The following is a 288,358-nucleotide window of genomic DNA, read 5'->3' on the forward strand; positions in this document are numbered from 1 at the left end:
CATGAAGATATTTTGTAAATTTCCTACCTTAAATATATAAAAAAAATATTTTTGTGAGTGAATGCAGCACAATCGTGAATAAATGGACAACTTTAAAGGAGATTTTCTCAATGTTTCGATGTTTTTGCACCCTCAGATTCCAGATTTTCAAATAGTTGTATCTCGACCAAATATCGTCCTATCCTAACAAACCATACATCAATGGAAAGATTATGTATTCAGCTTTCAGATGATCTATACATCTATATATATATATATAAAAAAAATACCCATAAGACTGGTTTTGTGGTCCAGGGTCACATTTAAGTACTACAGTACTTCAGTAATTTAATTATGTTGAATCCCCTGTGTACATTAAAAGTGCAATACAAAGAACTGTATTTGAGTTCAGTTTGTTGAGTATAAAAATAGTATATATAACAGGAATATATTACAGGAAATGTGTTTCGAGTTTGCTGTGCGGTGAGTTGCAGGAAGGCAGACAACGAAGATGATTAGTTCCAATACAAAGTTTTAATTACTATCCAGAAGCCAGGCAAACAGGCTAAGCAACACAAACTTACACATAACAGTGATCGGACAAGGGGTGGAGGAACAGGTACAACTTATAAAGCAAGCACCAACGAGATAATGAAGGATACACAGCTGATCTAGATGAGCTCATAATGACAGTGAACATAGTAACGGAAATGCGAAAACACAAGGAAAACAGGAACTGAAGAAATATAAACTAAGGCCATATTTACACATAGCCGGGTATTTAGAGAAACAAATATTTCCCCCCCTCCGTTTTCAATAATAGCATTGTGCACCCAACAACGTTTTTAACGCCGTCGAGCGCCATCATAACTATGCCAAACCTATGGGTGGCAGTGTAGGGAGAAGGATAAAGCCATGCAAGCCAATCAGAATCCACAGAATCGACAGCAACGAATAACACGAGCGACTCCCTAGGGTGCTCACATGCCGTTAAACATTTTCTGCCGCATAATGTGACGTTTGAGAATCTAAAACCCCGTTTCTCCCAGGTGACATGGCAACACATAACCGGCGTTATCAGAAATCTCCACTTTGGCCAGAGTTTTTAGAAAAAATCGTTTTCTGTGATAAAAACGGGGTTTTTGTGTATTTATGAGAGGCCAAACCGCAGGGAAATATCTGCGTCTTTCCTTCGTGTAAACGGGGCCTAAAAGTCCATGAACTAAACAGAACATACCTTAACCACACTTTGAATATCAGGAATTGTTTAATTTATTTATTTCTATAGCACTTTGCAACTATGGTTGCAATAATCAAAGATGGGGCATCTAATGAACCAACAGAGTCAACTTCCAATGTCTCTGGAACCCCACCACAGGACCTGTCTGACCTGGACGAGCCCCCCGCGCAACCTAAATTGCAACGAATTCCATTCACAGTAATATCGGGAAAACCGTGATGTTTTTCTTCTTGATTGTATGAGAGATTCGGCATGTTGGAATACAGTACATGCAGTGATGCGGTTTTCTGTAAGCCCTGCAGGCACTTTCCTGAGCAAAGTGAAGCAAAATTTACGGAAGAGGGATTTAAAGATTGGAAACACCTGAGCCAGGCCTGTTTGAAGCATCAGGGCAGCAAAGGACACCTGCATTCACAAGCTAAACTGGCCACTTACAGACAAAGTCAACAGCCCGATGGCAAAGTAAACGCATCTTTTGTGGAGGGAAAATGGGAACACATTAAAGTTGTGCTTGATATTGTACTTTTTTTGTGCCGAGCAAGATATCTCATAGCGTGGTCACAGAGAAAGTGAGGAAGCATTAAACAGGGGAATTTTGTTGGAATTGTTCCGTCTGCTTTCAAACCACGATCAGGAAATTCAAAAGGGCTTTGACCAGCTGCCTAAAAATGCGACGATGACAAGCTCAGATATTCAGAGTGATTTACTTGAGTCTGCCGCTTCCTTGCTGCTGCGCAAGAGAAGAACAGAGTTGCATGCGACACCGAACACATATTATGCCATTATGGCAGACGAGTGTAAAGATCTCGTGAAAAGAGAGCTTGTTGCAGTTTGCATTTGATACTTGCATGAAGGACTTGTGAAAGAAAGGTCCATTGGATTTTTGGATACATATGACATGACAGCTGATGTGATTTCAGAGAAAATATTTAAAGTGTTAGCACCACTTATCCTGGACCCTAAATTGTGCGTGGGATTTTGTTTTGCCTGCGCCTCTGTGACGTCAGGTGCAAAAGGTGGAGTGCAGGTCACCCTTAAACATACTATTCCTCATGGTGTTTATGTACATTGTTGTTCACATCGCCTCATTCTTGTTCTCAGCAGTGCTGCAAAAGCATCTAGACACGTGAATACATTCTTTGAAACACTGAATTCTGTTCATGGCTTCATGACTGGAAGCAGCCGTCATGCACGATTTATGGAAATTCAAAAGGAGTTGAATCCAGAGCGGCAGTGCTTGGAGTTAGAGCGGTCCGTGGACACTAGATGGGACTCAGTGACCAAGATCTTGACACTACTCGATGCGATCCTAGAAACATTTGCCGAGTATTCCGATACTAGCCATGGTCTAACTAAACTAGAAACTGACTCTCTTTTGTAACAGATGCAAACAAAGAAGTTCTTGTTTCTTCTAGTAACATTTGGAAACATTTTTGAGATGAGCGATTTTGCAACAAAAGGTTTACAATCACCAGCTGTATCCATCACAAACTGCATTCATTTAATTGAGGGACTGAAATCAAATTTAAAAGTGTTCAGGGATAACACAAAGCCTGATTTTGTGCTGAAATTAACACAAGACCTGATGGGAAAACAAGACATACACAAATGTGACATCACTGCCTCTTGAGAAAGGAAACTTCCAGCTAGACTGTCTGCCTCTGTAGTCACAAGCTCTCTTGGAAAAGGTGGCAACATTAAAAGTGATGAAGATCTGAGTCATCTGTGGAATGAGGTGTTGGATCGACAAATCATGGAGCTGAACAGCCGTTTCCATGACGACCCCTATGGCTTCATGCGTGCTGCTGTTGGCTGTTTACCTGGTGCCAACACTTTTGGAGACATTGACTCACTAACAGTTGCATACAAACATAGCATAGACATTGGTGATGCTGAGCTTGCAGTGTTCATGCAGCAACTAAAAACGGAAGGCGGATGCTGGACAGGGCTTCACATCACTTATGGACGTATTGGATAACAGTCCTGAGGTTTTGGATAACAAAATGATACGAGCACTGATTACTCTGCCAATAACATCATGCAGTTTTGAAAGACTGTTCTCCACTACAAACCGCATAAAAACATGTCTACGGTCCTCAATGCTTACTGGATGCCTAAACAATTGATCTCTTCTCTCATTTGAACTGACAGAGACACTTGATTACGATGAGATCATCTCCGTTTTTAATCAAAAACCCCGTCGTCTCAGACTAATATTGTAGGAGCGGAGGAGTGGAGGACATGTAAAGGGAGGTAGATGTAAAAAATATAAAAATGTTCTCAATATTTTTAGTAAAGAAAATCTAACAATAATTCATAAAGGCTAATATTTATAGGCCTACTTGACAGAAAATATGACTGTTATTTTGTTTGTTACAGTGTATATGTGCATATATTGTTATTCGCTATGTTATTTGCTGTTATGGAACGTTATGCTGCATTGTGTGTATATATATATATATATATATATATATATATATATATATATATATATATATATATATATATATATATTATTTTTTTTTTTTTTTTTTTGTGATTTGGCCTGTTTTTTGAAGGCCCACCCACTTTAACTTTTCTGGCCTCGCCCCTGGTTACGCCTACTAGTTACGCCTCCCGTGAAGAAACAACCGTGGATGTCACTGACTAAAACAATCTTTTGAAGTAAATTATTTTATGTTTAATGAATGCAATGTTTGTAAGGCTAACTTATTTTGCTTTCGAATCTTATGAAGTATGAAATAACAGCTAAGTAAAACATAAAATAAATTATATAATCAGATTAATACACTGTAAAACCCGATAAGTTCAGTAGACTCCATTTTTGTAAGGCAAGGCAAGGCAAGTTTATTTATATATATATAGCACATTTGATACACTATGGCAATTCAAAGTGCTTTACATAGAGAGGAATAAAAATAATCACAAAACAAAAGCAAGGAAAATTCAAACAGTTATTCAAAAGCTTTACATAGAAAGGAATTATAATAATCACACTATAGCAATTCATAGAGCTTTGCATAGAAAATAGACACAAAATAAAAGCAGGGGAAATTAAAACAGTTATAAAAGGAATTAAAAGAGATAAATGATACAGTTATAAAATGAATTGGAGTAAAATGAATTAAAATAGTAAATAAACTTCTCATCTGGCAAAACACCGGTGTATCTTATTTTGACTCTGAGATTTCCCCATGACGGTCAGTATTCTTCTGTGGATTTTCATATACCGTGGATTATCTGAGCCCACCAGATTAGTAATCTGTACTAGTCACCAGTGTTCCCTTGATAATCCGTACCAGACTAGTAATCTGTACTAGTCACCACAGTGTTCCCTTGACCGTCATGAGTCAATCCCTCTCAAACTCCACCACAATACCCTTCACAAAACACTGGTTATCTCAGTGCCATTTGAGTTCAGTTTAGAATCAAAAGGAAGAATACAGTAGTTTAGAGTCAAAAGAGGAAAGCAGAGCTAAAATACAGTGTAATCAGTCGGACGAACAGTGGCACAGTGCTCATTCAGTAAATGCACAGCTAAACAGAAGTGTTTTGAGTCTGGATTTGAATGTGACTACTGTAGGAGCACATCTGATCTCCTCTGGAAGCTGGTTCCAGCATAATAGCTAAAAGCGGAATCACCATGCTTAGAATGAACCCTTGGTATTTCTAGCTGATATGATCCTAATAATCTGAGTGATCTGTTGGGTTTATATTCAGTGAGCATATCTGCAATGTATTGAGGTCGTCGGCCATTGAGTGATTTATATACCAGTAATAATACTTTAAAATCAATCCTAAATTTAACTGGGAGCCAGTGTAAAGACCTGAGGACTGGTGTGATATGTTCATATTTTCTTGTTCTGCTCAGAATCCTGGCGGCAGCGTTCTGTATGAGCTGCAACTGTCTTATGGCCTTTTTGGGAAGGCCAGTGAGAAGTCCATTTCAATAATCCACCCTGCTGATGATGAAAGCATGCACAAGTTTTTCTAAGTCTTGTCTGGAAACAAAGCATCTAATTCTTGCAATATTTTTGATTGTATTTTTTAGGCGGAAGTAGCGGTCCTGCTGCTGGGTTGTTGCCCTCCTACGGCCTCCTCCACGTCTCCTGATGTACTGGCCTGTCTCCTGGTAGCGCCTCCATGCTCTGGACACTACGCTGACAGACACAGCAAACCTTCTAGCCACAGCTCGCATTGATGTGCCATCCTGGATGAACTGCACTACCTGAGCCACTTGTGTGGGTTGTAGACTCCGTCTCATGCTACCACTAGAGTGAAAGCACCGCCAGCATTCAAAAGTGACCAAAACATCAGCCAGGAAGCATAGGGACTGAGAAGTGGTCTGTGGTCACCACCTGCAGAACCACTCCTTTATTGGGGGTGTCTTGCTAATTGCCTATAATTTCAACCTGTTGTCTATTCCATTTGCACAACAGCATTTGAAATTGATTGTCAATCAGTGTTGCTTCCTAAGTGGACAGTTTGATTTCACATAAGTGTGATTGACTTGGAGTTGCATTGTGTTGTTTAAGTGTTCCCTTTATTTTTTTGAGCAGTGTATATATATATACCCTCTATTGTTATACAATTACTGAAGCATACCTGAAGATCTTGCACATGTGACCTTGAAATGGCATTGTTTTTCTCTGTACCACAAAATGTACACATCTGTGTATATGGCAACAACCTGCGCATGAAGTGAACTGAAATGAATTATACTATGTTTTTAACATTCACAGAGCAATATAACAAATCTCATGAGACAATTGCATATCTGCAAAGACCATTGAATAGTCAGTTACTTACATTCTGAGTTTCTGCTGCAATTTGAGCAAGACAACAGTTCACAGCCTTTAAATAAATGACACAGACTTTAATATACAAAAACAAAAATGTGATGAGTACATTGTGAATGTGAGTTTAGTTATATTATATGAACTGTGTGCAGAGTCATGTACTGAGTTCCTTATAAATCATTGTAAAGCAAACATAAGAACATTGTAAGCACACTTACATTATCATTTAACCAAGGCATGTTCTTGTTTGGGTCTTCCTCTTAAAGAGAAGGGCAAACACTTCTCAAGTCCACAATATACAGTGTTGCATATGCTGAAAATCTGTGAATTATTTGTCTCTCTCTCTCCTCCAGGCAATGTAAAGTTGTTTCAGCTTGTCCTGTACAATTATTCAAATTCTCAGTGTTAAGCATGATAATATGGTAACATATCACACTGAAGTTGGCTGATTTAAAATGAACATTTATTTAAAATAAAAGTTCTTCTTTTGGCAAAATTACATTTCCTTAATAGCCTAAACAGAGGCTTTTCTCCCTTCAAACTTAAATTGTCAATGTTTCATTACATCACTGTTTGAAAACACAAATTTTTTGTACCTTTATAAAGGGCATTTTTCCACTAATTTTATTAAATGTTTGCTCCATCTTTCATTTCAAATTCTCAAATTTGATCAATATATTCAATTAAAATAATAAGACACTAGGCTGTTACCAATCAAATTAAATAATTAACATAGAAAAATTATAACTGTATTAAATTAGATTATTTTAAATATTTTTGAATATACAATAAAGGAATGTTGAAAAGAATGATACTTTATGAAATTTACGATATGATACTTTAGGAATTTAGGCGACCGTCTTAATGAGCGAGTCATTGAGTCATTCATTCAAACGATTCATTCAAACGGCTGATTTATTCAGAATGAGGCAGTTTATGAATGGGTAATTGAATCTTTGACTCAACCGATTCGTTCAAAACGCTGAATCGTTCAGTAATGCAACAAGTGTTGCTGTGAGATGCGCGATGGTTCTGCATTGATCTTTGTTTGGAACTATTTTCGCTGTTGAAACAGAACAAAAATAGTCATTGCGTCTAAAATGTAAGTGACTTAATTTTAACTATTTGTTTATTTGAACTGTTATGAAATCAGTCTCGGTTTCAATCTTGATGGCATTCAGGAAAAAAGTTACTTCTATAGCCTTACACACAGCAATATAAACAACATCTCTGCATGCTCTCTTCACGTCTTCCTTGTAAAATAATAATAATAAGTAAACGAACATCAAAATGAAACGCCACTTACCAGCAGCCGCAGATTTGAAGATATCCTCTGGTAGTGCGCATAGCCGCGCAAAATTAAAAAAAAATGTGCGTGCAGCGTGAGGAATCGTCCCGGATGAGTTAGTCAGGTGAAAGGTCATCATGTGGGTAATTTTATTTACGGCTAAATTATTATTAATTAATTTTACTAATAGTTAGATTGGGCAGGCATCCACAAAAGGGCCTTTAATTACAAAAAAAGGAGAGGAAATTTTGCCTTGACCAAAGGGCACTTTGGGCACCAAGGGGCAAAGGGGCAGGTGCTCAAGCACCCAACGCCCCCCCTCTGCACGTGCCTGCACCACACCATGGGTGCACCCAAGATACAGAACCCCTCCTGTGGGGGGAAAAAAATGGGGAAAATGCAGATCAATTGCTAATTTCATGTAATATGTTTTCACAAGGAGTTATATAGTTTGGCAGTCAAATGTAAAACATTAATGTATTATTTTACAGTAACTGGCAGTCAATAATGTCTATGAATCATTATTAATCAGGGCAAAATGGTTCTGATAGATGGAGGTAACATTCGTGCTTTTGTCTTCTGTGGGACTTTTAGTATGCTGTATGCTAGTATGATAGTTTTTATTAAACTGCTCAACTTAGATACGTTTTTTTCTTCCTGCTTCCCTTAATGGCCGTGTTTTTAATCTCCAGATGTCAAAAAAAATAACGTATTGTCCATTCTGTACCATGCTTGTAATTGGCTAGATTTTTATCTTACCTCCTGCTTTGTGAAGCTTCACAAACATTTTTGGATATATATCCTTGTACAATAGAAGTTCCTCAAGCATTTTAATGAGGTCAGACTGTGATCCGCTTGCTGAAATGCCTAGAGCATTGCATGCCATTGTAAGATCTTCTCTTAGAGGCTAATAATGATGGGGAAAACAAAACAAATTCTGTCCTCATCAAATTCCTCATCCGTCCTCTTTGTCCACAATCTGTCTTTCTGGGAGAGGCCTTTCAAAATCTCAGTCTTTGGTATGACACCAGATATTCTGGAGTATTGTCCAATCCATGGTGTAAAGGCAGAATATGTCAGGGAGCTAGAAAATGGGTTTTGAGATGACCCTGAGAGAGGGAGGAAGGGAGGGAGTGAGTGGGTGAGTGAGTGAGTGAGTGACTGAGTAAGTAGGGAGAAGGGAGGAAGGAAGGACGTATGGGATGGAGGGAAGGAAGGAAGGAACTGTAAATCAAATTTAAAGCAAGTAGGCATAATGTTTAAGAAGTATATTAAACAGCTTACCTTCACAAAGTCTTGTTGCAATTATCTCCTTCTCAAGGTTTTCCCATCTAGCTGAAGCGTTCACCTGTGTGTCCTGTGAAGTGGTGTTTGTCAGGTCTGGTTGTCTCATGAGATGCACTACTGTACACAGAAAGAGTTAGTATTTTAAGAGCAGACATTGGAAACTGTTGTTGCCAACTTTTGAGGGTAAAGCAGCTTTTTCATGAACGGGTACACTGAATTCCTACCTGGTAAGTCAAAGGCCACTTTCCAGTAGTCAAAATAGGAGGATGGTGGCCACAGCGATAACAGAAGTAATTGTAGGTGTAGCTCCTCAAAGTAGAGAAGTGGTAAAAAGCTTTCCTTATTGTGTTGTGTGGAATGTACACTTTACTGTGTTCCCCCAATGTACGCAAAAAAACGTCTGACAGCAATGTGGTTCTGTTTTCAGGTAAAGACAAATTTACATTGTAGTTGAGACAATATGTAAGATAATGTTCAGGTAAATATTAAACCCAGTTGCCAGTTTTAGACTTACAGAAAGACCTGTTGTCAAAAGTGAGCACAAAGGGATTGTAAAGACATTGTAAAGCACAAAGAATCATATTCTTGGAATCTGACTGGGGTTCCACAAACAGGGCATTTCTTTGTGTACACTGCAACTCCTGAACAAAATATACATAAATAAATAATATATATAATTATATAGGCTACAACAACAATATGTTTCCACTCCAACTCACAAAGTGTGACAAATACCTCTGTGCACAGAAAACAAAGCATAAAAGGTAGCGTGCTTTGTCTGCAGTATTGCTTCACTGAGGTCAGGGTAACATGGTCTTGGGCAGTAAGGGCATTGGGTCTCTTTAGGCACAAAGCTTTCAGGTATTGACATTTCCTTTAATGTTAAGTCTTGTGGAAGATTTTCAGGAATTCTCTTGCACCTAAAAAAAAACTGAAAAAAAGTAGTCTGTCATTTTTAATCACTTCTGATGTGGTCTCATTTGATGGATATGATTCATCATCCCTCTCTAGTTCTTTCTCCTCAAGGTCCTCTATTTCTTCAGGATTTGCATGTGGATGATCTCTCAGTAATAATAGACGCTCCTGGAATACCCACCACACGCATACGTGTCTGTGGACACAACTCAGTCTGTGTTTACTGCCCCCACATTGACAGTGCCTTCTTCCAGACATTGTGTCGAATGTCACAATGGTTCGCCCAAGCTGACACCAGTTGTCTTTGAGGTTAGTAAATACTGTAAAGTAAATGTAAGTCTGTGGCAGGCCATATTCCCCTCAAAAAAATAGGGAAGACACAAAATAACCTCCTCTTCACTGGCCCTAATCTCAGAGGTTTTGTGCTCGTGCACGGCTGCACGCGAAGTCAGAGCTGAAGAAGAAGCTGGCTCAAAACCTCACAACACCCTCCCCCTGTCGGTGATTGGTTGGAACACTATTTGTTTTGGTTTTGAGTGTTTGGCTAAACCATTTGTTTTTGTGTGCAGATCTCAGAGCCTAGGCTGCCTACAGAGACGCGTTTTTTTTGACGGCATGCTTATGGGACGGGCAGCTAGCGGATCGTTAGGAAAGATTAGATGAATGTGATAAAAATATTTTTGGGCCTGAAATCACTGATACCACCTTTAAGGTCTTCAGGATCACTTGAAAATTAAAGGCAGGTGTGTTTGATTAGGGTTGGAGATGAATTGTGCAGGACAGTCGATCAGCAGGAGCAGGACTGGGCACCCCTGCCCTTGAGGCATGTTTCCACTAGTGCCTCTGAACTCCATAAAGGGGTTGAGGAAGCCCATGATGGCACTGTACTTCCAAGGCTTAGCATGATCAGCTGCTGAGCCACTTTTTCTATTTTTGGTTTTATTTAATTCCCTCCTGTATATATCACAGAGGTTTTTCCATTTTTTTTTTCATTCTTCAACTAACAATAAAAAAAGATGTATGAGCACACACACAAATATTACTTTTATGAAAATGTATAACAAAGTATGATCAGATGCAATGAGTAAGCGTAGAATAGGTCTATAGTTTATTCTGTAATATATCGCAATACAATATAAGATCTGTATATACATATATAACATACAGTATATTTCATATAATACATATATAATATTAATATACTGTATCCATCAGTATACAGTACATTAATATAGTATTAATATCTAGTATAAATTTCAATAGTATATACATTATACAGTACATGATATACAGGTGTAAATGGAGAGTGTAAACAGCACTAAAATATTAGCAAGGCTACTATAGTACGTTTAGGTTTTGTTTACTGTCTCTCAAGTAACACATTGTCAAAACAAATTATTTAATGGTTAATTTTACAGGCTATTCAATAACTTATACCTACTTGGAATCCCCGCAATCTCTGAAACTCCTTTCCACGCATCATTCTTTTTATATATGTCCCTGTACGTGGGCAGAGACATGTCATATAAAATTGGTAAATTGCTAACCACAAGGATACATTTTTCCTCCATCTTTCCGTCAATGCACTGCAGGCCCAGGGGCAGGGGCTGAGCGGAGAAGGATCACGCGCGCTCCACTATTATTGGTTGCCGCTCCCGAAAGTTGCCTTATTGTGCTTTCCGAGTATTGTGTAGTATTGTGATTACTTTTTAAAACAACGGGACACATCCAGCACGGACAGTGACCGGAGTGAGGGATATGAAGCACCTGTCTGAGAAAGTAACGAAACAGTTTGTTCAATTTCAAATGCAAATGGAAAGTTTGTGCAGTTTGTGCAGTTTTTGTGCAAGAATCCCTCAGCCTTTTAATATTGGCATTAAATAATTACTGACTACGTTTACAAGCTGTCAATATTCGGGTTATGGTCGGGTTAAGGTCACTATTCGGGTTTCTGAAACATTGGGAATAACCCGTTTACATGCGTGAGCAGAGAGAGTTACTCCTGTATACATGGAATTTGAAATCAATTGGCAATATCCCGATGTAAACGGCAACGCACGGTTAGCATAAATAGCATAAATACTATGTGCATAAAATTAACAAAAAACAAGAGACGTCTTTTTTACGCATCATCATGAGGAGACCGCAAAATATCAATAGACACTGCCTTACACTGACGTTACTTTACATTAATTTGACCTTTATTTTACTTATTTATCAGGGACAGTGCATGTTAGGCAGCAGTTGTGGTACTAATGAGTAGCATTACTATTTATTATAACAATTGACCTTAGTTACGTTGCTATTTTGCTCAGATAAGGCGAGCTAACCTACCTTGGTCGTCAGGTAACTGCTCCTGTTCGTCCTCAAAGCCGACATCTACCCCGCTGTTTTCGGCAGAAGTGATGGGCCTATTCCCCAAAATCTCATCCATTATGTCGAACTGGGGGAAAAAAGACGGGTCGGACCTGCTAGTACCGTTTTGTTTCTTCGCATTGTAGTATGCCTTTTTCAGCGTCTTCCAGCGGTACTTGATTTGGTCTGGCGTCCGTACAAACCCTGCTTCGCGCAACTTTTCGGTCACCTTCTTGTAAATCTCACTATCTCGGTACTTTCTGCCATCAGCAAAAGACATTATATTCATGGTTTTCACCACACTAATAAAGAAATTGGTTTCCTCCTCGCTCCAAAAGTGTGGTGCTGTGCTGCGTCTCGCCATGTTTACCTCTACTTCTTGTTTACTTCCGGTATACTGCACGCGGGGTTTTGTATGCGCCAAGATTCCTTGCGAATAGAACATGTGCAGAACACAAATCAATGTTCCTTTTGATGGGGATATGCCGATACGTGTTTACATGACCAAATATTCGGGTTAGAAAAGGGGTACCCCAGGGATCATATTCGGGTTTTTAAAAAGCGGAATATGAGCACATTCGGGTTTTGCCGGTGTTTATATATAGTCCCTTACTGAAAAAGGTGTGACTGCAGAGAAAAGGGGTAAGTAGAAGAAGGATGTTAAAAGCAACATATTCCTACCCTGGTAATCCAGAGTTCTCGCGAGAGCACAAGTTGAATTTGATTAATGATGATGCTCATTAAATATGCCCCTCAATCTGGGCTGCACCAATCACATCGGGTTATCTGATATAGGCGGGCAAGAGGCGAGCTAAACAGATGACGACAGCGCTGTGATGTCAAAGTCATTAGTAAACATTGCAAGATGGCTATGGATGAACACCAGTTGTTTGAAACAGCTTTGGCCGCTACAATGAACGAGTTAGACTTGCAAGAAGGGCGTGTTTGCTGTTTTGCCGACCGGATACGGTAAGAGTATAGTAATCTACCAGTTAGCTCTGCTGGTAGCTAAGCGTATGGGGCTTGTTGTGATTGGTCGTAGTGTTATCCAATTGCGTGCAGTGAGATTTTCAAATGCATGCTTGGTGCCGCCCCTCGAGCTGGGCGATTTTCATTAGTCGATGCCAGACCATTAATCTTTTAGATTTAGGTCTGGATTTCCAGGCTAACATATACCAAGGTCAGAAAGTAATACAGAGGTCACTTGCAAAGTTAGGTTAAAGATACAAAGAGGGATTCAAGCAAATGGCATCAATAACAAGGTATAATTTACAGACTGTGAGCTGAAGAGTAATATTCAGAGAAAAAAACAGAGAGGGAGTGGATGCTTGATGGATGTCTTGAGGAAGAGCCACAATACTAAAAGACCTGATGGTTCCCATGGTTACCAAACTATTGAAACTGACTGAATATGGCACAGCCCTACCTAAGATATTTTTCACCAGTCCACTCCCTATATAATATGTTTGTTTTTGTTTTTTTTTTCACAAATGTATGACTTTTGGAAGTGCAATTTGATTACCATTTGCAGTTTTAATAAAGTAAGAAGAGCTAACCTTCTATGTCATTTTTACTCTTCAAAGTGTACGCTTGCAGGTGTGGATTATAATGAATTTACTGTTAGGCCCATAAATAATATTAAGGATAATTTAAAAAAAAATATATATATAATTATCTAACATCTGACTAATTAAAAATTTACCTCAAAACATAAAATTCTAAATGGGGAATATCTACAGACCTATAGCATTAAAAAATAATTGTCAGAACGTCGTCTCTCATTTGCTGAATGTCACGCAACAACGTTGCTACAGCCCTGTCACGTCTTAAAATTCTACGTTGTTACAATGTTGCGAGCACGTAGACAGCAACGTTGTCATAGCAGAAATGCAACGTGCCATAGATGTTGCCACAACGTAAATGTGTTTGCTGGGCCTATCGCTCCGAGACTGTAAGCTTGATCACGAACAGTTGGTACCAGAGCTGCCAACTCTCACGCACAGAAAAATCGCGAAGCAAAGAGGACTCGGAGACCGACAGACTAGACAGGGCAGGTTACATATGATATAAAATAATAATCTTAGCTCTCAGATTCTGTCAATTTTATTACGAAATTCAAACAATACCGTTTTGGCGCTTGTAAATGTGACGTGACAGATCCCTAGCGGCATGTGACCCGATCATCTCTACTAGCTAATAGTAAATAAACACGAATGAACACTGTTGAAAGAAACAGTACAACTTACTGAAATGTATATTCCTCATATCGATCAATCAGTGTTTTTCATCTGCGGAAAGGAGTCAATAAAACAGCTGGAGAACAATTATGTCACATAACATTTACCTCAGGAAAGCCATTTAATGACCATAATATAGGCTATAGCACGTTATTGGCTAGAAAAAAAAAGAGCTATAGAGCTATATTACATATTTATTATATTTTTACTTATATCATTAAGTAAAGTTGTTGTTATAATAAAAAACGCATTATATTTTATTTATATATAGTTATTTTTAACCTTAAATAATACTACCAGCTGATAGGGCTCTCTGTATGAAAAATTAACGCCTGTCTTGTGTACCTAATATTTATCCAAATGAGTCAATATTAAATAAAATCTCAAGAATTGAATTGAAATCGTGAAATTTGTGTCAAGCAATAATAAAAAAAACATAGCTTACCAGAAATTGTACCATATAAACATTGTAACATGTTGTCACTAAACCTAATAAAATTCAATTTAGTTACTAAAATGTTTTGACAATACACTTGTTGTGATGCAAGATTATTTTTTTTACAACAATACACAAGTAAGTGTATATCCAACAATGGATTTGGAAAAGAGAAAGACAAGTCTGTGTCCTTTTATCTGAGGAGACATCACACATCTTCCACTTAAAAATCAATAGAAGTTACCCTAAGAGTTGAGGCTCATTCTTAAGTATGCAGCATCCAGTTCAGCCTGCAATTTAAGAATGTTTGTTAAGATTTACTGCAAGTTTTGTAAACTTAATATCCAATATACTGCTAAATTCATGTCTGTGTATTAGTCTTAACCTAATCTTAGATGAAGTTCCTGAAAGCGGCTAGTTTTTGCATAGAAATAAAACATAGACTGCATAAAATCACATTCACCAGGGGTGCGTTTCCCCAAAAGCATTGTAAGTCAAAGTTGATCGTAGAAACATTTGCCTCCAATGTTCTCAACAATCAACTTAGCTCACATTCAAAACGTAGTACTGCGTTTACAGGAAAAAATGCCATCTAACATTAACATCATTGCCCTGCTTTGACGTTAAAATTACACTAAAGCAGTGACTAAAATGCCATTCAAAAGCACCAGGAAAATGCCGTAAAAAACAAACAAACAGCGTTTCCCAACGTTTAAAACATTTCCTCATCATGATATTCTTACAACATTCAAAAAGCAAATAAGAAATGTTCACAGATGTTTTAATTTACTAACAAGTTGTTCCATCACGTTTGCTCCGGTCGTGTACACTCATGGTAAATATAGCTAAAAACCTACATCAACCCCAAACCTTACCCTAAACCTACCCTTCCATTAAATTAAAATTGACTGTAGAGTCTCATACTTAAAGAAACTGAATCAGACATTTGTATTAATAAACATGTTTATTTAAACAAACACAACCAATACAAATCTTTATAAAACTTTGCAAAATGTAAAGTGCAGTAAATGATCATAAAAATTGTAAATAGTTAATTTAAATAAAAAATTGTACATAAAAAGAAACAACCAAAAATACTGTGGTGATTTATTTGCAATCATTTTTGCGCCTGTGCCTCCATTACGGCCACCATGAGTCCAAGCAGAGAATGTGTGTCCGCTCTAATGTCCCGCCGCAAGGCATCGTCCATTTCTTTACTGTGCTGCAAGAACCTCTCATCTGCCCTTTCCAAATATTGCACCAGTTCTGAAGTACTGTCTCTCTTCCTTTTTCCTGTGTACAACAATAATAGCAGATGACAGATCATCAATGTCTTGTCATAGCATTGCAAATAACTGTTTTCTGCAGGGAATTACGCTAATGCATCTGCTACATGATTGAATATTATTTGTGACAGGTATATACTACTATGTTATATTTCATTATACTACATATAGCATCATACTACATCACTATCACTTCATATTTTGCTCATGTCCCATAATAGATCATCCACATTATATTGTATATAGCAGTGGTTCTCAACTCCATTCCTCGGGACCCGTTGCTCTGCACATTTTGTATGTCTCTCTCTTATCTGACACACTCAGTTCAGTTCATGGAGTCTCTCCTGACGAGCTGATGATCTGATTCAGGTGTGTTAAAAAATGGAGACATACAAAATGTGCAGAGCAGCGGGTCCCGAGGACTGGAGTTGAGAACCTCTGGTATATAGCAAGTTAATGTCAGACTGACTTTATATTCTATTTTAAACTTCTGTTTTTTCAAGACTTTTGCTTTGTTTTAGGTAGTGTAATCAAATTTAATTAATGTTACATATCAAAGCATTTTGTATTGATGTTCATTAAGTTAAATAAATAAATAAAAAACATTATTTCAGTACCTGATAGTAATAGATACAGTATATATATATATACTCATCTCAATGTTTGCATAGTGTATGGTGTGACCATTTGCACACCAAGTCTTACCCCGTTCTGAAGATGCATCTCCAGAGCTGCTACACGACGGCGCGGGAGAGCTGCAGCCTAGCGGTGGCGGTAACTCAACGTTGTCATCACCGTCGTTGATGGCAGGCAATTCTATAAACAAAAACAAGAAGACAGTGCTTAAAAAAAGATTTTTGTCCACTACACTTTATACACTGTTCTGTGATACTTTATACAATGAAATCACAGATAATACAATCCTAGCTAGCAACATTTGCAAACACTGATGTGAGAAATTAGTACCTCGCTAAACAGCTAAGAAACACATAACTGGGAACAAGTAAAATAATGTAAAAACAGAACTTCCCATGATCAGTGCAGCTTTGCTGCAGCAAATCATCCACCATTGACTCCAGCATTATTTTTGCCGAGTTCAGTGCCCCGGTCACCTGGCATGCCGAGGACAGAGTCGAGAACGTCGAAATGTGGGTGTAACGGGTGTTATATTTATTTATTAATTAATTTCACTCAGAATCTCTCCCTGTGTCATTATAATGTGTTATATTTCTTTCATTATTTTGTATTCTGGAATTATTCTTTTAATTTTTCATTTAATTTATTCTTCTAATATTGATTTCTATTGACTGAGATGTCATATTTCTATGGTTAGATGGTCATTTTCCAGTATTGTTCAATATGGTGCGTGGTTCCTTTAAGACTTGTGTTCCGGTTCCGGTTGCTCTCCTCAGTTCGCGCCGCGGTAAATGCGACTGAAGACAGAAAGGTGAGTTGTACTGATGCTCCGTCTAAAAAGTTTAATATGAGTTTTCTTTATTTTGATACAACATGTAATTTTGTTCTAAAATGCACTTTAATCGTATTCAAACGTTTATGAAGTTTGTGTGAATGATGTGATGAGTTAGTTATCATTAAGCATGAGTGTGCAGCTCTGTAGGCTAAAATAATGCCTTTCACTGACAGGCTGAATTGAGAGAGAAGGCCACAGATTCGAGCTTGTTCTTAAAATTATTTTTATTCATGCAGGTATGTTTTCTTTCATTCTTATGTTAATATTGCAGGTATGTTTTCTTTCATTCTTATGTTAATATTGTTTTGAGTTTATGTAAAATGCCTTATTTTTTTATGAAATCTGTTGAACAAACACGATTTGATTATATGAGAAACTGAAATACATGTTTATAAAGATGTCAAAAGTGTAAAATGTTTCAGTTCGTGGTAAATGCGACTGAAGAGAGGCTGAATTGTGAGAGAAGGCCACAGACTCGAGCTTGTTCTTAAAATTCTTTTTAATCATGCAGAATAAAATCTGGCCTGAGAAATTTCTGCTGCCCAGTCTCGTTCATCGACCAACACAACACAGAGCTAAACGAAGACCGGTCACATGTGCGACCATTGCCGCTTCGACCGAGGTCCTTTTTTTGGTCCCTGTACTCCTTCTTTAAGTTTTTTAAAGGGGGGGTGAAATGCTCATTTTCACTCAATCTCCTGTTAATCTTGAGTACCTATAGAGTAGTATTGCATCCTTCATATCTCCAAAAAGTCTTTAGTTTTATTATATTTATAAAAGAAAGATAGGCTGTACCGAGTCTTTCCGGAAAAAAACGAGCGGCTGGAGGCGGGCCGTGTGGGCGAAGCTAAAGCTGTGCTAACGCGCCGAGCTAACAACACACAGAGACATTTGAAGCAGTTTTACTCACCGCCCGGTTCCAACGTACGACCGCGAACCTTTATCATTGTGACTGCTCGATCCTTAAGCATTAGACGATCTGCAAATCCGTCGATCTGGCTTTGTTTATAAAACAAGCATCGTCGAAATGCAGGGAACAAATAGTCTTGCACAACCTCCGTTGATGCTCTGAAAAAACAAACTCCACTGGTCCCATAACGCCGGGTTCTTTGGGAATCTTTGCAGGGTTGTCTTGCCCTGGCAACCAAAAACCCACTTCTTTGGTGACATTGACTTCCAAACGCCGAGCAGGGCGCTTTGATGAGGTACTGCTTTCGCTCTCTCTCGCTCTGGTCTACGGTTGCGCGCGCGCTCGCGTCCTTCCGGAGAAGTGCCCTTAGGACCCGTATAAGGAAATTCCGCTACATCTGACGTCACACATGCCCATACTCGAAAAAAACTTTCCGAAACTTGTGACAAACCGGAAGGAGCATTTTTGGAACAGAAATACTCCTTCAAACGTACAATTTAATTTTTTAAACTTTGTCCATGTTTAGCATGGGAATCCAACTCTTTAACAGTGTAAAAAACTCAGGATGCATGAAATAGCATTTCACCCCCCCCTTTAAGTTTGTTGCTAATCTATTCGACGTTCACGTCGAACCACGCTGCAGACATCTCTCGCTGAATTTGCTGCAAAACCGGTTTCGTCCGTGAAGCCCTATCTAATTTACTCTGGACTTCTGCAGAGGACCAAAGTGCAAGAAAGCAGCTTGTTTCCTCCTCCGACCACTGTGGTTTTTGCTTAATTGCGTCCATCGTGTTTAGCTGCTAATTCAAAAACAGCGGTCACAAGTTTCTGTTCGTCTTGTTGGTCATGGTAACCCGGTTCTTACTTCTAGACCAGCAATGATTTGGTGCTACTTACGAAGCACTTTTCCTGGTTCAGAGCTGGTGCTTTGGGTGGCAAAAAACAAAGAACCGATTTGAAATTAGGCTCTGGCTCTGAACCAGCACCAGCACCGCCTTGGTGGAAAAGGGGTATCGGTAGCGGTGTTCAGTTCGAATCAGAGTCGCACAATAATGCCTACAGAGGTCGGATCTGGACGTCCATGACAAAAAGTTTAAATTAAAAGTGTAAAACCGATCTATATTTAGTCAAGGTTGGCTAAACGTATACCTTAAACTTCAAATAAAGACACCACTGTATTCATTCTTGAAGGGAACTTTTGGCTGTATGGCGATAAGATTGACTGTTTAGGACATACTGCCTTGAACTTGAGCATGTGAGAACAGAATGACGCATCTGGTGTAGTTCAGCAGCCTCTATATTTTACTACACGTTACGGACAGTGTATTTTACTCTCAGTGAGAAGTTAAAATGCAATGGATATGTTGACAGGAACAAAATCACAGAGAAAATATATTGACATATATTTAGATCTATTTGAGGGCTAATAATTATTCTAGGGGGCATAAAGCCTCTCTAAAATAGGTCAAGTGACATCCCTGGTATTTAGTGGATTAGATTGATCATCAGTTCCACACACACAGAGGTATAGATATACTTCAACGATCAAAAAAAAAAAAAAAAACACTGGTATCAGCCGTTATCCAGTATTTGGGGTATCATAATCGGATCAGTTTTAAATAAATGGTATTGGTGCATCCTTACTTTAGACTTGTCAGTTAACGTTAAAGTTCGTAGTTCTGCTTATCGTTCCATTGTTTTACATCAGTTTGAAACACTGATGACTCATTATCAGCTAAATCTGCAAATAAAACACAGTGTAAATGGTGTAGATATAGCCTCATTCAACCAAACAGATTGCAATTTTGACCAAGAACAATCTGGCCAACATGGAAAAGCAGCTAATCACAGTTCATTTTGTTTTGAGAAGACTTTTAGCAACAGGCACAAGTATACAAACCAAAGTACTGGCATTGACCAAAAGTAATTCTGATTAGTAAACAGACGTAACATTAAGAAGCAGATGTATTGCTTGTGCTTCAAATATATAGTTCAGTAGTTCTGAAATGCAAATGTCCTCTGCAGGTTGTCACTAACACAATATAAGTATAAAAGTCGCCAGACTCATCATTTCTAAAATGGGAGAAAGGCATTTTGAAAAATGTAAGCTTAGACTTTGAGGGAAGACTCTCATAGTTTGATTAGCAAACAGTATGATGCAAGCCACTGGAAAAGTACAAGCTGTGCAAATGCTAATATTGCCAAAAGCCTGAATTTAACCTACATTATTGTAGCCTGTTTCAATCAAGTGTTCACTACGAAGACATTGCCAAGCTACTCTGACACTTACAGCTGTTCCAGGGTAAGATGAGCAAAAATAAAAGCACACTTTTCCAGATTTATTTATGTATACTGTGAATCAAATCAGATATTTATTATGCCTGTGTTGGACAAACATTTACTTCTTATAAAGGTATCCCTCTTCAGATAATCTATCAAGCTGATTCTCCTTTTATACATTCAATCCTGTATGTTGAAATCAGTTAGTTGTTTTACAGTAATTCCCAGTGCTTGGAACGTGAATTATTGTGAAAGGTACATTTCCACCCGTGAACAAATGAGAGAGATTTATTCGTTGTTGAGGTTTGCACTAACTCAGTATAGACTCTGTGCTACAAATCTGTTTCAGTTCATCATCTAACAAAGTAAATGATAAGCCACTCACACAATCACATTAAAAAATGTAAAATACATTTCCATGGTAACCAGTTTTCCTATGTCCTGATTTCCCATTGCGTGTGTATGTGTGTGTGTGTGTGGGAGGGGGAGCACTGGGGCAGAGAGAGAGAGCGAGAGAGAGCGAGAAATGGGGGCGGGCGAGTGCGAGAGATGAGGCAATATGTGATGGTAAAAGACCACATTCACTGTTATAGATCACAGTACCAGTGTAACAGGTATTACAAACTGTACTGCATTACACTGGTCATCTGCGCATCGAGTCTTTGACTGGCATTGGAGAATAAATGGGCTGGGTTTTGACAGAATTTCATGTTTAGTAGCCTGAGAAGTATCAGTAGGGATTTAAAAGTGTCATTTTTGGACTTTTTTTTTTTTTTTTTTAAGGATTTCACGATTTTTGACAAGACAGAAATGGCAATTTTTCCAACAGGCCACTCATAAGAAAAGGATACAATGCTTTGAAAAAGACTTCTGATAAACCGGACTGTTTTTTTTTTTTTTTTTTTTCACAAAAAAGTTTCTTTACGGAGTGCAGCAGGCAGAACTGAGCAAACCTCGTGCCAAATTCTTCAAGCTGATTTGCCATTAGATGAATGGAGTAAAGCTGGGATCTTCTATGAAAACTGGGATTGATTATTCCAGATCTTGAAACATGGCTCAGCCTGAAGACATGCCTACGGAGATGAGCGCTGAGGCGAAGGCAGAGAGCGAGTCCGCAGGGGCGATAAAACGGGCTCGGACCATGGCTCTCTACAACCCCATCCCAGCCAAACACAACTGTCTCACCGTCAACAGGTCTCTCTTTATCTTCGCTGAGAATAACTGCATAAGAAAATATGCAAAGAGGATTATAGAGTGGCCATATCCTTTAACAAGCTTTTCTACTTTTACCAATGATAGAATGACAAATTGCATGCAATTATCACAGATTTGCTTACCTGTGTTTTCTTTACTTGATGTTTTTGATAGAAGTTGGCTTTCATTTTACTGTCAATTGTTGGGGGAAATAATTTCAGAAATATTTAGTAAAGCTAGAAAGAAAACAAATAATTAATAATAATCTGCTGGCGAAACGGCAAGTTTTGTATTAAAAGGCGAAATCAGTTTTTTGTAGAGTAAGACTGTCATCTCATATTTCACTGGTTTGCATCTCTACCATTAAGATATTTCAGACTTTGTGACGCTAGACACTCTTTCTAGGGTGTAACAGTGTAATATAAAACTGTTGCCATAGTTCATAGTCAGAGCTGCTTGAGATTTATGTATCTAAGTTTAGTAATACATGTTCAAGAGTTGGTACGTAATCACTTAATTAAAACTGGTTTTAAAATAGGTTTTAATTGCCTTCCATCACACCAGATCAAGATCAATTTAGCCAATATGAGATTAATACAATGAGTTCAATAGAAAGCATGTGGAGGCTTTTCTCACATGTAATCTCACACGTGTCTCCTCTAGAGTCATATTTGCCAAGACACTAAAGCCTGCAATCAAAAGGTAGACAATTCAATATAGACGCACACATTTCAACGCACGCAACTCATTCTTCCTAAATCAAATAACCCTCTACCTGTAAATGTGGAAAACGGATCTCAAAACGTCCAAGAAATACAGATCTTATGTGCTTGAATATGTCTTGTCTTTGTCATGGATTGGATGTATTCATGTCCAATAACAACACTATTCAACAAGACCTACTGACTAACCAAGACTAGTTAACCAATGACAAAACACACCTAAATACAATTCAATGCCAATTCAATGTCTTTGTCATGGATTGGATGTCTTCATGTCCAATAACAACACTATTCAACAAGACCTACGGACTAAGCAAGACTAGTTAACCAATGACAAAACACACCTAAATACAATTTAATGCCAAAGAACAGAACTTCAAAATAAAGACATGACAACTAGTACAACAAAAATTCAATAGTATGAAAGCATCAACCAAACTCAGAGATCTTCCCGAGGGGAAGATCGGCCAAAAGATTGCATAACATCCTAAACTTTATACAACTAATTAATTGCAATTAAGACTCAATAATGGCTCAGTGCTAGAGGATGATAACAGCTGTAATCTGGGTTTGTTGCCACTGGGCTGTGACAATAATGCTAAAGTGGACCTGATCACAGGTTTCTGACCTTGTGGCTGTGGTGGACCTGTGATGTTGGATTGTGGTTGACTTGTATAGTGATCTTGTGGTGGTGCTGGATAGGGATCCCTACTGGTTGGAGAAACTGACTCTGCATGGCCAGGAGAGGTACACTTGGGAACAAGGCTTGGTGTGGCTGATGGAGAAGCATGGGTGGACATGGTAGGAGCATGAGAATAGGTGGGTGTTGCAGGCATTGGAGCCAAGGCTGCTCTTACTTCACTTGAGACAAGAGCCGTGACATGGATCCCAGGGACATGACCAGCCTCAGGGAACTCATAAATGTCCTGGAGAACAGAGAATGCAGTGGACTCTGGACTGGCAGCCATAACATGACTCGGGACATGGGTGGTCTCTATGACAGGGAACTAAATAACTAAGTCCAGAGACTGCCATAAACTCTGGAGGGGTATGCTGCAGAAATACGAAGCTCCTGGTTTGAGACAGGGGGTGTGAGTTCCTTCTGATGGTTTGTGGGAGATGTGAGCACCTTGGGTAATGGTAGTACACAGGTTTGGTCTTATATGGACATGACCTCATCTGTAGCAGATATGGGTGCTGATTCAGGTTCATGGCAGGCATGAGTATGGACTCTGTGGCTGTGAACGTGAGGTGAGAAAGCTGGCATATTTGGGCAAAACTAAGAGGGAAAAAGTGATCACCATCCACCACTCCCACAGTACATGGTATGGAAGCTTGTTTCCACCAGAGAATAACAAAAAAATAGGTAATTGCGACTTTTTATCTCACAATTCTGACTTTTTTTCTCATTGCGAAATATAAACTCACAATTGCGAGAAATAAACTTATAATTCAGACTTTTTTTCTGGCGATAGCGAGTTTATATCTCTCAATTCTGACTTTATAACTCTCAATTGCAACTTTATATCACGCACTTCTGAGATGTAAACTTGCAATTCTGAGGAAGATTTTTTTTTCTTACAATTGGACTTATAACTCGCAATTGCCAGTTTATATCTCACAATTATGAGATAAGATGTCAGAATTGCGAGATAAACTCACAATCGCATGTTATAAAGTCAGAATTGCGAGATATAAACTCGCAATCGCATGTTATAAAGTCAGAATCACAAGATTATATCTCGCAATTCTGAGTTTATATCTCGCAATTGTGACTTTGACAAGCAATTGCGACTTTATATCTCACAAGATGTAAACTCGCAATTGTGAGATAAAAAGTAAATTATCTTTTAAAATGTTTTATTCTGTGGTGGAAACAAGCTTCCATAACATGGTGAACCACTCAGCCACAAAGCAAAATGAACATATCCCGGAAGATTCCAACTGATGTTGCCTGAAATTGGACTGGCATATTTAATGTTTTTGAGAAAATCATAAATGCTGAATCAATGTTGAATGTGAAATGAAATGTCTGGTGAGTGGCGCTAAAAGGGTAATGCTCTATCGCTTTTGAAAAGAATTTACTGCCAACACTAAACCTAACTAATAGTGTTAACAAAAGCAAACGTGATGTAAAAACGCAATTGTCAGAGATCAGCCAGGCTCCACCATCACACAATCACTGAGATCATTATCACCTGAGTATTAAACTTCAGATGTATCATCGCTTACCTTCTGCGCTTCATTGGAAAAGTATCTTCGTCTGCCGGAGACTCCAGTGTTTCCCTGTTCGTCGTCATCTTCGTTTTCTTCGTCGTGCCAGCAAATACTCACCTCTCTTCCCATACTGGTGTGTGCTTCATCATCCACGCTCTCATCTACCACCATAACAGAAAGGACAGTCAGTATCTCCGGTTCTTCATCCTTCATTGACATTCATCCACAACAGTTCCCGCTACCGCTATTCTCTTAACATTTATTACAACTGTTTCTCATCTCAACCATCTTGTTTGGAGTGTCTGTTTCGTTACAGCAATGACATTTTAGCAAGTACATTGTTGTGTCAGGTGAACTACCAAGTTTATTATGTCAGAAAAGCCATACTTGCGGAGATGGTTATGTGATGCAAACTGTATTAGTTTACAAATCAGGCACTATGGTCATAACTTAGTACAATGAAAAATAGGGTTTGCTTGTTGGGTTCAGAGTTGATGGTCGTGTATTCTTTAATGGAGCAGAATTACATAAAGTTGGAATCCATGTACATAATAAGTGCAATGTTCAACACAATGACAACTCCGTTAGGTCCTCTAGAAAGAGCATGTTCTGACTGTGAATAAAGACTTTTCTCCAGGCTATAGTCAGAATGGCATAAAGATTGTAACAAAGCCTCAGATATGGGAAAATAAATGGCAAATGTCTTTTCCTAGCAATGTAAGACACTATATTAATATTACACTTAAATCCAAGCCATTCTGTAAAGTATTACTGTTTGTCCAGCATGTTATAGTCTGCATGTATTGGTGTCTGTATTTAAATTTTTTATGTTATATCTTTGTTTATTTTTTACAGTGAAGGATCAAGTGAATATATAGGCTACAATTTTCATATAACAGCCAATTATCCAAGGAAGAAACAGACATGTGGGTATGAGAAAATTATACGGTTAATTAGACTTGCTGACTACTATTTTTCCTCTGCTAATAGTAGTAACTTGTCACCCTGATTTAATTCTGGTTGCTTGTTCATCTATAAGCCCATCCTCTCAGTGTACTATATCATGGCTTTCATTACTTGTACTTTTCAACTCAATCAACCACTATGTCACACAATAAACAATATATTTCATGTTTCCTAAAAATCCTCTAACTTTGATTATATTCACAAGTGTCAGCTACCAATCCAATCAGCAGAGATTGGTCACGGCACGTTCTTACAAGGATTGCACCCGTTTTCCACACTTGAGCCTGAAAATACATTACAAGCAGCATTTGAGATAATGTTTGAATGTTTCTCAGGTGAGCAAAACTCAGCCAACCCTCCCTGGAGGAGGTTAAGTGTTGAATGCTGGTTGCCATGGCAATCCTCGCTGCTAGAGAGATGCCAAAAATAAAAAAGCTGAAGATTCGAAGTTAGTGCACCTGATTGAATTGACATTACTATGCGTATTATTTTATAATGCCATTTCTGTGTTGTGTGTGTGGCTGTGTTATAGCTTCCAAGTATTTGATCTCTCTTGCAACCATCTTTTTATCTGAAAAGAATGGTGAAATTTGGTGCTCTGGTTGCTCAGAAAGTATTAGCACAGATTTTCTCTACAAGCTGCATGATTTGAGGTATCATTCATGTCCGTAGCACAGTCAGTGCAGGCTTACTGACTTACTGTAAGTTCTAAATTGTTCATATCACTAAATATGATCAACAGGAAAAGTGATGTTTGCCCCAGCACACACACACAACTCAAACCATTCTTTGTTCGCTTTTGAAGCGGGCTTATTTGGTGATGATGTCATTGGGCTCATGAATCTGGCCATTGAGGATTACCCTTTGATCACCCCCTCAAACAAGCTTTAGAGAACATGAATGGATTTGGATTTCCATTAATTTGGATTTGCAGTGAAATGCTCATTAAGTGTAAAAAAAATAGCAATGGATATTCTCACATGAGTTAGCATTTTATTTTCTCTCCCACCATATGCATTAAAAAAAATCTCAGCTTTTTTTTTTTTCTTTTTGTTCTGGCCATGTGGCAATTTAATGGTCATTCAAATTTCATAGTTTACAAGAATCAATGAAAAAGTAATTTTGTAAATCCTTTTTGACCTCTGCCAAGCACATGCATTTTAAAAATAGTCTTTTTTTTTCTGAAATACTGGAAACCGTTTACAAGAACAATATTAGGTCATCGCTTCACCCAGTTCGTAAGAATAAAAGGAAAAAGTTTTTAAACTTAAAAAGGCTCATTATTATGTCAGCACCAGTTTTGCAATAAAAAAAGAATTATATACATTTATATAAAATAGAATACTTAAATGTCAGACTGTCGTGGCTGTTTGCAGCAGAGAAACAAAGGAGCAGGATCTAATAGCAGCAATCTTTAGTTTATTAACAAACTCAAAATAACAAAAATAATAAAATACTCTGACGTCACAGAAATCTCAAAATCACGAAGAGAACTACCACCACACAAAGACCAAATTGAAACAAAGACTAACAGAAAACATGATCAATAAATACCAACAAAAACAAAGGGAGGAAATGAGAAACAGGTGGATCACATTAATCAAACAATGAATAACCCAGTCCCACTTTATATTAAGTGTCCTTAACTACTATGTACTGACATTTAAATTAATAATTTGATTCAATCCACTTATTGCGTACATGCATGTTTTTACTTTGTACACTGTTGACCTTCCCTTACACCTCAACCCACACTTAAACCTACCCATACCACCAAACCTATCCCTAAAATGATCCGTATCCCACCTAAATAACAGAAAAAGTGTTTTGCAATACAATATGAACACAATTTTTTTTGATGTAAGTACAGTACAGAGTCATTTAAGTGATAGTTCCCCGAAAAATGAAAATGTACTCATTTAAAACTTTAAAAACTAGAACTAGATCTGAGGAGATGAAGACCCAGGTGGGAAAAGAGGAAAAGGGTGGATCGCATCAATCGAACAATGAATAACCATAGTAACAAATGCAAACAAAGGAAACAGAACAGGAAACAATGATACAAGAAAAAGAAAAAAACATCACTCAAACACAGTCAAAAGGTGAAATAATGTGACACTCTGCACACCTACTCTGCAGTAAACACAGAGATGTTAGTCCCGTCTTTATCAGTACATGATAAGAATTGTAACTCAGAACATTGTAGAAAAAAGAGATTTAGTGTTTAACATTTTTGCAAGGTTTTGCTAGGGAGTTTTCTTACAATTCTGAGTGATCTATGGATATTGTCTGTATTGTTTTGATCCCATGGCTGGTCTCTGTCCATTTAGTTCCTAGCAACTGGAGGTTTTGGAGTTATCTTCTATGTTGGCTTGTGTTTTGGATGTGACGAGTTTGGATATCTCTAGACTGCTTTGTTTTCTGCCTGGTATGTTACTCATAATTCTGCAAATGCAATCTCAGCTGTTACACACTCTTTTTTGTCCAATCTGACAACTCCATTTGACATTTCTGTTGTATACTGTTTTTGTTCCAAAGAAACATTAATGTGAAATCCTTTGGAAGATCATTTTATGATCTGAGACTATAGCCGCGTTTCCACCGAAATTACCCAGAACAATTTGTCCCAGGAACTTTTTTTGCCCCAGACCGGTTGCTTTCTGCGTTTACACCGTGGTCTAAAGTACCGGGAAGGTAAACTGCGCGCAACTGCTCCTCCCAGTCTGCGACGGACAGTAATCAGTTTTGAGCGCCACATTTATAATAAGTATGGAGGAGATTCAAACTGTGCTGCAGTTATGTATTGGTTTACTGACGAGGTAATTAACAAAACAAAATAGACGAGCACTGATACTAAAGCGTGTTCAGAAAGCTCGTATGCGTATAAAATTAGACAACGTATGTTATTGTGAGATGCCATGGGACGAACGCACAAAAATTTCCTCTTTCGCAAATACGCTTAAAAAAAGCCTGAACCCTGTCTATCAATCATAAATAGTGAGAGTCTTGTAAATAGTTGTTTGTTACTAACTTCAAAGCGCTATTTCAATCCTGTTATAGTAAATTTGTAATATGGTTTGGACTGCCTTGCAATAGATGACAATGTGTAAACATAATGACTTAATAATAAAAGCTGTGGCAGAAAAGAGACGAGCACTGATAAAGCGTGTTCAGTAAGCTCGTAATGCTATAGTTAGATATAAAATTTGTATGTTATCAGCTATTGCGGACATTGACCGTGAGATGGTTGGGACGAACGCGCAGAAAGTTTCCACTTCCACAAATGCCCTTAATAAAGCCTGAAACTCGTCGCCACTCCACCAGTTTTTTTTATTAAATTCCATATTTGCAGACAGACAACTCTTACTGGATGAAGCCACGACACGAACCGCAATAGATTTTTTAAAAAGGGAGGTTAAAAATAAATAAAATGCTGCGTGGAGTTATCCAACCAAAATGCGGCGTGAACACAACCAATCAGCTTGTGCAGCGCACAAGTCCCACCCCTGAAAGTTCCTGAACTTTGAAAAAGTACTACCTCATGAGCAGGGACTATCGGAGGGGGAAATATTTACCCGGAACTTCATTTAGACACTGGTTCCTGCGGTGTAAACACATCGAGTACCAGCGCAAAGTTCCTAGTTCCTGGGGAAAGTTCCTGCGGTGGAAACGCGGCTTATAAGACAGACTGGTGCAAGCTAAACCAAACGCAGGACTCTAAAACATATTTTTATCACTTAGAGATTTGCATTTAGGGTTATGTTTGGCCCAAGAAGTTCAGTGACCCAAACTATATGGCAAAAAATGATGGAATGGCTTGAAAAAATAATTTTACTATGGCCTCAAAAAGTTTTAAGACCTGAAAATTGTGTTTGACACTGTTGGACCAAAGTTTATTGAAGTATCAGTATTATCTTCCAAGTTTTGGTTTAACTGTTCTCATAATGATGACTCACACTTGTTTCCTACACTTCTACAATATAACTACCGGGCAGTTTCAGATGGTGCTTACAAAATTGTTCGTATTTATCCTGCTGTAGTATTTCCTTCGGATATGTTTGCTGTGTTTCATGGATGCACAATGATTTTCAGTGACAATCCAGTTTACAGTTTACATCATTCTTTCTGCAATCCAACTGTAAAGTCAAAACTAACATTCTCTCATTTCCTTACTTATCAATACAACTTTAGATTGGGCAACCAGGCTTTAAGAATCTGAGAAATATGTACTAAATTATTTCAGCTAAAACAAGGAATGATATCTGCAGCTGAAGTTAGGACAGTACTGAAATGGTTTAAATATCACTCTCTACTGTTAGAGCTTGCTTGAGAAATGAATTAAAATATACAAACTTATCAATATCCAGCACTAGAAAAAGTAATGTCAATAATTAAGGCATATTTTACTTGCTTTAAAGGGTGGCCTATATTTTAAAAACATTGTAGCTTCTGATCTACTCTTCTACAAGGAAGACATCTTACTGTATGTTCATCTGGTCTTCCAGTGGTCATGTCAGAATCAACTGAAAGCAGAGATCATGTTGTTTTCCACATTGACAGGTTCCCAAGGCATTCTGGTGGATGCAGCCAGCAAAGCTAAAGAAAGAGATTCTAGACTCTCAGTGTTGCCAGAATATAATTGGGAGGTTTACTCACTTAAATTGCATTCCTGAGCCATGCACTCTAAAAGAAATCCAGGGGATCTATTACCTCAACTTAAATACATTCATGGTTGCAAGTTAAAAATTCAGAATTATTGATTTGTTTAAACATTTTAAGTTTAAGTTAGGTTTTGATGAATTCTCTTGACATAATAATGTTGATCATCACATCAACGTAATATTGGCTGTAATTTTAACTCAAATTTGTTCATTAATTGATTCTTTGGTTACAATTTAATTTAAGGCGACATAGTAATGTTAATTAACTACATGTACTTACCATGGAGTTATGTTTAGGGTTAGTGTTTGGCTTAGGGTTAGTTACTTATAATGATGCATAATGTACTGTTATTACTATACTCATGTAAATACGTAACCTTAAAATAAAGTGTTACCAATTTTCTTTTTTAAATTAAGTTGTAGTAACTTTGAAAATTGGGCATTGTAGTTGCATCCTTTGCATAGACTGAGTATAAGAAGAGTAAATGTAGAAATCAAGTGTTTTTTATATGTTTTAATGTGTTTAATGCTGTTATGTTTGACTTTTAGAAGAGTTAATGTTGTTGAGGTTTTTGTGGTTAGTGATTATCATTGTGCTGAAGAGTAATGTTGGTGGCTAGGTTGTGGTTGGCTATTTCAAAGAATACATGACTTTATGCTATAACGGTAGTGACAAGTAATATCTTACCTATTCATTACATTTACATGCTAAATAAGTGAAAATTAACATGTGGTTTTCTATATGTTTGTTTTTACTGAAATGCATAAAAAGAGTTGGTTCCAATGCCACCACTCAAGTAGTTGGAACAACTTAGTTTCTAAATAATGTACTGTAGCATTATGCTACAATGCTACTTAATGTAATATGTTGGTTGAACATAATTGCATTAAAAGTTGTCATATCTCAGAATATTGATGCAAGCTGTTGGATGATATTCATTCATTCATTCATTCATTCATTCATTCATTCATTCATTCATTCATTATCAAAATATTTTTAGAGTGTGGCAGACTACCAACGATCAATTTCAATCTATAATCATTTGTAGACATGTTGGGTTCAAGTTGACTAGTTGTGGATAAATCACTACAAAGCTAGTCAAGGCTGACAGGAGCTAAAGCAAGACAATGCAGCCACTGTGAATATGTCAATGAAGACATGCATGCTTCTCACCTGCATCATCCACTCAAACACTCCATTACTGCAGCACTGAGCCATTTATATTAGGTCAACTACTTTACTGGATGACAAGTCAACTAATAAGAATGATTAGTCATGCATTTAATCAAACAAGTCCATATGCTACTGATGCATACAGTAGGGTCATTCCATGTCAAATCACCAAATATTTTACGGAAGAAAACAAAGATAAATGAAAATGAGTAAAATTAAACAATTCATTTGAAAAGTTGATTGAGAATTAGAATCTAAAGGGATATTAAGATATCTTTAATACTTTTAAAGAGTTACAGTGCTATGCATAAGTTTAGACACCCATGCTAAAGTTGACTAAAAAGAGGAATAAAAAATCATCTTTTGGAAATTGAACTTAATGCCTTAATTTAAAAAAAAAAATAGGAAAAATCCAACCTTTAAGGACACCAATTTTCTTTGTGAATGAATAATGTATCGTAAATAAATAAATGTTCTTCCTTAAAATACAGGGTGCAAGAAATTAAAATATTAAAATAGCCCCACATCATCACATAGCCTTCACCATACCTAGAGATTGGCATGGAGTACTTTCCATAAGATCATCTCTCAATGCAAATCAAACTAGCTATTAGGCTAACTGAAATAAAACCATGCCAATCTCTAGGTATGGTGAAGGCTATGTGATGATGTGGGGCTATTTTAATTCCAAAGGCCAAGGGAACTTTATCAGGATGCATAGTATCCTAAAAAAATAATAAATAAAAATACTTAAAAATAAAAATCTGCCTGCCTCTATGGGAATTTAACATAGGGGTGTCCAAACTTATGCACCCTGTATTTTAAGGAAGAACATTTATTTATTTACGATACATTATTCATTCACAAAGAAAATTAGTGTCCTTAAAGGTTGGATTTTTCCTAATTTTTTAAATTAAGGCATTAAGTTCAGTTTCCAAAAGATGATTTTTTATTCCTCTTTTTAGTCAACTTTAGTATGGGTGTCTAAACTTATGCATAGCACTGTACATGCACGCAAACTTTGGCAAAAGAATATATATGGCACTCAGGCAGGTATATTCTATGCAATTGTGTTGATAGAAAAAAATTAGATACATTTCTAGTTTCAACCCTATTTGTTGTTCTTTTTTTTTTTTTTTTTTTTTTTTCTAATTGCAGAAATACATACAGAAATTTTACAAAATACACATATAGACCAAAAAAAAAAAAAAACACAGATAAACAACACTATAAGAATATATAAAACAAAGAATAAAACAAAGATTGCTTAAGTCAATAGATTTAACTAATGGACCTACCAATTTCTGTGTAAAAAATAAAATAATGATGGCATCTTTCTAAAGTCATTTTTACCCCCCTGTAATTTGGCTCCAGATCTCAGGTAAAATTTGTCATTTTAAAAACTCTCTACAGAGTAGTAAATATGCATCCATGATATTTAATTAGGGTTGGGTATTGGTTGGGTTTTATCCGATACCAGTACCTACTCGGTATTTTTCAAACGGTTCCGGTGCTTAAACGGTTCTTGAAACGGTACTTAAGAAAACTAAACTGCACACACTTTATCAAAAAAAAATAATACCTCTGTGTGTGTGTGTGTGTGTGTGTGTGTGTGTGTGTGTGTGTGTGTGTGTGCGTGTGTGTGTGTGTGCGTGTGTGTGTGTGTGTGCGTGTGTGTGTGTGTGCGTGTGTGTGTGTGTGATTTTCTGAAAAAGATTTTCTGATTAAATGAAAAATTGTGCCCTTTAAAAGGCTACTGATGTAGCACAAAACACTTGAGTTAAGATCAAAATTTTGTCTTCTCATATTAAGACTTTTACAGAACAGAGAAATATCTGACACTGAGCAGAAATATTTAACACACACAGTATAGCCTCATATAAATATACTTGATATTGATATACTTCATACTTGATATGCAAGATTTGCAGTTGGCATTAAAATGCTAGACTTACCCGAAGAGGAACACTGGCAGCTGAACTTGAACTTTAGTCAAGCGTGTCAGAGGTTTTGGGTTCTAATCCGCATTTGTAGTTTTTTTTTTGTTTTTGTTTTTTTAAACCGATTATGCTCATCAGTGGTTGTATATCAAGCAGTGACACTTTGTGTCCATTATATTTTGAGATTTCACCAGAACGAATAGATATGAGGCGCCATCTAGGGCTTAAATCAAACTTCATTCACGCACATAAACCCTTGCATACACGTATACTAGGTAGTCACACATACATGTATACTGCTGAATGCTCAAACTAATGCATATGAAATGCACAACTTCTAAAGTCGCTCACGCACACACACGCAAACTCTATAAACTCAACACACTAGATGCGCGGAACTCTCCGCGCACATACTCATCTGAGACGCGAGCACACACACACACACACACACACACTCACACAAACTCTCCGCGCATATACTCATCTGAGACGCGAGCACACACACACAAACTCTCCGCGCACATAATCATATAGACGGCGCCTCATAAATAGATCGATCTCCGCAACGTATTGAAGCGCGCGTCCGAGTGAAGAAAAGTGCGGTGTGCGCTAGCCACGAGAAAACACTGTATCCGCGCCACTGATCGCAGCGGCAACGAGCACTTTGATCACTTGATTTAAAAAAACACATTTCAGCGCTAGATCGTCTCTTATTTAACAAACGAACTAAATGAATGCTTTGCTGGTTAACTGGAGATGTTTTATTATTGGATCATTCGTGCCGCGAGATGTTTTATAGGGGGCGGTAAAAAAACGTCAGGCACCGAAATCAGGCACCGAAAGTTTCGTTCTTATTCGGTCTGGTTACTACCGTTTACGTCGGAACCGGTTACCTATTGGAACCGGGTTTCGGTACCCAACCCTATATTTAATATTTTGGCTTTCTTCTTCATTTAAGTATTTCTTTCACCAGGCAAAAAATTATCAAAATCAAATTTTTTAGCCGGGGACCTTGAGTTGACACGGAATGACTCATAACCATTTATGTGTATACAGTGTATGTTCCTACTGAAGAGAAAAGGGAATTAATACAGGTATGCAGGATTTTTGGATGTGTTGAGTAGTAAGTACAGAGACTGTGAGTCTTGAAGAGAGGAGTCTTCATTGTTTAGATGCGAGCTGGAATGTTTAAATTTAATAGTTCTAATTTTGTTAGAAATTAAGTGTGTTATTTCCTCTGATATAATATTTGCCTTGACTTTTATGCCATTACTCCATTTGAGTATATGATCCTGGCCACCATCATAGCCAACTGTATTGTTTTATCCCTGGAGCAACATCTTCCTGGTGAGGACAAGACACCCATGTCCAAAAGGCTGGTAAGCATTAAAAGCATAAATATACCCTAGAGAAACATAACTGAACCTTCAAAACGTTTGCTACTACTTATAATTTAAATTATTTGACTCCCAGAGTCCAAAATAAACCTCATTCTTTTACTCAGAAGCTAATGTCAACCAACAGCAATTCCTAATGAACATGGCAACCAACTTAACTGTGCAACAATACAAATCTTTAATTACATCACCACAGCACATACACTTTCTAGTTTTTCAACTGTACTTATAGTTTCCCTGGGCTGGGTTAGGAGAGTATGTCCCTATAAAAGAAACTTGTTTACAATACTAACTCTGAAAATTAAATCTGATCATTTGTTTTGTTTAATTATTTCTATCTGTTTCTTTATCATTGGGTCCATTAGGAGAAGACAGAGCCTTATTTCATTGGGATCTTCTGTTTTGAGGCTGGTATCAAGCTGGTGGCACTTGGTTTTGTTTTTCACAAGGGTTCCTATCTCAGAAATGGCTGGAATGTAATGGACTTCATTGTTGTGCTAAGTGGGTAAGTGATGTTTTTTTTTTTTCTCAATACTTCACAGTTATGAATAGTTTGAGATAACAGGTGAGAGCTTTACAACTATAGAAAGGATGGCTTCCATTAAACTTTCATAAAAAAAATCTGATAGGACTGTAAAGAGATAGTAGGTAACTGCCCTAAGACTTCTACCATGTGTAATATTGGATAGGTGTGCACAATCATCCGAAATAAAAACAGGAAAAAGCAGGAGGACTCTCCCATGGAGGTGTGCTGCTTTATACTACACTTTAAACATACAGTTGCTAACTTCCCTAAGCATTTCTTCATGGGGCATTTTGAGAGCTCATTCCTCTTACTTAAATGGGTGAGGGAAGTTTCAGCTGATCTTAACATCATCAATTCTGACTGAGGGACCTATTCATATACCAGGCATATTCTCAGAATCGAACTGAATCAAACTTTAGCTCTGAGCTCAGGATGCTAGACACACATCCAAAGTAGCACAGCACCAAATGAGCTAATAAGCATGTCCAGATGGGTTATTAAACCAAAGAACCATTTTGAAATGAACAAATAAAAAATAACCGAATGAGCCAGTTCTGTCAAAGTTGGTTATCCTGGTTCTTTTTGAGTCGGATATGACCAAAAATCTGACTTTCAACTTTGCCTGTAGGTTTGATTCAATCATTCCAAACAGTTATTTTGTTCAGTAACCCATCTGGACATGCTTATTGGCTCATTTGGTGCTGCTTCAGATGCGTGTGTTGCGTCATCAACCCGGAACTAGAGTCCGATTCAGTTAGATTCTGAACCGGCTCGACCATTTAAAGGCTTAATAACTACTCCATATCCCAAAATGCCATATCCCAAAGCCGATTCGAAAGAGCGCTGTTCGCCAGCAGCAGGAGCCATCTTCTTTGTTTTCAAGTAGTAGGGAATTCATACGGAACCCTCACAACGTCATAATGTTAAGCCCATCCACCGACTCTATACACAATGTGATTGGTCTGACTAGAGTTTGTTTTTTCCAGCTCAAAAGCCAACGGAGAGTTGCTAGACGACCCTGGCTGCAAAATAAAATTTGCTGCCGCTTGGGTGCGTCTAGATTTCTAGGCTAACATGTTTGTGTATTTTTTAAACATTTTCTCAACAGCCCAAGCATACACATAGGTTTATAGAGAAGTGCATAAAAAGATTCATATAAAAAATAACTGTATATAATAAATCAGCACCATAGAAGTGTGATCAAGGGCTTAGGGCATTCCATTTAAACTCATTGCACAGGCTTTGTCAGTAGTGGGCACTCGTGCAACGTAAGCCTTCACAGTTGTGCATTGCATCCACTACATTAGAGTACAAAATACATTACACAAGTTAGTAGATGCAAGGATGCCAAAAGACTCAATAGCTTATACTGAATGTTTGTCTGATGAGGATATGGTGAAATCAACTACTCACATACATTACATGCATTTAATAATTAGGATGGAATTATTTACGGGAAACTGTAGAATCCAAACAAACAATAAGTACCGATTATTATGATTGTGAAGACCAAATGTATATGCATACAAATATACAAACAGAATACATCTCATTTGATTAACAACTGATTATATTGACACCATCACACCAGGACAAATAAGCAAAATTCATTAATTCAACATAATATATGCTAGATATGGGTGAAGGGATGAGGCGAGAACTCAAGACGCAGAGCATGGGCTTTTATTTGTAGTTAAAACTGGCCCCATGAGGTACACTGAACAAAGGATAGAAACAATCACACGACAACACAAAACCAACACACCAACATGACCACACAGGACAGACACACACCAAGATGGCAAGAGGGGTCAATTTACAGAGACAATGAGTGGAGGGAGAGAGGGGAGCCAAGCCAGTGTCGGCGGGACGGTCCAGGAAGTCTTTGAAAGGTCTGGAGACCAGGCAGATGATCAGGGAGGGACCGGAGGGTTGCACCAGGGAGGCTCCGACGGGTTTAGAGACCCGACTGAGGGCCAGAGCAGAGCCAGGGGAGTGGACCAGGGGGGCTCTGGTGGATCTGGAGACCCAGCTGAGGGCCAGAGCAGAGCCAGGGGGGTGGACCAGGGGGCTCTGGTGGGTCTGGAGACTCGGCTGAGGGCCAGAGCAGAGCCAGGGGAATGGACCAGGGGGGCTCTGGTGGGTCTGGAGACCCAGCTGAGGGCCAGAGCAGAGCCGGGGGGTGGACCAGGGGGCTCTGGTGGGTCTGGAGACTCGGCTGAGGGCCAGAGCAGAGCCAGGGGAATTGACCAGGGGGCTCTGGTGGGTCTGGAGACTCGGCTGAGGGCCAGAGCAGAGCCAGGGGAATGGATCAGGGGGGCTCTGGTGGGTCTGGAGACCCAGCTGAGGGCCAGAGCAGAGCCAAGGAGGTGGACCGGGGGGGGTCTGGAGTCCTGGCTTAGAGGGCCAGGATGGTGCAGGGAGCTTGGATGGAGCTGGAAGAGCAGGGGGATTGGGTGGCTCTGGCACGACCTCTGTGGCCGTGACAAGGAGAGTGGCCAACTCAGGGGAGGCAGGAGTGAGGGGAGCCAATAGGGAAGTCTGTGCAGCCCAGACACACATTAACTGCGGAGGCATAAAGGGAGAGGACGGCCTCCTCGATCGGGCAGGGGTGGCTAGGATGGCCTCCGTGGCTCTGACAGGAAAAAGGGGGCTGCTCTGGGATGGCCTCCATGGCATATGGCTCTGTTACCTCCAGGACAACCAGACTTGAGACCGCAGACTTGGGAGCTCTGGGACTACCGGACTAGGTGAGATGGAGGAAACCTTGTTCCTCTTCCACTGAGGCGATGTGGGAGCGACACACCTTGAGTCACGGGCACCTCGAGAGAAACTAAAAGATAATAAAAGAGTTGTTCCTTTTCATTTCCCTAAAAAAAAATTCTAACCAGTTTGAACTGCAACACACTATTTTTGCACCAACTTCTTGCAGCAAAGAAAATTTTTTTTTTTTTTTTTTTTTTTAAATAGGCAGTCTATTTAACTCTATTAAAAGTCCTCCAAAAACGATCACTGGAGAAGCATCCACTAAAAAAATAATAAAAATGATAAAATAACATTTTATTCAAATACATAACTACATTTGAATGGCTGTCAATTGTGTAGTTAATGTCTGTGCTAGCCAGCAAAACCTTGACCCCCTGTTGTCAAGGTAATGTGGGTGTCTACAACAAGAAATGATTTTGCACCATAGATTTTAATCCATTTAATAGATGAAAATATGACAAATCATGCCAGGTCTTTTTTTCACATTTTAATAGAAGTTCTTAAAAGGTGGGAAATGGTCTGACATTGATTTTAACACACATCACATCAATGAAAGGTGTAATTTCTTTCTGGTTGTATAGACTTAGTACAGTGCATCGACTGGGCCTAATTCATAAAACATGAGCAGACCATATTTCTGTATAAATTTTTCTTAAATCCAGTCTTACTAATTATTAAGTTAAATGCAAAATGAGTTTACAGATAAATTAGTTTTTGTTTGTTTTATGAATGAGGCCAATCTTGTTTTTGATATCTGAATGCTCATAGCAACTGTTCTTAGTTTTGTGTGGAAAGATCCACATAACTGTATATTTGTATACACCCTTATTAGAATTTCAGATTTTTCTCTTGAAATGCCAGTTTTTCTCTTAAAATTCTGCTACATATCTGACACACTTTTGGCTCCAACATTCCTGACCTCTTTAAAAACAGTGAAAGTAAGTCAGACTTAAAAGAAAACTACATGTGTCATTTCACTCATCTGGGAACTGAAACAAGGCCAGTAGGCCATTGCTTGTGGCTTTCATTTCATCTGAAATTAATGATTAGCTGCAAGTGAATCTGCTGGGACAGAGCCAATTTGATTTTTTTTTTTTTTATTCACAGGTCCGCTGGGAACATATGGAGAAACTTTGCATTAGACATGATAAAACAAATATGTGTATCATAATGTTGAACTGACAGCTCACTGCTGTACCTTTCCTGCAGCAGCTCACGAGTCCTCCGCTATTTTCCATATGCGTTTTGTCCATAGCAATGGGTTATTCTCTACTGTAAAGCGACGTTGCTGGCTGGTGGTATTTAAGCACAGTGCGCAGATGTGACTAATCGATAATCAGATTTGTTGTTGATTATTTTCATTATCGATAACAGTCCGCAAGAACCAATTAGGTTCATTCTTTTTTGTTACGTAGCAACTGAATTCAGCTGAACATCAACCGAAATGCATTATTTACCTGTCATCACTGTAAAGCTGCTTTGAAACAATCTGTATTGTATAAAGCGCTATATAAATAAAGATGCTGTTTCAGCTTCAGCAAGAACCAATGAGTTTCATTCTTGTGTTTCACAGCACATTTAAGCTTCAGCAAGAACCAATGAGGTTCATTCTCGTGTTAAGCAGCGCGTTTGAGCTTCAGCAAGAACCAATGAGGTTCAGTCTCGTGTTACGCAGCACATTTGAGCTTCAGCAAGAACCAATGAGGTTCATTCTTGTGTTGCGCAGCATGTTTGAGCTTCAGCAAGAACCAATGAGGTTCATTCTTGTGTTGCGCAGCACGCTTGAGCTTCAGCAAGAACCAATGAGGTTCATTCTTGTGTTACACAGCGTGTTTGAGCTTCAGCAAGAACCAATGAGGTTCAGTCTCGTGTTACGCAGCACATTTGAGCTTCAGCAAGAACCAATGAGGTTCATTCTTGTGTTGCGCAGCATGTTTGAGCTTCAGCAAGAACCAATGAGGTTCATTCTTGTGTTACACAGCGTGTTTGAGCTTCAGCAAGAACCAATGAGGTTCATTCTTGTGTTGCGCAGCACGTTTGAGCTTCAGCAAGAACCAATGAGGTTCATTCTTGTGTTACACAGCGTGTTTGAGCTTCAGCAAGAACCAATGAGGTTCAGTCTCATGTTGCGCAGCACGTTTGAGCTTCAGCAAGATCCAATGAGGTTCATTCTTGTGTTACACAGCGTGTTTGAGCTTCAGCAAGAACCAATGAAATTCATTCTCATGTTGCGCAGCACGTTTGAGCTTCAGCAAGAACCAATGAGGTTCATTCTTGTGTTACACAGCGTGTTTGAGCTTCAGCAAGAACCAATGAGGTTCAGTCTCGTGTTACGCAGCATGTTTGAGCTTCAGCAAGAACCAATGAGGTTCATTCTTGTGTTGCGCAGCATGTTTGAGCTTCAGCAAGAACCAATGAGGTTCATTCTTGTGTTGCGCAGCATGTTTGAGCTTCAGCAAGAACCAATGAGGTTCATTCTTGTGTTGCGCAGCACGCTTGAGCTTCAGCAAGAACCAATGAGGTTCATTCTTGTGTTACACAGCGTGTTTGAGCTTCAGCAAGAACCAATGAGGTTCAGTCTCGTGTTACGCAGCACATTTGAGCTTCAGCAAGAACCAATGAGGTTCATTCTTGTGTTGCGCAGCATGTTTGAGCTTCAGCAAGAACCAATGAGGTTCATTCTTGTGTTACACAGCGTGTTTGAGCTTCAGCAAGAACCAATGAGGTTCATTCTTGTGTTGCGCAGCACGTTTGAGCTTCAGCAAGATCCAATGAGGTTCATTCTTGTGTTACACAGCGTGTTTGAGCTTCAGCAAGAACCAATGAGGTTCATTCTTGTGTTGCGCAGCATGTTTGAGCTTCAGCAAGAACCAATGAGGTTCATTCTTGTGTTGCGCAGCATGTTTGAGCTTCAGCAAGAACCAATGAGGTTCATTCTTGTGTTGCGCAGCACGTTTGAGCTTCAGCAAGATCCAATGAGGTTCATTCTTGTGTTACACAGCGTGTTTGAGCTTCAGCAAGAACCAATGAGGTTCATTCTTGTGTTGCGCAGCACGTTTGAGCTTCAGCAAGATCCAATGAGGTTCATTCTTGTGTTACACAGCGTGTTTGAGCTTCAGCAAGAACCAATGAGGTTCATTCTTGTGTTGCGCAGCATGTTTGAGCTTCAGCAAGAACCAATGAGGTTCATTCTTGTGTTACACAGCGTGTTTGAGCTTCAGCAAGAACCAATGAGGTTCATTCTTGTGTTGCGCAGCATGTTTGAGCTTCAGCAAGAACCAATGAGGTTCATTCTTGTGTTACACAGCGTGTTTGAGCTTCAGCAAGAACCAATGAGGTTCATTCTTGTGTTGCGCAGCACGTTTGAGCTTCAGCAAGATCCAATGAGGTTCATTCTCTTGTTACGCAGCACGTTTGAGCTTCAGCAAGAACCAATGAGGTTCATTCTTGTGTTGCGCAGCACATTTGAGCTTCAGCAAGAACCAATGAGGTTCATTCTCTTGTTACGCAGCACGTTTGAGCTTCAGCAAGAACCAATGAGGTTCATTCTTGTGTTGCGCAGCACGTTTGAGCTTCAGCAAGATCCAATGAGGTTCATTCTTGTGTTACACAGCGTGTTTGAGCTTCAGCAAGAACCAATGAGGTTCATTCTTGTGTTGCGCAGCATGTTTGAGCTTCAGCAAGAACCAATGAGATTCATTCTTGTGTTGCGCAGCACGTTTGAGCTTCAGCAAGAACCAATGAGGTTCAGTCTCGTGTTACGCAGCACATTTGAGCTTCAGCAAGAACCAATGAAATTCATTCTCATGTTGCGCAGCACGTTTGAGCTTCAGCAAGAACCAATGAGGTTCATTCTCGTGTTACACAGCACATTTGAGCTTCAGCAAGAACCAATGAAATTCATTCTCATGTTGCGCAGCACGTTTGAGCTTCAGCAAGAACCAATGAGGTTCATTCTTGTGTTACACAGTGTGTTTGAGCTTCAGCAAGAACCAATGAGGTTCATTCTTGTGTTACACAGCGTGTTTGAGCTTCAGCAAGAACCAATGAGGTTCATTCTTGTGTTGCGCAGCATGTTTGAGCTTCAGCAAGAACCAATGAGGTTCATTCTTGTGTTACACAGCGTGTTTGAGCTTCAGCAAGAACCAATGAGGTTCATTCTTGTGTTGCGCAGCACGTTTGAGCTTCAGCAAGATCCAATGAGGTTCATTCTTGTGTTACACAGCGTGTTTGAGCTTCAGCAAGAACCAATGAGGTTCATTCTTGTGTTGCGCAGCATGTTTGAGCTTCAGCAAGAACCAATGAGATTCATTCTTGTGTTGCGCAGCACGTTTGAGCTTCAGCAAGAACCAATGAGATTCAGTCTCGTGTTACGCAGCACATTTGAGCTTCAGCAAGAACCAGTGAGGTTCATTCTCATGTTGCGCAGCACGTTTGAGCTTCAGCAAGAACCAGTGAGGTTCATTCTTGTGTTACACAGCGTGTTTGAGCTTCAGCAAGAACCAATGAGGTTCATTCTTGTGTTGCGCAGCATGTTTGAGCTTCAGCAAGAACCAATGAGGTTCATTCTTGTGTTACACAGCGTGTTTGAGCTTCAGCAAGAACCAATGAGGTTCATTCTTGTGTTGCGCAGCATGTTTGAGCTTCAGCAAGATCCAATGAGGTTCATTCTTGTGTTACACAGCGTGTTTGAGCTTCAGCAAGAACCAATGAGGTTCATTCTTGTGTTACGCAGCACGTTTGAGCTTCAGCAAGAACCAATGAGGTTCATTCTCGTGTTACGCAGCACGTTTGAGCTTCAGCAAGAACCAATGAGGTTCATTCTCGTGTTACGCAGCACGTTTGAGCTTCAGCAAGAACCAATGAGGTTCATTCTTGTGTTACACAGTGTGTTTGAGCTTCAGCAAGAACCAGTGAGGTTCATTCTTGTGTTACGCAGCACGTTTGAGCTTCAGCAAGAACCAATGAGATTCATTCTTGTGTTGCGCAGCACGTTTGAGCTTCAGCAAGAACCAATGAGGTTCATTCTTGTGTTACGCAGCACATTTGAGCTTCAGCAAGAACCAATGAGGTTCATTCTTGTGTTACACAGCGTGTTTGAGCTTCAGCAAGAACCAATGAGGTTCATTCTTGTGTTACGCAGCACGTTTGAGCTTCAGCAAGAACCAATGAGGTTCATTCTTGTGTTACGCAGCACGTTTGAGCTTCAGCAAGAACCAATGAGGTTCATTCTTGTGTTACACAGCGTGTTTGAGCTTCAGCAAGAACCAATGAGGTTCATTCTTGTGTTACGCAGCACGTTTGAGCTTCAGCAAGAACCAATGAGGTTCATTCTTGTGTTGCGCAGCACGTTTGAGCTTCAGCAAGAACCAATGAGGTTCATTCTTGTGTTACGCAGCACATTTGAGCTTCAGCAAGAACCAATGAAATTCATTCTCATGTTGCGCAGCACGTTTGAGCTTCAGCAAGAACCAATGAGGTTCATTCTTGTGTTGCGCAGCATGTTTGAGCTTCAGCAAGAACCAATGAGGTTCATTCTTGTGTTACACAGCGTGTTTGAGCTTCAGCAAGAACCAATGAGGTTCATTCTTGTGTTACGCAGCACGTTTGAGCTTCAGCAAGAACCAATGAGGTTCATTCTCGTGTTACACAGCACGTTTGAGCTTCAGCAAGAACCAATGAGGTTCATTCTTGTGTTACGCAGCACGTTTGAGCTTCAGCAAGAACCAATGAGGTTCATTCTTGTGTGTTACGCAGCACGTTTGTTCTCGTCAAGCAGGTTTCTGTTTATGATTGCTGATCAATATGTGAATAAAGCCTAAATTCAATCTGTTATATTTTCTAAATATTTGGACTAAATCGCTCAGTTCACATGGATTAGAACTTTTTGAAGCATCAAAGTGTTAGTTGCGTGGACTGTCAATTGAGGGACAGAAATCTCTCTGATTTGATTAAAAATATCTTCATCTGTGTTTTGAAGATGAACGAAAGTCTTACGGGTTTGTAATGACATGAAGGTGAGTAAATGATGACAGAATTTTCATTTTTGGGTGAACTAACTATTTAAGGTTCCCCATCTTCCCCTGTATCTTGAGGATGTGGACAACAAAGTTGCATGAGCATACAGTGCGATCAGATGTTCAGAACACGGCATAGACTCGGCATGAAGCCTTTTCTTTCATAGTGTGTGAAAGATGAAGCATTTGCTGCAGATATGCTGATGATTCACCACTAAGTGTTGATAATGTTATTCCTCCATCTTCCTCCATCCCCTCCCCCTTCACTGCCTCTCAGAGCTCAGTTCAGTGTTGTGTGTAGGTGTTCATGTGTGGGTGAGCCCATATTCATTTCATGTTTGCATTTCAGCTTTTTCACTGGCAGGTACAAAGAAGCCAAATTGTGAAATAATTAATATTGTTTGGTCATGTTACACTGATTGATAGAAATGTAAGCCATGAAACAAAGGTACAAACATAATTGCTTATTATGACATGTGCAAAACACATTGTTAAACAAATCTTGTGTTAAAGAAGTTATCATACACTACAGTCAATTTGTGAAATGTTGTTAAATCTAAAGACACAGGTTATTCTTAAACATACTGTTCTATTTTTTAATTCCCAATATGCTTTAAACATAGTACACAGCCTACTGTAAATTCTCCATTGATTAATCAGGAAGCATTGCATAAGTTCTTTTGAATCACAGATTGAAAGCTCTTGTAAGAAACCGCTGTATATAAAAATGGATAATGAAACCGGCTCCTCTCTGTTCCTGTGGCAGATATGAAGGATTTGTTGATTCAAATCATGATGTATAATAGTACGGACGTGGTGCAGTTCTGGAGGCTACAGAAAGATTCACAACCTTGAATTTTCACACCATTTACACCCCCGAGCAATGCTTTCATCCACTCACCCACTCACTCGCTCCATGGCTCGCTCTCTTTCTGACGCTCGCTTTTTCCTCTTTCCTCTTCCCTCTTCCATACTGTCATTATTATTCTCTTATTCAAATTTATCCTAGAGCTCATGACTTTAAGTTCCTCCTGAATATTAACAATGGTCTTAGTGCGCACAGATATTTTTGTCAAGTGTATTCATCACTGTGACATTTCTGGGAAGTGCACACACTGCTAAAACAGCTTTCACTAAGGTTCATACCGCATGCCATAGTTAGTGCCCACTTCCCATTTCTTTTGTCAGGTTGTTCACACCTTTGAAATGTTGCACATATCAGGATGAACAGGTGAAACTCCTGACCTGAACTGACCTGCCTCAACTAATTTAAGAATATCATTTAATCTTAACACTTTTTTTCTATTAGAAATTCATTAACATCAATGAATGCATTTGGTAATGCATTTTGACAGCATTTACTAATTAATTCATGTTGCAACACATGTATGTTAATGAATGTCAATTATACCTAATGCATTAACCTTGATAAACCTTGTTGCAAAGTCTTATTTATTAAATCACATTTTGTTTTTATATTAAAAAAATATATATAAATAAGTAGCACTTTATTTTACAGTTCTGTTCCGCATGCACATACTATATACTTATCAACGTAATTATGATAACTGGGTAATAACTAGGTAGTAACCGTGAACCCCTAAACCTAACCTTGACCCATGTAGTTACCTTATATTACCAGTACTTCTTTGGGGTACATCTGAACTGCTGTTATCACTGTGTAGAGAATCACAACACTCACAGAAATTCACCTTGAAGGATTTTATGATTCAAGGGTAAATCAAGCATGCAGTTTTGACAAATGTAATGTTAGATGTGAAAACTATTACATAAATTATGCCATTTATTTCTGTGGATTTTTTAGTTATTTTTTTGCTTTAGGCCACATTTAACAGCTGTTTAGATGAAACCTTATTTCCCTTTTTCTTTGTGTGTGTGTTTTTTTCCCTCAGGATTCTGGCCACTGCTGGTTCTCATATGAATATTCCTGTGGATTTGAGAACCCTTAGGGCTGTGCGTGTGTTAAGACCCCTCAAACTAGTTTCGGGAATCCCCAGTAAGTTACTCATCCTATTCCCACTGCATATAATAATCAAAATAAAGGCAGTTTAAACCTGCTCCTGAAGGGCCGCTGTCCTGCAGAGTTTAGCTCTAACTTGCCTCAACACACCTGTCCGGAAGTTTCTAGTATACCTAGTAAGACGTTGATTAGCTGGTTCAGGTGTGTTTAGTTGGAGTTGGAGCTGAACTTTGCTGGACAGTGGCCCTCCAGGAGCAAAAGCAATGTCATCTTGTTACTATAAACACATATGAAACACAATAGTTGGTATTAAAAGTAAAACCACTTATTGGCAAGAAGTACTTTGTACTAATCCATTTTAATTCCACCAGGTTTACAGATAGTTCTGAAGTCCATTATGAAAGCGATGGTGCCACTGCTGCAAATCGGTCTTCTGCTCTTCTTTGCCATCCTGATGTTCGCTATCATCGGTCTGGAGTTTTACAGTGGGAAATTACACCACACTTGCCTGCCCTATCCAGATATACTCGGTAAGGAGAATCTTTTTGGTATTTAACTCAAGTGAAACAGGAGTGCTGGACAGTTGTAATATGGCAAACACAAGACATCTGTCATGCATGTAATTTGAAATCTTTGATCTTGGGTGCTCAGTTCTGCAGAAAGGTTTAAATGGTGCGATTGGTGCGATCAAGTCCTCCTGGGAAGTTTGTTTTTACGAGTTTGTAATTGGTAATCACAATGTCAAGTGTGTTCAAGTCACTTTGGTCGAAGCAAGATGGCTATGTACCTTTTTTTCTTGTTTACAAAAAATTCAGTAAAATGAAAACTACTTCTAAACTACTTCTAAAAAATGAAGAAGCGCATCAGGTGTGTTTTTGCTTTTTTCTATGTTTTTATTCAACTTTTGAAGGTGCTGTACATTGAATCTGAATATATAGTGTGTATACACAATATATTTTTTATCTAATTAATTGCATGATATGACGACTAATTAATCTAATTAGCTGTATTTAATCACACATGAATATTGGCTGAGAAATTAACCCAAAAAAGATCAAAGACAATGTACAACATTTTGTTATTATTATTATTATAATTACTATCATTTATGATTGAACATAAGCCTATCACTTATGCGAGAGTGATATTATACAATTCTATATATGAGAGAAGTCTTTCATGTATTACAGAGGTTCAGAGGTGGCCAGATATTTGCAGGCTAAGGAAGACAGTTTAACATGGGCCCCTGTATGAGTTGTGGAGGACACTTAATTATCCATCTCAATACTGCGCTCAGCTCTGTCGTGATGTAGAGCATTGCCAAGCTCATTTTCCTCCTCTGATTCTGTGGCCATGTCTGCATTAATCCAGAAAGATTTAAAACGGCGTTTCGTTTCAAAATGCTCTCCGTCCACACTAACGTTTTCGAGCGTTTTATAAAAGTTTCTCATCCACACTGAAACGTCAGAAAACGCCAAATTAACCATGCGTAAAACCTCATAAAAGCTCAGTGAGATGATACAGACGGAACAGACATATTAAAGTTCTCATGCTATTCTTCTGGCAGGATCATTTTATGTAGCTAAATATCTCAGCATTCACTGAAGCGTCCAGGTCGCACTCACTCACCATTATATGTTTGGTCTAAAACGCTAAAACTGCTCTCATGTCAGCAATTGCGAGTACATTTAAATAATCTTTGCAGGACTGTGATATGAAGAGTGTGCAAAGTAACATATCTTTAACAACAGTGTGAAAGTGAATAGCACATAACAGGCACAATAGCAGTATTAACATACATATCTATCAGTTCAATATGACCAAACATGTGTCATCAACGTTTTCAAATACCTCCGTTTTCACAGTCCACACTACAACATGAAAATTACGTTTTCAAATGTATCCAGTTTGTCTGTGTTTTCAAAAAGCTCAATTTTCGCAGGAGGATAAACTCTGTCTCAGTGTGAACGGAAGGCCAAAACGGAGAGAAAAGGTGTGAGCAAGACCTGAGTCTGACCCCAGCAGGAGGACTCTCCTCTTCTTTGCTGGCTCATGTTCTTTACGGGGTTGTGGATGGGCCTAAAAACTAACTTTTTACCACACCTGCCAATGTCTGGTGACATACCTGCCATAAATATTTTTTACCAGCTATACTGAAACTGTTTTTGCTAAATAAGGCAGTAAAATGACACCAAATTTTAAATACTAGTGAAAATTCACAATTTTCACCTACAGAATTTTTTTAATAAAGTAATCGAATGTAAAATAAAACCGCATAGTCGTGTTAAAAAAATAAGTACAATGTACTTCATATTGTGTTCATATTGTATTGCAGAACATTTGTGCTGCTATTGAGGTGTGATACGGATAAGGTTAGGGGCAGGTTTGGTGGATTGGGAAGGTTTAAGTGTGGGTTAAAAGGTAAGGGAAGGTCGACAGTGTAATTATAGATGTATTTACAGAAATTAATTACAGCTGTAAACGCAGGTATTTTTAAAAATCAAAAACTTATTGTGTATGTTCACAATAAGTTCATTGAATCAAACGGTTAATTTAAATATTAGTACATAGTAGTTAAAGACACATAAAGAAGTTAAAGACCATTCACTGTATAAATTAAACATAGATTAATCCTTAAAAAAGTTATTCAGTCAAGAGCAGTGAGTGATTTTCTCTTTGTCATTTGTTGTTTGATTAACATTAACGACAAGGCAGCAAAAGGATTATTAGGCTGTTGTCACTTTAAGACCTGCACAGATCCAATATACTGTAACAGTACACAAGCATTTTCTTTCTCTACTATTTATGTTCACTTAAAGGCACAGTATGTAAGTTTCGCCTCTAGAGGTCGCTTATTCAAAACCAAGGCGTTGCTTGATGTCACCGTGAATGAGTGTGGAATCATGGGAATTGTTGTCTTCACCTCCACAGCTGACGGAAAGAAATCCCACAGACTCATGTTCATGGATGAGCGAATGCATTAAAGTTTTATTAACGTTACGGTGGTATGAAGCAGGGTGGGCCGAGAACTGTGGGAACGAATGCTAATGAGAGAGACCTGCGATACACACCAGCCTCCAGCGGAGCTTTTATTATAATTACGCTCGGTGGATGGTAATAGACACTTGTTGCACATTGCAGTAATCTAGATTGATAGAATATCATATTAATAAAAACTGGATGGCTTGTGTTGCTAAATGGCATGCAATTCTCGTGGCAAATCAAGAAAACAAGCGATTCAAACAATAAGACTAACCGTGTTGAGCTAAAAAACAATGATTCGTTTTCTGTCGATAAATGTATCCAAACAGTTGCTCACCTGTATCATAAAGCACATAATATATAGGTATTTGTTGTTTCCGTGGTTTCTACGAAAGTAAAACTGGAAATCGAGGGTAGCGTGGATATGATGTCATTGGCAGGCGGTCCGTAACACTGGTTAAAATTGCTGATTTCTCTGAAATTAACCATCGTTGGAAACGTTTGATGTACTTGCCAACACCGATTTTTACTGCCATATGGCGAGAGTTAATTTTATGCCCTGGTTGTGGATTCTCAAGGCTGGCCCACACCTGTTCCCTCTCTCGCATTGATGGCCACTTCAAGTCCTTAAAATGTGGTTCAAGGGCTGAAGCCAGTTTCAACCATTCATTGTTCATGTCGGTGTCATTGTTCAGATCTTTGCTTTCATGTTGCATCACGCTCATCAAGATGCATTTTAAAAATTTGACAAGATAATATTGTACAATTACGATATATCATAATTGTGCAATACTATCATATTTTGTGACTTTCTATTGTAAATGAAAAATAGCTTCGGTACAGACTCTGCATTTATTGCATCTGCCATATTTTCTTCCTGACACGCCCCCAACTCGGAATCTCAAGGCTCAATGAAATATTAAAGTTTCCCACTTGTAATTACGACTTTGTAGTGGGGTTCATGTGTGTTTAACTTGTTAAAACAATCTTTCCGACGTGACTTGAACACACCACCTCTGGAAACAACTGACAACTGTGATTGGCTGAAGGCACAAGCAGAATGCCCTTCATTAGCATCTATCCTGAGCTGTGACACCAAAGGCAGCAGATAAGGACATATATAGATCTATTTCACACTCCAAAGAAGAACCAGAATGAGTACAAGATCTAATATTATTAGCAATGTTATTGCGTGAGAATACTCAGACATTTCTGAAAGGCCATCAATGGAGAAAGACGCCAGCAGAGACTAACAAGGCCATGATTAACAGTAAACTGTTTGACTGTAATTGAGGTGAAATCTAGGGTGTTGCTGCTGCAAAACTAGGCTTCCACGTCATCAAGCTCCTTGGAAGGCAGTCTCTACTTTAAGCATCCTAGGAAGGCAGCTTTCGTTTCGCACCCTTCATTCAGCGTATTTTGAAGGATGCATCAAGTGTATCCTTCGTGTCCTCAAGTCACCCACAATCATCTGAACGATTTCCAATCCATGAAAAGGAATTTACAGAAAATTAGTTGGCACTGAGCTCATCACATTTCATCATGAAATGGAAGACAAGATGAAGATGCATGTCTTCTTTGATTTCAGGGCTTTTTTTATAACAGAAAAGCTTCTATTTTTGGCAAATGTAAAGGCCGTTTTTACACCAGAAGTGCAAGTGCACTAGAGGCACTCTACAGTAGAGGGCTCCGCTCAAACAAACCTTTTGGCTGTGCATTTTTGCTTATCAGTGTGATTGAATTGGATCATCGAAGGTCAGCAGCAAAGACATTGGTTAATAACGTTTTTTTACATGAAGATTACATGAAGTTTATTTGTATTATTTAATTTATTTAATTGTTGTAGGTTTGCGTAATGTTCTGAATTTGCATTTTCACTGTTTTTATTCATTTTGAGGAATACTGAATCTGTTTTTGTGCAAGTGAGTAAATGTTCATATTTAGTCTAGAACTACAATAACCGTCATGTTCACACACAGCGCACACAACGCCTCTGCACTTACTCCTGATTTCACCGATCCTTTCCCTCTGATTCTAGGGATAAGTTATGAGTAGGGTTAGGTTTAGGGGTAGGGATACGGTTAGGACTACATTTTCGGACAGGGATGTTGTTCCAGGATCAACAAAATATGTTGACCCAGGAACGCATCTAGCTCTGCAAAATCAGGATGTGCACTGATCGCATTGTACTCTAATAGAAAGTCAGTTAATCCAAAGATTTGTAAGATCAAATATTTTTCCCAAATTAATTGTAATAGTATTTTAGTGCTGTGACCGCAGGGACGTAAACCTTTTTGGTTTTGCCATGCCATTGGACTGTCTCATTCTACCATTTAATGCTGAGGAGGACTCTTGTATAGAAGCCTGCGAAGAACTGGTCTATTAAGGGTGCTGCTTCACTAGGATGCAGCATTTGAGAAACACCCCTAAATGTAGTCTGTCATAGCAGACACTGCCCCCTTCTGACTAGGAGGATGGCATCCTACACAGTTCTAAAGCTCTAACTTTAAAGCCTGCCTTGGTGATTTTAATGTACAGTTAACTTGTTTATTTTGAACTGTAAAGCAAACGAAGTGAGCATCATTAATATAATGATTTCACCAATATATTGTGTTCAGCTACCTAATGTTTGATAAAAAATATATATGTTACCGGAAAAGTGTGAAATCCCGGTATTGTATACAATTCCTAGGCAATGTATAGAATGCCTGATGTTTTTTGGCAAAAATACATTACCTAATTCTATACATTACCTAGGCATTCTATAGAATGCCGGATTACACACTTTGCCGGTAACATATATAATACTGTTGTTTATCAAAAAGACTACAGGAGCATAACGTTTCTTCTGCAATCTTTAGATTTGCTGTATTTGTGTAGTCACTGAATGCATCTTATAATGATCCTCTCTCTGTTCTTTCAGATAATGAGACCGTGGACTCTTCTGAGGTTGAGTTTGCGTGTGGAGTGAGGAAGTGCCCTGATAAATACACCTGCATCGGCTCATGGATTGGGCCCAATGATGGCATCACTCAGTTTGATAACATTTTGTTTGCAGTGCTAACAGTATTTCAGTGCATTACCATGGAGGGATGGACTGCTGTCCTCTACAACGTGAGTTTATGCAGTTTTATAGTTAACTGATTGGATTTATGTTTACATTGATAAAATAATCAACGTTTATCTTTATGCATACTCATTAACTTATACCAACTTAACATGTGGAGCTGCAGTGCTTTCTGTATATAACAAATATGACAGGATCTTGTCTTCAACTGAATATCTTTGCTTAATGTGACTCATTTATGCAGGATTTTGCTCCTTTAAGGAGAAAACAAAGTAAATAATGTTGAAATCATGCTGTAAATGTCTATATTGCATTTATTCAAACATAATGTTTACTTTGCAAACAGCAATGATTTATTGGACTGTAAATAAAAAACAAAACAGAAATAACATACACCTAGCCATAATCTTCAGGTGATTATTTTCTACTCAGGTTTTACTTTATTTGTTGATTATTGTTATTTTTCCACAGACTAATGATGCTTTAGGACCCACATGGAATTGGGTATATTTCATTCCTCTCATCATTATCGGCTCATTTTTTGTGCTCAACCTTGTTTTGGGTGTCCTCTCTGGGTAAGAAATTCACAAATACATCCCAAAAAATTGGAATTCTATCATTATCTATTAATGCTCATGTTGTTTCAGACCTGATTTCATTTTTGCCATGAAACACAAAAGGAGAATTTGAATAATGTTTTTGTTGTTTGTACTTAAAAAAACAATTACATTGAATGAGGACTGTAACTTTCAAGCATCAAAAGGATGCAAAAGCATCCACTTATTAAATTATTCTCTTCTGGAATCGTACAGTATGTGTGTGGAACAGACCAATTTTTTTCTCGAGAACTGGATCAGTCTGATTTGTGATTGATGTTGTGAACTGGACCAAATTTGTTCATTAATCAACATCCTTATTTATTTTATGAACAATCAAATATGTACCAAGGAGAGCTATAGTGGATATCAGGATTTTTTTGTAAATACAGTCTAATTTATAGCTTCTGAATGTTTGTATAAAATGCACAAGTCATGTTAACTATTTTTATTATACTTTTTAGATATCTGTTTGGTGCTTTTCCAGTCCCATTTCATAGTAATTGCATGGAAAAATGTATTTGCGTACTACAAAAAGGAATCCAAGTAGGCCTAAATGTTGATCGATTTTTCATCATTTTGGCAACTAATCTTTATTCTTATTTATTCTTATCCAATAATTTCAGGGTTTGATATGCAAAAACGAATGATTATTAGTTTTGTAGTTTTCACTGAATGAGAGAATTATTGCCTTCTGGTGAGCCTGCAGTCGTGGGTGGGCTGAAAACCACACACTCTGGATGATTGGTTCAGTAGGGATTGATTACTGTACTCTTTGCCTCGTTCAGCCTCCACAGTGTTTCTTAGCTGTTCATGCCTTTTATAGATTGTAAAAGGTCAGAACTTATAAAGCACTTAATTGATGCCCAATCTATTGATCATTTACGGAATTATTGTGTGAATGTGTGTAATGACACTTAATTCCCTAAATATTTCTGTAGGGAATTTGCTAAAGAGAGAGAGAGAGTGGAGAACAGACGTGCCTTCATGAAGCTTAGACGACAGCAACAGGTGGAGAGAGAACTCAACGGCTACCGGGCCTGGATAGACAGAGCAGGTACAAGTCAGAAGCATGCATTCATTTACATCCAAAATATTGTTGCTTTTGCTATTCTACAACTGTTCAGACTTGGATTTATAAGAATGCTGTCAAAAAGTGGATTTGACGACTTGGTTTCTGCTTGCAAGATTCTGGTACTTTGCAATTGTACATTTTTTCTTGTTGTAATGTTAAGCAATAGAACAGTACAATGTGGAACAACTGTTGTCAGATAAATGAGTCAGGATGGATACTGGTGTCAGTTTTGTATGCTTTTTTAAGTGTTCGCATTGGTTGGTCGGTTAGTGTCTTTTCATTCATGTTGATCACTGATGTGTATTTATTCATGTTGGCAAATTTTGTTTTCTATTTCAGCAAACAGTTTGTATGTTTAACACTCATGTTTTTTTTGTTGGTTTTTTGTCATATGTTGTGTATATGTAAGGGGTGGGAAACAAGCCTGCAATACCTGGCATTGGATTCGTCAAAGCAGTTATTTATTTTAATAATTTGATTTGTGGCAACATGTTCTCACTACTCACTTCACAAATGGATGCTCGGCCAAGACCCCATTGGCATAAATGACCAAGCATCCATATGTGACGATTTGGGAGTGGGAACGTGTTGCTAAGAGAGACAGAGCTTAAAAGAGACAAAAGGCTTGTCAACAATGAATTGATTACAAAAAAAAAAGTTATCAGAGAAGTGTGGGTGAAATGTTCTGGACGAGTTGTGGTTGTATTTGATGATTTAATGTATGAGATCCGTGGAAACAAGACAACAAGTGATTTTTCGATGCCGCTGATGCAGTAGTATCTGCTAGCGGGACACCGTAGATGTGGCAGTAACGTCATTCATGATGCTTCACTGGCTAATTATTTACTAGCAAAGCTAAATGTTCAAACTTGGATGGCTATTATGCTACTAAAATATTTCCAGTACACTCTTAAAATTGCTAAGACTGCTGTGGTATTGCTTGTTTTGAATGCAATTTTATTTGTAATTTTTTGCTTTTTAAAACCATTTCAGCCAGGCTAGCAAAGTTTCATGTCTTTACCCAGGTTCAGTGACAGACTGTGCTCTGATTGTGTACTACACCTACACCACTCTTTTCACATTTCACCCTGCCACCCACCACCTGAACACAACATTCAGGTGAACATGAGTGTGTGAAGCTGCTCATTCTCCCACGCAGTGAAGGGTCAACCAAAAGGTGACACTGACTCACTGACTGGAGTGTTTGTGTATGTGCCTGTCTGTGCTCAGAATAGTTGATGCTTCTACAGTACAGCAGATCACTTTTAAGAGGCCTACAAATTGTCTTATTCTTTCACAAAGCAAACTGAATTGACCAATAATCGATTTTATTATGTTAATTTCATGTTAATAAGTTATATTGACTCTCTCTCTCTCTCTCTCTCTCTCTCTCTCTCTCTCTCTCTTAAAGAGGAAGTAATGCTCGCAGAAGAAAACAAGAATTCTGGGAGGTCAGCGTTAGATGGTATGAATTACATTTTAACAGAGCTGCACAGAAACAAATGTGTTGTCTTGTGGATGGAGAGTTTGGTTTTTAAACCAGTTTTAAACCCAAAAAATCTACTTTGAAAGCTCAGATTAAAAGACTGCTGTTATTGATTAAATGTGATATTAATAATCATACATTTATATCTCGTGGAAGATTCTAGCCCAAAATAATCTTTCTTGTGACTTCTCTGCAGAGCCTCAATAAAAATAAGTAATACCTATTTTCAGACAGTAATAATTGGGAATGGAGATGTGTTCACTGGTTAAAAATGTATTTTTGCAATTGGAAGGCTAATGGCAGCCACAATAAATGCTTCCAGACACTTAACAACATATTTTTTATTTACTTGGATCGCTATACCTTCATGATAAGAAACATAAAGCCAACAAATGGTGTCATTTAACCCTTTTAATTTTAGTTTTGAAACGGGCCACTAGCAAGAAAAATGCGAGGCGTCGAGGACCAGGGGAGGAGAAATATTCTGAAATCTCTACAGTTGGTAAGTAAAAAATAAATGTCATCTCTTTTTTTCATCTCGTTTTGCCTTTTGTAATCAGCTTTTATGTTTGAGGTACCAATCAGAATTTATCTGTCTGAAGGGAAGGAAACAACTATAATTAACACACATTCCATAAATTCATCTCCATTTTTCAGGCTTTTGACATACCACCATTGATATTCTGATAGAAAACAAACAGCAAATTTCAAATGACATTGATTCTGTGAGACTATGGATTTCTTTTCTCTTTTGCGTGTCAGGTGGGCCCCGACCAAGGGTTGGTATACGAACAGCAAGGCGAGGTCCTGCTGCTTACATGCGGCGCAAGGAACGCATGTTGCGAATCTCTATTCGTCGCATGGTTAAAACCGACAGCTTCTATTGGATAGTCCTCAGTCTGGTTGGTCTCAACACCATCTGTGTTTCCATCGTTCATCACAATCAACCGGAATGGCTCACTGTTATTCAATGTAAGTGTCTATTTCCCCCTAAAACTGTAACTAATACTGCTTCTACTAAAAGTAATAATAATAGTCCTGATAAAGTTCCTGAGACTGTGTAGGCAATTTTACTAACTTTATTACTCAGTATTGCTGATCAAATATCTTAAGTCTAATAATCTTAATTATTCTTATATTTGCACCAGGTTAGCATGAGAGGACATAAATAATAATTCATCAAAATATATTTTTTTTCAAGTTATGACCTCCCAAATAGTAATGGGGTATTTTCACTCATGTTTATACAGCTTTACAGCTCTATACAAAGTTCGTAAATTGACTTTATGGACTGGATTTTCCCACTAGTTGATCAGCTACACAGCAATGGGCTCACAAATTCGGCTATGTTTAAATATCCTTTGAAATGTATTTGGTTGACAACATCCCCAACTTCAGACAGGAATGCCTGCTTTCCCTTTGGACCAAAACAAATTGTCTTGTAAAAACGAAGGGGGTATGTGTATGCGTCCAACAAAGTTCAATCTACAAACTGCAACCCCTCTGAATCTTTGCAACACATCTGAATCAGCAGAATATTTATCAGTTAGGTGTCAAACTACTGCTGAGAAAGTTAACAGTGGCTGTCATCATTGCTTGCTACAGCCCCTCGAATGCAAAAGCACAGGACAGTATTTCCCAGTCCTGGAGCACCCTTAACACTGCACATTTAGAATGCCTCTCTTATCACGCCTTACCTGACAACTAGCTCAGACAACTGGCTGTGCTGTAGCACCTAGGCTGTTTTTGTGTGTGTGTGTGTGTGTGTGTGTGTGTGTTATAGCTTTTAAAAGTGTACTCCATTGACCATGAGCTTGAATGGGTACATTTTCAAGGGATGTACCCATACAGCATCCATACTCCTCCTGACCCGGAGAGGACAGTGAGGGCTTTGCTCTGGACAGTTTGGTTTCTGTTCGAAAGGAATAAGGATCACAAAAGTAGAGAAGTTCATGATGTGTCTGCTGTTCTTGAAGGATGAGGAAAAGAAGTGTTACCACCAAGGGGACCCAACAATTAAAGCAATACATTTAGGCACATAAGCATAGGATAAGCACAGGTTTCAAATATTTAGGCTGCACATGCCACCACGCCCCCTGCTGAAGCTGAAATTTACATCATAAGAACTTTGCGTGAGACATAGCAGCAAGCAGAAAACCAGAGCATTTTCTTGGATTAAAAGTTCAGTAAACTATCATATTCTTTTCAGTAAACTGCTACAGTATTTATCAAACACTTAAGGGGAAATCGTTTTAATAGCAGGTAAATTCAGTCACAACAGTTTCCATCAGCATGTCTCTATCCCTTCTCCAGGCATTTTTGATCATGTCTACACCAACATATGAGACCAACATTCAGCATTTCCCTGCCCCCGCCTCATGAACTTTGACCTCTCTTCTGCACTGCCCCGTTTAAGACACAAAAACAGTCATGGCATCCATCAAAATGTGGAATAGCCTCACCAGTGATTAGTGGACTTGGAGGAGTATGAATTGTTGATCATTTGTTAAATTAAAAGTTGTTAATATAACAAATTTTGTGTTTTGCTAAGTTTGCTCCTTTAGTATTTGTAGATTATTATTTCACATGTTTCTATGCTATACTGGAATACAATGATATGCATTTCATAAGTTTTAAAGGTTTTTATAAGTAAAAACATTAAATATGACCAAATAGTCAATGTTTACAGTGTTCACCCTTCTTCTTCATAACCTCTGCAGTTCACTCTGAGCCAAATTCTGTCTGATGGCTATCCATTTTTGCCTCATTAGTGCTTGGAGTTGATCACAATTTGTGGGTTTCTGCATGTCCACTCGCCTTTATAGTATTGACCACAGGTTCTCAATGCCACTGATGCAAAATGTCAATGTAATGATCTCCTAGCCACTCTTGTTGTGACATGGGGCTCCATCATGCTGAGAAATGCATGGATCATCACCAAAATGCTCCTGAGTCATTAGGAGAGGTTGCACTTGCAGGACGTCTTGATGCTATTCTTTTTTCATGGCAGTGTTTTTGAGCAGAATTGAGAAAGCCACTCCCCTGGATGAAAAGCAGCCCCACACATGGGTGGACTTGGGATATTTCACTGTCGGCCCGACACTGGACTGGTGGTAGCAGTTTCCGGACAATTAATTTGTCAGATGTCTCCAACAGTCGGAAGGGGTCTTCATCAGAGAAAGTAACTTTTCTGCTGTCCAATCCTTCCTGCAGAATTTCAGTTTGTCCTTGATGTTTTTCTCAGAGAGAAGTGGCTTCTTTGCTGCTCTTCTTGACACCTGGCTGTTGTCCAAAAGTCTTGGCCTCACTGTGTGTGTGTCACACAAGGTTGAAGGAAGAAAAGAAGATGATGATCAAGTTTCAAAAGCCTTTGATAATTCACTTCGAAGGCAATCCAAACAGGCAGGCAAACAAAACACAACCTCTAACATAGACGTGACCGGAAAAAAATTAACACTGAAAAGGCTGCAACTTAAATACGAAGCAAATAAGGGAAAAAATGACAAACACCTGTGATGATAAATGAATCTCCATGGCAACTAAAGAGTGGTGGGAAACTGAACAAAGGAATACATGTGACTAAAAATAACAAACTAAAAGACAAAACAAAACTAACTAAACAGAACCGTGACATTACGCCACCTCCCGGACGGCGCGACCTCACGGTGTGAAGAGAAGGCTTAGGAGGAGGAGGAGGAGATGGCAAAGGGATGGTAAGCATGGATGGCAGAGGGATAGTGAGAGCAGGCAGACAGACTGACCGAGAAGACCAGGGAAGAGCCAATGGATTAAGCATCCAGGGAGGAGATGACAGGAGGAATGGCCGGATGGGGACGATCACAGTGGGAATGACAGCCCACGGTGGAGCGGAGGGATGGAGGAGCCAAGGTGTTGCTGTGGCTGACGACATCCTGGTGACGTCCAACGGAGGAGGAGCCGATGGATCCCAGGGCGCAGACGGAGTGCCGATGGATTTGAGCGGCACCGATGGCACTGGAGACCTAGGTGGACGAGCGTCGGAGACAGAGTGCCCGAGGACTGAGGCTTAACCAGTGTGACGGAGGACAGAAGTGGAGCCGGAGGGAAGGAGGATCCTGCTGAAGCCTTAGGGGTGGAGACCCGAGCGCAGCGGAAGGCTTGTAAGTCCGTGGTGAAAGTTGAGTGATAACTGACCAAGGTAGAGCCGGTGGGATGAGGGAACCCGGTGGAGCCGCAAGGTCGAGGGTTTCTGGTGGAGTAGAGGGTGGGAGGAGCCAAGGCTGAGCTGACAGGTCAAAGGGTCGAGGTACAGCATAGGAATCAGAGGCAGGAAGCAGAGCCACATGATCCTCTTGCTCGGGCGAGGCTGGTGGTTGCACAACCTGAGGCTTCACGTTGCAGTAAGGCGTTCCCGGGGAAGACGAAGGGCTGCAGGCATCCCACAGAGGCGGGGCTGGAGGAAAGGGAAGCTGGATGGAATCAATGGCGGTCCATACAGGTGAACGATACAGTTTCGATGCTGTCCTGAAAAAGCAACAACGAAGAACAGACAAATTATTCAGGGTGGGAAAGGGTGGCAGGCAGTACCTTGGTGTCCCAGTCTATCAGCCTGTCCTCAGTGTCCAAATTCACCAGAATTTCCTCTGCCACAGATGTCGCTGGCTCACACCCCTGGTCAGACTCATTTGGGGCTCCGGCTGGCTCACACATCGTGGCAGGCTGAAGCTCTCTGTCTGTGGGGGGCTCAAGCGAAATATCCTCGGTCAAGGGTGGTGGTGGGCTGGGCTCTGGGTTCGGCTGCGAGACGTCTGCAAGGTGGGGCTGAACGTTGATGTTACCATCGACATCCGCTTAAACCACAGCACGGATCTCCCTGTAGCATGACGAAGCAAATATCATCGTCCAGTCCACACAAAAAACCCTCCATCAAACAGACGTTATTACAGTGGGCATGATAGCAGGTGTTGATTAATTCCTCCACGTAGTCCTCCAGGTCTCTTCCTCTCTGAAAAATACAAACAGTCTCCCCTTTCAGTATATAGACGTGAACATAGACGTGACCGGGAAAATGAACACTGAAAAAGCTGCAACTTCAGTACAAAGCAAATTAGGGAAATAATGACAATCACCTGTGATGATAAATGAATCTCCATGACAACTAAAGAGTGGCAGGAAACTGAAAAAGGAACACATGTGACTGAAAATAACAAACTAAAAGTCCATGAAAATGAAACTAACTAAACAGAACCGTGATAGCATGCAGATGAACTGGCATTATTGAGCAGCTCTGCACTGGTGGAGACATGATTCCATAGTTGACTTCTCAGGAAGAGACAGTCCTGGTGCTTACTGGACACTCTGGGACGTCCTGAACCTTCTTCATTTCAGTTGAACCTCTCTCCGTGAAGTTATTGATAATCCATTAAATGGTTCTTTCATGTGCAATATTCTTTGCAGCAATTTCTTTGCATGTGAGGCCATTTTGATGCAAAGCAATTATGGTTGCATGCCATTTTTGGAGGTAACCTTTGCTAACACAAGAACAGAATGATTGGAAGCACTTCTTCCCCCTTTTATAGCAATTGGTCTGCTTTTATAATCCAATCAGAAAGATTACTGATTACTGAATGATACTACTCATTCACACTTTCCCATGTGTTGATGAGATGATTAGTGAAATTATGTTAGCTGGTAATTTTGTGCCAGGGCAAAATACATTTTTTTGCGGTCATTTAAAATGCATCTGATCACTCTGCACAATAATCTAGGAACAAAATGAATAAACACCATAACAACTGAAACAGCAAATTTTGCAAGACATTGCTACAAACTTTTACTGCCATGACTGTAAATGTTGTTGTTCCTGCACCGTAACCCTATAACCTTACTAGAAACTATGGATAAACACTAAGGTTCTCTCTTCAACTACTTACTATATGAATATTTAGCAGTTTTCAAATCTAGTGAAGAAACAAGAAAAAAAAATCATTACTCCTGGCATCAAAAAGTTAAATGGTACATACTGTATAGACAAAGGACCAAGACCTTTTGGACAATGATGAGGAACCACTCCTCCACTGATGTGATATCACACCCCAACTGGATGTTTAATCTCATTCAACAAAACTGTGTTGGGTTTGTTTCACACAATGTCAAGACACCAATAAAATCACTTGTCTGGTTCGGCAACTATTCCACTACTAACAGAAATACATTACATTCTATGTTAAGGACTCAGCATAAACAGATCCAGCTTTCCTAAGTATTAGACATTCACTCGGTCCCCAAAGATCAAATGATCTCCAAAACACTGTTGTGCCCATATAGATAATACTTTGGGAAACACTCTGGACCAGTGGTCAGTCCATCACAAAACTAATACACACTCACACATTCATGCTCTCAATCACACCTACAGGCAATTTTAATATCTCCAATTAACAAGACCTACATGTGGGGGTAAATTCTAATGCCCAGAGAAAACCTAAGCCAACTTGTGGAAAACATTCCCGACCATTCCTGTTACCGTCTTGGTGTTATTTAGGATTGCATTTGATCAGATATATTAGACCAATGTAATTCAATTACTAATTATTGTCATTGTTTGAAATTAGGCTTTATGGAAAGTTCAGAAGATAGTAAGTAGAAAGCCTTAGGGTTAGTCTAATGCAAGTCAAATAGCCCATGGCATATGTAACTAGAGTGCAATCTGTTACCCAGAAAGAAAGAATTAGCACTGTTTAGTGCAAACTGTGGGCCAAGACTGGCTGCCCACTGAAGCTAAGCTTAGTTGAGTCTGGTTAGTATCTGGATGGGAGACCTCCTGGGAAAACTAGGTTGCTGTTGGAAGAGGTGTTAGTAAGACCAACAGGGGTGCTCAAACTGTGGTCTGTGCGGGTCTTAACACCCCAGTGTTGTGACGGGGACACTATACTGTAACAAGCACCATCCCTCGGATGAGACGTTAAACCGAGGTCCTGACTCTCTGTGGTCATTAAAAATCCTAGGATTTTCTTGCCCATTGGCCTCTGTCCATCCTCATGGCCTCCTAATCATCCCCATACACACTGATTGGCTTCATCACTCTGTCTCCTCTCCACCAGTAAGCTGGTGTGTGTGTGGTGGGCGTTCTGGCGCACTATGGCTGCCGTCGCATCATCCAGGTGGAGCTGCACATTGGTGATGGTTGAGGAGATTCCCCCCTTCTATGTAAAGCGCTTTGAGTGCTGAGAAAAGCGCTATATAAGTGTAACAAAGTATTATTTGTATTATATTATTATTCTAGTGATTCTTAAGACTTTGGTAAGATGGTTCAGGTGTGTTTAATTAGGGCTGGAGCTAAACTCTGCTGGAAGGTGGCCCTGCAGAAGCTGGAATGGACACCCCTGATCTTTGGCGGTGCTTCTCATGCCTGTCCTGTGAACCCCCCACCACTGAACACTGAATATCGGTCATATCAAATTTAAGTTTTGTGGTCTCTACTAATGAGCTGATGAGTTGAATCAAGTGTGTAAGATGAGAGAGATATATATATACAAAATGTGCAATGGTCGGGGGTCCTTGGGACAGGTTTGAGAAGCACTGTTCTGTGGTGCTCAAGTCAGCTTACATGCGGTCTGATCACAAACTCCTTGAAGCACCTTCTCCAAGGTCAATGTCTGAATGCTGCTTCCGATAAGAAAAAAAAACTCTCTTAATACTTTACAGCTTTGAAAGCACATTTATCAGGAGACAGATTTCAACTAACAGAACCACTTTAGAGCAGCATTATGTTTTCCACTGAAACTGCTGCTAATAAAATGACTACACAAAATAGACCTGTCAGACAGAAAAATGGCCACTGCCTGCTCAACATGTCAGAACTGTTCTGTGTATTGATGACGGACATTCACTTAATGGTCCCTAGTGTTTTAAGAGTTGCTGAAAATACTCCACACTGCACAACAGGGCATCCAGCACTCTGTAGCTCAAGGCAGGTTGTGTTGTCATGAGGGCGCTGTGAAGCTGTCAGTGTTCCTACATTTTTATTTCAAAAGAACAAGCGGACACTTTTTTTTTTAATTTTATGAATAGCAACAAGTAGGGATGTACCCGAGGCTGAATAATGACTTAACAACATATACTGTATCTATTTGCATTACAAATGTGCTTTAATATGATGCTTAGTGCACTGGTGTAACTAAATGTTCTACCTCTGGAATATACTTTTTAGGAGCATAAAAGAGAGAAACCATAACTAGGAGACATGCTTGTGACTGACCAGTACAGTGACTGTGACATACAGAAACAGCAGATTTTCACACAGACAGTGATTTGTAGAGAAAAACCAACCAGACATCCATCATTTTCAGTAAGAATTTACAACTCCATGTGACACTTTTGGCGATGCACAAAAATCAGTAACATGATGCAGTGGCTACCTATGAAATAGTACAATTGAGTAGAAACAATTAATTGCACCCCACCAAACAGAAAGTGCTGTGATCACTGTCACTGACAGTTTCAATGATTTTAATGGGAGCAATTTAGTTTTTTGCTCACTTACAGAGTAGGCTAATAAATGGTCCTACAGTAGGTGCTTGCCACTGAAAAGTTTTTTTTACAATTTGCAGACTACGCAGAATTCGTGTTTCTTGGACTTTTTCTTGCTGAGATGTTTCTGAAAATGTATGGCCTTGGTTTCCGTCTGTACTTCCATTCATCCTTTAACTGCTTTGATTGTGGGGTAAGTGCTTCTTTTACATGTTTTCAATCAAACCAAATAGACATGCAACCCTATGTCTGATAAATGCTGGCACTGATCGAAGCATAATGTTATGCGTTTTGTGCAGGTTATTGTAGGAAGTATTTTTGAAGTGGTTTGGGGATTCTTCAGGCCGGGAGTGTCTTTTGGCATCAGTGTCCTCAGAGCCTTACGTCTGCTACGAATCTTTAAGATAACAAAGTAAGTTTATAACATTTATCCAAGGTATCAATTCAAGGATTTTTTTGTATGATGGCCACCAGCAAATGCAAATTATGTTGTTGACATTAAACTACATAAAGGCATGAGTGGGCATATAACACAGATGTGTCTGCTGCGTATTCTCTTGACTACAAAACACACATAAAAGTGTAAAGGTAAAATAATGACAATGTAAAGAACATGTATTATGTTTTATCAGGTACTGGACATCCTTGCGGAACTTGGTGGTGTCCCTCATGAGCTCCATGAAGTCAATCATCAGTTTGCTCTTCCTCCTCTTTCTGTTTATCGTAGTCTTCGCTTTACTTGGCATGCAGCTGTTTGGTGGCAGGTGAGAAATTGATCATGGTATTAAAGCACCGACCTCTTTCAGTCATTCTTACAAACAAATATAAAACCATTCAATTACAGATACACTGTACTTAAATATGACAACAAAACATTACATTAATTTATTAAAACATTCTCTACAAAAGAATCTAAAGGGGGAAATACATTTAAATTGAGCCTCAAGACTGACCTACCTTCTCGAACAGCTCACAGTCTTCACATACATACATGCACACACACACACACACACACACGGTTTGCACCAACTAGTCATATACTCAACCAGTCCTGTCACTACATGACGCAGTGTGTGTGTGTGTGTGTTAGCTAGTCGATCAGATACCTTAATTTGAGCTTTGTTCAGTGCATGGTGGCAAGAGAAAGATCATTCCCCTTTGCACACACTTGTTTCAGAGTAACTGCGTGACATTAGGTTTAAAGTGCCCCTGCTATTTGAAAGTTTCCTAATGTTGTTTTGGAGTCTCCTACAACAGGTTTACATGCATCAAAGGTCAAAAAACTGTTTCATTTCCTCATAATATACATTTGCACATCACCACATTTTCAATAATTCTCAAATGACTCATCAGATGAATCAGTCTCTCTAAATCCCTCCTTTCCGCGAGCTACTCTGCTCTGATTGACCAGACAGCTCAGTCTGTTGTGATTGGTTTACTGTGTACAGCTCGAGCAGGACTCAGTGTTTCTCAGTGATACACTGCTTAGTTTGACGTACATTATGAGATGTTGCAACTGTAATTCCTCACCACCAGCATTAACAAGTGCATGTCCATCAACAAACCGATTATTTTACTTGTAATCATTTATTTACAAAAATAGTATTCATAGTATCATAGTATTAGTACTATCATATCATTGTACATAGTACTATCATATCATAGTATTTTTCTAATATATTGCGGTGAACACGTGGAAACTGTATCAATAACAGTGCATGTATGCAATGTATACATTAGCCAAGCTCTAGCGTGAATGACTGATGTGAATGACTGATGTAACATAAACGTTGGTAAAACAAATCTTGCTCCATGCTTAATCTTTCCTTAAAGTAGTGAGAACGACAGACAATCTGTATTAATAAACACAGTTTTAGGTAATTGTGGCCCACAAACTGATTAGCAGAAGTATTTAAGTAACACACTGATAACGTGAGTTAGCCAGTTAGCAGGAAACCTACAAAATATAAAACTCAAAACTAAGTATTTTTAGTTAAAAAAATATTAACTAGTTGTAAAAAATTTACCGTTAAATTTATAGTACTTTACTGGCAACGATTAGCCAGTAAGTTCCTGTGAATAAGTTTTACAGTAAAGGTACCGTACTGATCATTTTACTGTAGAAAAAATATTAATTAAATACTGTGATTTCAATTGCATTTACAGTGCTGGTTTATTTACTGTACAAATAAAAACAGTTAAGCACTGTTTTTTTATGTATTGTGTATATGGTAATACAGTACTATTAACAGTAGGCAACAGTTAATCACTGTAAATTCAGTTTCTCACTGTACAATTTAAATACTGTATCACTGTGATTTAATATTAGCCATCATTAATAGAATCACCCATATTCTAAAATATTTCAATTAACTGCAGACAACAAGAAAATTGTTAACAGTTATTTAAGACATTTGGTGAACAGGAACATGACAATACAGGTACAACATAAGTAAGGGAGAATGGATGACACGCCATTAGACTATCCAAAGTTAACGCACGTTCGTTCAACCTAGAAGTGAAGTGAACTTTTTGCTGTTTGCAATGACGTGACTGACCGTTGAAGTCTCTTGATCCTCATTGGATAAATTTATGAAGCCCATTTCCGCCAGTAAAAGATAAAACTTAGGTTGTAAAATAAAAATCCCATGGTAAGTCATTATGAGTTAAAAGAAAGATAAGATAAGATAAAAAAGGAAAAATACAGTAGTTTACTTTACTATTTACAGTACTATCGTGGCTAGATTGTGATTTTTTTACAGTAATGCTTTGACTACTGTGATTTCAACTGTAATGTTTAGACTACTGTGATTTTGTCATGTGGACAAGGTTTTAATGTAAACTTTCTACTGTAAAAATCATATACAGTAATGTTACTGTGAAATCTAAAGTAAATAACTGTAGATTTCACAGCCATTATTTACAGTGTATATTGAACTCCGAGATTTGAGAAGCAGTCGTCAGTAAAATAAAGGGAACACGGCAAAAGTTTAGGATTATACTGCTGAGGTATCATGGTAAAGATTTCCCTGATGTCGTGCAATGAGTGGGCGGGCAATATGCTAATGTTATGTCTTGATGTCACAACGAAACGGAGACTGTTTTAGAAACGATTCATTTCATTGACTCAGAGTCGACTCTTACTTCTGAAAGATAATAACTTTATATACGGTGCACTTTCCAATTTAAAACTTTTCAGGATGTTTTCATTCACAGCTATGTTACACACTACATGAAAGGTCATTTCCAAAAATCCATAATAGGGGCCCTTTAAATAATATACTGTAATTGACATATATTTAAAATTACAGGTAAACAGAAATAAAGCAAACCCATAGTACTTTCACTAAGTATGTTATAAGCGAAGCACACTGTATATTTATATATAGGTGATTTATGTAAGGTCAATTCTGACTCGCTGAATAATTGACTAGTAATAATGCATAGTTGTGCAAGCTCTAACATACACAAAAATAAAATGCTATTGTCTCACAAAAGCAATAGATCTGTGCTTCATGCAATGTCAAAGGGTTACATTTGCAGTCAAATGGTTCAATTATATGGATGCTTACAAGGATAAAAAAAAATACAAACACAAATGTAATTTTAGCGAAATTAGTTGAAATAGTTCTTTCTCTTCCACAGGTTCATTTTTGAAGATTACACTCCAACTAATTTTGACACGTTTCCAGCTGCCATCATGACTGTCTTTCAGGTATGACTCTTCAGATTACTATATTTTGTGTTGTTCTTCAATGGACATGAACATTTTAAATGCTTTTGATTCAAAAGGCTTATACGTATCTCATATTCAACCTAATTAGAAGCAAAGCTTTTAAACAGTTGGTAATAATATCTATATTATAGAGTTATTAAAGCCACTTTATTTTTCTTGCTCATCCCCTCATTGTGGCTGCCATTTTGAAATCATATGACCATCTGTTTCAAATTCGATTGAGGTTTACTCCTATAACATGCCGGAGAAAGCAGGCGAAGGCGAGGATCTAAAAGCATGTTTTTTTTAATAAAGTAGCACAAGGTAAATAAAGTAAAACAGAACTCAAGGAACAAAACCACGAGGATCACAGAAGCAACCATTACATGTAAAACAACTGACAAAGTAACAAGTGAAACACTAGGGATATAAATACACAAGGGCAAACAAGCTTAACAAGGTAATGAGGAAACAAGATACACATGGGGAGACATATCAACATGAAAAACTACAAAACATGGCACAAGACAGGAAATAACAAAAGTCCTAGACAGGGGAAAACAGGCTGAGATCGTGGCAACTCCAACATTTAATTGCTCTTTTTGAATTTCTTAATTCAACATAGATTCTTACTGGAGAAGACTGGAATGAGGTGATGTACAATGGGATACGCTCCCAAGGAGGAGTGCAGTATGGAATGTGGTCCTCCATCTACTTTATTGTTTTAACCTTGTTTGGGAACTGTATCCTTTTCAGTCATGACTATTTTCTATTTGAAAAAAAAAAATAGACAAAAGATGAAGGAAAACCCTCTAATTTTGTTGTTGCACATGAAAACCGTGTTGCAAGTTTGAAACATCTGTCCAAATAGAACCTAAATTCTTGACGATGCTTTGAACAGACACATTGCTCAATGTATTCTTGGCCATTGCTGTGGATAATCTAGCCAATGCACAAGAACTAACTAAGGTAAGACAATGAAACTTAACACTTTGCATAACAGTTTCCTTTTCTTTTCTTTAAAAAATGACAATAATACAATAGAAGTAAAAAATGTCAAGAAAACAAACAAAGGAGAAAAAAGGGGGAAAAATGCATGCATGCCAATTACTCAATGTAATCTACAGTTTACACATTAAAAAAATACAGAAATTAATATCTATAATATTAAGTCATGCCTTAAATGAATTCTACTATTTAGCAGGTATATCTAATTTATTAATACATGAAAATATATATTTGAAGGAAATGCAATAGCATAACCGCTTTCTAATAAACATGTAAATAATATGACACTATGAAAAGTATCCATAAAATAGTAACATATTATGTATGCTTCTCATTAGTTTATCTTTAATTATGTATCATGTATCATGCATTTAAGTAATACTAATGAAAAGTAAAACAATGTTTTTTAATGTTAGTTCATAGTGTATTGTGTTATTTTGTGTTAGGAAGAAGAGGAGGAGGAAGAAGAGTTCTTCAATCAGCGTTATAAAAGCAGAGAATTTGGCCTCTCAGAGTAAGTTTTTTGTCTTCTTTTTTTTTCTCTGACATGAGCTATTTTTCAAATTAAGGATGCAGTTTCGTATCATGTATTAAGAAGCTGGTAAGAGAAAGCCGTCAAAGTATCTAGCAAGAATTTGATGTTGACTGATGCAAATCTTATTGTGCTTCAGACATGCTTTTAAACCACTATGACACTATGCTACTATGTAATTTTTCAGACCCATCAAACACATGAACAGAAGTGTCATATATGAATGTACCATTTGTCTGTCATGTTTTTTGATCAGTATTGGTTCTGGTCAAATTTGATAGGGAAGAACACATAACCACTTAAATTGGTCAATTGGAATGACAATCATGTTCTCTTTTGTCTTTAAATCTTGATTGTTGAGGGTGTAAGAATTTAATTGTTTTTCTTTTTTTTTAATCTTGAGTTGCTAGGAAACTCAAGTGCCTTCACCACAGGGGGAGTAGTGTTTATTTTAAAGAGAAAAAAAAAATCAACATGTTATAAGAACTTGAGTGATTAGAAGCTTTAATTTAGTACAGTAGACAGTGGAGTTTAGATTCAAAAGTACATAACCCAAAATCACAGAAGTCAGTAAACGAGGAGAGGTCAAAACAAGTCCCCAAACAGCCTTTGGATTCTTTCTTTGGTTTTGCATCTGACTTTGTTCACAATGGCTTTTGGCAAGATAGTTTCATGCTCTGTTTCTTTTTCCTATGATACATCATAACCAAGACTTGGACAGCGTCGAGTATTTTAAATCAGTTTTAAATCATGCTCTTTTTCTCTTACGCTCTAATGGCATTGTGATCATAAGTTGGCATGTCAATTGCAGCATTCATTTCTGTCCTCCTACTGGATCCTCTGTGGACTGGCATCATATAAGTAGTCACATTTAGTCACATTGCTACCCAAAATTTCTGACTGCCAGAAGTCGGAGGCTGAAATTCATTGCAAGTAATGAGCATGTCATAATCCATGAGCATGGCACACTAGACAGTCTAAGACCGTTGATTTGCTTATTATAAATATTTATGTTTGCCAAAATTTGACATAAATTGTGTATAGTGTACACAAGTTTGAAAAGTAGCAGTGAGGTAAAATCCAGTTTTGATTAAAACAAAGTTCCTAGTGACATACACCTTTTAGCTAGTGTCACCACTCCACTTGAGCAGCCGTCATTTTAGTTTTTTTTCTGTTTGGGGAAAGACTATGAGAAATAAGGCATAACCTGTGGTATAACCTGTCAGTATAGCACCAAGTATAATCACAAATATAACATCAGTTACAATCACAAAAATAGCATCAATTTCAATCACAAATGAGCGCAATTGATTTGGCTGCATTGTAACTCTCTGATGACCATGCAGTAAAGATTTGCCAAGACTAAGAATCCCTGAAGGTCCTTCTCTATTTTAGGCTTTGGCTTTTGGACCTTTGAGGCATCGATTTTTTTTTAACCATGATTGTTACCTAGGAAGGTAGGATGGTTTTTAGTTTTTTCCAAAGGAAATTCTCCTGGACTTTTATAGCCTCGGACAGTGACGTCATAGGAATGCGTGCTCGTCAGAGGCTATAATTTGATGTCCCACAGGTGCATCGACAGGTCTTTTTGTCTTCAGACCTTACTGTGTGTATGTGTGTGACTAAAGCTAGTGTGTGACTCTCTCTCTGCTAGGAGTTAGTTTCACTAGGCTATGTGCACAAAATGTTCTCACTCTTTTCAACAAGTGAAAAAGGAAAAGAAAATATGAGCGATGTGTAAAGTAAACGTTGTGTGCCTCCGTGTTCACTGCCCATGCCTGAATACGACACACATCAGTTTTGCTTTGTGTGTTTGGGGGAAGAGTATGCAGCCCTTGTTTTTGAGCATGGTGAGTGCGAGCGCTGTAAAACGTTCACAGTTAAAGTGCTTTGCGTTCGCTTTGCTTATTTCAAAGGGTTAGCACCCACAATGCGATCGTGTGGCTCGCATGTCGATCTGGCTGAGAAGCGAGAGACGGGTCTGTCCCTATTGCTTACTCTCTCCAGATTGCGATGTCCTTTTGCCTGACTACCAAAGCGTGCCCCGCCGCTTCTTCAGCTCGGGCAGAGGACACTGAAACTCTTGAGTTCGCCATCTCAGAGCTTCCCTCCCGTGATGATAAAGCGCAGGGGGAACTACTCGAGTTGGTCACTCGTGCAGTGGCCAGACTACACTGGCCTTAGAAACAAGAGGCCCCCAAACGCTTAAGCGAGTTAACTCTTTTAGAAAAAATATACATTGTGTGTATTTGTGCCCTCAACGCCGACCCATTCGACTATCGCGGGTGCGAAGGCATGTGGTTATACGATGCTGCCTCAGATCAGAGAGACATTCGGGGGCATCACATTTCAGCAGCAGGTCAGCACTGCACACTATGGCTGTGTTACAGACATACCAGGCTGATCTTTTGAAAGATTTAAGCCCAGCCTTTCATCTAGACCGTGTTTACTTGTCTGGTTGACATTTGGCTGCATTTAATACTAAGGAATTAAATGATAATACTCATCTAATTTGATAAGTTAGTTGCTTGTATTAATATATTGTCTGGCCGTTCTTTGGCTACATTTAATTCTTTGGAATTAAATAGTGAAATAGCCATCTAAAACGGATTGTGAGAGCGCTGCCTCAGAGCGCTCCTCCTGTTATGATAAAACGTGTGAGAAGATACTCAAGGTGTGACTTGTGCAGTGGCCAGATTACAGCTAGACTGCCCCTTCTTGAGGATCTCCCTGGCGTTAACTCGTTCATGGGGAAAACCTTATTCTTTGCATGTCTGTGTGCCCTCAAAGTCAACTTATTCGACTATCGTGGGTGCAAGGGCGTGTGGTTATACGATGATTCCCCTAGTCCGAAGAGACACTCGCAGGCTATCTCTTCCCTGGAGCTCATATGTACTTTATTTTCTGAGAGTGTACCATGCTGAACTGCTGAAAGAAGTGCTCAAAAGCAGAGTATGGTGAGTTGCACCCCCCATCGTGGAGTCTGGGGACCGGCTCGTCGCACTTAGCAGCCTCATAATAGTAACTGCCCAGGTGGTACAATGCTGGAGTTCCTGAAAGATTGGTTTTCTGCAGGGTTATCTCCCTCCAATTTAAAAATGTATGTGGTGGCCATAGCTGCTTACCTCGCGCCTTTGGGTGGTCAATCATTGAGGAGAAACCGGTGGTGTCTCGTTTCCTCCATGGTACCTTGAGGCTGAGGCCTGAAACACACACAAGGGTACCGGCTTTGTATTTGGCCTTGGTATTAGAAGGTTTTTCTCACTCTGAAGACTGTTTCTTCTGGCTTTAACATCTCTTAAGAGAATTGACGCAGCATCTTGCTCCCTTCTCAGGGAACAACATTTACAGTCATAGCCTGAAATGTTTTTAAAATTAGATATTAGTTTACAGAAGCTTGGCTACTTTAACATAGTAGTCAGATGTGTTAAGGACAACTGTGCATCTTTTGCCAGTAGAGAAGCAATTGATGTTCTGAGATCACTAAGATGTGAAATCTTTTGAGCACCAGAGAAACACATCTAGTTGACAAATAATTATCATTTTCATTTCAAGTGCAGTTAAATTGTTTGACTAGTTTCTCTCTTCTCTAAGATGCCTGCATAATGGCACACTGTCAGAAATAGGGGTACAGTAGGAGTCCATTTCTGTCCCCCAAGGTACAATCTACACTAGCGTACCCCATAGGGCAGGGATAGGCAACTTCGGTCCTGGAGGGCCACTGTCCTGCAGAGTTTAGCTTCAGCCCTGACAAAAACTCACCTGCCTGTATCTATCTAGTAATCCTGAAAACACTGATTGCCTTGTTCAGGTGTGTTTAATTAAGTCAAGTCATCTTCATTTATATAGCGATTTTAACAATGTAGATTGTCTCAAAGCAGCTTTACAGAGATAAGCGTATAATTTAAGGTAACAGAGATTGATTCGGCTTTACAGCAGAGTTAAGTTATTTCCATCTAAAGTTAGTTTTAATTGATTTGCTTCCGTCGCAATGATCATTTGTTATTAAATTAGGGGCCGCTAAGACGACACCATTCCCTCTACACAGACTTTAAACGCGAACCTGTGAGAAACGCTGATGGCGTTCACATGCGCATTTAGAATGGGTTCTATAGTTATGTGCGTTTGAATATACGCAGGTTTGGAATTCCCTACAAGCCAAGCCTAAACAAAATACTTGTCTTTCCTTATAAATTTTGATAAGGAATTTTATTTTATTTGTTGCTTTGGGGTAGGACCGCGAGACGAATTTTCCCGACAACGCCTTATCTGTAGAGTGGTAGTGGGATCCTCCATAGGGAGAGACTAGTTGGCACTTCAGCACTGCGTTGTCATCGGTCCAGGTGAAGGGCCTTCGTCAGATCTGGATACGGCCTGGATCCGGCAGGCTGCAGGAAAACCTCGGGATAAACACAGACACTAAAATTAGCGTAGATGCCATTCTTCTCATGATGTAACGAGTACATCAGGATTTTTGGGAAGTGTTCCCGGTTCCGGCTGACCTACTATATGCAGCCTAACATTAAATTATAAAAGTCTATAATGTATTATGTGAAAGCTAGGTCAAAGAGATGTGTCTTTAATCTGGCTTTGAACTGACAGAGTGTGTCTGCTTCCCGGACAATGGTAGGAAGACTGTTCCAGAGTTTTGGTGCTAAATAGGAAAAGGATCTACCGCCAGCAGTCGATTTTGATATTCTAGGTATTATCAACTGGCCGGAATTTTGAGATCGTAATAGACGTGACGGACTATAATGCGTTAAGAGCTCGCTCAAGTACTGCGGAGCTAAACCATTCAGTGCTTTGTAAGTAATCAGCAATATTTTAAAATTGATGCGATGTTTAATAGGGAGCCAATGCAGTTTTGACAGAACTGGGCTAATATGGTCATACTTCCTGGTTCTGGTAAGAACTCGAGCTGCTGCGTTTTGAACCAGCTGTAGTTTGTTTATTAAGTGTGCAGGGCAACCACCCAGTAGAGCATTACAATAATCTAGCCTTGAGGTCATGAACGCATGAACCAATTGTTCCGCATTTGTCAATGAGAGCATATGGCGTAATTTAGATATATTTTTAAGATGGAAAAATGCAGTTTTACAGATACTAGACACGTGACTTTCAAATGAAAGATTGGTATCAAAGAGCACACCCAGGTTCCTAACCGACGACGAAGACTTAACAGAGCAGCCATCAAGTGTTAGACAGTATTCTAGATTATTACGTGAGGAAGTTTTTTGTCCAATAATTAGAAACTCTGTTTTTTCAGAATTTAGAAGTAGGAAAATACAAGTCATCCAATTTTTTATATCCGCTATGCATTCCGTTAATTTTGTGAATTGATAAGTTTCGTTAGGTTTTGAAGAAATAAAGAGCTGAGTATCATCGGCATAACAGTGAAAGCTAATGCCATGTTTCCTAATGATATCTCCTAAGGGTAGCATGTACAGAGTGAACAGCAGCGGTCCTAGTACTGAGCCTTGTGGTACGCCATACTGAACTTGTGATCGATGAGACATCTCATCATTTACTGCTACAAATTGATAACGGTCAGATAAGTATGATTTAAACCATGCTAGTGCATTTCCCGTAATGCCAACATAATGTTCTAATCTATTTAAAAGAACGTTGTGGTCGATGGTGTCAAATGCAGCACTAAGATCGAGTAACACTAATAGCGAGATACAACCACAATCGGATGATAAGAGCAAATCATTTGTGACTCTAACGAGAGCTGTTTCGGTACTATGGTACGGTCTAAATCCTGACTGGAAATCCTCGCAGATATCATTTCTTTCAAGAAAGGAACACAGTTGTGAGGATACTGCCTTTTCTAATATCTTTGACAGAAAAGGTAGATTCGAGATCGGCCTGTAATTGACTAATTCTGAAGGATCAAGTTGCGTTTTTTTAACAAGCGGTTTAATCATAGCCAGCTTAAAGTTTTTTGGTATGTATCCTAGAGACAAAGACGAATTAATGATATTAAGAAGAGGATCTATGACCTCTGGAAGTATTTCTTTCAGTAGCTTAGTCGGTATAGGGTCTAACATACATGTTGTAGATTTAGATGATTTAATGAGTTTAGTAAATTCTTCCTCTCCTATAGCAACGAATGAATCAAATTTTTCCTCAGGGAGACTACAATGCACTGCCTGATGTGATACTGTGGTAGACGGTTGCATAGTTATAATTTTGTCCCTGATATTATCAATCTTATAAGTGAAGAAGTTCATAAAGTCATTACTGCTGTGTTGCTTGGAAACTTCGGTGCTTGAAGCTTTATTTTTCGTTAGTTTAGCCACCGTTTCAAATAAATACCTAGGATTATGTTTATTTTCTTCTAATAGGGTTGAAAAATAAGCAGATCTAGCAGCTTTTAAAGCCTCTCTGTAAGTAATTGAGCTCTCTTTCCATGAAATGCGAAATACCTCTAGTTTTGTTTTCTTCCAGTTGCGCTCCATTTTTCTGGCTGCTCTCTTAAGGGCCTGAGTGTGCTCGTTGTACCACGGCGTTGGACTATTTTCTTTAATCTTCTTTAAGCGCAACGGAGCAACTGTGTCTAAAGTGCTGGAAAAGAGAGAGTTAAATGTTTCTGTTGTAATATCGAGTTCTTCTAAGCTATCTGGGATGCTGAGATGATGAAACTGATTAGGAAGATTATTAATAAAGCAATCTTTAGTAGCAGAAGTGATAGGTCTCACATATTTGTAACACGGCGTCGGCTTTGCAGCCTTGGCTAAATGGAAATTACACGAGACTAGGTAATGATCTGAGATGTCATCGCTCTGCTGCAGAATTTCAACGGCATCCACATCTATTCCGTGTGATAATATTAGATCTAGAGTATGATTACGACGATGAGTAGGTCCTGACACGTGTTGTCTAACTCCAATTGAATTTACAATGTCTTTAAATGCCAATCCCAATGCATCTTTTTCATTATCGATGTGTATATTAAAATCACCAACAATTAGTACTTTATCTGCAATCAATATTAATTCTGATAGAAAGTCCGCAAATTCTTTGATAAAGTCTGTATGGTGCCCTGGTGGCCTGTATACAGTAGCCAGCACAAATCTCAAACGTGATTTATCGTTTACACTATATATTTTTACATTAAGCACCAATGCTTCAAAAGAATTATATTTAAAACTTGATTTCTTAGTGGTTTTGAAACTATTACTATAAATTACAGCAACACCACCCCCTTTGCGTTTCAGACGAGGCTCATGTTTATAACAGTAATCTTGCGGGGTGGACTCATTTAAAGTAATGTAATCGTTTGGTTTTAGCCAGGTTTCTGTCAAACACAGCACATCTAGGTTATTATCTGAAATCATATCGTTAACAACGAGTGCTTTTGAAGTAAGCGATCGAATATTCAGCAACCCAAGCTTTAGCATTTGCTCATCTGTATTATAGCTGTTTTTTATTTGTTGAACATCAATTAAATTTTTAACCTTAGTTGGGTTCAAACGTTTTTTGGATTTCCAAATTCGGGGAACAGACACAGTCTCTATATGATGATAGCTAGGTGAAAGAGGCTCTATGTGATAGGATTTATCTGACCTTGGTGACGCGAGGCCGCTAGCAGACGGTCGGTTAAGCCGGTCTGTCTGCTTCCTGACCTGAGCCCCAGATTGTCATGTTTGAGCTCTAAGACTATGAGCCATATTACTAGAGAGAAGAGCAGCACCATCCCAGGAGGGATGAATACCATCTCTTTTCAACAGGTCAGGTTTGCCCCAAAAACTTTTCCAATTGTCTAACAATTAGGGTTAGAGCTAAACTCTGCAGGACAGTGGCCCTCCAGGACCGGAGTTGCCTATCCCTGCCATAGGGCTTATTATTGGACCTCAAGGTATATATACTGTATATACCTTTTTGAGGGTCAAAAAGCATTAAAAGGTACATATATGTACCGTTTCTTTTAAAGGTTAAGGTACAATATTGTAGCCTTGAGGTTACAGCCCCAGTGACAAGCCATTGTACCCCTAAAGGTACAATTACTGTATGTTATTTATTTTCTGAGAGTGCACATACAGCTTAAAGTTAGTTAGAGTTAAGCCAGTCCCTGTAGCTGGTTACCTGTCTAGTCTGAAGCTTGTAGGTTATGAGCAGAAATGTTAGTCGTTTTAGCTGAATAGAGTTGCTCTGGGCATAGAGAGAATAGTATGAGAGAAAGGGCGCATGAAAATCGACCTACAATTAATCTAGTTATTGCAATATTAAGACATAAAAGTGTACTTCCAAAACCACTGGATAAAACTCATCCAAAACATTGATTACAGTTTGTGCATTTCACACAAATGCGTGATGTGGCATTAATGGTACTGAAGTGCCAAAGAACCCTTTAACGTTTAACTCAACTCTGGCCCTCGAGTTTAGCTCAAACCTTTATCAAACTCACCTGTCTAATACTTTCTAGTAATCCTAAAGACCTTAATTAGCTTGTTCAGTTGAGTTTGATTCAGGTTGGAGTTAAGCTGTAGGACAGGGGACCACGGGGGTCAGAGTTTTTCTTTCCATCTATATATGAATTATGAGTTGACTTGTGTGCAGTCTGGCAATATGCAGATTGTCAAATTGTTTGGTTTGTCTTATCTACAAATACACTAATGGCTTATTTTCAATTAATCATTTATTTGATTTCATGGACAACAAAAGAATACACATAATTGTAAGTACAACTGTCTATGTATCTTTTTATCTGTTGTGTCTGCCATTATCATTGCACTGTCCATCTCATTAACACTCCGAATTACCTGCTGACATGTAGATCCTTGCACTATGTTTCTCTTATTGTTTCTTCTCTATTTATTTCATTTTTATTCAAGAATTTCCCCCTGGTTTTCTCTTGAATTCTGTTTTATTTAGCCTGAATCGATAGCCATTGTTTTTATTCTAATTTCCAGATTTTTATCACACACCCTTGTGAATTGTAATTGTGCATGCTGCAAATGATATAACTCTTGTGACTGAGATATATCATGTCCACGCAGAAGGAGACGGAGACCGTACTTGTACAGGAAGAGGGCCATCCACCGAGGACGACCATCTCCAGCAGAGGCAGAGGAGGAACCGGCTTGCAAACAAGCGGAAGAGCAGCCTGTGAATGCTTTTGCTGGCCGCCGTGAGAGACGCAAAAAGATCAACATGTCCGTCTGGGAGCAAAGGACAAACCAGCTGCGGAAACGTCGCAAGATGGCCAGTCGTGAGGTACTGTTTGGCAGTCCCACAGAGGATCAGTTGGACACTCCCGTGAGTGATCATCACCAACAGAGCTGCATGTCCCCTGAGACAAGCCCTTTACACTTGCCAGAATCACCAATGTCTGTGGGGATTCCCCTGCCAGAGCCACCCATGTCTATCACTATTCCTCTCCCTGAACCTCCAGAGTCTGAGCCGTTGCCCCTGATGGGATCGGGGCTGGAGGAGAGGCTGAGCGTTAATAACCACCATTCAAATACAGAAAGGAAGCATCGTGTGGCAAGAAAGTTTCGGGCTGCCGCCATTGCAGGGGTAGTAGAGGGTGGGCGACACAAACGGCACAGACATCGAGAGCCCAGATCAGAGAGCCGAAATGCAGAGAATCACCAGCAGTTTGGGTGCAGTGAGAAACAGGCTGAAGAGGGTGAGGGTAAAATGGAGGAAACACAGTCTAAAAACATGATGCACATGCATGAAACTGAAATGTCTGGCAAGCAAATTGAGAACCAGGAGGAATGCACAAGGTAAGAATACCATCACAGCTAATTTTATTTAGCAAGTTACTAAGTTCACATGCTAGTTTACCTTACGTCACTGTTGTCATTCTGTTACTGTTGTGCTTTGGTAAAGAACTAATAATTAATGAATTTAGAAATGTTAATGGTACAATTATACTGTAGTTGAAGGTAACTCCCAGCGTGGTTTTCTATTTGTAGAAGTTGTTCTGCAAGGCACAGAACAGAGCAAAGTTATGTGAAATTATTTTTAAAGATCAAACATTCACACCTGTACATTTGTATTTAAGCGAGTTTGTTGGAGATGTGACAGGACTTTCCCAAGCATCTGGCCTTCAGGAGCTTCCGTCTGTCTGTACTGGAGTGGAGGATCAAGCAGAAAGCCAGGAAACTCCATTTCTGAGGCACAAAGAAGACTTTACATCAGAATCTAAATACATCACAGGGGAAGTCTCAGACATTGAGAACAACGGCAGCTATCTTAACCAGGATGCGTGTATGACAGAAACCTGCATTAAAAGAGAGACGTCATCCCAGCCGTTGTTGGAAATGGCACCAATGAGTGGTATTTGAGCTGTCTGTCAATTCTTCCCTCCATCCATCCATTCTGCTTCTGTTTTTTTTATTGCATCTGTACTGTGTAGAGTATGATTCCTCTAGATTGGTCTTCTTGTAGAGTTTTTTTCTGTTATATCATACCAATTTCTAGAGTTTCAGATGCTTTGGAAATGAAGCACCAAACCAAAATAGTTTGATAGTAAACAAAAATATAATATCTTTAAAATGTTAGTAAATCAATCTAATTTTGATATTATAATATAAAACCCCTAATACGTCTAGCTTCTTAAGTGACAGGTATGCAGCAAATACTATGAAGTTTGGTTAGCATAGTCTTCAATGTTAATGTTTTCCCCTCCCGTTTGGTCACAATTTCACGATTTACCATGACTATTTAAATCCTGTCACGTGGTTACAAATGCATTTTCAATGTCTCTTAATTAAGAATAATGTCTCTTAATTAAAGATCATAGAAGCTGGGTGCATAACGATTATAAAAGAAGTATCAGAATGATGTTTAGAGTACAGCATGTCAAGCAATCTCCAAAAAGAATTTGATCTGAACTACCTATTTGCATTTAACGTTTTTACTCTGTAACTTTATCAGAACATACATGTGAGAACCATTACTATAATGCAATGTGCATTATATACAGTGCATTGAATGAAGTATGAGTTTGAAATAAGCAGTTTTCAGCAATGACGTGGCCATTGTGTTTGGTGTTTTTTCAGTAGGAAATTCTTAATGATCCAAGTGCAACAGTGAAGTAGTTCAGTGGCTGATGGTGGCTGAGTCCTGAAGGAGGGGTGGACTGCAGCCATTGATTCTGTTTGAAAAAGCGGATAATTTGCTAAAGTGAGGACAGATTCATTTATAGAGACACAGAAGTGGGTCATCAATGCCTGTGGCAATCTCAGAAAATAAAGAGCAGTTTGTCTTTAGAGTATTCTGTTCCATTGCTGTAGTAGTCTTGGTGCTGGGTGTTGTGTGAAATCTAGGTTAGTGTTCACTCCGGCAAATCTACAGTAAATCTCAATCGGATTATTTACACCTAATATATTTGTACCTAATCATCACTTAAAACAGATATTAAACATGTTACACAATGGGCTCATGTATATTTCAGCATGTGCATGCCATAAGTGAAATGATGCATCTCAGATAATCAAAATCACAAGAAATCGTGGTCAAGATCAAAACCTGAGAGATACAGAGCCTAGCAACAGAGAGTCTATAATGAGTTGTACCAAGAAAATTATAGGCACAACAGTTCAGAAATAACGTTTTATACAGTTCAATGCATGTTTAATGAAAGCCCAAACATATGTACTTTGAGACCAGCAACAAAGCTTGCCAGCTATCTGCAGTTATAGATTTGCCCTGATATAATTACCCTGGCAATTACACTCCATTCACAGGCTCAGAGCCAAAGCCACTCAGAAATCTTATTGCAGCAAATGAAATCGCTACATTTGATGAAGAACTTTTGCGAACATTAACAAAGTGTGTTCTATAAAGTATGCACGTATGTAGTATGAATACAATCCAGACACGCTACATCTGCCATGTTGGCTCTGCCGTGTGACACACACATTAGTGTTGTTGCTTCCCCGCCATTCACAACACTTCTCCTGTGGCCCCATGGGATAGTAAAATGTCCATCGGGTGCACGCTTCAGAATCTCCCAGAAAGTATTAGGTCATCCTGGTATTTCTTGTGTCTTGGTTGGTTTTTTTTTTTTTTTTTTTTTTTTTTAAATCCTGCAAATTCGGACTTACTGTGCGCTGCATTTCACATCCCTATGTAATAGGGAAGTAAACACATTTGGACGTACTGTAGGGGTGATAGGGGTTAAATCCTCAACTGTCTGGTGATTAGAAGTTTGCACAGGCTTTAAGTTGACGCCCAAACTTGCCCTCTATCTGAGATGATTTGTCCTGATCTGACCTGGCGACCGGTACTGTCAAATTTTAAGATGGAAACCAACCTGAACCCTGAAATTTCACACTCAAATAACCTGTAACCATTTAACCCTGTCAAAACTACAAAAACATTTTTGACAGAAAAAATAAATAAATAAATAAATCCCAAATAAACATTGTGAATGCACTCTTTCCACAACAACACACTAAATTGTGTCTAAAACGAAGAGATTTAATAACTAAATCATAAAGAATACACAGCAATACATTACATAGGTGTATTTATTGTAATATTATTTAAGGAACTTTTCACAAGGACATTTTTCACATGTTGTTTTTGTTAAATGTTCATGCATTTTTAAATTCATTTATCAAAATGTTTGATTTCTTTGTCAAGTGAAATATCATTTTTGAAATATCATATATATATATATATATATATATATATATATATATATATATATATATATATATATATATATATATATATATATATATATATATATATATATCACATGATATATATACATCATTATTATTATTATTTTTTTATGTTATTTGGAAACAAGTTCTGTTTATATTTATGATTTAAACCGGTTGTGAATAAAGTCCTGAAATATTTGTTTTGTTCTCTTGATTTAACCCATCACAGTCAGTTTCAAGGATGTGGAAGCCAGTCACTCAGATAAAGCTGACGATGATGATGACGATGATGATGATGATGAGAATGGAGGTGAACAGTCGACTGTCCCTAAACCTGACATACCAGACAGCATGTTCATTTTCAAAAGCACAAATCCGTAAGTGTTTACACAATCTCACACCTTGTTGTTTGTACAATATATGCATGACAAAACATGACAAATCTAACATCTAAAATCATTTTTCTTTCTGTAACTAAAGCATAAGACGGATCTGCCACTATGTGGTGACCCTGCGGTACTTTGAGATGACCATTCTCCTGGTGATTGTGGCCAGCAGTATTGCACTAGCTGCTGAGGACCCTGTGTGCGCCAGTTCAGAGAGGAATAAAGTAAACTATTGGATTTCTACATACTGAATTCTTAAGGACTTGTATAATGATTAATGTAGTGACTGAGTGTTTTGACTTTAAAGTGCCCCTATTATGCTATTTTAAATGGTCCTAATTTTGTTTTGGAGTCTCTTACAATAGGCTTACATGCATCCAAGGTGAAAAAAAATCAATATATATATAATACCTTTTTCATAATATACATTGTATCTCACCTAATTTCTCTCAGAGTCTGATTCAGATTCAGTCTCTCTAAAACCCTCCTTTCTGTGAGCCTACTCTGCTGTGATTGGTTAGCTGGCCCAGTCTGTTGTGATTGGTCAACTCTGCTCTGATTGGTCAGATGGCCCAGTCTGTTGTGATTGGTCTACTATGATCTGATTGGTCAGATGTCCAGTCTGTTATGATTGGTCTGCTCTGATTTGATTGGTCAGATGGCCCAGTCTGTTGTGATTGGTCTACTCTGCTCTGATTGATCAGATGGCTCAGTCTGTTGTGATTGGTCCACTCTGCTCTGATTGGTCAGATGGCTCAGTCTGTTGTGATTGGTCTACTCTGCCCTAATTGGTCAGATGTCCAGTCTGTTATGATTGGTCTACTCTGCTCTGATTGGTCAGATGGCCCAGTCTGTTGTGATTGGTCTACTCTGCTCTGATTGGTCAGATGGCCCAGTCTGTTGTGATTGGTCTACTCTGCTCTGATTGCTCAGATGGCCCATTCTGTTGTGATTGTTCTACTCTGCTCTGATTGGTCAGATGTCCAGTCTGTTGTGATTTGGTCTACTCTGCTCTTATTGGTCAGATGTCCAGTCCATTGTGATTGGTCTACTCTGCTCTGATTGATCAGATGACCCAGTCTGTTGTGATTGGTCTACTCTGCTTTGATTGGTCAGATGGCCCATTCTGTTGTGATTGGTCTACTCTGCCCTGATTGGTCAGATGTCCAGTCTGTTGTGATTGGTCTACTCTGCTCTGATTGGTCAGATGGCCTAGTCCATTACTCTGCTCTGATTGGTCAGATTTCCAGTCTGTTGTGATTGGTCAACTCTGCTCTGATTGGTCAGATGGCCCAGTCTGTTGTGATTGGCCTACTATTATCTGATTGGTCAGATGTCCAGTCTGTTATGATTGGTCTGCTCTGATTTGATTGGTCAGATGTCCTGTCTATTGTGATTGGTTAACTCTGCTCTGATTGGTCAGATGGCCCAGTCTGTTATGATTGGTCTACTCTGCCCTAATTGATCAGATGGCTCAGTCTGTTGTGATTGGTCTACTCTGCTCTGATTGGTCAGATGGCCCAGTCTGTTGTGATTGGTCTACTCTGCTCTGATTGCTCAGATGGCCCAGTCTGTTGTGATTGGTCTACTCTGCTCTGATTGGTCAGATGGCCCAGTCTGTTGTGATTGGTCTACTCTGCTCTGATTGCTCAGATGGCCCAGTCTGTTGTGATTGTTCTACTCTGCTCTGATTGGTCAGATGTCCAGTCTGTTGTGATTTGGTCTACTCTGCTCTTATTGGTCAGATGTCCAGTCCATTGTGATTGGTCTACTCTGCTCTGATTGATCAGATGACCCAGTCTGTTGTGATTGGTCTACTCTGCTTTGATTGGTCAGATGGCCCATTCTGTTGTGATTGGTCTACTCTGCCCTGATTGGTCAGATGTCCAGTCTGTTGTGATTGGTCTACTCTGCTCTGATTGGTCAGATGGCCTAGTCCATTACTCTGCTCTGATTGGTCAGATTTCCAGTCTGTTGTGATTGGTCAACTCTGCTCTGATTGGTCAGATGGCCCAGTCTGTTGTGATTGGCCTACTATGATCTGATTGGTCAGATGTCCAGTCTGTTATGATTGGTCTGCTCTGATTTGATTGGTCAGATGTCCTGTCTATTGTGATTGGTTAACTCTGCTCTGATTGGTCAGATGGCCCAGTCTGTTATGATTGGTCTACTCTGCCCTAATTGATCAGATGGCTCAGTCTGTTGTGATTGGTCTACTCTGCTCTGATTGGTCAGATGGCCCAGTCTGTTGTGATTGGTCTACTCTGCTCTGATTGCTCAGATGGCCCAGTCTGTTGTGATTGTTCTACTCTGCTCTGATTGGTCAGATGTCCAGTCTGTTGTGATTTGGTCTACTCTGCTCTTATTGGTCAGATGTCCAGTCCATTGTGATTGGTCTACTCTGCTCTGATTGATCAGATGACCCAGTCTGTTGTGATTGGTCTACTCTGCTTTGATTGGTCAGATGGCCCATTCTGTTGTGATTGGTTTACTCTGCCCTGATTGGTCAGATGTCCAGTCTGTTGTGATTGGTCTACTCTGCTCTGATTGGTCAGATGGCCTAGTCCATTACTCTGCTCTGATTGGTCAGATTTCCAGTCTGTTGTGATTGGTCAAGTCTGCTCTGATTGGTCAGATGGCCCAGTCTGTTGTGATTGGTCTACTCTGCCCTGATTGGTCAGATGGCCCAGTCTGTTGTGATTGGTCTACTCTGCCCTAATTGATCAGATGGCTCAGTCTGTTGTGATTGGTCTACTCTGCTCTGATTGGTCAGATGGCCCAGTCTGTTGTGATTGGTCTACTCTGCTCTGATTGCTCAGATGGCCCAGTCTGTTGTGATTGTTCTACTCTGCTTTGATTGGTCAGATGTCCAGTCTGTTGTGATTTGGTCTACTCTGCTCTTATTGGTCAGATGTCCAGTCCATTGTGATTGGTCTACTCTGCTCTGATTGATCAGATGACCCAGTCTGTTGTGATTGGTCTACTCTGCTTTGATTGGTCAGATGGCCCATTCTGTTGTGATTGGTCTACTCTGCCCTGATTGGTCAGATGTCCAGTCTGTTGTGATTGGTCTACTCTGCTCTGATTGGTCAGATGGCCTAGTCCATTACTCTGCTCTGATTGGTCAGATTTCCCGTCTGTTGTGATTGGTCAACTCTGCTCTGATTGGTCAGATGGCCCAGTCTGTTGTGATTGGTCTACTATGATCTGATTGGTCAGATGTCCAGTCTGTTATGATTGGTCTGCTCTGATTTGATTGGTCAGATGTCCTGTCTATTGTGATTGGTTAACTCTGCTCTGATTGGTCAGATGGCCCAGTCTGTTATGATTTGTCTACTCTGCCCTAATTGATCAGATGGCTCAGTCTGTTGTGATTGTTCTACTCTGCTCTGATTGGTCAGATGTCCAGTCTGTTGTGATTTGGTCTACTCTGCTCTGATTGGTCAGATGTCCAGTCCATTGTGATTGGTCTACTCTGCTCTGATTGATCAGATGACCCAGTCTGTTGTGATTGGTCTACTCTGCTTTGATTGGTCAGATGGCCCATTCTGTTGTGATTGGTCTACTCTGCTCTAATTGGTCAGATGTCCAGTCTGTTGTGATTGGTCTACTCTACTCTGATTGGTCAGATGTCCAGTCTGTTGTGATTGGTCTACTCTTCTCTGATTGGTCAGATGGCCTAGTCCATTACTCTGCTCTGATTGGTCAGATTTCCAGTCTGTTGTGATTGGTCTACTCTGCTCTGATTGGTCAGATGGCCCAGTCTGTTGTGATTGGTCTACTATGATCTGATTGGTCAGATGTCCTGTCTATTGTGATTGATCAACTCTGCTCTGATTGCTCAGATGGCCCAGTCTGTTGTGATTGGTCTACTCTGCTCTGATTGGTCAGATGGTCCAGTCTGCTCTGATTGGTCAGATATCCAGTCTGCATTCAGCCCAGAGAAAAAGTTGCAAAAAGTTTTTTAACAGAAACAGTGGTGCGTTGAGCACCCTGTTCTGATGATGCAAGAGTTGCAACTATGGCAGCTGAGAAGGCCATTCTTTGTGTTCTTTTTGAAGAATTTTTGGAGCCTGATGAAGTCGGTATAAATACGTGTTTAATACTGCAAAATACGCTTGATGTTACAGTCACTGCCCTTGCCGTCCAGAATAAAAGAGAACATCCCAATCGAGTGAAGGGATTTGTGGAAACTGTGGTTTCTAATTATTGTGATCCAACATTTGCCTCGTATTTCAGGATGAAAAGACATGTTGCTGCTGATTGGACTGACATTTTTGACACACCCACCAAACAAGAGAAAATTTATCTCAAACCCCGTTGCGCACCATTTCCAGGAAACACGTCGTTCAACCCGGAAACCGTAGCAAAACGTTGCGCACCGGTTTGAGCCATAGATATCAAATAAAGGCTAGATGGCTCGTCCGCGCTGCTGGCCAATGGAGCTCGACATCCGCACACGGCGGCCATCTTACGACAGGGTGCTCGCTCACTCATAACATGGTGCATGTACTTTTAAATAACCATAACTTGCTCAATTTTCTACCGATTTTCAAACGGTTTGGTTTGTTATAAACATCAGAGATGTAGCTATTATACTGCATACATATGAATAATTATGTTCAAAATGTTTAAGCATTCAGAATTATAGCCACGTTAATAACGTTTGTAAGAAACCAAACCGTTTGTAAATCCGTCCAGATTTCAGCGAGATAAGAGGATTTGTGTGCGTGCTGCTCACTCACCTTAATTCACAGAGCCCTGTCCTAAGATGGCCGCCGGTGATGCCGGAAGTGACTCCGCCTTGAGCCATCTAGCCTTTATATGATATCTATGGTTTGAGCTTGAACGTGCCCAGATGTCCAGTCTATTGTGATTGGTCTACTCTGTTCTGATTGGTCGGATGGCCCAGTCTGTTGTGATTGGTCTACTCTGCTCTGATTGGTCAGATGACCCAGTCTGTTGTGATTGGTCTACTCTGCTCTGTTTGGTCGTAAACGAAACGTCTTTTACCATATCTGAATCTCTGGAGGCTTCCTCGGTGCTTGATACACAATGATACGAACAGTAACGATGGAAGTGATACTGAAATTGCTGACGACTCGTTTCAGCAGTTCGAATGCGATTCTTTCTTTTAGGAGACAACAACTTTATTTGTCATACACTTTAATCTTTAAAACTTTTTTAAACCTCTACATTCACAAACAGTTATATTATACACTGCATGAAAGGTCATTTTCTAAAAAGCATAAAAGGGGCACATTAAATCAGCATGGCGATTCTTGTCTTGTCTTTTGACACAAAAATGGAAATAAAAGTTACAGCGTTGTTTACTGTGTTTGCAGGTTCTCCGTTACTTTGATTATGTTTTCACTGGCGTTTTCACATTTGAGATGATTATAAAGGTATCTGCTTTCTTACTTCAGTCATGATTTAAATAACTGTTATATTAAAGGTGGTGTAAGGAATTTTGATAACTTCATGACATGCCCTCTTCCAAAACCCAGCCCTGCAAAGACATTTCACCTAACCCGATTTCAGTAAACTGAAACTCCAAATGATTGACAGGCAGTTAGCCTTTATGATTAACTAAAAAGGTGCAGGCTTCTCCCCTAATACTTTTTCAAGTCTAGGGACAACACAGAGACAAATGTGATATGTAATTTCAATTATATATTTTTTGTATATATAGATATATAGGTAAACATACATAGAATTTTACTTATACCGAAAATTATATACAGTACTCTATATTCTCTATAATATTGTAATATGCCATTTTCTACAGATGATTGACCAGGGCCTCATTCTTCATGATGGATCATATTTCCGGGACTTGTGGAACATTCTAGACTTTATTGTGGTGGTTGGAGCTCTAATTGCCTTTGCATTGACGTAAGTATTCAAGTGATATCCATCTTCCTTGTGTGACAAGTTTTTTGCATAAATTCAGATTTCTGATGATAATATTAACCTGTAATAATTTTGCTTTAGAAACATTTGGGGCTGTACAATACAGCAAATTATCACAAATGTACATATTGTGATATGCATTTCGCAACGGCTTGCGATAACTGCATGATTTTAATATTCCAAAAAATTACAAAAAGTCCAAGTTTTAGGTTGAAGCAGACAGCAGAGAGCAGACTGGACACATGACTGTTACATTAGTGTGAAATGCTTAATGTTGTTAAATGCAATAAGTGAAGTATTCACGCACACAGAAAGCCGCCTCTCGGACAGCGAGTAATCCCTAATTCAGTTCTCTTCCACAGATTATATGGCCCAATACACACAAGTTATTAATTAATAACGGAACTGTATTCTAAAGTCTTACCGATATAGGCAAGTAGGTGAACTTCTATATTTGGATATATTAATTGTGAGTGAATGTGGTTGATTAGTCGTTTTATTTTCAGGTCTCAGTGGATAATTCTGCAAATATTCTGCCCAGATTAGGCCACTCTAGTCATTAATGACCATCAGCATCAAAGTCTTTATTTTTTACTCAAACCCGTCCATTCTTACAGTGCAGTCACATTAGCAAAAGGTTCATTTTCTACGGTTAATAGTGTAGGGATGCATTAAAATAAACAGCTTTATGTTGGTCTACTACATGACCAGTGAATCCACTGCAAAATCTTTCGCCCTCACCTGAAATTCCCATTTGCGAGGATTCTGAAATTACTGAATTTTCCCCATGAAAATTCGAAACAAAGTTAAATGTGCCCACACATTTAGGCTTCTGTTAACAACAGTACTAGACCGAGAATAGGAAGTAAAGACTGGGCTGTGGGTGTATGTGTTATTTGATAGATTGGGAAGGTTGGAGTCCAGAGGACCACACTTACTAACTTTTGTAGTTTATGCAGGCTAAACAGGTATAGTCATCATTTAATACCAAATGTTCTATGCTAATTGTAGGGTATAGTATGTAAAAAAGAGTACAGTATATGTATGATAAGCCAAAGAGTCTCTTCAATCTTTTTGTGTGCAACTTCATCAGTGGACCTCGGACAGTAGAAGAAGCTGGTGGCAACTGCACTAGTGGAGGTGGTGTGTTAAGAGATTTGGCTATATGAGATATCAACATCCAAATGCAGTCTAAACATTTCATATGCTTTCTTAATAGCAGGCCAAATCCTGTTCTATTTTTAAAGCATCTTGCGGGCTGATTCAGAGAGGGCTATGGGCCCGTGGGCTGTACTTTGGATACCCTTCATTTAAGTTCTATAAGTCCACAGTGGTTGGTTACTGCTCTTGTATGCTTGATGTTTGCTAATATATTCTATAATGGTACACATACAAATTTCACACATATATAGTTACTTTCTGATTTATGATAGCCATTTTGAAGAATATATGTGAAATATGATCTCAAATATATATTATCTTCAGTTGAATGGTGGTGTCCTAATTTAATGAGTCTAAATGGGAAACAATTTAGAGAAGTCCTAAATTCATGCTGTCCACATCAGAGATCATTTATTATGAGGTATCTTATTGATATGATCTGAAAACTGCCAAGCATTAGACATATGTAAAAAAAAAAAAAAAAAAAATTATTAGCAGATAATAAGATTTCTCACAATTTCTAAAAAATGTTAAGGGTCATTTTACCTTATATAAAAATAGCATATTTGTTTGTGTTGTTATTTAAGGAAATATTTCTGTAAAATGATATTCCAGACTTTCATAAATATGCTCTGGTTGAGCTCAGGCACTTCAGCTTGATTATTTAATGGCTTTACACACACTTGAGATATTCATGTGTTCTTTCTCTTTTAATGCTTCTCTGTTATTGTTTTGGATTGTGTCTCTGTGGCTGCCAGGAATTTAATGGGGTAACAGCAAATGCTTCTCATTTGTCTCATTGTCTGTCCATTTAAATATACATTCGGATGCCACCAGTCATTTATTTGTGTGGGTGTTTGTTTGTGTGTTAATATAGTGATGTCTGATCCATGTTTGCAAGTACTAATGAAAAAAATGTCATTCATTCTCTCAGTATATCAGCCATACATGGATATTCTTAGGTTATGCATTATGTATTACGGCTATCGATTTAACTTGTTAATTTAGTGTGATTCATTATTTAAAAACAACGTATGCAATTAATCATGACCTCTTGCGCATTAGTAAATTTCATAATAAGAAATATTCCTCCTTCATGTTTTTGAAAGAATTAGTCATTTTTCAAACACTGATTTTAAAATGGCACCATCTTATCAGTGTACTCATAGATATCATATAAAGGCTAGATGTCTCGTCCGCGCTGCTGGCCAATGGAGGTCGACGTCCTCACACGGCGGCCATCTTACGACAGGGTGCTCGCTCACTCGTAACATGGTGCATGTACTTTTAAATAACCATAACTTGCTCAATTTTCTACCGATTTTCAAACGGTTTGGTTTGTTATAAACGTCAGAGATGTAGCTATGAAACTGCATACATATGAAAAATTATACAAATGGACTTCCATATGAAAGAATTATAGCCACGGTAATGACGTTTGTAAGAAACCAAACCGTTTGTAAATCCGTCAAGATTTCACCGAGATAAGAGGATTTGTGTGCATGCTGATCACTCACCTTAATTCACAGAGCCCTGTGGTAAGATGGCCGCCGGTGATGCCGGAAGTGACTCCGCCTTAAGACATCTAGCCTTTATATGATATCTATGAGTGTTCTTAGCTTTTTGTCTGATATGTTGACGATATGTCAGTCGGCTTTTACTGACACGTAGCGGCATGGATGCAGAATAATGCAAATCTTTCAGTTACCAATTCAACTTTCAGTATCCAATTCACAGCAAACAAAGATTACTTTTTATGAGCAAAAGCATCCATTAACATAGGGTTAGCAAGATATAGTGAGTAGTATTCAGCTGGTCATGTGATCTCAACATGTTGGCGTTACTGATATGAATTTTCATAATTTTTTAGTACATTTTTTAAAAGAGCTTTTACTTATATAAAAGTTGTATTTTTGATTTGGGGACTAATATATGTGATTAATTGCAATACATTATATATAAATGTTTTATTTATTGACAGCCGTAATACTTGTTGTGTGGGCATTTTTTCTTTCTTTTTAAAAATGTTTTAAATAATAAATATTAAAATAGTTTAATATGTTTTGTTAATCACAGAAACAACAAAGGCAGAGACATAAAGACCATTAAGTCCTTGAGGGTTCTCAGAGTTCTCCGCCCTCTCAAGACCATCAAAAGACTTCCAAAGCTTAAGGTATCTGCTCTTTCACATTTTAGATATGTTTAGATCAGCATGCTTTCCATCCCTCTCCATCCCGCCTTTTTTCAGTTTGCCTACCACACTGAAATATCTGTAGGACTGGTGTTTGTTCAGATGGGGTGGGACCTCCAAAGGGTTCAGGTTAAGTCCCTCTTTTGGAGTTCCTGTCCCCCTTTGTAGATGTCCAAGCTGCAGATATATCTAGTTCAGTCATGAAACTCTAGATGGCAGACTGATAGGTCCTTTACATGCATTATGCAAGCGACCACATCATTATCGCATGGCACAAGCTGATTGGCCTCTGCTGTACCTGCAGCCAATGAGATTTCTTGCTCAGTATTTAAATAGTCTGGTCCATTGTTTGCTGTAGGCTAGTCCTGCTGTGGGCTATGCGAGTCCCTCCACCTCCCCCAGCTCCACCTGTCTGGATTTAAGCATGTCTATTTATGCAGCAGGATATCTTACATGCTCACAGCACCATGTCTATGTATCTAATGGCAGGAGAAATAATCAAGATCAGCAGAGTAGCACATCTACTCCGTCAAGAACAAATACAGTAACATTGCCATATTCAATAACATGCTAAAACTATTTCTATTCATAAGTTGTCATGGTTTAAATTACAATAAGTACATGTACTGTACCACCTTGATCTATAATTATCTATAATAAAAAATGCTATGCTGTAAGTTAAGCTAATTTTAAGTCTGTTTATTCTACAGTCTAATTTTGCTGGGGCAATAAACTAATGTTTAGTATATAGTCTATATATGTTATGTATTTCAAACACTTACACACTCTAGTCAAGAAATATTCCAAGAATATTCCTTTGAAACAGTCTCACAAAAACACATTTAATTAATTCATTCATTAGGACGCTCTGCTGTCCAAATATGAGTAATCCCTCTGTGAATAATTAAAAGTAGACTAAATATAACATGCAGCACTTGACATTTTTCATTTTAAATCAATATGCAGAGCCAGAATTATCAGAATTATCATCAGACCATTTAACTAAACCATAATTGAATTAGTGATGGGAGATCTTTGGGGATAGGGATGACAGAGACATATGAAGTTACTGGTCATGTGCACTTAATTCCCAATCTTATTTCATGAGAAAAACTATTTTACGCAGTGGCAATTTTTTTATGATAGTATTCGTCTGTGAATGTATTTATTTATTTTTTAAATAATGTAAGGTCCACCCTTAAACCAGTGGTGTGCAGTGGTGATTTGAAATGAGGTGTAACATGTTACATAATGGTGTAACATTGTCACTAATCTATCTTCAGGAGTCTTTATATGTGATGAACATTGATACAACAGTAGATCACTTGCTCAGACAGACAGTTTCCCCATATCTGATGCAAATCTCATTAGCTGTATGTAGATTAACCACATGAAATCAAAAAACAAAAAGTATTACTTGCAAATAAAAGTGCCTGCAATGCTGTGTGCAGTGTTCATCATGATACACATTATACTAATTGAATAACTCCACATAAATTCAAAGGCTTTAGGTAGACATTTGTAAAAATAAGTAAAATAAATGGTGGTGTTTATTGTTTTGTTATACTGCATGTAACTCATCATTTGTTATACCGTACATGGCAAAAAGTGGCATATGAAACTCGCCTCATTTTGTATTCCTGTTTGAAGACCTGTTGAGGAAGGGATGTGTAATATGATAATTATTTCTTCTGTTTGAATTTTTTGTGTCATGCAGGCTGTGTTCGATTGTGTGGTCACATCCCTGAAGAACGTCCTCAACATTCTCATCGTGTACAAGCTCTTCATGTTCATCTTTGCTGTCATTGCAGTGCAGCTCTTTAAGGGAAAGTTCTTTTACTGTACTGACGGCTCAATGGGCACCCAGAAAGAATGCCAGTAAGTGCAGACATATGCCATATATTTTAAGAAAGAGGGTGGACAATGTTCACAACAAGCTAATTTATGACTATTTTAGTGCAAGATATCCTTACTAACATTGTAGGTAGACTGTAGAAAAACTAACTGAAAAAAAAAAATCTTGGCTTACTGTGATAACTATTTACCAACGATTTACCTTCTATTCCCTAAATAGTTGTATGAGTGTGGGATTCAAATTATACAACACTTACACTTAATTTGGAGATGAGGCTAATATACAGTTGTAATCGAAATTCAACCCCCATTCAGGTTTATTGGCAAAATTGACAGACTTTCAGCTGTTAATTAACAAATCAAACAAAAGTAATTGAAATAGCTCAACAAATGTTTCGAGTGGTTTCCCCAAATTCAACTAAAATGCTACTTTTAATGACTTCTACAGTCTCAAAATTATTCAACCCCTTTATGGCAAGCATCTTTAGTACTTAGTAGTAGTACTATGTAGTATGCATTAGTGGATCTGTTAAAAGTCAATGGTCTCAGGGAAGGCAAGAGAGACGCGGCGTCCCGCTGCAACTTCACCTGCTGGTGACAGTGTTCCTGTAGAAAAACAAGTGATTTATACCCTTTTTAATGTCACATTTTGTAATATTTACGTTGTTTTATCCATTTTTTTTGAGGAGGCACTGCCCCCATATATATATATATATATATATATATATATATATATATATATATATATATATATATATATATATATATATATATATTACCATTAAAGGGATACTTCAGGATTTAGCATTAAGCTTTGTATTAGTAGAAAACCTGTAGTATTTTCGAATTACCATGCTTTCCACCCTCATATCCCCCTGAGACAAGAGATTTTTGTATTTTTTGTCTGGAAAAAATCCTCCGATGACGCAAAAATCGTCATTTTGCGTCATCGGAGGATTTTCTGGCCAGAGGCTAAAGACTACAGCCAGTAGATGGCGTTGTTCCGCATGTTTTCAGCCCGCCCATAGAGGGTGGGATCTCACTCACAGAATGTACACACAGTGTCAGCCCTCTTTCTTTGGAAGCTAAGCTAGCAGGCTCTTGTTCTGTGGAGAAAGCTGAATAGTAGGAGAAAGCTGAGTAGTAGGGGTTACCATCCTCTTTTTCCCGGACTTGTCCGGCCGTCGAGATCGTCCAAAATGTCCGGGATTCGGCTTTTGCGTTCTGCGGTCGCCATTCATTGTTTACATGCACACCTCTCGTTTCAATCTAACTGAATTAATTCCGATCGGTGAATCTGACTGTAGTGTTTACATGAACGCTAAACAAGTGATCGGTTGATGTGCGTTTTACCCTTGCTAAGAAAATTCCCGCTCCTCCGTGAGAGATGCGAGACCCGGCGCGTCTCAGTAATGACGCCACCGGCCTCGCGCCGTTCTCCCGCGGCCGTCAGCCTCGTCCTGCTCGCCACAGTAAACATGATGAATGGTGACTGTAGAACGCAAAAGCCGAATCCCGGACATTTTGGCCGATCTGTAAATCCCTGGCAAACTCATCACGTAGACTAGCTAGCCTTGTTGTTGTTTTCAACTGTACACTTTTACCGGTAGGCGTGGCCTCCTAAGGCAGCAAAGCAAGTGCATTCTGGGAGTTGTTGTCTTTCATCCACATAAGCCAAAAATACATTTTCTGGCTTTTCTCAGTCTAGAAAGCTCCAAATTCAAAAATTTCTTCACATTTCTTCTACTTAAATGACCTATTTTAAATACACATTCATCTTCCCAGAGGTGAAGTAACCCTTTAATGTAGTTTTAAAACCATTTCCAAACCGATAATTTGCGAACCAAGAAGACTAAAACTTTAAGATTTTTGCAGAGTAATAGTTTAAATACATAGTCTCTCTGGATTGGGAAGTTTTTATTTACAATATTTCTACAGAGTAAATCAAACTATTGTATTTCAAAAGTACAGAAAATACAGGGAAATTCTGGTAAAGCTGTACAATGGTCAGTAACTTTTCAGTTACATTTTCTTGGTTTGCTTGTTTGCCCCTGTTTTTAATTGTTTTGTGTTGTGTAGGGGCTACTACATTGACTATGCGAGGGACAGGAAGGAGGTGAAGAAGAGGGAGTGGAGGAGACACGAGTTCCACTATGATAATGTCCTCTGGGCTCTTCTTACACTCTTCACTGTGTCCACGGGAGAGGGCTGGCCACAGTAAGTCCATTTATTTATACATCGCACAGGGCTTTGTATATTGGTGATTTAATTTAAAAATTTTTTTACATCAAATCTTCACCCTCTGCATCATTTATTATAATTTAAAATCAGTAGCTCTGTTTGCCTTGCTATTAGGCTGAAACTGCTTGATGGTTTCGAGACTCTCCATAAGCATGTTAATATATCAGGTCACACTCAGTGGCTTGGAGAAGTAGGGCTGTATGAATCTCTGGATGTTTCTTACTGTACCTTACGGAGCATCAAGACTGAGCATTTGGCAACATGTGATGCAGTTTTGGTCAGCTCCCAAGATTGTTCTGCACATGGAGGAGATCTGAGAAGGATGGGGACTTTTCTGGAGAGTCCTGTCAGTGCTGGGCTATTTTGATGACTTCTCGAGTACTAGTAGCACACCTGCCAAGGAAATTTGTGTCAGTGTAGATCTAGCTCTCTATGTTTTGGTGTCAGACAGGTTGCCCTGAAAATGATCTGTTACGGTAGAGCTGGAGAATGGGGATGTACATATGAATATAGGTGAATACGGATGAGATTTGCATGAGATGCAAGATAAGTTTTTAGTTTTTAAAAGTTGTTTAGTTCTATAGTTTTATACACATATAGACAATGCCTTTCTTTATGCATGACTGTCTGCTTATTAAAGACATGATGGTGAACGAAATTACCATGTACCATATTCTATTCAAATTCATTTTAAATAAATTAATATGTTAACAAGGTTTTACTGCTCATTAAACTATCCAAAATCAGAGGACTGAAAGCCATAACAACGAAGCACTGGGCTTTGATTCCGTTGGGCTCAATTTGCCAGAGAACCTTGTGTGTGAGAGCAAATCGAATCCAAAAATGCCGGAAACGTCAGCAAATGTCAAACATGAAAGAGCTGGGCTTCTCTTCAAACATAATAGCTGTCACATTGTGAAAGCTTTGGCAGTGTTGAATGAACAAAATCCCTTAACAGTTACCAGAACTTGTCCAGAATTTTTCTGAGTAAATGTGCTGTGCAAAAGTCTTAGGTGCTTCACAAAAACATTTATTTTAAGAAAGTTATTTATGTTTTTTTTTCTTTAGTGTCGCTATTAGGAAATATCAATTGTAGATTTCCAAACATTGCAATTGCAAATATTATAAGTGAAATTTTTGGATGAACAAAAGTAGTCATAGAACAGATGGTTTGGCCCACATGGAGATATGATCTCATCATCATCAAACCAGTCCAGGGTTACATGAAGAGAATCCAAGAAGATCTGTGGCAACTTCTCCAAGATGCTTGAAAATAACCTACTTGCAAACTACAACCTGATCTCACAGGAAAGAATAACTGTTATGAGGTTATGATTTTGCACGAATTCAAATGAATGTGAATCGTACAGAAATGCATGATTATCAGAAAATAGTAAGCATGAAGGTCCACCCCTAACCCCACCTTCAAACCTACCATCACTGGGACGCAAGCAGATCATACAAAAACATACGGATGAGATTGTTAGAAATCATATAAATTATCCACCAATTCTTCAAAACATAAAATGGTTATGAATTGCCATGAGATTTTGTTGGCAAACTACTTTAAATAGAAGCAATCTCGAGGGGAACGAAGTCACCCAAGCATCTGATCGACTCAAAGCACAGTTTGCTTCTACTATGTAATTTTTTAAGATTTTGGATGTGAGTAATAGAGAACTGTAGTTGTAGCAAAGGCAAGCAAGTCCCTATCTTAATTTTTTAAGATTTATCTGTTCTTTAAATGATTTAATTCCATCATTTGATTTATGAAGTAGATTCAGAAAGCTCAGAAACATTGGCCTCCGAAAGAAACATTTCTTCAAGGTCGTGCAGTTATGAGAGCCGTGATGCTGCTAATGGTCCAATAATAAACTGTGTGTGGAGTCTGGATAAATGCTCGCATATCTGCTAAAACCTTAGCAAGTTTTGCAAGTCCCTTCTTTGAGTGGATTTCATAACAGATCTTATTTTAATACAACGATTTTCTCCAATTATGGTAATTATTGACGTGCAAATTGGTCCCTGTGATTAGCCAGCCAAATTGTTTAGTCGTGTATTATGGGTGGCTTGAAGATTTTGTGTCAGATAGCAGTTCACAGTTAACTTCTGAAGTATAGTCTGCATTTTTGACCTGTTGGAAAACATCAGTTTAGAACCAGAATGGGGCATGACATCTCTGTTTGTTACGATTCGTATGTTACAGGGTTACAGCCGAAACGAACGTACATTTAGGATCCATGGTGGAGAGATTTTTATTTAATAGCCGATGTAAAGAATCAGTGTTTGAAAAGGCAGGGAAGATAATGTGGGCTGTCATTGATTAATTCAGTTTGGGTTGAGTAGCATGTCTATGAAGAAGCAGGAAGAGATTTAATGATGCAGATTTGACTCTTTTACAGACTGTGATTTCATGTTTTGACAGTTATTAACTTTTTTATATTTAAATTTTTAAAGAAATTTTATGCACATTTATAAAACTATATTTTGTGTTACATTACCTTGGCATTACATTATAGAAAACTAGTTAAAGGGTTAGTTCACCCAAAATTGAAAATGATCCCATAATTGACTCACCCTTAAAGCCATCCTAGGTGTATATGACATTCTTATTTCAACCAAACACAATCTGAGTTATATTGAAAAATATAAAATCCAAAAATAAGAAAATAAGAGTTTTTAAAGCTCAAAAAAAGTTAATCCATCCATCATAAAAGTAATCCATATGGCTCCAGGGGATTAATAAAGGCCTTCTGAAGTGAAGTGATGTGTTTTTGTAAGAAAAATATCCATATTTATAACTTTATAAACTATAATCACTGGCTTCCGGTAATGGCCGTACGAATTCCGGTGGAAGAGTGACCTCTGACCTGACACATGACATAAGATGTAGGAGTAGTGTAAGCTTAGGTGAGAGTAGACACATCTCATGGTTCAAACAAATAGGGCTGGGTAACAAACTCAAGCTCCTCTGACATTTCTCTTTAAAAATTCTCGTTTTAGACTTCTAATTTGTATCCGGTGTTCTGTCCGTGTTCATCAATATGTTACGCGTCGGGTTATGTGTATGTTTATTTAATGAGAATGGAGCCACGATTTGGGAAAAGAGGCAACATATTCAGTAAGTAAATCAAGTCAGGTCAAGTCACCTTTATTTATATGGCGCTTTATACAATACAGCTTTATAGTGATAAACATGAAAATAATGATCAGCAATGCAAACAGAATTAAATTCTATAGTAAAACAGCTCTAAAACGTCAATAGTGCCATTTCTTTAACTGAAGGCAGTTCAGGGTAGATTAGTTTGGTTCAAGAACTGTGTACATTTTCTCAATTATGGAATTGAGTTCAATTCAGCTGATATCATCATCCAGCTCAGTTCTCATCCGATAGTGTCAGTTCAATCAAATCAATAATATTGCTGAAATTATGAATGGTAAAAGATGACTTGGCTGAATTCATTGGATGAATCCATTATTTGTTCATATCCCTGCTTTCTACAGAGTTCTTCAACACTCCGTGGATGTCACTGAAGAAGACCATGGCCCAAGCAGAGGAAACCGAATGGAGATGTCCATTTTCTACGTCGTATACTTTGTGGTTTTTCCTTTCTTTTTTGTCAACATCTTTGTTGCTCTCATCATAATCACATTCCAGGAGCAGGGTGACAAAATGATGGAGGAGTGCAACTTGGAGAAAAATGAGGTGAATATACATTCATATACAATGAATGAATGCTATATGCAGTGAGTAAAAAGCCAAATATATGACCTCAATATCCAGTAGACTGGATTATTAATCAAGCTTTTTATATATATATACTGTATATATATATATATATATATATATATATATATATATATATATATATATATATATATATATACTGTATATATATATATTTCATGTTGCTAGGTTTTATTAACTGCCATTTAGCATCATTAAATGATAGTAACACAATAATAATGAATAAACACTATAAATAAAGCTATTCTGATGAGTTTCCAATCTGCAGTACTAACCAGCATGTTCCTTCACTGCTTTCTTATCTCACTCTTTCAGCGGGCATGCATTGACTTTACTATCAGTGCAAAACCCCTAACAAGATACATGCCTCAGAACAGGCAGACCCTCCAGTACCGATTGTGGCACTTTGTGGTGTCACCATCATTCGAGTACACGGTTCTAGTCATGATTGCACTCAACACAGTAGTGCTCATGATGAAGGTATAACTTTCAAAATGCAATAACTTGGAAAGAATTATGTTAATTGAAAAAAAAAATGAAGCTATATAATTGTAATATTTTATTTGAATTTATTTTATGAAAAATGAAAAAACTTGAATGCCCATTAAATGGTCTTGAACTTGCTGAAATATCTGAAATATAATCTTTGGAGGTGTATACAGCATTTCTGATTTGATAACCTTAACACTTTTCAGTACCACTCTGCGCCAGCTGCCTACGACATTGTCCTGAAGCACCTCAACACAGCGTTCACTGTGCTGTTCTCTCTGGAATGCATCTTAAAGATCATGGCCTTTGGATTCATAGTGAGTTTAATGACATAACATTGATGTTAATGAGTGTCCTTCAAAGGAGAATACATCTATAATGTATTTAAATTGATTTACTTGTTTAATGTTTTCATTGTTTTCACTCACAGAACTATTTCCGTGATACGTGGAACATCTTTGATTTTATCACTGTGCTGGGCAGTATAACTGAAATTGTGGTAGATTTACAGGTAGGAATATTTCACATGTATGGGTCTGAATATGAATCAAATAACACTGCCATCGCTAGGGTTTCTGGGCCCCTTCTATGGTTTGTTAGCTCTGGCCCCCCTCTTTTTAACTTGTTTTCTAAAAATCATTAAAACAAGATAAATTGTCTATCAAGTAACCTTTGTCACAAGTACACAATTGCTTTCCTCTCTCTTTCGATTTAGTCCGTGAACACCATCAATATGAGTTTTCTAAAGCTTTTCCGGGCAGCTAGACTCATTAAACTGTTGAGACAAGGCTACACAATACGGATTCTGCTGTGGACGTTTGTTCAGTCCTTCAAGGTAAAATTTCTTTTGCACTAAATGGTCATGAATGGCACATACTTCTGTCCTTCATAGTCATGAAAAACCTGAAGAAAAAAAAAAACAAGCAATTTTACAAATGTTATTTCCAGGTCTGGAAAATGTATAGAAATGACCAACATTTTAGTCATAGAACTCATAGAAAAGTCATGGAAAATATATATTTCTAGTTTTGTTCAGCTCAACATCAACAACAGCTACAGTACAACAAAAATTGACTAAAAACTGTTCATCATAATGTGGATTTTTACACAATCATTTAAAGCAGTTAAATTAAAAGACAACTAGAAATCCACCCAGCTAAGAAAAAAAAAAAAATAAAAAAAAAATCCAGCTATCACAAATGACTTGAAAGGTCAAGGAACAAATTGACTGTTCAAATAGTATGCAAACTTTTTATTTTTTATTTTTTTTATAGAGCTTGTTTGCAGTTCTGTCTGTACAGAATCTGCATCTTTATGTGATTAACATTTTTAATCTCTTCTTGTTTCAGGCTCTTCCATATGTTTGCCTCCTCATTGCCATGCTTTTCTTCATTTACGCCATTATTGGCATGCAGGTACGTTTTTCATACCAATATGTATGGCAGTTGTCAAAAACTATGTAAACTTTACAAATGTCATGTCTTCCCTGTGTTTTTTGTGTCCTAAGACTCTTATTTTGAAGTTTATTTCATTTCGTAGTTCCTGTTTTCTTTGTTTCTCATCAGTCAACCCCGCAATCCCATCGACCAAAACGCATCAATAGAGGGGTCTTTAGGTCATCATCATTAATGGAGATGGAATTCCTCTTGTGCTTGAGGCGACCAAAGAGGTGCTAATAGTGAACTGTGGCAAAGTCATCGCTGCTATTGCAGTTCCTTGTGTAAATATTTGTAACATTTTAATGATCCAACAATTGTTAGTTAGACAGAGGTCTCGCTTGGTCAGCCCCATATATCGAAACCCCCTTCCTATAGGGCCATACATCAGACTTGATATGATCACTGGGTGGTGTTTAATTGGGGCGGTGGCTCCAGTCATTGGCTTAATTGCAGTGGCGTTGTCTGGGGACCAGTATTTTCCAATCTTCAACTTATAACTTATAACAACCCGCTACTATGAATACATCAAGGATGGTAATCTTATGGCCATCATCTACCATTATGTCAGGTTTTATGAAGCTCGTCTTCTTAGGTAATATTGGTTCTACCCACGTCTGGACTGCACTTTTTCTCAGCATTTTCTCTGTCTGTTTTGCTACCTGATTATGCCAGGCACATCTTGCGTCGTGGGTTACTTCACATACCTGGAGAAAATGATGTAATGTCTCCTTTGTGAGACAGGGCCTTCGACATCTTGTATCTTCAAACGTCTAATTCCTCCCTCTGGCGATCCTTGCTTTTGTGTTCAGGACACGAAGTTGAATGCCCAGTAATTGTCAGGTTTTTTGTACCAGTGATAACTTTCTTCATCCACATCTTTATTCACCAAGTCTTTTCCGTCCACAAAGACTTGCAGCTGTTTTGTCCACTATGTCTTTGCTTCCTCTGCAGTAAATACAGTTTCTTTACCAATTCTGCAGGGCAAATTGATCTTGTACAAAATTGTCTTGAAAGATGGTTGTTCAGTCAGGGCTCTTTCGATGGAATTATTACTTGAGAGGAGTTTGCCAAATCGAGTTTTCTGTAGCAACTGAATTGAGGTCCCCGAATTGTGAGTTCCCAAGCCACCAGTTTTTATTGGTGCATACAGAAAGCCCAGTGGCATGTCCTAAGGTAGACAGAATTACTTCCTCATTGCTTTTCTGATCCTTCTGTCCATCTGAGCCAGAGTGTTTCAATGGGCGTATCCCAACACTACCTCATGTGTCAGTTCCGGGACTAGAAATGGTTTGAGAATGTCTATCCGCTGGCGGGGTTTCAACAGGGCTGTCATGACTTCATTTAGCATCTTACATAAATGTATTTTTATATTTATGTAATGTGAATCTGTCTGTTTTTTTTTTTTTGTTTTGTTTTTTGTTTTTTTACTACTGTCTGTATAGTTATTTTATGTGCTGGTGAGCCAAAGACAATTTTCCACCTTGGTGGACAATAAAGATATACAATACAATACAATTCAATACAATCTGCTCCAGTTCAGTGGTTTGCTTCGGAGTGATCCTTTCCAACTAAACTCCATTCCCAGTTATTTTTGTTTGTCCAGTACCCTCATAGCTAGTATTATTCCTTCTCTGGTGGTATAGGAGTGGGGCAACAGTACCAGATGCTTCCGTCTGCCATCTTTTGTTAGATGAAATTGCAATCAGCCTGAAGTCACCTGGACTCATTGGGCACTCCACCTTCGGAAGAAAAGTCATTCTCACATTAGACAAGGTTGTAGGAAGCACTTCTGTTGCCAGAATGATGTTGAACAGTCCCGCCACAGAAGGTTGGTGCCCTTTCAACACTTTATTTGCTGTTATTCTGTCCATCCCTGCCGCTGAGTGGCCCATGGTAGGGAGTGCCTCTGTGACCTCTTCTGCCTCAACTGGGGCTACCACTTTCCATTTGGGTTCCCCAACAGTAGTTGCTGTAGATTCCTTGCCGATGGTGGTTGTCGCTTAGATTACTCCTTCGTCCCATCAATTCATCTGTCTAATCCTCAATATGCCTTCCTCCACTGAACTTGCACGATTGTGTATGTTGCATCTGTCCTCCGCAGCTTGCAAAGTTCCAAACTTTCCAAACTTTCCATTGCCTTTTCCAACATTTTCTGGGTTGTAGTCAGTAACTCCTCCACTCTTCCCTCAGTTGTAGACTCAAGACTGAAGAATCTTCAAATCCTGCTTTTATAGCATGTTCTTCCTCCATTCAGCATTTGCAAGTTCAATTAGGTGATTGGCTTCCTGTGTTGTCCACGCCTTCCTCTTCTTTTGAAGGAGTTTTATCCTTTCCTCGTTCACTTCCTCTGGGTGTTGATGATGCCTATGCATGCCCAGGCTTCTCAAGGAAGGGAAGGTTCTTCCAGTCATTGCAGGTTGTCATTGTTGAGGAGGTGGTAGTTCAGTCCAGAGTAGTCTTGTCAGCCCTTGCCACGGCTTCACTGCTGCTGCATTCCTGGATACCAGGGGGGCCAGGGTTTCCATTTCCATTAATTGTATCTGTAATCAGCAGTCAATGTGAAAACCAGGCTATTATATTGTGAGTTAAACAAGGTAATGAGACACAGCTGAAAACAATGGGCGCTGATAAGTCCAGGCAGAGAATTATGGGAGATGTAGTTTGTGAGGGAATGACAATATTCTGATGTGGAGTGCCCTCTGGTGGCTCTCAAGGGCACTCCAGCTGGTGACTGTTAAACTATTAAACTAACTGAACAGAACTGTGACACTATAATATCTTCTTCATTCTTTAGGTGTTTGGGAATATTAAATTGACTGATGAAAGCCACATTAATCAGCACAACAATTTCAAGACATTCTTTGGTGCCTTGATGCTGCTCTTTAGGTAAGATCACAAAACACTGAGAGAAAATGTATTTAAATATATTTTATTATTTTAGTACAATTGGTAAAACTTTAGTTTAGGGTCCAGTTCTCAATATTAACTAGTTGCTTATTAGCATGCATATTGTACCATATTCTACATCCCTTAACCCTACCCAATACCTAAACTTAACAACTATCTTACTAACCATTAATAAGCAGTAATTAGGAGTTTGAGGCAAAAGTCATAGTTAATAGTTAGTTAATATTGAGAATTGGACCCTAATCTAAAGTGTGACCAATAAAACACTTTTTTATTGGTGAAATTTTTTTATGATGTAGAAATTTCAATTGTAGATTAATTTAGATTGAAGATGTCATATAATGATAAATTAAGCCATTGGGGGCACAATATTATATTGTATTCTTTCTTTAGTGAAATGTAGCATTAAATATACTATGGTGCCCATATGATAAAAGCTGTAAGGTTAACTTTCATTTTAGTTCACCCCAAAATTAAAATTCTGTCATAATTTTCACAAGACTTTTCACTGAAGCTTACTAAAAAGTAACATTAAAGGGTTGTGGAAGGGTATCAAAAAATTTGAGTTCCTCTTACAAAGAACAAGACCACTTTTATGATTCTTTTTTTGTACTTTTATGGTATATTTTGTCCTTTTTAGGACAACCGTGGTCACTATAAACTGTTTTTGAACAGAATAAAAAATGCATGAAGACTCAATAATTTTCCTTGTATGTTCCGCTGAAAAAAACTTTGGAATATCAGGAGGGTGAGTAAATAAAGGCAGAATTGTCATTTTTGGGTGAACTACTCCTTTAATTGAGAGGTGTTTCAGTCTAATGTTTGGCTGACTCATTCCTGGGTAGATATATTACTTTGCTTCTTGCAGAAGTGCCACTGGAGAGTCTTGGCAAGAGATCATGCTCTCGTGTCTAGAAGGGAAGGAGTGTGAACCGGACCCTTCAATAGTACCACCTTTCACTTCTCCAGATCATGAAGGGGGCTGTGGCACTGACTTTGCCTATTTCTATTTTGTCTCCTTCATCTTTTTCAGCTCATTTTTGGTAAGAATTCATCAACATGTTGTCCAGCAGTGGCCAGTTGCATAAACTGCTTAGACTAGTCTTAAAAGTTAGTCATCTAAATTTTTTCTTCAAGACTGGTAATAAACTCAGTTACATAAAAAGGTAGATCGGTATCCTTTAAATTGGAAAAGTAAGACTGCTTACACATTGGTTAACTGCTAGTTGGTCAGACTAAGTTGTTAACTGGCCCCTGAATTCTAAAATTTAAAGGGGAAAGTGGGGTAGATTGTGCCATTGTTACTCAAGTTCAAAGTACTCCAAAATAAGGGTAAAACGAATACACCTAATGATATTTTGGGATGTCTACTATTATCTGAAATTAGAAGAAAGCAATTAGTCATAAAAGCCAACAATATTTGTAGTAAACAATGGTTTTTTAAAAAAGAGGTTATAGTAGGCTAAGTGCCTTGATTTATGGGTGCGATAAAAGTGTGTAATGTAGAACATTCAAAATGTTTCATAATTTCCTCATGTGCATCTTTCAGTCACATGAGTTCTTTCTAAATATATATTTACACAACAAAAACAAAGCACGGGTGGCTAGATTAAGGGGCGACACTTACCCACTGAAACATCTTAACATACTCTTATTCTTATTTACTTTTATGCCATAAATGTAAATTATAGCCACAGAAATAATAATGGACCCTTTCACAGACTGTGGTGATGCATTTCCACAGCTATTTTTTTTTCATGTAATGTACATCTATAACACTCTACTTTGTGTTATATTACCTTGGCATTACATTTCAGAAAACTAGTTAATGTTGCTGCATGAATGTTTCTAATTCCGCGGCTGATGGAGTGATGGCAAATCTCACTCTCTTCTGACCACCTTAATAAAACTATATTATTATCCTTTTTTTGGAAAGTTATTGAATCACTTTTTAATCTGATTTAATCTGATGGGAACGCAAAAATCATATTTGCTGTAGACCTCTGCTTTTGAGAACCCTGGAAATGTGAAAAGGGTCCATAGATATTTTAATAATAAATTACTGAATTTTTTTCACTTGGCCTACATCCAAAATTTTGCCACTTTATTTTTCCTTAGATGCTGAATCTGTTTGTGGCTGTGATTATGGACAACTTTGAGTATTTGACACGAGACTCGTCCATTCTTGGACCTCACCACCTGGACGAGTTTGTGCGCATCTGGGGGGAATATGACCGAGCAGCATGGTAAGCACAAAAAGATCACCTGTAAGTGTAACTACTGGAATACTGAAAAATTGTAATGATTGTCACTGTTCTTACTGCCATACGCATAGAGGCACATCACTAGGAACCGCTGCTCATTAACATCCACAATCATGTTCCCATTTAATTTCACTTTGGTTTATTCATTCAGATGTGACTCAATTCAGTAGTTCAACTCAAGTTTGTATGTTAGCAAATTTAACAGTAGTTGGGAATTTGCAAAGATCCTAGGTCTTCACCCTCCAAGTGTAAGTCCTGGGCAAGGAAAACTTACATAAAAAAGGATAGAACTTGCATGAAATGGACATATAGGATGAAACCTCAATGGAGGAGTGGATCTGACGTTATATTTTGGTAGATGTTCAGCTTCAATGGTTGTTTGCGACTGTAGTGACGGCTTAATTTTTTTGGAGCTTGAATCAAATTAAGTTGAATAGTTAGCAAAGAACATTTGGCTACATTTCTCACTGCTTTGGACACAGGCAGATGTTTTCAGTTTTGTGGTGGTGAAATTTGCTGAAATTCTCAGATGGGGCCTTGGATTCCTATGCGCTGCCGGAACACAAACTAAGCTGTATTGCTTTGTGCAATCAGGACTTGCTTGAGCTGTTTATTTAGACTGGCCTCAAGTGAAAATTATTACACATCAGAATGTCGATGCTTAGAAAGTCTAAAATTATATTAGGCTAATGAAAGAAGATCTTGCAGTTCTAGTTGCATCCTCCAAGACTGGAATTTAGATGGAATTTCTCAAATTTAGCAAAGCCAGTGGATGACTTTGAGCAAATAGGTGTCCCCTGTAAGTAAAGCTGAAGGCCACATCCTTCTGTTTACAGGCTTTCAAGGGAAGGATGATGTCATGTCAGATGAAAAGGCGCATTAAGGAAGACAGGGCCTCGATTGTTCAAAGAAAGGTGGGTTTGTACGTGCCTACCCTAACATCCTTATTTGTGGTGTTAGCATGTATAAAACAACGTGTATTAATGTTAGGGCTGCAACTAAGGATTTTTATTTTCCGATAATCAATGATCCTGTTGATTACTTGTTTGTTTGATTAAATGGACAAAAGAAATTGGATATTTTTATATATATTTATTTTAAATACTTTATTCGGCATCCTGCCTTATGTTTTCTTCTATGAATGTAGGCTATGCTATACAGTACATTATGTGGCAAAAGGGAAGATAAGATAACATCTCTGGTAAGAACTAGAATGTTATGCAGGAACGTGCCACTGAACTCTGTTTGACTAGATTGCAGATAGAAATCTAAACTAGCCAGTGCCTCAATCTAAACTGACCTAGTGTGCTGCGTATCTGTCTGATGGAATTTGTTTTCAGAACTTAAGCTCTGTTTACACCAAGGACGATAACTACAGCGATAAAGATTTCATTTTAAAAATCGTTCTAAAAAGAAAAGCAGAGTCCACACCACAACTGTAATAATAGTGACACAGATAAACAATATCATTGGAATCACTTTCAGAACCTTTTTTTTTTTTTCAGCTGATGAACAGTACAAACACTGACAGCCAATCAGAATCCATCCTGCTTAAAAGAGCTTGAGCATTAAAAGTGGTTTGGACATCAATACAGTGCCTTGCAAAAGTATTTGTAACCCTTAATTTGTTTCACATCAATCTACACTCCATACACCATAATGGGGGGGTTCTATCGTGTACTGTACCAAGTACCTGGTACTTTTTTTAGTACCACCTCAGTTGAGGTTCCAAGCGAGCCATACCAATACTAAATGTGACGTGTAAATACTGTAGATCGCTGCATCATTGGATTTGCATTATTTGGATTTGACGCAACTATAACGATCAGTCTATAATCCCACCCACTTTGAAGCGGAACTAAACTGCAGTGGAAAAGCAAACCGAGTCAAAGTAATGCGAGCCGAGCCATACCATGCTGTGGAAAAGCGGCCAAACTGAGCAATCAGTGGAGAAGGGTCTTGGTAAGAGTGGTGACGAAGAAGGTCACTCTGGCTGAACTCCATGATCATATACGGAGACGGGAGAAAGAAGGACAAACATCACTGCAACACTTGGAATTTGCAAAAAACACCTAAAGGACTGTGAGAACCAAGAATCTCTGGTCTGATGAACCTCAGTTACAAGTGTCATGTCTGGAGGAAACCAGGCACTGCTCATCACCTGCACAATCCCATCCCAATGGTTAAGTGTGGTGGCAGCATCATGCTGTGGGGGTGTTTTTCAGCGGCTGGGACTGGATGACTCGTCAGGGTAGACGGAAAGCTCAACAGAGCAAGGTATAGAGATAACCTTAATGAAAACCTGGTCCAGAGCATCCAGAAACTCGGATTAGGCAGAAGGTCCACCTTCCAAAAGGACTATGACCCTAAGCACACAGCTAAGACAATGCAAGAGTGGCTTATGGACAACTCTGTGAATGTCACTGAGTGGCCCGGCCAGAGCCTGGACTTGAACCTAATCAAACATCTTTGGAGAAACCTTAAAAGGGCTGTCCACCAACAGTCCCCATCCAACCTGACAGAGCTTCAGATAATCTGCCGAGAATAATGGCAAAAAATCCCCAAAAGCAGAATGCAATGCAAAGCTTGTCAGATCATAACCAAAAAGACTGTAAAGGTGCTTCAACTAAGTACTGAGTAAAGGGATGATTATGTATGACAATATTATTATTTGATTTTCTTTTAAAATAAATGTTGTGGTGTTATTTCCATCAAGAGGTCCATCAGTGGTTGGTCAAGATCTTGTATTGACAATGCAAGAGTCCAGCACTCTGCAAAGTCTCCTCCAGCACATCCGAATTGTTTTCCACAGAGCTGTTTTATAACTGAATTGAATTCATTTCAGCTTCACACAGTTATTGAACAAAACTAAATCAACACTGAACTGACCTCAGCTCTATATCAACACTATTTTCTTTTTAAGGCTGCTTTACAGCAGAATTGAACTTTGTTGACATCATTTAATCTTTATTTTCCTATTTATTCCTGCAAAGCTGCTTTGAAACAATATCTTTTGTATAAAGCACTATATAAATAAAGGTGACTTGACTTGAGACGTTCTTAGAGACGTGTTTTCAATGCAAAGCACATCAAGTATGTTTCTATCCACCTATTTTTACGAGCATTTTGTAATATTGTACATAAATTCGACGAATGCACATTAAAAAAAAAAAAACGTATGAACTCATTTAAGTCAGATACATTTTTTTTGCGCTTAAACTACAATGGAAAAACATTTAGCAAATAAATCCCTCGTTTTCCTGCCTTAACAGAGGATGTTATTGGATAACTGGACTAACCAATTTTGTGCATAAGTTAAATTCGCAACTTTGGATGGAAACATAGACACTGACAAAGGTTCAGCATGCACATCAATAAGACTTGACAAATGAATAATAAAAACATTGTTGACTGTTTTCAATATCTAGTAGATATTGATTAATCAAGTCTTGAAGACACCTGCAAAGTACAGTAGTTAACTCTAAGTTTGTGTTTACAGTCAGAGACTTGAACTTTGTTGCAGCTTGCTTACTAGCTAGTCATTGATAGGTAAAGACCGATAGCCATCCTTTTGTTGTTGTATTAGGGAGCTGAGTGTACTGATTTTGAAGAAGTTTACTTACTGAGTTCACTTTCTTATAATAGTACAGTAGGAAGAAGGAATTCACTCACTATTTTACAGTACTGTAAAACTGTAGTTATTGTAGTTTTGAACTCTATTTTTTTCCATTTGTCATTTCAGCTTATTTTTGTATTCATTACTTGTATTTTTACTTATTTTATTTTATTTTAGTATTCTTATAAGCTGCATAAATGTTTATTGATTATTGTATTTGTTTAATGATGCTAAAGGCAGTAAACATATGTATTAAGAACAGTCGTATTAATGGTAATAGAAGAGTATATGGTAGGGATGTGCCCAAAGCCAAATACTATGTTCGGAAAGGAAATGACGCATTCTATGGAGCTCCTAAAAGTACATGGTGAGGAAAAACTATATTTTAATGATTTTGCAATTCGCAATGATCACAATTAGGCACATCCCTAGTATAGGGAAATGTTTGTTCCTCTTGATATTCTGCAAAGATACAGGTGTACAAATAATAAAAAAGAGAAAGTGCTCTGAATAAGCATTAATGTTAAGAGTGTCTTTGGTTTCTATGGACATTTGTGGGATCTTTTGTGTGTGTGTGTGTGTGTGTGTGTGTGTGTGTGTGTGTGTGTGTGTGTGTGTGTGTGTGTGTGTGGAAGGCAATTAAACAGTGATAGGGTAGAAAAGTTATTTATTAATTTTAAACCTTGATAATTTGCTGCAGCTTTTGTTGTGCATTTTAGATATATGAGGTGTTTTATTGAAAAAAAAAATTGTGTATACAAATATGAATGTTCTATTGCTGTAAACATACCCCTCATATTTCACTATCATAATGATCACATTTGTGTCCATGAACTCATTTAACTTCATATGTAGCATTGGCTGAATTTAACTCATTCCTGAAGTTTTACAGTATAAGAGGAAAAATGTATGATCTGGTAATAGTAATGCTGAGCTCTTTGGCCTGAAAACAAAGTGCTGTGTTTCGCACCAAAAAACACAGCTATCACCATCCACACAGTCATTGGTTTCTTTTCAGCAAGAGGAACTGAAGAGCTTTCATAAAATGTATTGGATACAATTGCTGGTGCATTAGAGATTAGAACGGATCTCTCCAGGAGCAGGGTTGGCAACACACAGCAGTGGTGTTTTGTTCCTGAATTAATCAGTGTTTTTGAGTGAATCAGTTGAATGTATGATTCAGTGATTTACTGGTAAACACAGTTAACTTCATTCTGGAGAAATGAATGACAAACCTGTTTTTAATCATGAAATGTGTTTAATGAATATTGCTGTTTACATTTAGAATTTTAGAGGAAACAATGTACAATATTTCTTCATTCTGTAAATTAAATGTAAAACAGTTTAGTGGGAACACAAAAGTATATGTCAGAATTTTTTTTGTCATTTGCTTCCATCATTTATTTTCTGTGATTCTCACATGAATTAACTCTGCTTTATTACCCTCCAGTGGCCGTATTCACTACACTGCCATGTATGAGATGCTAACCCACATGTCTCCACCTCTTGGATTGGGAAAGAAGTGTCCTGCCAAAGTTGCCTACAAGGTAGAAAAGTTTTATCTTGACTAATGCATTGCATTGTTTAATAGTTGTAGCTGCTGAGTGCTACTGAAATACAGAGAAAAACAAATTATATTTAAGGATGCATGCAAAAAAAAAAAATAATAATAATAATAATTAAGTACCAATAATTCTTAAATATCTGAGCATTTTAAATATTTAACATTTGCAACCATGCTGTGTTGCTATTGGCAGAGACTGGTGCTGATGAATATGCCAGTTGATGAGGACATGACGGTTCACTTCACATCCACACTGATGTCTCTGATCCGCACTGCACTGGAGATAAAAATTGCTAGAGGTCAGACCTGTGAATTTATGCTTAAAAAGTATAGTATTCCCAAAAATACTAATTTTGTCATCCTTTACTCACACTCATACTATTCCACACCTGTATGGGTGCGTCTCATCCCGTTCCCTAGGTGTAAGGAACCTGTCTCACTATACACTGGTACACTGATGACTATTTCCGGCAACATGACAATACATTCGCGCTATAAAATGGCACCATTGTTATAATAGTTTTAATACATTTTTTAAATTGGAATTGTTTAATATATATATATATATATATATATATATATATATATATATATATATATATATATATATATATATATATATATATATATATATATATATATATATTAAATGTACAAATAAATTTAAGATATAAGGTCGGTAAACTAATTAACACGAAGAAAAAAAATGTAGATCAAAAATCATTTTAGAATCGGATTGTGACTTCCAGAATTGGATTTGGATCGGATCTGCCTAAAGATTCCCACTGTAGTGCTAACATTACAATGCACACTGGAAGGATTTTGCAATTGAGACTCATTGACCACTGAACTAGGGCGCTGAATGAGACGCATCTATCAAACACAAGAATATTTGAATATTTGAAGAATATCCTGGTCACTCTTTTACATAAAATGAAAGTGAAATTGCTCCAAAATGACAAAATAGCACCACAGAAGTATCAAGAAGTAATCTATCAGTGGCAAACCAGCAGGCTAGTCCGTGGAGAATGAGAGAGATGGATAAACGGTCCATGGTCGGAGCCAGGAGAACAGGCAGACTGGCAAACAGAGTTTAGAGGGGCAGGCTGGATTCAGTAGATAAAGTGAACAGACAAGGGCAGGGCGTAAAGAAAAACAAAATAATGCTGAAAAGAGAAGAGGCTGGGTTTCTTGCAGACAACAATCTGGCATAAGACAGCTAATCAGAAGAGGAATAGGGGAGAAATCCCAGCACTACGTAAGTGACCGAAGGATTTAACTTACCTGTATATTTAATGAGGATACAGTCTATGCAGGTTCTTAAAAGTTTTTCAGTAATCTATTATATTAATCTCTTATTTGAAACCATATGTTTCATATTAGGGGGCGAGGACCGGCTACAGTTGGACATGGAATTGCAGAAGGAGATAAGTTTCACCTGGCCACACCTGTCCCAAAAGACTCTGGACCTGCTGGTACCCATCAACAAAGGTGAGACTCAGATGCAAAGTGAAATAGTAATAGAAGTTGTACTCCGGGTGCGCACACACACACACACACACACACACACATATACATATACACGCACACACCTATTATTGAAATTAACACAACTATCATACACAATTGATTGACCAATGAACTGCACTCCAATTTAAACTGCACTCCAATTCATATTTTATATTGTATTTTATTCCACTGCTCAGGTAATGTTTATCGTATGAACCATTTTAGGGGTGGCCAAAATCATGATTTTAAATCAGTCAGAATTAGAAATCTACCTTCATAGAGAACCCAGGTGCATAATACAAATGGGGTCTCTTGAACTGAAGAAACTGCAGACCATCAATACCCTTCACAGAAACTAGCATCAGTAGCTGCACAGTCTTCAAGGAGAGTGTGCAAGCTAACCGACTTCAGATGGTCAAAGGGAGAGGATGCGGGGCTATAGTAAACCTAACATAAACCTAGAGCATGGATGGAGTCAGACATGCATCCAAACGTTCCTAAAGAAATCACAAAAACAAAATGGACCAAGTGACAGACAGTATAAACACAGAGTGTAATTGAGGATCTCACGTGTTCAGAGTTGTGTATTTGGTCTTTAGCTGGTATTCTCCAGATTGGGTCTTAACCATCTTGGACTACCTTTTAACTTTTGTTTGAAGGGTCTTTTTGCACTCCGCTATGTTTGTCTCCAGTAATGGAAAACGCAGCTGTGCTATATGACAGAGAACTGCATACAAGGTTACTGCTCTGCCCCCACTAAACATGATCAATTCCAGCTTTTGAAACCTTGGAGTCAGAGTCTTGAGACTTCCTTTATTTGCCAGCTGCCAATGATTTATGTGCCTTCTGATGTGCCAGCATTCTGTTTAGTTTTTAAAATGGCTGAATAATTAATGTCTGTCTGCATTTGTGCCTAGAATTACCTTCACAACATGTTACCAAACTAGGAGCAGATATACTTCCATATAGAAGAATTACATGACACCTTTCCATTTTAAAACAGTGTCATGAGCATGAAACTGGCGTATCTGCTCAAAGGTTGGTTTGGTTGATGTAAATTAATCTGTTGTACTTTCATAATGACAATTTAGAGGTGTGTGTGTATCTTCAGACACAGACATGACCGTTGGAAAGATCTATGCTTCAATGATGATCATGGATTACTTTAAGCAGAGCAAAGCTAAGAAGCTGAGGCTACAGATAGAGGCCCAGGTATGTTGACATGACATTTTTGACCAGGTATGCTGGGTTGACATTTAGACAAATTTGTATTAATCATCATCATATCATGCTTTCTTCTTTTGGTAAGTTTTTAATAAGGCGATGACAAAAGTCAAGAGGATACATTTTAGTGATTGTTAGAATACATTATTTTTCTCTAAACATATTTTGATGTTATATGTTTTGTATATTTTGTGTGTACGTAAAGGCTTTGCATTTTTTTTTATTATTTCACGTTAATATTTTTTGCTTTTCTACAGAGAAGTTCCACCCTGCCACTGATAGCTCACAGCGCAGGATCAGCCCTGTAAGTTTTGTTGGCTTTAAAGAAGTGTCATGTTTAAACTAATGTACAATTGAACCATATCAGTGTACACCAGTGGTGGGACCAGACATTTCAAAGTGAATGGACCATTTTACAATGAATGGGATAAAAAAAATTCTCACTCAAACCACTGCCTGCAGCCTGAAAAAGCAGGAACGAGAATGGGAAAACATTTTTGTTTGAACGGTTGTGAACACGTGTGGCAAACACGCCAAGAACCTCCTGAACACGCCCCCAGAACGACAATGCAGCGCGACATCTCAATCCCGCTTTTTCAGGGAACAGGGTTACAGTCAATTAACCGGAGACGTTCCTTTCAAAAGCTACTCTCAATGTTGCACTGATTTAAGTGCTATGGGAATGAGGATACCAACGTCGCCTCACTGGAAGTGTCTGGACCCCTCATGGTTGTGTAGTATGTGCGCACAAACACGAGAAAGGCCTCAGATATGAGTTTGGGATGTCAACTCAAGGACGTGTGAGCCTGAAGTAACATTAACATTCAAACTATAGAATGTAATGAATGTGTGTGGAGAGGACCCGCCTGCCGCATCACATACTTGCTGCATTTTAGCCTCTTGCTAAAGCCCTGAAGGATGCAGCCCGCCTGCTGGAATGAGCCCTAACAACCAAAGGCGAATCCTGAATGAATCAAATAGGCTTGGGTGATGGCATCCCTTACCCAATACAACAGTCTGCTTTGTGGCGGCCGCCCCCTGTTACGGCCCCCGTAACAAATGAACAGCTGCTCTGACTTAAGCCACTGGCTAGTGCGGTGGACGTAAATCTGAAGAGCATGAACTGGTCACAATAAATGGAATTTATCCAAGTCTTCTGTCCTCCAGAGGACAGAAGGCTTCAAAAATTACAAGATGCACTGTCGAAAAAGGAAGCAGGATGCCGAAACCAACAGAGCCTGCAAATCCCCAATTCTCTTTAGTGACAAGATAGCCATAAGGAAAAACATTTCTAGAGTCAGAAGCTTGGCTTGACCCTTGCTGATTCTAGTGGTTTAAAGGGGTTGTTGTCTAGCCCCTCAAGGACCACTGCTAAGTCATATGAGGAAACTCTCACTCTGACGGGTAGTCTCCTAGCTCCATGAATGAAGCAAGCAATCAGAGGGTGTTTCACCATTGAAACCCCTTCAATCAAAGCAAGGCAAGCCGAAATGGCGGCAACAAATACTCTGAGAGTAGCAGGACATATGGCTGCTGACAACTTTTCCTGCAGAAACTTCAGCACTGAAACAATCTGGCAGTGAACTGGGTCTGCATGATGTATAGTACACCACCTTTCAAAGACGTGCCACTTAAGGTTGTCCTCTCTTCTAGTGGAGGGAGCCCTAGCACTTCGAATAGTCTATATTACATCCGCTGGAAGTCCAACGTCTCTGAGCTGGTCCCCCTCAGGGGCTAAACATGAGGGTTCCAAAGCTCAGGCTGGGGATGGAATATCGTCCCCTGCACCTGAGACAAAAGATCCCTCCTGTTCGGTATCGCCCAGGGAGAGTCATTGAGGAGGGATATTATTCCCCAGAACCAAACTCTGGTCGGCCAACGAGGCGCTATCAGCAAGAGACAAGACCCTTATTGACAGACCTTGGCCAGGACTCCCGGGAGTAATCCGTGGAAATGCATAACCAAGCTGCAATATCACCCAGTAGTCCAAGACTGGTTGCCCACTGAAGCTATGCAGGGTTGAGCCTGGTTAGTACCTGGATAGGAGACCACCTGGGAAAATTAGGTTGCTGCTGAAAGAGGAGTTAGTGAGGCCAGCAGGGGGCACTCAGCCTTTAGTGACAGGGACACTATATTGTAACAAGAACAGTCCTTCAGATGAGATGTTAAACCGAAGCCCTGACTCTCTGTGCTCATTAAAAATCCAATGGCACTTCTCGTAAAGAGTAGGGGTGTAACCCCCGGTGTCCTGGGCAAATTCCCTCCATTGGCCTTTATCAATCATGGCATCCTAATAATAATCCACATCCACTGAATTGGCTAGATCACTCTCTCTCCTCTCCACCTATAGCTGGTGTGTGGTGAGCACACTGGCATCGCTGTGGCTGCCGTCGCATCATCCCCTGATACGATTGTAAAGCGCTTTGGGTGTGCAGCAGTCCATAGTAAAGCCCTATATAAATGCCTCATTCATTCATTCATTCATAAAGGTATTCCTGGGCCATGCATGGGCCATGGTGTCCAGACCCAAGTGGGGCCAGAGTCAGCGAGAAGTAAAGTGGACATTACGCTTTCCTGTGAAGCGAAGAGGTCCACCTCTGCTTCGTAAAATCTTTCCCAGATCTGACTGACTACATCGGGATGTTGCCTCTAATCCCTGAGTGTCACCTCCCGTCTGGACAGTAAATCTGCTCCCACATTTGTGCTTCCAGGAATGTGAATCATCCTGAGGGACAGGAACGTGTCCTGAGCCCAAAGCAGAACCTGCTGTGCTAGTTTGTTCAAACGGCGTGAACGCAGTCCGGCTTGGCGATTTTATTTAGCCGACTACTGTAGTGTTGTCCACCCGCACTAGGACATGGTAGCCCCTTAACTGGTGGAAGAAGTACTTCAGGGTCAGAAATACAGCCATCAATTCGAGATGACAGCTTCTGTCGTTAGCATCCTGCTACGACAACACGCACCTAGAGTGGGACCCAAGGTGAGGAACTGGGGTCTGAGCTACATAGAAAGGGTACGAAGCCCGCAGCTCGTAACAAGGTGTAGGACTGTGAAGCTTTGGGAGTGTTGATGGACTCGATCTACTCCATCCATGTTTTGATCATCGTTCTGGATGTAATCTTTGATAAAAACGAGATTTTCTCAGCTTTTTGCTCAAAATGTTTTTTTTTTTATGAAACTTACCCACATATACATATACAACAAAATATTCTGGTGGGCATGAAACTTTAGTGAAAATTATCAAAAATTATGTCATGGAAAGAGTTAAATTAATGTTTTATGCCTTCATTTGATTGCCAGAAAAATGAAAATAGATAACACAGAATTTCTGAGAAAAAATAATAATTTAATAGAAATGGAAAAAATGTTTAACTTAATAAATTGTTGTTTTTATGAATTTAATTAATTAGACATGTTTTTTTATTACTAAAATTTAATTTAACCATTAAAATGGAGTCGAAAAATTTAAACAGAAAACACAGAATTTGGTACAAATAAAATAGAATTTGAGAAAAAACAAAAAAACGTATTTCATAGGCCCCTAAACATGTAATGTTTGTTAAACTTTTAATAAATTGTATAAGTTTAAATTGTATAAGTTTCATGATTTCAATTAATTAAACATGCTTTTTGATTAATACAATTTAATATACAATTTAATATAACCATTAAAATGGAGTCCAAAAAAATTTAACTCTGAAAAAAAGGTATCCAGAATTTTGTTTTACGAAATTTGGAAAAAAATAAAACGTCAATTGGGAAAAAATAAAAAGGATTTCATAGGGCCCTATAATAGCATACTCTAAACTATACTGTTATGTGCACTGCATATTGACTTGATTATGGGTCTTTGAGGTTTCAAGCCATTAACTCACAATATTGTGTATGTATTAAAGATGTGGTTCTGTGTTGTAGGACCAGTGGAGGGTTTGTGGCTTTAAGCCCAATTTCACCACAGGAGCTGTTATTGCACCCCATGACCCAGCGCACAGACAGCAGTGAAGACTACGATGCCTCTCAGGTAAAAAAAAAAAAAAAAAAAAAGGTCTTGTCCCTTGAAATAGTTGACAGGGATACATTCTGTCATATAGTATTACAACTTGTACAAAGTAAAATACTGAACAATGAATGAATGATTTATAAACTGACGAGATATTGACTAATGTGATGCTGATTCACAGGTTGATGAATCAGGGTTGAATGGCGTGTGGGGGGAAGATCGCCCACCTGAACATGCATTCAGAACCAGACACAAGAGCTACAAAGCTGCAGGTTGGTTACTGCATTTCCCGTGTAGAGTGAGAAGACGCCGCATAACTCTAGAATACACCAGCCAACGCTTGACCAATGAGTCACCATGCAAGAGACAAGAGCTTTTAAGATGCAGGCGTGTACGTCAAGCACTGTAGGTGACGAGGAGGAAGTTCTGAGAGTGCATTCGAAAATATTATACCTCATGATATGAGCCATTTAACTTTTCTCTCGCACATACTGTATAATAGCACATTAATGAGAATACATTCAGTGTCAGATATCAAATCCGATGTGAATAACCAGAATTCATAAACCCTTGCTTTAAGTCTTATTGAGTGCTGTAGTTAGCCTGTGTGGACTATGTGATGTATAACATATATTTTGCGATTTACAGTGTCCCACTCAGACCAGACACAGTACATGGAAAAGGTGCGGGGACGACCAAAAGAACAACGGTTCTTACTGTCCCCAGATAACTCCAACTCAAAATCCCGTTCCCGCTCTCCCAGTGAGGAGCGCATACATGGGGTCACCAGACAGGTAAACAAACAGCTCAAAATGCATATTCACCTTATCTTTGATGTTTACTTGAAGGACCTTGTTATACCTTTACGACGATGTAAAGCCAGAAACATGGAGACAAGAATACAAGGAAAACCTGTGATTTCTGAGAATGTTGTAATCAACACTATGCTACAAATGCTGCCCCCTGCTGGCCAGATGAAATTAAGATAAAGCTGGTAGATGTGTTTAACTCTGATAGAAACCAGTTACCACATTTCAGAGTCAAGATCAAATCTTCCAAGACACACATCCAGACCAAAACTAGTAGGTTTTTTAGTAACTGAAATGGAGGAAAAACAGCTAAAGTTAATTTCAGATAGACTGATATACAAGAATGGCTAAACTTATGTGAACATCCTTTCATCACAATAAAATTCTACAAAATCGTGTGCAACATCGTTTCCCCTCCAGCATGACAGTATCAATGTGCACAAAGCAAGGTCCATACAGATATGATTTTCTTCAGGAGCTTTCAAACAGGCAGTTTAGTCTGAAACAGAGCACGGATCCTATGGAAAATTAGATGAATGTAATGCGAAAGCTAGTCTCTGCCTCAGACATCACACACTGTTGGTTGAACATCTGATGCGTTTGGCACACAAAATGGGAAACATTTCGGGAGTTTCGAAGTTGTCATCCAGTTAGTTGAATTCTCCAGGATTTCAAGGAGACGTGCAAGTCTTTATTTGAAGTTTGCAGCTCCATTGTTGCAGTAAACTTGCACAACATTCTTGAATGGGTCATTTATTAGATGTACACCGGTCTGTCATCGTTGGCACATCGACTTTACATTTCCATGCCCTCTAAAAATGCAGCAGAACAAAATGAACAGTAATTGGTTGCTTTACATGTCGGTCAGACATGTAAGGTCCTTGGCCAATGAAAGCTGCCATGTTAATGAAAACGGTTTGATGAACTTCATAAACTGTGAGCAAGACCCCTTTACCCAACCTCACTGATGCTCTTGTCTTTGACTAAATGGGAGCATCCAGTGCCGACCCTCCCTCTTCAAAAAGAACACAAGTTTGCATAAGTCCTCCGAACCACCAGGGGGCCCCCTTGCTCTCAAAGATGATTTCAGTAGCGCATCATTATATAATGTAAACATGACAGTAATATGCGGATTCAACTTTAGAGGAACATTTATTTTTTCCATACTGACACGTGTCTTGACATATAAGCAAACATAAGTTTAAGCAAAATTTCTCCTGCATCTTTTAAAAAAAGAGTGGTATCGTCTGCCAATTGACTAATGTTAATTTCACTGCCAGCAGTAGTGATACCTCTTAGGGCTCTGTTTAATATGTAATATGATCTGCAAGAAGTTGTGATCAAAGTAAAAATAAATATTGGGAAATAGGGCATCCCTGTCTGATACCACGACTTGAGTCTGGGTGAGGTGCCATTACGCAGCTTGATTGAACAATTTGCATTAGAATATAAAGTTTTAATGGAATTAAAAAAGAAATCACCGAAACCAACCGAATATATGAAATTATGTTCAACAGTGTCGGAGGCCTTATGGAAGTCTAAGAAAAGAATGAAACTCGTCTGGGTATATATGTGGGTAATCAACGAGGTCTAATACCAAGTGAATATTATTTTAAATGTGTCTATTACGCATTAAACCTGACTGTGTGTCATCGATAATAAAATCCAAAGTTTCCTTAATTCTAGGAATTAAAATTATATAATCATTATTAAGTAGGGAAATTGGTCACTAGTTGTCTAAAATTAAACTGTAATTAAGATAATTAGGCCTTGTGTCAATTATAGTTTTCAAATGAGTAAGACTATCTATAAAAACAGAGGATGTCTTCATTAAACCCTGAATTGTAAAGAGTGCTAAAAAAGGTTGAACAGTAATCTGCAATGTCCTTTGAGTCATGTGTTATCGTACCATTAATATTCAAAGGCAAAATTGTATTTGTTTTTGCATGGAATTTTTCTAATTGAAAGAAATATGGCGAATTCTGTTCACCTTTTTCTAACCATCTCTGTCTCGATCTAATGAAGTCCCCCTCCTTTTATAAGTATCATCTAATTGGCTTTGAAGTGTGAATAACTCAAGATATTCATTATCCGACACATTTGGAGGAGATTTATGAGTAAAAGCCGTCATTTTAGAAATTATCGTCTCCTCTTCAAGTTTTTTTAGCTTTAGATAAACTGACAAATTTTGGATATCATTTTACTTAACTGTTCTCATTACCAGTTTTGTCACGATCAACAGCTGGAGTGCCCATGATAGTCACTAGAGCGTACTTCACCCCAGACTATTGCCACATTCATGGACTCCATTACCCATAATCCATTGCTCAGTTTTTTCAAATCTTCCATGATTGTTTGCAGCTGTATCTCATTAGCCTCATTAGCTCACCCCATAATAGCCAGGTTCACTCACTCATTCAGTGCTAAGTCATTTTTTTTTTACTGCAATTCTGAGCATTCTGTCTGCTGTTCCTGTGTTCATGTTTTTTTTTTTTTTTTTTTTTTTTATTAGGGATTTTCAAATAATACAAACAACCGAGACAGAAACAATCAAACAAACATACAAACAAACAAACAAACAAACCCCAAGCGCTGCAAGTTAAATAAAATGTACAAGTGTGTGTTCATGGTTTTGATCTCTGTCTGTTCTTGGACTTACCTATTTGCCTGTGTCCCTGTGATTGTTTGGACTGCTTACTGTGTATGACCTCTTGCCTGTTTATTGGATTATGGGTAATGGAGTCCATGAATGTGGCAATAGTCTGGGGTGTTGTACCCTCTAGTGGCTATCATGAGCACTCCAGCTGTTGGTCGTGACAAGTTTAATGTGTTTTAATATAGGAAATACAAAAAAATACAGAAGTTTTTTTTCTGTAAATACATATATTTTGCTGTTTTAATGTGATATATAAATAAAAAGCTTGGAAAATAATTAATCGAAACATTACTGATTCATTTTAGCACTGACCGGGTCCCCCTCACAAAGTTTTGCTTTAATGGAAACTGAGTAAAATAACTCATTTGAATTAAGTTGCTAAAATCTCTATTATCTTGAAAATATGTTTAAACCAGGACTGTCAGTTGAATAAACATTTAAATAATGATTATTTGCATAATTTTAAGCATAAGTTTCAAGAAACCGGAATAATAGGCCTTTGTGTAATTATTAGGTTCATCAGTTTGAGTGGATGAGACTCATAATAACCTACATGTCTGTTTCGCTCACACAAACATCTGATTCTGTCACTTATTAATTATATGTATTTATTGAAAATAATAGTAATAATCCAATAATAAAACAACTTTCCTCACACTTATGTAAATGAATGGCAGTATTTCACTCATGGGTGATATTCAATAATGAAACCTCACTAGTGAAAATGCTCATATACGGGCCAGATTATATTTAGCTTTAAATGTAGTGTTGTGCACAGACTTGTCTGATGGTTAGGTTTAGGGTAAAGAAGTGAGTATAAAGTAAGCAATAGAAATATATAAAAAACGTTTTTGCAACTTTTAGTTTCCATATGCTCAATGTTAAATTCTCATTTCAAAAAGGAGTTTTGAGTTCAAAGGTTCCGTATGTGTTTGTACAAATAACTATTTGATCTCAAATAATCAAGAACATGAACTAAAACTTAAATTCATGAGAAATTATCAAATTAAATTGCATGTAGCTATTTCTATGTTTTGGTTTTGTCAGAGACCATAAGCCAATATCCAGATCTTAAGTTGAGAAACTGAGCAATAGCTATGTTTCCATCCATTAAGTTGTGAATTTAACGTGTGCAAAACTGGAATATTGCATAAAACTGAATAAAACATGCTACTGTGTGTGTTCAAGAGAATTTCTGCAAGAAAAATGTGGAAAAAAAATTAGCACTTTTTCTTCAATGCCATTCAGCATTTTTTTTATGCGATATCCCAATATTTGCATAAAAATAGGTGGATGGAAACATAGACTCAGATCCAGACTAAGACATTTTTGGAACGTCAGATCAATCAGAAAAACACTAGAAATCTACCATCTTAAGTTTGATTGTTTGATTGTGTTGATCTTACAATCTCTTAACTTGCAGTGGTCTGGCTACATCTTCAAATGTGACATAAAATTGCATCATAGTCCTAAATACTTGACATCTGATTTCTCCTCAGGGAAACAGCTCAGAAAGCCCCGTTCCCTCCACCTCAGAGTCCAGCACGCCAAGCGGCAAGCGGCGCCTGTCCCAGACTTCCACCTGCTCACGCCCTCACATCTCCTACTCACCCTTAATTTTACACACGCAACCTTCATCACAAGCTGATGATGACGACGATGACCCAACCGTCCAGCAGATGTTAGGGTGCTGTAGCACCGCTTTATGGGATGACGGCGCTGAAGACCAGGAAGGTAGAGGGAGACAACAGGAAAGCCCCCGTTTTGAAGTGGGTTCATCCGCCCGCCGATATCCTTCTGAATCCTTCCTTAACCTACAAGATGAAGAGCACAGCCCGGATTCTGCTACCCATATGGAAACTCTCACCTTTGAGGCAGCGGTGGCCACCAGCCTAGGCCGCGCGAACACGGTCAGCGCCTCGATGCGCACGAGGTCACGGGTAGGCTGGCAGGTGCCCAACGGACACTTCCGGAAGAGATTGGCACAGAGCGTATCTCTCGCTGGCGGCGAAACTCTCAGCGATGTAGACGACGACAAATACTAGATCAGTTAGTAGAACAGAGACACAACGGGACAAATGTAGATTTTGAGGAGAGGACTAAGGTGGATGCTGATCTTCACAATATTCATGCAGTGTTTTATAGATATACAAATTAAATGTGTTCAATGAAATGAGGAACAGAATATATAAAACAACCCCATGTATTTACATTTAAGGCCCAATTCAGGTATTAAGTGCTTTATTTACAGTTGGGGATAGTGAGATGATGGTTTAAAGCGCTTAAACGTTTCTTACATTTAATGTCTTTTTTTCTACAAAAAATCCATTGTTTCCAATTCATCTCTGTGCCACATTATTGAAATTCCTTAATAATGCAAATACTTTGTTTGAAGTTTAAATTCAATTTCTAAATTGAATAGGCCAGTGCAACGAAATGCAACATGACTTCCAAAGTTCAGTTCATAATATGAAGTACTCCATTTAACGAAACAATGTCAAAAACAAATGGAAAAAAAAAAATTCTTTCTTTCAAATATTGTTAAAAAGAAAATGCAAAAATATTTTACAGCTGAGGCTTTAATTATTAAATGTTGAAATTTAGTTTAGCTGAATGTCTTATAAAGGGGTTCTGAGAAAGGGGAAAGGATAAATCTGATGTCACAGTCAATTCAGGAATTGTTTTTAAAAGACAAAAGATTTCTTTGAAAAACATGTATGAATCTTTCTTTCAGGCTACTTGGAATTTGGATTTTTGTTACTGAATTTGAATGGATAAGCATCCTGATAACTGTATGTTTAAACTAATAAAATATTGTCTTTTTACCCTGTTTTAGCTATCTGCCGTTTTTAATTTTTGTTAGCATTTCTCTTATTTGAGTTTTCACCAAAGTAATCTCTTGCTAATATTATTCCCCCCCCCCAAAACCCTTTTGCAAAATTGTATTACTGGTTGATAGGCGGTGGTTGGCAAAAGCTATTTTTAGTAATCCCACTCACCATTACTCAGATATTTTACCAAATTTACCATTACCAAGCTAGCAGATGTACTGTAAAGTTGTCACTGACTTATGGGAATACACTTACTGTACATCAGTTGTACATTTGTTATTGCGGCGCTTTATGGGAATGAATGAGAGTGCACTCGATAGCATCCACTGGTTTCAGACACCACAACAGATGGCTGTTCCCTCAAATAGGGGGCGATTTCAGACACAGCCACCATCTTGTGAGCCAATCTGGGCCGTACAGCTGTTGTCATTCACATGGAGAATTTGGGCCAAACCAGTCACAATGCTGGTATTGCTGATAGAGGGGAAAGGGTTTGTTGCATTTGGTTATTTCCTGGCTGATGTGCTGCAGGAGACAGCAACATTAATCAGACTGTTCAGATGGCCTCATCCTACCAAGTGTTGTTGCTGTAATTGAGAGCTGTTTGACCAGTCATGACTACATGAAAGCCAACACTCTCCAAGAGAGTATTCTGGAAATTTTTATCACAAAGTGTATGAAAAACTCCTGGTGCTCATGCCACAACTTTTTTTTTTTAGGGCTTTGACTTTAGAGGGGGCCATTTAAAGAGACCATCTGAGACATACATGTTCAACCTGTGAGAAAAACCTTCATGCTAAATTGGATATCCAGCTTGGAGTTAAAAGGGGTCACAATGCACAAGCTGTGATGTCAGCATGTGCAATAATCAACCACGACAAGTGACCATATGACAGAACCGACAGAAACATAGTGTCGGCCCAGATCCGGTGCAAGTGGATTCCACACGGCTCAGATGTGGGCAAGATCTGGGCTGACGCTATTTTGCTGTCTGGGAGAAAACAACTCAAACTATTGTACTGCAACAAGGAGTTGAAGGTCCTCACTGAATGGTTCAGAGAGAAAATTGTTCAATCTGGAAATCCCTGGGGAATAGAGACGCTTAAAAAGGCGAGTGTCTAGTGATCTTCATGGACCTGTACCGGCCACTGCTGCTGAAGCAACCCTACAGAGATGAAATGCAAAACATTCTGGTTCAGATTCTTCTTGTTCTGCCAATCAGCTCTGCCACCTGTGAAAGAGCCTTCAGTGCCCAAAAGAGAATAAACTCAGATGTCTCTCATCCTTTCAGACACGATCCTCATTTCAACAGAAGGCCCAGAGCTTCAGTAGTATGACGCAGAGCTGTGGAGAGCTGGCTGAAGTCAAGTGGAAAGAGAAAGCCTTTTGCTAAGAAATGGTAGATTAAATCGATTTGCAACCATAAAGAATAATTCAGACAGATAAAGTATGTATTGTTTATTTTTTTATTTTTTTCAGTTGCATTGTTCTTGCATTATTGTTTTTGCAGTACAATCTCCAACCCCCACTGTGTTTAGTTACACCACTGCTGTCAATCTACAAAAAGAAATATAAAATCCCATAAGTGTAACCCATATGCTTCATGCACTCTCTCTTCCCTTTTGCTCTGCCCATTCAAATAACAAGCACCCTCAGCTTTTGTTTTTATTCAGTCCATTCAGTGCCATGTAAGGAGAAAGGGAAACATAAACTTCATTGGCTTGTGTCCACCATCTTGGAATATTCATCTAATGCCTGCTATAGACTGTGCGATTTCAGCAATCCTATAAGATCATTACAAATCACACAGTGCGACATGGTACTAATAAACTTGGGCACGACATGGATGTAGATTGTATGATGATGACACCCTATTAAATCATAGGCCATGACGCAAGTTAGTATAGAGGTGTTAGTGAGGCCAGGAGGGGGTGCTCACACTGTGATCTGTATGGGTCCTAACGCCCCAGTATAGTGATGGGGACACTATACTGTCAAAATAGCACCGTCCTTTGGATGAGACGTTAAACCGAGGTTCTGACTCTCTGTGGTCATAAAAAAATCCCAGGGTGTCTTTCAAAAGAGTAGGGGTTTAACCCCGGCATCCTGGACAAATTTGCCCATTGGCCTCTGTCCATCATGGCCTCCTAATCATCCCCATATACACTGATTGGCTTCATCACGTTCTCCTCTCCACCAGTAAGCTGGTGTGTGTGTGATGGGCGTTCTGGCGCAATATGGCTGCCGTCACATCATCCAGGTGGAGCTGCACATTGGTGGTGGTTGAGGAGATTCCCCCTTCCATGTAAAGCGCTTTGAGTACCTAGAAAAGCTCTATATAAATGTAATGAATTACAGAGGAATAAAACGTCATCATTATGAGCCTGTGTTAAACAAATAGAGCAAGATGAATTGCACTTTGGCAATAATTTTTTTATGTGCGCTGAAAAAAAAGAGGAAGCGAAAGGAGAATATGGATGTGGTCATGGCTAGGGGAAAAGAGACCAACTTGGCATGCCAATTTTGCAAATGGAGCTTGAGGTAAGTACTTTTAAGTTTTAGCGCGTATTGATCAACCATTTTATGTTGCTTTTTTAGTCAGTAGATGTCAGTGGATGTCTTTTTTCTAGTCAGTAGATGTAGGTCGTAGCAGCAAACACACTGTGAGATGATCATGTTAAATTTATGACACTGTCGAAGGCTATCTTTGGTTGCAAGACTGTGACAACAGTATTTACCGGGCATTAGACCATGCTAATAATCAATCACACCAGGGGAGGATTAATGCATAGGCTAACCTAGGCTGTAGCTTATAGGAGCCCACATGATCAGGGGGATTCTGTAATCATTCCACTGGAGGAGAGTTTGACGATCCCAAGTGCAGTTTATTCAACATAAACTAAATACTAGTGATGTGACGTTCGGCACCGAGGCTTCGAAGCTTGTATCAAAAAAACAAAACATCTCACACTGAAGCAGTGTATTGGAGCTTGATTCGTTTTTCCATAACCACGTGATCTGTGATGTCCGAAGCTTTGTTTTTACACACAGTCACGTGACTACTTCGTATTCAGAATCAGTTTCGAAAATAGCGCGAACCCCTTGAGCAGGTTTCAAGTGTCATGCCCTTCAGTAGTAGTAAATAAAAAAAGAAATAGACTTAGCCCTCACACTGTTGAACAAGTCCTGTTCCTTAATAAAAATCTTTAATTTCTTAAATTACCCACAAAATAAAATGTCAGCTCCCCAGTTCACAAGCACTTTCACTACCCAGTTCACAAGCACTTCACCATTCCACAATAATGTTATTTTATTTTGATTACACACATATATATATATATATATATATATATATGAAGAGCTCAGATGCAAAAGCCTCTAAGTGCCATCTGAAATTTTCTTCTAGAATGATCATTTTTATCAAGCTCGTATATTTAAGTTCAGTAATTTCATTTTTATGGCAATGCAAATTACCTATTAATTGTCATTAAAGGAGAACTCCGGTCAATTTTAACATTGAGCTCATTTTTTTGTACATTTGGAGTGCTGTCAATACAGAGAACAACGACAAAAATCGGTGTTGCCTACACCGAGTTATTCTATTTTTAAAATTTGCACCCTGTTGACTTCAATGGGGCAAGTACTAAACCTGCTTTTAGCCTCTTAACATCCTTGATGTGTCATTATAAGTGCACAGGTCATGTGAGTGATTCCTTCAGAGCGAACGCGAGTCAATCTCACTGCAGTAGATGTGAAAGATAGGGATAAAAATTATGTTTATTCAGCCAGCGCAAATACCTGTGTTTACATCCTGTTTTCGGTCGAAGTCCACAGTAGTCGATTGTCGAGTTCACGCGCATTGGTTTAGTACCTATGATCACGCGCGTGAACTCGACAATCGACTACTGTGGACTTCGACCGAAAACAGGATGTAAATACAGGTATTTGCGCTGGCTGAAATAACAGTCAGATTGACTCGTGTTCACTCAGAAGGAATCACTCACATGACCTGTGCACTTGTAATGACACATCAAGGATGTTAAGAGGCTAAAAGCAGGTTTAAAACTTGCCCCATTGAAGTCAACAGGGTGCAAATTTTAAAAAGAGGATAACGGTGTAGGCAACACCGATTTTTGTCATTGTTCTCTGTACTGACAGCACTCCAAATGTACAAAAAAATGAGCTCAATGTTAAAATTGACCGGAGTTCTCCTTTAAAGTGAAATTACTGAACTTAAACATACGAGCTTGATAAAAATGCTCATTTTAGAAGAAAATTTCAGATGGCACTTAGAGGCTTTTGCATCTGAGCTCTTCATATATATATTAGGACTGACGCTAAAGTTTATGTGAATAAGGCTGCATTTGTTGATCAAAGCAGATTCATAAGAATTGTTTCAGTACACTGTAATTGGTCCCATTTATTTTTATTTTATTTTTTCATATGTTTATTCATACATTGTATAAGAACTACACTAACACATTAATTATGAGGATTATTTTATTGCTTTGCGGTTTACAGAGCACAAAGTGTTTTATTACATGAAACAATCAAAAAAATGGATGGGTCTTCTGGGACAGAAAGACAGCTTTTCCACCTTTTGAATACACAATGTCGTAGTTTGCAACGTGTTGAAAAGCTTCAAGTAATGAACCATTTTACAATACAGTCGAGGAAGCCCCAGTGCTTCATTTCACCATCACTACTAAATACAGAAACAGTGGCGTGGCGTGGCACTCCACCGACAGTGGTTACACATACAATACTTGACAAGGACACATGGATACATGGACACAAGGACAAGGCAAACATGAGGGCTTAAATACACACAAGGACTAATGACTGAACAAGACACACCTGTGCACAATGAAACAATGAACTAGTGACAACATGACAACACAGAACACATGGCAGGATCACATGAGGGCCAGGGAATCACATGACAAGACATGAAACATTAACCAACAATCAAAACAACCTGTGACTGCTTCTGTTCAGGGGTTTTTGCTCAAATTTTGTGATTAATCTATTTCTGCAGTAATTGCTAGTGTAATTGGATGTAGGTTTAAAAATTACGGATGATAGATTAATGTCCCATCCCTAAATCACCCATCCCTACATCAGTTTTAGTTGTAAACTCACACCACACCTATTACCAATGCTAATACTGTTACTTAATGTCAAGGACAGGTACTCTTGATCTGACAATGCTCAACACAATTTGATCAGAGCCCTGTCAATGCTTGGTAACGTAAAGCCTTTTAACCATGCCAGAAAATACACCTACTTGAATGATTTTCAAACAGGGGGCGAGACCACATCTCTATTCATGGCTTGTAAACACTCAATTATATATTCTGAAATATAGCCCTGGTTGCACTAAGTCAGTGTTCTTATTACTTTCGTGTGACTGATCAAGCTATTATATGTAGCTATGAGTAACAAAATGCCAGAGGAATCCCAGAGCCTAGGGCCCTGTGTAGACCTTAATCCAAACCGCCCTTGCATTACAATTATTCAAATTCTCAGCATTAAGGGATGATATGGTATCATATCACACTGAAGTAGGCTGCATTTAAATAAACATTCATTTAAAGTAAAAGTTCTTCTTTGGCGTAATTGCATTTCCTTAATAGCCTAAACAAAGGCTCCATCTAAACTAAGATGTCGCTCTTTGTACCTTTATACCTCCCTTCAAACTTGAATGGGAATGTCACTGTTTCCGTCACAAGAAAACACACACACACACACACACACACACACACACACACACACACACACACAAGAAATTAAATACATTCAGCCCAAGCACAGACTGGATAGGCTATTTTTGTACATACATAGTTGTTGAAAACGTAAACGTAAAAGAATGACGCATGTTCATTGCGTTAATGTCACAGCTATGCTCACTTTCATGTCTGCTATGCTCCCGTTAGCCTGTGTTCTCATTAGTCTCCTAGGTTACTCATTTCAATCTAGTTTGTTACTATGGTTTCTCATAAGTTCTCATTCCCCTCTCCTGTGTTTATCAAATCATCCTTGTTTGCACTTATAATATATTGGCCCGTGTTTCTGTTCCCTTTGTCAGTTCTCGTTAATGTTTAAGCTGAGTTTGATCATGTTTTTCTTCTGTTAATAAAGTCAGTTTACATTAATCGTCGTCATCGTGTTCCTGCATACACCACGCTTTGCTAAAGCGTGACAGAAGAACCGACCACAAAAGATGGATTACGCAGTATTGTTTACTGCCTTAGCCTGGGAAGGACTTTCTTTGCTGGACGATTCGTATACACACTAGCCCAACGGACTGCTCAGAGTCTGCCCCGATGGAGCTGCCAACGCAAAGAGAAGCGGACGTGCCCACCATCGCACCGGAGCATGAGCCTCTTACGTCTGAACTGGCGTTTGAGCCGGTCAACGAGCCCGTGGCAGAGGAGATATTAGTGGAGTTCGAGGGAATAGAGGATTGCCTGCCCACAACCTCGCCGCAGTGAGTGAGTGCATACTGGACTGGGAGATAGATTGGTTGGTCTCACCCTCCCTCCCCTCTTCCACCACCACTTTTAGTTCCAGCCCTGTCTTCGTCGTCTCCTGCCAGCCCTATTGTTCACCCTTCACCTCCTCACTGCATCGGGGATTCACCTGGGGCATCCAATGAGCCATCCTCGACGTGACTGTATTCATTATTATATAAAGCAAAGGACATGCAATGATAGATGAAATGCCAGAAATAATGCTTTTCTCTTCTGTGTTTTTTGCAAATATATCTAATTATGATCATATTTATATAATCATTCAAATTAAATATCTAAATAACATATTTCTATAAGTACTTTTACTAATTTTTTTTAATATTCTACCCACCTCTGGTTATTTTAGGTTATTTAAAAAAATAACTACCCAGCAACATTAACCTCATTTTATAGTTGCAAAATAATAACCTAAAAACAAGCATTATGTAACATGCTGTATAAATTATTTTAGGTTATTTAAAAATAGTTTATGGTTTCAAAAAATAAAACCTAAACAGAATGTTCCTAGAATGTTATTTGGTTCTCAAAAAAAGAACCAAACGAGAACCAAATACTTAAGAGTGAGTGTGTGTGTGTACGTGTAGTTTACAAAGACACAAATGTTTGTAATGACATGGGTAATGCAAATTAAACATGGTTAACAAGGACACTTCCTGTGTCCTCGTACACCAAATAGCTTAAAAACAACGTCCTAAACTTTTAGAAGTTAAAGAAAGTTTTCTGGGTTGGGTAGGTTTAGGGGTTGGGTTAGTGTAAGGGGAAATGAATACACAGTTTACAGTATAAAAACCATTACACCTATAGATAGTCCCCATAAACATTCAAGTGTGTGTGTGTGTGTGTGTGTGTGTGTGTGTGTGTGTGTGTGTGTGTGTGTGTGTGTGTGTGTGTGTGTGTGTGTGTGTGTGTGTGTGTGTGTGTGTGTGTGCGTGTGTGTGTGTGTGTGTGTGTGTGTGTGTGTCAGAGTGAATGGAAAACCTTCTCTTTTTTATTTTAAAGAATGATATTGCTAGTGTTGAACACAATGTTTAACCCCTTGATTTCATGCAAACTAAAGTACATTTATTCATTAAATGAGTCAGGTAATTAACTTTGATCCTTTTTATTTCACATACTTTCAAAATGTGCAATCATTACATTACACAAAACTATAAAGATATCATGGATACAACAAATATTAATAAATCCCATTCAACCATAAGCTAGCCTACCCCGTACCCAATTTTGACTGTTTTTGATATATTTTGTTCACAGATTGAGTTTCAAACACCATAAAACAGATCATGAACATTCACAGACTCTGAGTGATTTCAACACAATAACATCTTTCCAGTTCTCAATGATTCACCAAACAGCTGGACCAAAAAAAAAAAAAAAAAAAGAACAAGAGTAAATTGTGGCATTTCTCAACAACACTAATTTTCTGACCTACTTTAAGCTTCCTAAAGTGTACTTTGTCAGAAAAATAAAATCAAAATCAAACTTCAAACCTTATTTTAACAAATTATCTTTGATGAAATCAGTCTGTTGGAACTAATTCCTGTTTTTGCTTTTTCTGCACATCACATTTACTCATTTGGATGACTGAGCAACTTTTTTGCATATGAAACTTTAGATTAGGAAAGTGGGCAAACCTCTTCCCACATGAAGAGCACTGTTCTCTCCAGTATGAACTCTCTTGTGAGATTTCAAGTATGATGAGGTAGAGAAACTCTTTCCACAGTGTGAGCACTTGTGCAGTTTCTCTCCAGTATGAATTCTCTGGTGCGATTTTAAAGCACTGGATGTAGTGTAGGTCTTCCCACATTCAAAGCACATATGAGGTCTCACACCAGTATGTACACGCTCATGCTGTTTTAACTTTCGCAGATGTGCAAAACTCTTTCCACACTGAGTGCATGTGAACGGTCTTTCTCCCGTGTGAACTCTCATATGTACATCCAACTTTGCTTTCACGGTGAAACTCTTTCCACACTGAGTGCATGTGAACAGATTCTCTCCAGTGTGAATTCTCATGTGTCGCTTAAGGTCTGATTTATGCGTGTAACACTTAACACACTCAGTGCAGGCGAAAGATCCTTTGACTCCAGATTTCCCAGCTTTTTTGAGTGTGAATTTCCTATTAGTCTGGGAAATGACTGTTTTTCCATCTGCAATGCGAAATAATGAGGTTTTTTAAATATACGTTGATGGTCTTCATTCACTTCAATATTGAATATTCTTTAAAGAAGGACAAATGTAAAACAAGAAGGAATGTAAGTGAATCTAGTTTCTAGATGTATTCTTTATGTATGTCATGTTCTTCTTAATGTTTCTTGTCAGTCATTAAAGAGAATGAAGGAAAACACCAACCCGTTTCTTCCTCTGTATCCTCATCTCTCATTCTGCAGTGTTCTTCCTCAAAGTCCATCTTTACAGTAATATGTCAGTAGTTTCTTCTGGAGTAATTCCTCATGCTTGCTTCTTCTCCTGTGGGAAGATGGGAATATTCCCAGCAATTAAACTCTCATGAACGGCTGTGGGAGCGGCTTCACTGACTGAAGGTGTGAATTGTGGTCGCTGTTGCTCATTTAGCAGATGATCATCACACTTACAATCTGTGAGCCTAGAATTGTTTGTATAATTCAGCTCACAGCCTGACGTCCCCCCAACCCCCTCCTCCATTAATGTTAAGAACAAAGACTTCTTTCAATTCTTCAATTACCACAGCAGTTCAGAGAGAAGCTGAAAGAATATTGCTGAGGGTTGATTGCTGTCATCAGACATCAATTAAACGTGAATGTGTGCAAACCCATACGGTTATTTTCAAATATATTTCTATATTGCTAAAACAGCCAGACACCTCTTAGAGGGCAAGAAGTCGTCCTCTGGTACCAAGCCCAGGAAGGACAGGACTTTCCTCTGATCCACATGCAGTTTCGGCCCTTCACCCATCTAATCCCTAAGGTCTTGGCCTGTGACTGCCATAAAAATTCCTCAGGACCTCAGCAGCAGTGGGTGAAACAAAAACCCTTTTCACACAGCGAGTTGATCCCGGGAAATTTGGCATAAAATTGCTTGAGTGCCTTCTGTGTGAACGCAAACACATCCCAGGATTGATGCCGGGATGAGGACCTAGTAACATTGCCGGGATCAGTCCCGGAACACGCCCTGTGTGAACAAAAGCCAGGACCAATGCCGTAAAGGGTGTGTCGTAGTGATGACGCTGAAGCTGAGATAGTTCGTCAGCTTAGTGGAACGGTATGCAGTGCGCTAGTTTATGATCGAATCAGACAAAAAATGCACGATCGTGGTTTCTCGAGAGAGAAATCGGAGATCATAAACAAACTTAGATGCTGTGGAGATATTACACGTCACATCGATGGCACGTGTCTTTACGGGATCTGTGTGAACGCACTCACAGATTCCGGAAAATCCCTGGCAGTGTGAATGAACCAGAATCAAACGATCCAGGGACAAATCCCGAGACACATTATCCGTGTATTTTCCGGAATCTCTGTGTGAAAGGGGCTAAGGAGAGACCACAATGATCCATCCAAATCCATTCATAACTATGTCTGGAAACCATAAAACGGATGCAAACTACATACAGCCATTTAATATTACTCAGAGAAATAAGTATTCTCAGTGACAGCTAATGCTACATCTTACACAAATTCAGCTGTAAATGTACAAATGAATAAATCCATGACAGTTCAATCTGTTTGGACTATTTGTTTAGAATATTGCCAAATGTATACTTGTGGTGGTTTGGAAAGTGAGAAATGCATTGGTAAAACTGTAAAGACACTTTAAAGACTTCTGTGTGCTTTATGCAAATGAGTTCCACAGGGGAACGAAGGGTGGGACACACTCACAAAGACAGATCTGCCTGATTCTGATCTTCTCTGATGAGTCCAGTTTTCAGTTTTCAGCTTTGCCCAAAACCTGGTCCTCTAATGGTTAGACAGAGATCCAGAGAGGCTTACAACCCACAGTCTCTCGCACCCACTGTGCAATTTGGAGGAGGATTGGTGGTGATCTAGTGGTTCTTCAGTAAGGCTCGAATCGGGCAGATACATCTTTGCGAAGGACGCATACCTCAAGCCACGTAAAAGATTATCCTAAAAGAAAAATTGCTGCATTATTGTGGCATAAAGTCACCCAGCAGCAATGTGACTGACTGAAAGGGAGCATGCCAAGATGCATGAAAACTGTGATTGGAAATCAGGGTTATTCCACCAAATATTGATTTCTGAACTCTTCCTAAGTTAAAACATTAGTGTTGTGTTTAAAAATGAATATAAACTTGTTTTCTTTGCATTATTCAAAGTCTGAAAACATGGCGTCTTTTTTCGTTATTTTGACCAGTTGTCATTTCCTGCAAATAAATGCTCTAATTGACTATTTTTATTTGATATTTGGAACAAATGTCAGTAGTTTGTAGAATAAATCAAAAATGTTAATTTTACTCAAATAGTTACATGTAAATAATAAATCCAATAAATAGAAACTGCTAATTTTGCAGTGGTGTCCTAATTTTTTCCAGAGCTATATCAGTATATGATTTTCTAATTTACGTTAGAGGTAATATATATCTTTCGTTTATTTGTTTGATGCATAATAAGGTTCTTCACTTTATTAGTTTCAGGGAAACAGTTTATCTTTCCATAAGATAACATAACTCTTCCATAGCCACACTCAAGCAATCTCGGTTCCCCCATCTTAGAATTCACTGCAATCCCCAAAGCTCCTCTGGACACAAAAAGCACAGCTATATTTTAAAAGGTTAGTTCACCCAAAAATGAAAAATCTTTCATTAATTTACTCGCCCTCATGTTGTTCCAAACATGTAACTTTCGTTCATCTTCGCAACAGAAATAAAGATATGTTAATGAAATATGAGAGATTTCTGTCCCTTCATTGATAGTCCACGCAACTAACACTTTGATGCTTCAAAAAGTTCATCAAGAGATAATACACTGCACGAAAAATATTTCTTAATTCAAACAGAAACTAGGTTATTTTTCTTTCTTATTTGCTTGTTTTTAAGCAAAAATCTTGTCTCATTCTTTTTTTTTTTTTTTTTAAACCAGACAACATCTTATGTCGTTTTACTTGTCTAGTACATGCAGCTTGATTTAAGAATTTTTTTTATATTTTGGACTGGAAACCAAATTTTAATTTTTCAACAAAAAAAAAAAAAAAAAAAATTCATATTCAAAAAGATGTATAATTTGTTGGAATCAGACAAAAATGACTGAGCTACACCTGTTTGAAGTCAATATAGTCAGCAAAGTAAATTTTGAGAAAAATCTACTTAAAGTTTTCTGAGGATTCCAAAACTAAATCACCTTGGATACTTGGATGTATCTTCAACAGGACTCTTTATTGAGAACGTTCTGTTTCATGCTGCAGTGAAGTCTGACTAGGGAGCTAGGCATTGTATTTTATAGGAATTCAGTGGGCAGGCCTTAAAGGTGTTCACCTTACACACAGCAGAAGTGACCACTAAAACAAAAGCATCTAAAGACAATACAGGCAACCCCCGACTGTGAAGATAATAGTACCTCAAATGACCTGGGGCCGTATGTATAAAGCCACTCAGAGTAAAATTTTAGTCTTAAGTCTGTCAAGATTCTAAGAATTACATAATTTTACTCTTAATCCTAAATTTAAGAATAAGTGTGATTCATAAAGGTTCCTAAGTGTCAAGACTAGGTCACAGCTCCTAAATTATTTAATAGTGCTGGAGAGGTCAAGATGGCAGCAGAGACAAGGCTGCGCACTTTTTAACGAAAATATGATGTATTGGAGTTAAATGATGACGGAGTTGATCATCAAGGTATTCTTTTTGTAACTAACCTTTAAGACATTTTGTAGCAATGAAATGAAAGTAATAATTACATTTTTGGCGACTATAAAAATGCAGCAGTGCACCGGTGATGACTTGAGCTCATCAGTCCACAGTATGCAGGGTCTGAAACAGCACTATTGTGACACTGACCACACCAAGCATACAGTAGTGGCCAAAAGTGATGTGCAGGTTTTTTTTTTTTTTTTTTATGACCCTACAAGTTTGCTTGAACCATCAAATTATGAGGAAAATATTTTTATATTAATATTTTTTAAATATTTAAAATCTTGAGGGAAAACACTAAACTTAGCGAAGGTATATATCTGACAAAATTATTTCAAGTCACCTTTTACAAATACAGATTGAATTTCAAAGCGGATTTACACAGCAGATCTAGAAGAAAATAGTGTCATTGTCCAGCTTAAGTAAGTTCAGTATTGATTCATTTCCATTGTAAAAATCATTAGTTATCCATACATTTATTTCTATTTATTCGCTTTGGAGAAATCAGTGATGTCATCGTCCAGCTCAGTTCAGTTCCCAAATAATAGTGTCAATGCAGGCAGATCAATCATTTTGTTGAATATTAAGAGACAAAAAAGAGCAAACTACAGCTACAGGTTTTAGAAAAACTAAAAACCTCACAGGAGAAAAAAAACCATACATTGTCTGCAACATAGTCAGTTATTAATATTTCATTGTCCTCTCTTATTTTTTCATGTGTTCATTTCTTTGTATGATAGCCTGGCTAAAAAATATGTCTGTACAATTTGGCATGTTTCATTGTGTTATCACAAATAAACAATTGACTCCAGGCACAACTACACAATACACTTACAAAATCTTTAACGCATTTTTAATACTATTTGAATAAAGGGTGAAATCTGTCAAATTTCCTTTGCCTCACGTTTGGCCACTACTGTGTTCATTGACTTTCCAATTGATCTTCAAATCTTGCTGCAAAATCAAGCCACTTTTATGAGGATTTCAGGCTTCCCTGAGTTGTTGGATCCATTGATGGATCATGTTTGCATCGTCGCTCCAACTGTAAATGAGGAGACATCTACAAATGTGTGATAATTTTGCACAATGCAAAGCATTTTTTTTTTAAATAAAATTTAATTTAGTGTCTTAAATGATTTTATTATAATTACATTAAATGATTGGTGTCATGCAGCAGTGACCTCACCCTTGCAGGCTCACTATTGGCTGATTCAGTGGTTGAGGGCATCCATTTTGGGTTGACATCATTGCAGTCCATAGTTTGCAGCACTTAAGTCCCACTTCAGTCAGCACTTAAGAATCAGTCTCATACTTTACTGAAAGTTGCTTTTCGCTTCTTTATAAAAGTCTCCTACTCTTAGAGAAGTCCTACTTTTTACTAAGAATTTTTTGTCAAAACTTAAGACTATTCTTAAGAGCATTTCTTCAACGTTTTATACATACGGGCCCTGGGGCCGTATTCACAAAACTTTTTAAGACTAAAAGTAGCTCATAACTTTGTGATTTAGGAGAAACTCTTAAAAACAATGTCAGTCCTAATTTTAGGACTCCTAAATTTTGTCTCGAGTATTTCACAAAGCATTTTAGCTCTAAAACCAGCATTAAGTGTAGTCAAGAGGACTCCTAAGTCATTAAGACCAAATCACAAACTATCCTAATGGATGTCGCCAGAAATCCGCCTCAGATATCCGCTCAAAGTCACTGAACACCACTGAGACAACAGTGATAGAGCCTTTGGGTGCGGAAACTTTCCTTCATAAATACAATAAATGTTTTGATTTATAGATTTTAATCTGTAGCAGTTGTTTTCACACTTACAACTGATCAAATTGAGTAAGTAAATATAATAAGCGTATTTGGCGTTCTGTCCAAGGGGATCGAGGGCTCCGAGTTTGTACACCTCCTCTCGAGCTGATTAGATAGACCGTCTGGACCACCTGCTCCTCCTAAACTTATAAAACATCATTTGTTGCTTGAATTCTGCAATCTCTCGAGATGCATACATTTAAGAGGCTGACTATACTGTCCTCCCTTCATGTAGAATCTTTGCGAAGTTTGACAGCAAGTTAATCTCATCCATTATAGAGTTAAGAAATGCAAGTTGAAATTCCAGCATTCATTATATCTTGATAACACAGAACTACGGTGGATCAGAGTGAAAATAAAATAAAGAAATACATATCTCCAATTAGACTCATGACTAAACATAACTTCAAATAAATGATAATTCACAGATTTACAGTAATGCCGTTGACATTAAATACATTTGCATATTAAAATAGATTATTTGTATATTTCCTAAAATATTTACGATTTGCATTGAAAAGTTTAAGATTATACGTCACATGCTTAAATTACAATATTTTTTCTAATTACTTTCCATCTTAATGTAAAAAATAGACTTCTGAGTTACCCAAAGCAAGTAGATAAAGAAAACTTACAACTATTGCTCTCCAAAAGCAAGGATTGATGAAGAGCATTCCAAGAAAACTCCCAGTCTGAGCAACACACACCAGCCATGTGCCCAGCTGCTCACTTCCTGCTATATATTAGCCACAGTTTCTTAAACGTCCACTAGATGGCAGTTTCAGGCCAAAATTAACTTATTGTGAAATGGTACAGAACACTGACAATTAGCTGAACATATACTAGTTTAATTAGTGACACTTAGCCTACATTTTAAAACCTTTATTTGAATATGGGAACATTTTTATTTTAAAATCTTAATTTGAATATGGCATCATTCCACAATATTTATATGATTAAATTGCTAAAAAGGTCTGCACTCTAAAAATAATTTATTATTGACAGGACTTTTTTCTTCTTCTCCCGTTTCTTTTTATATGGGCACAATGTTTATGAACGGCAATTCTTGCCAGATGTGTTATTGTTCCCATTATTTATGTGACGTCCCAGATGGAATCAAACTGGAGTCTATGAACTGTTTATTTGATTGTTTAAACTTGGGTTCATATGTTTTTTTCTGATTTGTAATTGGGTTGTTGACGTGACATGGCATTTTCACTGTCACACAAGTTAAAAATAAATATAATTAATTTTGTTAATTTTATAATGAATCATTTTAAATGCAGTAAATAGTTAAACATTTACATTGACCTGCTGTTATAAAAACTGCTGTGTAATTAGATTTTGGGAACCAATCAGGGAGTCAGATTTACAAATTGTATTCTTATGTTCTTTTCTTCTGGGTTAGGGTTAAGGAAAGAGGTTTAAAGACAAGGTTGTTTTGTTTGTTATTTTGGCCTAGTCAGCTCCTGAATCAAATGTCCCAAATTAAGTAAATAAATTGACCTTTGTTCAAATACCCTGCATATTTCTGAGTCTTTCATGTTGCACCTTTTTCCCCTAGATGGGGCGTAACATGAAATTGGGGGCTCGTCCATTGGCTAGATATGTTATTAGCCGAATTTATTTTGCTAGTTTATTTTTGTCTGTGTTTGTCTGGGTTTTTTTCGAAATGCGGATTTCTTTGATATAGTCATACCTCGAAATGTGCTTAAGAGTGAGATTAAAGAGGCACTGCACAAGGAACTTGTAAAGCAAAAGATCTTGCCTGGTGGTAAGAGTGTGGTCACGGGTCTCGCATGGATCCCGTTAATCCTTCTGCACCGAAAGACCAATTGTTGGCGATCCGGTTGAAAGAACTGGAAGTGGAATTAAGCCTGTTGTTACATGTCCGAGCTGTTGAGCTCGAGACAAAACGAGACATCCGGCTGAAAGAGCTGGAGCTTGAACTAAAGTTTGAGCAGGCTCAGCATCCACCTTCTGAGTTGCGGGGAAATACCCCTGTGCTGAGTCCAGTAGGCGCCTCCTCTGCTCTCCCTACAGAGTCGCATGCATTGCCGGTAAGTCATGAAATCGATATTAGTAGGCAAATTTCGTTAGTTCCTACAGTATATTTAGAGAGAGTGAAGTTGACACCTATTTCACTGTTTTTGAGCGCATCGCAGCCACATTAAAGTGACCTAGAAATATTTGGCCTTTATTGTTACAATGCAAACTTGTAGGTAAAGCGCAAGAAGTGTGTTCTGCATTGACGCTTGAGCAAAGCTTGGACTATGACGCGGTTAAAACGGCCTAGTTAAGAGCTTATGAACTAGTTCCGGAGGCTTATCGACAGAAGTTTAAAAAACATGTGAAAACCCCCAGTCAAACATTTGTTGAATATGCACGTGAGAAAATCACACTTTTTGAAAAATTGTGTGTTGCCAGTAAAATTACAACTTTTGAGCAGTTGAAAGAGCTCATTTTAATGGAAGAATTCAAAAACTGCATTTCGGAAAAGATAGTAGTTTATTTGAATGAACAAAAAGTTTTGTCCCTGTAACCGCACTGGCATTTAGTAGTACATTTAACATTAGCTCAAATGATTTATAGAGAATTTTAATAATTAATCATGAATATGATTAATATTTTGCATAATACAGTTACATTAATTTATTCGAAGTTGAAAATAGATCGATTTGTATATCTGAATAATCAATCACAACTAATTATAATTAATCATTCATATACTAATAATCCTATTTCAGATCGATAACCCTTAATGGAAATGAATGTAATCATCAAACGGTTGTTTGTCCAGCAAAACGGCCGTAAGATTAACTTAACAATTTCTCAACAAAAATTATCTCTTTCTTATAATTCAAAGAAAGCTATTTTCTGGCCATAAAAACAACTCTCCTGTTCTTATAAGATTAGGTTACTTAAAAGTAACAAATCAGCTTTGTAGCTTAAGATCGAAAACATCTCATTGACTTTAGTTATGAGCAGGCAGACAGAATCAATCAAGTATATAGAATTTTAATAATTGGACTAATACATTGAACTAAGGAATACAAAATACTACAGTTTACACAAGTAAATATGTATGTACAGGACACGTAAACAAAATACAGGACTAAACGAATAACGAAAATGAGGGAGAGGATGAAAGAGAGTTCTGACAATGAGAGAGATGAGAGAAAGTGAAACTAAACGTGCGATCAAAGAAAGATCACAGTTAGGCAAAATCACAGGCAGTAACCTTGAGAGACAACAAGAAATCAGATTCATCAAATCACAAATCAAAATACTTGCGTATGGTTCTCTTTGTATTTGCTGAAGAAGAAGAAGCTCCTTAAGAGCTGGGCGTGTTTCCTCGTGTCTTTGGGGCGAGCCCATCTCGCGCGAAGTTTAAAGGTTCACCAAACGTGAAGTTGCCAGAAACATGATTCAGAGTTCATCTCCCTTTGTGGAGGGAGAACGAATATGAAAATAAAACTTAGTAAGGAAAATAAAACTGAGTTGATGATTCCCTAGCCATGGAGCCAGGAATTTTTTCAGTGCTCGTGCACGTCCTTGAGGATGAGGAGCGCGCGCCGCGGGAGATACAAGTCTCTTTTTAGTTGAAGCTTCACTGAACGAATGCTAGAGTCTAAACAAAGACGAAAATAAAGAAAAGACTTAAGAAAATAAAAGGGAAATTCATTCACGAAAACGGTGAATGAATGCTCCCTAAACGGGAGCCATATGGGTCTTCTCGCTGATGAAGCGGGTTCGTAAAAGTGCTCACGGAGATTTCCTGAGTCGGTCTTTTATGGAAAATATGGGTTGGCGCCTCTGTTCGCACAAACAACCAATCACCTTCAGAGATTTCAGAGCGGGAAGAAGATTCTTTGTCTCTGGGGGCGACACCCACTCGAGGGAGTTATGGTGTTGTCTTAATACTCTAGTAAGATGATTCATATAGTAATAATCATATCATTGCAATCTATTATCGAGATTCAACTCCGTTAAGTCTCAAGATTTAAAATGATATAAAACATGGCATATGAAAGATTATGGGAATACACAAAGTTACATACGGTATGCATCTTACAAACATTTTAAAGTTTTGATTAATACATGATAACATTGCAGATACACAAATTTGATATGGGAAAATCAAATCCTTGTTTAAACATTTCTTAAGTGGTTATACATAAATGTAGGATTAACACTTTATTCCTACTCCTCTCCTGGAATCTCAGTTTGCTTGACATTCCATTAGGGCAATAAAAACAAAGTGGGGGGAAGGCAATTGCCAGACAATCTTGAATGCTGATTCCAGATTACACATTAGAAAACTACACCTCTATTATAAAGCAAAACTAATCACACATGCATAATGGCATTGTACTTATATGAAAATGATATTTCTAAGTTCTAATACAAAGGTGTGTGTGTGTGTGTGTGTGTGTGTGTGTGTGTGTGTGTGTGTGTGTGTGTGTGTGTGTGTGTGTGTGTGTGTGTATGCATGTATGTGTGTGGGATGACTCCTCAGTCTCCCAGGGGGTGTTGTAAAGTGTTATCCTATAACAGGAGGGGTCAGGTTACCTAGACCATGTTTCTATTTGAGAACATTACTTATGAGAAACACTTCCAAGTTACAAATGCAGAAAATCGTGACTATGGCATGAAAGGGCTACCCATGCAGGCCTTAATACATCATCTTAGGTTCTGAATCATTCTTAATTAAATGCAAGGTAAGTTGTTGTGTGATTGGAATGTCTCTGGAAAGTTTTGTTATCTCTCTGTGGTCCAGAGAGGGGAAGGGGGTTTGGAATGCAGAACTTATCCTCCAAGGTGCAATAAAGTGTTGCGAAAGACCATTTGTTGCCGACTAGCTGGAGCCAACACAACTGATTTACCTTCGGGGGTTCAGAGTGGGACAGCAAGAAGGAATGTGCGTTTGTGTTCTGATTCAATGAGCCATGATTCATAGCCAATGTTGCTACATCCCTGTCAGAGGCTGCCGTTTTTGCTGATGAGTTTGTGCTCACGCACAAAGTTTATTTTCCACCCCCACGTTCTTCAAATCACACTGTTGTAGATTGACCAATTCACCGTTCTAAAACTAAAAAAAAATCACGTCACAGTTCTAAAACTGCAGTGGCTGCTCAAAACGATCAGACTTCTGATTCTTCAATGATGTTGCGGGAATGTTTTTATTGTCATGAGCAGGGTCATTTGATTGCTGCTTGTCCTGTGCTGCAGCGGAAAAATCTGAGAAAAAGAGTAGCCTTTGTGCGTACTCACTCCTCCGATTCTTTGCTATCTATTGATCCCTTGTTTGAACCCTTTGTGTGTGAAGGAACAGTGTAATTTTCTGAATTAGACTCAGAACCCGAACTAGTACGTATTTTGCGAGATACGGGTGGCGCGCAGTCATTTATTCTGGCAAATGTGCTCCCGTTTTCTTCACAATCTAGCTGTAATTCGGATGTTTTAGTTTAGGGAATTGAACTTGGTGTGGTCAGGGTTCCCTTGCATTCTGTATATTTATGTTCTGATATTGTGACTGGTTTAGTTAAGGTGGCCGTATGTACTCAGTTACCTCTGAAAGGAATCTCTCTTATCCTTGGGAATGATTTAGCTGGAAGTAAAGTTTCTTGTCTCCCCGAGGTTACTGATGTACCTTGTGCATCAGAACATGATGTATTGACTCAGGAATTTCCCAGTGTATTCCACTCCTGTGTTGTTACTCAAGCGCAAGCTCGCAAGTTTGAAAATGAAATTGATCTCTCTAACTCGTTCATGAGTTCAAATTTCCCAGGTGTTGAGGATTCAACTGTGGATGTTTGTTCAGAGAATTTGAGCTTTGGACCTAGATTTGACTTTCCTTTTGACAGAAAACAGTTAATAGAGGCACAAAATGCTGATGATACTTTGACTTCATTTATTTCTGCTGTGATTGACATGTCTGAACTACCAGATCACGCTGTTGCTTATTTTTTAGATGACGGTGTGCTCATGCGTAAATGGAGTACTGAAAACCTGAAGCATGACTGGAGTGCTGTTTTTCAGGTAGTCCTTCCAAAATCCTACAGAGACTATGTACTGAGTGTGGCTCATGACCATGAACTTTCTGGTCATCTAGGAATTAAGAAAACTTACACTAATCTCCTGAAAAATTTTCCAGTCCACTGTGTTCCAGTATCGTCGTTCTTGCCATGATTGTCAAGTTGCTGGAAAACCGAATCAGGTTATTTCACCAGCCCCCTTAAAGCCTATTCCAGTGATGAATGAACCGTTCGAGAAGCTTGTGATTGATTGTGTTGGTCCTTTACCAAGGACTAAGTCTGGTCACCCGTACTTATTAACTTTGATGTGCTCTGCTACTAGGTTTCCAGAAGCAATTGTGAAATTCTGTACCACCTTTGGTCTGCCCAAGTTTATTCAGTCTGATCAAGGATCTAATTTCATGTCTAGAGTATTCCGTAAGGTAACGAAACAGTTGAACCTTCAACACTGCATATCCAGTGCTTATCATCCCCAGTCTCAAGGCGTGCTTGAAAGGTTTCATCAGACTCTTAAGACCATGATCAGAACTTACTGTCTCCAGCACAAGAAAGATTGAGATGAACAGGTTCCTCTTCTGTTGTTTGCTGTTCGCAATACGGTATAAGAATCACTTGGATTCAGTCCAGCCAAATTGTTTTTTGGCCATCCTCTGCTGGGACCATTAAAGGTGTTACAAGAACAATTACTCTCTGAAAATCAGTTGGTTACGCCCTCTAAGAATGTGCTAGATCATGAGTTCATTTTGTGAACGTTTACATTCAGTGTGGCAACTAGCACAACAGTCACTAGCAACCTCCCAGTCCCAAATGAAAGGCAGATACGACAAAAAGTCTGTTCAATGCTCATTCAAGGTTGGTGATCAAGTTCTTGTATTGATGCCTTTGCCTGGCTCCGCTCTCCAAGCAAAGTTTATGGGGCCGTATGTGATTGAAGAAAGATTAAGTGATATTAACTATGCAGTGCAAACTCCTGAAAGAAAGCGAAAGACTCGTATGTGCCACATAAACATGCTTAAACTGATTCTTAAACCGACCATGCCGATTCTCCAGTTTCTACTCTTGCTGTTGTAACTTCTGTGGATGTGGTTCCTTCTGGATATTCTCCCTGCATGGATGATCTTCATTTAGGAAGTGCTTGTCTTTCTGGTGCTCGTTTGCATAATTTTGAAACTCTTGTAAGTCTCAGTTCTAAACTTTCCCATTTATCTAGATCATCTCAAAATGAACTTACACATTTAATTGACAAATATTCTGCACTTTTCTCAGATGTACCTACTGTGACTAATGTGTTGAAACATGACATTGATGTTGGTGATCATCGTCCTGTTCGTGTTAATCCTGTAAAGCGTGAGGCAATGAAACAAGAAACCCAGTATCTCATTGAAAATGGTCTGGCTGTGCCAAGCTCTAGTCCATGGTGTTCTCCATGTTTGTTATTTCCAAAACCTGATGGGACATCACGTTTTTGCACTGATTACCAGAAAATTAATCAGTTAACGAAGTCAGATTCCTACCCTCTTCCCAGAATGGAGGATTGTATTGATCGCATTGGACGCGCTAAGTTTGTGACTAAATTGGACTTGCTTAAAGGGTATTGGCAGTTGCCACTTACAGAGCTTGATTCTGAGATCTCAGCCTTTGCCACAGCAGACACCTTTCTGCAATATAACATCCTAGCTTTCGGACTCAAAAACGCTCCTGCTACCTTCCAACGTTTAATGAATAAAGTCTTAGCCAATGTGAACAATTGTGAGACTTACCTCGATGATGTAGTGTGTTATAGAGGGCTGCATTGGGATTGAGTCCCGCCGGGTCCCGCGGGACCCAACGCAAATCTCGCGGGAGCGGGCGGTTTGAACTTTGCTGCGGGCGGGAATGGGCGGCTAAAAAAAACACTGCGGGATCGGGAGGTAGCCTTGCAACATGATGGAGATGTCAATAATGGCGCTTTTCCACTACACAGTACCAGCTCGGCTCGGCTCGACTCGCCTTTGTTTGGTTTTCCACTGTGTAAAAGTTGTAACTGTATCTGCTTCCAGGTACTTTTTTTCGTACCCCCTCCGGCGAGGTTCTGAGCGAGCTTAGGCGATACTAAAATGTGACGTGAAAACACGGCAGACTGCTGATTGTTCAGAGAGAAGCATCACTATTCACTGCGTCATCATTGCACGCGCAAGACAGAGTATCCTGAATAAAAAACAGCAAAAACAAAAACAAAACGATTTCCTCCATTATCCTGTGTGTATGTGTCCAGTAGGCTATGCCGGCCAGGGAAACGAAATAAACAACCCCATGAATCTCTTTAATAATAGCAATACAAATATGTGTTTTTTCCTGCGGGACGGGAGAAGACACAAAATCAATGCATCTCTATTATTGTGCGGGAATAAATTCTCAGAGTTTTGCGGGTGCGGGCGGGAGTGGACATACATATTGCGGGAGCGGAACACATACGTTGCGGGAGCGGGCGGTAATGGTCAGAAATTCGGCGGGCACGGGCTGGAGCGGGATGAAGAAAACAGTCCCGCGCAGGGCTCTAGTGTGTTACTCCGATACATGGAGTAGGGCGATTCCATGCAAATGTCAATTTCACCAGCCCCCTTAAAGCCTATTCCAGTGATGTATGAACCGTTCGAGAAGCTTGTGATTGATTGTGTTGGTCCATTACCAAGGTGAACAATTGTGAGGCTTACCTCGATGATGTAGTGTGTTACTCCGATACATGGAGTAGGGCGATTCCATGCAAATGTCAACCTTGCCATGAAAAAGTTATTATCAAAATATCAAAACCCTTTCTAAGTTGTCCATTTGGGTCTGTATTTTATTGTACTGATGTGCTGTCATGTAAATTTTAAGGAAATTTCTGTTTATTCACCTCAGATTAGCTGTGTGCACAGATACTAATTGCTTTTTCCAACAAACATATTTCACGCTTTAAAAAGAGGGATCAAAGACTCCTTTTTTATACTTTATGTTGACAGTAAGCATTTTGCAGAAAGATGGGAGCATGACTGAGATATAAATACACCCACTTTGTTATAACTGCATTGCCCTTTAAATTTATAAAGGCTATATTTAGGAAGTCACGACGCTTCAGTGCTGTGTCACGTCCGTAATGATTTAAAGAATAAGTTTATATTGTATAATAATTATTATTACAATTAATTTGGAACTTTATGTACAAAGTCAAAATATGTCCATTCTAGTTATGATTGACAATTCATTTCCCTTATTTGCTCTAAACAACCTAATTATGCGTTAGGGACGTGACTGTTACGGACGCTTCATATTAAATCATGCATGATTTGACCAGCGCATATTTGTTGAATGAATGAATGAATGAATGAATGAATTTATTTATTTATTTTGAGCAATATAATGACACATAACAAAAAAGCATTCTGATTAAATCAATACGAAAAAATAAATTCATCAACTTTACAACATAAATCGATCTATTGCTTGAAACGGAGTGGAAAGAAGTCAAACTTATTTAAACCCACCCCGGACTTTCAACATGTTCAACATGTTGTTACTGTTAAAAAACCCTGCACATATATTAAATTGATCTCTATTACTGTACATCAGAACATTTTAGAAATCAATTAATACTAGTACCATAATGTTAGCATTATTACAGTCTCTGAGAGAGAGAGAGAGAGAGAGAGAGAGAGAGAGAGAGAGAGCGAGAGAAATATGAGTGATGTGCCTTTCGTGATGACGACTCACTTTTTTTCCTGTAGAAATAGCAGCCTATGTATCAAATAGACTATTGGTCTATAGTAAACACCACATTATCAAGCAATATCATGCCCGAACTGAGTTTTGAACATGCCCAAGCTGGTTACATTTTAGCAGCATGAGAGATATGCGTGAACGGAGGCTAATCTATAACGCTGTGATTTCAGTTTAAATTTGATTAATTGTGCAGCCTTACCTTACTGATGTCTCGGATGTCTGAGATGTTTGTTGTTTCAAATACCCAACAGAGACACACAAATCGGTCTCTGTTCAAGTTTTTAAAGCATTTTCTCTGATTTTCCAGCGTCAGCCAAGTGTCGATTTCGGAACTGTCACGTCCATAACGGAAATCCGTCACGTACGTAACAATGTTTTTTCCTCAAAAATGAAAAATTAAATTAAATAAAATAAATAATTTATGTTCTATAGAGAGTCAACATTCATCCCTTCGGTTGGTATTATTTCTTTTGGCTTGTGCATTTTAATTCGCAGAATTTCTATAAAGTATGTTGTCTCCCACAAACGTACGTCTTTTTTTGTCACGTCCGTAACGCATGTGTATTTCCCTCATATTAAATATAAAATGCATGTGTAGACTGATATTTTTCTAATGTCTGCACTCCTTTATTAAGGGAGTATGGACATAAACAGACGTTTAAATATATTGGTATTAAATGCATTTTCTGAGAATTTATATTTTAAGTTTTGACTGCAAATGTCACGTCCATAACGCTGGAATTGCTCAGTAGTCATTTACAAACCCTAGAAGAAGTGTTCTCAAGGTTGCAAGCTGCTAATCTTACCCTTAATTTGGCAAAATGTGAATTCTGTCATGCCACTATCACATACTTGGGTAAGCAGGTTGGTCATGGTTCCATCCGCCCTTTAGAAGATAAAGTTCAGACCATTGTTGAGTTTCCTGTGCCCATATCTAAGAGAGAACTCAGACAGTTCCTCGGAATAGCTGGTTACTACAGAAATTTCTGTAAAAACGTTTCTGACGTTGTAAAACCTCTCACAGACAACCTTCGTAAAGTTGTGTCTTTTAACTGGAATTCTAAATGTGAACTTGCCTTTGAGTCTTTGAAAAATTTGTTATGCAATGCTCCTGTTTTAGCTGCCCCAGACTTCTCTAGACCTTTTAAACTTGAAGTGGATGCCAGTGGTACGGGGACCGGTGCTGTCCTACTGCAGGAAGATGACCAATGAATTGACCATCCAGTATGTTTCTATTAAAAAAAATGTAATCGCCATCAACTCAATTATAGTGCCATAGAAAAAGAAGCATTAGCTCTTTTGTTAGCTCTACAACATTTCGAAGTTTATGTTGGCTCCAGTTCGCAACCCATTGATATATTCACGGATCATAATCCACTAATCTTTCTGCAACGTATGTGTAACAAAAACCAGAGACTTATGCATTGGGCACTCATTTGTCAGAGCTTTAATTTGCAAATTAAGTACAAAAAAGGTGTTGACAATGTTATTGCAGACTCTTTTGTCCAGATGTCACTTGTAAACTTGTAACCATGTACCATGTTTACGCATATGTGTGGGGGTGTTACGACCCTATGGTTTGTATTTTGTTATATCTCTGTTTTGTGAGTCTCTGTGTGTGTCTGTCTAGGAACGCCATCTGATTGGTTCCTGTAAGCTGATTGATGCCTTGTCCTGATTGGTGCAGAGTACTTTAAAAGACATGTCATCACTTCCTCTACAGAGAGATCTTGTGTTTGAGCAGAGAGAATTTGTGATTTTGAGAGTGTTAAGAGTATTTTCAGAGTTTGAGAGTGTTATCAAAACAAACATCTTGTATAAACATCTTGTATATCTTTGTTGGTATATTTGACCCTTTACCTGTTTCTGACACTGATTTGGACTGCCTTTTTCAGTTTGTTTGCCTGATTGTAAATATATTGTAAATACTGATTTTTTTGGGAAAGTAGGGAGTCTGATGCCATTTTTGTATATTGTAAACTGTTTGATCTCTGTTTTTGGTTAGGGAGTCAGGTTTACAGATTGTATTCTTTTCTTTTGGGTTAGAGTTAAGGAAAGAGGTTTAAAGACAAGGTTGTTTTGTTTGTTATTTTGGCCTAGTCAGCTCCTGAATCAAAAGTCCCAAATTAAGTAAATAAATTGAACTTTGTTCAAATACCCTGAATATTTCCGAGTCTTTCATGTAGCACCCTTTTCCTCTAGACAGGGCGTAACAGTGCCACGAAGGAAACATATGATCAGGGGGTCTCGACCCAATGATGTAGCACCCACCGGGGCGTGGAAAGCCGCAATGGCCGCCACGTAGACCTTTAAAGGCACAATATGTAACTTTTTTGCTTTAAAAATAGCAAAAATCACTATATCTATGTTATATATATTTTTTAGTTGTGTACTTACATTATCCTGACTGTTTCCAACAACTTCCAAACCAGGAGAAATTTGTAATTTAATTCAAAGACATGTCACGTTTCTTTATTTTCGTTTTGTCGCCATCAATGGCGTCATATTCGCGTTGTCCCTGGTTTCCGCTCGTACTGCCATAGCAACCAGAGCCATCTGATAGTAACCAAAGCGACAGACGTGGACAAATGTGTAGTTCGCAATGTCTATTTGCACGCTGTTGTTGTTGTTTTGTTCAAACATTATGGACCATGGCAAGCAGACTTTGGATAAAAAAAGAGAACTAAAACGAGAATCAATATCAGTGCGGTGTTTTCTAAATGCAGAGAGCTCCCATAGACAGTATATAAACGAGAGCTCCACGTCCGAGACTTCGACCGCTCCTACATGTACTGTACTTTACTAAACAGGTGAGTACATTTACATAAAACTAATCAATGATAAAATGTCAGAATATGATCTGTATGTTATTCTAATGTTGATCTAGCTTACTGCTAGTCTCATACAGACAAACACATACATTTTAACACACTCAAATGCAGTTTAGTGTGCTAGTGTAATGTTAGACCAAGTGAAACAGTGCTGCGTTACCTCGCAAGTTTAATTTGTCTAATAAACTGACCTGTGAGTTGTAACTCTGCACTTGCGTGTAGTTCGGTAGAATGAAACGTCCATATTCCTTTTATATCCGCGGGAGGAGCTGATAGCTGTCTCTTAGCTATCCCGAACTGCTTTACTGTATATCACAGTCATGATAAAAGCATCTATGTATTTACTCATCCATAAACATTATTAGATCGGTCGACTTGACGTTGACGACAAGATCCATAATTCTTAGCAAATGTTGCGTCATCAATCTACGCCTTTGTTATTGTATATAGGTTAGCGACCCCTAGTGGGTCGTTTAAGGTGGATGGACATAAACCTGATGCAAAGCGATCTTGCAGAAACTCCAGTACTGTACTAACTGAACTGATGCTGGTGACAACAAAAAGTAAAAAAACTCTCCACTTTAGTGCATATAATTCCCTCCTAGCTGGAGCTCTGGAGCTTAGGATGGTCTCAACAACCTCGGTTGAGAGACCACTCTCTATTAGTTGGGCCCCACATAGTTTCCAAATCTCTGGTCGGGGGTGAAATATTGTGCCCCCTGCCTGAGACAAAAGGTCTCACCTGATCGGGATCTCCAAGGTCTCGAGGAGATGAATTAGGTCCGCAAACCAAACTCGACTCGGCCAGTGTGGTGCTACTTGCAGTAGACTTATTTCGTCCTGGCGGACTCTCTCCAGAACTCCTGGAAGCAGAGCAACAGGCGGAAATGCGTACAAACATAGCCTCGGCCACGTCTGCACCATAGCGTCCAGCCCCAGGGGGGCTGGGTGAGTGAGGGAGAACCATAGTGGACAGTGCCTCGTGTACTGAGATGCGAACAGATCCACTTCTGCTTGGCCGTAGAATTCCCATATCTACTCCACCGCCTCAGCCCCTGCCTCGACAGGGTGTCTGCTCCTATATTCTGGCACCCTGGGATATACTCTGCCCTCAGAGAGAGTATCTTCCCTAGGGACCACAGGAGGATCTGGTGCGCCAGTTTGCAGAGTGGACGCGAACGCAGACCCCCCTGTCAATTTATGTAAGAGACCACCGATGTGTTGTCTGTACGGACGAGCACATGATGGTCCCTCAGATCTGGGAGAAAATGTCTCAACGCATTGAAGACTGCCATCATCTCCAGGCAGTTTATGTGCCAAGAAAGATGATGACTCCTCCACAGACCCTGAACTGAGCGGCCTTCCATTACAGTGAGAGAAGCATCTGTCAAGATAGCAACTCGATGGCAAAGAGCTCCCAACACCGGACCCTGGGATAGGAACCAATGTTTCCTCCATATAACCAAGGTGTGGAGACACCGCCGCGTGATTGCGATCGTACAAAGTGGGTTTCTCCTCGGGGAGAACCCTCTGGCTCTGAGCCACCACTACAAGGGTCTCATGTACAGTAGGCCAAAGGTTATCACATTGGACGCTGCTGCCATGAGGCCCAACAGTTTCTCAAACTGTTTGACAGTGTGTGACTGGCCTAGCTTCAACTCTTTTGTGGCTGTGAGGATAGCAGCTACACGAACGGACGATAGTGTGGCTCGCATCGTGACTGATGGTGCCTTCACGTGCTATGGTAATTATGGTAAATACCAAAAGCCGACATGGAAAATGCACATGAACACCCCCTCATGTGGTATTTTCCACTGGGCAACTCGTAGAATATTTTGATGCACGAGTTGCCGAGATGAGATAACCTTTGACCTTTTCAAAATGGCGGAGAGCAACGCAAGAGTCGTGAATACTGTTAGCGGATAGTTTTTGTAGCCTATACAATGTTGTGTCATTAACGATTGTAATATAATGCGTTAACACTCAATTTTCAACTTCGCCGCAATTTCCTTGGTTCATATTTAATCATTTTATGTCATGGTTTATTTATTTTTTATTATTAATTATGTTTTAATCATCAGAAAGCACCACATTTACGTTTTTTTTTTTTTTTTTTTTGGTAAAGATAAAAAAGATACTCTACTGACACAGACCTTGCGGGTACTACATTACGACAACAAAAGCACTTGAACACAACACACTGGTAAATACCAGTTCACAAGTGGAAAATATCATCTTTTCCATAGCACATGAAGGCAGCATCAATCCCATACCACACCAAGGAAAGTGGTTCTCTGTAGTGGAGAAAGCACACTCTTCTTGGCATTGAGTCTATTTTGGTCAGTATTGAAATCATGATTATGTAACACGATTATTTCACATGACATGGAACGTGTTGCATTTATTAAAAGAAACCTTTAAACAATTCTTAAAAAAATCAAAATTTGAACATTTATTGTACTTTTTTGAACTATTAAAATAAATAATATAACAGATAATACTTAAGTATTTTAATAATTCCCTCAGGTCTACGACTTATAATGCGGGAAATTCCCCCGTAAACATTGATTCACTTTTGATTCACCGTATCACTTTAGCATGTAGATTGTATGAGTAGCCTAAATTAATCCACACATATTATAAAATCAAATCAATCATTTTAAAACTTTCTCCTAGATGCAATTTCCCAGACAAGTGTTTAGCGGTGCTGCGTCTTCTCTCTCTGTCTGTCTCTCAAAATGAGTTGGACAAGGCAAGTGTCGAAACTACACTCTCGCATTTAGGAGTCAGTACATGACGGAGTTGTCACTTGCACAATCGGGCCAGCATTGCATCATAATTAAAGTTGATAATTTCCACTTCTTTTTAAGTCTAATCAGTTTAAACATTCAAGCTGAGAGAGAGCGTTTGAGTCCCTGGTATGCACAATCTAGAAGTGATGTAATTTTATAAGTGCTGTCAGTTAAACGCGTTATTAATGGCGTTAACGCAAACCCATTTTAAAAGCGTACATTTTTTATCGCGAGATTAATGCTATTTTTGGCCTAGAAAACTTTGTAGTTTTTTTCACATGCTGTTGCAACACCTATTAACGTTAGAAAAACTACAACACCACAACGGATCTAGCTAGACTGGAAACAAAACAACAGGCACGCTGCATACACACACTATTTTGGGTTTGCGAGCCAGCCAAAGAGTAGTAGGCTAACGATACATTTTGAGTGGATGGCGAGCTCGAGACGCCGAAATGGATGCCAATAAGATTCTGAATGGAAAGTTTACTTTTAAAAAGTTGTCAAATGGTTCTGTAAATGCAGCCAGGTTTTGAATTTATTTTAAAATACGTACTTTTATTTTGACATGACAAAAAAAATGGAAGTAGCACCTGTAAGCTCCGTGAGCGACGCTCACAGAGACAAAAGCGCACCGGTGATGTTACCTGCTAATTTGTTTCTTTATTATTACTCCATGCTTCGTGGTGTTTGCTACAACTGTGTGTAAGTTGAAGAATCATATTTTTCTTTGACTGTGAAGATTGCTTCTGGGAAATGACTCTGCCGTTGTTTGAGAAGCAGGCTAAAGTGGTCAGTATTACTCTGTATTCTTTATTAGCATTCGCTACAGTGCTAAGCCATGCTATTTATGTAATGATTGCAATATTTGATGTTGTCTTTTATTTTGTCTACCTGAACTTTTAGTTCTACGGTGTTAATAAACATCTGTAAATGGAACCGGAGTCTCGCATCCAATCCATGTGCGGCATAGGTTCCATTGACAAGACCAAAGTGATCTGTGCGTTCTGTCGTTGTGAACTGCGCTATCATCGCAGCACGTCCAGTCTGAAATAACACTTGATGACCAAGCACACAGCTGATGCAAATTCTCTGATGCGATTGTTTGCTCCTAGTGAGAATGTTAGTGTGAAATTGAACACTACAGTATATGCCAATGTTGTTTTCAATATAAAAAAAAACATTTGCACAAAGCAAGCCGATCCATTTTTTGATGTTGATAAGAGCATTAAAATGAGAAAAGATAATGGGACAAAAAGAAATCAAGGGACATTTAGAATAGATAAAAATGTGTGATTAATTGCGAGTTAACTATGACATTAATGCAATTAATCACGATTAAATATTTTAATCGTTTGACAGCACTAAATTTTATGCTATGTTTTATTTATAAATATTATTCTGTGGTATATCAGTGAAATTTGTTATTGTTTTTCTAACATGACAGGAATGTTACCCCCTCTCTTTAAAGGTGTTGCAACTTACCAGAATAGGAGGGAAAGATATAAGGGATTGTGTCAACAAAATTCTTGACAGGTATTTTTAACAGGATCCCCACATATAGGAACATGTAACATGCATAACACAAAACACGTTACATTTCTTGTCACAGTTTGCCGGTCGACAGAGGATGTTACGTATCTAAACCAACTTATACTATACACTTTATTCACCAGACCACTGTCTGAAACAAGAAAGCTGTGGAAAAATAGGAAGAGCTCCAGAAAACTGCACTGACTGCCATTTTTATATTTCATAAAAGGGTAAATTGATCAAAAAAAATCTAAGCAAGCCTCCTCTGTCATCTGCCCATATAGAGCAGCTGGAGACGATGGAGGAGATTAAATGCTATTTAATCATCTGAAATGCAATCATGAGACCGCATAGAAACTTTACATGGAAGGTAAAGAGGAGGGGATTCGACAGGTGCATGCAGGGACAGGGAAAGTATGTCATTGGAGCTATCAAATGGTCACCTCTCTGTGTTGTTTTCTGGAATCGATTAAACAGAACCACATCTCTTTAGTCTACTCTTGGCACTCTCACCCATGCTACAGTTCCATTACCACACACATGTAATTTCTAAATGGTAAATTTGTTTCCTCAGGCTCTTTACCAACCGGCTGATGGCAAAATTTAATATGAATTGGAAAGGGAAGAAGCAGAAACTTTGCGTGTAAATGAGGGGCGTAAATGTCTCCGTTTTTCAAAATAGCTATGTACGTGTAAACGGGGCCTCAGTCACGTGTATGCTGCCATATCACCATGGGTCTGTGCAGTATTGCCACTTAATTGATATTTGACAGGAGGAATAAGGAACTTCAAACCTGGATGTTTTCACATAAAAATATTGTATGTGAACTTTCATACTGCAATGTAACACTGGTTTTCTTTACATATTTATATATTTTTTTGTTTTTGTTCAACTCTTGCAGCTGCAGTCTTGAAATGGGACAAAGAAGCCACAGAGGCTACAATCAAGCTTCATGCAGCAGAACTCCTCAAACATGCGCCGGGAAGGAAGGGAGGTGGAGGGCATACAGGGGTGTAGGAATTTTGCCTTATTTATTTCCTGTTCATATTTTGCTGAAAACAATTAAAGATAAAAAAAAAAAAGTCATTTCAAACTATTTTTTTGTTGTTGTCCTTTTTAATAGATCAGATGTCACTTATTTCAAATATGGCTACTAAAATGTATTTGCACATCTTAGACAGGTGTGAGGATAGCTTATTTATTTACAATTTTAAAGCAGTAGTTCTGCATACTGCTTTTACTATGACTAGAGTGAGTTTTATTGAATACCATGTGGTCATCCAACCTTGGAACCTGATGAAGGTTTAATGACCAAAACATGGTTTAATAAAGCTAATAGTAAGACAGGATTGAACTCTGGCCTCATTTACAATTAAAATAATACAGTTGATTTGTGACATCTGAAATCAGTTCAAGAAATGTGTCATAAAAACTTGAATGAATGTCCTTTAGACATCTGTAAGTGACGTCGTAAAAACGTTCATTAAGAACCCTGTAAAGATGTCACTTGGACGTCAATAATGAACATTTAAAAGACATTTAAAAAAGACGTCTAATGACTGTTCACTATGTACGTCAATAGTGAACGATAAAAAGACGTCTAAAAAAGACGTTGCAAAAACTTTCCTTCTGGCTCTTCAGTGGTCGTCTTATGAACGTTCACTTTTTATGTCAATTGGACGTCCATAGTTAATGTTAAAATGATGTTTAAAAAATATGTTGCAAAAACGTTCATTCTGGCTCTTCACTGGACGTCTTTTGAACGTTAATTTTTTATGTCACTTGGACGTCAAAAGTGAACGTTAAAAAGACGTCTAAAAAAAGACGTCGCAAAAACTTTCATTCTGGCTGCTCAGTGGACGTCTTCTGAACGTTCGACAAAGACATTTGAATGACGTCTTTTGGACGTGTCTTTGCTCTATCAGATGGTTTACAGAGCACATTTTATGTGTCTGTGATACAGCTGATGCAAATGTAGATCTCACCTTAAATGTCTTGTTGCAACCAAATGGGCACCGAATCCCCAGACCTGACTGAATATGGCTCTTTAAATGAGACAACAACTGTGTTAGGGTCCCACATTGAGCTTCACAAAAGTCTACATAGCCTGATGCTCTTTAGCAGACCGGTGATGTTCCCAGTGATGTCTGTATATGTGGGACTTCAATGAAGAAAACTGTGGGCAATCAGGTACACCACATCTAAATCCTGATTTAGGCACATTTCTATGCAATTTCACATGCTGCACAAAACTCAGGATCGTACTGCTCTCATTATTACAGAAGTGACAGATTAACATGTTCAACTGCAAAAATCTAAACTTCACAAGCTAATACATGCACAGCAATAAAGCATGTGCACAGCAAACTCCAATGTACTTTCTATTTAACAACTAAAGTACAAATATGAATACCATGCACCAATTTTGTACCAAACAGTTATAAAAAATGTAATAGTAATATGACAGCCCGGCCAAACTTTCATGGTGAAGAAAATATAGCCAGCTAATCGTAAATCTGTGACTGGACTCACCAAGCAAATTCGGTATCATAAAATTGGACAAATAATCTATATTATCCCTTTTGCAACGTCACAAAATAAACATAATAGTTAAGATCTTGATGATTGGTAAACGAATTATTGGATGTAACAGGATTTCACGTTTACACTAAAGCATGAATTACTGGCTACACACCTCTCTCACTCTGATTTGGGGTCCTCCTCCGGTAATCGTAGCGTGCATGAGGTGAGCGCCAAAATTGAGTTGTTATACAATCACAAAATAAATGGGCAGCTGTTTCTTCAATACCAGAAGATGAGCAAGTTTCGAGATATTTACAGATAGATGAATTAAACCTGTCGCTCATATCTTTTAAGTTGTTGCTCTTATGATAATGTCGTGGGTCACAGGATAAACTCGGTATGATCAGGCTATAAAGTACCTATTCTGTTAGCGCTCGTTAAGTAAGTACTTATTAAAATTAAGTACCTACTCAGTGAGTATGCGGTTTCGGACGCAGCCACTTGCTGATCTCTGCTCCAGTTCTGGATTGAGCTCTTCAGTGACCTGAGAGAGAGGCACCTTTTCAATGGCAGCCATGAGCATAAGTGCCTTCTACAGTATGTCTTCTTGAGCATCTTGCAGAAGGACCTTGATGAGTACAGAGAACTTTGGAATAACCAAACCATCCGACCTGTTCGTCAGTCTCGTCGTCATTCTGGTAAACCAGAAGCAATGTATCACCTGCCTCACAGGTTCGTATTTAATCCATGCAATGTGTGACCATGTTCAGTAAAAATTAGATTGCATTTTCACTTGATTAAATTTAAACAATTCCACAACATACCCCAAATGTACAAAGCAAAAATGTGGATTTTTCTGATTCAGTGTCTTTGTAGTTGAAGCAAATATAATGAGGCCATATTTGCCAACAGATGAGGGCCTCCCAGTCAAACTTTGGCTGATTTGTCATCAAATTCAAAACTATAAAAAAATGTAGGTGTCGGGTTATAATTTATTACAGCTGGGGAACTGACTTAAATAATGAGCTTTTTTTTAACCTAAGCCTTTATAGTTTTTAATATAAATATTTGTAATGAGTTTCCTCATGGTGTTTTACTTCTGACTGGCCTTAGGTTTGATGCAAGGGATTGTGGATTCCCAGTGCTACAGGAAGTCATTCAAGAGTTTGAGGACATCCTGCCACCGCAGCGCAGTCCTTGAGGTGATGGTATTCTCCAAGTTCATTTTGCAGACTTAGAGACAGTGGGCTGTCTCCACCGGTCAACTGGATAACTGCTGTTGAGAATTACATAACACTCAAAGATATGTATGGACTCTATAATCAGTTTTTGATTCTGTGATATACGATTATTTGTCTGTTACATATGCTTATGTCACCCATGCCATTTCAGTTAAGTATTTTCCCAATCTAATGGGTAGCTTGATGTGCTATTTGCAAAGAACATTCATGCAGTATGTCATGCAGGAGGTTATTGATTCTGGAGATCCTATGAGCAACGTTCACACACTATAAAGAACAGTATTTGTTATATCATCTCTATTTTACTCATCTGGATAGTATAGTGTAAACGAATTAACTGCTGACTGGGTAGACACTTGTGCAGAAGTCAGAAGACTGTATTTTTTTAATTTTGTAGAAGGCAACTCTTAAAACTCTAAACTCTTTGTTATTTCTGAATGACGTACGTCCAACAGCCTCATACATTTTAAACAACTTTATTTGTTCGCTGCATGTTTACTCCACTGTTTTTTCTGAACATCAGTGATTGAAGTTTGTGTATAACATTAAATTTTAAGTTTTGTGCCAAGAACATGCCATGAATTTCTGTACTACAAAAAACTTTTGGTCCTTGATGAAAAATGTAAAACTGTTATATTCATCAAAACTCGTCAGTATATCAGTACAATCAAAACTATTAACCTGCATTTTCCTTGAGTGGCTTGAAATGTTTAACTATAACATAAGTGCAGGTTAAAATGTACAAGTTACACAAACACGCCTGCATTTCAAATTAGTAAAGAAAAGATGGCACATTTCAATAAAACCGTAAACTCTGACCTAAACCTCGGTCTGTCAGCCAAAGATGTTTAGTTTCAAGGAAGCCCAAATCTGGGAGTTTTGCATGCCATAATCCATGGCTACTTTAAACTTTTTATAACTGGGTAAGATTGGAATTTTGATTGTATTTGAATATACATTTGCCATGGGAAAGGGTGAGCTCTTCTGAAAACTAGCTGTGGCTGTATTGCCGCAGGAGGAACTTCCTTCAGCCCAGTTCCAAACATAAGGACATCTTCCAAAGAAGGACTAGTCTCATCTTCTAGGGGGAGCAAAAGAAAATTTGTAAGACATTATTTTTAAATTAATTGTGGTAATTGCTTTTTTTTTTTTTTCTACTTTCAAATAAGTGTTGTCGTCATCTAGCAGCTGTAAAAGGGTTTGAACACAGTGCTGATGTGTTGCATGGAGGTGGTTGTTCATTTCTCCTAAACCACACATAGCTCTGACATCCCAGACATTTGCCTGGTTAATGATAAATCTGCTACAGGATGTTTTTTTAAGATTAATTGACATATAAGGATATCTTAAGGTGTTGATAGTAGTGATGCGCGGGTCAGCTTTTTTTCCAACCCGCGGGTCGCTTTTATGAAATTATTTGGCCCGCACCAGCCCACCTTTACATGCATTTTCTCTTTAGTCCAGTTGGCCTTCTAAGCCCTAATATTATGGAGCCACAAAAAGAAGAAATGTCATGGTATATTACTTAAGAATAGTTTCAACAGTATTCTTACTTAATAATGTACTTGGAAAACATAACTGGTATATCATAATGCTGTCTTAAACACTCCATTTTAATCACAATTTGACAGTAAAGAGGATGTACTGCGATGGCTTGCTGCTCAAGTTGACACCTCCAAAGAATTCAGTATCTGTGTGTCTAGAATGAACCTCTTAGAAAGAGGTATGTCACTGTGGACGCGACAAAAGCTTAGCTCCCCAATCCACACTTTAAAGGTGACATTCATGGGAGAGGTTGGAGTCGACACAGGCGCTCTCCGTAAATAATAGTGAGGATTTTTGCATCTGATACCCTTGACCACAAAACCTTTGCAATGTTAATTCATTTGTCCTGCTCAGATTGTTTGCTGTCTCCATGGAATGTTGCTGAATTATTTCTTTTTTTTAAACTATAGAAATGATAAGTGGCATAGAGACCCAGCTCTTTGAAGGAGAAAATGGTCAAGGAAAAATGCCTAAATACTCATTAAATGACCTTGACAAAGGCGCTTTCGGTAAGTGTCATTAAAGAATTGAAGTCATTAAAGAAATAGTTAATCGAACATTGTTTAGATTAGACTTACATAAGGAGTCTATAAAAACAGAAAATTCTGTAAAAACAGAAAATAAAGTAAATGCCTTTTTCTGTAGAAAACAAAGGTATTATTTGAACATTATAATAAGAATGGAAACTAAAAGATGGTAGTATCGTGCTCCAGCGCACATTCTATCAGCTGCAGTTCTGGCGCCTCAGTCCCAATACTGTAAAACTCGACGTACATTCACATCACATGTTAATGCAGCGGTAGAGTTACACTCACAGGACACTGCACTTATTCACAATCACAAAAGTCTCATTATTTGCTCCTGCTTTAAAGCTTTGCCAGGTAAACATTTCATTGGCATTCTGTTCTGGCATGATGCACTTTTTCTGAGCGCGTACTGAAGTGTGCGCGCACCAGAGCATGTGAGCGGAGTGGAGCGGTGAGAATCTCCGCTCATCGCTCACGGAACTGTTCACCCCTCCGCTCCCCCGCTCAAAGCTACATCAGGCCGCTCCGCTCATTATCGCTCAGTGCTCAACGAAGTTTGCTTCGCGCTCCACTCAAATCGCCCCCCGCTCGCTTCAAAAAAGGAAAAACATCTACATGTATATCACTTTTAGCTTAGACCACAGCCTTACCTCCTAAAGAACTAATGAGTAACAACAACATTTTTCAAATAGAAATGTTTTATTTCAAATTACAGGCCTATGTAAGAAGGAATATAGCATACACAAAAAAATAAATGGGCCTAATAATATAAATATTATTACGGACGACTCAAATTCCGGCTAAATAAAACGAACCATTAGGTCTACTTGAATGAAAAAACAAATTTGTTTGAATATTACGCTATATTTAATTTACACTTTGTTACAAGTTACCGTATTCAATTTGCTAACCTTTTGTTTTCTTCCCAGCGTGTTCGCGTAGCTCACGAGACCGAGACCGAGAGAGCTACATGGAAAAAATATGCACCAAAAAAGCCATTTTGAAATTTTGCTGTTTTCATGAATACAAAAGTTGGGTGACCCTCCCCCCTAGACTAAAAAAAAAGTTGGATGACCCTCCCCTCAAAAAAAAATAAAAAGACATAACCCAGCAAACATTTGGACGTTTAATGACCGTTGAAAAGACGTCCGACAGAGACGTCCCGTCATGGTTGAAAAATAGTTCCAAAATGGAAGTTGAACCGACGTCTTTGACGTCGTCTGGCCGTGAATTCCACGTCTCTTCTGCGCGTCCCTGGACGTGTAAAAGCGTCGTCATATGTGTTTTAATGTGTTGCTGCATAATTTAAGTGTATATATAAGCCTGCATATAAAATAATCACACACCTATTGTGTAACATCGTGAAAGGTAATCAAGGTTTACACATCTTGACAAAGGTTCTAAAAAGGTCCAAAATTGGTCCAGTCAGACCTGAACGTCAATAAAACGTTTTAATCACGTGTACATCAAAAACAATAACACATTATTTGTGGACATAAGCAAAAAAGAAGCATGTTCTGATTAAGCACATTTTATTGATCTTGAACAGCCAAAATTTCTCTTTATTTTTTTCAATGTTTAACATTTCGTGAGCTTAGAATTATAAGGTTCTACCTCCACTTTTGGTCGAAATTGAGTTTTTGACAATCTGATCCATTAGGTGTTTATTAATGCCTGTGTGGTGTTATTTTTGTAAAAAAAAATAGTTTGTTAGTAGTTATTAATAAAATAAAAAGGTTCCATCTCACAAAACATAAACCAAGTTTAAAAACTTTGATCCTCAATAAACTACAATAAACGGAGATAGAACCTTATACTTCTAAGCTCTCGATTTGTTAACCAAACTAAAATACCAATTGCAAAATACTGAATTATTATATAAAGATAGTTCACCCAAAAATGGAAATTATGTAATTTACTCACCAAATTCCAAACCTGTATGAGTTTCTTTCTTCTGCTGAACACCAAAGAAGATATTTTGAAGAATGTTTGTAACCAAGCAAATAGAGCAACCACTGACTACCATTATTGGAGAAAAAATGATTATGGTAGTTAATGGGAAGCGACATCTGCTTGGTTACAAACATTCTTCCAAACATCTTTGTGTTTAGCATAACATAGAAAGGTATACAGGTATGAAACATGAGGTTGAGTAAATGTTGACAATTTTAATTTTTGGGTGAACTATCCCTTAAACACATTGTTTGGCTCATTTGTTGTATCCACCACCCCCAGCTCTTCCTGGAGTGTGTTTCAGGTGTTCTGCCATTGCTGCATCAATTTCAGTGTCTGTAGCATGTGGGCTCCACCTCTTCACAGCATCTAAGGGAAGAGAATATATTTATTTGTAAAATAAATAAAAATTAAAAATTTGAGGTAAATGACATGCACTTATTTTCAAAATATTTTTATGGTCTTCAGCTAAATTTAAAAAAACATGGAACAAGATGAATGAATCATGAATGAAACATTAGAAAAAAGTAATCAACATGCATTACATTGTATTTTATTGTATAAAAGATGTTCTGCTTTAAAATGGTGTTAGATCAGTTGGGGGGGGCGGGGGGAACAGCATTTGTCCCCTGCCTCTTCAATACCACTGTGGTGCCCTTTAGAAAGACCCTTAACTAGGTGTAACAGTGAGAAAGTGAACAGGACATTTCTGATAAAGACAGGTGGGCTGTGATGTCCCCTGAATAGACATGTTTAGCTATTCTAAAATTACAAAATATTTTTAAAGCAGTTACTGAAAACATACATGTTCAAATCCAGCTAAACATTTCATTCTACTTCAGATAATTTACTTTCTGAAAGAAACTCTCAAAAGGCTACATTAATAATTTACAGTAATAACTTTGACTGTATCATTAAACATACTTTATACTATGGTATACTGTTATATAAGTTCAAATTAACTTTTAGCCTACTAGCTAATTTTAGCCAAACTCAGTTAGCCAATTTCAGTTGACAATGTGGGCATCATTTCTTTCGGTTCATTCATGTCAAACAAGTAAAACTCTAGCACGTGAATCTAATAATACAAAATGTACGTACCCAACAGTAGATTTCTAATAATATGGGCCTCAATTCCTCCTCTCTCCGTGGTTGTTCAAACTTCAGTGTTCCGGAGTGAGTCTATGGGGAAAACGCGTTAACATCTCGTGAGATAATCTAACCTATCGCGGGATTTGGTAATGTCGGGAGATCTTTTGTTACATCTTGGCAGCACAGTTTTGGCAATTACATCCAACTCAGACATAAATGGTGACCAGATATATTTCTGTTTTACATGTATATGCATACATTGAATAAAAAAAAAAAAACACAACGTATCAGGTAGGCTACAGGTTGAAATAATGACTAAAATGCAGAGGCTTTGCATTCACTTAACCACACTGGGAACTGTGTGATTATAATTTATTTAAACAAGATAAAGTAAATATATTTACTTTGTACACAATTCGTGTATTTCATAAAGATAATTCCTGTTTTTTTTCTGTCTTGCTTGACTAGACGTGTAAAGGACGTCAGTGGACGTGTATTCACAGCCTTGACGTGTAAAGGACGTCAGTGGACGTCTTCACAACCTCTTAAAAACTACTTGGGCAATTAAATTAATTTTTGCAGTATTAACCATGCAAGGATTAAGCACAGCTTTTGCATATTTCACAAGGATTTCATGATGGAGGGTCATGATGGACTATAAATGCACGTGTAAAAGACGTCGCCAGGTGACGTCCTCTCACCCGATACACTATATATTGAACTACACGTAGCTAAAAGTCAAAATAACAATTATACATGCAACCTCAGAGAACTGTAGACATGTACAAATGTATCTGAATGCATTTTTAGGAAATGTTCTGTGTTACATATTTTTACCGATTTATGTCGTCATACCGCGACTATTTTTGGCCAGGGACACGACGTTGCCGTCGGACCAATGTTTGCTGGGAATCCTCCCCTATCTTCACTTTTATTTCTCCGTTTCTGTTGTCTTGGCTGGCGGCGGGAGCTGCTTGGCGCGCCGCTTTCGTGACGTGTCACGTGACACTAAAGGTTTGGGGACATCACGCAAGTTATGTTGCTACGGCCTTCGTATAGTAACCTTATCAAAGAACCTAATAAAATATGAAAATTGATATTCCCTAATATTTAATATAGGCTGGAAATTGCACACAACATACATGGATTAAAACATTTTTTTAAATTAATGACCCGCCCTGCGGGGTCCGTCTCATTATGAGACGACCCGCGCATCACTAATGTGCACAACAGTGAATGCACATGATTTTCCTTCCAGACATTCCTCAAGACACTATTGCAGATACTTGTGTATATTACACTGACAGAACGTATGTAGGGTTGCATGAATGATTGCCCAACTAAAATCGGTTTCCACTTTTTGTGGTTGGAGGCTTTGTTTATACATATGTACATAAAATCGCGGGAAAGGCAGGTCAACCGGTGCTGAATTGTCGGTGTGCTCTGATCTGATAAGAGCATCTCAGCTACAGTAACTTGTTTCTGAAGTAGACTGAACTGGGCAGCAAAGTGCATAATACAATACACTTTTGCATCTTTGTGGTTGTGTCACAACACTTCCTGTGGCATCTAGATACAAAAAAAGGTTTTTGTCCTTTTGTAAATCTCTTAAGAGCTGAAGCTGTGTTGTAGTCTACATGTGTAGTGTAAATGGAAAAACTGCCACACACTGGAGGTATCGGTGCTTCAGGGGTGTAAACTGTTGGCTTAAGTCCTGTGCATCTTGCATTTTTAGACAATCCAAAAATGGATTAATATCCATTCGATTTTCCAAATTTGTTTGGCTTGAAATCTTCTGTATGACGGTAATGGGGGGACCTGATTTGAATTGCCCATTGCAAGTTTTTCCTCTTGCTGCAGCAAGGTTTTTTTTTTTTTTATGTACATGCATAGGCATGAATTCCCCAAGCAGTGTTCCCTTTTTGAGGTTTTCTCTCTCCATATTACTTGTCCGCCACCTTAAAAATGTTGCCTTCAATCAATTCTCAATTCTTCCAGACACTCTCACAGTAACTGGTACTGTGGGCACATCCTTTTGGTTTCTTACGCAAGCAAAATTTGAAAAATGCACATCCATGAAATTTGCAATGCGCCTTTCCATTCCAAAATGGAGACTGTAACACGTCTGTCCAAATCTAAATAACACGTCTGTCCACCCGTGGTTTAGATGCCTGTACCCCTGTCTTACACTGGGTTTTATCTTTGCCCACTCTTCCCTAGTCAATGTAATTGTAAATTGCAAGTGGTCCATTTTTTTTTACATGTTCATCACAAACCTTTCTTGCTGTGTCTTCATTGACATTTCCATGGTTTATTTCTTCGAGTTTGTCTTGTCCTGTTTGATGTAGATCATTGTTCCATTGCTGTATAAAGGAAAGCTTAGTGTTTTCTTTTTTTTTTTTTTGTCTGTCTTGTTGTGCAGTTTGGACAAAACCAGGGTGAAATCCCAGCAATATCCGGATGAAACCAGTCCTCACACTTACTTCACTTTAGGTGAATGATATTTTTATATATATTTCTCAAAATGGTGGCTGCACGTTTGTTAACGCAGCATATTCCCACATAAATTAACCAAAACATTTACTTCTCATTAATAACAGTTACAAATAAAATACATTTTTGGAACTATACATATTTTAAACAATTTAGAGAACTCACCAAATCCGTTTTGTCTCAAATTCACAAACGTAAATACCCAGATAGCATGTATAATCGGCCCGAGCTCGGCTGCCCCGCGGCGCCTGCGGCTCAGACTCGGCATCGGCGTGTGTTAACCGGGCTGATTGTGGCCCGCGGTTCGCTCTGGCACAAGCATTTTCGTTACGGCTGTAAAGCACTGGGCCGATTCATGTTCACCGTAACTGGTAACCCGGCTCTGCTGTATCTGGACCACTTCTGGAAATGACTCAGGTTTCAAGGATGGTTTAAATGTAGCAATAATTAACATAACAATTATTTTAAAATTGACGTAAATTCCTGACTGTAGGCTATCATACTCGTCGAATGTCGTGACTTGTCCAAAACAAAATATCTGCGGTAAATAATAATAATAATAATAATAGTGTAATTTTGCACAAAGCATTCTTTAATATTTATAACCATAGCAAAAATATTTAGTTGTCATGAAGATCATTCTTTACGTGTATTTTAAACATGCATGGGCGCGTGCTCGCACAATCACGGTGGTCGCAGTCGCGCATTCGGCTGAGTGGTGGCAACCGCAATAAGGCCAAGTCACTTGCCACCTGCAGGCAGGCATCTATACATAGCCTACAACTTTGTTAAGCTCGTTTACATAGACAGTATATAAAGCTCGTTTACCAAATGGTGGGTAACTGAAAATGCCGGCCAAAATATTTTTCTACCGGCCAACATAATTTTTAAGATGTAGACTATCCTGTGTTTACTTGGGTTGATGGGATGCGTAGCCTACATGCACAACGTCTTGTTAGCAACATTGAGTCTAAAATTCATTTTACTGGCTATTTCAAATGTTTACCAGCATTGACGGTTATACTCTGGGCGCTCGGCTCAGATGCGTTTACCAGTATGAAGCCGATTTCAACAGTTGCTGCAGCAAGCGTCATCACTGAGTGACGTGTGCACAACTTTCGGTGAGATAAAACTCAACGCCTGACTTAAAATCATCCCTTTTCGATCCTGCGCCATTACGGTGAACTTGAGGTAAGTCTTGTTCAATTTCTTTAAAAAGCATCGACATTTAACGCCGAGCATAGTTTCAATCAAGTTCCCTTATCCTATATTTAACTCTACATATTTCGAACTGTTGCTGATTAAATGTTGATTATTATCGATCCGTTTAAACTTTCACCTTTGACAGTGCTTCCCTAGATGAAACGAAAAGAAAGAATTCAGAACTCGAATTCAGTTAAGAATTATTAATTAGGACAACAACATCAAATTCTTGTCTGAGTAAAGTAGTGCAAATGGGGGTAGCAGCTAATATGAAAGCTTATGGCGCGAACGAAGCTAACATTGACTAACGTTAGCTGGGCTGTTAGCTCATATTTGCGAAACGAAAAGAAAGAATTCAGAACTCGAATTCAATTAAAAATTATTAATTAGGACAACAACATCAAATTATTGTCTGAGTAAAGTAAGCTAACGTTAGTGCAAATGGGGGTAATATGAAAGCTAATTTTATGGCGCGAACGAAGACTAGCTGGGCTGTTAGCTTATTTGTGAAACGAAAAGAAAGAATTCAGATCTCGAATTCAATTAAGAATTATTAATTAGGACAACAACATCAAATTCTTGTCTGAGTAAATTAGTGCAAATAGGGGTAATATGAAAGCTACTTTTATGGCGCGAACGAAGCTAACATTGACTAGCTGGGCTGTTAGCTCATATTTTCATATTTTCGTTCTGCTAGCTTTGCAAAGAATTATTCGCTAGGCTAGACACCATTTTTATTGAATGCAATTTACGTGAATAATATTTACGAGGAAGAAAATAAAGGGGAACAAATGTTAGCTTAGGCCAATTCATACCACACAGACAAACGCCAACAAACACGTTTTGTCCTAGTATGTGCACATTTTGATCCTGTAAGAAAATATTTATTTTACTTATGTAAATAGAGGAATGATGTGGGACTTTGGTCTGCTGAAAGCTGGGTCATTGTCTGTTGCTGAGTGAGATCGGGACTCTTATTATGAAAATGAACTGAGGACTCTTATAGAGGACCAGCTGCGCCGGCGAACTCAAAGTTGCTGGGGATTATGATTACGCTGACACGTTTGCGCCTGTTTTTACAGGTATACAACAACTTAATATGCACACGTGTCCTGTAATTCCGATGTATATGTTCATGGTGCGAATATTTTGTGTATTAATGTTCTGGGTTGTGAAGATCTATGTGCAGACCGTCCGCCATTTTGTGAACGCTGTGACATGACGTCGTGAAATGCATTTAATGGCTTTTTGCACAGGGGCCTGTAACAGATGCACTCTCGATATTTAACAATATAAAACGAGAAGAAAGTCTTGTCTGAAAGCTGCAATCTTTTACTTGTATTGGTTAAAATGAATGGATATCTCGTGTTTTTCCGTGGGTGCTCGAGTTTGTCGGTGTCTGTGAACATGGCACTTATTTTTCATAATCTGAATGCAACGGCCGAACATGACACTTATTCATAACATTCTGAATACAACGGCCAACTTTTGTTAGTGACTTTTTTTTGTTGTTGGTGTTTGCTGGCGTTTGTCTGTGCGGAGTGAATCGGCGTCTATTTGTACAAACTGAAATCGCACTAGGCTGTATATAGCTAACATTACCTTTGGCTAAATGCGGTCTGTACCTGTACCTGTAATGCGGTCTGCCTGTAGGCAGGTTTGAAAAGTTTATTAGCTACCTTAATGCCTGACTTAGTTTGCAAGTTAACTTATTTTCTAAGAATAATTAACCGTTAAGCGCCATATAGCAACATCGTGACAAGAATTATACTCAATAAAACTGCCCTTCAGAGTAACTTAACGTTAGTGTTAATCCTCTCCACCGGTTGACATACTATATATAAAAAATATAGTAAGTGAACACCTAAAAAGCTATCTCCTTGGCATTTATAAGACACCTCTGAAGTTAATTGCCAACGAACAAGTCTGACTAGCCTTCTACATGGATCTTGTACTTGCATATTTGCAATTAACTTCAGATGTGTCTGACTTATCAATGTCAAGGGGCTAACGTTTTAGGTGTGTTCACTTACTATATATATTTTTTATATACAGTACAGGCCAAAAGTTTGGACACATTACTATTTTTAATGTTTTAGAAATAAGTTTCTTCTGCTCATCAAGCCTGCATTTATTTGATCAAAAATATAGGGAAAAATTTAATATTGTGATGTATTATTACAATTTAAATTAATTGGTTTTCAATTTATTATACTTTAAATTATCATTTATTTCTGTGATGCAAAGCTGAATGTTCAGGATCATTATTCCAGTCTATCACATGATCCTTTAGAAATCATTCTAATATGAGGATTCATTATCAAAGTTGGAAACAGTTCTGCTGCTTATTTGTTTATTTATTTGTTCATAACCTGTGATACTTTTTTTAGGTTACTTTGAATAAAAAACAATTTTTTTTTAGAAAATAGAAATCTTTTGTAACAATATTATACACTACTGGTCAGTAATTTTTTTTCTTTCTTTTTTTGAAATAAATCAATACTTTTATTCAGCAAGTAGCCTATGTTAAATTGATAAAAAGTGATAGTAAAGAAGATTTATATTAGAAATTTTTTTTTTTTAATTTTGAATAAATGCAGTTCTTTTTAACCTTTTATTCATCAAATACATTAGGCAGCAGAACTGTTTCCAACACTCATAATAAATCAGAACATTAGAGTGATTTCTAAAGGATCATGTGATTGACTGGATGTCACATGTGACACTGAAGACTGGAGTGATGATCCTGAAAATTCAGCTTTGCATCACAGAAATAAATGATAATTTAAAGTATAATAAATTGAAAACCAATTATTTTAAATTGCAATAATACATCACAATATTAATTTTTTTTTCTTTATTTTTGATCAAATAAATGCAGGCTTGATGAGCAGAAGAAACTTCTTTCAAAAACATTAAAAATAGTAATGTCCAAACTTTTGGCCTGTACTGTATAAATTGCCATTTTCTTTCTATTTCCATACATGGGTGTTTGTATATGGGATGTCACAATTATAGATTTGTGTGTTAGATAATGTTGAGAACCTTGTGAACTGGTGAAATGCTTTCTTATCAAAGTAACTTACACATGTCTTGATGGACCCTACGTTATGCACTGTGTACAGTTATGCTGGTAGTGGGGTAAATGTCATAATGGTTATTGGGGTTGGGCTTGGAGTTGGATTAAAAAAGGGAAATTGTAATGCTTTAGTATAATAAGACATTATGGATGGTTTTGTACAATGCTAATCTTTTTTTCTTTTTTTCCTCAGGAAACCTTGCTTTTGATTTAAATAAACACTGCTAAGGTAAGAATGTCTGATCAAATGCATTCTTTCAAATCTAATCTGAGACGCAAGGCAGTTAAATCAGTGTGTAATTTGCTGCAAGTTATTGAGAACGACAGTAAGCTTGTTGACGATGATCTGACTAATGACCACACAGATGACCAAACTGTACATGACTTGGATGTTGTTGTAAACTGGGCCAACAGTAATGACTCGATGTGTGACTGGAACTTTGACCCTGACTGTGATGATAGAGAGGGCCCTTCTGAGCATAGACCTGACCTGGCTGATGATTTGGTCAATTGGGCTTTGGAGTTTAACATCACCATGGTTGCACTTACTGCCTTGTTGTCCATCCTAAGGCTTCACCACCCCAATTTGCCAAGAGATGGGAGGACTCTCCTCAAAACAGTCACCGACTACAAAATCCTACCTGTAGCAGGAGGTGCTTTCTTTTACTTTGGTGTATTGAATGCTATAACAGGCCTTCTTGAAAATGTGTGGATGAAACTCCCTAGCAACCATTGCCTGCAGTTACAGTTAAACTTTGATGGGCTCCCATTGTTTAAGAGTAATAACCAGCAGCTGTGGCCCATTCTAGGTTTATTGAAGGAAGTAGGTAAAGTTCCCTTCATGGTTGGTGTTTTTGGAGGGGATTGCAAACCCAAATCACTCACTGAGTACTTGAGGGACCTGGTGAGTGAGTTGAGTAGTCTTCAGTCTGGGTTTTGGTTCAAAGGAAAGCTGTTTTTTCTGCGAATCTGTTCTGTTGTGTGTGACGCTCAAGCCCGGGCTTTTGTTAAAGGCATAAAGAGTCATTCAGGCTATTCAGCTTGTGATAAATGTGTACAGATGCTAGTTTCAGGCAAATGTTGGATGAAGATCATCATGTAGCACAGTCTCCTCTGACTGGAATTGGTATCGACATGGTACTTGATTTTCCTCACGATTACATGCATTTGGTGTGTCTTGGGGTTGTACGTCGGTTGTTTGACCTGTGGTGTAGTGGGCCTTTGCCAACTCGCTTGTCTGGCCAGCTGGTTAAAGCACTATCTCAGAATCTACAGGAACTGAAGAATAACATTCCGTGCGAGTTTGCTAGAAAGCCTAGAGCTTTTGAGGAGAGAGGGAGATGGAAGGCTACGGAGCTACGACAGTTCTTGTTGTATACAGGCCCTGTCGTTCTCATAGATGTTCTGGCTGCTCCAGTCTACTACAACTTTATGCTGCTGTCGGTTGCTATTTTTATGCTGGCTAATCCTGAGGTGGATGTAGGGATATGTGACTGTGCAAAGACACTACTTGTGTCATTTGTTGAAAATTTTGGCAGACTTTATGGTGAGGGCTTTCTGGTGTACAATTTGCATGGCCTTGTTCATTTGAGCGATGATGTTAAGAGACATGGATGTCTTGATGTGATATCTGGGTTCCCTTTTGAGAATTTTCTTGGTGAGGTAAAGCGCATGGTGAGGGGGCCAAATTTCCCAGTTACCCAGATTGTCCGTCGCTTGTCTGAGCGTACTAATAACAGAAGGGTCAATGTGAAAGCTGGAACTGTATTAATGAAAGAGCATGTTGGTGGCCCCTTACCACAGGGTGTTAGAGGAATAATACAGGAGTTTAAAGAGTTGCACACGGATCAATTTTGTGTTAAAGTTACAGAGGGGGATAACTGTATTAAAATAGGTAATGACATTGGCTTGCTTCAGAATATCATCTTGCTTGAAGGTAATATGCACTTGGTGTACTATCAGTTCCATGCTGTTGAGCCATTCTACACATATCCCCTCAGTTCATCTAGCCTGGGTGTGTTTCTTCTCTCACAGTTGTCAGAGAGTTTAAAGTGTGTTAAAGTTGATGATGGCCTTCGTAAATATGTCCTCCTCCCCTTCAAAGACAAACATGTGGGAATGCCTTTGTTGCATTTACATTAGGCTTAATTGTTGTGTTGAGAGATTAAATGTAATTTTTAGAGAGATTGTTCTGGCTCGTTATTTATGCCACTAATTACCACTCAGTTAGGAAGGTTTTTCACCTAATTTGTGACTTTGCGTTTTGTGTTAGTGTTACCCCTAATTTCCACCAACTGCGGAACGGCTGCGGATCCGCTCCGGAACGGCGCCAGAGTCAATAGGTTTCCATTAACCCTTGTGCATTGTTCAAATTCACTACCCTTTCGTCATGTTCGTGGCTGAAAACAGCCACTACTTTAAACTGCTGTAAAAATGTATCAGATAAATATTTTTTTCGCATTAATCTATTAATCAACCTCAGTCCTGCTTAAAAATACTAAATGTTTAAAAAAAATTCAGGATTTTAACTTTTTAATTGCCAAATTCGTAAATGATGTCACTGATTTTGAAAAAAAAAAAAAAAAAAAAAAGACTCATTTTCAATATAAAATGTGATTGTGGACTGGATTTTTTTTTTACCTTTTATCACAGTCTTGGACATGTCAAAGATTAGAAACAACATTGGTTTTGATGCATTGTTAGTTTTTGTGCAGCATCAGATTTGAACTTTTTCTCCCTCATTTTCTGTTCGTGGCTGTTTTTGCCCCATTGACTTCCGTTATAACCACATTTTTTGATTGCAAAGACATGACACCATATAATCATGCATTTTTGATTGTTGGTTGTTTTCCCTGTTGGGAAGAGGTAAAATTTGTAATTTTTACTGTTGATAACCACGTGGCACCATTAACCCTTTAGATAGGCCTGTGCAAAAAAAAGCTTAGTTTCTGGCTTTTACATGGAGTTTATATGGAGTATAATAGCATAATAAAGTGTGTGTGTGTGTGTGTGTGTGTGTGTGTGTGTGTGTGTGTGTGTGTGTGTGTTTGTTTTTGTGGTTTACGAGGACTTTTGACCTGAATACGCACCAGCACTATGGGGACATTTGGGTTTATGAGGACAGAGGCCATGTCCTCATAAATCCGACAGCGTAGATGTCATTTACTGCGTCCCAGAAGCTCCCGCTCAAAGTTTGGCGCCATGTCCTTACATACCACAAAACCCTGAAATTTTACCATACACAGTGTATCCCTGATTTCGAGAGTGCGCTCCTGTAGCCAGGTCCTGGTATTACACCCGCGTCATCAAAAATTTGCATTTTTTACACAAGTGTATGCTTTGGGGCCTGTGATTGGACAGATCGGTACCGGTAGGCGGGAAATCACGAAAACAAAATGGCGCCAGTGGGCGGAGCTTCAATTGGCTTTAGTGATTGGTCAGATCTGTACCGGTAGGCGGGAAATCGCGAAGACAAGATGGCGCCGGTGGGCGGAGCTTCAATCAACGCTGCTTGACTGCATACCATACTGCATACACGTGAGTTAATACAAAATACCAAGTAATTATTATAATTCTCAATAATTTATCGGTTGTGAATTAAATATGTGATGCATAGTGATCATGCAATGAAACGCATTCCTTAAATATAATATAATAAAGTATCAAAATATCTTGAAAGCATATAACAAGAAACGTGATGTACAGACTATTATCTCATTAGCTTATAATTATAAGTATAAACACAGTTTACTCATAGGCGTACATCATAGATGCTAATTTAAATATGTATTTAGATTTTTTTAATTTTATATTATAATCAACGTGTTAATCAGAAGTGTAACGTTAGTGATGGGTCACTTTAATTTCCAGTTTGGATCTGATAGAAACACCACGTGTGAAGACCTGTTTGAACCATTGCACCTGTTTGAAGCAACTGTTTCTGGAAAGGTAAGTTATATTGCTGTTTAATTGCTTGTGGGTCAGTCTGGCTTGTTTGTGCATGTCTTGCAAGATCTTCGCTGCTCATTTTACAGTCAGAAAGCAGCTGATGGAACGGCGCTAGCATGCTAACGGCGCTAGCATAGTGATTGTCAACAGATTGTCAGCAGAGAATCAGCGATGTTGTCAGTTTGAACTTGTTTTCGATTTCAATAGAATTGTAACTGCAACTTTTTGAACACATAAAATAGTCTATCCATCCTAATAATGCATTGTCATGACGTCTGTTGAAGGGGAGGGGAATGGATATTCTATTATATTAATACCACCCAGTACAGTATCCTGACATTTTGCTGTTAAATATAACTGCAGTTCTGCTGGGTATTAAATATATTGTTCAAGATGCCCTCTTATTACTCTTGAATGTAATAACATATACTCTGTAGGCTACCAATAGTCAGTCTTAATGTTAACAGAAAACAAACTTGCTTAATTTGTCAAATGAAATGCAATATTTAGAATTATTGAGTGTCTTTTTCTGTGACAGCCGACACTTCAGATAATGGCTGAAGTGAAACGGCGAAGGAGAAAGCCCAAGCCTCTGGAGGAGGCCATACAGTTTTCCCTTCTTAAAAAAGACAAAGAAGGGCTTGATGGCAGATTTATCAATGATTCTAAAGGTGAGTTAAATAAGTGAGTTTGTTTCATAAAGCTGTGTCAGATACATTATATGCCATTTACAGTGAGGATTTGACTTTTTCTCTGTTGTTGTGTAGGGAGAGGTGTGTTCAGTTGCACTGAGTTTGATAAGGGAGATTTCCTGCTGGAATACAGAGGAGACCTCATAAGCAAAGCAGAATGTGAGCGGAGGCAAAGAGTATATCATGACGCCCTCAAAGTATTCTTGTTTGAATTTCGTTACGATGGAAAACTCCTCTGGTATGTACATGTATTGAATGTACAGTACTGTGCAGAAGTGTTGGACACTTTATTTTCACCCTGTAAAAAGGTTTTAAGCCAGTTAATTTTATATTTTGCTGCAATGTGTCATTAGGAAATATAATTTTACATTTCCACACATTAATTGTGCCATTAATTGTTATAATCCAGTGAGATTATATGCACATGGAGTCTGACAACAGCCGGTGCTCCACACAGAGATTTGATCTCACCATCATCGAGTCTGTCTGGGGTTAGGCTACATGAAGAAACTGCGGCAACATCTCTAAGATGCTTTAAGAAACCTTCCTGTAAATTTAACTGAAAAACTTTGCAAATGTATCTAGACAAAAGCCGTTTTAAACACACAGTGTGATCACACCAAATATTGATTTGATTTAGTTTTGATAAATAAAATATATTCTTGACATTATTTTTGAAAGCATCCTGACTTTACAGCCCTTTTGCACATGTGCCTAAAACTTTTCATAATACGGTAGCTTTGCAGGAAGGTTTCTTCAAGCATCTTGGAGACATTGCTGCGGTTCTTCTGGATTTAGTTTGTCTCAGTTTTTTCTGTTTCTTCATGTAATCACAGACAGACTCAATGATGGTGAGATCAGATCAGACCGGCTGTTGTCAGACTTGTTGTGATACAGAAATCTTACTGGATTATTACAGTTAATGGCAAAATAAATCTGTGTAAATGTAAACTGATATTTCCTACTGACACACTACAGCAAAATTTTATTTAAATAACTGGCTTGGAACAATTGGTAACTTTACTTGAAGGGGTGTGCATAAGACTGACATGACACCTTCATAATCATGACATGGCAGATGTCCTAAATATGAAGGAGGTTTTATGCATGTTTATGACAACTGTCATTAAGTGTCATTCGCTGAATTATGACATTTTTAATGCAAATATGTTTGAGATGTCTTTATGACAACTTGACATAAACCAATACATCATAACCTGTCAGTGTCTTTGTCATGACAACTTGACATTACCAAGACAACATAAATTGTCATAAATATGTCATAAACATGACACAGCAGATTAACTATCAAACTTAAGAAACCACTTAGCTTTATGGGTTAACATTACATTAAACTGTCAGGTGGTTGGTTTTCATTGGCTGTCATGAGGCCATTATAACTGTGTCATGAATGTTTTTCTTGACCTCAACTACAGTGGTACAAATTTAATTTGTCATTAAAATGTTATAATGGCTTCATGACAGCCAATGTCAAAACCAACCACATGACAGTTTAATGAAATGTTAACCCATAAAGCTAAGTGGTTTCTTAAGTTTGATAATTAATCTGCTATGTCATGTTTATGACATATTTATGACAGGTTGTGTTGTCTTAGTAATGTCAAGTTGCCATAAGAAAGACATCTCACACAATGTCATATTTGCATTAAAAATGTCATAACTGAGCGAATGACTCTTAATGACATTTGTCAAACATGCATAAAACCTCCTTCATATTCATGACATGTGTCAACAATTTTGAACAATTTTTTGTTTTGGGTAATAATAACATGCCTAAGACTTTTGCGCAGTAGTGTATATTTATAATTATATTCAAAATGTGCAAGTGAACATGTCAATGATTAATTAATGCATAATTTTAGGGCTGCACGATTATGACAAAAATCATAATTGTCGATTATTCCCTTGAAATTGTAATTGCGATTATTAATTACGATTATCACAATTTACATTGAATGATGTTTTGAGTAGTTTGGCCATGGGACCCACATTTTCCCATTGTCATCAAGCTGCGACCCACCTTTTTAGGAATTATATAGGCCTATTAGCCTGGGTTTTCCCATGCTGCCTTGTGCGCAGCGAGATTTTATTCACGCTGCTAGGCAGTCTGGCTACCATGGACCAGATTTTTGCCTCAGTTAGGGAACCAATCACAGAACGGGGAGGGAGCAGCAAGATGATGACAACATCTATGCGACACACCGAAGCAGTTTGTTTATATCTATGGATCTAACATGAGACGTAAAAATATATGCATATTTTTAGGAACACATCTACAAAAATATGCCTGTATTTCAAGTTGATAAAATAATTTAAAATCAACATCAGTTTATTTGTGCCCACGCGCCACGCCCTCCCAGGATCTATAACGTTACCTAGGCTACTTTCATTTTTAAAACATTCTTCATAACCGCGCGCGCGATCTGCTTGCAGTCGTCGAGATAGATGCTGAGGAGTTGAAGAAAAGAATAGCTAGTGGAGATTGTAAAGTTGTCGACAATACGTCATCAAAAATAAAGTCCAGTGTGTGGGAGAAATTTGGAGTTATCTGAAGAAAATATTGTGAAAGGCTTTGCTGCAAACATTTTCGTGTTGGATAGCCGCAAATGTGGAACTTCATCCCCAAGGAAGCACACAGATAACTGTGGTAAGAAAGCAGTTCTATCGAACGGTATTTTTCATATTTAACACTGTTAAGTATGTGTGGTGTGCAGGGCGTGTTTGAACCCAAAATGGTCAGATGAAGGCTAGACGAAATTGCGTGGCATATAGTGCTGTAGCCGCGTCTGTTCGCGGACGCGCGAAAAATAAACATTTTTGTAAGTGTGTCTATAATGTGATAGTCTGAACTGATTTTATTTCGGGTGCGGGTCGGGTGTCGGTACTATTTTAAGCGGGTCGCGTGCAGATTTTAATTAGTGCTGTTGACGGAAAACGGGTTGGGTGCTGTTTTAAGCAGTGCGGGTACAGGCGGGTGCGGATTTACAAAATCGGACCCGTGCAGGATTGTCGTCTTCTTTGTTGAATATCTGTCGCTCTACATACGTCATCTGGTATAATTTAAACGATTGGCTATGAGCTACGTACAGGCGCATTTGATAGACATTTGTAGCGCCCAATAAACGGCTCTGGGCATTCGTAAACCACGCCTCAAATACGAGAAAATGCACATGTGGTTCCCAGACCACGTCTCAAAGAGAAAGTGGTCTGACGTTAGCCAGGCTATAGGCCTATTACAATACATTTGTTTACACAAAAATGGTTGACACACACAAGTACTGTCCCCCTTTACTTAACATACAAATAAATTGTAAGAATATGACTAATACTGATAAATAAACAGTAGGCCTACGAGGTTAAGCTATTAAATAGCAGTCCCAAACTAGTTTTTTGTTAATACAATCTTGGTGTGAGCCACCACAGTCATATAATATACAAAATAACCAATAAGTGGCATTTTGGGGTTATGGAAACAACAGGCTACCATGCTGATACACAATACTTACAAGAACTGTTAAAGAAACATGGAAGCTGCTCCTGATAAATAGAATTAATCATACCTGCATGCAAAACACATGACATACCAATAACGTGATTTATTGGTATTTTACTTTTATTTCGTTACTTACTAATTTACGACGTTGCATGGTCGTATTTCTTTTGTGCTTTAGTGAAGTGATACAGTGCGCACCGGCGCATTTGCGTGTGCAATTGAAGAGTGTGCGCGCTACTGCAGTATAGTGGCTGAGAGGACAGGAAAGTCCGTTTTTCTGAGGTGAGAGACTTTTTATTTCAGCGTACACTTTCGTCTCTGGTAGTTCCTATTGTGCTGGGTTCTCTGAAGTAATCGTGATTCGCCTCTCACAGCGTAACATGCTCTAAAACACACCTTGCAGAATAATGTAAGCAGCTTTTTTTTTTTTCGCGGCTTTGAACGATTACGAAATCGTGGCATTCGTAATCGCGATTAGAAATTCGATTAATTGTGCAGCCCTAATTTAAGGCATATTTTGGTATATTTTTTTTTAAAATATCAGTTATGCATTATCAAAGCTGGGTAATGAGCATTAAATGATTGAACAAATAATATAATATTTGATGTTCCTAGGCTTTCAGTACTGATAATCTGTTTTTAATGTCAAAAACATTTTAACAGGAATAAGACTCCATTATTGATAGTTGAACTCTCATTTGTTTAGTGTTGATGCTGCCCGAGATGACGCTTCTCTTGGTAGACTTGTCAATGATGACCATATTAACCCAAACAGCAAGATGAAGACGATCCGTGTGGATGGAAAACCTCACCTATGCTTATTTGCTATAAGAAGCATATGTGCTGGTGAAGAGATCACATATAATTACGGTGATTCTGAGTGGCCATGGCGATGCACGGTATGTAAACCTTTACAACAAGAACTTTTATTTATTGGATTATTTCAAAGGTTCAAAATATTAAGTCAAATGTAATGGATTTTTATATTACAGTATGTCAGTTTGTGTGTAGCTTTACACCTGGCCTGTTTAGATTAGATTAGATTTAATCATAATTGAAGTAGGTAAAAAAAGTAGCCTCCTCAGTTAAAATAGACTTTCAATAAGTAATTCTGCAATGGTAATTATTTGTCAAATATTTTGTTTCTTATGTGTTTTTTAAAACTTATTTCAGATGACAACTGAAAAGAATCAGTTGAGACCCAAACAAGATGCAGCAACTCTAAAGGTATCCAAGAGGTTAATTTAATAATTTAGTTATTCCTTGAAGAAAAGAACAGATTTCAGTGTTTCTCAGAAACATTGTTTGCCACTGTTATCAGTCACTGAATTATGATTGTGTGTGCAAAAAGAGAGTCCTGATCACTCACTGTACATCTAGCACAGGCGCGGTGTCTCGTATCACTCTCATACACACACACTTTAACTCAGGGTGCCGTCAAAATGTATCTAGTTACCAGTGTCCCAGTAAAACTAGTGTCCTCATAGACCAGGTTTCTGTCAAACTTACACAACACACTCAGTCAAAGTCAAACATCAAAAACATGTATGTATGATGACCTCATAAAACGGTGTCCTCATAGACCAGGTTTCTGTCAAACTTACACAAAACACTCAGTCAAAGTCAAACATCAAGAACATGTTCGTATGATGACCTCATAAAACAGTGTCCTCATAGACCAGGTTTCTGTCAAACTTACACAAAACACTCAGTCAAAGTCAAACATCAAGAACATGTTCGTATGATGACCTCATAAAACGGTGTCCTCATAAAACAGGTGTAAAGCTACACACAACCTGACATACTATAATGAACACACACACACATAATATAATGCATATAAAAAGCCATGAACATTGGAAATTTCTTTTCAATTTTATAACTAGTATCAATTCCTGACCTCAAGTATCCTATTTTAGAATTGGAATTGTGTGTTTTTTTTATTCCCAACTCTAAGAATGAGCAAATGTAGCAAAGATGTTTTTGAGACCTAGGCTGTTAACGTATTTAGACCAGTGTTTCAAATGTCTAATTTGATGTTTTGTAGACTCTCAGTGAGGTTGAACCCCACCCTCTTAAAGTGAACACTCATTTCCAGTCAGAAGCCAGAGACGTACAGAAGGTATTGTTTTTTTCTTTCTGGAAATCAAATGGTTATGGCCATATATTCTGTTTGAACTAAATACATGATTTCCACGTTAATATTTCACCCTCTTTTAAATGTGCAAGTCACTGCTGTAACATATGAATTACTTTGCCCACTATAATTATTACCAAGTGGTTGAAAATGTGCCATCATATCTGAATTTGTTTTGGCATCATTAGCCATATTTTGCTTGAGTACCTCATTCATAATGTGAGCTTGTTTTTATTTCATGTTTTCAGTTGACAGTTGTCAGTGATCAATCAGGGTTAATGGAATCAACGGTCTGTGCATCCACTGAAGGACTGGAACAGGTATGTCTGTGATGCTGCTTTACTTGGATAATCTCTGAATCATGTCTGTAGTAGAGTGTTTAGTATCTTTTTTTCCTTTTCTTTACTTCCAGGTGACTCCTGAGAAGGACAGAATATCATTGGAAGGTCAAGACTGTGTTGAGAAGGATGTTGAGATGGTAATAAAAAGAGCATTGCATCATTTTAGAAAATAATAGTTTGTTGTAGTGCATCTTCTCCACATTAGCCTTCTTTTTTTCATTATGTTTTCAGATGCCACCTGTCAAAGAGTTAAATGAGGAGCAGAGCTTTTGTGGACCTACTGAAGGAGTCAAGGAGGTATTTACTTGTTTTAGTTAAATTATTTACACAGTGTTTCCCATTAATTGCCTTTACTGTGCTGGCCCTCCACAGTCTAATCTGTCCTGCCCCAGTTTGAACCGAAAGAACCAAAAAATATTTGTACACTTCTCATAATAACATAAAATGTATTTGACATTAGTTCATTTGTCAGATTCTTTGCCCAAGCAATGGCACAGAACACAAAGTCGATAGCACGATATGGCTTCGTGCCCATAGAGCTGGTAAGTCCTGCCCCTTCCGCTAACCCCACTGGACCTCTAGGTTGAAAAATCGTCAATGCAAGTGAATGTTAGAAAATAATTATTTTCTGGTCCCGTTTGAATTTTGCCATGAATGTGAACATATGTTGTCTGTGAATTTTTTATATAAATTTTTGTGTGTAGAATGCTACAATTTAGCGGGTAGAAGTTTGATACGGTTAGACTTTGTGTGAGAGCACTTTGTGGACTACAACTCTTCGCTGCTTTTTTGTTTTTTACATCAGACGGGAATCTGAAGAAAGAACAGCCCATTTGGTTTGAATGGTGACATTTGGGTACAAAACACACAGCATCTCGATCTGTCTCCATAGATTATCGCAGCATTAGCACCGTGATTTGACAAGTGGAGGGAAAATGTGTTATGGGGTGACGTCACATAGGCGACATGTAGTCTTTCTCGTTATGTCTTTTCCACAACTGCTAGCCAAAGAATCATACCATATACTGTCAAACTCGTAACATGAAAAATTATATAAAAAATTCACAGACAACATATGTTCACATTCATGGCACAATTCAAACGGGACCAGGAAATAATTATTTTCTCACATTCACTTGCATTGACGATTTTTCAACCTAGAGGTCCAGTGGGGGTTTTACGGATGGGCGGGACTTACCAGCTCTATATCAAATCGTGAATATAATTACATATATTTACATATTTATTTACATTATATATAAATATTTATTTTATATACAGCTCATGCCAGTATTAAAAAGTCATAATTGTACATGTTAGATTAAATTTAATCATAATAGAACTAGGTAAAAAAAGTAGCCTCCTTGGTTAAAATAGACTTTCAATAAGCAATTCTGCAATGGTAATTATTTGTCAAATATTTTGTTTCTTATGTGTGTTTTTTTAAAAAACTTATTTCAGATGACAACTGAAAAGAATCAGTTGAGACCCAAACAAGATGCAGCAACTCTAAAGGTATCCAAGAGGTTAATTTAATAATTTAGTTATTCCTTAAAGAAAAGAACAGATTTCAGTGTTTCTCAGAAACATTGTTTGCCACTGTTATCAGTCACTGAATTATGATTGTGTGTGCAAAAAGAGAGTCCTGATCACTCACTGTACATCTAGCACAGGCGCGGTGTCTCGTATCACTCTCATACACACACACTTTAACTCAGGGTGCCGTCAAATTGTATCTAGTTACCAGTGTCCCAGTAAAACTAGTGTCCTCATAGACCAGGTTTCTGTCAAACTTACACAACACACTCAGTCAAAGTCAAACATCAAAAACATGTTCGTATGATGACCTCATAAAACGGTGTCCTCATAGACCAGGTTTCTGTCAAACTTACACAAAACACTCAGTCAAAGTCAAACATCAAGAACATGTTCGTATGATGACCTCATAAAACGGTGTCCTCATAAAACAGGTGTAAAGCTACACACAACCTGACATACTATAATGAACACTCACACACATAATATAATGCATATAAAAAGCCATGAACATTGGACATTTCTTTTCAATTTTATAACTAGTATACAATTCCTGACCTCAAGTATCCTATTTTAGAATTGGAATTGTGTGTTTTTTTTATTCCCAACTCTAAGAATGAGCAAATGTAGCAAAGATGTTTTTGAGACCTAGGCTGTTAACGTATTTAGACCAGTGTTTCAAATGTCTAATTTGATGTTTTGTAGACTCTCAGTGAGGTTGAACCCCACCCTCTTAAAGTGAACACTCATTTCCAGTCAGAAGCCAGAGACGTACAGAAGGTATTGTTTTTTTCTTTCTGGAAATCAAATGGTTATGGCCATATATTCTGTTTGAACTAAATACATGATTTCCACGTTAATATTTCACCCTCTTTTAAATGTGCAAGTCACTGCTGTAACATATGAATTACTTTGCCCACTATAATTATTACCGAGTGGTTGAAAATGTGCCATCATATCTGAATTTGTTTTGGCATCATTAGCCATATTTTGCTTGAGTACCTCATTCATAATGTGAGCTTGTTTTTATTTCATGTTTTCAGTTGACAGTTGTCAGTGATCAATCAGGGTTAATGGAATCAAGGGTCTGTGCATCCACTAAAGGACTGGAACAGGTATGTCTGTGATGCTGCTTTACTTGGATAATCTCTGAATCATGTCTGTAGTAGAGTGTTTAGTATCTTTTTTTCCTTTTCTTTACTTCCAGGTGACTCCTGAGAAGGACAGAATATCATTGGAAGGTCAAGACTGTGTTGAGAAGGATGTTGAGATGGTAATAAAAAGAGCATTGCATCATTTTAGAAAATAATAGTTTGTTGTAGTGCATCTTCTCCACATTAGCCTTCTTTTTTTCATTATGTTTTCAGATGCCACCTGTCAAAGAGTTAAATGAGGAGCAGAGCTTTTGTGGACCTACTGAAGGAGTCAAGGAGGTATTTACTTGTTTTAGTTAAATTATTTACACAGTGTTTCCCATTAATTGCCTTTACTGTGCTGGCCCTCCACAGTCTAATCTGTCCTGCCCCAGTTTGAACCGAAAGAACCAAAAAATATTTGTACACTTCTCATAATAACATAAAATGTATTTGACATTAGTTCATTTGTCAGATTCTTTGCCCAAGCAATGGCACAGAACACAAAGTCGATAGCACGATATGGCTTCGTGCCCATAGAGCTGGTAAGTCCTGCCCCTTCCGCTAACCCCACTGGACCTCTAGGTTGAAAAATCGTCAATGCAAGTGAATGTTAGAAAATAATTATTTTCTGGTCCCGTTTGAATTTTGCCATGAATGTGAACATATGTTGTCTGTGAATTTTTTATATAAATTTTTGTGTGTAGAATGCTACAATTTAGCGGGTAGAAGTTTGATACGGTTAGACTTTGTGTGAGAGCACTTTGTGGACTACAACTCTTCGCTGCTTTTTTGTTTTTTACATCAGACGGGAATCTGAAGAAAGAACAGCCCATTTGGTTTGAATGGTGACATTTGGGTACAAAACACACAGCATCTCGATCTGTCTCCATAGATTATCGCAGCATTAGCACCGTGATTTGACAAGTGGAGGGAAAATGTGTTATGGGGTGACGTCACATAGGCGACATGTAGTCTTTCTCGTTATGTCTTTTCCACAACTGCTAGCCAAAGAATCATACCATATACTGTCAAACTCGTAACATGAAAAATTATATAAAAAATTCACAGACAACATATGTTCACATTCATGGCACAATTCAAACGGGACCAGGAAATAATTATTTTCTCACATTCACTTGCATTGACGATTTTTCAACCTAGAGGTCCAGTGGGGGTTTTACGGATGGGCGGGACTTACCAGCTCTATATCAAATCGTGAATATAATTACATATATTTACATATTTATTTACATTATATATAAATATTTATTTTATATACAGCTCATGCCAGTATTAAAAAGTCATAATTGTACATGTTAGATTAAATTTAATCATAATAGAACTAGGTAAAAAAAGTAGCCTCCTTGGTTAAAATAGACTTTCAATAAGCAATTCTGCAATGGTAATTATTTGTCAAATATTTTGTTTCTTATGTGTGTTTTTTTAAAAAACTTATTTCAGATGACAACTGAAAAGAATCAGTTGAGACCCAAACAAGATGCAGCAACTCTAAAGGTATCCAAGAGGTTAATTTAATAATTTAGTTATTCCTTAAAGAAAAGAACAGATTTCAGTGTTTCTCAGAAACATTGTTTGCCACTGTTATCAGTCACTGAATTATGATTGTGTGTGCAAAAAGAGAGTCCTGATCACTCACTGTACATCTAGCACAGGCGCGGTGTCTCGTATCACTCTCATACACACACACTTTAACTCAGGGTGCCGTCAAATTGTATCTAGTTACCAGTGTCCCAGTAAAACTAGTGTCCTCATAGACCAGGTTTCTGTCAAACTTACACAACACACTCAGTCAAAGTCAAACATCAAAAACATGTTCGTATGATGACCTCATAAAACGGTGTCCTCATAGACCAGGTTTCTGTCAAACTTACACAAAACACTCAGTCAAAGTCAAACATCAAGAACATGTTCGTATGATGACCTCATAAAACGGTGTCCTCATAAAACAGGTGTAAAGCTACACACAACCTGACATACTATAATGAACACTCACACACATAATATAATGCATATAAAAAGCCATGAACATTGGAAATTTCTTTTCAATTTTATAACTAGTATACAATTCCTGACCTCAAGTATCCTATTTTAGAATTGGAATTGTGTGTTTTTTTTATTCCCAACTCTAAGAATGAGCAAATGTAGCAAAGATGTTTTTGAGACCTAGGCTGTTAACGTATTTAGACCAGTGTTTCAAATGTCTAATTTGATGTTTTGTAGACTCTCAGTGAGGTTGAACCCCACCCTCTTAAAGTGAACACTCATTTCCAGTCAGAAGCCAGAGACGTACAGAAGGTATTGTTTTTTTCTTTCTGGAAATCAAATGGTTATGGCCATATATTCTGTTTGAACTAAATACATGATTTCCACGTTAATATTTCACCCTCTTTTAAATGTGCAAGTCACTGCTGTAACATATGAATTACTTTGCCCACTATAATTATTACCAAGTGGTTGAAAATGTGCCATCATATCTGAATTTGTTTTGGCATCATTAGCCATATTTTGCTTGAGTACCTCATTCATAATGTGAGCTTGTTTTTATTTCATGTTTTCAGTTGACAGTTGTCAGTGATCAATCAGGGTTAATGGAATCAACGGTCTGTGCATCCACTGAAGGACTGGAACAGGTATGTCTGTGATGCTGCTTTACTTGGATAATCTCTGAATCATGTCTGTAGTAGAGTGTTTAGTATCTTTTTTTCCTTTTCTTTACTTCCAGGTGACTCCTGAGAAGGACAGAATATCATTGGAAGGTCAAGACTGTGTTGAGAAGGATGTTGAGATGGTAATAAAAAGAGCATTGCATCATTTTAGAAAATAATAGTTTGTTGTAGTGCATCTTCTCCACATTAGCCTTCTTTTTTTCATTATGTTTTCAGATGCCACCTGTCAAAGAGTTAAATGAGGAGCAGAGCTTTTGTGGACCTACTGAAGGAGTCAAGGAGGTATTTACTTGTTTTAGTTAAATTATTTACACAGTGTTTCCCATTAATTGCCTTTACTGTGCTGGCCCTCCACAGTCTAATCTGTCCTGCCCCAGTTTGAACCGAAAGAACCAAAATGTATTTGACATTGTGTTCTGTGCCATTGCTTGGGCAAAGAATCTGTCAAATGAACTAAAGTCGAAAGCACCATATGGCTTAGTGCCCATATCAAATCGTGAAAGACTGAAATTTGATTAAGTAAACAGTCTATTGCGCTCCCTGTTTCAAAGTGAAGAGCACACTTTGCTTGCGTGATCAGCTTGAGTTCCGGTGTTTGCATTCATTCCCCGTGAACTGAGACATGGAAGTGAACTCGATTTCTGCACGTGCCTTAAGTTTAATCTGCATTAGGGAATGAAACGGGCACCAGTTACACACTATTTTCACATTTGCATTATATCCTACATTTTTGTGGACCGGACGAGATGGACCAGATTGATGAATTTAACTTTAAAATGTACAAAACTTCCAGGGTGCATGATTAAAGATGTGTTTGCACAGTATTATGGGATATTAAGATGCTCTAAAACGATGAGCTCTAAAACGATGAGCAAAGCAATGCTGTGCAGCTTGAGGTTATGTTGTCTGAAAACACAACTATTTGAGAACTTACAACCTACAGCACATTTACTGTTAATAAAAATATTAAATATGCTTCCCTCAAATCAGCCCTACTGTATAATACCTGAAAGCATTACTAAAATACAGGTATAGTACAGTAAGCCCTTAGTACATCTGTGTAGAAAGTACTGTATACTTAGTACTTTCACCTCAGTGTACATCTGTATACTTTAAATAAATACTTTTGTTAACAGCTTTTTTTATAAACTCTTTTCAGTAATATTAGACAATGTCTAAATAAGGATTTGTGTTACAGCATATCATATCAACCAATACCATTTAAGCTCTGTGATGTAAATGTTCTTTAATGATTGCAATAATGTAGCTCATAATGTAGTTTTACATGTATGTTTTAGAATATTCCTTTTCTTTTATGATTTCACATTCACATTTTTTCTTCACAGGTCTGTAAGCATGACGTGGTCACTTCAGCAATATCAAGCATGGACAGATGTGCTGAATGTGTGGGACCTGTTGCGGCACTAAAGTGGATTGGCCTGAGATGTAAATGTTAGTATGTCTATTTTGCAGCATGACATATCTTAATTCATTTTAGTATCATTCATTTAAGATTTAAGATCAAAATTGAATAACTGTTGCAGGTGATTATCAGATTATTGGTTAGGCTAGTAGTTTTTGTTGTGGTATAGAAGTACTTAAAAAAATGCTTCAAGTAATGCATGGAAAGCAAAGTTACATTTGCACACACTACTCATTTTATTTTTTTTATTTTATTTTTGCCGATCTGAAAAATTATCCTATCCGTTACCTTAAACCGTATATATGATCCAAACCTTGAGTTTTGTGATCTATTACACCACTATTACACCACCATTAATAAGAATAAGGCGGTAATAGCAATTTAACATGAGATTCTATACCTAAAAGCAATACAAATGTAAACAGCTGAACATGTCCTGATACATGATTTCTCTCATAGTGTGCTCCAGTTTTTGGCACAAGTCCTGTTATTCAAAGTTTCATGAATGGACTAGAAAACAGGTAAGAGAATGTTTGATTCTATTTGTTTGCTCCTCAGTTTTATGAATTAAACTTTCTATTATTGCTGTAAATTAATCATAAATATATTGACAATAGGACGTAAGTTCAGAGGAAGACGAGCAGTCAGATGAAGAATACATACCAGAGTCTGAGTCAGACAATCAGTCAGACAGTTCAGTTGAACTGACAACAAGACCAGCAAGATATGATCAAGCTGAACCCCTCTCAGATATACAGGGAGCTGCATCCTCTAAGTTTAGTGAACCTCGGAGATCTGATGTAACCTCTCTGAATTTATCTGAGGACAAAGAGAAACCAATCTTAAAGGCCAGGGGAGCAGCATGTGTGTTTGAAGAGTCTGGCTTGTTTTGTCATGAGGAGCAGTTGACTGATGTTGAGATAGACAGTGAATCGGACAGGTCTGGTGAATGCCACCTTCCCAGAAAGCAAGATTCAGAGGTACGCAGCTCAACAGATGTTATGTTATCACCCCGATCACACAACAGAGAGGACAGTACTGAGAAGCTTTTGAATGCAAAAAGGGCAGCAACATTGAGAGAGAAAGGGAGAGAAAGCAGTATGGCTGAAGCAGATCAGTGTGAGCAATCAGCAAATATTTCCTGTTCAGCAAATAGTAAGAACTATTGTTACATCTGCGGGAAACCTCAGTCCAAGTTAGCGCGCCATTTGAAAACTCATATTTCTGATGTTGAAGTTGGGGAGGCTTTGTCACTCCCTGTGCACTCGAAAGAACGTAAAGCAATGCTGCAAAAACTCAGGAATAAGGGCAACTATCAGCATAACACAGACGTTTTACAGTGTGGAGAGGGGGCCCTTAAAATAAAACGGGCACCAAAAAAAGAATGTGATTCAAAGCATTTTGTGCATTGCATGTACTGCAAAGGGATGTTTGTACGGAGAGATCTATGGCGTCATTTGAAAAGATGTTCCTCAAAACCAGCGTCTGACAGTGAAAACCAAGGGAGAACCAGGGTTTTGGGTCTGGCAACTATGGCAGAGTCTTCAATCAGTCAGCAGATATCTCAAGGAGTTTGGAAAGTCTTAAGTGTCATGAAGCAGGATGACATTTCTGCTGTTGTCAAAAATGACCTGAGTATTCTTCAGCTTGCACAGTCTTTCTTTAACAAACATGGACATGACTCCACCAAATTTGAGTACATTCGTCAAAAACTCAGAGAAATTGGAAGATTGTTGTTGACTTTGCGTAGAGAGTTTTCTATATACAGTCTTGAAGAAGCTGTGAAACCTGCCAATTTTCACAGACTCATTGGAGCGGTCCAGAGGGTGTCTGGTTATGACGACGAGAGTCACTCCTACCAATGTCCAAGCCTTGCACTGAAATTGGGGCATTCTTTGAATAAGATTTGTGAAATCATTCACTGCAGAGCACTGATGTCCGAGGACAAGGAACTGATCGCGTCGACAGAGACCTTTAAAAAGCTCTACTCCTCAAAGTGGTCCGAGATGATCTCGCACAGTGCTTTAGTCACATTGAATGAGGCGAAATTTAACAAGCCATCAACACTGCCCTTCACTCAGGACGTACAGTGCCTTCATCAGTTCCTGGAAAAGACTGCGCATACGGCATTTCTGAAACTAAAAGAGACTGGGTCACCTCAAAGCTACGCAGAACTAGCCAAAGCAACGCTCACCAAAATAATAGTTTTCAATCGTAGACGTGCAGGAGAGGTCTCTAAAATGCCACTCAAAGGCTTCAAAGAAAGGGACAGCACTTCTCTCCATGATGATGTTGCCATGGGCCTGAGCAAGTTTGAACAGAAACTCTGCAGCCATTTTAGTCGAGTTGAGATCAGGGGGAAAAGGGGAAGAAAGGTTGCGGTTCTTCTCTCACCTGATATGGTTGATGCCCTGACACTGCTGGTCGGCAAGAGAAGTGAATGTGGAGTGCTGGACACTAATGAATTCTTGTTTGCCAGACCCAACTGCCAGAGTCACTACAGAGGCCCAGACTCTCTTAGGGTATATGCAAGTGAATGTGGAGCTCAAAATCCAGAGTTTCTAAGATCAACTCATCTGCGCAAACATGTTGCTACTCTCTCCCAAATCCTAAACCTGAAAAACAACGAATTGGATCAGGTCGCAGATTTCTTAGGACATGATATCCGCGTCCATCGCGACTATTACAGGCTGCCTGAAGCCACTACTCAGCTGGCTAAAATATCCAAGTTACTTCTAGCCATGGAAAAGGGCTGTCTTCCTAATATTCAAGGCAAATCGCTTGATGACATTGAGATTGAAGGTATGTCCATCCTAGTGTAGGCAGTACGGTGGATCTTTTACACTCATAGGGAGATTTAAGGAAACTCTGAGTTATGTGATGTACCATGCATCCATTGAGTACACTGTAGGGTGTAGTCTAATTGTCATTTTTCACAAATTACTTTTGAGTACAGGTTAAACGTGTAGATGTTTCTCATGTTCTAAATTTCACTTTAAGATGAGATCAGTATGACGGATTCTGATGCCAGTGATCTTGATGAGAGCGAGTCTGAGGATGATGCTCCTGCTGGAGCTGCAGGTGTCTCCAGTGATGTTGGTATGTGTCAAGTTTATGAACATGTTTGTTTATTATTATTTTAACCCATAATTTTCATTAGATTATTGGCATAAATAAAATGCATAGATACAATTATACTGTATACTGTGCATATAGTGCAACTTTTCTAACAGAATATTATTGAAATTAGGGATCAGCCAATAAGTTGATCATTTTCATGTTCGCCAAAAACTGATAAATAACAGATGAACAAGTTTTAAAAAGCAGCTGTTTAACAGGCTAAAAATATTTAATCTCTGAAGTATTATTTTGATTATGTTGTTTGAAATGTCATTAAGGTATCAGGTTTGTAACCAGTTAACATTGAGTTCTGTAAGTTTAAGTTACATCTGAGTTTCCTGATCAGTATATTACTAATTTCTTGCAGATGTTCATAAGATGCCCATTGAGGATACCACTGAAGTTTTGCAAGGTACCTGAGGTTTAAATTAGAACACGACCATCATTGTAAGTACATGAGCTCTCTTATAGTTAGAGCTTACTAACGTATTAATTATTCTGTACAGAAAATGAGAGTGAGGCAGAAATTGAAAACCCACGGAGAGGACAAAAAGTGTGCTGGTCGAATGCAGAAGTTAGCGCTGTAATGAAACATTTTAAGGCACACATAATGAAAGGGAAACTGGCCACACTGACAGAATGCCAGCAGTGTAAGACAGCAGAAGATCCAGTTTTGGCTAGGCGCAGTGCTCAGAACATCAGAGATTTTGTCAGAAACCGTGGAATTAGTTTAAAAAGGAAAGCACAAAGCAAGTAAAGTTAGATCATAAGTCTTATTTGATGTTGTTCTATTTTGATTATTACTTGTTTGTTGTTTTTGTTATTTTCATTCTGCATTAAGAAACTTATGGCAGCAGTAGTTTGTCAAAAGGAGGCAATTCTGTCAGCATTTCCTCACCCTCATGTTGTTTCAAACATGTATGACTTTCTATCTTCAGTGGAACACAAAAGGAGATGTTTAGCAGAATGTTAGGGCCAACCTCAGCTTCAGCGGGAATAGTTAGACACGAGTGTACTGTAAAAACACCTTCTGAGCGAATAGAGATAGACACGAGTGTACTGTAAAAACACCTTCTGAGCGAATAGAGATAGACACGAGTGTACTGTATAAACACCTTCTGAGCGAATAGAGATAGACACGAGTGTACTGTATAAACACCTTCTGAGCGAACAGAGAGACACGAGTGTACTGTATAAACACCTTCTGAGCGAATAGAGATAGACACGAGTGTACTGTATAAACACCTTCTGAGCGAATAGAGATAGACACGAGTGTACTGTATAAACACCTTCTGAGCGAATAGAGAGACACGAGTGTACTGTATAAACACCTTCTGAGCGAATAGAGATAGACACGAGTGTACTGTATAAACACCTTCTGAGCGAATAGAGATAGACACGAGTGTACTGTAAAAACACCTGAGCGAATAGAGATAGACACGAGTGTACTGTATAAACACCTGAGCGAACAGAGAGACACGAGTGTACTGTATAAACACCTTCTGAGCGAACAGAGAGACACGAGTGTACTGTATAAACACCTTCTGAGCGAATAGAGATAGACACGAGTGTACTGTATAAACACCTTCTGAGCGAATAGAGATAGACACGAGTGTACTGTATAAACACCTTCTGAGCGAATAGAGAGACACGAGTGTACTGTATAAACACCTTCTGAGCGAATAGAGATAGACACGAGTGTACTGTATAAACACCTTCTGAGCGAACAGAGATAGACACGAGTGTACTGTATAAACACCTGAGCGAACAGAGAGACACGAGTGTACTGTATAAACACCTTCTGAGCGAACAGAGAGACACGAGTGTACTGTATAAACACCTTCTGAGCGAATAGAGATAGACACGAGTGTACTGTATAAACACCTTCTGAGCGAATAGAGATAGACACGAGTGTACTGTATAAACACCTGAGCGAACAGAGAGACACGAGTGTACTGTATAAACACCTTCTGAGCGAATAGAGATAGACACGAGTGTACTGTATAAACACCTTCTGAGCGAATAGAGATAGACACGAGTGTACTGTATAAACACCTTCTGAGCGAATAGAGATAGACACGAGTGTACTGTATAAACACCTTCTGAGCGAATAGAGAGACACAAGTGTACTGTATAAACACCTTCTGAGCGAATAGAGATAGACACGAGTGTACTGTAAAAACACCTTCTGAGCGAATAGAGATAGACACGAGTGTACTGTATAAACACCTTCTGAGCGAATAGAGAGACACGAGTGTACTGTATAAACACCTTCTGAGCGAATAGAGATAGACACGAGTGTACTGTAAAAACACCTTCTGAGCGAATAGAGATAGACACGAGTGTACTGTATAAACACCTTCTGAGCGAAAAGAGATAGACACGAGTGTACTGTATAAACACCTTCTGAGCGAATAGAGATAGACACGAGTGTACTGTAAAAACACCTTCTGAGCGAATAGAGATAGACACGAGTGTACTGTATAAACACCTTCTGAGCGAATAGAGATAGACACGAGTGTACTGTATAAACACCTTCTGAGCGAATAGAGATAGACACGAGTGTACTGTATAAACACCTTCTGAGCGAATAGAGAGACACGAGTGTACTGTATAAACACCTTCTGAGCGAATAGAGATAGACACGAGTGTACTGTATAAACACCTTCTGAGCGAATAGAGATAGACACGAGTGTACTGTAAAAACACCTGAGCGAATAGAGATATACACGAGTGTACTGTATAAACGCCTTCTGAGCGAATAGAGATAGACACGAGTGTACTATATAAACACCTTCTGAGCGAATAGAGATAGACACGAGTGTACTGTATAAACACCTTCTGAGCGAATAGAGATAGACACGAGTGTACTGTATAAACACCTGAGCGAATATAGACACGAGTGTACTGTATAAACACCTGATCGAATATAGACACGAGTGTACTGTATAAACACCTGAGCGAATATAGACACGAGTGTACTGTATAAACACCTTCTGAGCGAATAGAGATAGACACGAGTGTACTGTATAAACACCTTCTGAGCGAATAGAGATAGACACGAGTGTACTGTATAAACACCTTCTGAGCAAATAGAGATAGACACGAGTGTACTGTATAAACACCTTCTGAGCAAATAGAGATAGACACGAGTGTACTGTATAAACACCTTCTGAGCAAATAGAGATAGACACGAGTGTACTGTATAAACACCTTCTGAGCGAATACAGATAGACACGAGTGTACTGTATAAACACCTTCTGAGCGAATAGAGATAGACACGAGTGTACTGTAAAAACACCTTCTGAGCGAATAGAGATAGACACGAGTGTACTGTATAAACACCTTCTGAGCGAATAGAGATAGACACGAGTGTACTGTATAAACACCTGAGCGAATAGAGATAGACACGAGTGTACTGTATAAACACCTTCTGAGCGAATAGAGATAGACACGAGTGTACTGTATAAACACCTTCTGAGTGAATAGAGATAGACACGAGTGTACTGTATAAACACCTTCTGAGCGAATAGAGATAGACACGAGTGTACTGTATAAACACCTTCTGGGCGAATATAGACACGAGTGTACTGTATAAACACCTTCTGAGCAAATAGAGATAGACACGAGTGTACTGTATAAACACCTTCTGAGCGAATAGAGATAGACACGAGTGTACTGTATAAACACCTTCTGAGCGAATAGAGATAGACACGAGTGTACTGTATAAACACCTTCTGAGCGAATACAGATAGACACGAGTGTACTGTATAAACACCTTCTGAGCAAATAGAGATAGACACGAGTGTACTGTATAAACACCTTCTGAGCGAATAGAGATAGACACGAGTGTACTGTATTAACACCTTCTGAGCGAATAGAGATAGACACGAGTGTACTGTATAAACACCTTCTGAGCGAATACAGATAGACACGAGTGTACTGTATAAACACCTTCTGAGCGAATAGAGATAGACACGAGTGTACTGTATAAACACCTTCTGAGCGAATAGAGATAGACACGAGTGTACTGTATAAACACCTGAGCGAATAGAGATACACGAGTGTACTGTATAAACACCTTCTGAGCGAATAGAGATAGACACGAGTGTACTGTATAAACACCTTCTAAGCGAATAGAGATAGACACGAGTGTACTGTATAAACACCTTCTGAGCGAATAGAGATAGACACGAGTGTACTGTATAAACACCTTCTGAGCGAATAGAGATAGACACGAGTGTACTGTATAAACACCTTCTGAGCGAATATAGACACGAGTGTACTGTATAAACACCTTCTGAGCGAATAGAGATAGACACGAGTGTACTGTATAAACACCTTCTGAGCGAATAGAGATAGACACGAGTGTACTGTATAAACACCTGAGCGAATAGAGATAGACACGAGTGTACTGTATTAACACCTTCTGAGCGAATAGAGATAGACACGAGTGTACTGTATAAACACCTGAGCGAATAGAGATAGACACGAGTGTACTGTATAAACACCTGAGCGAATATAGACACGAGTGTACTGTATAAACACCTGAGCGAATATAGACACGAGTGTACTGTATAAACACCTGAGCGAATAGAGATAGACACGAGTGTACTGTATAAACATCTTCTGAGCGAAGAGATAGACACGAGTGTACTGTATAAACACCTTCTGAGCGAATAGAGATAGACACGAGTGTACTGTAAAAACACCTTCTGAGCGAATAGAGATAGACACGAGTGTACTGTATAAACACCTGAGTGAATAGAGATAGACACGAGTGTACTGTATAAACACCTTCTGAGCGAATAGAGATAGACACGAGTGTACTGTAAAAACACCTTCTGAGCGAATAGAGATAGACACGAGTGTACTGTATAAACACCTTCTGAGCGAATAGAGATAGACACGAGTGTACTGTATTAACACCTTCTGAGCGAATACAGATAGACACGAGTGTACTGTATAAACACCTTCTGAGCGAATAGAGATAGACACGAGTGTACTGTATAAACACCTTCTGAGCGAATAGAGATAGACACGAGTGTACTGTATAAACACCTTCTGAGCGAATAGAGATAGACACGAGTGTACTGTATTAACACCTTCTGAGCGAATACAGATAGACACGAGTGTACTGTATAAACACCTTCTGAGCGAATAGAGATAGACACGAGTGTACTGTATAAACACCTTCTGAGCGAATAGAGATAGACACGAGTGTACTGTATAAACACCTTCTGAGCGAATAGAGATAGACACGAGTGTACTGTAACTCTATTCCCGCTGAAGCTGAGGTTGGCCCTAACATTCTGCTAAACATCTCCTTTTGTGTTCCACTGAAGATAGAAAGTCATACATGTTTGAAACAACATGAGGGTGAGGAAATGCTGACAGAATTGTTATTTCTTTTGGTTAGAGTCCCTCATAAAAGTTTATCATGTGATAGCATCCATTGCATGTTCAGTAAGTTAAGCTTATACATTACAATGCCTGTTTAATAACCGTTAAAATGTTCCTGTTTCAAAACGGGCAGTTTTGTCTGTTTTTTGGAAACGTTTTGAATGATTCCAATCTTGGAAAACTCATTGTTAAGTTGTAATTAAAGTACTTTTAAAACACTTTGGTCCCTGTAATGTTAAGTTATTTTGTGTATTGTGTATTTGTGTAAGATCCAGTCCTCTTTAATCACCTTAGTCTTGGTAATACACCGTTTTGTCAGGTTTGTATGTGTGTGTGGTCATGTACCATTAAACACACCGGTCCCTGTAATGTTGGATTGTGCAGTTGTGTATTGTGTGTAAGATCCAGTCCTCTTTAATCACCTTAGTCTTGGTAATACACTGTGTTGTCAGCTTTGTGTGTGTGTGTGGTCATGTACCAGTAAAACACATTTGTCCCTGTAATCCACTGAAATGACATATTTAGTGTATTGTAAAAAGAGTGTCCTCATAATCAGGTCGGGCCCCAAAAATCACAATTATGTCATAGGCGGGAACATTTTAGGATGGGCGGGAATGTCCTTGTATACCACCAAAATATCATATGGTCATATTTTCTGTTCTGTTGTGTGTATAGAACATTTGAAGTCAGATTTGAGATCTGCAGGTTAAAACAAAATTTTTGATAGTTTTATCATCACTGTAGGGCATTGGGAAAGGGGTGTCCCCATATACCACCACCAAACTTGTTTGGGCATCAGTGTCCTTCTATACCACAAAAACAAGTATGTGTGTGTGTGTGTGTGTGTGTGTGTGAACTCACCTTGATGCGTCTGAGAAAATCAAAATATGCACCTCAGCTCTCAGAACTACATGGAGTAAACAAAAACAAAGTAAGTGTATTTATGCATCTGCTGCCTTTTGATGGTAAGAAATGCAGACTAAACAAAAACAAAGCAAGTGGATGTAAACACTTGCATGCAAGCATGCTGGTCATTTGATGGTGAGAAGAGCAGCAAGCAACATGAGAAAGGGCTTGACTTGTAGTGAAGTTTTAGAGATGATTATGCAGCCTGACCCCTCCAGCGAGCTGCAGGATGACTAACCGGATACAGGATGTATCGTCTTCTCCCTCTGACACCACAGACTCAGGAGAGTCAGATCCTGATTTGGATGTGGCACCCTCATCATCCTCTCTAGCTTCCACTGAAGGCGAGGAGGATTCGGAGGATCCTGGATCTGGGTGGATTGGGAAAAACGGCGAAGTGTGGTTTTCCTTCTGTTGTCAATCCACGTTCACGACTCCGCAGTGACGCTGCTGACGTGTTATCTGGTGGCGATTGGGACATCCGCGACATGCACACTTACGCACCATTTTAAAAAATATAGCAATACCAAAATACAAACAATGTAGAATAGCTTGAATACACCCTCAGACTGTAAACGAGACGTCAGCAGCATCACTGCGGAGTCGTGAACGTGGATTGACAACAGACCCGGAAGAGAATACAATGCTGAATAAAGTCGTAGTTTTTGTTATTTTTGGACCAAAATGTATTTTCAATGCTTCAAAAACTTCTAACTAACCCACTGATGTCACATGGACTACTTTGATGATGTCTGTATTGCCTTTCTGGACATGGACAGTATACCGTACATACATTTTCAATGGAGGGACAGAAAGCTCTTGGATTAAAACTAAAATATCTTAAACTGTGTTCCGAAGATGAACGGAGGTCTTACGGGCTTGGAACGACATGAGGGTGAGTCATTAATGACATAATTTAATGCTGTGATATTATTTCTATGCTATTTTATTCTTTTCATTCAAATCTGTTATTAAAAAGTGTGTGTGCGTAGACAACTCAAAAACGCAGTGGGCCAGAATTAAATGTTTCAAAGTTAAAAATGTTGATATTAGAAAATAGTATTTTAACTCCTTGATTCTACATTAATGCTGTGATATTATTTCTATTCTATTCTATTCTATTCTATTCTTTTCAATTCAAATCTGTTGTTAAAAAGTGTGTGTGCGTAGACAACTCAAAAACGCAGTGGGCCAGAATTAAATGTTTCAAAGTTAAAAATGTTGATATTAGAAAATAGTATTTTAACTCCTTGATTAGACATTAATGCTGTGATATTATTTCTATTCTATTATATTCTATTCTTTTCAATTCAAATCTGCTGTTAAAAAGTGTGTTTGTGTTCATTTATCCTATTTTTGTAGTGTGGTCCAATTAAAAAAAAATGCTTTAAACATGAAACCTGTCTTCCTTGTGCTGTTTTACTTTGTTTATCTTGCATAAATAGCGTCTGCTAAGCAATTTTAGTATTAATATATGTATATATGTATATTTAGTATGAGTGGAAATCAATAAAGTTCAAATAAATAAGGAACGGGATTAGAGGCGAGCTTACGTCCTCTCACTCGGGGTTCCGCAATCGGGCCGCGTTAAAACCGAGCGCTCGGCCGAGTGTCTTTAGCCTTAATCGGGCCGCGTTCGGCCCGCACAATTTTTGCTAGCTGGGATACTCCAAGTCAATCCCACAGATGTAAATGGAAAAGATTTCACCAATGTAGCACCTCAGAACAAATTAAATTTACTTTCACAAGCATAAAATCAAAGTTATTTTTCTTTACTCAACCGATCACTCTCAGCGTCACCTCTCATCTAGCGCATTCTCTCCCTTCCCTAATCAGCACGTGCGTTATTCTTAAAAGGGCCGTGTTCTTTTTTTCTCCTCACATTAAAAGTGTTTTAAACATTTAAACTGGTTAGTTAAGTCACAGAACGTAATTTTAAGATGTCCTCTCTTTTCTTTTGAGGTTGTGTATTTATATTTCTAACCTGGGTTACAGGAGGGTTAAGGATATTCAAACCCAAGTCGTCAAATAGACGTCATCAGAGAAGGGATGCCATTCCAGGGCGGAAGCAAATTTTCACATTTTGATTAAAGATTACCCCGACAAACACATTTTTTCTGCGTATTAACTTAAACGGATTAATTGTTCACCACAAGACAAAGCAATGTGCGCTAACAAAGTAAATAGGGTCAATTTTGATTTCATGATAAACGTTTTCTTTTAAGGTGGTGTTTGAAGCTGCTTTTGATTTTCACAGATGACTGATTTGCTGTGTTCGGATCTAAAGACTTTTAGCTATTAAGCCTATATAATTTTAGTGATATTATTATTGTTAATTTGTTATTGTTATTGTTATTAGTATCATTAAATGTTTTGTGAATACAGTGTTAGAGTTCAGGATAGATGGATCAGACCACAGGGGGATCACACTTGGATGTTGATCATTTGAAGATTACCTTTCTGCTCGTCTTCTCAGATCTTTTAACTTGTGCCATGCAGACCTTGATCTCAGTGCCTCCGATGCCTGGGTGTGTCTTTTTGACATGGTCTGTAAGAAATGAGATTGATAAAATTAAAATTTTAAAATAAGTTTGGAGTAAGCTGCCAAAGAGGGCCTAAATAATCCTATAATCCATACTGTGTAAAACAGATGTCAATGTTTCATCCATGAGTGCAAAAGTATTATTTTCATTAGAGTATAACCTCTTTTTGTAGCCTGGTTAAAACCAGGCCATTCTCTGTAGTAACTGAGATATGGTCTGGCAAAGCTCCTTTAATAACTCATTTCCAAAGGGGCGTCACCAACGGACGTCGCTATAATGCCTCTGGGCACAATTGGATAGACCTAAAACTCCTAAAACCAATCAGAGATCGTCATGTGTAAAGCCATATGCTGCGTCCCAATTCGCCTAAGTTACACTACGCCATAAAAGTATATACTCTTTTTGTGAAGAAAATGTATTTACTTTTGAATGTGTAGCAAAAAAGTGGGCAAGCTTTGGGACATACTACTTCGTCATCTTTATCGGACGGATCTGTCGCGTGCATCCCATCATGTAAACTGCCCTGTCAATCATCTTGTCACAGTTAAAATCCTCTATTAAATCTAATTTAATTTCCTACCGTTTCGGAGAGAAATGTAGTAGCACGTTCATCTGCCAGTGGGTCTTTCATGGAGACTGTCCTCATGTATTTGCAATTTGAATATAATAATGCATTTAAAAGTTGGCGTGCTTCACCAACGGACGTCGGAGTGGACGTCGCTCAAATGCCTCTGGATAGGCTAGACCTAAAACCAATCAGAGCGATCGTCATGTGTAAAGCCCGCCTCAACGTTTTTGATTGGTGCCTTGATTTTTCAGCATGGGGAAATGGGCTTGAATGAGCTCTTTGCCAGACTTACTTGCAGAGCAAATCTAAATTTGCCGGAAGTTGTCTGGGTTTTCCCAGGCTACTCTTTTTGCATTGGAGATGTGAAAAAGAACATTTTTGTGTGCTAAAGGAGTCATGAAATGGATAATCAAAATATTCTTGATATTTACACATTTAAGAGTTGAGATTAGAAAATGATCACATTTGCAAACATTGGACATTTTTAGTGCAACACACTTTGCAAACATTATGAACTCCAGGAACAAAATATAAAATACTGAAACTGCATTTAAAGTGTCCCATTTCCATTTGCCATTTATCGTGATAATTATTGATATCAACTGATATGAATTTTTTTTTTAACTATGATACTTTTTTTGCCCATATCGCCCAGCCCTAAAGTAATGGATGGGATACGCTTAGCCTCAAATACTGCTCCAAATTGGTATTAGAGATTAGTGTGCATTAAGGGCAGTGCTTTGCCATTTTTCAAGTACACTTACTTCCTGTCGCATGGACACGTTCAATTGGTCAAGCTTTTGTATCAGCAAGTCCTACAATCAAACCAAAGGAATGAACAGTTAACACACACACATCAATCGAGTTGTGACTTATTAGTTGTAGTATTTATATTATTAAAATATTATAATCAGTCCCTCCAGTTTTTCACTATTAATGTAAACACAGATATCGGATACCAGTAGTGTCTAAAGAAAATGTCAATATGGTCAAACGATGTGATCTGTGCAATAAGACTTGCAGTGTAAACGTAGCCATAGTGTACCTTTAATTAAAGTTGTATATTATTTTCATGAGGATAAAGATGTTTATGTCAGTGAGTGGTCAGTGTGAAACAAAGCAAAGGCGATATGTGTATGAATGATCAAATTAAAATAGTTCACCCAAAAATTTACATTTTGTCATCACTTACTCACCCTCAAGCTGTTCCAAACCTCTTTTGTGTTAACAGAAGAAAGGAACTCATACAGGTTTGTAACAACTTGAGGGTGAATTTTTGGGTGCACATTTCTTGAAATTACCACTACAAAATCAGTAATTTTGATTGCAAATCTCACTAGGAGAAAAGGAAAAAAATGCAGTACTGATGGAACTGTAAAATGGAATTGCTTACCCTCTTGCAAACGCCTTATCTCCTTTTCCTTGGTTTTTAGCCTCTCCTCGAGCTCCTTTACATCATTTTGTAGTAAGAAAATGGAGAAAGCCACTTGAAGTGCTGAACAACTTTCTAGAATCTTGTAATTATGAAAAGATATCTGTTTCAGATAATTGAAGATAATTGTTTTTTGTTTTCTCTCAGCATGTACTGCCTATTTGGTGACATATGTATGAAAAAGACACTTTTCCACATAAATAAGTGTAAACAAATCCGATTTTACATTTACCTTAGGCCGTTTTGGTGTCCAGATTGAATCATGCTCCGGAGTCATGGCGTTTGAGTCATCCTCTGTCTGAAAAACAAGTGCATGGAGTGTAGCATTGCCACCCGTCCCGGTTTTCCAGGGATTGTTCTCTTTTTTGAGCGACAGTCCCAAATTTATATTCTTTCCCGGGACTCGAATTGTCCCGTTTTTTTTGTGTGAAAATGTACTTCTTAAGTAGAATTTCCTGGTTTCAAATTAAACTGTTTCCTTCTACTGTTACTGTGTTTTCTTCATGGTTGTGTACATCCAATCCTGTGTCCGTAAACGGGTAAAAAATTGGTAAAAACAGGTAAAACTGCTTGTGCTGTCGGTCGGTCGCACGCATCCACACACATCCAGGATGAAACAGTGTGAGTTCAGTTGCTAGCTAGCTTTTTTAAAACTTTCTATTTACTCAGTTTTGTGAAATGGGGGGAGAGACGGACGAGGAGGATAACACAACAAAATCGGATGAGCCACCAGTGTCAAAGAAAAAACTATTTGTATTTTTTTCGTTTGTCAAAGAAAAAACGATTTACAACCGACAACTCAGACTGGGCGAAAAGAGAAACCTTTACTGAATGGGTAAGGCCCACCCAAGGAGACCCGTTCTCCGCTACCTGTGTTTTGTGTCCTGCCAAAATCATCAGGAAGAGTATCTACGTCAGGACAAATATAGTTAAGAGAGGCAATAGGGAGTCCTACAACTGTTAACATAGTATATTTGCAAATATGGGTTGATCCCCCCCCCAAAAAAAAAAACAAACAAAAAAAAAAACAAATTTCATCTGAGTTTCCCGGTTTTTCACAAATCGTACTCGGTTACTAACGTAACCTCGGTTCTCTCTAGAAGAGGGAACGAGTACTGCGTTTGAATAAACGCTGCGGGAAAAGTCTCTTTTCACGAAATACTGAAGCAAAATTATCCTTAATTTTCATATTTGTAAAACGCATTGCAGCAGTGCACAGCCATGGCGAGACGGCTCGCTCACTCATTGGCTGTTCTGTGGCAACTGCATGAGCCTATCGAGCGAGGGCTGATGCAACATCAGACCAATGAGAGCGCTTCGCGCGCTCCTCGTCACATCCCGCCGAAACGGGTGTGGCCATCCCCTATAAAAGGAGCTCGAGTAGGCTGATTCAACTGGTTTTCATCGCCGAAGCGAACCAGAGCGAACCGCGCGCACGGCAGGGAACGCAGTACTCGTTCCCTCTTCTAGAGAGAACCGAGGTTACGTTAGTAACCGAGTACGTTCTCTTACGAGAGTTCTCTCGTACTGCGTTTGAATAAACGCTGCGGGAACCACTTGTAAGACGCCGTGCGTGCTGGGATGAGAAAACACCGACCACTGGAAGCTAGTCCAGGTATACAGTGCATAATCACCCGGTAGACTCGGAGAGTCTGGAGGGGGGGGGGGGACAACCACCCTCAGATAGCTGCGTCCTAAGACGCGGTATGACATCACATAGGCAGGGGAAGGCCTGGCTAATGTGGGAAATGTGGGTCTTACGCAAATTTGCCCAGATATATGCGCCCTTAGGCGCGATACAACGTCACATAGGCAGGGAGAGCCTGGCTAATGTGGGAAATGTGGGACTTACACACTTTCGCCCAAATAGGTGCGTTCTAGACGCGATATAACATCACATAGGCAGGAGGGAGCCTGGCTAATGTGGGAAAACATGGGTCTTACACAATTCTGCCCAGAGAACTTCGGCGGCGCTGTGCGTCTGCGATATCAGTGCCGTGTTTAGACAGCTGACTCGAATACGCCGAAAATACTTGGCTTGCAAGTGCGGTGAAGTATTCGGTGGCGTTGTGCGCCTGCGAAATCAGTGTCGTGGTAGACAGCTGATACGGCTAAACCGAAAACAACCTGGCCTGCAAGGCGGGAACTTCTAGGTTGTAGAACCTTATGAATGTAGACGGCGAGGCCCAGCCCGCCGCCGTACATATTTCCTGTAAGGAAATCCCGCTAGACCAGGCCCACGATGAGGCAACGCCTCTCGTGGAATGCGCTCTAATGCCCAACGGGCACTGAAGGCCCTTGGTAGTATAAGCCATTGTTATGGCGTCAACCACCCATCTGGACAGGCTCTGTTTCGAAACAGCCGTTCCCTTGGAACGTCCACTGAACGAGACAAAGAGCTGCTCCGTCTGTCTGAAGGCAGCGGAGCGGGACACATAAGCTCTTAACGCCCTAACGGGGCAAAGACAGCTCGAGTCCCCTTCCTCGTTTGACCCCGGCAGGGCAGACAGGGAAATAACCTGAGCCCTAAACGGAGTGTTGAGGGATTTCGGCACGTAGCCGTGCTTAGGTTTGAGTATGACTTTGGAGTCATTGGGCCCAAACTCCAAGCACGTTGGACTCACAGAGAGCGCGTGCAGATCGCCTATGCGCTTCACCGAAGCGAGGGCCATCAAAAACACCGTTTTGAAAGACAGATGTTTGAGGCTAACAGATTGGATAGGCTCAAAGGGGGGGCCTTTCATGGCTGCCAAGACCGTAGAAAGGTCCCACACCGGGACTGAGGGAGGTCTGGGGGGATTCAGCCTCCTAGCTCCCCTGAGGAAGCGGATGACTAAATCGTTCCTTCCCAGTGACTGGCCTGGCGTTGCTGTCGAGCACGCTGCGATAGCCGCCACATAGACTTTGAGCGTGGAAGGGGATCTGCCCTTATCCAACAGCTCTTGTAGGAAGGAGAGAACCTCCGTCACCTCACAATCGAGGGGTGACAGGCCCCGAGCTGTACACCAGCTGGAGAAAACCGACCACTTCGAGGCATAAAGCCGCCTGGTGGAAGGCGCTCTAGCCTGAGTGATGGTGTTCAGCACTCCATCCGTGAGGCTAACGGGTAACCGTTGAACGTCCACGCATGAAGGGACCACAGCTCTGGGTGTGGGTGCCAAATCGAGCCCCTGGCCTGCGAGAGGAGATCTCTCCTCAATGGCACTGGCCATGGAGCGGAGTCTGCTAACTGCATCAGGACTGGAAACCAGGCTTGGTTGTCCCAGAACGGTGCTATAAGCAGTACTGGGCATTTCACTTCCCTGACTCGCTCCAGCACCTGAGGTAGGAGGGAGACTGGGGGAAACGCGTATAGCGGGCAGTGCGGCCACTTGTGGGACAGCGCGCTGTCGTTCTTTGAAAAGAACACGGGGCAATGAGCGTTTTCTGGGGACGCGAATAGGTCCACCTCCGCTCTGCCGAATCTCTGCCACAACAGCCGGACTGTTTGTGGGTGTAGAGACCATTCGCCCGTGGGAACATTGTTCCTGGACAGCCTGTCTGGACCCAGGTTGAGTGTCCCGGGCACATGCACCGCTCTCAGCGAGCTCAGGTTGCGCTGAGCCCATATTAGGAGGCGCTCGGCCAGCCTGTAAAGGGAACTGGAACCGAGACCGCCTTGGCGATTTATGTAGGACACCACGGCCGTGTTGTCCGAGCGGACTACGACGTGTTGGTCCTTGATGTGGGGACAAAAGCGCGTCAGCGCGTTGTGAACTGCTAGCATTTCCAGGCAGTTGATATGATGGAGCTTTTCTCGTTCTGACCAGAGGCCAAAGAACGGCCTGCCCTCGAGCAGCGCTCCCCATCCCGAGGTGGATGCGTCCGTAGACACCACTTTCACTCTCGAGGAAGTCCCCAGGCTTACACCTGAACGGTACCAATCGCCCGCCGCCCATGGTCTCAGGGCTGCTGCGCAGTCTTGATCGACTTTGAGGCGCAATCGGCTGAGTGCCCACGCTCCGCGTGGCACTCGCGCTTTCAACCAGAACTGCAGAGGGCGCATGCGAAGCAGGCCCAGCTGGAGAACTGATGATGCTGAGGCCATGAGGCCCAGCATCCTCTGAAAACGTTTGAGCGGGATAATCGCACCGCAGCGGAAGGACCTCGCTGCGTGCTGTATGCGCAGCGCGCGCTGTTGCGACAGCCGCGCCGTCATAGAACGAGAGTCCAGAACGATGCCCAGAAACGAAATAGTTTGGCTGGGGTTCAAGGAGCTCTTCGTCCAATTGATCGTGATACCAAGATTCTCGAGGTGATCGAGTAACATGGTTCTGTGCTCCACGAGCTGAGATCGTGATTGAGCTATGATCAGCCAGTCGTCCAAATAGTTCAGCACTCGCATGCCCCTGAGTCTGAGGGGGGCGAGCGCTGCGTCCATGCACTTCGTAAATGTACGGGGTGCCAGGGACAAGCCGAATGGCAGGACTGTATACTGGTATGCCCGACCCTCGAAGGCGAATCTCAAGAATCGCCTGTGGCGTGACGCTATCTGTATTTGGAAATACGCGTCCTTTAGATCTATCGACATAAACCAGTCTTCTCGGCGAATGTGCGCGAGGATTTTGCTGGTTGTGAGCATTTTGAAACTGCGTTTCACTAAAGCTCTGTTTAGTCGTCTTAGATCTAGTATGGGTCTGATACCACCGTCCTTTTTGGGGACTAGGAAGTATCTGCTGTATAGCCCCCCTTCGCTTTGAGCTTGGGATACATGTTGTATCGCCCCTTTGCTCAACAGTTTTGATATTTCGGCGCGAAGTAGGTGTGCTACTTCTGAATTCACCGTAGTTTCGACGCGCGCTGTGAAGCGTGGAGGGCGCCGACAAAACTGTAGCGAGAAGCCTCTCTTTATAATGTCTAGCACCCAGTCCGAAACCCCTGGAAGCGCGGCCCATGCGTCTGCATGGCCGGCTAGGGGTTGGATGCGAAGCGCGCTCTGTTCGCTGTGCGACGGCGGCGCTTCGGGGCGCGCTAGCATAGGCGTTACGCCTGTGACATTTGAGGCGGGGAGCGCGCGTAATACAGCGGGCAACACGCTCATCCTCGACCCCGCTACAGTGTTTATCTGAACGAGGGAGGTCTGAGAAGGTCTCATGGGACTCATGCAGCCTACAAGTGAACGTGGGCGGGGACCGGGCACGTTTACTGCTTTGGCCGCGCTGTCTGCTTGAACAGAGCGGGTGCTCACAGGTCCCGTTTTTACAGGGAGCCTGTGGCTTGCCAGACATAGCGTTTGTGGGCACTGGGAAGTGGGCACTTTGACTATGTTTGTGGCGCGATCGAACTGCGTCGATCTTATGAGTACGGGCCCTGTGTGCAGGGCTGTGCTTGTGTGTAGGGATGGGCACAGGGAAGTGGGCATCAACACTACATTTATAGCACCATCGGCCTTGGCCGGGACACCAGAAAATACACTCTTTTCGGGATTTATCTGGGTAGCTGTAAAAACGGCTTTTGTGTGCAGGCAAGCGGGCAGCTGTGCGGGCTTGTGCTCTGCTGAGAACGCTGAAGCAGTCGCAATTCCTGGGACTGAGACAGCGGTGCGCTTTGGTGAGGGCCCGGTCGCAACGGGGCTTACACACCTGCGCTTTCCTAGGCGTGCTAGGACTTCTTTGGGGCTTCCGGCTTCAACACAACCCTTGGTCGCGGCCCGCGGTGAGTGGGGCGGCGGCTGGTAGAGCGAGAGCGAGGGCGTGAGCTGCGCTGCTGTCGCTGTGAGGGGGCGGCCGGGGGCTGAGGCTGTGAGCTCCGAGGGGCCTGCTTCTCACGGCCCGCTGCGGAACTGGAGCGCTTCGGCAGGAAGTGCTTGAATGCCTGTGACGCTTTCTGGGCTTCGGAAAATCTCTCCACGAACTCGGAGAGAGAAGATCCAAAGAGGCCAGCGGAGGATAGCGGGGCGTCGAGGAACGCGTTGCGCTCTGCATCAGCCATCTCCGTGAGCGTCAGCCACAAATGCCTCTCGGCTACGGTAGCGGAAGCCATACAGTGTCCCATGGCTTGTGCTGCAGCCTTGGTAGCGCGGAGGGAGAGATCCGACGCGCTTCTCAGGTCCGTGATGCAGATAGCTTCAGGTCCCATCTCGTCCAGTTTGCGGAGGAGATCGCCTTGGAAAACCTGAAGCGTGGCCATGGTGTGCAGGGCCGATGCCGCCTGCCCAGCGGCGGAGAAGATCCGCGCGAGCAGCGACGACGTCATGCGGCAGGCTTTTGACGGCAGCATAGGCTTAGTCCGCCGTCCAGCAGAGGGCGGGCAAAGGTGGGCTGCTATCGCCTGTTCCACCGGCGGCAGAGTGAGGTAGCCTCGGTCCTGAGCATTATCCAGGGAGGAAAATGCTGGGGATACAGACGAACGTGTTCGTGCAGAAAAGGGAGCGTTCCAGGCCTTCGCCACTTCTTCATGAAGCTCAGGAAGAAACGGAGCGGGCTTAGACACAGGAGAAGTGCGCTCACCAGGGAGGAAGCTACCATCAAGCCGGGTGCGCGAGGGGAGTTCCGGTGCAGACCACTCGAGGCCGAGGCTCGCCGCGGCCAACGCGAGTACTCGCATGAGCTCCCTCTCGATGCTAGCTCTAGCCGACGGCTTTCGGGCAGGAGGCGTGAGGTCCGCAGAGCTCGCCCAGTCCTCACTGCCTGAAGCTAGCAGAGAGCAGGAATCCTTTTCGACCGACTCGACTTCAGAAACAACTTCCTCAGATGAAGCGGCGGCAGACTGCGGGCGCTGAGCATCGGGAAGTGCTTCGGGGGAAGCCGGCGAAGCTGGCGGGCGAGCCGGCGAGCTTTGTCGGGAAGAGGGTTCCGGGGCCCGCTGCGAGCGGCGCTTCTTGCGGCGCGGCACCGCGGCGGGGGGCGCAGGCTCGGAGAAATGTGCCAGGCGAGTCCGCAGAGTCACCATCGGCAAAAGCTCGCAGTGAGGGCAGCCGCCGTCAGCGAGCGCGAGCGCTGCGTGATCTTCGCCCAGACAGGAGACGCAAATAACATGGCGGTCTCCCTCGGTGAGCGGGGCTCGGCACGAGCCACAGGATGGCATCTTGATAAAGACGCGGCTCTTTTAGGGGTGAGTGTTCAGGGAACACTGCACACAGAACAGAGCAGGTAAAAGGATATGAAGCGCCGGAAAGCGCAGCAGGTACGGCAGTAGAGGCGGCGAAGGCCAGCGGCTTCAAGGGCTCGTCCCGCTGAAAAGCTTGCCTCGACGACGCTTGCTTCTTCGTGATCCAGCGATGCGTGAGCTTCGCTGAAGAGATGAAAATCAGTTGAATCAGCCTACTCGAGCTCCTTTTATAGGGGATGGCCACACCCGTTTCGGCGGGATGTGACGAGGAGCGCGCGAAGCGCTCTCATTGGTCTGATGTTGCATCAGCCCTCGCTCGATAGGCTCATGCAGTTGCCGCAGAACAGCCAATGAGTGAGCGAGCCGTCTCGCCATGGCTGTGCACTGCTGCAATGCGTTTTACAAATATGAAAATTAAGGATAATTTTGCTTCAGTATTTCGTGAAAAGAGACTTTTCCCGCAGCGTTTATTCAAACGCAGTACGAGAGAACTCTCGTAAGAGAACAAAGGTGGCAACTCTAATGGAGTGTAAAGGGTCAGCAGTAATTATGAATAATAATACAGGTACCATCCAAAATAGTTTGAAGCTCAAGTGTGTAAAAACTTCTATGATAAACATATGACCAGTGGCGTCTTGTCGAGGCACAGCTCTCACGGCTCTCGCCCCGCCCTGCTTGTCACACCAAGTTTTCATGGGACTCAAGACTCAGCAACAGCAGTCAGCTTCACTAAACGGTCCAGTGCGCTCACACAGATATTTAAGAAGGGATGGAATTGCTTCAAGTGATAGGTGAGTGAAATTATATTTGTATTATTGTGTTGTATGTGTGTATTTTTTCCTAAATTTCTGTCTAAAAGTGACCAAAAAGCCATTTAAAGCAGTTAAGCAAATAATAATAACAATCGTCATCATCATCATCCTTAGCAAGGGACCCCCAGACATTACAATTTAGTGTGCCGCCTCCATTTTAAAACCCATGAGCTGCCACTGCATGTGACAGACAACAAATCATCAGTTAATTCTATTTAACTAAATAAAAAAAAAAAGGTCATTGAACAGGAAGAGACTAGATGAACATGTGTTTGGACAACATTCCTCAATATCTATTGTAGTCTGTCAAAACAGCAAGTGCTAAGGGAAAGAGAAGAGAATGTAGACAAAAGTAATAGAAAGGAGGTCAAATGAGAGAAATTGCGAATTAAGGTCATTACATTTTAGATTTGACTATTATAGAGACCATATCTCTCAATGTAGTGTAACATACCTTCGGTTTTGATGGAGTCGCCATTTTGTGCGTCTCTATCCACTGACACTCAGCCTTCTTTATTTGCCCAAGGCTCTCTGTATTCAAACAAAGCAAAAGTGATTATAAAAGTGTTGAGCAGAATCTTGAACATATATTAAAAACCATGAGGAAAATAACGAATCAAAAGCACATAGTATTTCCTAGGCTCATACAGTAATCTAGGTTAACTAAAAAACGTTTGCAGTCTTGCTAGCTAAATACGTTACAAAATCACTTTACGAATCTACCAAATCGATGTCTGAAGGTTAAGTAACAATAAGCTGGGCATCATCGACCATAAAAATGATAGCGCTAAATAGCTAGCGATAGATAGCGCCGGAAAAGCTTTCCAGCCGCATTTAGGTGGTTTTACTTCCACCGCTCCGTGTTCCACCAGGCCATTCCTCTTTGGGTCATTCAACATTTTTCTGTCCTTCACATGCTTCTCCAAGCCCACACTTACTCGGTTTTCTTTTACCCATTTTACGAGAACATACATGGCTGCAGCTTTCTTGACTTATATCTCTTATACTATCTCTACTACTTACGTACTTATTTCTACTTCGATTTGCCTCAGCAACAGGCAGCAAAAAGAGCGCCAATCGTAGCCAATCAGATCCGTCGAATCAAAAACTCCACTCGCGTCATTTCTGTTGTTTGGCGCCAACACACACTGAAGGAAGAGTTGAAGTTAGAGGACTTTAGGCCCCGTTTACACAAAGGGAAGACGCAGATATTTCCCTGCGGTTTGGCCTCTCATTTACACGAAAACTCCCTTTTTTTTCCCAGCCAAAGTCGAGATTTCTGATAACGCCAGGTAGGTGTTGCCGTGTCAACTGGGAGAAACAGGGTTTTAGGTTCTCAAACGTCACATTATGCGCCAGAAAATGCTTAACGTCATGTGAGCGCCCTATGTTTACAGTTTGTTTGGCGCTCAACGGCGTATTTATGCGAGTTGATGTAAATGACAACTTTTTTGAAAAACAATGTTGTGTGCACGATGTTATTATTGAAAACGGAGGGGGGGAAATATTAGTTTCTCTAAATACCCGGCTATGTGTAAATGTGGCCTTAAAATCGAGCCATCTGTGAAAAGAAGGAGATTTTACAGAAGATATTTGCGAGATGACAACGAACCCTTACCCCGGACGACAAAATACTGTATGGAGAAAATTGGTAATGTGAACTATATACTAATTGAAAGGGCACCATCCAGTGCTCGACAGTGCAGACCGATCCAGTTGCATTTGCCAGTTTGCCACTAAAATAGAAGAGTCGCAACAAATGTTTTTAGAATTTTTTTTTTACTGAAATTTAAGATCATAAATATAAATTGGGATTACTAACGTCTTAATTATAATTTTACAATGTCTTACATTCGGGGATGAAAAAACAGGAATAACAGAATTTTCTTCTTTTTTTTTTTGCGGGAAATTGTCAGGAAATATTAGATAGCGTGATGTTGCTATTAGTCTATCTATGCTATTAACCCATCAGAATCAAGTGTTTCAGAGAGCTGAGTAATAAAAGTCTACCATATGTTTTATTTGCAAGTTTCAAATCCCAGAACACCTAATATTACTGACTTTATTTCAGAACCCAATGATGATGGAGACAGGTAAAAAAATAAATACATCTTTAACGTGAAGTCCTGTTTATCCTATTTTTGGATTTATTAGAGATATTTATGCAAATATGAATTACACTGAAATAAACAATGTCTATGCAGCTGTAATTCTGATTCAATTGAAGATGACAGCATCATGAATCATCCAGAAGATCGATCACATTTGGACATAGCACATTTATAAGGGTTGTACTAACTGCTAAATTCATGTATTGCTTGAACTCACTTACTGCATTGACATTTATTATTTTCTCCCCTCAGATGTCTCTTGATGACCATGCTGGCAAAGACAGTGCCCCTTGTTTGGACTCTGACTTTGATGTGCGATCGAATTTGAAATGTTTTTGCATCTGAGAAATAGTTACGTGGTCTTACGTAATGTGTAGGGTGATCTCTCAGAACCACGAGTTGTGCTTATGATGCTAAATATAAATTTTTCTTTATAAAAATGTTTTTTTTTTTCTCAGCAACCCAGATGACAGCGCTGTAGATGACAGTAATGAGGAAGAGTGGAGACTGAATGATGAACCTAAAGTAGGTTAACTCAGAGTTTTTACATCTGAGAAATAGTGATATTTCTCACCATCCATTTAGATCATGTTGTTATCCATGAGAAAAAAGTGCAGACGACATCGCTTAGTTTGCTTGAGGGTGCACGAGGGTAAGCTAATCTTGACCAATCAGTGATCTGCAGTGTTTCACATTTTAGTATCGGTATGGCTCGTTTGGATCCTCAACCGAGGTGCTACTATTTAAGCAAGCCGTACCATGCAGAGGAAAAGCACCAAAGCGTGCCATACCATGCAGTGGAAAAGAGAATTTCAGCACTGTTTCATCTGGTTTAAACTAGTTTAAATCACAGAGACATGCGTGTTCTTCGCTGAATTCAAGCACTTCTCACTGAATCTCAAAGTATTGTTTAGTCTCTAGTAAGCTATCACTGTGCTGCTGTTTGAGTCAAGCTGGTTCAAAAAGAGTAGCTCCGTTCTGCTTTTGGTGCATAAATATTGTATCGAACATTTGTCAAACTTTTGTTATAATTATAGTGAGAAATGATATTGCGACAATTACCTTTTTATCGCCCAGCCCTAGTTATACTGTTTTTCAACATACCCTCCCTGGTGTTCATTAATGTTTATTTGGTGCTATAACTTGTAGTAAAGAGCAAGAGATAAGTTGATCTCCATGCTGCCTCTAGAACTGAGGCACTACAGCGATCTGTCACGCCACATTAAAGAGTGTCAAAACGGTATTGTTGGTCGGCTGCAAAGATGAAGTTTGATGATGCAGACTCGCGATCTTCGCAGTAGTGAACGCGCCAGAGAGAAATGCACATTTCATACGGATTACATAAGCAGAGAGCAGTCTATTTTCTATAGAGTGAGGCAAGTAGCTTATACGCTGAGTTTCGGTTCATTTATGAGACGAGCTCCAGTTCACGCGGTGGCGCCTCCGTGTCGTGATTATCTATTGTCTGCTATATTTACTTCTTATTTATTAAAGGGTCATGAAACCCCCCTCTTTCAGCTCAAGTCTAGCTCATAATCTTTTTGAAAAATGCAACTTAAATGGGCGTGGTGGCTGTGAGAAGAAGGGAGGGGGAGTTGGTGTGGTCAAAGCCAGTGGCCAATGCATATCGACCGTCACTGTCAGTGGTAAAACGTGAGGAAATGCTAGATTTTTTTATAGCTGGCAAAGTTAAAGTCTAATGAAATACACTGACACCTTATTTTTGTCCTTAAAAAGTAACTGAATGCCCTGCTACACATATTAGCCTACTACAGTAATCATTCTATTTAAAACATATACATGTACATGCATATCGGCCATTATAAAATATATATTTGTTTATATACACTAACACTATAAATGCATATATTTGAAAATAATAAATTTTCCGCTTAAAAAAAAAAAAAAACGTTCCGTAAATAGCCTAGACTACACGCCCCCTAAACCCACTAAAGATGGACAATGAATGTGACATAAATTTGCACAAACTAAGCATGCGTTGATGTATTATCGAAATATCTACATTTTAATAACGAGTGATTATTTAACAAAAGGCAAGTAAAAACGGTCAGGGTTACATTTAGACACAAACACACACACACACACACACACACACACACACACACCTCTGAAGCGATAGAAAAGTCCTCGGGACCGCATCACTAGCAAGACGAAACCTGCATTGGTGTACAAGGCTGAAGTCCACCATTCTCCAGTTGAATGGTTGCTACACACACATAGTTTAGATGTGCCCGTGGTTGATGGCCAACCAACCGCCCGCAGTCAGAGTCCAGCCCTGGCAGCATCGCGGGGAAAGATGCACTGGAACTTTTGCACCATGAAAACAAACGCGCGTCCCATCATTGCCTCTCTCATCTACTACGCGATATCACAGTTTGACATATCTGTCTTTGGAAAGATCCACGTGGTATCATGATTAATTCAGTGAAGTCTTCTCATTGGATATGAAGGCTCAGCCTCATTAATAATTATGAGAGAACGATGAGTCATCACCGGACGATCCGTACAGAAAAACGTGGACTCGATGAAGATTTCAAACCCGGAAGACGAAAATAGCCGATACAAACTCAAATTTAACCATTTATATCCTATTATTAAATTTTACAGATTATAACATTGTCTTCTATGGTGTTCAACACACCTACCTCTGTTATAATCTCAGAAAAATTGGTTTAGGGTTTCATGACCCTTTAAATCCAGGCAATTGTTTGATGAAACATTGATTAAAATTAAGATACAATTAATACAAAACGAAATTCACTTTAACCCTCTGGGGTCTGGGGTGTTTTTGGGGTCCTTGAGATGTTCTGACATGCCCTGACATTTGTGCTTTTTTCAGTTGCTTATAAATATATCAATGGCAAAGGTGTAAATTCACTCTATATAGCACAAACAGGACTTCCATAATATGTGAGCCACATGTATGTACATGTTTTCATTTTTGAGAGAATAATGTTTATGCATGGTTATCGAAAAAACTAAAAATTAAAGTTTCTGAAATAAGGCCACAAAACACATACTAAATATGTGGCAATAAGACTTTGGACTAATGGATGTCATCGCCTAGATTTTTTTCTTCAAAATGATGTGAAAATCATCCTGCCTAATCATTCACATAAAACGATACATTGATTTTAGTTTTGTGAAACACTTTTAGTTTGGAAAGCCAATATGCGGATGGGGCGTAAACGCTCCAACAGCATCATGCATATTTAGTAGTTCACACCTGGTGAGACTACGTCCCTGCATACTTAATGAGCCATTCATTCAGGTGTGTCACCTATAGCTAACTTAAATATACAAGCTTCATAAAAATGATCATTCTAGGAGAAAATTTCAGATAGCATTTAGAGGCTTTTGCATCTGAACTCTTCATATATACACACACATATATATATGCATGCACATACATACTTTATAATCTTTTCAAAACTAGTCAACGTCTTTCAGAACTAAAGTATACATTTTATCATACGTATTTCAAAGTAAAGGATTCATTAGTTAGTTGATGACTTTATTTTTGACAAAACATACAGTATATATTCCTCATCTCAGTATATCAATAGAGTTTGCTAAAAGCTGTTCATTCAATACAGCAGTATTTGAAAATTGATCATATTTTGTAAAATTACATTTATATTTGCATTTATGTCAAAACCTAGACACGTTTAACATCAAAAGGACATTTATTAATATGTATTCGTGTCAAAATGACAAATAAACAGATTTTCCTATTCAATTTTGCATGGAAACGCTTCCAAGATGCTTGCGTGTCGCGTGAAAAATAGGCGTCGGTTCTATTTCTAGCATGCACGCGTTTTCCACGCGGCTCGTGCCGCGCCTGAGACGCGCGTCTCACACAGGCAGTGTGCAAACTCTAAACTGTTAACATGGGAGCCGAAATAAAAACGGACACGCCACGCAGCTGAGACGCTTACGCCACGCATCCAGTGTTTCACCGGCCTTATCCAGCGTATGTGGGCGTTTCACAGGTTTGTATGGATCGCCTCACATTTGCGTTTGAATAGCGCGGTCTCCGTAGGCGGAGTCACATTAAAACTTAATTAGCTGAGATGAGAACGACTGACATCTCTCTCTTTACATACATATTATATAAACTGTGAATATTTGTTTTTTATAAAAAATTACTTCATTTAAAAGAAGAGAATTCAAGCTTCATGCCTGTGTGTTTGTATGCCTGTTTGACTGAGTATTCGCTGAGTTACAGTTCATTTTCGGACGCGTTTCAGAATTGACTTCACTGACGGAGAGTAGGCAGAACTCGCATCATGTTTATTTTTCTTTATTTAGCGAAAAGCACAACACTTTGTTTTTATTATGAGCACACACAAAAAAATACACACTAAACAGGATCGATTGATGTATAACACAAGCATATAAGATAAAAATTTATATATTTTTTTTATGATTTTTTTGCACTCATACGGAAAAAAACGCCGGCGCAATAGCCGACCCCAGGGGGTTAAAGAAAGGCTTTGTGCTTTCTGTTTGAGGTCTCTGTGAAAGTTTTAAAGTGGTCTTTTAGTGCCGCTTTCAGAGCAGTCACGTCCGTAACGGAGAACTGTCACGTCCGTAACATTGTTTTTTTCCTCGATAAATGCGAACACGAAAAATTCAATAAATTGAATATTTTATGTTCTGTGGAGAGACAACCCTTCTTCCTCCGGTGGGTAGTAATACTTTTGGTTTGCGCAGTGTAATTCACAGAATTACTAAAAAATATTTTGCCAGCTAAAAGTTAGTTTTTTGTGTCACATGTGTATTTCCCTCATATTAAATATAGAACGCATGTGTAGACTAATATGTTTCTAATGTCTGGACTACTTTATTAAGGGAGTATGGATATATAAACAGATATTTCAATATATTGGTATTAAATGCATTTTCTGAGAATTTATATTTAAAGTTTAGACTGCAAATGTCACGTAGGCTACATAACACTGGAATTGCCCAATTTTAAAGAATTTATCCTCAACTAGTTTTGTGGTGTAGGTGTACGTATTATATAATGTTAACTTCAAATAATACTAATAGTATTTTAAAGATGTGGTTGCATTGGATCTGGACGGGAAGGATAACTCTGGGAGTTGGAAGGGGTATGTCGAGAAATGGACACAGCGACCCTATAGACTTCGACGGAGACCAGTGAAGTCAGTTAGAAGCACTCACTTCCTGATGGCTGAGCGTACTGCGCAGACTCAACCTGAGCTTGACAACGTAGATGTGATGTGAGCAACCTGTCTGACAGTTGTAAGTCTTCTAGTAGCTGTGCCAAGAGAAATCTGAATCATTCCCTTCCGAATCTTGCAGAGACGGAGAGCATGAGTAGGAGGTGTCCATGAGCTAGGAGCAGGAGCAACTTTTAGTAAGTATTCTGATTAATTATTTTGTCATTCTGCCTCCACGTCCCCCCGATTGCCTGCGAGCTTCTCCTCCTGTCCATACGGTAATCTCTCTACTGTGCGACAGAGAGTTGCGTGGTTATGACGCAATCGTTAGCCTATTTTTACAAAAACGGCTTCTACGGGGCCATAATGTAAGATACAAGGTAATGGAGTCTTTTATACATTGTCGTGTTTCTTTAGAAATAAATAATGGACAAATAGAGTCTTTAAACGCCTCAGATGTAAAGTTATTCGCTGTAAAAATGACAGCAAAATGAATGGAATGCTAACAGCAGGTGATGGCTTGTTAGCCAATGGATGCCCCCATAGAAGGTACGCTTTCCGGATGCTGGATTACCCCCTTGGTCGAGATTCTGCCTTCTCACATCGCAACACAGGTTCGTGGATCTGAGTGTCGCAGAGATTCTGCCTTCTCACATCGCAACACAGGTTCGTGGATCTGAGTGTCACAATTTCGGTTTCATATCGCATATCGTTACAGCCCTACTACAAATGTTTTCATGCATCAACTGAAGACAGCATAGACTGAAATGGGTTCAGAAGAACATTTCATATAGCCCTAGAAAGAGGGTGGGAGTGGGCCCGCTCTTGCTGTCAAAATGCCAAATGGTTCAATAGGGTCTGGCTGCAGACCTGCACTTGCACTCTCAGACTTGCACTCTCAGACACCAGCGCTTCCTCTGCAAGTGACGTCACTTGCAATCGACACGAATTAACCGGAAATGTTTCCAGCAGTTCATTCGCATTGTATTGACGATGTTAAAGTACTTACGTGCTATAGCGTCTCCGAAATTTTCTCCCAAAAGTTATATTTTGTAGCTTGCGTTCATCAAAATATTATGTTATATTTTTAATTTGACATTCAAGTAGGCAAATATTGTTTTAATATAACAGCAAAGCGAATGACCATCAAGGATACAAAGGAACAATCAGGTTTATACAATTTAAAAAAAAAAAATATGCATTTTTTTTTCTTTTTATTGTAAATGTAAATACCATTAAGATATGTAATTTATTTATTTTTATTGTAAAATGTCAATTTGCATTTAACCAACGTGCAAAATAGACAAATACAACATACAAATAGACAATATACAATTAGTACAATATAAAGAAACTACTTTTTACCCCTTCCATATATAAAAAACAAAAACACACTGGCACATTATGCACTTTCCTCTATTGCAGTTCGACAGTTTACCTTTAATTTCATGACATCAACTACATGTTCAAGAAACATTTCCATGTCATTAATTTCGGTAAAGATCGAGCAAAAGGGTTCCAGAGCATCTATTCTGTCCTCTGGAAACTCAGGCTTCTCTAATCTCTCAATTGCTTCCGCAACGTCTTGTTCCTCCATACACAGAACTTTGAACATCAAACTCGAATTGTGTTTTGAGAAATTCAAAAGAGAATTAAAAACAGCCAGATGACTAACAAACAAAAAACAATCTTACCATTAACATGAAGACACCACAGTCATTACCATATGGTTGCCCTGGAAACCCCTTTAATATAGAAAAATACATTAGTGACTAAAATTTCAATAAGTAACACTTTGAGACTTGATCAAATTTACCTCTAAATCAAGGCCTGTGTTTTCAGCCAATTTTCCAGGCATTAACCTGTTCGCAATATCCCTGTCGATTACAGATTATCTTCATTTTAACATTAGCAGTTTTTTCTTAATAACTTTTCACATTTAAATCTGTAGAACAGTTTCTCAAACTGGGATCAGTGAAAGAGTTAGGGGTTCCATACATTTTTAAATATGGCCTGCAACTATATAGATATTATTAGCATGATATTGATTACAAAACGAGCTTGAATCAGATAGGGATCCCTCTCAGTAACCTCTGAGAAACCCGTTCAAGAACACAGTGAGAACAAACCATCATGCATAATATAGGAAAACAACATCTGAAAAATACATATAATATATGAACTTCATGAAATAAGTCACAGAACTGTGACTATTAGTGAACAACTGAACGTGCAAGCATTGTCAGATCACACAGATTTCTCAGACCATAAGCTGTCACAATAAAAAAAAGGTGTTTAAATCTGAAATCATCACTAATGCAAAAAAGGTCTGAGAAACCTGAAGTACATTGGAACAAGTACAAACCTTCATACAGTCGAAAAACAGCTCCAACTGAACAATCCCTGAAATAAGATGATCTTGCAGTGTAGACAGGTCATATGAACGTGACCTTCTCTGAACAAAAGCGCAACCGCGCATTTTAAGTAAATTTCTCCAAAGACCTCAACAGAGCTTTGTATCCCTGGTTACCAAATCCGAGTGGTGTCTCAGAACATTTAGAGTCTAAAAAGAGAATTAATCTCTGGGCTGGCTTCAGAACCTAAAGAAAAGAACAGTATAGTTTTTTCTTAAATAACATGATTAACAGCACAAATTACTTTTTCTTTAATAACATTAACAGCAAAAATTACTTTTTTGGTATTTTCACGCTCTACAAATCTTTTTTTTTTTTTTTTATGTTTACCTTTACATCTATTTGGTACTTTCTGCAGTTTACATGAACTGAAATCAAAGCACTGCTGGCATGCAAAGATGATTTTATATATATATATATATATATATATATATATATATATATATATATATATATATATATATATATATATATATATATATATATATTCTTTTTTTTAATATATATATATTCACTAAATGCAGTGTGAATACGTACACACAACTGGTAGTTTCCTCGTGTCCCAAGGGCACAAGGGCATCTTTCAAGTAAGCATCATCCTGACATGAATTAGAATGTTTTAATGAACACATCATAACAGCATGCATAATAGGGATTAGAACAACATGTACTTACAGGTAGACTCACAAATGGATCACAGTTGTTTGGTAGCAGCCATGTTGGTACAACATAAAGATTGGCTACATAAATGTTCTTGCCCTGCAGGGTATTGTGTGTAGAAGGTGCCATTCAAAATATGTACTGTCAACTCAACTATTGTAATATTGTATAAAATGAATATTGTACAACTTGAAGGTATTTCTAAGTAACTAAATATATAATTGAAATACCTTTGAGCGTGCAATGCTTTCAAGCAACTGAAAACAACTATTTCATATCTGAAAAAAGTACATAAATATATGTTGAAAAAAAAAAACAACAGTATACGGCAAAAAACATTGAAAGTCACAAGGAGAAAAAAAATTCCCTCACTAATGTCCTGTTTTATGTGATGTGGATGTTGCCTGATGGTTTCTCTTTCACTGGCTTGTGGTTCTGAGAAAAGCAGGGTAAAACAAGGTTACTATTGTAAAGTTACTCAAAATATCATGGTTTATAAAAGAAAGCAGTGCAGCATAACTATTGGCTACTGACCTAGAATAGCTTGTCCAAAGTCAGACAGGATGATATCTTCAATTCCATGAGGTCTGTGACCACGTTGCAGCTGTACTTCCAGAAGCTTCTGGTTTGTGGATGTGTTCTTATGATGAATGATGTTGCGCATCATAAAGATATGTGTTGATGGTGCCATGTTGTTGAGGAAATAGTTGCTTTTTCGCAAGCTTGCAAAAAACTTAGGAGGACCATCAAAATAAAGTGTTACCAAAAACGGTGTTCTCCTATTTGACTATTTAGCCAACCCTGTAGCTCTGGGACCAGGCTGATTCTTCTGAGTACTTCCTGGGGGTCTTTTGTGTTTAATTCATGAAGTTTGTCATATAAAACGTAGTGCTCAGATGATCCAGTGATGGGATTGCATTTCATATTTAAATTGTCTGTCTTCTCAAACAACCAAGGAAGAGAGACATTTGATTTGCCCTGCTTTGCTGAGCTGATGTTGCCTGGTGTTGGCTCAGCTAGTCTCCCTTCATGGGGTTGAAATGGAATAGCAGTGGGTACACGCAAATTACCATGTGTATCCAAGCCTCGCGCAAAGTCATAGACACTAACATTAGGAATGTGCTTCCATGAAAACAACAGGTCCGCAAAATCTCTGGGACTTTCGGCTCTCAAATTGAACTTTATACTATACACCACACCATGTGGGCATAGGATAACTGACCAGCCACCTGGAAAAGCCATAATAAAAACATGTAAAATTATCATCTCTCAATTATCATCTCATTGAAGCAATATGCCCACCTGATGCTCCCCAGATTTTCTGGAACATTTTGTCATTACTGCCTGTTCTGCATCTCCGCTCTTAATCTTGAAACTAGATCCATGCAAGAACCTTTAGAGTCAATATTACAGGCTTTGCATAGATTTCGGACAACACCGACCTGTTAAATAATGCAAGCACATTGTCAGAACAATCCTTTTGTCTCAAAGATCACATGATTCAACTGAATTTTATGAAGATTTCTACCTTCTGCTTCATCAGCTCATCCACAAGACGGTCTTCTGAGACATTCATCATTTGAGCTTCAGCTTATGTGACCTTTGCTGTAACAACTTTGGCGTATTCTGTATTCAATACAGTGTTACAGTGTATCCTTCCTAGTCTTGCTTCCAATCCATGGAGCCCACCTTTCATAGCTAGGTTGCACAGCAAATGGATTTTTGGCCCGGCCTAATGCACATGCACACATTTATTACTCTACATAATATGAAAACGTAAGCATTTCAGAGGAAAAATTATTTGATCAAAATTCAATAAATCATTCCCAGAAGAGACCATAACAAAGAGGAATTTATTGTTGGTTTAAAAAAAAAAAACACTTAATGGGGACAAATCCTCAAGCAATCATCTCAAGATTAACTGATTTCCAGAAATCCTCAATGTCAACTTCCCCTCTAAAATCAGGTGGAGGCTCTTCAAATCAAATCAAATCAAATCAAATCAAATCAAACATTTTTTTATTCAGACATTTAAACATTTAACAAATGATGACATAAATCTACATAAAGTCTGAAATGGAATAGGCAGAAGCAAAAGCTTATTACGCCTATCCCAGTGCATTACAAAACATAATCATTAAAGCTGCCAATGTCTTATACATGAAATTATACATTTCTTTTTTCTCCTTTTTTTCAACAAACATCCCCAGCATCCATTTACATCCTTAGCATCCATTCTCAATGTATTTTTTTATAATTGATTTCTTCAAAAGAATTTTAAATTGAATTAAGTTTTTACAGTCTTTTAGCTCTTGGTCCAACTTACTCCACACATTAATCCCAACAAAAGAAACACAATGCTGCTTTGCACTCGTTCTCACATATGTTTTTTGAAACATTTCTTCCTTTCGGAAATTATAAACACAATCTCGTTTTCTGAACAATCCCTGGATATGCACTGGTAACCTATTATGGCTTATATTATACATAAATTGTGCTGTTTTAAACTCGACCAAATCCTTCAATTTTAGTGCTTTTAGTTTAATGAAGAGCTCATTTGTATGGGCCCTGTAATCAACTTTATTCACAATGCGGATAGCTCTTTTTTGAATGATACTTATTGGATTAAGATTGGTTTTATAAGTGTTTCCCCAGACTTCTAGACCATAGGTCATGTACGGGAGAACCAGGGAACAGTATAAAATATATACATTTTTTTCATTTAAAAGTTCTTTAACTTTGGATATTATTGCAAGAGATTTACATAGCTTTGCCTTGATATAGTTTATATGGGGCTTCCAGCTAAGCTTATTTTGTAAAAATACTCCAAGAAATTTTATTTCATTCACTTGTTCTATCTCAGTATCATTTATTCTTAAATTTATACACACATCAATGGCACGATTTCCGAAAACTATAAATTTGGTTTTATTTAAATTAAGGGTTAAGGGACCGTTCGGTATTTATGGAAGGGGCCACCGGAGGAAAATAGGGGAGGGTCATGTCTTTTTATTCTTTGTTGAGGGGAGGGTCATCCAACTTTTTTTAGTCTAGGGGGAGGGTCACCCAACTTTTATATTCATTAAAACAGCAACATTTCAAAGTGGCTTGTTTGGTGCTATTTTTTTCCATTTAGCTCCATGTTGATCTCGCGTTATCAGCCCCCCTTCGATATCAGATGGGTCTGACCCAACAAAAATCCAGTTTGGCGCTGTTTGACAGTGCGCGCGCCCTTCAGTTCGCTCTTAGAAAAAGTGCATCATGTCAGAACAGAACGCCAATGAAATGTTTACCCGGCAAAGCTTTAAAGCACGAGCAAATAATGAACTTTTGTTAAGTGCACAGTGTCCTGTGAGTGTAACTCTACCGCTGCATTAACATGTGATGTACATCGAGTTTAACAGTATTGGGACTGAGGCGCCAGAACTGCTGATAGAATGTGCGCTGTATGGCGATACTGCATATTTTAGTTTCCATTTGTTTCCACGATGTGTAAGATGTAGGGCTACCACCAGCCGCGGCGCTACCATTGGGCCCGGGTGGGCATTTAGGTCCGGGCCCACCCATTTTCTATAGCCTATGGTTTTGTAGCCTACGTTTCTTCATTCGGATCTATTTGCGATGATCGATCCAAATTCTAAACAAACAGTTTACATGCTTCGTCCTTGATTCATTATTCATTAAGATAATAATTAATAAATGCACGCATAATTATCAGTGAACTTGATAAATGTTGCAGATATGTTTTACATGCATGCACAAACAAATGCCTTTCAACTTGTGTGTGCAAAATTCAGAATAAAATGAATGTGCAGCAATTTGTACAAATACAGAGTCTGTAGGCCTACTGTGTTGTTACCATTAAATAAGCTCATTTAGTTTCATTTTTGTTAAAATATAATAATGTTATTTTTTCATCTATGTTGATTATGAAAAGTGAACCGCACACACGAGTATACGCAATATCGAGAGACATGGAGCGGGTCAGACATGATTTTGACCACTTAATTAAGTTTTGTTTTGCAGAAAACGATTTTTTAAAGTGAATTTCGTTTTGTATAAATTGTATCTTAATTTTAATATATTTTTTTTTATCAACCAATTGCCAAATACCAAATATAGCAGACAACACAATCGTACACTGTAAAAACTAAAGGAGCCTCAAGTATCCTGTTGGATCCTCAAGGAACTTCAAAATGTAATTTTGGTGCCTCAAAGCTCTTTTTCCTATAGTAGGGTTACTGGAGGAGCATTGACAATCTTTGAGGTTATTGCTGGAACTTACGGGATCCTTTAAGCACTTTGTATTTACTTCAGAGGTTCTGGAGTCACCTTTTCATTACCATGAGACCTCGAAGTGCTTTGGGGGAAAATAGAGGAACTTAAATGCGATAAAAGGGTTATTGGAAGATCTTTTAACATTTAAGTGGTTCCTGGAAGATCTCTAATGTTAAAGCCAGCATCTGGAGGAACCCAATGGTTCAGTGAGGCCAGAATTAGATTATTATTCTATTATTATAATTATTATCCTATTATTATTATTATTATTATTATAGGCTACTTAAGTTTGATTCAGTATACATACCCAGGTGAAAAAGACGTACTATTAAATGTATTAAAAATGTACTTGAGTGTGTTTTTAGTAGACCTACAATACAAATATACTTTAATGCATTTTTATTATTATTATTATAGGCAAGTTTGATTCAGTATACATACCCAGGTGAAAAAGATGTACTATTAAATGTATTAAAAATGTACTTCAGTGTGTTTTTAGTAGACCTACAATACAAATATACTTTAATGCATTTTTATTATTATTATTATAGGCAAGTTTGATTCAGTATACATACCCAGGTGAAAAAGATGTACTATTAAATGTATTAAAAATGTACTTCAGTGTGTTTTTAGTAGACCTACAATACAAATATACTTTAATGCATTTTTAATACATTTAACAGTAACCTAGTCTTTTTCACTTGGGTAGCTTACATATATTTAGTATAGGCCTATTTTATTAAGTAATTTAAACCTTAAACAACAACACTAAATAATAATAATATTATATGAAGAAGAAGAAGCAGGAGGAGAAAGGTGTTATTCTGTCACGAAACTGCTGCTATTCCTCTGCTGTCGTCGCTTCAGTCATAGACATAATAAATACATAGACGCCCTATTGGCCGCTTTGGAACATTGCTGCGATACGTCAACGCGTCCGCCATTTTGTGGAGGGCAAGACTGCGCTGTAATCAATGCAAGTGAACAGGTGAGCTGCGGTTTTTCTGTATAAAAACCAAAAAAAAAATTACATTTATCAACCGATTTCGGTGGTTTGTATGTGGTGTACAAAAAAGTTCCATCTGTAGTTAGTTAAACTCTCGATAGTTAGACTTATAATTATTTTATTTTTTTTTTAATAAGGAATGGCCAAAGCTCAGGCTTGTCATGTATTTAGCTTTTCATTCTTGGATAAGAATTGTGAACACCCCCATACTGAGATATAATTTAATTTTCACATTAAATTAAATAAAGTTTTCTTATTGTGGGAAAAGCATATTCTGTCATTGACCTGATTTTAGCAATAACAAAGATAACTGATGGATCCTTTATGGTAATACATATGATATGGTACAACTACAGTGCAATGCAAATAGTAAATTAGATAAAGTGAGAGGTAGGCTAATAGTAAATAGTTTAGTCAATAAAATAAACAAACAGTATACAGTAAATAAAATAGTAATGAAAAGTATAATTATATAATATCATAAGTACTAATATAATAATAATAATAATAATATATTGATAATAGCATAGTTTATGTATAATACTATAATAATAGCAATAGAATATGAAATATCAATTACAGAATATAGACAATAAAAAAGAATAAGTTAAATAGTTACAATGAATAGTAAAATAATTTAACAGCATAACTATAATAGATTGATAATCGCAAGTGGTATATTATTATAATAACAATAATAAATAATGTAAATTTATACATTTTAAAATATTATTACATAGGCTATATAAAATAAAACGAAGCAACCCTGTCTCTTTTTGTTAAATTTCAGTTTTTAAAAGGTATAAGAAGCTATACAAGTCAAGAAATAAAGTAAACGATCCAGTCAAACATACAGCAGGCTACACTGTTAAAGTTAAATAGCCTAAATATATAAAGTTATGAAACTTCACTTTGCCCTCAGCCAAAACAATCTGCCAAGGAACAAATTATAGATTAATGAAACCAAAGATCGCCCGTTAGATAAACACGAGACGAATTATTCTCACTAGACTGACAGCGACGAACGTCAGAACTCAGAAGCAGTGTACGACAGGCACTATAGCCGAGGCAAGGCTGTTCTCGGCGGGGTACATGAGCGCTGAGCGCCCGCGGGGATCGCTGGATCTCACAACTCCGAAACCGTCAGATAACATTTTTAAAAAGGCGCTATCTTTATAAATAAACCACAGATTTGAGCTTTAAACAACTACATTGTCGACTGAAAAACTCTTAAAACTACATTTCGTGACACAATAACAGTAGTATTTTTAAATTTCGCGGCCTTTCTCCTCTGAAAATAAAAATAGTAAATGAAATGCAACCAGAAACAAATTTTCAGTTTTGCTTGTGAAAGGTAATTCCCTGAGACCTGTTTTCAATTGTGTGGCGATTTGTAAAGCCCCAAGCAGCACAAGAAATAGGCATTTTTCTCAATTCTCGTTATGAGAGGTATGGGAAAGTTGCCCTCCGCAGTATGGCGGCGCCGTTGACGTACGATCCAGCGGCCAATAGGGCGTCTATGTATATTATGTCTATGGCTTCAGTGATGCTCGAGTCGCGCGCAACAAAGCTCAGCTGATCGACGTCATCGGTTTGAAAGTAACGGCTCCTCTCATCAAAGCTTCCGCCGTTTATTCGGCTCTCCATTACAAGGTTTGTAAACTCGCCAAATAAATATAAATACAGAGTCTACTCACTATATATTTAAACACACATATAAATAAACTAAATTTATTATACATTACTACGTTTTTACAGTGTTTACCACTCGTTTATTGCACAGTATATCTGGTATGAAGGTTTTAGCCGCGATGCTAACTACGTTGATCTTATGAACAAATGGAAATGATTGACTTATTGTCTTAGATTGATTTAGTCATTCAATTCAACATATTTTGTACAACTGTGTCTTCAAATTGCTGATATAGCCTAACTAATTTAGAAAATTCTCTGATTCTTGGCGTTTGTTATGAATAACAAAAACAGGTTATAGTTTGCTCTGTTTTTGTTTAGCCTAACTTAACTTTACTTACTACAGGTGCCCTCATTCTCTCAAATACCATTTTAAAGCCATTTACTGGTCAATAAATATTATGTTGTGAATAATCAGCTTTGTTCTTTTGTTTCCCCAGAACAAATAATCTGAACATTTCAGTGGCAACATTGAATTACAGTAAGTTACCTGCACCACATGCAGTACTTTTTACTATGAACTTTCTCTGTGTGAAATTGTATTGTTTGACTGTGTACTTGTGTTTTTTAAATCAGTTATTCTCTGAAAATCTTTTCTCATGATCTCAAATCTCATTCATGTAAAATATCCCAGGTTTGGTTCACAAATAATGCTATGCATTTTTTCTTATATCTTTATCATTTGCATTTGAATATAAGACATTTTAACTCTGAATTATAACTTCAAGTTTAGTCTTTCGACAAAAAAAAAAGGAAAAAGCTATTAGGCTTCAGAAGACTTACAACACAACCCATAACACATTTGAACTCATTGATTATTTTTAGTATCTTTTCTGGGACATTTTTGGAGCTTAACCATTTTTACATAAATTGTTGCATTGAATTGAACTAGACAAGAGTACATAAAATGGTTTCATGAATGATTTACACATTTGTTTTCTGCTTGTGTTTCATGCAGTGTAAGCGACCGGTGACTGGGGCTGCATTATGCCTGAGATCTGCTTTTGGGTTCCACAGACAGAAAGTCAAACAGGTTTGGAACGTCACAAGGCTGAGGAAATTATTTAAATTTCACAACTATCACTTTAATAACATTACTAACAGTAAATTTTGTACTTTGCAGGGATCTCGGTAAGCTGAAATACAAGTTTGAACAAGAATAAAAATCCTCCTGTAGACCTGAAAATCATTGAAGTGCCTGGACCATCCACCAGAAAAGAGGAAAAACAAACGGAAAACGATGCTGTACCTTTTCACTTTTCTAACTGATTAAGTACCTCACACCAACTTGGTCCCATAGTGACATTTTTGACCACAAACGAAATTGCTGATCGTGAATTCATATTGAAATGACTGAATTCACCAGTGAACATTCACAGAACAACAGATCATTTTACTGCACCTTAATACTGTTTCCGGGTCGAAGCCTCTACTTCCTCTATCTTGTTTCATGAGAATACTCAACAACCATTTATAAACACTGTTGATTCAAGTCACACATTTAAGATTTTCAAAAGCCACAGTGTACATTACAGTCTCCAGTCTAACGGCATCCCAGACTTAAACATTTTATGATTCAAAATAGCTGAATAACTAACCATCAGAGATTTCAGTATAGAGATTAAGGTTACAGCACAATCAGTGTATATTAGCACTGTTGTTTGTTTTTGACATCTGATAGAGCTTTTGGACTTGGTAACAGTGATGTCAGACTAACCATCGTACTGAAACACAAATGTTTTAAAGTTAAGTATGATGGACATTTTTTAATTAGTTCAAATGTAATTTTTTTACATTGATTTATTTCATGGAACATATGTGTTTCCATGCATTTTGTTGAGATGTCTTTTCTTGTTTATCTATTGTATATACATGGTTGATTATGTTGCTTATGTATTATACTATTTTTTTGTGTATTCATTGATATTAAGCTATAGTTAGCTTTTTTCCCCATGTGCATGGAAGTGTATGTATAAAAATGAATATCAAATATGTAATAAACAATTCTTATTTTGTATTTGGTTCAATTTGTTTATTATAATAGAAGTCAAAGGTAACCATAGTAACAACATGAAATTAAATATTAAAAAAAATGAAATTTGGTTCCTGGAGGCACCCAAAGTGGTTCCACACAGAGCCTAATATAAGAGTTCCTCAGGAAACCTGTGTGGTTCCTCAGAGAACCGCCCCTTTTTAAAGGGTGCCTAGAGGATCTACAGACGGTTCCGCCGGTGTGGCAAAGTGAAGAACCCCAAAAGGTTCCTCCAGGCACCTTTTATTTTTACAGTGTAGAGGCGCCCGCGTGGTCACTTGTACTGCTCGTAAACAGGAGCGCATCTCATCTTAACGAAACTCAGCATATGCCTCACATAGCCTACATGAAATATATCTTAAGAAAGCTTGAAATGTCTTTTTAACAATTTAAAACGAAAAGAAATAGGCTACTCTCTGGTTATGTAATGATGTGCATTTCTCTCTATAGGCGTGTTCACTACTACGGAGATGGCGATCGTCAACTTCATCTTTACAGCTTATGTTGCTGTTAATAAACTAAATTTTATTAATAATAATAGGCTTATAATTTTATTAAACAATAAATTAAATGAATTTTTTATTGTATTAAAAAAAGCAACAAAAAATCCTGTTTATCAATATTGTGTGTGTGTGTGTGTGTGTGTGTGTGTGTGTGTGTGTCGAAATAATTTGTCCGCAGCTGCTCAAAAAAAAAAAAAAACCCCACTGTCAGTGTTTTGTAAGGAACAGGCAAATATGTTCAATATAGCAGGAGACATTTTAATTGTTTACTAAATAAAACAGTTATTTTTTATGTCAGTGTTGGCTAGACAGATGAAGTTGACATGACGACTCGCGATCTTCGCAGCGCTACCACATCTTTAAATCACTATTAGTAGGCTATTATTTAAGTTAACATAAAATACATAGACCTACACCACAAAAACTAGTTGAGGATAAATTCGTTAAAATTGGGCGATTCCAGTGAATGGATGTGACATTTGCAGTCAAAACTTAAAATAAAAATTATCAGAAAATGCATTTATTTGAAACGTCTGAAAGGAGTCAAGACGTTAGAAAAATATCAGTCTACACATGCGTTTAATATTTAATATGATGGAAATACACATGTGACGTGACACAAAAAAACTTTAACTTTTAGGTGGCAAAATATTTTTTAGTAATTCTATAAACACTGTGCAAACCAAAATATATATACCCACCAGATGAATAAAGATCGGCCTCCACAGAAAACTAAATTTTATATTATTTTTATTTTATTTTTCGTGTTTGCATTTATGTGAAAAAAAAAAAAAAAAGTTACGGGCGTGACAGTTCTCCATTACGGACATGACTGCTCTGAAGCGACTTTAAAAATTGCACAGAGACCTCAAACAGAAAGCACAAAGCATTTCTTTAAAGTGAATTTCGTTTTTTTTATTAATTTTATCTTAATTTTAATCAATGTTTCATCTGTATTTAATAAATAAGAAGTAGTCTAAATATAGTAGAAAATAGATAATCATGACACGGAGGCGCGGGCGAGTGAACTGGACTCTTGTCTCATAAATGAACCGAAACTCAGCGTAAGGTATGCTACTTGCCTCATAGACCTGAGAAATATATAGAAAGCTTGAAATGTCTACTTTTAAACAGAACAATTCAAAACGAAGGAAAACAGACTGCTTTCTCCTTATGAAATGTGCATTTCTCTCTGGCGCGTTCTGAGAAGATCGCGTCGCATCGTCAACTTCATCTTTGCAGTAGACACAGAAAACACTTGTTTATTAAAAACAATTAAAATGTCTAGCTATATATGACATATTAATAATCATTACTTTTGCCGGTTCTTTGTGACAGCTTTTAGATGCTTTGTTGGCAGCGCTACTAGGGCTGGGCGATATGGCTGAAAACTGTATCACGATATAAGTGTTTCATATCGGTCGATATCGATAATTATTGAATTTTTTTATAACATATTTAAAATAAGGACCAGTCCAGGAGACAAATATATTACATTTAAAGATTTTTTATTTTAAACTTAAAGGGTAACTAAACCCTAAACCAACTTTTTTTAGTTAATGATCTGTAAGAATGGGGCTTTATTAGTGCTGTTCATTGATTCGAGTAACTTTTTTGACATTTGGGTATAAAGTGTTTTAATTGTACAATATATGGTGTAAAAACGTCTGAGTGCTGCCCTCTTCAGGTTGAACGGTGGCTACTGCAGTCGAATTTTCCTATTGGATGTTGCGGTACTGCGTGACGTAAGCGGTACTGCGTGACGTAGGCAGGTTCCAGCTCACCACGCCCTCCCTTGGTACGAGCTCACCACGCCCTTGGATGAGCTAGCGTAGATTTATCTGTATTTAGTACAGTGGTAGGTGTACTGTTGCTGGTTGCGACAGCACTGCTGGACTGCATAGCTTTCCAGCAGACTTGGAAATTAGGCGCCAGTGATTGAATGCACTTGGCCTGGAAGACCGTGAGTGTGAAACCTGCATTTTACGCGGAATTGCTTTTCCAACGCAATAGAGGTGGAAATGGGCTTCTGCACACAGCTCGCGCTGAACAGCGACGCAGTGCCAACGCTGTTCCTCGATCCTGCATGGACTCCACCACCGCAGCGGCGTCTTGATGTGAGTGATCATATATATTTTAATCACAATTTATGGTTAGGCTAAAGTAAATCCTCTGGGGTCGACAAACGCGTTGGCGCATTTTGCTGGATTTTTTCACATAGCAGCGGCAAAATATGAATATGCATATAGAAAGCGCGCGCTATTGACATCAACTCGATAATACTCATCAGATGCATATTTACGTCGTCTTGCGACCCTGTGAGCAAACTCTCCATTTTAGACAGTCTGACAGCAGGACTCTCAGGTGCACGCCCCCCCGCTCACGGTTCGTCCCCTGTATCTCCGCTGGGGTCTGCCCACTTTTCTAGCATTTTTCAAATATTGCCAGTGGGTGGAGTCAGGCTCTGACCAGGGGTTTAGTTACCCTTTAACCTACCTCTGATTATAATCCCATCAGTTATAAAGGCAGAAATGTCAACACGACCATGGAAAACTCAAAAGTCTAAAATCACAATGAACACTTAACAATTATCTCTTAACATTTAGGTGCAAAATTAAAGAATACGTAAGAAATGCTTTATAAAGGGGTGGGCGATATGGCAAAAATATAATATTACGATTTCTTTCTATAAATTCTATAAATCTATTTCTTTCTATTTTCTATAAATTATACATTGATACTTATTAAAGCTATTAATAAAGTTATTAGTCAAGAGCAGTGAGTGATTTTCTCTTTACATTTTGTTGTTTTATTAACATTAAAGGGATAGTTCTCCTAAAAATTCTAATTTTCATAATTTACTCTCTCACAGTGTTTTAAACTCGAATAAGTTTCTTTCTTCTGTTGAAAATAAAAGTTATTTGGAAGAATGACCAATAGTTGATGTACCAGAGTGACTTCCATAGTATATTTTTCTCCTATGAAAGTCAATGGGGACCAGCTACTGTTTGGATACCCACATTCTTCAAAATATTTATATTAGAAAATATTAGAAGGCAATTAATACAGGTTTGGAACAACATTAGAGTGCGTAAATAATGAGATAATTTTTATTTTTGGGTGAACTATCCCTTTAAGGACAAGCGGCAGCGTGTTTACTATTACTGTCTCTTTAAAAGCTGCGCGCGACGCGTCTATTATACACGCATTTGACAAGCAGATTTTCTCTCAATTTTCTCAAGTTTCCTTTCACTTTAGACATATCCGACTAGTTTATGTAAACCTTGTGTGTATATAACAGTATTAGCAAAATAAGACTCGAAATATAACTTAGTCCAGTATTGAGGCGCTGGTAGACAGGCTTTTAGAGCATGCGAGCTTCACATGTACGCGCTGAGAAACGCACACGCTAGAACAGCGCATCAGAACCATTTTATGATCAGAACGCGAATAACAGAGAAACTGACGACGGTCTTGCATAATCTGCAGACGACATTGGTCTGACTACGGTCAGACTTTAAGTCAGGCGAGCTGACTTTTTCTGTTTTATCTAGTTACTAGAGAGTGAGTGCCTTTGTTCATGCAATCAAACTTGCTTTGTTGGTTTCTTCTAACGAAAAAAAAAATATATATATATATATATATATCGAACGTTTTATCGAACGCATTTTTTATTGATATTGATTACGTGTCTATCGCGATACATATCGTTATCGTTTTATCGCCCAGCCCTAAGCGCTACCCACATGTTGAACGCGTCACACCGCATCAGCACCGAAAACATGATTTTTTTTTTCAAATCTAAAATAAAAAATCGTGATACGAACCGAATCGTAGGTTTGGTCTATCGTTACAGCCAGATGAGAAAGCAAGAGTTTATGGTTTAAAAAACAAACAAACAATGGCTATCTGAACATCTTTGCCAAGCGCAAACCATAGGCTAATCAAATTATCGGGGAGGGTCATGCCTTTTTTCACAATCATTTTGGAGGGTCATAGAAAAAAATATTGCTGGCGAAGGGAGGGTCATGTCTTTTTTGACAACAGATCTCAAAACTCCTCCGGTGGCCCCTTAAATAAATAACGAACAGTCCCTAACTTATTAGAATCAAACCACTTCTTTAACAATGATAATTGTTTTTCTACTATATCTATCAATACTTCTAAATTTTTACCACAACTAAGCATGCTGGTGTCATCAGCAAATAAAATAAGGTTTGATGTTTTTGAAACTAAGCAAAGATCGTTTATATACATAAGAAACAAAAACGGACCCAACACTGACCCCTGTGGCAGCCCACAGGTAATTGTCAGCAGCTTGGAATCGGTGCCATTGGTGTGGACATACTGTGATCTATTCTTCAGATAAGTCTGGAGCCAAGAAAAAGCCACTCCTCTAATCCCATATCTGTACAGTTTTTGAAGTAACAATTCATGATTCACTGTATCAAAAGCGTTGGTTAGATCTAGGGACACACCAACAGCGTATTGTTTATTGGCTATAGCATTTGATATTTTTTCTACAAGGTCCACTAATGCTAAGGTAGTGAGTGACCTCTTTGAGGTGAGTGAGTGAGTAAGTGAGTGACCTCTTTGAGGTCACTCACTTACAAAATTGAAACAAACAAAAAAGTGAGACAGACAGATAGATAGTCGGTTGCTCGGTCGTACGGGCGGATAGATAGTATTTCAAGAAAAGTACTTTTACATTTCATTACACTGGTTACTATATTAAAGAAAACAAACTCTTACCTGACATACTAAAAACACCCTTCTTGTGCAAGTCCATGATGACCACGGGAGGATGGTAGTTAACACAAGAATACAAGTATTCAGTATCTGTCAAGGCCTCAAAATGACTTTAACCATGAATAATGGTGTGTCTGTTGGGGTATTTTATTCTCCAGAGGCGCTCCAAAGTATCAATAGCCCTGGAAACTGATACATGGTTCTGGAATAGACATAACAGGAATGGGTCAACAATTTTTTTTATAGCTTAATTATTGGATAGATATGTGTGTCATTAAACACTATGCAATAAAGACAAACCTGTAAACTGTGTCTTAGGTACAGACACAGTTCGAGACTCAGAAGATCATCAAAATTGTGGAGACCATCCTGCCATTCCTGGTACCTATAAATCATATTACACCCTGGGCATCTTCTGGTGTAAGTAGAGATGTCAAAAAAAAAAAAAAAAAAAAAAAAGAGTAAGTGCAAGTAACATTCATGAATGATTATGATACAATATAATATGACTAGTGAACATACATTTTTGAATGTTGAACTTACTGTCAATGACACTTTCCATGGTGACAATTTTAGCTTTTGCTGTAATCAGCAGTGGCATGTCAAGTGCAGTTTCACCACTGCAGATCATACTCACGTTGTTTCAACTGGAAGATAAGTTGATAAAATTCCTTTGATTTGGTTGCTGCTTCTGGAAGATTAGCTGGGATTTTCTTCTTGTTATATAATTATATTAATAAAATAAAAAATATAGAGAAAAAATATATAGGCCCCATATATTTTTGTTGCAATTAATTTAACCCTTTCGCACGTACGATCACACCGGGTAGATTTTCTGTTTGGCGAGTAAATCTCAAAAGGCTATCCGCCACACTGGCGGGTGAATGTTCATACCAAAATATGAAATTTTCAGCGCGCACGCGCTCTTCTGCCTCTGACGAGCAGAGAGAGAGGGCGCGAGAGAGAGAGCCCCAGCCGCGTGCGCGCGCGCGCACTCACTATTCAGAGCAGCTAAGCAGGGGGCAGCAGCAGCGCATTTATCATGGGGGTCGCGGGCTAAAAAGTTTGGGAACCCCTGTTTTAGAGGATTGAAGGGGTACATTTGATGAGCACATTTTTAAGTGAGCTTCCATAACGTATCTCCTCAGAACAGTTTTGCTGCTATTGGGACAATGGTAATGAGCCTCAATTCTGCAGGGCAAATGGCAATGACATATTATTTTGCCTGTAGATAAAGCACAGTATGAAAAACAATACCAATGCACCAATATAAAAACCATACAATTACAGTAGTCAACATTTGAAGTGGATCAAAAACTTTAATTAAAGATGTCCTAAAACCACAACAATATCCGTTCTTGTCTTAGGACAATTTTGATTAACTTTTTTGATCCACTTCAAATGTTGACTACTGTTTATAAAACCCATCAATATATAATCCAAAAAGATTTACATATGTAAGGTAAATTGTGGGGGGGGGGGCTTACGATTTACGCTTAAACCCTTGTGCGGTTTAAGCGTAAATCGTAAGCGTAAATTAAATTTACATGCGCAAGAAAAGCTTTGCCCTGGTGAAAAAAAAGTATACTTTATTATATTTGAAATATATTCCCTTTTTCAATAGTACATTGCAAATATATTTAAAAAAAAATACTATCTTTAAATATATTAAAAGTATATTAGCATCATGCTTTTTATCTATTTTTATAATACAACTTTTAACACACTTTAAAATAATAGTACTTTAGTATATTTTCTAAAAATATATTTAAAAGCAAGCATACTTTTAACATATTTCTAACAAGTGCACTATAAGTACATTGGTAATAAATATATGCTTAATTACACTTAAGAAATATGCTAAAAACAAGCATACTTTTAACATATTTCTAACAAGTGCACTATAAGTACATTGGTAATAAATATATGCTTAATTACACTTTTAAGAAATATGCTTAAAAACAAGCATACTTTTAATATATTTCTAACTAGTGCACTATAAGTACATTGGTAATAAATATATGCTTAATTACATTTTTAAGAAATATGCTAAAAACAAGCATACTTTAAATATATTTCTAACAAGTGCACTATAAGTACATTGATAATAAATGTATGCTTAAATACACTTTAAAAAATATGCTAAAACAAGCATACTTTTAACATATTTCTAAAAAGTACACTACAAGTCCTTTTAAGTTTTTGTGTATTTAAAGAAAACATACTTATGTTGATCTACTTAAAATAGATTTGAGTATGCAGTGTACAAATGGCTACTTTTGTAATTGTGATTTAAGTATTTTTAATTTAAGTTTATACAATGTTAAAGATAGGCACAATGTACAATAAACACAAATCCATTACAAATGTTACATCAACAATCACACCATTGGAACACACAAGAAAATGTGTTTTCTACTGTACAGAAAGTGGCAGCTACTGGATTGTGATGTCACAAGTGGCCTTTTAACAAGCAGCCAAGTAAACACTGGCTATATTGCATGGCCAAAAATGGAAGTTCACTCACTAGGGTAGGTAATCCTGTTCAGAAACACTTTTTTTTATACTGGGTGAAATGGTCCTTCCATCCTGAGAGTAGTCAATACATTATGTGTTCAGAAAAAGGAATGAAAAAAATCAGACCTCTGTAGCAGCTGCAGGACAGTAAAAACTCTGACCAATCACTGCCATTCGGTGCGAATGTAAAGAACCAATCAGATGCCTTCATGTCTCGTGCCCGAGCCCCACTGCGTGCGCTGCCCTGCGTGCACTCATCACATGTCACCGTTCTCGGAAACATTCAGCTCACTACACCGAGTAAGCAGGAGTTTGCGGCACAATGGAAGAGAAAATGCAGCAAAATCTACCAATGCCAGCTTTGCTGGAAACTGCTCGACCTGATAAAAAGCCTAAAAAAAAGAAAATCGGAGGCAGAAAAGGCTGCAACGAAACAGGCACTGGATAAAGCCAGAGCACAAACTTGCGTCAACATTGCAGCATTTGAATGGTGGAGACAACTGAGGGAGCAAAAGTGATGAAAAGCGATGCCGAGGTTGCGTTCTTTCTGCTGAACAGGTAATTATTTGTTTTGCTTCTGGGGGATTTGTTATTTCCATGATATATGTTACGTTAGGCAACGTAGCTACTTTTGTAGCTAGTAGCCTATTAGCCCAATGCTAACATTAGCTTCTCTGTTGGTGTAAGCCAGTTGCGTTACAGGTCTGCTTATCTGACTTTTAGGACATGCCATTTTGAACATATTGCACAGCCATAGTCGCAAGTGTCTGCATTATAATTGTGATAAAATGACGTTAATATTGCTTATAAACGGGACAACTGTGGTGATGTGGCATATGTGTTTTTTTTAGCTACGAGAAGAAATGTTTGTTACTGTGTGAAATGGAAACAAAGTTTTGTTGTCATTCTTTGTATGTCTTTGAGATGCAGTAATTATTGTCAGATGTGTAATTGTGATATTCTTCCTAAAGGTAAATCACTGCCAAAGGAGTAGATCACCACAGCAGACGACGCCTCATGCAAAGCCTGACCTGTCAGCCATCCCTGGACACTCCTTTTCTTATATATATTTATTTATTATTTATTATATGTAAATACAGATTGTTTATGACAATCAAAAGCAGCGAAAGTACAGATACTTGTGTAAAAAAGTATTTCTCTTATGCCTGGTTCAGATTACACGATTTTTTTGTCTGTTACGATAGTCACTGTGTCAGATTACACGATTCTGACTGCTAAAAATCTTGTCATGTCGTGGACAAGAAACATGTCAGACTACACGTTGCTTTACGACCAGTCATCGCGAGCCGTCTCACACACATTTACTCGCACATATATTACACACGCACTCACACACACACACAGGCTTTCACTCACTCACACACTCACTCACTCTCGATTACACACACAAACACACACACACACACACACACACACACACACACACTCTCTCTCGCGCGCGCACACACACACACGCACGCACACTCGCTCGCTCACTCGCACGCGCACACACACACACACACACACACACACACACACACACTCGCTCACTCACTCACTCACTCTCGCTCACATACTCACTCACTCTAGAACCCGTCGTGGAGGACCGTTAAAAAATTAAACATGCTAGTCTTTTTGTCGTGATGTCGTGAAGCATCGCAGACGCGACGTAGGTTGTCGCCCACTATGACACACTATACGAGATGAAACGATCGAATCTTGCGTCACGACGCCCGTTGTCGTTTACGAATCCCCACGACACCCTACGTCAAATGGATCGTGCCAAAATCGGGCTAAAATCGTGTAATCTGAACCAGGCATTAGGTCTCTCTTGTTCGTTTAAAAAAAAAAGTAAAAAAAAAGTGTTATACCACATTCATTGTCATTATTCATTTAGCATGTAAGGAGGTAAGAAAAGTAATAGCTTGTTTATGCTGAAATGGTAAAGGAAAGGCATTTATCGTTTCAAAATATTTATTCCAACATGACAAAAATACTCTGCTTTCCTGTGACCTGCAGCTGACTCCGTCTGTGGATGCGCGTTCATGTTTGTGGGGGCGTAGCTTTGGACGGAATACTGACGGGAGGGGGTGGAGCTTAGAAGAGGTGCCGCTTTCAAATCTTGCTAGCTCTCCAACATTACTTACTATAGCTTTAAAGTATATTGTACAAAGTATAGCTAAGTAATATTTGTTTATTAATGTGCATTTGTTATTGAAGACAAAGTGTGCTATTTGTAGTATTTGGATTAAGCCAAAGGTATTACGGAGAATATCATTTTTACTCAAAAATAATAGACTTGTATATTGCTCGTAATGATTTTGTAATGTACTTGTAACACAGATAAAGTACACTTTATTATCACTTATCAAGTATGTAAATAGTCCCTACACAGGCATATACTTAAAGTATACTAAATATACTTAAAGTTGTTCCAATTTAGCACACAAAAGTACACTAAATAGACTTAAAGTTATGCTTTACTACAATTTAAATACAACTAAAATATACTTAGTACAAAATTAGTTGTTTCAAAATAGCACACTTAAAGTTAACTAATCCTTAACACACTTGAAGTATACTTATAATTAGTGTGGCTGCAAGTATACTTAGTATATATTTTTAATAAATTTACGGTATATTTCTTGTATGTTTCGAAGACACTTGTAATTAATTTGTAATGTACTTCTAACACAAATAAAGTACACTTTAATACACTAATCAAGTATGTAACTAGTCCCTACACAGGCATATACTTAAAATATACTAAATATACTTAAAGTTGTTCCAATTTTAGTACACAAAAGTACACTAAATACATTTAAAGTTATGCTTTACTACAACTTCATTACTACTAAAATATACTTAGTACAAAATTAGTTGTTTCAAAATAGCACATTTTAAGTTAACTAATCATTAACACACTTGAAGTATACTAATAATTAGTCTGGCTTCAAGTATACTTAACATATTTTTTTTTCACCAGGGTGTTAAGGTGTAAATTGTTTCAAGCTTTAAAAAAAAATGTTTAAAACATTTAGGCCCAGTTTCCCGTTAAGGGCTTAAAATAAACCAGGACAAGGCTAATTCTACTTAAATTAATCCACACTAAACAACTGACTTTCTGAGATGTTGCTTAAGTTTGGATTAACTAGTTCTAGACTACAGAGTCTCAGATTAAGGTAATCAAGGACAAGTGAGATCATCTTTTGGAATCCCGATTAGATTAATGGCATGCACATGTGGCTAAGGAGAGGTTGCTATAAAAACCTGGTATGGAATACTTGTAATTCATTAGTCTTAAGGAGTGTGTGGAACAGGAGTCACTACACTTAACCAAAAAATGGATAAAGGCCGAAGAAAACGCTCAAAAAACTTCAGTGAATTTGAGAAGACCCTTTTTAAACAAATTGTATCAAACTATCCTGTAATTGAAAACAAACAGCATGATTCAGGTACAGAAAACAAGAAGGCGGCATGGATTTCCATATTGAATGAATTCAACTCAAATGAAAAAGTAACCAAACGGACACTCCAAGTTCAGGTAAGATTTATTGTTGCCCCATTCTTACAAATCAGTCAATTATAAATGTTTTCATTAATGAAATGTAAAAAGAAAACAATATTATATAGAACTCCTACTTCAGAGTATATATTATCTTGTAAACGTCCTGTGGAAAAACATAAAAATAAACCTGAAAAAAACAACTGCTGCTACGCGTCAAGAGCGTTTCAAGACAGGTGGGGGACTCCCAGTTCCACCAGACACAGAGGAGTTGGGGGACTTGTTGGCTGGGATTATTGAAAGTCAGCAACCCCTGGAAGGTATTCCAGATGATGACCATTTGGACAGTTCAGGTGAGGAATCTTTCAAAGACTCATTTGATAGGACACGTCTCATTTACAGTAACGTGCTATCCCATCCAACATAATTAAATGCAAGTCATGTCTTGTAACAAAAATTATGTAATGACCTTTATTGTTGAAGTCAAATATAATGCTACATTTTTTTTCCATAAAAAGATGACCTGATCTTGACACAGGACTTGGGGGGCGCAGGGAACAGTCAAGATGCTCAAATGAATCCAGCAGCAGCCAGCACCAACATGCAGCAGCATCCAGTCTCCTGCAGTAGCATTAGTCAGCATCCAGCAGTCTCTAATCCAGGCAGCAGGTCAAGAGGGAAAAGGATGACCATTCATGAGAAACTTTTATGAATCATTTATGTATCACTCAAGGTTCATTTATGAGAAGTGCTGCAAAGCAAAAGCATCTCTGTAAGCAAGTCCATTTCTGTCATTGGCTAGCTCAGCGATAGGGACATGTTGGTCATCATCATCTTCAATATCAGGGTCTGGGCAGCCACACTCTATAAGAAAATTATGAAGCACTGCTGTTGCAATAATAACAATGCAGCACCTCCTAGGTTCAAACCGCAGTGTATTTCGGAGACACTGGAAACGATTCTTCCATACACCAAACATGCGCTCTATTAGCCCTCTGGTGAGCATGTGAGCTTGGTTATAGCGCTGTTGCTCTGGTCTGACTGGATGGAGATAAGGGGTGAACAAGAAGTTTATCTGTGCATACCCACTGTCACCAAGTAGAATTCCAGAGTGTTGTCTTGTTTCAAACTGACCGTACAAAGAGGAGTTGTGGAAAATCCTTGAGTCATGAGTTGAACCTTTCCAACGTGCAACTATATTTTTAGAACTGCATAGTGGGAGTGCACACTCCTTGTACATTTATTGAAAACCAGTTTTTACGATTTCTGAATTCCTCAGCATCTGCTGTAGAGGGACACTTGATGGGAATGTGGCAGCCATCGATACAACCAATGACTCCAGGGAAGTTCCCATTTTCATAGAAATCTACCTTGTAGGTGGCCTGTTCAGCAGCATTTGGGAATTTGATGAAATCCTTTTTCAGTTCACATATAGCTCTGCAGACTTTGTGTACTATTTTGCACACTGTTTTGATTCACCTACACCACACAAATCCCCAGTTTCACGATGAAAGGTTCCACATGCCAAAAACCTTAAAGGTCCCATGACATGAAATTTTCACTTTCTGAGGTTTTTTAACATTAATATGAGTTCCCCTAGCCTGCATATGGTCCCCAAGTTTCTAGAAATTTAAATCAGTGTAAATCAAGCTTTTGCTATCTTTCTCTGCCTTTGAGAAAATGGAGGCTCATACGCGCTGATCTTGAATCTCCTCTTTATGACGTCATAAGGAGGAAATGTTACCTCCCCTGTCTCTGCTTTGCCCGCCCAGAGAATATTTCTCGCCCATGAGAAAATGCGCTAGGAAGTAGGAACGTGCGCGATTTTAGTTTGTCCACGAGAGATATCATGGCTTTTGAGCGAGCTAAGCATAACAATTGCTCAATAATTGGATGTACAAATGAACACCGAAGGGTCAATACAGAGCTGGGCTTGCTGAACGTCTGAAACTAAAGTCTGGATCACTCTCTTTGGCGCAGCTACACACCTCGGACAAGTAAGTCAACTAATGATATAAGTGTGTTGCTTTACTGTTTATGGTTACCTAGATTGTTACACGTAGAATGTGGCTGTAACATTAGCTATGCAGTTTATGTGTGTGAATACACACACTGTAACGCGAGTGTTGTACACTTCTTTGTTATTTGGATAACCGTTTTCCTGTTAGTTATATGGCGTGCACGATATCCGCATTTCAAGATCGCAGAGCTTGATGTAATTGTAATAAGATAAATACAGACGTTACAGATCTCTCATGAAAAGACAACAGTAAGTTAGGTTAGCGTTAGCTACATGATAATAACTGTAAACCATCCGAATAAAGTACCGTATCCAGACATAATATTTTAAACTAACCATTCGGAAACGTCCTGCTGGAGCCGCTGAGTTGCAACTTCTTCATCCGTTGCTTCTCCATCCGGATCAGATTCTGGGTCAAGCTGAAATGCTTGAAAGACTGCGTGTCTTCGTGCCATTGCTATAACAGTTATCCAACGTAAACATGCATGGTACCGTTGCGCAAGATGGTCAAGGCCACACCCAGCCTCCACCTTGCGCCGCCTTTCTCCTCCTCATTATCATTTAAAGCTACAGACACCGAAACGGCCCGTCTGAAGGAAGCTCATTCTGGGTGTGGCTTGTAGTGGCTATAATTCTGCACCGAGGCTGAATTTTTGGAGAGAGATTTCAGATACAGTACTAGGGACCACTAAGGCCTATATTAAAGCCTACAAAAAGTAGCATGTCATGGGACCTTTAAGGTAATTAATATTTGTAAGGAGGAGGAAGGAGAAATAGGGTTGCCCCTGACTAAGTCACCTGAAAGCTTGGGCTGCAGCAAACCAATTATTTCTGTTGCATTTTCCTTTGACATACGGAAACGGTCAAGAAAATGTAAATCATCAAAATCATTTAGTGGGTTGCTCCTGTCTTTCAGCAACCTTCTTTCTGGTCTTGGTGGTGGTCTCTGATTGTCGTTGAAATAGTCGAGGTAATCCATTTTCTGCTACTGTGGACGTGAGCCTTGAGGCAAGAAGTTTTTAATCTGAGGTTAAACCTGCTTCTGACCAGGTTTAATTTAAGACTTCATTTAGATCTGATTTAGGTCTAATCCTACTTTTAGAAATCCGATTGTTTAAGTCTAGACTAGTGCAAGTCTGAGACTATTGTAATCAATGTGTGAGAAAGATACTTCAATAAATCCAGGTTTAAAATGACATTTAGTCTACAACTAGGCTTAATCCCCGTACACTATTGGCTTTTTTTTTGCCAAATATGGACAAAAGCATTGCAAGTCTGTGAACAGCAATTTGCAAGTGAACACAACAGTTTAGAGAACTGTTTCAGAGCAGTACCTTCGTGTTTATTTGAAGGAAAAATATGTACGAATGTGCTTGTGCACCTACAATTACAGTCCAATAGTGTAATGCACCTACCTTGGAAGACAACTGCTTTTTTAAAATGGGCTTCCCAGTGTAGCTTTATTTTTTTCAGGGTGGTTGGCTTCAAGGAAGGGCATAAACTGCAGTGGTATAGAGTGCAACATGATGTGCACTGTGGTACAAGGGGGGGTCCAGAAACTAAAATTATTGATTGGTGCACTGCATGATGCATCTGTAATGAAACCAATGATAATATTAATAATAGGATGTGTTCAGGAAATGACATCCGAATGTAATGAGCTAATCTGAAATGCAAGGCCGAAACATGACCGAATATTGCTTGTATTTTACAATACGTATTTTACTAAAAATGTTTTCACCGTAAAAAAGAAGAAAAAAAAAAAACAATTAACACTGTGTAAACTACAGTGGTTTCAACGTGCAAGCCATGGAAAGACAGTTTATATACCACTCTATTAAATAGTTTCGTTTATGTATTTAAGACCATGCGTGGTTGGCTTGTTAGGCCTAATATATGTGTATATCAGAGATTAAAAGTCGTGTAAATGAACGTAAAACGCATTATCATATACTGAAAAGCATATTAATATATACTTACAGCAACGATTTTTAAACGACGCTGTTCTCAATCCGACACGAGGAGAAGGGCCACGCTATATGTGTCGATTGCAAGTGACGTCACTTGCAGAGGAAGCGCTGGTGTCTGAGCGTGCAGGTCTGAGAGTGCAAGTCTGAGAGTGCAAGTGCAGGTCTGCAGCCAGACCCTTCTCAAATGGTTCGAACACATCTACATTTTAACCACAAGTACTATAACTTATTGGGATCCTTTTTTTTGTTCTAGGTTCTCCCCACTGTACAAAGGTGAATTGGGTACTCTTGGACAAACCATTCTACTTCTGATGGCCTTTGCTGGAACTGTGGGATTGACGCAAGATGGTTTGCAAACACTTTTCCAAATGTTAATTCTCATTCTACCACAAGATTGCCACTTGCCAGCCACCAAATACCTGTTAAAAAAAAACTTTTAAAAACAGGGAAATATGATTTTCATGTTTATTGCCCCAACTGCTGTTGTGTTTTGGAAAATAGTGAATGCAAGACGTGCAATCAGTTCTTTGACAAAACCAAACTAATGAAAAATGGTAACTTCTTTTTTACATTGCTGCTTATCGGCCAACTAAAACATGTCCTAGAGACTTTGAATCTTGGAGAGTCATTGAACTACAAAAAGACCAGGCCAAGGAACTCTGACACAATTTCAGATGTTATGGATGGGAAATTGTATGAACAAATGTGCAAAAACTCAAATTTAAACTAAGATTACTCTTTTAGCTTTACTTTTAACTCTGATGGTGTACCTATCTTCAAATCCTCCTCTTTTTCTTTCTAGCCCTTGTTGTGTTACATAAACGAGCTCCCACCTAATATAAAGAAAAAGAACATGTTTTTAACAGGACTATGGTTTGGTGTGAAAAAAACAACCATATCCACATTTTTTAGACCATTTATCAGTGAAATGAAAACTCTTGGTTCAGCAGGATTTGAGTGGTGTTTAAAGGGAAAGATTATAAAATCTTATGTATATGCTATAATTTATTCATGTGATAGCTCGGGCTATGATACAAAATATCAAGCAATTCAATGGGAAATTTGGCTGCAACTGGTGTCTACATTCAGGGGAAAGAGTTGAGAAAGGTAAAGGATATGTTCAAGTATATCCTTACATGGAGGAAGTGACCGAACACTCTCACAATAATATGGTTGAATGCGGAAGAAATGTAGTGGTTGGTGAAACCTTTGGTGTGAAAGGACCCACACCATTGATGTCGCTGCCTTTTTTTGACATCGACTCTGTATTTATTGTTGACTCCATGCATTGCACTGATTTATGCATGATGAGACAGCTGTCTACCCTGTGGTGCCCTGATATATAGAAACAAGAATCAATGAGATAGATAGGAAGATGGAACATTTTCAACCTCCATCTAACATCACAATAATGCCTAGATCTATCATAACCAGAGCCTACTGGAAAGCCTCAGAATGGCGAGCTTTTCTCTTGTTTTATGCTCCCATTGTTTTGAAATCTGTTCTTACATGTAGATATTTTGAGCACTTCCTCCTTCTGTGCCAAGCTGTTTTTGTCTTGCAAACAATAACCATTACACAACTGGAGCTCTTTTACGCATCTCAACACCTGAATGAGTTTGTGTGGAATTTTGAGACCTTGTATGGTAAATCAACCACATATGACATACAATGTTCACATTCTTCTTCATCTTAGTGCCAGTGTCAGAAACTAGGGGCCCTTATGGTGTTATAGTGCATACAGTTTTGAAGGGTGCAATGGATTTCTGCTGAAACTATACAATGGCACACAATCTGTACCCTTACAGATAGTAACATCTTTTCTCTTACTGAAACAAGAAGAGTGCATTGGCAAGATTGTGATGATAAATGCTCACCCTAGAGTGAAGCAGCTGTTTGACACAGTGCTCGATGGCTATGGCACAACTAAACATGCAAGAAGAGTGAACGGCACTGTGCTTTTTGTACATGGTTGCTTTAGAGATCTTGATCTATACAAAAGGGATGCTATTGAGCAACATCTCGGATACGATGTCAGAGATCAAGCTACGGCTAAATCAGCACAACTGTCAGAGATGGTTAGGGTTTTTGGTAATCCTCATCCAGTGACCATTCCAGTATGGCACATGCTTGCTATTGAGGATCTTTTTGCTGTCAGGGTACAGCAATGCTTGTATTATGAACATTTTCTTATCAACGGTGTACTTTATCACACAGAAACTAACACACAGCTTCAAAAAAGAAACAACTCTGTAGCAGAGTTAGCTGATGGCACATTATGCAAGATTCTGAGCATTGTGGCATTTAACCCTGAAGGTTGTAATACACAAATTAGTTGTGTTATGGTTAGGGTTGGGAACCGAAACCCGGTTCCAATAGGGAACCGGTTCCAACGTAAACGGTAGTAACCAGACCGAATAAGAACGAAACTTTCGGTGCCTGATTTCGGTGCCTGACGTTTTTTTACCGCCCCCTATAAAACATCTCGCGGCACGAATGATCCAATAATAAAACATCTCCAGTTAACCAGCAAAGCATTCATTTAGTTCGTTTGTTAAATAAGAGACGATCTAGGCTGAAATGTGTTTTTTTAAATCAAGTGATCAAAGTGCTCGTTGCCGCTGCGATCAGTGGCGCGGATACAGTGTTTTCTCGTGGCTCGTGCACACCGCACTTTTCTTCACTCGGACGCGCGCTTCAATACGTTGCGGAGATCGATCTATTTATGAGGCGCCGTCTATATGATTATGTGCGCGGAGAGTTTGTGTGAGTGTGTGTGTGTGCTCGCGTCTCAGATGAGTATGTGCGCGTCTCAGATGAGTATGTGCGCGGAGAGTTCCGCGCGTCTAGTGTGTTGGGTTTATAGAGTTTGCGTGTGTGTGCGTGAGCGACTTTAGAAGTTGTGCATTTCATATGTATTAGTTTGAGCATTCAGCAGTATGTGTGACTACCTAGTATACGTGTATGCAGGGGTTCATATGTGCGTGAATGAAGTTTGATTTAAGCCCTAGATGGCGCCTCATATCTCGTTCTGGTGAAATCTCAAAATATAATGGACACAAAGTGTCCCTGCTTGATATACAACCACTGATGAGCATAATCGGTTTAAAAAAAATAATAATAAAAAACCACAAATGCGGATTAGAACCCAAAACCTCTGACACGCTTGACTAAAGTTCAAGTTCAGCTGCCAGTGTTCCTCTTCGGGTAAGTCTAGCATTTTAATGCCAACTGCAAATCTTGCATATCAAGTATGAAGTATATCAATATCAAGTATATTTATATGAGGCTATACTGTGTGTGTTAAATATTTCTGCTCAGTGTCAGATATTTCTCTGTTCTGTAAAAGTCTTAATATGAGAAGACAAAATTTTGATCTTAACTCAAGTGTTTTGTGCTACATCAGTAGCCTTTTAAAGGGCACAATTTTTCATTTAATCAGAAAATCTTTTTCAGAAAATCACACACACACACACACACACACACACACACACACACACACACACACACACACACACACACACACACACACACACACACACACACACACACAAAACACACACACACACACACACACACACACACACACACACACACACACACACACACACACACACACACACACACACACAGAGGTATTATTTTTTTTGATAAAGTGTGTGCAGTTTAGTTTTCTTAAGTACCGTTTCAAGAACCGTTTAAGCACCGGAACCGTTTGAAAAATACAGAGTAGATACTGGTATCGGATAAAACCCAACCAATACCCAACCCTAGTTATGGTTGAGGAGCTCTGCAGGACTGCAGGACTGCAGGACACCTTTGTAGAGATTCTGACATGAAGTTTATTCAGAGGTAAAAGAGTCAAACACTATTTATGCAGTGCATACACAGTCTTTGAAAAGAAAATGTGTGATTGAGTTGAAAGAAGATTTATGCCGTAGCCCTGACAAATAATATTGAAAGGGACTGAAATCATTGCAGCTGTATTGCAATGAAATACTTGAATTAGTGAATTGCATAAAATGCTTTATAAACTGATTGTTTCCCCTCTTTTGGCTATTCATGTTGAAAGCTTGGTGTAACTAAAAATGTAAGAGTTAAGCTTTAAGATTTTTAGTTTTTCTAGTATGTATACCTGGTATTTTATATTGATGTGTGCAAGTACTGGTATTCACATTCAGGTTTTAAGTGGATTGTTCAAACTGCCTATTGTCATTACTGCACTAGTGTTGAAAAATATAATGTTAAAGGAACTGCCTTCAGTGGATTATATTTATTTTGAAAATTATTTTTTCTTGATTGGAGTGAACTTGTTTTGTGCAAATAGACTATATGACAAATTAATGCACATTACTTGATATACTGTATATGTTTTAAAGTGCAATAAAGTGCAATAAATGGTTTAACAAATGAAACTAGGGTAGGCTACACACACACAACTAAACTAAGCAAAGATTGTATACAGAATCAAGAAAGTAAAGAAAAGTGAAGAAAAGGAGAGAGAAGAAAAGAGAATGGCAAAATTACAATCAGTTAACCACAACCTACGAGAAACATCAGAGAATCAGCGTCACCTTAAAGGGGCACAATAACTTAGAAACACATCTAAAGGCTGCAAACAGGTACTTGAATTGACTTCGGTTGCTGAACAAGTCCAGATGCAGGAGATTCTTGATGATTTCTCCTGGAGTGCGCAAAAGCGTTCATTTGGGTTCTTGATGTGGTTCACGTTGAATTAACTTGAAGATGAAGTTGCCGGAAGAAGACAGGAGAATGTTGTCTCAAAGAGATTGAGCAAAGATCTGAACTAATCAGATACTCTTAAAGGTCCTATCAGTTCACACCCATTTGTTGAGGTGACCAATCAAAGATGACCGGGAGAAAGTCTTTGTTCATCTTATCCCCATTTGCATGTTCATGCTGGCATGTCGAATTGGTGCAGTCTTTACATAAAAGTATGGTACAAATATCAAGATGCACTTTATCCTAACATATTGTACACCATTGATTATAAAATCAAAAGAGGATTCTTTTGATACTAAGAAATGGGGTTTGAAGACATTAAAGCAGTGATACATCATCTTTTTATATCAACATTTGAAGTTACTCTAAAATAACTAAAGAATCATAACTAGTCATAACTAATAAAACATTGGGACATGCATAAAACACAGGATAAATACTATAAACATTTGGGAAAGTTTGTGGGTAAGAATGGAGTAAATGTCCTTTGTGAATTGGAGTTTAACTCTATAGCCTGGAACACACCAAGCCGACGGTCGGCCGTCGGGCAGTTTCCGTGCGTCGGCCGACTAAATCTTCTCGGTGTGTTCCCCTCCGTCGGCTGAAATTGGTCCTCGTCGGCTTTGTAACGGCCGATTCGACATGTTGAATCGGCGTCGGGCCGTCGGTGAAAGAGGGAACTCTGATTGGCTGTTCAGCTTAGTGAAGGAGGCAGTGCACGAGAATAATAGCAAAACAGCGAGCAAAGTCAAAACGGTACAGATAGAAGGCTGTTCTAATGTTACGTCATCTTACCCAAGTGTTCCTTGGCGAATATTTCAATATTAACACGAGCGGAGTGGAATAAAGAAAGTGTTTAGCAGCTGTGATATTCAAAACGGTAAGTGCGCACTGCTTTGTTTACGTTTGTGTATTTGCAGCCGGCAGCGTCCGTTTCCCTTTTTGAATAACGAATATAGACGAATATATCTGCAAAAATAGACAGTTGTCTCATTTACACGCAGGCGCAGAACCCGCTTTCTAGCTGACAGTCGGCAGGAGTTCTCTCGGTGTGTTCAAGTGCACTTTTTAACCCGACGCGAGGCGACAACACAGTCGGCTTTCATCAGCGCTAGTTCGTCGGCGTCGGCTTGGTGTGTTCCAGGCTTAAGTCTTTAACCAAATAGCTAGTGCCGTCTAGACTCTCATGCTGTCTTTGAGGGTGGCAGACACAGTCTCTTGCTGAGATCGTTCAGGAGAGCAGAGATGATAACGGCCTTTGAAGAGAACTTGAGGGCCGATGACAACAGGGGAGAGGGGGAAGGTTTTATGAGGCCTAGAGCATTTTGGATTAAGTCCATTCGTTACACCTACCAGGTGGGGATCACGTCACATGATGATACAAAGAGTACTTGAGCAAGAGAGGGCCATTAGTCAGGTTCTAAAAGCTGAGAGGAAATCAAGGCACTTGGTCCTCAGTTGGCAAGATGTGGATGCCCTGGAGGCTGTCAACAAGGTGTAGAGCCCACTCAAGGACTTCACAGATGCCTTGTCTGGAGAGCAATATGTCAGCATCGCCTACCTCAAGCCAGTACTCTCTTCAACACATCCATTCATAAAAATTCAGATATGGTCACAGATGACCTGCTTGATATTGGGTCTTTTCTTGATCCACGATTCAGAACCACCTACATGGAGAAAGAAAAGGTGGAGCAGGTTATATTAAGAGCAATAGCCGAAATAAAGTCACTAAAGGATCAACAGGACACTCTCAGGGGCTAGCAACAGCAGCAGTGCCTGTTCCTCCTCCTGAGGAAAAAATAAAAAAATGACTAGTTTGTCCATCTTTTTCAAAAGGCAGAGCACCAGCAGCATGGGCTGCAGTAGAAGATACACTCTCAGAAGAGGAAAGCATCAAAATGGAGCTGAGAACCTCCTTACAGACTATAGCAGTTGACAGTGATGCAGACTCTTTTGAATGGTGGAGATGCTATAAGGCAAATTTCCACCGCATTGCAAAGCTAGCTCATACATATTTATGTATCCCTGCCACCAGTGCTCCATCTGAGAGAGCATTCAGCACTGGTGGCAACATTGTAACGTGCCACAGGGCCGCACTCAAACCAGATGCTGTGGACCATCTGGTTTTACTGGCTCAAAATTTGTAATTGCTGAAATGTCTTATTTATGTAGCTTTCTTGTCAATAATGTTGAAATGTGTGAATATTGTTTCTAGCTACAGGATAATCCTGTACGCCAAGTTGTAGTTTATATTTGTTTTATATTTTCAATACTGTGTACTGCACCTGGTTTTGAAGCAATACCATTACTAATGCAAGTTGCATACTTTTGTTTTACTATTTATTTTTTAAATAAAAAAATAAAAAATGCAAGCGACGTTCCTGGACGCGGCTGCGCGCATTGACGCAGGCAGGCGCTCCGTGTTTCTTCGGTCCTGCTCCTCTTTGGCGATGACGGCGTGCGGTTAAAAAAATCATAAACTAATTTGAAAGTGGGGGGGAGACGAAAGGGATTTCGAAAAGAGGGGGGGACATGTCTGAACTTCTCACACGCAACTGACGTATTAGGTGCAAGGTTTAAGCGAATCAACGATCAGAATATACTGCCATCAACAGAAAATGAACGGATTGAGAGGGGAGAAAAATGGATTTTGGCGTGACATTTCTTGCGTGTGCGTGAGAGCGTGAGATTGATGCTGAAAGCGTGAGTGTCACGCCAGATGCGTGAGAGTTGGCAACCCTGTAGATTAAAATGTAGTTTCTTGTAAAATTTGGCAAAATGTGATGCAGTTTTCCCCTGCTAATTTCAAACCAGTATGCTAATACAGCTAGCTAAACAGTGACTTACAGGGGTGGGTGGGTTGTAACACTTCTTGAAAAAGTGTCACAACCATCCCCTATCATACAACTGATTGATTTTAATATTTTTATAGAATGCCTAGGCAGTGGAAAAGAAAGACAAACAGAGGTGTGACTGCCAGTCTTTTTAAAAAAGCATCAGATGAGGTCACAAAGAAGGGCAAGTCAGTCAGATCAGCTGCGAAGGCACATGGGATCTGTCATGTAACACTGAGCAGATACTGCAAATCACTGCAGAAGCTGATTGACAAGGGGTCCAGTGATCTTCCCAGCGTAGGTTACCGGAGCAGCAATAGAGTTTTCTCTGAGGAGCAGGAGAAAGTGTTGGCAGAATATTTGACTCAGGCAGCAGATCTGTATTATGGATTGGCTCCACGTGAGGTAAGCAATATGAAAGAATAGCTACTGGAGACCAGAGTATAATTGAATACTAGCATAGGTTCCAGATAAATAGATTTTTTTTCTATATGATCATGTTTTCTATTTCACTTTCTTTTAGGTCGGAACGTTTGCATATGAAGGCTGTAAAGTATGACCTCAAATACCCACAAACATGGGGTGAGAAGCAGATGGCAGGGTCTGACTGGTTCACATTCTTCATGAAGCGGAACCCCAACCTGTCCATGAGGAGTCCAGAGGCAACCAGCCTTACACGGGCCACAAGTTTTAATCACATGAATGTGGAACGTTTCTTCAACAGCCTCGGACAGGTCATTAGGAGATACAACTTTGATGGGAGTGACATATGGAACATGGACGAAACTGGTGTAACAACAGTTCAGTCACCAGACCGTGTTGTTGCACGTCGTGGAGTCAAGCAGGTGGGTGCGATGACATCGGGTGAGAGAGGTGTGCTTGTGACAATAGCATGCGCTGTGCAAGCACTGGGAAATGCAATTCCCCCCTTCTTTGTATTCCCCCGTAAACGTTACAAGGAATACTTTATTCAGAGTGGCCCAACTGGGAGTGCTGGAAGCGGAAACGGTTCAGGATGGATGCAAGAGGAAGACTTCCTGTTATTCCTTGATCACTTTTCAAAACACACAAAGGTCAGCCTAGACAAGAAGGTTTTGCTTTTGATGGATAACCACTGTTCTCATATATCAGTGAAAGCTATCGACTTCTGCAAAAAAAAGGGGATTGTGATGTTTGAGGGCTGGTCAAGTTTTTTGCGGGCGGACAACTTACAACATAGACAGGCATTATGCAAATGTTTCTTCTAGTGACGTAGAACCCTAAAGCAGTAGGATTCGACTGAGAAACGACTTGTAAAGGCGGTTCAGAGTTGATGCTTTCTTTTGAGAAACAATAACTTTATTTATCATGCACTTTCAACTTTACAGAACGGTTACATTCACAAACAGCTACAGTACACTGTAAAATGTAATTAGTTGACCTTACTTAAAAAGTATGCAAACTCGTTGCCTCAAAAAAATTAGGCAAAGTAATCTTAAGATTAGTGAGTTAGAAAAGCGTTTATTTTAAGTGTGCAGTACTAAATCAAGTAGTACCACTAGCACGTTTTTTTTTTTATGTTCATGTAACTTAATAGCCATGATTAGTGTTAACTTAGTTTTTTTTCATTTTGTGTGGATTGCTTGATATAAATTGAACCCCACTTAGAATTACTAAATACCTACAACTTAACACTTTTAGTTCTGCTCACTCATTTTTAATTCTGGGTGCAACCAATCAAAACTCATTCATGGCTCCCATCATGCATTGCTGCATGAATAAATAATGAGCTTATGATCAGGGGTGATCTGTTTGTCACCATTGTTGAGATTCATACGCTAATTCTTGATGTCTGTGTGTGCCTACATAAAAAAAGAGAAAAAAAACGAAGTTTTTTTTTATTATCTATTTGATTATTTGGATTTCATTGAAATGTCTAAAAATATTATGCTGTACCAGGACAGTGTTGCTATAATTAATAAAGTAAACCTAATTCAGAAATTGGGCTCTCAGTGAATCAGGTCAAGTGATTGTGAAATAACGATTATGTTAAAACACAAGCTACACCATCAGATCACCTTTTCTATTTGTTCATCTGGCTGTTATAACTCAGGTACAGCAGCCAAACAAAATGTAAATTAATTATATAAGGGTCAAGAGCCCAACTAAAACAAACACTAATCACCACAATGGTGGCTTAAAATTACGGTTTTCACCTTCAGCCAAAAGTAGCTATTCAAGGGCGAGTCTTGGCGTGGCCATATATCGCCGTCTAACGTAGAGAGGACTGATCTGCATGCCCACAGGTCATAAACTTACTTTTTCTAAATGAATCCAGCTCAAGTAGACTGAGCTGGTAAGATTTTTCAACCTCAAAGTACAAGTATCTTACTAAAAGCGAGTGTTAATAGCAGGTTGAAAAAAAATGATTAAGGTCAATTTACTATTTTTAATTAAATACCATGTTTGCATTTACAGTGTATATTACACACTGCCTGAAAGGGAATATTTGAAAAAACATAATTGGGGGACTTTAATCATTTAGCAGATACTTTTATCCAAATTGACTTACGAATGAGGAGAGCAATAGAAGTAATCAAACTAACAATAGGGCAGCAATATATGCAAGTACTGTGACCAGTCCCAGTCTAGCATAGTATATGTAGCCAGTTTTCTTTTTTTAATAGATATTAGGGCTGGGCGATAAAACGATAACGATAATTATCGCAATATAATTTTTCTCGATAAAACGATATCAAGAGTTCGATAAATGTTCGATAATGTTTATGCGCCAAAAGCGGAACGAAACTCATTTGAACCGCGCGCCACACTGACCATTTATCCGCTCGGCTCAAAGTCCAAACGGCAGCGCAGCGCGAGCTCACTAGAGCAGATGCGTTTGCTCTGATCGCCCTTGCTCTGATGTCATGCTGACGTATGTCAAAAAACTCTCGCCGACCGCAAGGCAGACGTGTCAGATTCTGCAGTTGCGCGCAGTTGCTCTCCACTGACTGCGCTGATCAAAAGCATGATGGGAAACGACTTGCTGACGACACAGCTTAATGTTCATTGGTTTAAACAACCGTGATGTATTGTTCTCTTTTAAAATGTTTGATTTTAAAACTCTAATATCATGTTTTATGTGTAGGCTATACATTATGTGTGAATATTCCCAAACTATCTGAAAGTGCGATCTCTATGGGTTATGCAATGTAATTTTTATTAAAATAAACAAAAACAAAAAAACACATATGTCTGTATTAAAGAAAAAAAGACTGATAAACATGTATTTGGAATGGAATTAAATAAGTAGGCTACTTTGGGTGTCTTGTTCATTATATTTATTTTCATATAAAAGCAACAGAACTTAAATTCCATCCAGTTTATCAGCAACACTGTGCACAAGCGTGAATCCCGTGAATCCCGCGATATCCATCTTTGATCTCGCAGGTGCTCATTCTACCAGAGGCATGGCATACCTGTGGGCATGGGCAAGCAGAATGTCTATTGAAGACATTTGCCTGGCAACTGGCTGGTCATCAACAAATACAGTGCATCTAGAAATTATTCACAGCGCTTCACTTTTTCCACATTTTGTTGTTACAGCCTTATTCCAAAATGAATTAAATGAATTATTTTCCTCAACATTCGACAAACAGACTACCCCTAACTTTTCACCAATTTAGGAGCTGGTTTTACTTCTAAAATGCTGTGTGAAATACTCTTAGGGCAAAAATGTACGAGTCCTAAAATAAGGACACTGCCATTATTTAAGAGTTTCTACTAAATCCTTAAAAAGTTAGAAGCTACTTTTAGCCTCAAGATGTTTTGTGAATACAACCCCTGAATTTAAATCAGTATAATTATTTATTTGGAGATTATTTATAATGTAGACCCAGATGCAATAAAATGACTCAAAGTCGTTAAGCATTTGCTGTATGTCTGCAATTTTAATAGAATCTTTATTTTTCAATGCAAAAAAACGTCTTCAATATCTTAATGCATTACATCTAAACAGCTAAAACAAGTTACTTCAAACATGTATTATGATTTGATAGACTATTGTTGCCACTTTTACACAAATGCCTCATGCACAATGAATTAAAATAATTGAAACAAAACACATCCCTTCAAAAATCTTCACCAATTTATGGCAACACACTAAACTTTTTCTTTTTTGACCTTCCCCAAATGTTCCCCTTGTCAATCAATCAATCAATCAATCAATCAATCAAATTCCACTACTAATTTTAACAAATTATCCAGCTTTTGATTAATCTGAATGTCTAATTATTTACTTATTAGACACCTTTGGGCAATGTTTTTTCTTATGAGTCTGTAGACTAAATAACCGGGCAAACCACCTCCCACATGAAGAGCACTGGTATGGTTTCTCTCCAGTATGAACAATTCTCTCATGAATTTTCAAGGATTCTGACCGAGTGAAACTCTTCCCACATGTAGAGCACTGATGTGGCTTCTCCCCATTATGAACTCTCTCATGAATCTTTAAGGATTCTGACCGAGAGAAACTCTTTCCACAGTGTGAGTCAAGTCAAGTCAAGTCATCTTCATTTATATAGCGCTTTTAACAATGTAGATTGTCTCAAAGCAGCTTTACAGAGATAAGCGTATAATTTAAGGTAACAGAGATTGTTTCGGCTTTACAGCAGAGTTAAGTTATTTCCATCTAAACTTAGTTTTAATTGATTTGGTTCCGTCGCAATGATCATTTGTTATTAAATTTGGGGCCGCTAAGACGACACCATTCTCTCTACACAGACTTTAAACGCGAACCTGTGAGAAACGCTGATGGCAGTCACATGCGCATTTAGAATGGGTTCTATAGTTATGTGCGTTAGAATATACGCAGGTTTGGAATTCCCTACAAGCCAAGCCTAAACAAAATACTTGTCTTTCCTTATAAATTTTGATAAGAGCACTTGTACGGTTTCTCTCCAGTATGAACTCTCAGGTGTACTTTTAAGGAACTGGATGTAGTGAAGGTCTTCCCACAGTCGGAGAAAACATGAGGTCTCACACCAGTAGTTACACGCTCATGCTCTTTTAAATTGTGCAGTTGTGTAAAACACTTTCCACATAAAGAACAAAAGTGAGGCTTTACACCAGTATGAGTTTTAAGGTGTTTTTTTAAGCTTGATGCCAAAACAAATTTTTTCTCACACTGATCGCAGCTGAATGATCTCACATCAGAGTGACGGCGCAGATGAGTGGTGAGAACGTTTTTGGATGTGTAACTCTTTCCACACTGTGTGCATGTGAACGGTTTTTCTCCAGTGTGAACTCTCATGTGAACATTTAAGTCATCTTTGCGACGTAAACTCTTTCCACACTGAGAGCATGTATACGGCTTCTCTCCAGTGTGAACTCTCATGTGCACATTTAGGTGTCCTTTTTCTATGAAACTCATTCCACACTGAGTGCATGTGAATGGTCTTACTCCAGTGTGAATTCTCATGTGCTTATTCAGGTGTCCTTTATGTATGAAACTCTTTCCACAATCAGAGCAGGTAAACCGATTTTCTCCAGTGTGAATTCTCATGTGTTTCTTAAGGTCTGATTCATGCACGTAAAACAATCCACACTTTGAGCAGGTGCAAAATCCTTTGACTCCAGATTTTTCAGCTTGATTCTGTGAGAAATTCTCTTCAGTCTTTGAAATGACCAGATTTCCATCTTCATTTTTGAAATCATGAGGTCTTTGAAACAGATGTTGTTCGTCTTAATTTTTATATGTCAGTATTACATTTTCATTTGTGAAATGATGCTGTTTGTCTTCATTCACTTCCATCAGTTCTAAAATCAAAATATTAAATTAAATTTAAAACAAATTTAATCAATTTAGCACAAATATATGTCAGTTTTCATCTTAATGTTCATCATCAGTCATTAAAGAGAATGGACAACACCAACCTATTTGTTCCTCTGTTCCTCCTCTTATTCTGCAGGGTTCTTCCTCAAACTTCATTTTCACAATAGTATGGCAGTATTTCTCCTGGAGTAATTCCTCCTGCTCACTTCTTCACCTCCTGAGGGAAGATGGGAATAGTCTCAGCATTTACTCTCTCATGAATGGCTGTTGGAGTGGCTTCACTGACTGAAGGTGTGAATTGTGGTTTTAAGCTCGATTTTGAGCCCAATTTGCAACCTCAAGCAAACCAGTGATGTGTGGCCCGATTCGATTGCATGGCACAAATTAATTTTTGTCCAAAAAAATCTCAATTGTGTGGTGTCATTATGATTATTTTACTGCTCAAGATTACGTCGGAGCCTGCACGATCCCAAATCATACATTTTAAACATGATTGATATTTACGACTTTTGAACGGCTGTAAAAACTTGGCAGCCACAAACATGCCACAAAAGTGGAGTATCAAGAAAGATCACACATTCTTTTTTTCTCCATTGTTTTTCTTCCCGTAAAACAAAACATACTCAGTTCTCTGAGATAACGGGAATGAGCGAGACGCTAGATGCAGTGGGGAAAACTCCTCTTCTCTGATTACTAAAGATTATAGAATAACACATTGAAACTGCATGAGCTTATGGTGGAACCAATGGATGAGCAGCGAAGCTGCACGAACCTATGGTAAGAAAGGCCACCAGAGCCCGCCAAAATGGGAGGGGCTATCCCTCTATATGAGCAGGCATTCTGCAATAGTTAATCTATAACTAAGATAGGGCTATATAGCCCAAAAAAAGGCACTCCAACTACATCTCAGAGTCACATGGAGGGTTCTAGCGGGTTGAGCTCACGTAGAGGTCAAAGCCCAGCTTACACAGACAGGACATGTGCTTGTAGCGCAGGGACATCACTGTTTTAGCATCTGGCGGATGTGGATGGCGAGGACCAGTCAGCCTCCACACAAATGTCGCAAATGGACACTCTGCTGGACCATACCCAGGATGAGGCCATGCCTCTGGTGGAGTCAAGTCAAGTCACCTTCATTTATATAGCGCTTTGAACAATATAGATTATTTCAAATCAGCTTTACAGTGATAAGAAATTACAGTAACAGAGATTGTTTTGGCTTTACAGCAGCTCTAGAATAGAGTTATTGTCCAGCTGAAGTTAGTTTTGGTTGATTGATTCACTTACGTTGCAAAGATCATTAGTTATTAACTTGGGGGCCACTAACACGACACTGTTCTAACATAAAACACTCAATACGGCCCGCTCATCCGCACAAAACAGTGCCTTGTGGCTCGAGAACACAAACCCTGAAATAGATCCCAAGAGTGCACTTTAAGTCCAAAGGGGCACTGTAGGCCCATTGAAGCGTAGGTCAATGCAATCATGTCCACTATCCAGTGGGACAGTCTTTGCTCCGTGACCAGATGCCCTTTGGTGCAGTCACCAAAGCACACAAAGAGCTGCTCTGACTGCCTGAACAGGGCAGAGCACTCAATCTTTACTCTTAAAGCCAGAACATGGCAGAGTAATTGAGGCTCCTGCTCATCCTCAGATGGGGAAAAAGCAGAAAGAGTAATAACCTGTGCTTAGAATGGAGTAGAGAGCACCTTGTCCACATAGCCATGTCTTGAATTGAGGATGACCTTACAGTTGTTAGACTCAAACTCAAGGCAAGAAGCACCAACAGAGAGCGCTTGCAAATCATCTACTTGCTTGACCGTTGGTAAGGCTAGCAGGAGAGCTGTCTTTAGCAAAAGGGTCCAGCTGGAGTGGCTCATAGACAGATCCCATGTAGGAACTGAGAGGGGGTGGGGCGCTTTTAGCCTCCTCGACCACATCAGATAGCAAACAACCAGGTTGTTCTTCCCTACGGATTGGCTGGCGACACGAGCGTGAAATGCTGCTATGGCCGCCACATAGAGTCTGAGCATGGAAGGGGTGTGACCCTTATCAAGCAGCTCCTGAAGGAACGACGGTACCAGTGAAATGTCACAGGAAGTCAGGTCTTCACTCTGAACTGCGCACCTTTTGGAGAAGACAGACCATTTAAGGGCATAGAGGTGTCTTGTGGACGGGGCTCTAGCCTCAGAAATAGAGTTCAGGACTCTCGTAGGGAGGTCTATCGGCCCAGCATCCTCTGAAACTTCCTGAGGGGGGGTGAGAACCCAACTTTGAAGGATGCCACGAGCCGTTGAATCACCAAGGCTCATTCTGGCATGAGCGTGGCCCGCATTTGGGCTGAATCCAGAACTGCACCCAGGGACGAGGTTAGCTGGCAGAAAGACAGTGAGCTCTTGGTAATATTGATCCTGAGTCCCAAGCCTTTCTAATTGCTGAGGAGCACGGATCTGTGAGCAAGTAACCTCATTTGATTGTCCTCAAAATCCAGCTCAACACTCCGGGGGTCGAGTGGCCAATGGTTAAAGTATTACAGGCTGCGGGAGAACAACACCTGTTCCAGCATTGAGAAGAAATGGATAGCATATGGCTAGGTGGAGGCGTGGCTTGACTTCCAGCTCATCTTTCGGCGCCTGGGTCTTGCAGTGCAAGCCCATTTTTGATGAACACGGCTTGCGTGGGTGCGACCCTGGCAAGCGACTAGTTCATTGGCGCGGAGTTGTAAAACAACCACCGGCGAAAAGACGCTCAGAGAGAGATATGCTCTATGTATCTCACGATAGAGAAACATCAGTTTTAGTTGCAGAGCTGTCAGTGTTGTGCTCGCTCTCGCAGTGTAAGCAGCACTGGGAAATCAATATGGGCCGGCTTGAGCTCACTTAGTCCCATTTCCTCAGCCCTGCGACTCCATTGTTTCTCCATATTATGCTCTTTAGAGAAAGCAGTCCGCGAACGCAGTGAGGCGAGACTAGCGCACTCGCAATGAGAGTGCCATTTTTTAATGAATGCGGCTTGCGTGGATGTGGTCCTGGTAAGCGACGCACTCAGATGCGCAGCGCTTTAAGAACAAACGCCAGCGAAAAGATGCTCTTTTAGGAAAAAATATGCTCTATGAGTGTCACCTGATAATTACAGGGGAGAACGTCATTCTCATTTGCCGAGCTGTCTGCGCTGTGCTCTAGCACTAGGGGAATCCTCTCATGTGGGAATCCCCTCACTGCAGGGAGAGTAAGACATGTGGGACATAGACTGGCATGAGCTCACATGCTCTAGAGAAAGTGAACGGTGGAGAACAAGGGGAGGTCCGTGAAGACAGCGAGATGTGGCATTTTGAAATCAACGCCGGATAAAAAAATTGTATTTTAGAGAAATAAGCTCTGTAATACTCACCTGATAGTTGCAGGGGAGGAGCTTCATTCTCAGCTGCCGAATGTCAGCAGAATGCCCGCTTATATAGAGGGATAGCCCCGCCCATTTCAGCAGGCTCTGGCAGACTTTCTCACCATAGGTTCGTGCAGCTTTGCTGCTCAGCCATTGGTTCGCGAAGTAATCTGAGAAAAAGGTGTTTTCCCCATTGCGTCTAATGCCCGTGAGATCTCATCTCACTGAGAAAATGTTACTACAGTCAACAGGTGTGTGGTCACGCGGTCCCGGACGAGGATTATAATGCTAAAAATCGGTTGAAACTAGGGCTGTGCGATTTGGGGAAAATATCTATTGCGATTTTTCTGACAGATATTGCGATTTAATTTTGTAAAATCAAGCTTCAGCTCAATATTATCAATTGTGTGCAACACACACTTTAAATTAAGAGTACAACATGTCTTTAACTTTAGACCCCTCCACTACATTGCAGCCTAGCAGATGCAGTGTGCCTTTCTATTAGTGTTCATTTTGTCAGCTATTTTTTATTTATTTAGTTTTAGTCAAATGCACTTTTTAGTTAGCATATTTCGTCAACCATGTCCTGTTTTTGTTTAGTCAAGTTTTAGTAGTCGACTAAATGTCTGAGGATTTTAGTCTAGTTTTCGTCATGATGCATAATGGTTAAATTGATAATCCTGATTATTTTGCTCAAAATTATAATCATACCGATTGTTGTCATTTGAGAAATGTTTACATTTTATCAGAATTATTGCACTTTCACCTATAAGCACAAGAGAATGTCAACCCATACACATGGTTTATTTTACCTCATCTAGTTTCCTGATTTATTAAAGGCTATTTATCATATAGGCATACCGGTAAAAAAAAAACTTTTCTTTTAAAAATTAAAACAGTGAAATTCCTAGTAATCCAATGACTTCAAATTAGGGACACAGCCATCTTCTAACCGTATACATACTGGGAACTATATTCTCAGAAGGCGAAGCACTGCTACTTGGGCGGAGTGATTAGCGCAAAACTCGGTACTGCGAGCAAATCACTCCGCAGAAGTAGCAGTGCTTCGCCTTCTAAGAATATAGTGGCGCCATGAACAGACTCGTTGTCTTCTTAGACAACGAAGGGTGTGTTTGCGAGATCAGGATTCACTAATTTGAACAGCATGTGACCGGATGTCATAGTCATTGTCGTTACACTTACCACAAACATCCAGTGGTTGTTTCGTACATTCAGCTTTCAAAATTAACCTGCATAATGTGACAGGAGCATGATATTTTTTATTTATTCATATATATATATATATATATATATATATATATATATTACATTATACTTATACTTATATATATATATATATATATATATATATATATTAAATGTATAGCTTACATTACACGTCTGTTTCCATAATTTACTTACGTTTTTCAACCCTTGTCTAGCGACCTGGTGTCTCGGTCCATACAGAATGACACCGGTGGTGTAGTGGTTTAGCTGGTACAGTCTCCCAGTCTCATCGTGTTTGTTGAGGACTGCCCGAATGTAACTCTCCATAACCTACAGAATATTAATAACATAATTATATACATTTGCAAGCTACTCTTTCTGAAAGCCATAGATGAATAAATATGCACTTACTTCACCATTTAACAGTTCGTGTGGTCGCAGAGTAACTAGGTCTGCGTGCCTTAAAACAATAATCAATTTGTAAGGCACAGCTTTTACCTTAGCAACAACTTGTTCACTTTCTTTGCATCGCCAGAGGGCTTCAACCTGTAGATGTATTATTTGGCATTATTGAGCCATAGGCTTAATTATTTTTTATTTTTGTACATAATGAAAACCTACTTGCTGTACAAAATGTAAATATTATTGGATTTACTTTTCACAAATTTTTTCCTATTCCAAGTCAAACAATTAATATAGGGATTAACGATGCATACAGCCATTTACAGTACTCTCGTTTTGTAAAATGCACACATACATATTTATATATGGCTATATAATAATGCAGGACACTAAATTAAGCACAATTTAAGTCACAATTTGCAGTCAGAGTTATTATAAATGACACAGTTATTATACCTCATCTGCAATTTGTCCTTCCATTTCTCCCGCAGTAGCTGGGTCTGTGTACTTAACTGATGTGTGTGTGTTTTTTTCGTTTATGCTTAAGTTTAACCTTTGGAATGGCAGCTTTGATCTGGAAAAAAATGTTGGAACTGAAATTAGTTCCCAGAATAAAATAATTCTGGATTATTATTATTATTATTATTATTGCCTCTTGAGCAGCAGTTTCATTTGCATCTTTCGATGGATCGATATACTTGGGTGGTAATTTAGTATCAGGCAGTTGGACTGTTGCGGCCTGTAAAAAAAAAAAAAAAAAAAAAATCAATACAAGTTAAAACACACATTTATTTGCTCATTCTAATATATTTAGATAACTGAAATTACTTTTTCAACAGCATCTTTATGGGGTTGAGGTGAAGGTTTCCTCGAGGTCAATTTTGCCTTTGCCATTTCATATAGACCCCTTTTGCGCGGACATCACAGTTACATCACGGCGCTAGCTGGAGGCAAAACAGAGTGAAAATGGAGGCGGCCAATACAAACCAGCACAGATTCGACTACATAATAAGGAGCTTAAATTACTATTATTATTATTAAATGTCATCTTGTTGTGTTGTTGGGTTCTAGAATCGACGGAGTACAGGCTCCAATTTTACATTTTATCGCCTAATGTTTTCTAAATGATTGTGATTATTTGTGAACCATCTATGATTGTTGTTTTGATTGATTGTGACTAGACTTTTTGAAGAACCTGGTAAGAAAGGGTAATCAAATACATAGTTAAAAAATGAATATGCTGTATCTGGAATTTTTATGTCAAGAAAATATTCACATAATTACAATTGCCCCGTAATGTCACTCTTTACATTGTCGTCTTCTGTCTGGCCTTCGAGCTGGCTAGGCAGAACTGCGGATCGTAAGTTACCACACGTCTTGTAAGCTACGTGACCATTCAGCACATAGTTATAGGCATCTAAAGATGTATATGCCCTCAGTTTCTCTTTACGCTCAGTTTCTCTGTCAGGTAGGTGTAGAGCAGGCTTCTCAACCGGAGGTAGCGTTAACGTTAATCCTGTCAGATCGTCCATCCATTAATTGAGTGTACGGGTCGGCCAATCTGGTTCCGTCCGTTAAAATTAACTTTTGCAAATAACAATCGCGGTCCTGGACAGTGAGTGACCTTGCACATTAAGATAAAATTTGATTTTCTCCAGTCATTGTTAAAAAACAAGCTAACAAAACTGGCAAACTAACGTTAGTGAAGCGGCCAGAGGGATCGTTCTGCCTCCAGCTAAGCTCCGCCCACACAAATACGTCACCATGTTTACCAACTGTAAAAGGGTCTATGGGACACTGAAATAGTGAGAGGATTGTCTGCCTCTTTTCCTGGATTTTTTAGACCACCTCTCTTCAGCAAACGATTCATCTTTAGATGACTTCCTAGGTCGGGTAAGTACATCTTGGGGAAGACTATTATTTAAGATGTATTCCCTGTATCGTCCCTAGTGAGGTGTACATGGAGGTAATGAACTCTGCTGGTCTGAGGTTATGCTTTCTGCAGAGAATGGAATTTTTCACAATCCCAAACCAATTTTCTGCATGACAGTTGGTGTCTCTTGTTTGGCATAGGTCTTCAGGAGGTGGCAGAGTCACAGAAAAATCCACAGAATACCTTTTTAGCTAACCCAACAGTATGCTGCTCCAAAGTGGGAATATCGGCATGTAATTCTCTAAAAGAAATGTGACATACCTGGGCAGTAACTAGGATTTGGTTCACTCTGCTCGTGTTTTTCAACCATCAAAGTGTTCAGTACCCCCTCGATGATGCTTCGGAAGAGTCTACTGTATGGAGAACCACCAGTGATTGTTCTTGATGTTTTTTCATCAACTTCCCAGTTTGGGGACTCTTCGATTGTTTCTAGCATGGGCACTTCTTGATTTATCACCTCCTGCAAGAATCCTACACTGCTTGACACACTTTCGGTGACATATCTTGAAAGCAGCACAACGCAAAGGTTTTTAAAAATTTGCAGCTCATCATCAACACACACCGTGTTTTGCAACCTCGCAAAGACAAATGTGGCAAATATTGCCAAGTCTTTATCGCTGGTCTTTTTGTGAAAAACAGAAGAGACTGCTTTAATTACATGTGCTGCACAGAGATGCAAAATGGTCTTGGATTTGATTTCTGACCATTTTTTCTGCTTTTGGCAGATCACATGCACACTTTTGAGGTATGCGAGCACTGATTCCTTGTTAAAAGATAGAAGAACCGCTTGCATTAGTGACCAGCTGTAGTCCGTCTCTACACGGTGTACTTTCACAGTAGTATAAGCAGATAATTTCAGCAAAAATTGCACGAGCCAGAATGTTATTGGCGGGACAGAATGCTCTGAAGAAATCATCGCACTCACTGGCAAAGGTGGGGCACCTCTTCCTCTTCCTGGTAAAGTCAGAGCATAGTACAGGATTTTCTTCTTTTGTTTTGGGAGACTGGAGATTACATTCCCTGTTGCATCTAAATAGAGAGTTACTTTTGTTTTTTGTTTTTTAAGCAATTTGCTAAAATAGTCATCCCCGTTTCAGTATAAAGGTGGGCCCCAAATGGGTCAACTTGAAAATTGTGAACATATCCTGGTGTGTGGTAGAATTCTGTATCCGTTGCCTAATGATGGACTGTGTCAACTGTGTCTCCAGTAAAATGTTGTCATGAAGTTTCAGGGTTTTTTTTATTTCGTATGAGATTCCCTTCAGGATGTTTTTATTGAGGCTATGGGTTATGTTTCCTGCCACAAGCTCCTCCACTGGGGTGTTTTTCAATCGGTTATAGTACTCTTTGCTGACGCCTTGAATGACACTTCTGGCTATAGCCCCCCGCCTGATGTTACTTGCTTGTCGGAAGCGCTTATGGGATTTTCGATGAAGTATTTCACCAGAACGGTACACGGTCACTGGAACGAACTGGTGTTGCAAGGGTTTGTGTGTGATGATGAACTTGTAATTAGCACAACATGAAGGGAAGGTGCATTTGGCCCGCACAGTTATGTACGGACAGTTCCTTTTTCGGCTTCCTGTCACACAAACGTGTTGGTAGGTAAATTTGAGTGGGCGGCAAGGAGTGATTTTACGAATTTTTTTATACATGTAGTGAGTCCATGGCTGTCTAAGTTTATTCATCCCTTTCAAAGGTGATATTCTTTTCCAATTTTTTTGTTCTATGACCAAATTTTCACCGCTTTGAAACTCGATTGGGGGTTGCACATCAGCTCACTGAGAAGAGGCACATCATCTTCAGCTTCACACTCCATAGGTTTCACTGCTCTAGGTTTATCTGCTCTTGTATGACATTTAGAGGGCGTAGAATCATCTTCCTTTTGAACACTTTCTCTAATGTTCCTCCTGTTGTATCTCCACACAACATAAAGCCACTGTCTATTGTTTTGAGTGTTTTGTCCAAATATGTTTGTTGAAAGTGTATGCCAGATGGGTGCATTTTGTTTTGTGTCTTGTTGATTTATGTTTGCTGTCTTGAAAAGCCTAACCATTACCTCTTTTCTGCCAGCTGCCGTCCACAAGTCCTTTCTGGCAGCCCCTTTCCCCCTTTTCGTTTTTGCCATGACTATAACAATTGCACCTGCAATTTAGTGGCTGACTTAATAAAACTGAAACACTATGTGGCACCTTTATAACCCACGGCCTAAAATTTGAAAAGATTTGTAGCAGGTGTGGCAATGGTCTGTAGCATATTAAAGGTTATGGTCATTCAACATCTGCAATAATACTAAAAAAGTGGCAACAGGTTACGCTCACCTTGTCACCATTATGCATATCTAAGGCATAAATCAGCCGTGACCTCAAGGCTAAACTAATAATAAATGCTGGTGTAAAATATGGAGTTGGTGTAAAATATGGACAAACCCAACAGTTGAGTTACAATTGTAAATTACATTTTAAACCAATGGTTGGGTTGGTCCAAATTTAACCCAAAATGTTCTTGTGTGTTTTTTTTTCACTGGCTGCATGCATTCGTTTTTTTTTTGTGAACATACGACATATGACTTTTCTCATAGTTGTGTTCATGTCTTGTTTTGTGTAAGAACAATCACAAAGCCATATGCTTGTTTTAGTCATGCTTGTTGTGAGCACATGGCACAAGGAAACACACGACAAGCCATGTGCTCAACAGATCTAAACATTGGGTATAGCCAAGTGAAAATGTCTTGTTGAATCTTACCATATAACAGTAAAAGACTTAATGTATTGTTAAGGTCTGAATGGAACCCATTTAGGCTACCCATAAGCATGAATACATAGAGGCAGGAAGAAGTACTTTAAAACAGTATTGATTATTGAGTGTATTAAACCAGTATTTTTATTGCAGAGATGGCATTTGGGGCTCGGTCCGTACGTGGGACTGTTTCTGGGGGACGAGTCTGAGGGAAGAACAATGGTAAGGAGAATGCAGAAGACAAAAGGTAGGTAAAATAAAAAGTGAAACCCCAGAAACAGTCCCACGGACCCAGCCCCAAACCCCATCTCTGCAATAATAATTAATAAAAGGTGGTTTAAAGTACTTCTTTCTGCCTCTGCTGATGGGTAGCCTAAATGGGTTACATTCAGACCTTAACATTAAGTATTTTACTGTTATATGTTAACAAGATTCAACAAGACATTTTTACCAATGCTATACCCAATGTTACCCTATTAATGCAAATTAGCACATAGCCTACGTAATTAGATTATGCTCCGTTTGCCCATGTTAACAAACAATTTAAAAAAACTTGTAATACATTTTTTGGTTTTTCTTTATGCAAGTAATCATCTTTGTAATTTTTATGGTGATTTCTAAAAAGGTTCAAATTTTGAACCTATTCACGTAAGAAAAATAATGAATAGGTGTATGAATAGGCTATATTTGGGTCTTTATCTAAACTTTCCCCTAATGGGATTCTTCTGGGCTTTTTTTTTCTTCTCCCTTACCCAGGACATATTGAAGATACAAAATCAGTTGAGTTTGCTTCTGTTGCAATTTGTTCAAGGTTGACCCCCATTTGGCTTAAAATGACTGGACTAGCCTAATTGTCTACCTGCCCATCTTACCGAACACTTTTTGGGCAAAAACAATGGTCATATAACCTCTGGTGTTTGGTGATTATTGGTTCAGTTAATTGCTCCACCTGTCTCTCACTCGTAAGCTCCTTGTTTAGTAGGAACATGGGCGGCTATAGGGAGGGTCTAGCTGATGCTATAAGCACCCCCAAGAAAGACCAAAACACCCTGATAACACCACAAAAAAAAAATATATATATATATATTTCTGCAAGCAATTATATCCAGGCTGTATTCTATGGAATACACCCCTGGTTGACACCATACCCTTCTCAGTCGTAACTAAAATTGGGTCTGGGGAAGGTTCATTCACAGCCATTTCACACCCTAAAGTCACCCTAAAACTTATTTATTAATTAATACATTTGTTAAATAATGTATTCAAATGTATTGCATGCATTATTTTAAAAAACAATTAAAACTTAATTATAATTAAATATTAAATATTGAGTGGAGTTAAATATTTCAAGTTTTTGACACTTTTGGGACTTTTGGGCTTGAAATATCTTGAAATTTTGCACACAGGCCAGAACTCGCGGCCATCAGGGGCGGGCTGAAGCTGGTACCCGGGCGTGGTAGGGGAGGGGCTCAGTATCATTTGTTTATTTATTTTTTGTTGTTTATTTTAGATGTACTGCAAAGGTAATACAACACAATTTACACAACATATTGGGGCCATCCTTGACCATCAACCCCACCTCACCCCTGAAGTAGGCCTAAATGGTGTAAAAAAAAAAAAGATGGATAGCCTATTGATTGTTTACTAAATGAAAATATTACTGGAATGTTGAAACGCATCATCCCAGTCCGTGAAAGGGTAGGGGTCCATAACCGAGGCCAGAAAACCCTGAAGGTAATCCTCATTCGCTTTTAGACATTGTCTTGTGACCAACAAATGACAAACTGTTGAGTTTAGTGTGCTCCCATGCCGGTCGCTGTAATCAGCACAACATATTAAGACCATTTATAAACCAACCTTTTTTTAAAAAACAAAAATACAATATACATACTTATTTTATGGAATAATTTGGAGAAACACAAGGACAACCTTTATACAAAAAAGGACAACCTTTATACAAAAAGTCTTCCTAAAATTCTTTAAAAAGAGACAAAACATTACATAAAAGGCCTACTTTATTTCCCACAATACAACATACCAATTTAAAGCAACAATTTTATTCGAAGTAACAAAAAAAACAAAACAAGCAATTACAATATTTAAACAAAGAAAAAAACTTTATTCCACTTTTCATTTCCTTCTCTCTGGACCTCAAGTTTTTTTTACGTAGTGTAATAGCGTAGCGCGTCTGTGTTGCACGTCACCACGTATCACACACATGACCAGCGTCGCCCAATAGTGAGCCTACGTGGTGACGTGCAACACAGACGCGCTACGCTTAAACACTACGTAAACTAACTCGAGGCCCAGAGAGAAGGAAATATTGGTTCAATATTGGCTGTGCTTAATCAATTGATTCATGGGTGTGTTCATTTGAAAGCCTTTGCTTTAAAATTGCAAGGAATTGACATCATGATAAATTTCTGTGTCAAATGCATACAAGTGTGTTTAGTGTTTTGGGGGTATGTGGATGAGTCTTTATATTGAGTGTGTGTTGATACCAGCGCGTGTTTGAGTGAGCTTGGTGCAAACGTGTGTGTGTGTGTGTGCGCGCTGAGATTATTTGGTATGGATTAATTTTGTTATATTGGTTGATTTAATTGTATTTTCTTTTCTGATAAACTTTTTGTTATAGTGGTTGATTTAATTGTATTTTCTTTTCTGTTAAACGTTTTGTTATATTGGTCAATTTGATAGTTTTTCTTGAATCTGATACTTTTGTTATAATTTGATTTCATTGTATTATTCTTTGATTTGTTGTTGCTTGTGAATTGTGTTCTTGAGATCTTATTTGTCGTCAATTCCTTGTACCATCAAGGATTACCGTTGGGACTGAGAGGATTTATTTGATTTATTTTGTTTGCTTATTGTGTGGATTGTGGTTTTGGTTATACAATTGCATGATGGTGTGATTTGAGGTGGCTTGAATTTAATTTTCTTTTCTCATTCCCAAATGTTAACTTATCCCATGGGATATTGATATTGACTGTCGTGTCCAAGATCCGATTTTACAGGTGACCGCTGTATAACATCAGTATTTCTTTATTTATTTTTGTGTGAATGTAATTATACTTTTGTATTGTTCCCTCAACTTGTGTGATTGTATAATATATATTCTTTTACCTCTTTGAGCATCAAATAAAGATGTAAACATCTCTGCTTGTTCTTTCCATTTGTTTGGAAACCCTGTAGTTGGGAGCGTGTATAAAATACGTTTACCCCTTAAGCCTAGTTCACACTACATGACTTTAAAACGTCAGGCTGAACTGTGCGGTTCACACTACATGACTTGCTCTCTGTGAAATCAGGAGTGTTCAAGTTGTTGAGCTGTTCACACCACACGACACAACGTGATTGATCCGCAACAGGAGGTAACGCACTACAGGAGTTGACAACAACTCTGTCACCCAACCATAGGCGTAATTTGCAGGTGGGATGGGTGGGACATGTCCCCACCACTATTTTCTAAGGTCGATATTGTCCATCTCTGCTCTTTGCGGATGATGTTGTCGTGTTGGCCTCATCAGACCAGGACCTCCAGCATGCACTGGGACGGTTTGCAGCCGAGTGTGAAGCGGCTGGGATGAAAATCAGCACCTCCAAGTCCGAGGCCATGGTTCTCAGTCGGAAAAGGGTGGCTTGCTCGCTTCAGGTTGGTGGAGAGCTCCTGCCTCAAGTGGAGGAGTTCAAGTATCTTGGGGTCTTGTTCACGAGTGAGGGAAGGATGGAACGGGAGATTGACAGGCGGATCGGTGCAGCTTCTGCAGTAATGCGGTCCCTGTACCGGTCTGTCGTGGTAAAGAAGGAGCTGAGCCGCAAGGCGAAGCTCTCGATTTACCAGTCAATCTACGTTCCTACTCTCACCTATGGTCATGAGCTGTGGGTCATGACCGAAAGGACAAGATCCCGGATACAAGCGGCCGAAATGAGCTTTCTCCGCAGGGTGGCTGGGCGATCCCTTAGAGATAGGGTGAGAAGCTCGGTCACTCGGGAGGAGCTCAGAGTAGAGCCGCTGCTCCTCCACATCGAGAGGGGTCAGTTGAGGTGGCTCGGGCATCTTTTCCGGATGCCTCCTGGACGCCTTCCCGGGAAGGTGTTCCGGGCATGTCCCACCGGGAGGAGACCCCGGGGAAGACCTAGGACACGCTGGAGAGACTATGTCTCCCGGCTGGCCTGGGAACGCCTCGGTGTCCCCCCGGAAGAGCTGGAGGAAGTGTCTAGGGAGAGGGAAGTCTGGGCATCCCTGCTTAGACTGCTGCCCCCGCGACCCGGCCCCGGATAAGCGGTAGAAGATGGATGGATGGATGGATATTGTCCCCACCACTATTGAAACATCTCGCGGCACGAATGTACGAATACAAATAAACAAAACATCTTCAGTTAACTAGCAGAGCATTCATTTCGTTCGTTTTTTAAATAAGACGCGATCTAGCGCTGAAATATGTGTTTTTTTTTTAAATCAACTGATCAAAGTGCTCGTTGCCGCTGCGATCAGTGGCATGGATACTGTGTTTGTTTCTGGCTCGCGCACAGCCTTCACTCAGACGTGCACTTCAATCCGTTGTGCAGAGACTCGGTTCCGGTGCAATTAGAAAACAAAAAACACACACAAAAAAAGTGTCCCTGCCTGATATACAACCACTGAAAAACATAATCGGTTTTGATGAGAAAAAAAAAAAAACTATATGAGTGCGGATTAGAACCCAGAACCTCTGACACGCGTGGCAAAAATTCTACCCCTGGACCACTTAAATACACGCTTAATTTTGTCGGATCAACATATAATAGGTCTCACTGAACGACCACTTAAACCCAATCAATGTACTATTTAAATAGATTGCTGGACATTGTAGTGTTATATCTGTTTTATGATTAAGCATTGTGTCTTTGAAAACCGCGTATTTACCCGGTGACCTCAACCCATGCCTTGCTCTGATTGGCTGTAGTTCATGACATCAGTGAGGTTGAGTCGGCCGACAGCTCTGGATATCTAGCATGCTAGATATTTTTCTGGGCTCGGCGACGCGTCTGCGATGTGTTGTTGGCTCTTTCATATTAACAGATTGGCGAGCGTTCATCGCCCGCTAATCCCCCGTGATTTGCACGCGATAACACCCCGACCTGTCGGCGAGCTCAACGATTTGCAAATCGGGCTTAAATCGGGCTTAAAATCATGTAGTGTGAACTAGGCTTTAGGTGGCATTCGCTTCCGCTCACACGCACAAAAAGTATTCTCGTCGCTTTATAAACTTAAGATTGAGCCACTGGAGTCACTTGGACTATATTAACGATGTCTTTAATACATTTTCTGGGCCAGCAAGTTAAGGTGTCCACAAGCCTGCAGGAGGAGTGATCCAGCTCTCAGATTTCATCAAAAATATCTTAATTTGTGTTCCGAAGATGAACGAAGGTCTTACGGGGTTGGAACAACATGAGGGTGAGTAATCACTGACAGAATTTTCATTTTTGGGTGAACTAACCCTTTAATATTCTCCATTATTTGCACATGAGGTGAATCGTTGGTTCCGCTGACGGGAAACCTTCTGTGTGCGTGCGTGCGTGCGACTGTCATGTCAATCATATGTCAGTGTAATTATAAGATTATGAAAGTTATGAGGTTATTACATGTCTTTCTATGTTTGTTTTTCTATCGTTGACGTAAACTTCTCATATATTTTTTTAATTAATGTCTAAAAATATAAAAAGAAGGATAACCCAAAAAAGGCCCGAGGCCCGGCCCGCATGTGAACTATGATGTGAAAATTGGCCCGAAGCCCGGCCCTATAGGGGCGTAAAAAAGTCGGCCCGTCGGGCTCGGGCTGAAATGCAGGGCTTTAATTGCTTTTCTCAACTCCTCTTGTCACCTCTGAGCATTTCCCGGGTATCCCCTGAAAAGTCTCTGCTCTCCAAATATGGTGTTACACGTTGTATAGAACCAGCGCCGCCGCTCCCACCACGTGCATCACGCGCTGTGCGTAGGGCACCAAGTGCTGAGGGGGCACCAAAAATAACCTAATTAAAAAAATATATATAATGCCGATATTATTTCATTAGCCTGTGGAAATATTATTAGGCACATTTTAGCCATGTATATGTAACAAAAAAGGGGGAACAAGATCATTTAATTGCTCTAGTCTAGAAAGTACCGCCCCTCCCCGCTTTGGATGGTCCGTGCCGGTTGTTCGCGCGGGCGCCTCTGCGAAGGACGAACGCGAACGAAGTTTGACAGACAGACAGTAGGCAACTTTTTTGGAAATGGCCCCTAAAAGACAGCAGGAGTTAGGATCTGAGAAAAGAAAGAAGAAGAAACTGCGAGATGATGCCCGTGCATCACTTGCAGGTAAGTCCATGTTTAATCATTTTTAAATAAGGGAAATGTGCTGCATGTGCTGCTGCTAACGCGCCTCAAACTTGCTGACGTTAATGTTAGCAAACTATGTTATTATAAATTATAACTTCGGTGCAAGCTAAATAGAGATTTTACCGTTAAACACTACCTATTTTATAAATAACTGACGCCAGCTAGTTGTTTCTTTCTTTACTATCTCAGGGTTTCTGCAGGTTTCACAAAGTCAAATTTAAGACTTTTTAAGACCTTTTTAAGACCATTATGAATGAAATTTAAGACCTATATCACGACATAAAAAAAACGTACAAAGGAAACGCAGAGTCTCAAAATTACTTGCAAACTAAATTAATTTATTCAAACTGAACATAGTACTGAAGACAGCTTAGATGCATTGTTGAACTACAGAAAGAAAAAAAAAAACATCTTGACGTGAGTTTGCGGAAGCGTGAGTGTGCACTACATTGATCTCAGCTCTTCTCCCTTGGCCAGAATCTCCTCATCAATGTTCTTGAGCTCAGCTGATTTTTCCTTGCTTGCCCTCCTCAGAGCATTTGACTTGGTTATTAGCTGAGCCATCTGACTGCCAGCCTTGCCCTCAGCCTCCTCTGCAAATTTGTCTGCATCTCTGAAAAGACTTTCAGCAACTGTTTGCATAGTGCTCCTCCTTTTTTTGAGTTCCTCCAAGTAATTCTCTGCTACCTTTCTCTTTTGGCCCTGTACAAGGGACTCTTTCTTCTTTCTCTCTGTCTCAAGGTAAATACGGTACCTGGTCCTGGCTGATGCTACCGAACGCAAGAGTTCTTTTGTCAGGGGGACTTTGGCAACACCCCCATGTCGAGTGACATAGTCGCATACCAGCCTATGTGCTACTAAAGTGTCCTCTTGCATGTTGCAGGTTTCAATCTCTTTATTGACAGAAAAGCCTCTCTCAACAGTGGCCTGTCCATGAGACGAAATCAGAAGCTTCTGGCAAAAAGCAAAAAGCTCCGAGTAGTTTCCAAGGAAACAGCTCAAGAAGATGTCAAGCCTCTTTTGCATCGGTGTAAAGGTGACGAACTCCTCACTTCTGCACTCAACAGACAGGAAGGCTTCAAATTGTTGGAGAATGACATCCCCTGAAACAAAAAAGTGAAAACAATATATTGATAAATCATTGCAATACACCATTACAATCTATCAACAATCTGTAATGGTTATAAGCAGAATCACTACTGTAGATTTGTTTATAATGGTAGACAATGTCAAAGCCTATTTCAAAACCAAGTCTGCCTCTGCACACAGAACAGGTGCTTAACCGTGAATATGACAAAAGTAACAGATCCGCACTCAAAAATGTAATCCTGACTAAAAAAATAGAAAAAAAAGAAGTGCACACAACAAAAGATAAGTCTACTGAAAAGGAGAACCAAAAAAGGTCTGGCCGTAACACAGATTGTGTTAAAGGTATAGCGGAGGATTTTTTTACTTCCGGGTGGATAGTGTATACTATTGGTCCTCCTAATTGTCAATCATTCTGGTGAATCAATCAAACTTATTCAAAAAGTGGAGAGGGTGGGTCTCATCTAAAATCGGAAAGATCCTCCGCTATACCTTTAACAGCAGTATTCAAATATTCAAAATATTTCTCAGTGCTGACCTCTTACTTTTGTTAAAAGCCTCTTCTACAACTATTCCTACCAGCAGAAACACCTCCTGTTAGTTGTTTGTCCTGCAGAAATGTCTGAACAAGACATTTCATCTGCCTCTTGCACTTGTCTGGGTTTCTGAACATGACAGAGGGGTCCAGACATGCCAACTGCCTAACTGTTGCATATCTGAGAGGGCTCTTCTCCTGCATTTTCCTTACGATGTTTGAAAGTCCCTGTATGCAGTCTCTTCTAAACTCAAGGACTCTGAGCTCAACCATTTTCCTGCTCTGGACGTGAGAATAAAGTAGTCAATACTTCGCACAGTAAAATTATATTTGCTGCTGCTGAACATCATTTATAAAAAGATGTTTCCAAATTACCACACTACCTTGAGGACTGACTCAGCACCCAAGCCGATGTCAATGTCCTTTTGTTGGATCCAGTTCTTCTTGTCAGCTACATCCAGCTTGGTTAGCTGCAGTGTGGTGATGTCCTGGAGGACCTCTCTTTTAATAAAGCGTCTAAGTAGAGACTGCCAAAAGATAATCTCAGAAGTAAATGGAAGTACCTTGTACCCACATTTATAAAAAATATAAAGTCATATAAGTCACATCATAACTACAATTAATACAAGTTTAAGAAATTACTTATTCTTCATTAACAAAGTGTACACATCAATAGGCCTAATCAGTAGTGGCAATAGTTCTTTGCTGATAATGTACGCATAAATCACTACCTTGATCAACTCAGCCAGGTCATTGCTGAGGAAAGGCATCACTGGCTCATCTGTTTGATACCTCTTCAAAAAGGGACTGAAAAGCCTGGCAACAGTCAAGGAGAAGTGTAACTTGGCGACGATGAGAGTATCATTCATGGCCTCCTGCACGGCATCAAAAGATGCTGTCCCAGGGTTTGGGAGTTGTTTTCTTCTCACTGCATCCATATACTGTGTAAGTGAAGGCCAAACTTCAAGAGCCCTCTCTATCACAGGCTGGTTTTCAAGCCACCGATGTCCACAGAAAGATAAAGGGAAGACGGTTGACTTGGTAATAGCAGTGTAGTCTTCATTCCTTGCTGGCACATAATGGAATAATGTGTGCATGGCTCTCAGCAGTTTCTCTACCTGCCACATGGAAAAGCCACTTTTGACAGCATTGTGTAACGTGTGGAGTCCACAGCTCCCCACAGCAACAAGTTGAGAACCTCCATACCTTTCTGCGTGTTCTTGTTGGAAGAGTTCAACAAATTTAAAATTCACATTGGGCCCATCCATTGAAATAGACACCAGTCTCCTTAGGTCAAGGGGGTCCACACACTCCTGAGGAAAAAACAAACAAACTTAATTTCAATTCATATTCAATCATTTAGACAGCGATATTCTGTTATTTCTGGTGTTGTTTAAAATTAACCATGAAATGAGTAGAGATGCATTATACAGTACCATGAAAGCTGGCCCCCTTCCTTTTCTATTAATTGTGTATATATTCTATGTTCATAAATTTTTACTATGCCCCATGGAACCATGTATCTAGGCCTATATTATGTATCCTACAACACAGTTCACCTTTCTAAATAATACTCATCTATCCGGTCCTTGGAAGATAGGTCATTGTCATTCCTTTAATCCATAGATCAGCTTAATGTTTCTTCCTTCCTTCTGTCATTGCTGTTATAACATTACAAGTTTAATTGAATTAGGCCTATTTCTTGCAAAATAGCCACCTAGCACAGTTACAGCTAAGGGAGGTAGACACCATACTGTTCAACAGGTAGTAGAAACAATATGAAATTAACCTGTTATATATCTATATTTTTCTGAATGAAAGCGGCTGACGGTCATAATTCATATTAAAGGTATTGACTCATTTTTTCATTTCATAACTCCTGACACAAATTAAAGGGATACTCCACTTTAAAGTTAAAATTCTGTCATCATATAATCACTCTCATGTTGTTTCAAACCTGTATGAATTTCTTTCTTCTGCTGAACATAAAGGAATATATTTAGAAGAATATGAGTAACCAGGCAGTTTTTGGGTCCCATTGACTTCCATAGTATATTTTTTTCCTACTATGGAAGTCAATGAGACCAGAACCTGTATGGTTTCTAAACTTGCACTTCCCCATAGCTGCTAGCTGAATAAAATCCGTTTTACATCTGTCTGTGGTATCCAAGAGACTCGCGCCAATAACATGAAAGCTCAAAGCTGATTGGTTGTTGCATATTTATTCTTTTTTTTTAGTCGTAATACAGCCAATTATATTTGGACTAGCGAAATAAGGAACTACAACACCACGGATTAAATAAAAAAACATTCCAAAGCCTACGGGAGCGTTTCAATGAGATTTACATGGACGTAGGAAAATTAAGACCTGTTTAAAATTATTTAAGACCTAGAACACAATACTTCAGCAAATTTAAGACTTTTTAAGTCCTTAAATTGTGATTTTGAAATTTTAGACTTTTTAAGACCCCGCGGAAACCCTGTTCTGGCTTAGATATTGAGCAGTAGTTTATGGTTTATTTTGACGTGACGGTGGTTAATACTTTCTCAGTAACAGTTAACGTTAGCAGTCAGTGCAGTGCACATGGTAGACTAACAATTCCTGTTAAATATATAACAAATATAAAATGTCAATATAAATGATGTAAAGCAAACAATACTGTTTAATTGTGTGCATTATTGCACCTCATTCTATTATGCTTTTATATTATATTAGATTAGATTTATCAAATAGTTGATAAATAAGGAATAAAGGGGGAGAACTCCTTGGCTGCCATGCTTTCAGTTTTAAATGTTTATAATTTTTTCCCGTATGAGATTCTTTGTTTGAATATTTTGTCTAATAAATGTAATTTATTCAAAGTGACACTGAATTTGGGAAAAACATGTCTGGATTATTTTGATAGTTTTTTTATTTTGCTATTCGGTTTACTGAAGAAAAGTTTGCACTTTAAAATGTGTAGTGTGGCTATTCTACATAAGTTTACAAAGTCAGCAAAGCTGTGAAGATTTTACTTTCTCTTTTTAGTGTTCTTAAGTTTTATACTGTGGTGCTGCCATTGTGTTATTGGTATTGAGTTATATGTTTGGTAATGGAAAGTTAAACTGGCAAAAAGATTTTTTTTCTCGGGGTCGGGGTGGGGGGCATCATAAAGGAATTATGCTTAGGGCACCAAAATGGCTGGCAGCGGCACTGTATAGAACAAATCAAAAAGCTTAGAAATGTACACAAACGCTGATCATTTGTCAATGGGAAGCCCCATTTCGACTGACCGGTGTTGCACCAAAAACTGTGACCCATCAGATTCTGTGACCCAAGAGGGCGCTGCTGCACATCTTATGCTCGTGCGTGGCAGATAATCAAGGACGAAGAAGAGCATCTACGTAAACTGCGCAAGAAAACATTACATCTCTGAATGCAAGCCGCTGCTGAAAGCTGTATATTCTCAGGTTTATATTGCTTCATAATGAGAGAGTAACGTTAATCCGCTGTGACAAATTGCAAAATGTGATTTTTAAAAAAAATTCTAATTCCTTCTGACTGAATGCACGAGTTGCATTAGTAATTTACATGTTTATCTGAAAATAAATATCTGAAATTTTTCTAAACATATTATTATTATTAAATTATACATTATATGTATTATTTCTTTCTGATTCAATGCACGAGTTACATTTGTAATTTACATCGGGGCTGTATTGTATTGTACAGAGGTCACAATATATGATAGGCAGCCATCAAAATATGTGACCTCAGTGTAACTGCCTATTAAATGAGTCAAATGTCTAAATACTGTTTTGTGGTTGATATAGCATCCATTCAGACTAATATAGACACATGTTTTATTAATTAGAGTCATCACAGACCCAGTACCACATAGGTCACAATATATGATAGGTCACAAAATATGATATTCAGCTGTTAAAATATGTAACCTCACTATAACTGCATAATAAATGAGTCAAACTTCAAAATACTTTTTAGGGTTGATATAGCATCCATTCAGACTAATATAGACACATGTTTTATTATTTAGAGTCATCACAGACTCAGTACCACATAGGTCACAATATATGATAGGTCACAAAATATGATATTCAGCTGTTAAAATATGTAACCTCACTATAACTGCATAATTAATGAGTGAAACTTAAAATACTGTTTCTGGTCTGCAATAGCATTCCTTTAGACTAATATAGACACATGTTTAATTATTTAGAGTTTGCATACCGTCTCCTGAGTATTAACAACTACAATTCCCATCATGCAGCCTATCTGGATTAAACACACACACCTGTTAACCACTGATTGCCCTCACACCTGTATCCCATTTGCTCTTGTATATAACCAGCTCTCTACCCTCATTCAGTGCGAAGTATTGTATTGCCCTGGCGTTCTTACTGAGCATTATCAACGTGTTTTCTCTTGCTGGTTTAGATCTCGGACTGTTTGTGGATATCTCGATCACTCTCTGGCTACCTTGACCTTGGACTGTCTCCCGGCTTTCGATTATACTCTGGCTCCCTCGATCCTGGACTGTTTACCGTGTTTGATGAATCTCTGCCTGGCCTGGACTTCTACGCCTGTGTATTTGAGTACTCTTTGCCTAGCCCCTTTTACTATTGTCTACTTAAATCAAATAAAAGCTGCAAATGGATCTTACCGACTCTGAGCAATCCTTACAGAATACTTCGCCTGACCCAGGTCCAGCAGCCGTCTCACAGCTGACCACTGAAGTAACTGCGCAGGCTGCCGCGCTAGTACAGCACAAGCGTCAGTTGGAGCACCTTACAACGCTCACCGATGAGCTCGTGCACGCCATACGAGGTCTGCAAGTATCAGCGAGCAGCGCCACCACCGATCAGCCCTCAGGGGCTTCCCCGTCAACTGCGAGCGCCACTGTCAATCCTCGTCTCGCTCTTCCAGAGAAGTTTGACGGTGCGTCGGCGAGATGTAAGGGTTTCCTACTCCAATGCCGTCTCTACTTTGATCAACAACCAACACTACATCCCACAGACTCCGGGAAAATAGCGTTTGTGTGTTCGCTCCTCACCGGGAAGGCACTGGAATGGGTGACTGCCATCTGGAGGACGGAGGGATTCCCCTTTACCACGTTTGCGTCATTCACCCGGGAATTCCGCAGCGTTTTTGAACACCCCGCAGAACAGGGTGATCCCGGGGAACGTCTCCTCAGTCACACACAGGGGAGAAGAACCACCGCTGATTATGCCCTCACGTTTCGTACCCTCGCTGCACAGACCAATTGGGTTGAGGACACTCTAAAGACTCTGTTCAGGAAGGGCCTTACCAATGAACTACAATCTGAGCTGGCATGTCGCGACGAGGGGAGGTCGTTGAACGAATACATCAACCTGGCCATCGAAATCGACAACCTGATTCGCTCTCGACGCACTCCTCGAGCCTCCTACCGTGCACGTTCTGACGACACGCTCGGATCAGAGCCCATGCAGCTGGGATTCACTAGTCTCACTCCCGAGGAACGTGAGCGACGCATGCAGCAGCACCTTTGTCTCTACTGTGGTCAGTCTGGTCATCGTAGACTCACCTGCCCAGTTCGTCTGCCTTCTCAGGTTCAACCGGTGAGTGCATCGGGTATTTCAAACCATCAGTGGCCCGGTTTCATTCTACCTGTTCGTCTCTCCCTTCGTGGCAGGGAGATTGACACTACAGCATTGCTAGATTCAGGAGCTGCAGGAAATTTTATGTCTCATGAATTCATTGTTCAGCACAAACTCCGAACTAATCCTTGTGACTTTCCCCTCACAGTGGAGGCGCTAGACGGTCGGCCCTTAGGAGAGGGGAGGATTCACCGTCTCACAGAAGAGGTAATTCTACACATCGGAACACTTCACTCCGAGTCTATCAGGTTTTATGTTATCCAGGGCTCCAAACACCACATAGTCCTGGGTCTTACATGGCTGCGCACACACAATCCTCAAATCTCCTGGCGCGAGAACCAGATTGTCCAATGGGATCTTTCATGTCACAGAACATGCCTGACCAAGGTCAACCGCACTCTTAACCACACCCTCCAGGTTTCCACGCTCGGGTTCAGTGATCCTAATCTGCCTGCCGAATACTCCGATCTGGCCGACGCCTTCAGCAAACACAGGGCTGCACAGCTTCCGGAGCACCGTTCAAGTGATTGTGCCATCGAGCTGTTACCCGGTGCCACACCGCCTAAGGGCAGAGTCTTTCCCCTGTCACAGCCTGAGTCCGAAGCCATGAGGAAGTACATCGAGGAGGAATTAGCCAAGGGGTTCATTCGACCTTCGACTTCACCCGCCTCTGCCGGTTTCTTCTTTGTTAAGAAGAAGGATGGCACTCTGCGCCCATGCATCGACTACCGTGGGTTGAATGAAGTTACAGTCAAGTTCAGGTATCCACTGCCGTTGGTACCAGCCGCCCTCGAACAGCTTCGTCAGGCCAAGTATTATACCAAGTTGGATCTCCGTAATGCCTACAACCTGGTTCGAATACGCAAAGGAGACGAGTGGAAGACGGCCTTCTCCACCACAAGTGGCCACTATGAGTATCTCGTCATGCCGTTCGGTTTGTCCAACAGTCCTTCGGTCTTCCAAGCGTTCATGAACGACGTCTTTCGGGATATGCTGGAGAAGTGGGTGATCGTCTACATCGACGACATTTTGATCTATTCCTCAACCATGGAGGAGCACGTAAAGCACGTCAGATCCGTTCTCCAACGACTTCTCCACTACCAGCTCTTTGCCAAAGCCGAGAAATGCGAATTCCATCGCACAAGCACGTCTTTCCTGGGATACGTCATCAGTTCAGAGGGTGTGGCAATGGACGAGAAGAAGGTTCAGGCAGTCCTGAATTGGCCAGTTCCTCAAACTGTCAAGCAATTGCAGCGGTTCCTGGGATTTGCAAACTTCTATCGTCGATTTATCAGGAATTACAGCACAGTTGCCACTCCATTGACTGCCATGACGAAACGCCACAACCATCGCCTGAGCTGGTCACCCGAGTCCTCCAAAGCCTTTGATGATCTCCGAGCTCGCTTCACCTCTGCTCCCATCCTGCGGCACCCTGACCCCACGCGCCAGTTCATCGTCGAAGTGGATGCTTCCAACACTGGAGTAGGAGCAGTTCTGTCCCAGCGCCAGGGCTTGGCTGAGAAAATGTATCCTTGTGCCTTTTTCTCCCGTAAGCTCACCTCCGCGGAGCGCAACTATGATGTGGGGAACCGTGAGTTATTGGCCATGAAATTGGCTTTAGAGGAGTGGCGGCACTGGCTAGAAGGAGCGCAGGAACCATTCATCATCCTCACAGACCATAGAAACCTTGAGTTCCTCCGTTCGGCCAAACGCTTGAATCCTCGTCAGGCTCGGTGGGCTCTATTCTTTACCAGGTTCCAGTTCACCATCACATATCGACCAGGTTCCAAGAACACTAAGGCCGACGCTCTTTCTCGACAGACCGAGGAGGCAACCCAAACAACGAGTACCGAGAATATCCTTCCCGAGAGTCTACTAATCGCCCCGGTGCAATGGGACATCACCACAGAAATCGAACTATTTAATCAGCAGGAACCTTCACCTACAAATTGCCCCCCGAATCGCCTGTTCGTGCCTGCTTCCCTACGCACTCGCCTCATAGACCAGGTTCACACGGCGCCCAGTTCCGGTCATCCTGGTATCACCGCAACCGTTCACCTGCTCCGCAACCGGTTCTGGTGGCCCACTTTACTCGCAGACACCATCAATCATATCCAAAGCTGTATCAGTTGCAACACTTCCAAGACACCTCGTCAACTACCCGCTGGCCTCCTGACTCCATTGCCCATTCCCCAACGACCATGGTCCCATATCGCCATAGATTTCATCACCGACCTCCCGGAATCCCAGGGTAACACCACCATACTGACCATCGTCGATCGCTTCTCCAAGGCATGCAGACTGGTGGCTCTACCCAAACTGCCCACAGCACTCGCCACGGCCGAGATCCTGTGCAACCAGGTATTCCGATTCTACGGTCTGCCTGATGACATCGTGTCAGACCGAGGGCCGCAATTCACCTCTAGAGTTTGGGGAGCTTTTTTCAAACACCTCAATGTAAACGTCAGCCTGTCCTCCGGATATCATCCTCAATCCAATGGGCAGACAGAACGTCTGAACCAGGATATCATTCGGTTCCTACGCACATACTGCCAGCGACAACAAACCGAGTGGAGTCGATATCTGTTCTGGGCAGAGTATGCGCAGAACTCCCTGGTGAAACCCGCCACTGGTTTAACTCCATTTCGGTGCATTCTGGGCTTCCAGCCACCGCTTTTCCCTTGGTCTGGGGAACCCACTGAACTCCCCTCCGTAACCGAATGGCTCCAAAGGAGTGAAGAGGTCTGGGATCAGGCGCATACCCACCTGTTACATGCGGTTCGGCGTCAGGAACGCCACGCCAACCGGCATCGTCGACCAGCCCCTCAGTACCGTCCAGGCCAATGGGTATGGTTGTCCACGAAGGATCTCAAGCTTCGGCTCCCCTGCCGCAAGCTCAGCCCCAGATATGTCGGTCCATTCCAGATCCTGAAACAAGTTACTCCAGTTTCGTTTCGCCTGAAACTTCCCGCTAACTATCGCATCGCTTCCACATTCCATGTTTCCCTGCTGAAACCTGCTGTCCATCCCGAGAGAGAGTCAAGAAATGAACCCACAACACAAAACCCTCCTCCAGTCCTGGTAGACGGCGAGGAAGCGTATCGGGTAAAGGAACTGCTTGATTCCAGGCGCAGAGGTAACGTCCTACAGTACCTAGTCGACTGGGAGGGGTTCGGTCCAGAGGAGCAGTGCTGGATCAAGGCTAAGGACATCTTGGACCCCACGCTCACCGAGGAATTCCACCAAGCACACCCCAGCAAACCTGCTCCCCGACCTCATGGAAGACCCCGTCGCCGATTACCTTCTCGCGCCAGGAGTCGCTCGCAGGGAGGGGGCTCTGTAACGCAGGAGTTTCCTACATCACCTCCATTACATCCACGCAGGGAACCGTCTCCTGAGTATTAACAACTACAATTCCCATCATGCAGCCTATCTGGATTAAACACACACACCTGTTAACCACTGATTGCCCTCACACCTGTATCCCATTTGCTCTTGTATATAACCAGCTCTCTACCCTCATTCAGTGCGAAGTATTGTATTGCCCTGGCGTTCTTACTGAGCATTATCAACGTGTTTTCTCTTGCTGGTTTAGATCTCGGACTGTTTGTGGATATCTCGATCACTCTCTGGCTACCTTGACCTTGGACTGTCTCCCGGCTTTCGATTATACTCTGGCTCCCTCGATCCTGGACTGTTTACCGTGTTTGATGAATCTCTGCCTGGCCTGGACTTCTACGCCTGTGTATTTGAGTACTCTTTGCCTAGCCCCTTTTACTATTGTCTACTTAAATCAAATAAAAGCTGCAAATGGATCTTACCGACTCTGAGCAATCCTTACACCCAGTACCACATATTCTCATATGTCATGGTGTTGGTGCACCATGACATATGAGAATACATTCTTATATATGTGTTTTTAAGTGAAAACTTATTACCATGGTTTTTATGAGTTACCTTGTAGACTGCAAACATTTTTCAAACTTGCATTTGTCATTGCCCAGGGGGTCCAGAACAATACTGTGTCTTTCCTTGGGAAAGATCACCTAAAGAATCAGAATGTCACATGTGCTTACATTGTCTTCAAAGTATTTTGTGTGAATAAATGGCTGAAAAATATGTTGGGTTTCCGCTGCAATTCTTCTGCAATTCTTAGGTGACCCCTATTGGACCATGTGTGTATTTCTGTGTGTATGCATGCATAAGACCAAGTACAGTACTTGCACTTACAGTTAATATCCAGTGGCCTGGCTCATGGACAGCACCCATAAGTAGGTTGTGTTGGGTGGGATCACACTGCAAAAGACCAGGAGCATTTTCAGAATCACTAACATGACATCATTAAATTTGGAGTCTTTTTACAGAACTAACCTAAACTCTGCCTACCTTCAATCTTGACCCCTTTCCTTCCCAGATCCTCGTCATTTCGAAAGAATCGGTGAAAAGGGCCTTCCCTCCCACCTTGTTCTTCTCTATTACAATTTTGCACATCAGTGCATTGATCACCTAAAGTGTAAGTACAGGTTTGGGAAATAATTGTAAGTAATGTGTAATTGTAAGTAATGTAACGGTATTCCTTAAATATGGCTATGTTTTTCTCTTGTTTTCGTGTCCTTTTAGTTTTCCGCATTTTTTCAATTTATTAGTACAGTATTTTTGATATTCATGAATGTACTATATCGGTGTGTAGTACTGTAATGGTGTTCCAGATATACTCTGTGTATGATATTGTTCCTCTTTTGAGTACTGTCATTTGTTGAGTTGTTCTAGGGGTGTGATCAGTTAATATGTAAATTTAGAAGTTTATGGAAATACTATACCGGTATAAAATTATGTATGTGATGTAAGTCTTTATCTGATATCAAAAGTGCTGGAATGTAAGTTTGTGGACCTTTGGCACCATATCCAGGATGTATCCATTAATACTGTACTATTTGTTAAAGGGATACTTCACCTCTGGGAAGATGAATGTGTATTTAAAATAGGTCATTTAAGTAGAAGAAATGTGGAGAAATTTTTGAATTTGGAGCTTTCTAGACTGTGTAACAACAATGAGAAGAAAGCAACCACCAACTAATCTTCTTTTTGAATATTAATTCAAATTCTCTACTTCTCGATGACTGAGGGGGGAAGACTTGTTCAGAACGTCTCATGATCCTCATCCATCTTGTCATCGGGGCCAGGCGCCAACCAGTCGGGCTGTTTAAAACTGACCCCCAGCACTAACGAAATAACTGGTCAATACTATCTTTGTTGCCGAAATTACTGATTGGTTAAGAGAAAGACAGAGACCAAGGTCTCACAAGAGTCCTCACGAACCAGAGCCATAAATCATCCAGTCTCCAGAAAGTCTGCTTACCAAAGACATTTTTATTGGTTAACTTAAGGAAAAACTGGTCAACGTTTGATAGTTTTGCAAGACGGATCAGTTCAGAAAATGGTACTGCTGACCCCTGCGGCCAACGGACCCCATCTTGGTCCCATGAGAGATGAACAAAACCTCTCTTCAGCAAGAACTATCCATGACCTCAGATTGGAATGTCTAAACTTTGCACACCAAAAAGACTTTACCTATCAAGATCCATAAAACTCATTCAAGAACAATTTTCAACGGACTTAAAAACATCATACATCATTCTATGTGTTTCTACGATATATATGTGTCCGTTTAATATGCTTTGATCCCATATAATTCATGTAATTGTTATAATTATAATTATTAGACGTGTGAATGTGTGAAGTGTGTACTGTTTCATATCAATGCTATCTTACGAACACAAATAGCAAGATGACGGGAATTAAATCTTTAAAAATGTTCATATTCTGATAATTCGAAATCATGCCTAAACTGCATCTGGTCTTTTAGTTTCATTAGAAAACCCCTTCAGGGAATACATGATTTATGACTGTGAAAACAAAGAACAGTGTCTAATTGGTCCGATCTCTTCAAGAGGGGGGGACAAAAACTTTTAGTTAAAACTCGCTGCTCTCTCTAAGTTCTCTCTCTCGCTGCTCTAAAAGGCTCTCTCTCCAAGTTCGCTCTCGGGAGTCCAAAAGTTAGTTCGTTCAAAATGTTCTGATACAGAAGAGCTCTCAACGAGTGCAGAACAAAGACGGAGACGGCAGACGATGGTTTTAGTAACCATGTAACGTTAACAGACGAGCAGATCAACCCAAATTAATATCAGATATGGGTTAGATTCAATTTCCAGTCATCTAGCTCCTTTCCGTATCTTATTTTCTTTCTTTCTTTTGTGTTATTCTTCTTTTCCGATTGAAAGTCTCGGTTTTAAGTTAAGTTTTGCTGCAAAGTTTCGTTCCACGATTCACGGCTGCAACGCACGCTTTCAACTTCAAAGACGCATCAACCATCCGCGACCGCCAGCCACACGTGACTGGTCCTCGCCCCATCTATCCAGGCACGAGGAGACTATAACCAACGAACGAACCCTGACGCTGACCAAAGGAATTCCCAAAAGGAACGCAAAAGCAAAGAC

At 39.1% G+C, this 288,358-nt stretch overlaps 1 protein-coding gene, 1 long non-coding RNA gene and 1 pseudogene across 3 annotated transcripts; 1 reads left to right on the forward strand and 2 right to left on the reverse strand.

Annotated features, from left to right (window-relative positions):
* Positions 1–21,534: 21,534 nt before the first annotated feature.
* cacna1eb (calcium channel, voltage-dependent, R type, alpha 1E subunit b) lies at positions 21,535–123,661 on the forward strand (the record flags this gene model as incomplete). The annotated part of the gene is made up of 45 exons (XM_081373572.1): positions 21,535–21,743; positions 34,631–34,736; positions 35,120–35,259; positions 45,977–46,080; positions 46,416–46,574; positions 51,950–52,140; positions 52,565–52,668; positions 53,631–53,746; positions 55,176–55,229; positions 55,672–55,752; positions 56,013–56,222; positions 63,842–63,954; positions 64,061–64,173; positions 64,394–64,525; positions 67,407–67,476; positions 68,102–68,219; positions 68,378–68,445; positions 68,931–68,998; positions 78,019–78,750; positions 79,032–79,306; positions 81,875–82,022; positions 82,126–82,255; positions 87,377–87,436; positions 87,820–87,926; positions 91,182–91,278; positions 93,014–93,174; positions 95,230–95,367; positions 98,896–99,097; positions 99,455–99,619; positions 99,835–99,945; positions 100,059–100,139; positions 100,344–100,463; positions 100,978–101,043; positions 103,862–103,953; positions 104,843–105,017; positions 106,093–106,220; positions 111,305–111,401; positions 111,612–111,717; positions 112,802–112,909; positions 114,039–114,139; positions 114,409–114,455; positions 118,067–118,172; positions 118,333–118,423; positions 118,800–118,945; positions 123,116–123,661. The coding sequence occupies 45 exons, from the start codon at positions 21,535–21,537 to the stop codon at positions 123,659–123,661; spliced, it is 6,492 nt and encodes a 2,163-aa protein (XP_081229698.1).
* An 8,407-nt stretch (positions 123,662–132,068) lies between these two features.
* On the reverse strand, positions 132,069–139,341 carry LOC308695463. Its single transcript, XR_014030712.1, has 4 exons — positions 139,261–139,341; positions 134,838–135,083; positions 133,333–133,449; positions 132,069–133,130 (listed from the first exon to the last, which is right to left on the reverse strand). It is a non-coding gene; the product is annotated as an uncharacterized lncRNA (long non-coding RNA).
* A 102,576-nt stretch (positions 139,342–241,917) lies between these two features.
* LOC308695645 (putative nuclease HARBI1) lies at positions 241,918–244,177 on the reverse strand (annotated as a pseudogene). The gene is made up of 2 exons: positions 243,932–244,177; positions 241,918–242,709 (listed from the first exon to the last, which is right to left on the reverse strand). The product of its transcript is annotated as a putative nuclease HARBI1 (transcript).
* Between the last annotated feature and the right edge of the window lie 44,181 nt (positions 244,178–288,358).

Source organism: Scardinius erythrophthalmus, assembly GCF_964197995.2.
Source record: "Scardinius erythrophthalmus genome assembly, chromosome: 9".
NCBI classification, from domain to species: domain Eukaryota; kingdom Metazoa; phylum Chordata; class Actinopteri; order Cypriniformes; family Leuciscidae; genus Scardinius; species Scardinius erythrophthalmus.